General features: G+C 36.1%; 2 long non-coding RNA genes and 1 pseudogene across 2 annotated transcripts; all 3 read left to right on the forward strand.

Annotated features, from left to right (window-relative positions):
• Nucleotides 1–28,379: 28,379 nt before the first annotated feature.
• LOC105499132 (uncharacterized) lies at nt 28,380–40,427 on the forward strand (annotated as a pseudogene).
• A 16,365-nt stretch (nt 40,428–56,792) lies between these two features.
• LOC139360721 (uncharacterized) lies at nt 56,793–192,174 on the forward strand. Its single transcript, XR_011618201.1, has 4 exons — nt 56,793–56,848; nt 56,950–57,036; nt 118,646–118,733; nt 192,118–192,174. It is a non-coding gene; the product is annotated as an uncharacterized lncRNA (long non-coding RNA).
• An 82,128-nt stretch (nt 192,175–274,302) lies between these two features.
• On the forward strand, nt 274,303–284,608 carry LOC105499113 (uncharacterized). The gene is made up of 3 exons (XR_011618402.1): nt 274,303–274,396; nt 283,761–283,812; nt 284,565–284,608. It is a non-coding gene; the product is annotated as an uncharacterized lncRNA (long non-coding RNA).
• The last annotated feature ends 3,750 nt before the right edge of the window (nt 284,609–288,358 follow it).

The following is a 288,358-nucleotide window of genomic DNA, read 5'->3' on the forward strand; positions in this document are numbered from 1 at the left end:
TCTGTCATCGAGGCTAGAGTGCAGTGGTGCAATCTCAGCTCACTGCAACCCCTACCTTCCGGATTCAAGTGATCCTCCTGCCTCAGACTCCCACATAGCTGGAACCACAGGCATGCACCACCATGCCAAGCTAATTTTTGTATTTTTTTTGTGGAGACGGGGTTTCGCCATGTTGGCCAGGCTGGTTTCAAACTCCTGACCTCAAGTGATCCACCCGCCTCAGCCTCCCAAAGTGCTGGGAATTCAGGCATGAACCACCGTGCCCAGCCTAATATAACTATTTTAGATAAGAGATGGCAAGCATCAGTCCAGTAGTATTTGCAAAATTTTCTCTAGGATCTTGGGAGTGAGTAGAACAGAGTGCTTTCTACTCCTAGAATGTGACTGATAACTTTGAAGTCATTTCCTGATTCCTTAATGAAGTTTGTCCTTCCCAAAGCAGCAAGTAAGTTTTAAATAGTAATTTATAGAGACTAACATACACAAAAAATCGTGCTGAATGAAGCAGTATTTAATATCTAGAAACCATTTTGGACCATGAAAAAGTTATCTAAGTGTTAAAATCACCACACAGTACATAAAGTTTTTTCTATAAACAGGGGTGTAACACGAAAGGTGCTTTACTAAAGAGTGTATGCAAATATATTTTTTAAAATAAGTTGTAGTAAAGAATTAATAGATTTTATTTTTAGAGGAGCAATTTAACTGTGTCTCTTTTTCCTAGAATCACTTAAACTGAAAAACAGTTTCTCCCATTTTGAAGATTTAGAATTAATATTAATTTGGGCTATTGTTTGAATGAGATGAGCTGTCTGTTTAGATAGAAAATGTAGTTTTCTTTAAAACAGACATTTATTTTGTATTTTAAAATACCACTGTACTTGTTTTTTACCATTTGGTGATATTTATACTGAAATATAAAATTCAGGAATTAAGTATGACCCTGTAATTTCAAGAATAAAAGAGACCATATTAAGTTTACTGTTGTTCCAAGAGGAGACACAGCTTATGCAAAACTAAAAGATTCTTCTGTTAAAGCTACAAAGGGAGTATATTCCTAAAATGACAAACAATAATTGCATCAGATATAAAGTCTACTAAAGTCCATGACCTCTGGAGATATACATTGCAGAGGACATGATACAGTGGGGAAACTGCATTTTCACACTTCTCAAGCCATTTTAGTTAATTTAAATATTGTAATAGGATTATTCATGTTGCAATTATATGTCAGAAAATGTAGTGTATTAGAAGAGCATTTCATGTTTTCTATTTGGCTAGACTTTCAAGGGGATGGTTATCCACAGTACACACATAGACAGAGTTTTGTTTTGAGAAAATATATACTTAACTCTTTATTATGGTGGAAGTAGCACTGGTTCCTTAATAAAGCAGCTAAGTACAACTAGACAGAGAAGAAAATTTCTGTGTTTTTTGTTTGTTTTTGTTTGAGACAGAGTCTTGCTCTGTTGCCCAGGCTACAGTGCAGTGGTGTGATCATAGCTCACTGCAACCTCAAACTCCTGGGCTCAAGTGATTCTCTCGCCTCAGCCTCCTGAGTACCTGGGACTATAGGCATGTGCCACTGTGCCTAGGTAATTAAATTTTTTTTTTTTTGTAGAGATAGGGTCTTAATATGTTGCCCAGCTGGTCCTGAAATTCCTGGCCTTGAGTGATCCTCCCACTTCAGAAAAATTTCTGTTTTGATATTATTTCTGTTTATTCTTCTCTTATCAGCTAGTTTTAATCTGCCATTTAAAAAATCGACACTGTAGGGGAAAAAAAGAGAATATTTGCATTTTTTGCTGTCTTTTTCCCAGTGAGTTTATAAGGAAAGATGAAGAAGGATATAAATATAATGGGATGTAAAAATAAATAAAATGTTTTTGAAAAAAGAAAAAGAAAAGAAAGAGAAAAGGACAGGCATTCCATGGAGCTGTGTAACCTCTATGAGCCCTTGTCTAGTCTTAGCTACTTAATGTTAGGGAAACCAGCGTAACAAGCAAAATGGTGCATAAGCAAATTGGCCGTTAGATGGCATAACCTACTATTAAGAGAACATTTAAGAGGGCAACAAAATGCAGAAGAGCAATCCTTACTGTCTATACAGTGAATGAAAAATTAACCAAAATGTTCAGTCTCTCTAGCCATGGTGAGTGAGAAGATACCATGTCAAGAAAGTTTAATTTCATCTTTAAGTTTTCTAGAAGTAACTTCAAAAGTAACTTTAAGTATGTTATTGATGATACAAAAAGAAGAAACATTTTGAAATGGTCCTGTATTTACCATAAAATCCAGGTGAGCATTTTTGAAGAGGTGCCCTGGACTCATCAAGGTTTTAGCTTTGAACACATGACTTCTAGTAACTTTAATGGCTTAGTGACTTTCTAAACAACAAAAAGGGAGAGGGCAATATAAAAGATAAAGCAAAAGCCTCATATTCAGACAGCCCTTGATGATAATGCAGGCCCTGATGCTTACCAGTTCTGTGACCTTAGACAATTTACTTATTTTGTCCTCTAGCTACAATTTCTCCATCGTGTTTTAAAGATTAGAAACTATATGTAAATTACCTGGAACATGTTTAGCACTCAAGAAGTAGCTTTTAAAAATCATTAGCAGCCGCAGCAGTAGTATAATTATTTCTAAGAAGATGAGAGATAAAGCCAGCTATAACCACTTATATCACAAGTTGTGCTCACAAATTAATAATCTTATATTCTGGATCAAATTGACAGCAACATAACAAATTAAAAATTAAAGAGTCAGTCCTGATTGGAGGATAAGTCTATGTGTATGTATTGTGCCCTGCTGAGACACAACTAAAATAAAAACATAAATGTAGAAAGAAAAATAAACTCTCATATAGCAATGAAGACACTTGGGTAGAGTGATGTCTGGCATGTTAACCAAGGAATGGGTGCTAGATGACAGGAGTGAAGAGTGAAATTGAAATTAGAGGAGTAGGAGCAGAAGTAGGGAGGGAATTGAAGATTTGTAAAAGTGACAAGAGTCACCTAGCCTTGTTCCCTCCATGCTTCACCCCAGCAAGCAGAGCAGTCAACTAGAATGTATACCTGGATAACAGACCAAATGTCCTTTCCCTAAAGCAAATGTAATAACAAAGCTGAGGGCCCTGTTATGGATGTTGTTGCCTCAGAGTTAAGCCCTTTTCTTTAAGGTGTTGGAAGGTCAAAAGCGCTGAACGTTTACCACCTTTAAAGAACAAGTCACAGTGTTTTCAGGAAAGAGCCACAATGCCTGGCTCTTACCCAAGAAGTACAGTCTGAGAGTGTAAATGGTGCCCTTGAAAAGAAAGTTTTTACAATTGGTAGAGTGGCCCCGTCCAAATGGTACCTACATCAGTTAGGAAAGCAAGGTGAGAATGCTAGCAGCTAAACCTTAAGGTTCCCAGTTCAGTTCAAATAATTGAGGCTAGTCCTTGTTTGGGAGATTTGCTAAAGTGCAGTCAACTCAATATGCTTGTTTGTCCCTGCTCAGCTTGGGGACATGACATTAGTGTGTTCCAAGGAATGACTGAGACTGAAGGTGAGGTTGACATCAAGAGGTACACGTGCACATGTGTGTGTGCAGGAGCTGGCATCATCTCCTGTTGTTTCTGATAGACCTCTCTATAAGGTAAAGGGGAAAGGTGGTTAGATTGACCTGGTTGCAAGTGGCCAGCCCAGCAGTCGGTTAAATTGAAGGTCCTTGCAACTGTTTGGGAAAGCTGCACCAGAATGTTTTCCTTGGGGAGGAAGGCTCCTGAGGCCGTCCTGATAAACAAAGATCATTAATGCCCTCCCTTCTCCTGTACAACCCCAAGCATTAGGTTATTGCTCTTCCTCTATCTCCACAATACCTGATTCTCCCATTCTGCTAACTGTAACTTTGATCTTTTTTTCAGTCATATCCTTCACTCACCCAAACCTTTCATCTAGAAGGATCAGTTGTAAGAGGGACAAGCATGTTTTCATAAAAGGTAACTAGAATTAAGTTTGAATCACATAGGTCCCATTTTTGCTAGGTTGCTTCCCACAGGTATACAAATAAGGTTGGCCTGGGAAAAGAAATGTGCTCATGTCCAGGAATGGTCAGGACAGAATTCCAAATTTTCTAAATAAGTCTATATAATTTCTCACCCCTTCAATACTAAACTGTAGCCCGTAGATGGCTAAAAGAAGGTGATCTCTTTCTGGGGACAGCCACATTCAATGAGCAAGTTGTCTTACTCTGACCTAAGGTTTCTTAAATTTACCAGTATTGATATTTTGTCCTAGATAATTAGTTGTGGGGACTGTCCTATGCATCGTAGGATATTTAGCAGCATCTATGACCTCTACTCACTAGATGCTTGTAGCACAGGCTCAGTAGTGACAACCAAAAATGTATCTAGAAGATGTTAAATATTTATTGAGAGGGCAAAAATCACCCTCGATTGTGAACCACTGATTAAAAACGTGTGGAACTCTATTTAAGGACTTCTCTTACTATGTGGGTGTTGGGTCCAATTCCACTAGCCTGAGTCAACTTATCTCTTTTCCCTCTACTTGCAAGGGCCAAGTATGCACAAAGGCCAGGTTCGTACTGCACTTTTATTAAAAGAAAATGGACCTTCCTTAGGAGTATAGAGATCCTGATCCTGCCTTTCATTAAAAGAGTGACTGAGACATATTTGACACCTGTGATGATCAGCTTTCTTATTTGTAAAGTATGGCAAATAACACTGTTATGGCTAAATTGGGTTCTGATAAAATTCATTTGTTGACGACTTAACCCCCTTATACCTCAGAATGTGACTGTTTATGGAGATAGAGCATTTAAAGAGGTAATTGAGGTAAGATGAGGTCGTATGTGTGGGCCCTAGTCCAATACAACTAATACACTTAGGAGAACAGGAAATTAGGACACAGACACGTGGAAGGGAAGGGACGTATGAAGACACAGGGAGGAGGTGGCCGTCAACAAGCCAAGGAGAGAGGCCTCAGAAGAAAGCAACTCTGATGACACCTTGATCTTGGACTTCTATCCTTTAGAATGGTGAGAAAATAAATTTCTGCTGTTTAAGCTACCAGTGTGTGAAAATTTGTTATGGCAGCCCTAGCAAACTAATAAAAACACCTGGCAGGAAGAAGTTAAGAGTATATATCCTATGAATACCATAGAATAGTTATGATAAAGTGTTCACAAGTGAGATATGACAATAGCCATGATTTATTGAGCATGCATTGTGTGCCAAGCACATTGTCCTAGGTGATTTTCCTACATTATTACTAATTTCACAATAAACTTGCAAGGTAGATATTGTGGCCATGATAATGTGCCTTTTAGAGAGGAAGTAGAATTGACTAAGGACCCCAAGCACTGTGCTCTGAAATCATTGCCCTATTTCCTCCCAAATCATGCTTCCTAGAGGCTACTCCCATCCAGTGATTAGCTTGGCAGGAGTACTACCGCAGGCACATTCCTGGGAGTTGAAGGGTTTCTCTGACTGGAGATTTTAGATCGAGTTCTTTCTGAAGTCCTTCCTGAACTCCTTTTAGATTACACAGTGATCTAGGGTGTTTCCATCACAGCTTCATTCCTTCCTCTTCACTTGGAGTCAGAATGCATGCTGACCTGATGACTCTTTCAGCCTCCTCTACCTCACTCCCGGTTGCCTCTCCCTGATATCTTCCCTGACAAAGTCCTTGTATGCTAAATCCTCACATGATGATTGTTTCCCAGAAAACCTTGACTGACGCAGTATATAATATGACAAACAGAGGCACGAAGAAGTGTGTGCCGAGAAATACAGAACTACCACTAGTGGGACTATTCAGATATAAGTTTGTCTGACTCCATAGACTGAGTTCTTTCCCCAGCATATATTGTGTCTCAGAATCTATAGTGAAAGTACATTAAATGGTTAAAGCATTATATGCACCTACCATATGTATTCATTAATAAGGTAGTAATATGAAATCAATATAAGATCTATGAACAGTCTAAGCCCATAAATGGTAAGTGTCCCTCTTTCTGCTTTACCTATGCTTCCAAAGGTCATGTTAGGCTAACACTGCTTGAATTCCCCTTCACAAAAGCAGTACTCTGCAAACTATTTTCAGTACACTACTAAGAGGTAGCTGATGAAATTTTAAGCCTCTGAAGCCAAATAGGTAAAATGGCTAACTTTCATTACATCCCAAACATTGTGCTAAGTACCTTATATGTATGGTGGGATACTCCAGTACTAACAATGGAAGTACATATCACCATTTCTCCTCATATATCCCTCATGCTACAGTTTAGTTGCCAATTTGAGAAAAATGCTGGAAATAGGGGTTTACTTAATTTACTGAGACTAAGTTTCAGCCCCATTGAAGAATGGTGGTGTGAAATAGAAATTATGTCCAATTTTATAAACTTAAAATTAAATATCTTGCATGACTGAGTATCCTAGCCACTAGGCATGCATCAATGCACGTTTCTAACTTTCTATTGAATTGACTGCTTGCTTTCCTTTTCTCTTTATTGCTTTGGAAGTTATTCTTCCTATTCTAATCTAGTAGTTAGTTACCTTTAAATTGTAACATGTACACTTCATCTTACACAGACTAAATTTAATTAATAAGCCTATCCTCTTGGATAATAAAAACATCTTTTATATTCATCATTCCTCTACAGTATTGCATATGATTGCTGTTTTAATATATCTGACATGTTTAGTTGTTGTATTAGTCCATTCTCATGCTGCTATAAAGAACTGCCCAAGACTGGGTAAATTATAAAAGAAAGAGGTTTAATTGATTCACAGTTCTGTAGGGCAGAAGAAGCCTCGGGAAACTTACAATCATGGTAGAAGGGGAAGCAAACACATCCTTCTTCACATGGTGGCAGGAAGGAGAAGTGCTGAGCAAAGGGGGAAAAGCCCCTTATAAAACCATTACATCTTGTGAGAACTTACTATCATGAAAACAGCGTGGGAGTAATTGCCCTCAAGATTTAATTACCTCCCACTGGGTTTCTCCCATGACATGTGGGAATTATGGGAACTACAATTCAAGATTTGGGTGGGGAAACAGCCAAACCATATCTGCTTTTAAAACAAAAACAAAACCAAAAACAAAACAAAACAAACAAACAAAAACAGAGTCTCACTCTGTCGCCCAGGCTGGAGTACAGTGGTGTGATCTCGGCTCACTGCAACCTCCACCTCCTGGGTTCAAGCAATTCTCCTGCCTCAGCCTCCAGAGTAGCTGGGATTACAGGTGTGTGCCACCACGCCTGGCTAATTTTTGTACTTTTAGTAGAGACGGGGTTTCACCATGTTGGCCAGGCTGGTCTCAAGCTCCTGACCTCGAGTGATCCACCCTCCTTGGCCTCCCAAAGTGCTGGGATTATGGGCGTGAGCCACTGCGCCTGGCCCATATCAGCTGTTTTCAATGGAAGGGTTTTAGTCTCCAAACTGTTGGAATCAGAAACAAACCAAATTTGAGATACATTATTTCCTGCCCTACTGCAATGACTAAATTGAGCAATTATGTGGGTACTATTTAGAGAAAACTGCAGAAAACTACTTCTGTTGGACAGTTACTAAGGCAACTGTCTAGAAAAGAAAGACATATGAATGGGCTGAGGAGCCTGTTAAGCTATTCAATAATATTGAAATGTTTCTGCCATACATATTTTCAAAGATACTCTACAAAATCCAAAGACTGTTTTGATCTATCACATTTGACAGTGGAGAACATACAGTATTTTGATGTATTTCCAAAGATTGTGAAATATAAAGAATCGCAGATTTATTTCATTCCTAAAATAAAATATCCTATGAAAAGCGATTCATATTTTTTTCTCAGTTTTGAGGATTACTCTTTAAAAGTAATTAAATGTTGTATAATTTCTATGAATACTAAATATTATGATGTTTAAGTGTATAATAGATTACATATTATGTGAGAAATCACACTATGATAGAGTTTAGAAAATACATCAGCTTCCTTTTGATAAATACATTTTTAATTGGCTTTATATAGCTTCACTAATATTTTATACATGGGGAAAAGTGTATGAGACATGGATTTAGAATGGCTTTGTGTCATTATTGAAGGATTTTCTACCTATTAGACTTTTAGATCATTCATATAACCTGTTTGAATCCCAGTGTACTTATCTATAAGACAATGCTAATGCTACAAATAAGAATATAGGCAAAATTACAGAATGTCAAAATAACAGTGGGAGGTTGATTAATATTATCTACTTAGTTAATCTGACATTGTAACAGTTTCTTTTTTATACTTAATGACTAGTGCAGTTTCATTTTTATTTCTCACATAAAATATTATATTAGGCTATACAGAGATATAACCCCATATTGGTACTCTGAAATTAGATTGTAAACAATGATTTATAGTGACTTCTATTTTTATTATTGCAAAGTATTCAACTCAGATGTAAAAGAATTGGCACATTTATCTTTGCTTTTTTTCTTCCAGTCTCTCTTTGGAAATTATGTGATGATATTTAAGATATAAGTATAACCTTCTTGTAAAATACCTGCTGGTCAGGCGCGGTGGCTCACGCCTGTAATCCCAGCACTTTGGGAGGCCAAGGTGGGTGGATTGCGTGAGGTCAGGAGTTCGAGACCAGCCTGGCCAACATAGTGAAACCCCTTCTCTACTAAAACTAAGAAAAATTAGCTGGGCATGGTGGCAGGCACCTAAAATCCCAGCTACTAGGGAGGCTGAGGCAGGAGAATCGCTTGAACCCGGGAGGTGGAGGTTGCAGTGAGTGGAGATTGTGCCACTGCAGTCCAGCCTGGGCGACAAGAGTGAAACTCCATCTCAAAAATAAATAAATAATAATAAATGAAAAATAAAATACTTACTAATAAGATTAAGTCTCCATTTAGCATTCCTGAAATCTAAGAACTATCATCCCTACATTTTGCTCAGCATCTATCCTTATCAGTTTGATGTACTTGACTTTGGTGTTCCATGGATTTATATAAATGTACCCATAGCAAATTCATAATATGGCCATATTAGTAGATATTCACTTTTTGTCTTATCCATTCTCCCTCATCTTCCTTGAGAAGTATTCTAAATTTCTAATAGGAAATTCAATTCCCAATTCTTAGCAAAGCAGTTTGCCTCTGTGACAGGCTGAAAAATATATTCCCTAAAAAAAAAAAAAAAAAAATATATATATATATATATATATATATATATATATGTCCTAATCCCTGGAGCCTGTGAATGTTTCTTGAAATGTCAAAGTCTTCGAAGGCGTGATTAAATTAAGAATCTTGAGAAGAGATTATTATCCTGGATTAAGTGAATGGGGCCTTTATGAAATCACATGTATCCTTATAAGATGAAGTCAGAGGTAGATTTGATACACACTCAAGGGAGAAGATAATGTGAAGATGGAGCAAACAGAGATTTGAAATTCTAACCTTGAAGACTGAAATGTTGCGGCCACAGCCAAGGACTGCCAGCAGCCACAAAAAGCTGAAAGAGGCAAGAAACAGAATGTTCCCTGGGACCTCTGGAGGGAGTGTGGGCCTGTCTACATCTTGATTTCCACCCAGTGATACTGACTATTGGACTTTTGGTCTCCAGAAATGCAAAAAGAATTTATTGCTATTGTTTTATACCACCCAGTTTGTGGTGATTTGTAACAGCATCCACAGAAAACTAATACATGATGTAACAATTAAAAATACAAATTAAGCTGGGCATGGTGGCTCATGCCTATAATCCTAGCACTTTGGGAGTCTGAGGCGGGCGGGTCATAAGGTCAGGAGTTCGAGACCAGCCTGACCAACATGGTGAAATCCCGTCTCTAATAAAAATACAAAAATTAGCTGGGCATGGTGGTGTGCACTTATAATCCCAGCTACTCAGGAGGCTGAGGCAGGAGAACTGCTTGAACCCAGGAAGCGAAGCTTGCAGTGAGCCGAGATCACGCCACTGCAATCCAGCCTGGGTGACAGAGTGAGACTCTGTTTCAAAAAAAAAAAAAAAATTAAAGTAATGAGATGTTATTCTGCACTTATGGGTAAAGATTTAAAATCTTGATGAAATATGGTAGTGGAATAAAAGTTGGGTACGTTTATACTATTCTACTGCAATTTCTCTAAGTATGCATAGAAATAAACAGTTAACCTTTGATTCATACATTATCTTCTTGGAATTTTTCCTACTAACATATTAAAAAATTTTGAAGAGACAAATGTACCTTGATATTTATTGCAGTGTTGTTTAGAGTAGCAAAATCTGGAAGCAACTCAAGTGTCCATTGGCTGGTAACTAGAATTACACATTGCAGCATAGTACATAAATATGTAACATCACTTTCCCTCAGTTTCAGCTAAGGTTCCACTGTTGGAAAACAAAACATAACAATATTTGCTAAAGTGAGGCACCAGTTCATTTATGCAGATCATATAAACAAGTTATATGGCAGTGTGTGGTGGCTCACACCTGTAGTCACAGAACTTTGGGAGGTTGAGGCAGGAGGATCACTTGCAACCAGGAGTTCAAGATCAGTCTGAGCAACATCGGGTGACCCTGCCTCTACAGAAAGGTAAAAAGGGGAAAACAAAACATAATAACGTCAGAGGCATTTGACCCAGAATGACTCCATCTTGAATAGGGGCTGGGTAAAATAAGACTGAGGCTCACTGGGCTGCATTCCCAGGAGGTTAGGCATTCTTAGTCCCAGGATGAGATACAAGGTCAGCACAGGATACAAGTCAAAAAGACCTTGCTGATAGATAAAGCGGGATGTGGAAAAGAAGCCGGCCAAAACCCCAAAAAAAACAAGATGGCAACAAAAATGACCTCTGGTGGTCCTCAGTGCTCATTGCATGCAAATTATAATGCATGCTAAAAGACACTCCCACCAGACCACCAGAGCCATGAAATTTTACAAATGCCATGGCAACGTCAGGAAGTTACGCTACATGGTCTAAAAAGGGGAGGAACTCTCAGTTCTGGTAATTGCCCAACCTTTTCCTGGAAAACTCATGAATAGTCCACCCCTTATTTAGCATATAATCAAGAAATACTATAAGTATACTCAGTGAAGCAGCGCATGCTGCTTCTCTGCCTATGGAGTAACCATTCTTTATTCCTTTACTTTCCTAATAAACTTGCTTTCACTTTACTGTATGGACTCACCCCAAATTCTTTCTTGCATGAGGTTCGACAACCCTCTCTTGAGGTGTGAATCGGGACCTCCTTCTAGTAACAGTAATATTTGCTAAAGCAATAGTCCATTTCTGCACATCATATGAGTGAGTTATATGGCCAGGCACAGTGGCTCACTTCTATAATCCCAACCCTATGGAAGGCTGAAGTAGAAGGATCAGTTGAGGCCAAGAGTTCAAGACCACCCTGGGAAATATACCAAGACCCTGTCTGTACAAAAAAATATATTAAATTAGCTGGACACAGTGGCAAGCACCTGTAGTCCTAGCTACTCCAGAGGCTGAGGTGGAAGGATGACTTGGGCCCAAGAAGTTGAGGCTGAGGTGAGCCATGATTGTGCCACCGCACTCCAGTCTGGGTGACACAGCAAGACACTGTATCTGAAGAAAAAAAAGTTATGAAGAAAATTTATGTGAACCTGAGCCTACACCTGAGACTATCAATGAGATTTAAATTGAAGTTAGGTGGCCAGGTGCTGTGGCTCACACCTGTAATCCCAGCATTTTTGGAGGCTGAGGCCAGTGGATCACTTGAGGTCAGGAGTTTGACATCAGGCTGGCCAATATGGTGAAACCTCGTCACTACTAAAAATACAAAAATTAGCCGGGCATGGTGGCATGCTCCTGTAATCCCAGCTACTCAGGAGGCTGAGGCAGGAGAATCATTAACCCGGAAGGTAGAGGTTGCAGTGAGCTGAAATTGCGCCACTGCACTTTAGCCTGGGAGGCAGAGCATGACTTTGTCTCAAAAAAAAAAAAAAAAATTAGGCAAAGGAAGAATTTATTTGCAGATGTTTTCAGTAGTACTCTGGTACCTTCCTCTTATCTCATGGTTACACATACCTCTTGAAAGGGGGTAGGGACAATGGTGTTTTTCATTGCTAGTCTAGTGAGAGGTGCTTTGAGAAAACTAGTTGGAGATTTTGAAATGTGTTCCTTGGAGTTTGGGGGACAGAGTGTTCCAGTGTTTGACTCTGTAGGTGACAAGGGAAAACTTGCCCTTCACCGTCTGAGGTTTCCTCAGACAAAAGGCAGGTTAATAAGAAAAATGGCAAACAAACTTATTAATGTGCACAGGGGAGAATCACAGAGTAATTATCTCAACCCTCAATGAGATACAGAAGCTTATATAGTCTTTTTTTCAGAGGGAAGGGGGAAGATGGGAATTTTGGTGTTTTTGAGGGCTAATAAATGATTCCGAGGTAGAATGAATAGAGCAGGAAACAGAGATTAACTTGAAAATGAGTCTCTTTGGAAATTGAATGAACATGAGAGACAGACATTATCTTGTGAAAGGGTCCATTCAGGTGTGGTTACAGTCTTTCTTCAGTTTTCTTTTCTGCAATAGATAATTAACAGGCAGGGAAATTAAAAATAAATGTGCTTCTTGGTGCGTCCATAAGATCTTTATACAGATCAGAGAAAAATCTCTCCTAGTGTTTGTTGATCACTAAGGGTCTTTAATTTAAAAAATACTCATTGTATCAAGAAACTGTATTTTGGGTGAAATATTTTGGTTTCTTTCAACTCTTACCTGAGACTTTTTTAAAGGCTATGGAATTATCCAGAGAGAAGCAGGATCATATTACAAACAAACTGCACTTCCACCTACAGAATGGTATGTTGATATTGATGGAGGCAGGAGATAGCCAAATGCCTAGGCAGAGAGGGAAAGATCCCTGGAGAACCTCTAGCCTGCCCAGGTGATTGTGTACAGGCTGCTTGTCAAAACATGCCCATAGTGAAAAATTCTGTCCTTTAACACGTGTGCGGTAAGGAAAATAAATCAATGTGGAGAGGCTCAGAGTAAGGGCCCACATGTGCACTGGGAGAATGGGGTGGAACCACCAGGAATTTGCACCTTATGTAGGGGAGGAGCCTGGCCTCTTCGTCTCATGTGTGGTGGCCTGGTATTCAATCTGTGAGATGGCAGCTGGTTGGCAGGACCCCTCTCTTTGCTGAGAGCTCCCCTTTTGCTTAATAAATTCCATCCTCCTCACCCTTCAATGTGTCCATGTGCCTAATTTTTCCTGGTTGTGAGATAAGAACCCAGATTTAGCTGAACTAAGGAGCAAAAAATCTTGCATCATTTTTGTGACCTGTATGGGGACATGAGGAAGGGTAAGATGCAAACCAAAATCTCTTTCACTTTCATTTCTGGGCCTTCTCATCCTTAGACTTTTTCTGAAGGCAGTGGAAACTGCCCCTTACACCCTGTCACTCTCGGGGGTCAGGAATGTTCTTCTCAGTCCAATCCAGTGTTTTCTATGGCATTTTATTTCTTTTTTCGGGGCTGTAATGGCACCCATCTTTTCTTTTACAACATTGGGGACATTCCATCCCCACCCCAACAGCTGCAGGCATGTGCTACGTGGGATGGTTGGGTGAGCAGTGGCTCCCCTCTCCTCTTCCCTCCCCGCTGGGGCACATGGCTGTGTCAGCTGCATGTACGTGCAGCCTACAATGGCCACACATGGCAGGACTGAGCCACAGCTGCTGCCCGGGCCCCAGGGCAGTCTTGGGGACCAGAGGCCTCACACGGCTGGCTAGCCAACGTTTCCTGCTCACCATCCCCTCCTGCCAGGCGCCCATGGAATATTTCCTCCCCTGGTTGAGACAGGAAGGAGGAAGCAGGAATTAAAAGTTTCTCTCCCTTTTGGAAAAATCCATTGGCATAAGAATAAGGCTCTTCCCCCAGGCATCTTCTCTGCCTCTGCCCTAAGCTTAGCTGTTTTTTGTTTTGTTTTTTGTTTTTGTTTTTTTTTTTTTTGAGACGGAGTTTTCGCTTTTGTTGCCCAGGTTGGAGTGCAATGGCGCGATCTCGGCTCACTGCAACCTCTACCTCCTGGGTTCAAGTGATTCTCCTGCCTTGGCCTCCTGAGTAGCTGGGATTACAGGCTCATGTCACCACACCCGGCTTCTTTTTTGTATTTTTAGTAGAGACGAGGTTTCACCATGTTGGTCAAGTTGGTCTCGAACTCCTGACCAGGTGATCCGCCCATCTTGGCCTCCCAAAGTACTGGGATTACAGGTGTGAGCCACCGCGCCCGGCCAGGAGTTAACTTTTATGCAAGAGGTTTTGTGTGTGTGTGTGTGTGTGTGTGTGTGTGTGTGTGTGTGTGTGTGTGTGTTTTTCCTTTTTGAAGGTGTCTTGTTAGGCCAGTACCCCAGTTCAGAGGACACCCTTTTTCCCTCCCTTGTTTGAGAAGGACGCAATTCCACAACTTCAACTTAGCATTTGGCTTATGATAAGGAGGTTACAGCCAGTCTGGTGAGGGGCATCTGGGACTCCATGCACCTCCCTGAGGTAGTTCTTTTATCCCAAACTCAATTCCAAGGCTTCAGGTTGAAGCCTTAGGATAGAAAACTAGATCTGAGGAATCCAGAGGCAGATGACAACGGAAATTAAAAGACACGGCGAGGGTGAGCATGACTAATTCCTGCCAATTAAGCAAATACTTCTGTTTTATGCATAGAGGTGATGCTAGTATCCATGGCATAAATGAGGTCTAGGGAACTCAAAGGCTACGGGGAGCAGGAGGAAAGGCAGCTTGTGGGTAAGAGTGGAGAATCTCACCCCCTAGGCCCCCTGTTAACATGGATGAATGCCACACTGGCACTCATGGGCAGCACCCTGTCAAGGTTCCCGGGACTTGGGGATAAAAGGATGGAAGAAGGAAAGAGGACGTTTTTACTTTCTGTCGCTCACGTACCCCAGGTATTCACTAGGAAGAGGAAGGAACCAGGGACCTTGCTCCCCTCTTTCCAGAAGTAGTCATTCATCTTCAGTCTGTACCCCTTTCTAATGCATCTTGAACCCCTGTGACTCCTTTGAAAAAAATACTTTCTTTTTTTCCTTTTTTCTCCTCTGTCCTCTCTTCACAGATGGGGAACTGTGTCTCTGTGCTACAGGACATTCCCCTTGGATGTCTCCTCCAAACCAGGAAAAGTTAATTTCCCAAACCTTAAACTGATTGGCTTAGAATTGAACTCAGGGGAAGGGAACCCAGAAACCTGACATGCTGGCAAAACGGTAAAAGTTTTTTTTACCTGTCAGATTTTGGCCTCTCTCTCTCTGTACAAACTGGTTGAATGAATGATGAGGATCACTGTTTATATTCTCTGTAAAGTTTTGACTCATGAGATACAATTTATAAAGTTGATCTTAGGCTGTAGCCAATTCAATGTGCTATGCCTGTTTGTCTTATAGTTCTGTCAGAAAGATGGGTACCTTGGAATGGGATAGGGGCCTGGGACCTCATAAGCCCACTGATGAAGTCAGCCCTGCGAGTTGGCAAGTAATAAACTTTGCTGCCGGCCGCCATCTTGTTTTATGTCCTTGGAAGTGTGTCCTGCAACCACGTGGCAGAACTTGATTTTAGTTTCTGCCATTTGACAATGGTGGCCCGGGTTCAATCCCGGCATGGAAATGAGTACTTTTGAGTTGATATCTGTGTGACTTTTGCTATTTGCTGATTCTCTTCCCCTCCATGAACAACTTCTAACTTCTTTTCTTAAACTTTCCTTTCTCTGAGTTACCTTTAAAGGTTCTAGATTTTGCAAAAACTGCTTACCACCTCTTTGAAAATACCTTGTACATTTGTGGTTAAGTCATAACCATAACTGAGGCCTATTGGTTTCACCTGTGAGGTTACTTTTGGTATAAAGTTCCAACTCCAGAAAAATTGGCCCCTTGGCATGGCTAAAGTCATGTTATAAGGGATTTAAAAGGATTTTCTTAAAGAGCCCTCAGATTGGCCAGGCATGGTGGCTCACGCCTGTAACCCTAGCACCTTGGGAGGCCGAGGCGGGTGAATCACCTGAAGTCAGGTGAAAAATTCCGTCCCTTAACACATGCACAGTAAGGGAAATAAATCAATGTAGAGTGGCTCAGATTAAGGGCCCGCATGCGCACTGGGGGAATGGGGGTGAAGTCACTAAGAATTTGCGCCTTATGCAGGGGAGGAACCTGGCGTTTTCAGTTCATGTGCGGTGGCCTGTATTCAACTTGTGAGATGGGAGCTGGTGGGCGGGACCCCTCTCTTTGGTTAGAGCTCCACTTTCACTTAATAAATTCCGTCCTCCTCACCCTTCAATGTGTCCATGTGCCTCATTTTTCCTGGCTGTGACAAGAATCCAGATTTAGCTGAACTAAAGAGCAAAAAATCCTGCATCATTATGGTATCAGAGAGATAGAAAATAGCTTGAAGCCATCTTAACAGGGACTTGGCCCAAAATAGCTACCTGAAAGAGAGATGGAGCTCCAGTCTGGAAAGTCTGTTGGGTAACTTAACACCAAGGAATATAGGAGCCATTACACACATCACGTGAATGAATTTCTCAGAAATCCTTAAAATCAACCGCTGAGAAAACAAGCTATCTTTGAACAACTGCCAAACCCAGAGATTGCTGGTTAAGTAAGTCTGTACTCTCAACCTCTCCTCCTGAAATTGTCAGAAACTATTATTAGTTAAGAAAAGAAGCGTGTGTGGGAGACAGACAGAGAGAGAAGAGAGAGACATGGAGTGGGCTGCGGGGGTTGGGAGGCTCTGGTTCTCTCTTCAGGTTTCCCACCTTAAAAAGAATCAAGCTGGATTACGAGAGCACTTTGTAGGTTCATCTCTGGGAGTTCATTGCTCTGAACAATTTATTATTCAAATTAGATAGGTATATTGTCTAAGAAAATTATTACTATTACCATCTGAAAATAACTAGAAAAAGTTATAAATATTATCCAAGTGAAAAAGAGCAAGGAACCCTCAACAATAGCCAAAGAAGTTAGAGTCACAAGATGTTTGGTTCCCTGTGTAAACTTTAGATAACATCTTAACATATGTCCCTGAGTTGTTTTTCAGAAACTCAGACCTCAACCAAAGGGATTCACCAGCATGCAGACCTCAAATAAGGAGGAACTGAGGACTGAACTCTGACCTCCATTCTTTCTTCTGAATTTCTTCCTGAGGAACCTGGAGGAAGTTACACCCATGAGCCAGCATGCATTCTTTTCTGTTGTCCCCAAATATTGACCTGAAAGCCTCCATGTCAAGATATCCAGACTTTTTAGGCCAAACCAATGTATAACCTCCATGTATTGATTTACGATTTTGCCTGTAACTCCTGCTTTTCTGAAGCTTTCCCCTGCCTTTAAAAAACCTTGCTTGCAAGTCATCGAGGAGGTCAGATTTTAATTGTGGGCTTCCCTATTCTCCTTGCTTGTTGCCTTGTAAATAATTGCCCTCCTTTCTCCCACTGAAAACTTCAGTGTAGATGCTTGGCCTTGCTGCCCCAGGCAAGCAAACCCCAGTTTGTCTTGGTAACACAAGACAGAGAAGAGAATTCATGAAGTAGGTATGAAGGCACCTTGGTAATGCTTGTACCATATTAACTTGTACCCTGAGCCTATTCAACAAGACTGTTAAACAAGTTACAGAATAAAGTTGATATAAACACGTAGACCCAGGAAAATATCTCAAAGATATATTTTTAAGTAACAAAAATATAAAATAGATGCAGAAGAATGTGAATAGTAATATCTCATATATGTATTTTTATAGAAAGTCATTATTTTTTCTCTAAAAGAAGATAGAGAGGGTTGCAATGAGGATAATGACAAAGAAGATAGAAAGGGGAAAACTTTTCTACCCTTGGCGCCTACAAAGTTGGACTTTGCACTGTGTTTACACAACACAGGGTTTACTGCTTCTGCTTTAAGGACCAGGCCAATAAAAATAAAATTTGATCAAGCCCTCCATAGATTGAATATTAGGCACCATTCCCTCTAATCTTATTCAGTGATTCTTTCCCAGCCTTGGGTAATGTGTTCTTACATGAATCTGCTGATCAGTAATTAGCAGAATACTTGAGGGAGACCCTCTGCAGATCTCCAAGGTTCCTTCTCTGTGCAGCTCTCTTGTCTCTGATATGCTTTTAGAAGAACAATAACCATGTTGGTCTTTCTGGATTGTCATCTCCATTCCAGAGAGCCTCCAGAGCCATGCCATGCCTGGTTTCTCCCTCCGCAGGGTATGCTGTGGCCAGGAAAGTCTCTCCAGGGGATAAACTCTGGAAATCCTAGATTTCCCATTGTTTGTTTCCAGTCTCTCAGGAATCACTGTTCTTTGTTTCCTGATGTCTGTGTCTTCCAACTATTGTCTGTTTTTGGTTGTTTGACATGAGAGGATGAATCCAGTCCCTGTTATTCCACTTAAGTGACTCTGAAGTTTTAAAAATAAAACTAACAGGCACATATATTCAATAAAAGTCCAAACAAAATGCAAAAAAAAATAAAGTCGAATCAAACACATGTGTCTTCCTTCTCATCCAGGAGGCTTTTGAAATGACAAAAACAAACAAACAAACAAACAAAAAAACAAAACAAAAAAACCCCTACATATCCAAAAGACTGACTCTCTTGTCTTCACCTGGTAGATGCTTTCTTAGATCTCAGCTAACTCTTTCAAGATTTATTTCCCTTATTTCTCACTTTCAAGACACTGTATACCCACACTTCATACCATATGCCTAGGGCACAACTTTATTTTTATTTAAGTGACTGTTTGATTTATATCAATTTTACTCAGTAGACTGTAAGTGCTATGAGGATACATGCCTAGGCTTTTTAAAAATTATTATTATTTGCTTCCCACTCCCTTACCAGTACCTTTCGTTACAGTGTTAGAGAATGAGGAACTGTGACTCCTAGGTATTTGAATTTCAGTAAGATGGAAAATAGATACGGCAACATTGATGGAGAAATTTGAACAGAGGAAAGATTGTCTTAGGAAAAACCATCAAACCTATTTGCTAACCTCTTCCCTATAAGAATTTTTTCAGCATAATGCAAAATCATTGTGAGGAATATAATTTCTGATATGCTGTAAAACTTATTAAGATTAAACCATAGCATCACTTTTTCAGTAATGGCAAATAAAACTTGAATATCACAATGAGTTTATACTCATCATCATTCATTGAAACAGTATAAAAACAAGATCTTTACATTAAGATATTCTACATTTTTCTGTTTACTTCTTGAATATTGTCCTAATCTCTTTTATATTGGAACATATTTTGTTGATTTCTGCTAACAGAAAATTACCAAAACCTTAGAAATAAGACAAATTGATCATTGCATGTTTTCCTTTTTCATACTGAAATAATGTCTAAAAGATTCACCTTGGATTATTTCTTTCTTTAGGAAATTGTACTTTGTTTGTTTTACTACTTATTATTTATTAGGGCCTTGGCTCTGTGAAGTTGCATGTTAACTTTTAAATGGTATTCATAGAGACACGTGATTTCTTTCAGGAAGAAAAAATAACCCTAAAAGATTTTTTTGTTTTGTTTTGTTTTTTTCCAGCAAGACATTAAACAGCTTTCCCTCAAACTAGAAAATGTATTTCATCATGACTTCCTTAAACTGACAACATAGCAACCATTTGAATTTTCCTTTGAACCAGCTTTACCACCTGTGGTTTTCCTCATTATTTCCCACATTATTGTGTTAAATAAATATTTGACATGTGTTCACTTTGTAACTTTAATTTTTGAAAGTTATTCTTGCATAACACCCTATCCTATGTATGAAAAACAAAATGCTGGATGTATATGGACTAAAATTTGAACATGCATTTTTTGCCTGTGGCCACAAAGATTTAAGGGGTAAAAATTTGTTCTGTGGATTTATTTTTGTTACAATGATGGTTAATACAGAACTGATCAAAACAATATTGTACATTATAAGTTTTTATAATTGTTAAAAAGTAAAGTTTTCTGAAAATTGTACTTTCTAAGGAAATAAAATGTGATAAAATTGCCCTTGTTATTATCCGACAGCTAACACATTACTTTTTGTTAATGGGTGTTAGAAAATATTAAACATTTTACAACATGAAATAAGAATTGATTGTAAAGGAGATAAATATTTCATAATATGAGTCAATGAAATAGGTTTTAACTACATTATTGAAAGCTTATACTAAATCTGAAAGAAATCACATAAAACTTTTATTCTTAAATTTTATCCAGTATGTCCTCGAAGTTTTCCACTTGAAGCCTTCCAGTTCCATATGAAAGTGTAGCTATTAGGATCATTAACCAATATTGCTGTGGAAGGTGATTTTTCTTGTGGTTAATGACTCACTCTTAGGGATGAATATTGAGAAAAGCTGAAAAGAGTTGTTCATGTTTACATATGTGGAAAAATGGCATTTTAGACATTCATGATTTCTTATTCAATCTTTCTTCTCTCATAGGACTCTCACTCAAAAGAGATGTGTTAATTAACAACAGTCAGATGGAGAAGAGAAAGTCATTAAATAAAAATTATCACTACTTGTAGCATCTTATTTTTCCACATATCTGAAATCAGAATGTTACCAAAACACCAGGGGTTGGGTCTAGGTCCTATTGCTCAGAGTCTGAGGTAACCTCAGATCTCTGTAACGAAAATGGATACTTGTTTATGATATACATGTTATGTATTGCAATTTTACTAATGACAAACTATTATATAAATAGATTTCCAGTGTCTAAAAGACAGGAAGTTGGTCAAATACTAAGATTTAGACTTAATCTATAGCCAACTTTCAAATGGTAATGTAAATTTTGTAGAAAATATGCAGAGTCTTTGTGAATAGACTAGTATGAGTCTATTCAGAGTCTTTATGAATAGACTAGAATAGTTTATTCATATGATATTATAGTTTATTCATAAACTATAATCTCTTCTGAAGCATATATAGGAGACTTGCATAAATGGAAACTATTTTCTTATATGGGAAGATTCAATATTGATTATCAATTTCTCCTATATTAATCTATAAATTCATTATAATTTATAACAGGTTTACTTTTATTAATTAAAAATAATTGAAAAATGTTATGGAAAAATTAAGATAGAAGAATTTCCAGAGGAAAAATTACAAAATAGAAATGAAGAGATAATTTCTCCCCAGATATTAAACTACTAGTAACAGTTACAAAGGAATATGCTATTGTCTCAGGAATAGACAGGAATAGATTGGAATATATTAATATATGACAATTTAGTTTTTATAGCAATTTTTATAGCAATATAGAAAACGTGGATTTCTGTCATTGTCTCTCAAATATGATAAAGTATGAATCAGTATTCACTTGCTTACAGAAGTGTGAGAAACACTGTATTAAGAACTAAATGCTACAATTTTAGATTTCCTGGGTGATGTGTGACCTCATAGAGAAAGGTAAACAAGAGCCCTGAAATCAATAGATAGCATTTGACTCTAACATGGTCAATCTCAGACTGTTTAATAAATGGTGATAGGAAAATCTGTTTGGTATATAGAGAAAAATAAAACCTGTTCCCTGCTTTATCAAAAGTAAAATGTTGACTTCCAGATGGTTTAGAATGCTACCTGTGAAAGACAAGAATAAGATAAGTAGAAAACAATTTAAAAGAATATATGCGTTACCTAAGGTTGGGAGAGAACTTCTTAAATAACGCTCAAAAGCATCAATCAAGAGGACCAGAAAGGGACTGCTTTGATTGCATCATAATAAGGTTTTTTTTTTTTTCCTGATAACGCACACCCAAAATAAATCTGACAGATAAAAGATGAGGAAAAGATATTTGCAACACCTAAAACCAATAAAAATATAAACAGAGAATATAAATAGTTTAGCAAAGAGGATACCCAAGAGGTAGATAAATATATGAAGAGATCATCAAATTCATTGGTAATTTTAAAATGCAGTGAAAATAACAAGTATATAGTACTTTACATTGGGAAGTACGAAGAAGTAGCAAATTGCAAGAATTGGTGCAGATGTGAGAAATAGGAGCCCTTGTGTCCTACTACTGGGTATATTGACTATTGCAAATCTGGATATAAATCTGTCAATACTTAATCAATTTAAGGTTGAATGTATTCTATGATGTAGCAATACTACCGGGCACATACCTGGAAAAAATCCAAATGCCCACCAACAGGTGAATGGATAAATAAATTGTGATATATCCACAAAATGTAAAGATATTATGTTACATGCTGTATTCGGTTCTTAGGGCTGCTGTAACAACAAAGTCCCACAAACTGGATGACTTAAAGAACAGAAACTTACTGTTTCAGAGTTCTGGAGGCTAGAAGTCTGAAATCAAGGTGTTGATAGGGTCATGCTCCCCCAGAAACCTGCAGGGGAGAATCCTTTCTCAGCTCAGCTTTTTCCTGTGTGTGTTTTCACATAGTCTTCTCTCTGTGCATGTCTGTGTCTGTGTCTACATTGTCCCTTTTTATAAGGACACCAGTCATATGGGATTAAGTCCCACTTTGCAGCTGTAGCACTTCAATCTCAGCCTCTGTCATCACATGGTATCTTTCTCTCCTGTGTGTCTTTGTGTCACTTTTCCTTTTTTTATAAGGATTCTAGTCATCATGTATTAAGGTTCAAGCTCCCTCCAGTATGATTTCATCTTAAATAATTACATCTGTGTATTAGTTTGTTCTCACATTGCTATAAAGAAATAGCCGAGACTGGGACATTTATAAAGAAAAGAGGTTTAATTGGCTTACAGTTCCACCGGCTGTATAGGAAGCATGCTGCTGGCATCTGCTCAGCTTCTGGGGAGACCTCAGGAAAACTTACAATCATGGCAGAAAGCAAATGGGGAGCAGCACTTCATGTGGCTGGAGGAGGAGCAAGAGAGAAGAGGGAGGTGCTGTACACTTTTAAACAATCGAATTTCATGAGAACTCACTGAATTTACAGTACCCATGGGGGGATGGTGCTAAACCATTCATGAGAACTACCACCCTATGATTGAATCACCTCCTACCAGGCCCCACCTCCAACACTGGGAATTACAATTCAGCATGAGATTTGATGGGGACACAAATCCAATCCATATGAATCTGCAGCAACCCTATTACAAATAAGGTCACATTCTGAGGTATGGGGATAAGGATTTCAATGTATCTTTCTGGAGGATAAAATTCAACTCATAGTACATACTAAAACCTAAATGAATCTCAAAACAATCAGTCTAAGTGAAATCCGACAACAAAGGGTATATACTATATAATTCTACTTATATAAAATTCCGGAAAATTCAAATTAATATTTAATGGTGTAAAGCAATTTAATGGTTGCTTAGAAATGGGGTGGCTTTAAGAATTCAAAGGAGGGATTATAAAGGACCATGATAAAACTTTTGGGGATGGTTATAGGTAATTATCTTGATGGTTTCACGAGTGGGTATATATTTTAAAATTTATTAAATTGTACCAATTAAATCTATGCAAATTATTTAATGACAATTATACCTCATTATTGTTGTTAAAAATAAGTGCAAGTTTTTAATGATCCTAAAATGTATAAAGTATTATGCATTTCAAGATTCTAAGTTTTATGTAAGCTTTGAAACTGTCATATAAAGGGAAAAGGCACAATGATGTATTAACTCACTATTTACATATGTGTGTGTGGTTTTTTTTTCACCCAGATAGACAAACTTGCTGGAGGGATAATATGTATTATTTTATCAATAATTCTAAGTACCATGTAATTTTTAAATTAATATTGTAATGGTTTAAAATATAAATGCTTGGACCAAAGATATCCCTAACATATGTTCCCAGAAAAGTTTTAAACCAACTCTACCCTCATTAAATTCAAATGAATGCCAGGCACTTTAATTGATTTTGCCTTTCAAAGAACAAAGAAGATTTTACTGTGTGAATATTAATGGTGGTCCTGGTTTAGAAATTAATTATTTTTGCACTTCTCGTTTTGTGTATGCATATTCCATCACAGTATTAGTGCAACATCAGGTGACAGGCTATCTATTGTGCAAACCTTGTAACCATAATGGCGGCAAAGGGATCCATTTATATTACAAAGCAAGAGAATGTTAACTTCTGTTGTTTTAACACAGGGCATTATTTGGCAGTAAGTTTGCTCTTGACATTTCTTTTTATCCACCCACAAGGACTCAAGAGAAACGGAGAAAAGGAGTTTCTCCAAATCCATCCCCATCCTCTTCTGTTTTCTCCCTATTCTCTTCTGATTATTTTGCTCATTCCTTAATTTTTTTTTCTTCTCCCATTATATTGAGACTCCATTCTCATTTAAAAGCAATATTTCTCCTGATATGGTAAAATTACAAGAAAATGATGCATCACAAAACTACGTTTTTAATTTTTTTGTTTGTTCTTTTTAAAAAAATTATTAGTTTCTCTTTTTGTAGAGAATTTTTATTATTTTTTAAAGTTTTTTTGTTCTTTCAAAGACTATATGGCAAAGTAGAATCAAATGATTAAACTGACAGCTTTAAAAAAACACCTATCATTGACTCCTTTTCCATGATCCAGTTAAAACTATTTACTCTTATTTCAGCTTTCAGAGTTCATGTTCACACATGACATTTCTTACAGATGAACTCTATAAATGGTAAGTTTGCATTTATAATAATGGGAATAAAATGTGTAATTTTAGAACACATTTAATAACATGTTTTACAAAAAAAAAATCCTTAATCACAAGCTAGGTTAGAGCTTAATATTTCATGTGAAAAATTATGCTTTTTGATGTCAAAAACATCTAGCAATTTATAAAATATTCTAGTTATGTAGAAAAAGAAGAAAGCTGTTCATTTAAGTTGATATTTTTCTTAACAACTTTTAGTTGGTAAGATGAGACAGCCTTTGTTCCTCATGAATCAAGACTAAAATATCAAAATAACTCAACATTTCAACAATAAAATATCTACTGAGCTTAAAGTTATCTTCGTCAAGTACAATATATCTTACAACATCTCTCATATTTAAAATGTCTTATATAAAGAATCCAATTTTCATTCTTTAGGAATCCCTTGAATAGGTGTTAGGTTTTTTTAAGAGTAATTGATTTTTTAAAAAAAGTTAACATTAAGTAGTTTGGTTGATGAATCTTTACAGATAGCATGTTATATTTTATTTTAGAAGCTTTTAGCTTTCTTTTATTTTCCTGGAGCATCAAGGAGTAGTTATTGAGCTAGTTATTTTTCCACTTTCTTCATAGCTATATTTCAGTCCAACTTGCATGATGCTTCATTCTTTACCAATTTTTGCTTCCTTTTAAATTGATGCTTTATGGCCAGCTTCATTAGTGGGCACTTCCCCTGATGAAAACATACATAGTAAATTGTTATCGCAGAGACTTATATCATGATTAAAATGGTGAAAGATCAATGTATGCATGCTTAAATGTCACCTCTGAAAAACCTTATTCTAGTATCCCTCTTCATAGGCTAGTCAGAATTATTTACTCCCTCCACTGAGCCCAAATTTGTTCTTACTATGCATATAATGTCTTTCATTTTTTAAAAATTACTTTTATATATGCATGCCTCTCCTGTAGATAAGAAGCTTCTTACAGACTAGGTCTAGATTTTACTAATATTTATATGCCTGAAAGATAGGAGATCATTAATAATTATGCATTGAGTTAATACAGAAATACCCCCTTGGTCTCCATACATACCTATCCATTAATGACACTGTTTGACTATTATAAATATAATATTTTAATGCATTTTTTTTCTCCTTTCATGGAGTTTCAGTCAGGAGTTGGGAAGATACATGTCCTGTGTCTGACAGTGAACATGTTTTCACAAAATATATTAATAAAATAGAATTTTGCAAGGTAAATATTTTTTCTAGATTTATATTCAAAACACATGAAATCCAGACATCATGGCTCACGTCTGTAATCCCTGCACTTGGGATCCCAGCACTTTGTGACGCCAAGGTGGGAGGATCACTTGAGCCCAGGAGTTTGAGATCAACCTGGGCAAGACCCTGGGTCTACAAAAATTAAAAGCAAAATTAGCTGTGTTTGGTGGCATATACCAGCTACACAGAAGGCTGAGGCAGGAGGATTGCTTGAGCCCAGGAGGTTGAGGCTGCAGTGAGTTGTGATCATGTCACTGCACTCCAGCCTGGGTGACAGTATGAGACCCTGTCTCAAAAAATAAAATATAATACATGGAATAGGGAAAGAAATTTATTTACAGAGAAAATATAAGTAAATATGACAAATAGCTTCATAAGTAGTCTACTTTTAATTATTACTAACTTGGATATATCATTTCAGAGAAGAAAATATATAGTATATGTCTTTGCAGATGCAAAGCTCATTCATGATACGTGTAATCTTTTTCTTTTTTGTTTTTTTTTTTGAGACAGGATCTCACTCTGTTGCCTAGGCTGGAGTGCAGTGGAGAAATCATGGCACACTGCAGCCTAGACCTCCCAGGCCCAAGCGATCCTCCTGCCTAAGCCTTCTGAGTAGCTGTGACTACAGGTGCATGTTACCATGCCCAGCTAATTTTTTTTTTTTTTTTGAGACAGGTTTTCACCATATTGCCCAAGCTGGTCTCAAACTCCTGCTCCTGAACTCAAGCAATCCGCCCACCTCAACCTCCCAAAGTGCTGTTTTGGGATTATCCGGATGAACCACCTCACCCAGTCTTCATGATACATGTAATCTAATGAAAGTAGTGTTTGTGTTTTCATGTGCATGTGCATATAGTTTTATTTACGAATACAAATCATGGAATTTGCAATTTTCCAGTAACAATGAATTACAGAAATTGATAATGCTATGTTATGGCAGTTATAGTGTAATTTTGAATTACACTCCCTGTTGCTTCACCATGTGCTTGAATAAAGAATATGACTATAGTCATATAGATATACATTATTTTCTTATCCACTCCCAGAAGATAAGTATAATGTTATCATTTTACACATATATAACATTATATACTCCTTTTCTATAATCTCTTTTACCACACAAACTTCCTTATCCCATGTTGTTTAAAATGGTGAAGAGTCATTTGAACTTTTGGATTTTTAGGAAAATACAGTGGTCATTTCATTCTCTTGTCCTAACCTCACTGCAGGATACAGGGAGTCAAAGCTGTTCTTATGTCCTCTCCACAGTTCCTTTCCCAGACACACCCTAACTTCCTTCTCACCCGGAATAGAAATAAAGACTTTCAGAATTTATTGGGATTGATGTTTAGAGCTCCTGTAGACTGGTGGACTTGTTTTCATTCTTCTCTTTTATTCTTTCATTTTAGTACTTTTTATTTTTAAATCTTAAAAACCACATTATGCTTGTATGTAGGGAAAGTGATTTGAAATGCCTGGGGAGGCTGGATATAAAACACATCAGAGGGTTTTTGGTGGTGGTGTTAAAGAGCGGTCTTTCTATGTCCCCAGGCTGATCTTGAACTCCCGGGCTCAAGCGATCCTCCCGCCTCACAAGTTGCTGGGACTACAGACACACCACCGCACCCACCTAAAACAATTCAGTTTTGTAGCAAATGAAGGAAATGACTAAATGATTTCTAAGTCAGCCTGGAGCAGAGTACCCACCTAAGAGGTATGCCAAAGGAAAAATCCATATCACAACCAATTATTCTGTTGTCAAATGATGATTAAATTATAATGTTAATTCAGGGGAACCTGTAATATCACTTTTTGTTTGTTGTTTGTAGGAAGGGAACTGCCATTTAATGATCGATGAAACATGATCTGTGCATTAGAAGTGTTGTGTGGCACTAATGTGTGGACTAATTTATGAAACATTTCCAGAAAATGAATAGCTTTGGCACGTGGGTGGCCACTGGCCCTTTGTGACATACCTGGCCACAGCATTACCCCCACCCCACCCCTTTTAGTCCACTTGGCCAGGATCCCCATGATTGGTGGCCAAGTTTATCCTTTGCCCTTTGCTCTAAGAACTAAAGGGTAGGCTTGTGACATATGCCGCTTAAGGTGACTTTGGGGCTCAGGTAGTAATGGACCTGCTTGGTGACACGCTTTGCCCTATGCAGACCACTGAACTCTAGAAATTCCTTAATATTTGAGAAATTCCTGTAAGAATGAATAGCCTGGACACTGAGTAGCTGAATTGAATGTCAAAACATTTTATAAGCATTCTGACTGGGATAAGGGTAAAACTGAGTTCATTTATTGTCCATTGATTCAGTGTCACTGTATCGTAATATTGATGTTTTTGATTGGAGGCTCCTTTTATTTCCTACTACTACTAGCTTCATATTCAACTCACTGAAAATTTTAACTGGAGTATTTTGAAGTAGATTTATGTTCCTTTATATCCTTTCTGTCTTATTTTTAAAAATTACATCAACATGGCTGGAATGAACCTCCGTGCTTCTGTGGACATTGGATATAAAAATGTGAGATTTCTTATTATACACAACCCAACCAATACCTACTTTAATAGATTCTTACAGGAACTTAAGCAGAATGGAGTTATCACCGTAGTGAGAGTATGAGAAGCGACTTACAACATTGCTCTTTTGGAGAAGGAAGGCATCCAGATTCCGGACTGGCCTTTTGATGATGGTACAGCACCATCCGGTCAGATAATTGATAACTGGTTAAAACTTATGAAAAATAAATTTCGTGAAGATCCTGGTTGTTGTATTGCAATTCACTGTGTTGTAGGTTTTGGGCGAGCTCCAGTTGCTAGTTGCCCTAGCTTTAATTGAAGGTGGAATGAAATATGAACATGTAGTACAGTTCATCAGATAAAAGTGACATGGAGCTTTTAACATTAAACAACTTTTGTATTTGGAGAAATATTGTCTTAAAATATGCTTACACCTTAGAAATCCCAGAAATAACTGTTTCCTTCAGTAAAGTGTCATGGGGCTTCCTAATGCTATGGTCTTGAGAGTGAAACTTGAGATTGAACCTTATTCATTTTATACATTAGCTAATATGGAGGCTTGGTGAATACTAAGTCTAATGAAGCTTATATAAGAACCTTGAAAAGCAGTTTTAGCAGCTCGCAAGCCTGTCAGATTTGGAACCTCTGTATTTGATGTTATTTTGACAATAAAAATTTCTAGCTCTTCAATATTTAAAAGGTGTTTTTCATTTGTATCAACTGTATCTTATCAAGATATAAAACATTTAGAGAAGTGAGGTGCCAAAATACCCAGAAGAATACTCATGTACTTTTAGTCTCATAGAGACCTTAGGTGATTTACTCCTTCAGTCATTTAAACATTAAAGGGAGGACCCATATGGCCTCCTGCTCACTTTGTGTTTATATTTTGCACATTCAAATTGATATATAGAAGGGTTTGTACAACCATTGATTTTGATGCATTTCTAGAATGTCTTAGGTGATTAATTTGTTCCTATAAATTTCATTTTTGTTCTGTTATAAAAATTTCCATTCTGAAAAAAATCACATTATCTCTGGTTGATAGTTCAATCTGCATTGCACAGATGCACCTGTCTTTAAAGTCTCCAGACAAAACAGACTTACATTTAATTTGAAGTTTGCACTTTGGGGTGCAACTTACAGAGAGGGGCTGAGAAAATAATAGGAGGGTACTACCAAATATTTCTAGTAAAATATTTTCTTTGTCATATATAGCAACTATTTTAGTACATGTTTTAAATTTAGTAACTATTTTTAAAATGTGAAATACTTCGTTATTGTAGCTACAAATCTTATAGTAACTATTCTGGAAATCCTGTAATGTTTTATTCTATACCTATTAGAAGTTATTTACCAAGTATTACTTGTATTGGAACTGAATTAACTTGTATTCATTTATTTAATATAATAAGGAGAAGAGTAATAAATTAATATCACACAGTATTTGTTTCAAATAAATATCAATATTCATAATAATTCTCTTTAAAGTGGTATCTCATCATGTTGCTACCAATATTAGTAGGACAGCCAATGAGATATTCTACAATGAATATTTTTGTAAAAAAAAGGAAGTCTCACTTTACTAGTTGAAATATTATTTGTATATTGAATACTTTCTAAACCCTAAGCCAAGAGAAAAACCCCAGAACCTCAAGGGAGGATACAATCATGTACTGACCTTCACACAGTAACAGTCTTATAAAGCATTAATACAACTTAGTGAAACTGCAACTACAGCAATAAGTGTAAACAACCTCAGGAGCACAAAAGTGGAACTTAGCCATCACTCCTTATGGTAAAAAGAGTAATCAGACAGTATTTACAGAAAAGGACAATACCAAGAAAGGATAGCATAGTATGTAAAAATATCGCTCCTATTGTTCATTTTCCTTTGATAGAAATATTATTCTACCCTCTTAGCAGGGTATCCCAGTCATTGAAGTATATTTTCCTGCTTTATGAATTTGTCCTTGGCCATGTGTTTTGCTTTAGCCAATGGAATATTAGTTGACATGATGTAAGCAAATCTTTGAAATGTTCTAACAAAGTTTGGCTTGTCTTTCTTGACACTTCTGCCGTCTGCATGAGAAAAAATACCCTAGGTATCTGCTGTCCCTCTAGCTGGAGTTGCAGAATCAGACATGGGAAGCCTAATTAAACTTGGCCTATTACCTAGAACCAACTCCAACTGAGCTACAAGCTACTAGCTAAGCCAATCCTAGATGAGTCAAAGCCTACATCACTGAGAAATTGAAACTTTTTGCTAGGAAGCACAATTGCAGCAATAGCTAAGTAGTACAGTTAGCCTTTCAACAACTTGAATAAGATTGTAAAATGCAGAAATAATAATTTATGAACATTTTGAAAATCCCAGATTAGATTAATTTATTGTACTTTTTTATTCCTAAAATTTAAAGTATGAAAGGACTTAGTATACTTTAATACAAAGTTGGCATATATTTGAACATATTTGAAATTGTTTTCTAAAGGTAGAAGGTCATGTCTCGGTTTTCATTGTATGTCAACACTTCACACAGTGCCTGATATAAAGTAATGACTCGAACTTCATTGAAATAAACTAATCTGGACACTCTAAAACAATAATCTGTAATTGAGCTTTAATTTAAATTGATAATTGAACTTAATCCAGTATAAATCTCTGAACTCAGATTTAATTTTTTTTGGTCCATGCTATGGTAAGCAGGATTTTGTTTAGTTTTGTTTTAATGTCAGGACCAAAATGCTTGCCAAACTATAGTGTCTGAACTGAAGTTTTGTTAATATTACTCAAAATCAGAACACACTATGATAAATTAATCTACCCACATATAGTTTAAAAGAACTAAACATAGGATTTCCTGGTGCGTTTTTCTTCAATCTTTTTTCTTCCTTTTCAACCAGAATGTAAAGTGACATGGTTTCCACCTAATATAGGTTCCATATTTAATGACAAACTAAAAGCTGCTCATATGTTTTTCTTCTTGAAGGCAAGTAAGCAATGTATAGCAATGTAAAAGTAAAAATTACTCCCAATTGATTCTAATGGTGGTAAAGTATGAAAATATACATAAATGCTATATTTTTCACCCAAATTAACATCAAGACTACAAATTGATACCAATGCAATAAACAACTGGACAAAATGCAAATTGTAAGAGTTTATTGTATATACCTTCTTGCTGTGATAGACTTAGCTGTCTTATTGCAAATTTTTCATAATCTATTTTAACAATAAAAATTATGAATAATTCATTTAAAATAATGCCTAGATTTCAAATTTACTTCTGCTTGAAACATCCATATACTATAATTGAACATTTGATACACCTTAAGACTTTAAAAATTCAATTATTTTCTCCTTTCCTTATCTATCTTGGATTCCTGTAGACACTAAATTTGTTTGGTCTTTTTCTGATATGCTAAACTGATGTTTCCTTCTGAATACAAATATTCAAGTTTCCAGAATTAAATACCAACTTGTATCAGCTGTGCTATTCTTCCAAAATGTTTAATTGAAAGGTTATGTTGAAATTCAAATTTCAAGGGCAGGTAAGAACTCTTTCTGAATTTAATAAAAAGGTATACAAGTAAACCAAAATCACTGATGCGTTACATCATCCAGAAATATATATGGAAGTATCTAAGAAAACATATTTTTAATATATTTGGCTTGGTGTTCATGTTTGTGTGTATTTGTGAGTTTGAGTTGGAGCTTGTGTTACATAGGAAGTTAAAAACAGTAATTTCAACTACATTTTATCAAAGTATCTTCTCTTTTTGTAGATCTATCAAAGTTGCAGTAAATTTGCTCCAATCAGAGGCTATTTTATAAGATACGATGATGTAACAATGGTTCAATTGTTGAAGCTATGATGATCAATCTGCTATTTGGAGAAACACAAGTATATATTAAGCTTTGAAAAACTTTATGATTCTCCACTTTTATCCATGATTTCTAACTTTCCAAATACAATATCAAAGGTACATAATATATACTTATTTAGATTTGTAACAAAAACCTTTTAATAACTGTTTTTTTCTAACAACACTTGTACCCATGTAACTACAGAAGTATATCACATAACATTACTATTAAAAATACAAAAAAATAGCTGGGCATGGTGGTGCGTGCCTATGGTCTCAGGTACTGGGGAGGCTGAGGTGGGAGAATAACCTGAGCCCAGGCAGTGGAGATTGCAGTGAGTCAGTGAGTTGAGATTGTACCACTACACTTCAGCCTGGGTGACAGGGCAAAACCATCTCAAAAAAAAAAAGAAGAAAAAGGAAAAAGAGGAAAAAGAGGAAGAAGGAGGAGAAGGAAAGGAAGAGGAGGAGGAGGAGGAGGAGGTGGAGGAGGAAGAGGAAGAAGAAGAAGAAGAAGAAGAAGAAGAAGAAGAAGAAGAAGAAGAAGAAGAAGAAGAAGAAGAAGAAGAAGAGTAGTAGTGAGGAATTCTGGAGTTATATATTCTTTTTCTGATATTTTATTATTTCAGAACAATAATTGTGTTGAATTAAATTTAAGTTTAATATCTTCAAAGTTGGTTTTGAAAATTTGTAAACCCTTCTGATTGAGTCATTAGCTGTTATTTTATCCTGATATAACTCCATTATGTTCAAGATTATTTACAAGTATAAGTAACTTTGGGACAGATAACTTTCCCTCCCTCTCTCTCTCTCTCTCTCTCTCTCTCTCTCGCTCTCTCTCTCACTTTCACACACAAACACACACACACACACGCACACACACAAATGACTTCCTTAAAATATTTTTGCCAATTCATAACACGTCATAATGATCTATCGTTAGATGGCTTTATTGCAGTACTTTACATGTATATAATATGCTGTAGCACAAAGGCGGTTTCAATGTTATGTCTTTTTTATTTTTCAACTATACAATTCCCTATTTATAATACATGAGTTGCAGAGCTAGCGTCACTTTGAGGAACATAAACTTTCCTACTACTTCTTTGGCAAGTTTAAATGCTATGATCAAAGCCAGCAACTATTCTTCTTTATTAAAATGTATAAAGGCCCTATCTGTTTCCATGTAGGTGCTTGCTAAATTAATCTTGGTTTTATTGAGTGCCAAAATATGAATATGTTAGTGTCTCTCCATATTGGCATGTTATACAGGGACTAGGTATAGTTCTTCCGGAGGAAAAGTGAAATGTAATTTTGGTAGAACTATCAATTTAGGAAATTAAGTCAGATATAAAACTAATGTAAATTTGTGTTTGGTGCAGTTTGCTTTATTGAAAACATGGATGCAATGATCGATTGAGCGAAAGTAATGGTTGTACCCTGCAATATCACTTGCCTATTACCGCAACTACCAAATACCTTAACAGAAGGATAAAATATAAGCAATATCACTGTGAAGCTCTTTAATGCTTTGTGGTGTGAGTTTTGCATAAATTAGGATGAATCTATTTATAAAGGATAGGTCAGTCTGCCTCCATATCTATACTGAATTCTATATTTGTCTTGTGGATTAAGTATCAAAAAGCACTTGCTAACCAAAGTGTAAATTAACATAAGTCCCTGAGAAGCCATCATATTACATACGAATAGTTGAATTGATGTGCACTCCCCTCTTCAGGGCTTCAACTTTTTTCAATTTTTAATTTTTAATTTTTTGAGGTACATAGTAGGTATATGTATTTACAGGGCATATGAGATGTTTTGATATGGGTATGCAATGTGTAACAATTACATCATGTAAAATAAGTGTCCATCCCCTCAAGTATTTATCCTTTATGTTACAGACAATCCAAATATATTATTTTAGTTATTTTAAAATATATGATTAAATTATTATTGACTGTAGTCACCCTGTTGTACTACCAAATACTAGACCTTACTTATTCTTTCTACATTTTTGTATCCATTAACCATCCCCATCTCCCCTCAACCCCCTTAAATACCTTTCCCAGCCTCTAATAACCATCCTTCTACTCTCTACATCCCTGAGTTCAATTGTTTTGATTTACAGATCCCACAAATAAGTGTGAACATGTAAAGTTTGTCTTTCCATGGCTGGTTTATTTCACTTAATATAATGACCTCCAGTTCCATCCATGTTGTTGCAAATGACAAGATCTCATTCTTTTTTTTGGCTGAATAATGCTTCATTGTGTGTGTGTATACACACGCATATACATATACACACATTTTCTTTATCCATTCATTTGTTGATGGACATTTAGGTTACCTCCAAAACTTGGCTATTGTGAATAGTGCTGCAGCAAACATGGGGGTGCAGATATCTCTTCAATTTACTGATGTTGTTTCTTTGAGTATACCCCCAGCAGTAGGATTGCTGGATCTTATGGTAGCTCTATTTTTAGTTTGTTGAGGAACCTCCGATCTGTTTTCCATAGTGATTGTATTAATTTGCATTCCCACCAACAATGTACCACTGTTCCCTTTTCTCCACATCCTTGCCAGCATTTGTTATTGCTTGTCTTTTGGTGATAAGCTGTTTTAATTGGGGCAAAATGGTATCTCATTGTAGTTTTTGGTGTGCATTTCTCTGATGATCAGTGATGTTGAGCACCTTTTCATATGCCTGTTTGCCATTTGTGTGTCTTCTTTTGAGAAATGTCTGTTCAAATCTTCTGCCCATTTTTTTGATTGGGTTATTAGATTTTTTCCTAAAGAGTTGTTTGGGCTACTTATATACGCTAGCTATTAATCCGTTTTCAGATGGGTAGTTCCCAAATATGATCTTCCATTCCCATGTTTTTTGGTTTGAAGTTGCCATGAAGCTTGCAAATACTACTTTATAATCCATTATTTCAAGCTGATGACAACACTGTCTGCATAAACAACAACAAACTTAAAAAAAAAAAAAACACCCAAACCTCTGCACCTTAATTTTGTTCCACTACTTTTTAAATTTTTGCTACTTCTATTTGTATCTTTTTTTGTTTTTTGTTTTGTTTTCTTTTGTTTTTGAGACAGGGTCTCACTGTCACCCAGGCTAGAATGCAGTGGTGCAGTCTCGGCTGACTGCAACCTCCAACTCCAGGGTTCAAGCGATTCTCCTACCTCAGCCTCTGGAGTAGCTGGGACTACAGGCACATGCCACCAAGCCCAGCTAATTTTTGTATTTTTTGGTAGAGACGTGGTTTCACCATGTTGGCCAGGCTAGTCTCAAACTCCTGACATCAGGTGACCAGCCCGCCTTAGCCTCCCAAAGTCCTGCCATTACAGATGTGAGCTGCTGCGCCCGGCCACTTCTATTGATATCTTACTGTACTATCTTGGTCTTGAAAAGTCAGAGTTATTATTTTTTAATGGTTCATTTAGCCTTTCTACTTAGGATAAGCATAGTTTACACAGAACAGTTACAATGTTAAAACATTCTGTGTTTTCCCGTGTACTTCCTATTACCAGTGAGTTTTGTACCTTCACAGATAATTTTTTATTGCTCTTTAATGTCCTTTTCTTTCTGATTGAAAAACCCCCATTATCATTTCTTGTAGGACAGGTCTGATGTTCATGAAGTCCCTCAGCTTTTGTTTGCCTGGGAAAGCACTTACTTCTCCTTCATGTTTGAAGGATATTTTTGCCAGATACACTATTTTGGAATAAAAGTTGTTTTCCTTCGGCCTTTTAAATATATCATGCCACTCTCTCCTGGCCTGTAAGGTTTCCACTGAAAACTCTGCTACCAGACGTATTAGAGCTCCACTACCACTGTATATTATTTGTTTATTTTGTCTTACTACTTTTGAGAGCCTTTCTTTGTCCTTGACCTTTAGGAGTTTGATTATTAAATGCTTTAAGGTAGTCTTTTTTGGTTAAATTTGCTTGGTGTTCTATAAGCTTCTTGTACTTGCATACTGATATCTTTCTCTAAGTTTGGGAAGTTCTCTGTTATTATCCCTTTGAATCATTTTTCTACCTATCTCTTTATCTACCTCTTCTTTAAGGCCAATAACCCTTAGATTTGCCTGTTTGAGACTATTTTCTAGATCTTGTAGGCATGTTTCATTCTTTCTTAGTCTTTTTTCTTTTGTCTTCTCTGTGTGTTTTCAAATAACTTCTTTTCAAGCGCACCAATTCTTTCTTCTGCTTGATCAATTTTGTTATTAAAGGACTCCGATGCATTCTTCAGTATGCCAATTTTCAGCCCCAGAATTTCTGCTTGATTTTTAAAAATTATTTCAGTTAGTTTATTAAATTCATCTGATAGAATTCTGAATTCCTTCTCTGTGTTATCTTGAACTTATTTGAATTTCCTTAACGCAGCTACTTTGAATTCTCTTTATGAAAGGTCACATATCTCTGTTTCTCCAGGATTTGTCTCTGGTGTTTTATTTCATTCATTTGGTGAGGTCACTTTATCCTGGATGATCTTGATGCTTATAGATGTTTGTCTGCGTCTGGACATTTAAGAGTTAGGTATTTATTGTAGTTTTTGCAGTCTGGGCTTGTCTGTACCCATTCTCCTTGGGAAGGCTTTCCAGATATTCAAAAGGTCTTGGGTGTTGTGATCTAAGCTCTATCTGCATTAGAGGGCACCTCAGTTCAGTAACGCTGTGGTTCTTGCAGATTCAGAGGTACTGCCACAATGGTTTTGGGCAAAATCTGGGAGAATTCTCTGGATTACCAGGAAGACAGTCTTGTTCTCTTCCCTTACTTTCTCCCAAACACACAGAGTCTCTCTTTCTGTTCCGAGCCACCTGGAGCTGGGGGCGAAGTGACACAAGCAGCTTTGCAGCCACTTGATTTTGCTGGGTCAGACCTGAAGCCAGCATAGCACTGAGTGTAGCTCAAGTCCTGCTGTAACCACTCCCTGGTGTCACCTATGTTCACTCAAGGTCCTGGGGCTCTACAATCAGCAGGTGGAAAAGCCAGCCAGGCCTGTGTTTTTCCCTTCAGGCGGCAAGCTCTCCAGGCCCTGGGTAGGTTCAGAGGTACTGTCTGGGAACCAGGGACTAGAGTCAAAAATCCTAGAAAGTCTACTTGGTGTTTTGTTGTACTGAGACTGAGCTGGCACTTAAACCATGAGATACAGACCTTCCCACTCTTCCCTCCCCTTTCCAAGAGCAGAGGAGTCTCACCCCTTGGCCACCTCTATCCCAGGCCCACAGGGAGTTTTGCCACACTACTACTGGCTAATGTTCCTTTAAGGCCCAAGGGCTCTTCAGTCAGCTTATGGTGAATGCTTCCTGACCTGGGACTCACCCTTCAGGGCAGTGGGTTCCTCTCTGGCCCAGGACAGGTCCAGAAATATCAAAAGAGTCAAGTCCTGGAATCAGGGACCCTAAGAGCCCACATGGTGCTCTACTTCCCTGTGTCTGTGTTGGTACCTGAAGCCATCAAGTCTCAGAGGCTCACTCAAGGCCTTTGATGTAGTACCTGGGTATCACTGCTAGTTATACAGGGCCCAAGGGCTCTTAAATTAGCAGGTGATGAATGCTGCCAGGACTGGGTCCTTTCCTTCATGGCAGTAGGCTCCCTTCTAGCCCAAGGTGTGTCTAGAAATGTCATCCAGGAGATAGGGCCTGGAAAGGTGACCTTGTAACTCTGACCAGTGCCCTACCCTACTGTAGCTGAGCTGGTACCCAAGATGCAAAACAATGTCATTCCCAGTCTTCCCTCTCCTCTTCTTAAGTGGAAGGAAGGAATCTCTTTTGGAGCCATGAGCTGTGCAGCCTGAAGTTAGGGGAGAGGTGATGCCAGCACTCCCTTAGCCACTGCAGCTGGTGTCTCAGTAGGTTGCATTTCCCCCCGTTCCCAGCAATCAACTACCTCTGGGCCCAGTTCAGCACTAGGATTTACCTAGGAGTTGCAGTCGTTGTGCCTAGACTGCCTTTCAAGTTTATTTAGAGTCACAGAGCACTTAACCTGTGGTGGGATGCTTATAGGAGCTCACGTTCTGACTGCTGGGACTGGCAATTCCCCTCTGGTTAGGGCTGGTTTAAATGCTTCCTCCCTGGGTGAGTATCAGCCAAGTTTGGTCTGGTTTTGCTTTCTGCTATAACAGAACAGCACTGAGTTCAATGCCTCACAACCGCTGTGCTGTCCCTCTCTCCAGTGCACAGAAACACTCTCCATGCCACGTTGCTGCTACTGGGGAATGGGGGAGGGGTGGTGTTGGTGATTCCAGACTGTTTTTCCTATCTCTTCAGTGCCTCTTTCAGTGATATGAAGTTAAAACCAGGTACCGTAAGTGCTCACCTGATTTTTGCTTCTCATGAAGTTACTTTTTTATATAGATAATTGTTAAATTGGTGTCCTTGCAGGGAGGGATGAACAATGGACCTTTCTATTCTGCCATCTTGATCTGCCCTCTCTTGTGGGGGGGGGGGTCTCAGTTTCTTTAAGAATTGTTTTTTCTTATAGATTTATTGAGATGTAATTCACATGTTATACAACTCACCCATTCAATTAGTACAATTTAATGGTTTGCTGTACATTCACAGACTTGTACAACCATCACCACAATAAACTTTACAACATTTTAGGACATTTTTATCACCTCAAAAAGAAAGGCTTTTCTTTAGTGATCACCTCCTCCCCCGTTCTTCTCACTCCCAGTCCTAAACAACCAGTTTCTATCTATATATTTTTGCCTATCCTGGATTTTTAATATAAATGGAATGATATAATATGTGGATTTTTTTGTGACTGGCTTTTATCACTTAGCCTAATGTTTTCAAGGTTTATCTGTGTTGTAGCATGTATCATTTTTATGGCCAAATATTATTCCACTATAGGAACACTCCATATTTTGCCTATTCACAGTTGATGTACATTGGGTTGTTTTAATCTTTTTGCTATTATGAAGAAAAATTCTTGCACACATTTTTGTGAGAGCATACATTTCATTTCTTTTGGGTATAAACCTAGAAGTGAAATTGCTGGGTCAAATGTTTAACTTTTTCAGGAACTGCCAGACCATTTTCCAAAGTGGGTACACCATTTTGAATTACAAGCTGCAGTGAATGAAGATTTCAGTTTATCTACATCCTTCTAACCCTTGCTATTATGTGACATTTTTTGTTATAGCCATCCTACTAGATGTGAAGTGGTATCTCACCGGTGTTTTGGTATACATTCCCTAATGACTATTTATCCTGAGCATCTTTTCATGCTATTATTGTTCATTTGTACATCTTTTGTGAAGAAATATCTATTCAAATCCTTTGCCCTTTTTGATTTGGGTAATTTATCTTTTTTTACTATTGAGTCTTAAGAATTATTTTTATATATGTTAGGTACAAGTTAGTTATTAGATATATAATTTCCAAATATTTCCTCCTATTCTGTAGGTTGTCTTTTCAAAGCTCATAATATCCTTTGATGCACAAATATTTTGCTTTTGATGAAGTTTAATTTATCTCTTATTTTTGATGCTTCTGTTTTGGTATATCTAAGAATCAATTGCCTAATCCAAGGTTGCAAAGACTACTTGTGTTTTTTTGTTATGGGTTTTATAGTTTTAGCTTTTACATTTAGGTTCTTGAGTAATTTTAAATTAATTGTATCTGATATGAGGTGAGGGTCTAACGTCATTGTTTCGTATGTTGCTAGGTAGTTGTCCCAGAACCATTTGTCAAAAAGTCTATTATTTCTCCATGTTGACATACCTGTTGGAAAATATTTGTCATTAACATTTTAATTTTGTTAACATGTAGCAGATTGACTATTGTTATTCTAAAACACATTAACAAATGAATATTACACAATTAATTGGTTTTAATTTTAAAATCAATAATAAAATATAGATATAATCTACATAAATAAAATACCTTGTAGGTACCCAGTAATTTTCGACTGTAAAAAAGTACTGAGAATAAAGTGGTTAAGAACTTCTAGTTTTGAAAAATGAGGTAGATTAAGAAAAAAAGAAAAAAATTTAAAAATTTAAAAATTTGCTGGTTCAGGTTATGGCAAAGGCAACCAAGTTCTGGAACCAGTAGCTGTAACTGTGACTTTCAAATTATGGCAGAGGAAGTATGATTTGAGAACTGACCGATGTTAGGAGCTGAAGCTTCCCCATTGGAGAGAAAGCTTCTTAATTCTGCATGTCTGGACTTGTCAAGGTCTAAAGCCTCCTTGGTGGCCCATTTCTGCTTTGTGGCTTTGAATTTCAGCATGTTTTGTATTTTTAGGCTTTGCCAATTATTCAATAATACATTGAATGCTGTGTGATTAATCTGTTTCCTCTTAAAATAGGTAGAGTAGATTCTATCATCTGGCAGAGAACTAGAAACAACATAAAAGCAACACCAAATTTCAAAAAGAACCATAGAGATTCTAAAATCAAACAAAACTGGAAGAACATTACAGAAACAAAAAAATAAAAATAAAAAAGTACAGGAGAAGGCAAAATAAATAGGATACAGTAAGAAATTGTAACATTATTTTAATTGGAGTCCCAAAGGAGAAAAAAATAAATATTAGACCAAGAGAATTATTTGATTAGTCAACAGCAGATAACTTCAAAAAATCAATTTTTTATTTTTTATTTTTGAAAACAGATTGTTTTAAATATATAGAGTAAGGGTCTTGCTATGTTGACCAGACTGGTCTTGAACTACTGGGCTCAAGCAATCCTGCTGCCTCAGCGTACCAAAGTGCTAGGATTACAGGTGTGAACCACTGAGATGGGTGTAAAAATTAATTTTAAAAATTGGTAAGGAATCCCTACAAAGTCCAAATAACATAGATACATAGAAAGGAACATCAATTAAACAGAAACTTACTTCAAAAATCAATTTTTTATTTTTAAAAATAGGTTAATTTTTTAAATATATAGAGTAAGGATCTTGCTATGTTGCCTTGGCTGGTCTTGAACTGCTGGGCTCAAGCAATCCTCCTGCCTTGGCCTACCAAAGTGCTAGGATTATAGGTGGGAGCCACTGAGCCGGGCCTAAAAATCAGTCCTAAAAATTGACAAGGAATCCCTACAAAGTACAAAAAGTATAGATACATAGAAAGGAACATCAATTACACAGAAACTTATTTGAACAGAAACAATGGAAATTTGAACACAGTGGAACGATACAGTCAATGTCCCCCATGTTTTTTGACAACAATGTTAGTCAGATTTTATTTTTAAATTTTAGCCGTTAAAATAGGTGTTTAAAAGTATTCTCCATTATGATTTTAATTAGTATTTTCCCAAATAATAATGATGTTTAGAATCCTTATACATTCATTGGCTTTTTAGACTCTTGTGTCAGGTGCTTTTTTCACTCCTTGTCCGTCTTAAATATTAGGTTTTCTTTTATTTGTTTATTGAGGAAAAATTACAGAGTACACAGTCTTCCCAAGCACACAATGAAAATTTATAAAAGATGGCCTGCCATATGATCATGAAGCAAATCTCAGCAAATCTCAAGGAAATGAAAACACATACAGCTTCTTCTCTTTATCAGTACACAACTGCCTTTGAAACCAATCTAAAAAGATAACTAAGCTCCTCATTGTGTTTGAAATAATATCAATTTAACATTGTTAAATGTTATGGAGAGAGCCATGGCAGAGTGGCTCACGCCTGTAATCCCAGTACTTTCAGAGGCCAAGGCAGGCGGATCACCTGAGGTCAAGAGCTTGAGACAAGCCTGGCCAACATGGTGAAACCCCATCTCTACTAAAAATACAAAAATTAGCTGGGCATAGTAGTGCATGCCTATAGTCCAAGCTACTCAGGAGACTGAGGCAGGAGAATCGCTTGAACCTGGGAGGCAGAGGGTGAGGTGAGCTGAGACTGCACCATTGCACTCCAACCTGGGCGACAGAGCGAGACTCCATCTCAAAGTAAATATAAATAAATAAATAAATAAAATTATCTGGAGGTCAAAAACAACATTATAAAGCACATTAGTAGTTCAATGATAATACGTTATACTTATAATAAAGATGATTATAAAATTGTAATGAAAATAGAACATTGCAAAACATACTAAACCCAAAACCCCAGAAGAAAGGAAATAATATGCAATAGGAGATACTCAGTAAAACCAAAATTGGGTGACCGTCTTAGAGAGCTACTCAGAAAAGTAAAGAAATAAGACAGAATACCTACAAGCCATACAGATAGGAATATCCTTTCAAATCCAGGAGACCTCAGGAAAGATAATGAGATGATACTATGAATAACTCTGTAATAATGAATTGGGAAATTTAGATGAACTTGGCGTATTCCAAAAAGATACCCAAACTGACTGAATAGTTCTCAATTAAATAAATTGAAACGATATATTTCCCCAAGAAAACCTCAAGTAGAATTGACTTCATAGGAGAATTATAACAAACATTTGAGAAAAATGTAAAACTAAGAGTTTACACAAACTCTACCAGGAAACAGAAATAGTTGGAACGATCTCCACTACTAGGAGAAATAACGCTTTTCTGTAAGCAAAGGACATTCTTTCTTATCACTGTCCCATCTCATATAATCAGGGCTGGGTTTACCTCCATTTTTCTTGAAGGATTGCTTTACTATCAGTCTATTCTACAAGCGTGGCTTTGAAAATATTCTTCATTACCTTGTAGCAGCCCAAGGAAAGATAAATAAGGAACATATCAGAGAAATAAGGGAACGTTAAACTCTGTTTATGCTCTTCCTTAGCTCTTTTTCATTCCAGTCTGATTTTTTTTGTTAGCTGGATTTGCTATTGAGGGCATTTGTGCCATAGCTTTAAAGACTGTACATACATTCTGGTAATGGCAGGACAATACATATACATTGAAATATAAACTGATTTATTTTACACTCCCTAGTAAAAGTCAGCCAACAAAATTTTGAGACCACCTATAATTTACATAACTCCTTAAGTCTCTTTTGCTTTGAATATTTTTACAGAAGAGCTAGAAAAAATAAAATAACTTAATAATTAAGATGTTTATCACCAGGACTCCTATTGTAAGATCTAGTGGAAGTGTTTTGTCCTGTTTTTAAGCCATTGCAACTTAAGAAGTAAAATTTAATAATCAACGTAAAAATGATTTTCACAGTTATTTAAGGAAATAGTTGGAGCTAATAAGGGACTAACATGAAAAAATAGCTTGCTGTTTGTCACAATAACCACTGATAAAAACAGTGAGCTCTTCAAATACCTGCTGTTATTAATTCCACAAGTTCTGACAATAAAATCTTTATACTGATGAATAGTCATTGTTAATGAAAATGAAGATTACATAGTAACTTCAACAAGGGAACTATTCATATAATAGAAAAAAATGACTTCAATGTAATCAATAAACATCGGGGTTTAGGTAGGAGTTGGGGAATAGAGGCTTGTTTATAACAGTTAGTTATTTCACTTCTCAGGTCCCAGATGATGTTCCAGAATTTTGTGTACTGTTACTCTCAAGATTAAAACAAAAACAAGATAATAAGGATTAGGAAACTCACTCTATATATGTCTATGAAAATAGTGTATAGAAATATATATTTTTAAAAATATACAGGATAAATTAATTTTGGAATATGGTTTGAGTTTGGATTCATTTCACAATCGGATGAATGGAATCTTTTTAAGAAGCCTGTATAGAGAGTTATTCTATGATGTGATGTATAAAATTAGGAAATATGATATTTCAGTTGATGTTGACAATGAAGAGTATAAAAGCAATTCTTTCTCTAAGGACTTGCATAAGTGATATTGAATCAGTCACAGATTCGATCATTTTGTGATTCAATAAACCAGCTTTTTTTTTGTTAGTGTATTAATATAGACATCTGTTCTTCATGATTAAGATTCCACTGTCATCTATTTTGAAATAATAGTTTATGCATATTGTATATCAGGAGATCACAGGTTTTTGCTTTATTCTCAGTTTTATATTATTGTATTGATTCATATAAGCAAATTTTATAGACGGGGAAATCATATATGGAATAAAGCTATGCAGTGCCACTATTAATTGTGTATTCCAAATTGCTCTATATTTCACTTGTTTTTATTTGACTGTGTCATTGTATGGCTGACAACTTTATACTTTTTTTTAATTGACACATAATTTTACATATAGGGCACAATGTGATGTTTTGATACATGTATACATCATGTGATGATCAAATCAGGGCAATTAGCGTATGTATCATGCTGAATATTTATTATTTAATTGTGGTGGGAATATTTGATATCCTTTCTTGTAACTATTTGAGATATATGCTTCCTTGTTTTTGAACGTTAGTTCAAACTGTAGTGAATATGCCCAAAGTGACAATGACTTGTTAAGAATCATAATATGCTTAATTTATAGTAAAGAATGCATTTTATTACTAGAGTCCTTGATCACACAGAATTAATTGAAATTTCATATTTAGCAAGTGAATTTTAAGTTGAAATCCATGAATACTGCTACTAGGAAATTTCTGTAACGTAGTAGTTACTTAATAAATATTAAATGTGTGAATCAATTACATAAAGTAAAACATTATCAGTGATTATGTCAGTTGCAATTGATAAAAAATATATTTCATATGGTATAATAGTTAATTCATAGCTGTCAAATAGCCATCCATGAATATGTATAACTTAATATTTAAAATTGAAATTTTATAAATAATTAAGAGTTGGTGTCCTATTTTCGCATTAAAATATACTTCTTGGAAAAAATTACTAATCATTTAATACTTTCCCAAAGTAATTGGCTATCCAAGAGTTTTAAAATGTAAACTTCAGCCACTTGACATTCAAGACCATACAGAAACCACGTCATAACTTCAGATTGAAAGACTCATAAGGATTTTGAAGAAAGAAATATTAATATATCACTTAATGTATAATTTGCAGGAGGTATGATGTTGTAAAGGTAGAAGGTTGCTTGATTAAGCACTCATTCCATGTTAAAAAGGGAGTTATTCTATTCCATGCGGAATAGAGCTGGCAATGGGTCAGCTGCTGGCAACTCAAGTGAGACTTCAATCCTATTACAAGTTCACTTTCGGATGTCAGCTCTGAGGTATATCCCAGAACACCATTCATAAACTGGAATAACTCCAAGTAAAAATAACCCATTATGTCACAGAGCCTGATCATGCAACTTGCTTAGGAATAAACCCTAAAATCTTTTTATGAGTTCAAATAAGGGTATCTTATACCGTCCTGCAGTATGAAAATTTCAATACTATTTTTTCCAGGAGGCATCTATACATTTCCCATTGCAAGAAACAGGCCTTGGTTAGTATCATGCTTAGATCTATGATGATTCTTCCTTATAAAATGCAATTTTATACTGGCTCTTCCATTTTGATCCATACTGATCACTTATGAATGAACATTTCTGGGGATTGAAATAAAATAACAGCTTTATCACTTCGCAAGTGAAATTATGGTCATAGCAGGAGGTGGGAGTTCTAAAGATAATAATTCATACACAAATATTTCTTGCATAACTACTGTGTTCAGGCATTCTTTAAATATTGATTTTAGTATTCTTTTAATTAAAAAAAATATGTCCTGGCACAGCGGATCATCCCTGTAATCCCAACATTTTGGGAGGCTGAGGCAGGAGAATTGCTTGAGGCCAGGATTTTGAGATCAGCCTAGGCAACATAGGGAGACTTGATCAAAAAAAATTAAAAAATTAGCTTGTAGTTCCAATTCAGAGCCCAGGAGTTTGAGGTTGCAGTGAGCTATGATAGTGCCACTGCATTCTAGCCTGGGTGACAGAGTGAGACCCTGTCTCGTTGTCTCTGTCTCTATCTCTCGCTCTCTCTTTACATATATGTATATAGATAGATACAGATAGATGCACACACATACACATACACACACACATACACACGCACACACACATATCTATATACGTATTTGAAATTCATTATGTGCCAGGGATTATTGTAGGGGCAATGAGTAAGATAAACTCAAATGCTGCCTTAACAGAGAAAAGGTTAAGTGGCAGAAGGGAAACTATTTGAAAAAGCAACATTTGATAACTGTTGTGACAGAGAAATAGGGATATTCCAGGAGCACTTAACAAGAATACTCAGCTTGATCTGGAGGGGAAAGGGAAGGCTTTTCATAATAAAATGATACAGACACTAAACTTGAAAGATGTATAGGATAGTGTTCAAGGCAAATAAAACCACAATTTGAAGAATAAGAAGAAATACTGGGCATGGTAAATTCAAGTATTTATAAAATTTCTGATCATATATAAAGATGTGAGAACAAACTTTATGAAAAGTACATGAATATTACATTCTGTGGATTTACTTTATTTATATACCATATGTATGAGGAACACTGCTTATCTGCTAGTTTGGGATTGGCATAGCTTAGTACGTGCTATTTGCTAATACAGGAAAAAATATGTTCTTTCTTTTGTATTACTAGATGAAGTAATGGTCAATTAAATAATTATATATACATGCATACACATATGTATATATATATGTATTTATTTATCAAGTTAAAATATCAGTATTAAACAATTAGAATTTTTTGCCCCTTTGGCCATATTCTTCTTTAGTAAAATACATGATTTATTATTTTATAGTCAGATTATATAGTTAAAGTCTTGTGATAAAGGTTATAAATAATATTTGCAGTTATTTCCAGTCTCTTTTGCTCCTCAGAGATTATTAAGGAAACTTGGAAGATAGCTTAAAAGAAATCTAGAAGCATAGTTGTTCCCTAAATTTATAAAATATGTGTGCATTTATTCATACTTATAATAAATACCCTAGCTAAGTCTCAAGTAATGTGGGATCAAATGGATTTAACTCCTACTCCCCTTCCTTTTTTCTTTTTTCAAGAGTATTTTCACTCCTTCATTAGATATGGTAACGTTAAATTTAAAATAACAAAATGTAACCAATTATTTTTCAGATTATTGTAAATTAGGTAGATGCATCAAGGTAATAGTATAACATAGTATAGCTGAGCAAGATAGATGACATAGTGCATTTTATTAGCCAGTATACAAACAGGGTTTGCTGAATATTCTTTCCTATTGAAAGCTTAAAACTTTCTTAAAGAGAATAGATTTCCAGTGCAACAGTGGCTTGCACACCGATAATTTATGCAAGATCTAAATTATGTAATGCTTTTATCTAGGCAATAATATATGCACCTTTTCTAAAGAAACCATTATATCATATGGTATTCGCACTTTATATGACTTACAAATATAAGAAGAGAAGAGTATATACATCAGTCAAAATCTCTTCATCAGGGCACAATGATTTTAATAAAAGTTTGTTCTTTCAGTCTGTTGCTTACTTGCTTGTTTTTTGTAGCTAGAGTTGGTTCTCCTGACCACAGCTACACTTTACACATCATCTTCTTCCAAGATGAGGCTATGGCAAATTTTCTCGCATGGTAGAATCAAGGGTGGTCCTACTGTCTCAGCATGTAAAAATTAATGTGACTTTTTTTTTTACTGGGGTGGCATATATTTATTCAATAAATTTTCAATTCAAATATTTTCATTGTATTTTAACTTCAAATTGTTATTCTTGCTACAAATAGGATGAGACAAAGATTATTGTCTCTTAATTACTTGATCTATGCATAATACATCTTAATACTTGTAGAAGTGGTTTTAATCAGCTATTTGTAATTCCAAAGATTAAAGGAAAATTTGACCCATAATTAAAGAGTGTCTCTTTTTTCATTTAGATCTCTAAAGTCTTAAGTCTTAAGTACTGTCTATAAGTCAGTGAACTAAAGGGTCAAAATCTCGCTCTGCTGTCACCCAAGCTGGAGTGTAGTAGCATGATCTCAGCTCGCTGCAACCTCCGCCTTCCAGGTCCAAGCCTGCCTCAGCCTCCCTAGTAGCTGGGATTACAGCCACCCACCACCACACCTGGCTAATTTTTGCATTTTTAGTAGAGATGAGGTTTCACCATATTAGCCAGGCTGGTCTTGAACTCCTGACCTTGTGATCTGCCTGCCTCAGCCTCCCAAAGTGCTGGGATTACAAGCATCAGCCACTGCACCTGGCCAATGGTCAAAATCTTAAAACATGGGCTCCCAGTTGAAAGGGTTGCTTTATTTTCACCGACTGTGGAAAAGAAAGGCCCAGTTCCATTTCCACAGTCTCAGGCTTATGTCAAAGAATACATTTTTTAACATCTTATTTAATAATTTGGTCAAGAACAGTAGACAACAGACAATGAGATTTCATTAATTTGTTTTTATTTATTAATTTACTCAATGCACACTTATTATTTGGTTAGTTTACCAAAAGTCATTTTTTTTTTTTTTTAGAACAGGAATAAATTCTCTGTCCTCTATGAGCTCTGGGTATAGTATCATTGCAAACTGATTCTTAACAGAATCATTATTTTATCCACAGTGAAGCCTGCATTTATTTAGAGATCAGCAAATTTTAGTCTAGTGTCTAGCTTGTTTTCTGTGGCCAATATTTGGATCACAGTTTGGACTTTATTATTCATTCCTTAAATTACTAAAATTTATCAGAGTCCTGTTGTGTGCTCTGTATTATTGGAATACAGAGAAGAAAAACTTGTCACTACCTTTCACAAATGTTTAGAAAGTACAAAAAAATTCAGAAATATCTATCTCCACACACATATGTACACATATTCATAAGCACACATATATGTATATAGTAAATTCTCCTACGATAAACATGTGTAACAGTAGGTTAGGAACCCACTGATTTGGCTGTTAAATCAGAAGTTTCAGGAAAAGTGCCAAGAAGAGAGAAAATTTTGGTTTTAAATCGTAAAGTGTGTAGCAATTATCCAGCTGGAAATGTGGTTGAGGACATTCCGATTAAGGATAATTTTATGTAGAGACCTAAAAAATCAGAGAACTTTAACATCTTGTAGTATTGCTAGAAAGAAGAGTGCTTTGGCCACGTGGTGGAAGATAAGAGTGCAGATGTAAGGAAAGGCAGATCATGAGAAACTTTGTGTGACATACCACCAGATTTCCTTTGAAGAGTTTTAAGAGCGAAGGAGGGCCAGGTGCAGTGACGGTAATCTCAGCACCTTGCAAGGCCGAGGTAGGTGGATCACTTGAGACCAGGAGTTCGAGACCAGCCTGGACAACATAGCAAAAACCCATCTCTACTAAAAATACAAAACATAATAATAATAATAATTAACAGGGCATGGTGGGCACCTATAGTCCCAGCTACTTGGGAGGCTGAGGCAGGTTAATCACATGAACTTAGGAGGCGGAGGTTGCAGTGAGCCGAGATTGTGCCACTGCACTGCAGCCTGGGGGATAGAGTGAGACTCTGTCTCAAAAAAAAAAAAAAAAAAGGAGGTGGGGAAATGCTTTTTATTGTTAAGTAGATGATGATTGGTAAGTGGTAATATTGATGACAGGGGATGGTTAGAAAAAGCATTATCATAATTTTGGAAAGTTATGAGGGCTTCAATAACTCAAAGGGGATACCAAGATGTGGATAGTTCTGAAAAGTGTCAAAGAGTATGATGTGACGGAATTTTGTAACTGTTGTCCTCAATTCCCCTGCCTGTATCTGCAACATCCCACTTTATACCTGCACCCAATAGCTAAACATGTCTGGTAAAAAGACCCAGGGATGACTAATCTCAAATTAAATATTTCAGAAAACCTTTATATGTACTCTAGGCTACTAAGCAATCCTACTTTATTTCTTAAATCAAGTCACTGATCTATTATCCACGACTATGAGACAACGATTTCTTATTTAATGTAGCAGAGTGTACTGATGCCCTGCCACATATCCCGTAGGCCCACCTGAGTTCACCAGTGGCAGTGGAAGACAGATTCTAGCATGCTGAAAGCATTCCCCTTCTAGTGCTAGTATATCACTTCTCTGTCTCAAGGCTTTCTCCAACACCATGGGGGCTTGCTCTGTCATAAGGAGGTACAAACTGGACACATGGGGAAGTTAATAAACTTCACTTGGAGCAAGGGATCCTGAATCAATGTGAGATGACAATTGGTAGATGAGCGCCTCAGCATTTGGATCCTCTGGTGGGATGATTCTGAGGTGAGTTCCATATGGTCTCTCAGAGGTTCTGCAGTGTGAGTACTGGGCTCATTCCAGTAGCCCAAAGTTGTCACTTTCCATTAATGTACCCTTTATTGGTAGTAGTACGCTAATTTGAAGAGACTTGGAAGAAAAATACGTGCCGTAGGCCTGCATGTGCAAAAGCCCAATCAAAATAGCCCTACTAATAGAATTCATACAAAAGAAATAAAGCAAAGTATATGTTTATTTTAAAAATATTTGAATTTACTGGTGAAATTACTGTAACCACTGACTGAGTTCTATGAGATGGAAGGCATAGCAACATATATTTGTCACTCTTTTCCCACTTCCTCCCTTGTATTTCTTGGGATCAACTCCCAAATACACCATCTGCAACCAAGTCCTTTTTCTCAGAATCTTCTTTTAAGGAAATTAACAGAGCTGTATTGTCATTCTTCATGCCTCAAACATCCTCTCTCACCAAGAACTAACTGGTTATCTCATTCCAACTTCACAAAAAAAGTTATCAAAATAATACCTTCAGTACTATACATATACACCAACCTACATGCTTTTGAAGCCAAGTGCTCTGTTTTTGTTTTGTTTTTTTTTTTTCTATTATGAGGGATGAATTCTTCCCTCTAACACCAGCTCCTCCATTTAACCAGTCAAACTCATTCTCCATCATCTGCTTAAGGACTTTGCTTTTGCAATTATCTCCTACTTTTTCCATAAACTGATGATGGTATGATTTATTTGTAATTCTCCATATTACCATTCCAATTAAAACATTAGAGATACTTTTCATTTAGGGGGAGAAAAACAAACCCTTCCTTGAGTTTGCATTGTTTTTAGTTAAGTGCTTCTATCTTCTCCTCCACTTAATAGAAAACTTCTCCAGAATGTTATCTGTGCTTTCTCTCTACGCTTCCTCACTTCCATGCACTCTAGAATACACTCCTATTAGACTTAGCTTCTCACTATGCAACTGAAATCACCTTTATTAAAGGTACCTAATGACTTATACATTACCAAAGTCAACAGAGAATTGTAAGTCTTCATCGCATTCAAACCTTCAGTAACATCTGACTTACTTAATCACTCTTTTTTCTTCTTCTTCATAGCACTAACTAGTGTTTAATATTTTATTGGTAAATATTGGTAAATATTTATTTGTTTTCTTTTCTTGCACTAGAAGGTAAGCTCCATGAGGTCAAAACTATGTGGTTTATAATTTTCCATTTCATCCCTAGTGCTTAGGACGGTGTCTGGAATCATTATTGAATAAATTGCTGAACAAATGAGTAAATCTATACAATGTGAATGGTGTAGAAAGCTGTAAGATTTCCAACTTTAGTTACTTCATGATATTGAAAAACCCACCTTGTTATCTTAGATTGTCATTAAAATCAGATGTAGGAAAATGATGCTTCCCTAATCCTTAACCAAACTAAAGTTCTTTAAATATTCAACAAAATATCAGATATTTTACAGAATCTAAAACTCAAAAAGGAAAAGTCATTTTTTAAAACTTTTAAATAATGTTTGATTTTCCTGATGCAGTAGACATTAATTTGAAAGCTAATGTGCATTCATAGCTAATTGAAAACTGATAAAGGGGAGCATAACATTAAGGACAATTTATCATCATCATCATTATCATCATCCTTTTTAGTTCAAGCTGGAAAGAGTAACTTGTATCACAGGCCAACATATGTAAAAGCCCAATTACAAAAAGCTGATTAATAGCATTTCTACAAGAGAAATAAAGCAAAACATATTTATTTTAGAAATGTATTTAAATTTACTTTCTGAACTACTTTAGCGACTGATTGATTTCTATAAGATTCAAGGAATACTGGCATAGATGTATTTGCTAAGCTCCTAAAATAACTACTCAACAAGTATGAATTTTTTTAAAGTTAGTGAAAAGGATAAACTGTTAACTTATGTGGAATGTTCATAATTTGAAGTAAACAGGCATTTGGAAGTCCGCCAAAGTCCCTAGCTATAATTTGAAGAAAACCAAGAGGCAAGAAAGCAAATGCATCTCTTATCAAGTCTTGACAAAATTTGTCTCCTAATTTTCATTTTTCTCAATCAGCTGCTAACGGCATTCATTTTCATCTACTTGATTAGATGCTGTAGTGACTGATTACTGGATTTAATAGTTCTTTTTAATGAAACATTGTTATTTGCTTTACTATGATTACCTTAAAATACCATATTTCACCCATTATTTTTTCTTTCTTGGCCCAGATTGCTGGTTTCTTTATTTATTTCCAACTTCTCCATATATTCCAGCTCCAACCTCCAAACCCTTGATTTCTGCCGAAGCATTCTGGTTGCCAGAACGATCTCATTCAGCATTCCCTTGCTACTCACTTAAGCTTACGTCAAGTCCAGCTTGGGCCATAAAACCTTCCATTAATTTCTAGGAAGTAATAAATATCTACCTTTCTTAAAGCAGTTCATAAGCCTCGCTACTCCTTATTATCTTTTGAATTTAAAAATGGTGAAAAGTTATGTTATTTCTTCTTCATACCAAGATTTTTCTATTAAAACAGTAATACTGACTCACAGCTTTTACAGTATTAGTGGGTTCTGTAGAGTCCTGTAATGTGAATAGGATTGGTATCATTTCCTTTTTCAGGAGAAGAAAATACAGGTCTTGAGAGTATAGAACAAAAGCCATTTATTTACTACTAATAAGTCCTTCCAGATAACTGTTTCTAAGTGATGATTTTCTGTGAATCATTGAAATGATTATTTTGACACAAGAGGGCTTTCTATCATATGATATTACTGTTTTTAATTGTTATACATTGTTTCTTTTTAAAAAAAATCTCATCTAAATAGTGTTAAACATTTACATATTGATGGCATTTTCTTTCTAATTATAAAAATTATATCCTGAATAAATTTGAGTCTTATTGTGAGTTTGTTTTTTATTTTTTGTTTGTTTGTTTTTTGTTTTTTTAAGACGGAGCTTCGCTCTTGTTGCCCTGGCTGAAGTGCAATGGCACGATCTCGTCTCACCACAACCTCAACCTCCCAGGTTCAAGCAATTCTCCTACCTCAGCCACTGGAGTAGCTGGGATTACAGGCATGCGCTACCACGCCCGGCTAATTTTGTAATTTTAGTAGAGACGGACTAAAAACTGGTCTCGAACTCCCGAGCTCAGGTGATCTGCCCGCCTCGGACTCCCAAAGTGCTGGGATTACAGGCCTGAGCCACCGCGCCCGGCCCTTATTGTGAATTTTATATTCCACGGCTTTGTGGTCTCCAGTGAAACTTCAAATATAATACCTACGCCTTCTTTCTGAATTGAACTCTGTGACTGATATTTGTACAGCAAATATCATTTTATACAACATGCGAAGGACTGTTAGCTGTAGAATGAAAAATTCTACATTGTCTTTAATATAATAGAAATACTTTTAAGTAATGACTTATAGGGATTAAGACTCATTTATAGATTGTTTTTCTTCCCACTGTCAAATTTGATTCTCATAGCAATGCTGCTTGGTGGGTATGAAGCTATCCATGTTTTAAACATGAAGGACTGAGGTTCTGAAAGGTTAGATAACTTGCCTAAGGTCACAGAGTAGGCATGGAAATATGAAAAATGAAAACCAAATTTCTCACCCATAGACCCAGTGTTCTTTCTGTCACATAAATAACTTTGACTTTTTGGAAGGGATTTCTATGTTAGCTAATTCCACATCTTTAGCTTTTTCAATGAGTAATGTAGACCCAGATGAGACAGATGTCTTGCTTTTTCTCTCTCCCAATCTCTCCATATATTAACATAAATCGTTTGAAAGCTTGTTTTTTTTTTTTAAATTCTGCATGTTATTTCTTAATGTTTATCAGGTTTTTGTGTGAAATTTTATATATTGTGTATTTTTCTTGTCTCAATAATCTTAAATCTTATTTCAATCCTTTCTCTTCCAGTTTCCCTTCTTCATCATCATTCTCCTCCTCCTTTTCTCTTCCTTCTCCTTCTTCCTCTTCCTCTGTACATCATAATACTCTCTGTTATTGGAATCTGAGTTAATTTTTGGTTGCTACCTGAATCATAAACTGTGAATCTGTTACTCTCAGTAAATCTATTAATCTTGAATTGTTTTTAAAACTAGTTTTGATTTAGGAGAAAATATTACTATGCCTAAAAAAGACACCTGTAATATTTTGCTTTAATAAATAAAAGTTTTCATCAAAGCATAGCGAGTAGACAACAAAGTACATAAAATGGTTACAGTTGATTAATTTTCACAAAATAAAAACACACATGCGTCTAGCATGCAGAAGAAATTTAACATTATTAGAAATGATGGGATTTGAATTCCATCAGCTTGAATCAGTGACTGTAAAATATGTTGAATCTATAATCCATAAAATTCTCATACCATTCCAGTTGTTTATGTATTCATTAATACCTCTCAACAATTTTCTATAGATTGCTGTGTACAGATCTTGCACATCTTTTATTAAACATATACTTTGAAATTTGATGTTCTTTGATGCCACTTTGAAGGGTATATTTTTTAGTGATGTAATTTTAAAAATTGCTTGTGATATCTAGAATTACACTTGATGTTTTTCTTGAGCTTATATCCAGTAGTCATCTTGCTAAATTTAGTAATTAATTCTAATATACTAGCTATAGATTTCTTTTGGATAGTATAAATAAAGAATCTTGCAATCTGTAAATAATAGCAGTGTCTTTGTTGTGTTCTTTTTCTTGCATTATTGCGCTGCCTAGGGCCTCCATAAAATGTTGAGTAAAACTGGTGATAGTAGAAATCTTTGTCTTGTTCCTGATCTCAAGGGGAGAAGTTTTCAATATTTCACCACTAGTTGTGATATTTACTTCAGTTTTCTGAGTTTTTAAAAAAATTATAAATGTGCAGTAAATTTTTTCCAGTGGCATTTCTGCATATTTTGGGATAATCATATGATATAATTCCTTTGTTCTGTTGACTTTATTTGATTTACAAATGATATAAAACATGAATTTATTCTTGGATGAAGAATAATTTGTTCATGTGTATTACAGTAAATGTATCTTGGATTCAGTTTGTTAGGCACACTTTTTTCTTCTTATTTTTCCTTTGGTGATGAAAGACAAACCTTTGATTTTCTTTTCCTATACCATCTTGTCAGTTTGGTATAAAATTCGCATGGATCTCATTAAACATTTTTTGGGGAATATTTTTACCGTTTCTATTTTCTAGAGAATTTTGTGCAAGATTGGTGTTGTTTCTTTCTGAATTATATGAAAATGTTCACAACTTCGTGTACTAGCGTATAAAATTCATTTACAGGAAGGTTTCTCATTACAGACACGATTTATTTAATAAATACATTGCTATCCAGATTTCCTAAGTTTTCTTGTTTTGTTGTGTTTTCCTTTAAATTTTGTCGTTTTCTCTCATTTCAAATTTATTGGATACAATTGCTTGTAATTTTATGTCTATGTTTCTAGAATGTGTATTGAAGACCGTTTTACTCCTTGTATGAATACTGTGTGCCTCCTCTTTTTGTCTATATCAGTCTTGCTAAGTGTTTATCAATTTTACTAACAATTTTAAAAGAGGCAACTTTTGGTTTTGTTGATATTCTCTTTGTACTTTTTAAAGTATATTAGATTTTGATTTTAATGATTTTTAAAATTTCTTCATTTTACATTACCATTTTGCCACATTCTTGTGATGAATAATCAGGGCCTACATTTTCCAGAATTTTCTCCTTTGCATTTAATGGGGTAACTTTTCTTTAGATGTGTGTTGAGGGGCATCTCGCACATTTGAAAACAGACTTAACAATGTATAATTGACATACAATAAACTGCTCAACTTTAAAATGTGCAATGTGATACAATTTGTCATATGCATATATTCATGAAATTATCAACACGATCCAATACAATGAAAGTAACTGTTACCTTCCAAATCTTTACTATGAAATTGTGTAATCACCCCTCCTGACTTTTTAAATTCAGTATTATTATTAATATACTTTGTTTTAAAGTTGATCATCCTGTCATTTTTTCCTGTTTTTCTTATCTCTTTTGTTTTTCCCTTTCTTCTTTTGCACCTACTTTTGTGTTTATTGAATGTTTCTTATTATTCCATTTAAATTCCTCTTTTGGATTTTTATCTGTGGCACTTTGAAAACACATCCACATATTCTTTGATACATCTTCCTTTAAAGGATTGCGTTTATGGCCCCTACCTGGATTTTGGACCAAGCTTAGTGATGCTTTTGTAATCAATACACTGCAACAGTTGCGATACTACATAAATTCCCAGGCTGAAATTCCAACCAACTGACATTACTGTTCCCCACCAGCAGAGGGCGCCCACCTTGGCCCTGCATCACAGTGCTCTTCTGGCATTCCAGACGTTCTCGGTTTCCATCGCAAGCCACTTCCCTCCGCCTGTAGAACTTCCGGCAGCAACTGAAATTACGGGTAGCCCAGTGCCAAATTGTCGCAGGTGGGCTTATGTGGACACGTCTTATTTTATTCCCACTTTGGAAAGGAAAATGTTGCTACATTTAGAATTCTATTGACTTTTTTTTTTTTTTTGTCTTTCAGCCTTGAAAATATTCTGCTTCGGTTTTTCGGGCACTCCACAGATTCTGTTGCGAAGGCAGCCATCTTTAGTTCACCTTTCCTAGAGAGGTAATGTATCTTTAATTCTTACGGAATTATGGAATTTTGAATTCATCTTACCTAGAGAGGTAATATATCTTTAATTCTTATGGAATTATGGAATTTTGATTTTGTACTCTACACTAATGTACTGTATATTTTATATAGATGCCTAATATATACCTTACTAATAAAATACATTAAGGTTTCAATACCCATTTTCAATAGCAATTTGATCCAAATTTTTCTATATGGGTAAATAAAAAGGATAATTTATTTGATTGACAACAATAAAGCAAAGCAAAAGACAAAAAAGTACACATGAAAAATAACAAAAGCCAAACTTTTTTATTTCTCATTAAAACATTAAAATATCTGTATAGATTAACTATATACATATTAAAACAATTTAGCACAGTCACAAGCAAAGTATCTAAATTAATTGTTGTAATTGTTGATGTGATACTACTGTTGAACAGGATGAGAAATTGTAACAAACTCTTGATAAAAAATCAAGAAATGACAGTTGTGTTACCTACCGCAAATATTTTATGTCTACTATAATTACAAAATAGACAATAACATTCTTGGGAAAACATGTTCTATTGGTGAAATGATTTACGTAGGATGCATATCAGAACTAATTCAGGAACAAAGAATATATAGGATATAGGTGAAAGTAACGAGTTTATGCATATATATTTATATATACATGATATGTAATGATTTTGGTATTATAAGTATGAAGTGGTATGCTTTTTAACAAATAGTGTTATTAAAATGCATATATGATAAACACAATAATAACTTTTTTGGCAATTATAATCTTTAATACTAAGCAGAAATTAAACAATAAAATGTCATTTTTATATCCAATGATACCAGATTTTGAAGGGAGTATAAAATAGTGCTATTTTGGAAATTAATTTCTTTTTTAACAGTATTTTAATCTGTCTACTCTTTTCCACAGCAATTGCCCTTTTATGATTATATCTGACAGGACTTCTCAGTGTGCATATAAGTATGGATACAAAAAGGCAGAACAGCTATTTTTAATAGAGTAAACTGTGTTCATACAATAAATGCTATGCAGATTTTATACTCAGGCAGATATTTGATAATTACAGAAGATATCGCCAAGACATATTGCTAATAAAACAGCAAGCAGATTATAATTTGTTCATGTTTTCACAGGTACATAAATGTATTATTCATGTAAATATATATTGTTATGCATGTTTGTTAAGTTACACACTTCACTGTTAATCTTGATTACTTCTGTGAAAAGATACATATCTGCTTTTTTTCAAAATTTTACACTGAGAGGACATCTTATTTGTAACTAATAAAGGAAAAAAAACCAGTCACATGACAGCATATTATTACTAATGATTATTTTGGAGGACCTGTTTTTGTTTTTAATATATTATAGTACATGTAAGTAGTTATGCTTAAAGCCATAATTAAAACAAAGTTATAAAGGAGAGACGTAATGAAAAAAGTAAATAAAATTTTTGTGGAGAAATAATTTAATTTAGTTGTGAACCATTTAGAAGAAGCTGACCTCTAACTAGTGAAATCATTAAACTAAAGGCCATAATAAAAGTTGTAAAAAAAAGATCTTTTATTGTCCCACTAGGAGTAAATGTCCATTGTAAGCTAGAGTTTGTTTAATATTCGTGGGGCCCTGTTGCTATGATATCAGAAAAAAATGACAACAATAGGGTTAAAATCCTCTCAATTTTGATCTGAACACTATATGGAAAAATACTTTAAAACTATAACCTTGTTATGTAGGGTTTTCATGGCATTTCTCATAAAGTATTTAGTGAGAATTGCTATTCTCAGAAAAATGTGTTGAGCTTTAACTATATGGAATCCAGCAGTCTTGCTAAATGCTGTTATTAATTCTAATGTATTACCTATAGACTGCTTTTAGATACTCTGGTACATAAACATAAAATCTATAAATAAGGATGGGTTTATTTCTTCCTTTCCAATCGTCATGCATTTTTTAACATTTCCCTGCGTTATTGACCTGGTTATGAACTCCATGAAAAGCTGGATAGAAATGGTAACAGTAGGAATTCATGTCTCAATCCCGATCTCAGGATGAGGTTTTGATTATTACATCACTTAATATGATATTTCCCATAGTTTTCTGAGTCATTTTTTAATAATCATAACTGGATGGTAAATTTGCCAAATGGTTTCTCTATATTTGTTGTTACAGTGACATGATTTTGGTCCTTTGTTAAGGAGATTATATTTCAGTGCGTTAAAGCAATAGTAATTCAATATTGTGTTAAGCTCAGTTTGTTCATGGGGTATTATAATTGAAAGTGTTTTTGGATTCCATTTGTCAAACATGATGATTTTTTGTCTTATTTTGTCAGGATCCATATCAACCATTGACTGTCCTTTATTATAATATCTTCATCAGTTTAGTGTAACATTTATAGGGATTTCACTCAACATTTTGTGGAAAGTATTTATTATGTGAAAGAGGTTGTGCATGATTAGTATTATTTTTTTCTGAAATTTATGGAAAGGTTTACAAAACCGGGTGTTAAACTGTGGATTTTCATTATGAACTGACTTTAATACATATAGGATAAATGAGATTTTCCTTAATTTCTTGCTTTTTAAACCTGTATTTTTCTGGAATTTTGTCTTTTTTATAACTTCAAATACTATATAAGCATCTGGAACATCTGTAATGATGATTCACACTGTACATTCCTGGAGCTGATAATATGTGTCTTCCTTTTTATAACTTGATCAGTCTTCTCAAGATTTATAATTTTTTTAACCTTTACAAAAGAAAAAACTAAAAACAAAGCAACTTTTGAATTTGTTGATTTTTTTCTTGAATTTTGTTAACTGATTCTAATTTTATTCTTTTATCTCAAGCATTCTTTTGGATTAAATCAAATATTTTGTTCCCAAATTTTGAAGTAGTCTACCAGATTTTAAATTACCAGGATTTCCGTTTTTGCTTTTAATACTAAAATGTTTAGACACATGTTGGTGCATTCCACACATTCTTAACAGTTTTAGCTATAGGTATAGTTTATTTTAGGCATAAGATAAACTACACAACTTTAAAATAATGTGTTTCAAGATACCCATATATTTGTGAAACCATCACCACAATTAAGATAGGGGACATATTCATCCACCATCCAGCTTTTATGTGCACCCTTAAGATTCCCCTGTTTCTGGTTCTTCCCAAGGCTCCCTCATTTTCCATGCTCTGAATATTTTTATACACATTTTTGTGCACATATCCATCTTCATTTTTATTGTATATGCATCAATGAATGGAATGGTTGAGTCACATGATATGAGTATCTTTCAGATATTTTAGAAAATATCAAAGTGTTTTGTAATGTTAATTGTACGATTTTACACCCTACCAGTAGTGTATGAGCTGCAAAGTTGCTTTACATCTTTGCCAGCAGTTGATAGGGTCAGTATTTTTTATTGTAACCTTCTCTTTAGTGTGTAATGGTATCTCAGTGCCACGTTAAATTGCATGGGTCAAGTCATTGTTCTTTCTGTCCCAGGCATTCCCAGTAAATGGAGAAAATGGTTCACTAGCCGGATACTAATCCTTTTCTTCTCATTAATATATTGCATATATATTTTGAATTGCAAGTAGCTATATATATATATTTGAGACAGGGTCTCCCTCTGTCACCCAGGCTGGAGTGCAGTGGTGCAATCACGGCTTACTGCAACCTCTGCCTCCTGGGCTCAAGAGAGCCTCCCACAGTCTGCAGAGTAGCTGGGATTACAGGCGCCTGCCACCATGTCCAGCTCATTTTTTTCTTTATATTTTTTGTAGAGACGAGGTTTTCTCATGTTGTCCAGGCTGGTCTTGAACTCCTGGGCTCAAGCCATCCGCCAGCCTCAGCCTCTCAAAGTGTTGGGATTATAGGCTTCAGCCACCACTCCTGGCCACATGTAGGAATTTATATGTGAAATATGGGAGGTTGAGGCAGGTGGATCACTTGTGGCTAGTAATTGGGGACCCCGCCTGGCCAACATGGTGAAACCAAGTCTCCAGTAAAAATACAAATATATATATATTTTTTATTTTATATATATATATATATCTGGGCGTGGTGGCATTCATCTGTACTCCCAGCTACTCAGGAGGTTGAGGCAGGACAGTCACTTGAACCTGGGAGGCAGAGGTTGCAGTGAGCCGAGATCGCGCCTCTGTACTCCAGCCTGGGCAACAGAGTGAGACCCTGTCTCAAATAAAAAGAAAAAAGGAAAGAAAGAAAAAGAAAGAGAGAAAGAGAGAGAGAAAGAAAGAAAGAGAAAGAAAGAAAAAGAAAGAAACAAACAAAAGAAAGAAGGAAGGAAGGAAAGAGGGAAGGAAGGAAAGAAGGAAGGAAGGAAAGAAAGAGAAAGAAAGGGAAGGAAGGAAAGAGGGAAGGAAAGAAAGAGGAGGGAAGGAAAGAAAGAGAAAGGAAAGAAAGAGAGAAAGAAAGAAGATTATAGTATTACGGTGATAATTGGAGGTTCTGGGTGGGGTTTTTTTTTTTTTTTTTTTTTTTGAGGCAAAGTACTCTGTCGCCCAGGCTGGAATGTAGCAACACAATTATAGCTCATTGCAGCCTCAAACTCCTGGGCTCATGTGATTTTGCCATTTCAGCCTCCCGTGCTGCTAGAATTACAGGCATGTGCCACCACGCCCAACTAATTTGTTAAAGTTTTGTTGAGATGGGGTCTCCCTATATTGCCCAGGCTGGTCTCGAACTTCTGGTCTCAAGCAGTCCTCCCACCTCAGCCTCCCAAAGTGCTGGGGTTACAGGTGTGAACCACTGCACCTGGTTCTGGGTGATTTTATCTTCCTGCATGGAGCATTTTATTTTGCTTTTGGGAGGCAGTTAGGTATTTATTTAGTCTTTTGAAGCTGGGTCTCAGATTTGTGAGTAGTTTTCTATTACAGGGTCATATTGACAGTTTGAGTATAGCCTCTTAAGGATGTCAAATTCACTGCTGTTGTTTACCACCACATCATTTCTGCCAGGGTGGGCCATAGACCCAATTTGTGTCCCTTGGACTGGTTATTCTGCTGGAAATCCTGATCAGCTGCTTGGCTTTTCAGCCTCAACTTTGTTGTAAGTATTTTAGTTTCTCAGTCATCTTCTTCAAATCACCAAAAAGCTTGTGGAGAAAATGGTACCAAAGTTGGGTCTCACCACGTGGGCTTCTCTTCTGAGATTCAGTCTCAGCTTGTTTCTTTGGACTTGTGGTACCTACAATGTGTTTAATATCTTCCAGCTTTCCTAGTTTTTCTCAGTAGGATGGTTGAGCTAAACTGGCTGCATTACCATGGAAGCAGACATCCCTACATATACTGTTTTTTTTGGAATATGTTTTAATTTTAATTGTTTTTCATTGTATAGCTAGTTGGTCCTTTTTGTTGTTGTTGTTTGAGATGGAGTCTTACTCTGTCACCCAGGCTGGAGTGCAGTGGCACAATCTCGGCTCATTGCAACCTCTGCCTCCCGGATTCAAGCAATTCTCCTACCTCAGCCTCCCAAGTAGCTGGGATTACAGGCACATGCCACCAGGCCCAGCTAATTTTTTTTTTTTTTTTTTTTTTTTTTTTTTTTTGTATTTTAGTAAAGATAGAGTTTCACTGTATTCCCCAGGCTGGTCACGAACTCCTGAGCTCGGGCAATCCGCCCGCCTCAGCCTCCCAAAGTGCTGGGATTACAGGAGTGAGCCACTGTGCCCAGCCAATCCATTCTTTATGTCAATAAGACTAAAACATCTTTTAAGGCAGATAATCCTCCTGAAGAGTGTGTCTTTTCTCTCATAATATGGTTAGTATACTCCAATTTAGTTATTTTATTGGTTGTCTAAATGATCTTTGGTTTCTTACATGTGCTAGGTATGTAAATACAGGTACATTATTGAGGTACAGCCTAATGGAAAACAGACAAGTAAATATGGAGTATACTACGGAAGATACATTTTGTGGTAATTATGTTTCAGTAATGGCTAGAATATTACCTACACCTATTTGTATTGTGTTTGCTGGTTACCCTAGGGATTGGCATGTGAATCTTTTACTTACCTTGGTCTACTTACAGTTAAGATAGTGCCAATTTATGTATATGAAGCTTCACAATAGGATGAATCTATTCTCCCTTGCTTTTTGCTCTTTTGTCTAATATTTTATTTAAATATTTTTTAAAAAGCTTAAGTTGATTACATATAATTTATGTTTGCCCATTTTCTTCAATTACTTTTATATGTGTATTTGTAATCATGTATCAAATGTGTGTATTTATTTACAACTAAATCCAATGTATATACATTAATGTGTTTGTATATTTATTTAGATATTTTTTAGTGATACAGTGCTAGGTATAATCTATTTCTTTTTTAATAGATTCAGAGCATATGTGTGCCGATTTGTTACATGGATATATTGCACAGTGGCGGGTTTTGTGCTTCTAGTGTGCCTGTCACTTGAATAGGGAACATTGTACCCAATAGTTTTTCAATCCATACTCCCCCCTCCACCTTGCCCACTTTTGGAGTCCCCAGTGTCCTTATTTTCCCCTCTGCCTGTCTATGTGTACCCATTGGTTAGCTCCCATTTACAAGTGAGAAGACACTTGGGTTGATTCCATTACTTTGCTATTGTGAATAGTGCTGCAATAAACATATGCATGTACATGTCTTTTTGCTATAACAATTCCTTTTCCTTTGGGTAGATAGTGAAGTTGCTGGGTCACATGGTAGTTCTATTTTTGGTTCTTTGAGAGATCTCTGTAGTGTTTTCCATGGAGGTTGTACAAACTTACATTCCCACCAGCAGTGTATAAGCATTCCATTTTCTCTGCATCCTTGCTAACATCTATTGTGTTTTCACTTTTTAATAATAGCCGTTCTGACTGCTGTGTGATGGTGTTTCATTGTGGTTTTAATTTGCATTTCTCTGATGATTAGGGATGTCGAACATTTTTTACATGCTTTTTGGTTGCTTGTATGTCTTCTTTTGAGAAGTGTCTGCTCCTGTCATGTGTCCATTTTTTAATGGCCTTATTTGCTTTTTCTTATTGAGTTGTTTGAGTGCCTTGTAGATTCTAGGTATTAGTATTCTGTCAGATGCATACTTTACAAATATTTTCTCCCATTCCTTAGGTTGTCTGTTTACTCTGTTTATCATTTCTTTTGCTGTGGCAAAGCTTTTCAGTTTAATTAAGTCCCATTTTTCTATTTTTGTTTTTGTTGCATTTGCTTTTATTTTCCTAGCCATAAATTCTTTGCATAGGCCACTGTCCTGAAGAGTTTTTCCTAGGTGTTCTTCTAGGATTTTTATAGTTTCAAGTCTTAATTAAATATATTATTTATTCACAGTGCACAGAACTTAAACTTTCAGGTTTGATATATTTTGGAAATTATGTATTTTACATTTAAAATGCTATTTATGATTTTTACATCAAGGAATCAGCTTTTTAAAAAGAAATCATAGGAAAAAAGTAGTATTTTGTATTTATCTATATATTTTCCCTACCTGGTGCTCTTCTCTCCGTTCCATAGTTTTCTTTTTTTTTTTTTTTTTTTTGAGACGGAGTCTAGCTCTGTTGCCCAGGCTGGAGTGCAGTGGCCGGATCTCAGCTCACTGCAAGCTCCGCCTCTCGGCTTCACGCCATTCTCCTGCCTCAGCCTCTCGAGTAGCTGGGACTACAGGCACCTGCCACCTCGCCCGGCTAGTTTTTTGTATTTTTTTAGTAGAGACGGGGTTTCACTGTGTTAGCCAGGATGGTCTCGATCTCCTGGCCTTGTGATACGCCCGTGTCGGCCTCCCAAAGTGCTGGGATTACAGGCTTGAGCCACCGCGCCCGGCCCATAGTTTTCTACTAAGGTGTTTTTTCCCTTCAGATTTTTTCCCCCTCCTGCAGCATGATGTATTATTGCTTGGACAGGGACAATTTGAAGGCTTTTTTTTATGTGCCTCTGTCTTATTTCACTATGAGCTGGGAAGAATAATTTTGGTAGATCAAGAATTCTTTTTTATTTCAGAATTAGAAAGTTACTTCTCCATCTTCTTCATTTATCCAAAGATTTTTTTGAAAAGGCAGCCATCATTTAAATCATCGTTCTTTATAGGTAATATACATTCTTTTTCAGAATTTTTGGGGGCATGTAATTATATACTTCACTAATATTCTTTATATTTGACAGATGTTCAATCTATGTGAGATGTAATAAATGTTATAATGTTTACTAATGTAATACTTGAAAAGTTTTATAGCTATTTTAATAATAATGGAGTTATACTATAATATAGCTATAAATTTTATCAATCAAAATTTTTCCATTTATATAAGAAAAAATAATTTGTGGATTGACAGTAGCAACAAAGCAAAGCAAAAGAAAAACAAAATAAGTCTCATGAAAAAAATGTTTGGCAAAAGCCAACATAACCAACTTTTATTTCTCATTAAAATATACACAAATATCTGCACTCATTATATATAAATTAAAATGTTATGCACTTTCCCATGCAAAATATCAAAACAGCGTTTTATTTCAGTAATTAATTTGATGCAAATTTTGACATATATGAGAAATTGTATGAGAACAGATAAAATTCATGTTAAACAATAAATGAAGTGACACATTTTACTTAAAACAAAATATTTTATGTCTATAGTAGTTATAACATGCAATAACATTCAAGTTTGGTAGGTATGTTATATAATCTAAGATGATTTATATTAATATAATACATATTGGAATATTAATATTCTTAATAGGCTATATATGCATGTGTGTGTATATATATAACAAGAATAAATGTATACAATAGGCTTCATGTATAATATTTTGGTATTTCAAATATTTATGAAATAATAGACTAACAAACGGGATAGTAAAATGCATCAAACAATTTTGGAAATAAGTGAAGACTGTCCAAATGAGAATAAGAAAAAGCTATTTATTCAGAGCTTGCTATAACAAGGGAGCCAGCCACTATCTCTTGTATTTGGTAGAGACTCAAAGGCTGGCAAGGAAGTTGAGAAGCTTCCCTTATGGGAATATTAAAGCTTATGGTGGAAAAAAGGGAAAGCTTCAGATATGTGCCAATCCAAAGTCGTTGGCATGTGAAAGCTGGTGGTATGCTAACTAGAAGTGTGACCATACTAAATGACTGGTAGGGGAACATTTTGGGGTTCTTCTGATTGGTCCTAGGTTAGAAGCGGGGACAAAAATTAGGGACGTCGACAGTTATTGACCAGGTCCTCACTGTTTGAGGCCTATTGCTGCAGACTCTGTATTTTGGCTTCACAGGCTGATTGCTGCAGAGGCTGTGCAATCATAGATGTCTGATTCAGTTATATTAAATATGATTGATAATTAGTATGTTAAATACTAAATTATTCTTTTTATCTTGATACCAAATTTTTGAGGGAGGAAAAAAATGATACTAGGTTTTTGGAAAATAAATGGGCATTTTAAAGCAAATTTTAAAATTTCCCTGCCCTTAAAAACAGTAATTTTCTTTCTAGGATGATAGTCTACAAAGATACATAAAAATTTGGTTAAAAATGACAAAAGATTGATTTTTAAGTAAATTATATTGTGTTTATACTATGACTGTTATGTAGCTTTATACCCAATCAGGTAGTTCATTATGTACTTGCAGAAGATATGTCCAAGTTGTATTATTGATAAAAAAAGAAAGCAAAGTTTATTTCACATTCCTACACATGTGTATAAATACATCAGGTGTGTTAATATTTATATGCATATCTGCTCATACACACACTTCATTGCCAATCATGAAGTGTGAAAGGCTAATATCTGCATTTTTGGAAATTTTTTCCTTTCCAATCTTTATGCCTTGTTTTTTTCTTTTTCTTTTTTCTTTTTCTTTTTTTTTTTTGGCACTATTATCCTAGCTATAACCTCCAGAAAAGGTTGAATAGATCTGGTGATAGTAGGCATTCTTACCTCTTTTCTTATTTCAGGGGGAGGTTTTAGTAGTTCATTAATAGGTATGATACTTGCTGCAGTTTTGTGAGTTTTGGAAAGTCATAAATGAATAATAAATTCCATAAAAAGATTTCTCTTAATTGTGATAGTGACATGATTTTACTCCTTTGTCTGCCAAAATGACTTGATTTCATGATGATAAGACAACAAAAATTCTTTCTTGGATGAAACACATTTTGTTCACAGGGTATCGTGGTTGAAGTATCTTTGTTCTGTTTGTAAGACATAAGTTTTACATTTTATTTATTTATTCACTGTTTGCATTTTGTCATGAGGCATAAAAACCTTTTATATGGCTGGATGTGATGGCTCACATCTGTAATCCCAACACTAAAGAATTAGCTGGATGTCGTGTCGTGTGCCTGTAGTCCCAGCTAATTGGGAGGCTGAGGTGAGAGGATCGCTTGAGCCCAGCAGTTCGAGGTCACAGTGAGCTATAATGGCTCCACTGCACTCCAGCCTGGGTGACAGAGAGAGACCCTGTCTCAAAAACAAAAAACATAAAATCAAACAAAAACAACAACAAAAATCTGTTGATATTCTTTATGTATAATGTTCTTGTCAGTTCAGTATAAACTTTATAGGGGCCTCATAATACATTTGGGAGTGTTTTGACAGTTATTTTCCTACAGAAGAGGTTGTGTAAGATTGATAATATCTTTCTCAGTTACATGGAAAAGATCAGGAATTTAGGCACGAGGACCAATATAGATGCATTTTGTTTAATAAAGAATTATGAAGATTTCCCAATTTATCTGTTTGTTAAGTGGTGTTTTTTGTGTGATATAATAATTTATATTTTATTGTCATGAATTTGATTATAATGTGATATATGTATCTCCAGGATTCATGGCGAGGATCCTTTTATATTCCTGTTGGGGTGGTGGTGATGGTGGTGGTGGTATTCTTTGATTTTGATCACTCTTGACGGGATTTATCATTTTTTTCTTTTAAAAAAAAACACCTTTTAGTATTGTCTACCACTTTATATTTAATATTTCTTAGGTTTGATTAAATAATAATAATTTTTATTTTTATTTGAAGTTTTGGTTTATATCCCTGCTTTACTTTCCAATTTTGTGAAGTGTGTTTCCAGATCTTAAATTGTCAAGATTTCCTCTTTTGCGTGAATGGCATGAATTTTATTTTATGCCCATGTTTTGATGCATCCACACAATTTTTAGTAATTTCAGTGAAATATAATTGATTTAAATAAACTGAACCACTTTAATGTCATGTTTTGAGATATGTATATATTTATGAAACCATCACCACAATGAAGATAATGTTAATGTTCATCCCCCCTCACCAAGTGTCTTGTTTGCCACTGTATCTCTCCTTTCTATTCCTGCCCAAGCTCTTCCATAAATAATTATGTTGAGAAAGTAATCTAATATAGTAGTGAAAGATTTATAAATACCTGACCTTTAATTAGTCAGCGAAATCATTATCCTAGAGGCCATAAGTAAAATAGCCACAATGAATTTTTGTTGTTGTAGTTGTTTCACTAGGATTTAATATCAGCTTTATTTTGAAGTTACTCATATAGTCAGGTGCCTTTGTTGCCATGATATCAGAAAAAATGACAACAAAGTTTAGGGTTATAATGACTTTTGAATTTTAGCTTATAAGTATCTAAAAACAAATCTTTAAAATAAGACCTTGTGTTGTCAGGGTTTTTGTTCCATTCTTATGATGTGTATAAAAAGGTTAGTAAGAATTACTGTTCTCAGGCCTAGCGCGGTGGCTCATGCATGTAATCCCAGCACTCTGGGAGACTGAGGCAAGTGGATCATTTGAGGTCAGGAGTTCAAGACCAGGCTGGCCAACATGGCAAAATCCCATCTCTACTAAAAATAGAAAAATTAGTCGGGTGTGGTGGCGCACACCTGTAGTCCCAGCTACTCAGTAGGCTGAAGCATGAGAATTGCTTGAACCCGGGAGGTGAAGGTTGCAGTGAGCTGAGACCATGCCACTGCACTCCAGCCTGGGAGACAGAGCGAGACCACTTCTCAAAATAATAATAATAATAATAATAAATTAAATTTTTTTTTAAAAAATTACAATTCTCAGAAAAAAATGTGTTTGGGCTTAAGTGTGGAATTCAGTTGTCTTGAAGAACTCACTAACCTGAGGTCTTTATGTTAAGTGAAATAAAGCAAGCAGAGAAAGATAAATTTCGCATGTTTTCAGTTATTTGTGGGAGCTGATGATTAAAACAATTGAACTCATGAACACAGGGAGTGGAATGATGGTTACTAGAGACTGCAAAGGGTAATGGAGGGTGGAGAGGGGAAGGGAGGATGGTAAATGGATACAACAATAAAAATAAAAAGAATGAATAAGACTAGTATTTGATAGCACAACAGGGTAACTATATATAGTACACTTGATCTTAGCCAAAAGGCCAAGAAGCGAGATATATATAAAATAATAGTTGAATTGTACACTGTTAACTAAAAGAGTACAATTGGATTGTTTGTAACACAAAGGATAAATGCTTGAAGTGATGGATACCCCATTTTCACTGATGTGATTATTACATATTGTACGCCTGTATCAAAACATCTCACAGACCTCATAAATATATACACCTACGGTGTACTCACAGAATTTAAAAATTAACAAAAAAAAAATCTCTATTACTTATAGACTGCTTTTCAATAACCTGGAAACATAATCATTTGATCTGTGAATAGAGGAGGTTTTATTTTGTTTCTTTCAATCTTTATGCATATTTTTTCTTGCATTTAATGTTCTGGCTATGACCTACGTAAAATGTTGAATAGAACTTATTATAGTAGACATTCTTATCTCTTTTATGATCTCAAGGTGATGATGTAAATATTTCACCACTAATTACGATATTTACTAACGTTTCTGAGTTTCTAAAAAAATTAAATGGTAAATTTTGTCATATGGTTTATTTGTATATATTATGGTGCTTACAAAATCATGTCCTCTGCTTTGTTAAAGTAGTTCTATTTCAATACAACAAACCAAAAATAATTTATGTTTTAATTCTACCCAGTTTATTTATAGGCTTATGTACTTGAAGTATCTTTGGTTTCTGTTGGTCAAACATACGTTGTTGTTGCTGTTCTTTCCAGGTGTGGCCAATGTGTTTTTCTGAGGGATATAAATCTCTGTTTTTCTATTTTTTTTTTTTTCCTTTTTTGAGACAGAGTCTCACCCTTTCATCCAGGCTGGAGTGCAGTGGTGTGATCTTGGCTCACTGCAACCTCCGCCTGCTGGGTTCAAGCAATTCTCGTGCCTTAGCCTCCCAAGTAGCTGGGATTACAGGCGTGTGCCACCACACCCAGCTCATTTTTATGTTTTTAGTAGAGATAGGCTTTCTGCATGTTGGCCAGGCTGGTCTTGAACTCCTGACCTGAGGTGATCTGCCCGTCTTGGTCTCCCAAAGTGCTTAGATTACAGGCATGAGCCACTGCACCTGGCCTCTTTTATTTTCTTATAATAGTCTTGTCATTGTAGTATAAAGCTTATAAGGGTCACATGAAACATTTTGGAAAGTATTTTTACTAATTCTATTATGTGGAAGAACTTATTAAAGATTGGTGTTATTTCATTCTCATTCTACAGAAAGTTCATTACTTTAGGAATCAGCATAGAATATGTTTATAAATATAATTTTCAATGCAGAGACAATTTTTATGAGACATGAGGCAATTGAGATTTCTTGTTTTCTTGATTTGTTAAGCTCTGTTTTTCTTGGCACTTTTTTATTTTGTGTAATACCGAATTTATTAGCATAATTTTCCTATATAATTATGTCTGTGTTTCCAGGATATGGAGTGAGGATTTCCTTTACATTGCTGATATTGATTATTTTGACTTTTTTCTTTAATCCCTTGTCAGGGTTTATACATTTTTTAACCCTTTATGAAAATAAAAATTTTTAGATTTGTTGGTTTTCTTTTTGTAATTCAAAGTATATCTCACTGATCTTATATTGTTTTATTCCTTTTTGCTTCTTTTTTAGAGTTCCCATCTGTTTTCTTACATTACCCACCTGTCTTTCCATTAGAGTCCTTAGCATATTAATCATAATTATTTTAAATTTCCAGCCTGAAAATTCCAGAGTATCTGCCATACCTTAATGTCTTTTTGCTGCTTTTGATACTTTGTCTCTTCAAACTGATTTTTATTTTAATTTTTTACTTTTAGTATGCCTTGTAATTTTTTTGTTCAAAATGAGTCTTAGTGTACTGTATATTAATAGAAGGAACTGAGGTACATAGGCTTTTAGTTTAAGGTTTTTTGTTAATCTGGCAAAGTGTTATACTGTGTTTACTCTTCGCTGTTGTCACAAGATCCTTGGGGTATCGATTTGCCAGCCGGAAACCTCTATGACCAGTGATGCCTTTGCCCAAGGATTGCTCGGGCCTGCTGGGCCCACTTGGCTTACGCTACTCGCCTGGATCCCATGCCTGCCAAGGGCGAGTGGAGTGGAGAGGAGAATGTGAGCATGCGACCGTGAGGTCAGGCCACTGTGCAAAGCCAGGGGTGCTGGGTGTGGTGGGGTGGGTAGCTCCAGGCACCAGCATGGGCAGCCACTCCAGTGAGGCCATGGCTGGACCAGGCATACTGCAAGCAGCTTCCACAGCTGGCACCGGGGAGTGCTGTGGCACCTGGAAGCTTGAAGGTGCCAGCAACTGCAGAGCCCCAGAGAGGGCGTCACAGCCCTGGCTCAGGGGCTCCTAGGTCTGGGGTCCCCAAAGGGCTGCAGATCTTCTCTCCTTTTCTCTTCTCTCCTTGTAACCCTCAATGTGGTGAGCAAGAGGCGTGTTTCAGTCCCGTTAGTATCATAGCCCTTTTAGCCCCGGCATTCGGTAGGTCTCAAGTTCTTGTCCTGCATCCAGAAATAATTAGGTACATCAACAAGAGTAGGTTGAGCAAGGCGAAGAGGAGCTTTATTGAGTGACAGAACAGCTCAGAGGAGACCCGCATTGGGTCGATCCTCTCCACAGGCAGGATATCCTGATGAGTGTTCAGCTCTCAGCAGAGAAGAGACCCTGCAGTGGGTAGCTCCTTTCCACAGCTGGTAGTCCTGTCGTCTCCTCAGCTATCATCACACAGGAAACCCTGGAGTGGGTGGTCCCTATCTTCACTCAGATTGTCCCATCGTCTCCTCCACTCTGGCTGAGTCCAGGGCTTTTATGGGGCCTCAGATGGGAGGAAGTGGATACAAGTTGGTCCATGGGCGAGCCCAGAAAAAGCACCACAAGTTCCCACTCTAGTCTTCAGGCTGTGTTTCCAGGATATGGAGTGAGGGGGGCTTGAAGAGGGGGGGCTTGAAGAGGGGGGCTTCACCAGGGACCTGCCCCTTTCTGTCCTGGAGTCTGTCTACCTCCCGCCTGCCTCCTGCTGCTGTTCATGGTGCCCAGGCTGTTTGTGCCAAGGGGTGCTTGCAGGCCAGCACTGAGGCTCCTCCTTGGCCTCTCTCCCATGCTTGTTGGCACCCAAAGTCCAGACTCAGCACTATCCTGAGCGTGTATACACCTGGCCGGTTGCAACAGTGCCTGGGCTCGGCCTCAACTTTGCTCAGATATCAGAGCAGTCACTGGGAGTGGGGAGAGGCCAGGCAGTGGAAGCAGGCACTTCTAAACCTGTAGGGACAGGGTGGCCTTCCCAGGCCCCCAAGAGTGCAGGGGTAGCTGCAGCTGCATCTGGGAGGGTTAGGCTCCTGCCTGCTCTGGCCCCAAGAACACAGGGATGCCTGGGTCTGCAGCTGCAGTTTGGGTGGCTGCCGCTGCACTTGGGTGGGCAGGGCTCCTGCCTACTCTCAGCTCCCACCAACTCCATGGAGTGTGCAGCCCCGGCCATGCCTCTTCCACTGCAGTGGGCATCATGGCAGCAGCCACTCCAGATGGGCTACCGCTGCCATCACTGTCATTGTAGGTATCATAGGCCAAAATTTCCCTTGTGTCCTTGTTTTAGTCTCCCCTGTTGTCTTTGAGTTTCCCTAGGAACATCTTAAATAAGCTATAAGATTTGCAGTTTTTTACATTGTAATACTCTTTGTACCAGATCCAGCAATGGACTTCTCCTGAGCTTTTGCTCCAGTAAACTGTGATTCTCTGTATTTGCCTGTCTCTCCAGTATTTGAGGCCATGTTTCACCCTGTGACATCAATTATCTGATGGATTAAAGAGAGTTGTTAATTTTCAGTTTGTTCAACTTTTTTCTTTTTGTGAGGATGAGCGTGACAACTATAAGTCTTTATAATTTCATTTATATAAAGTTTTGGTATTAAATTACTGTTCTCTATATAATATCTTGAGATGTGTTATCAGATCATAAATTGCCAAGTCTTCCATTTTGCGTTTATTGACATTAATGTCCCTTTAGGACATATATTGATTTATCTTACTTTGTAACATATTCATTGGAATAAAATTGAATTTAAAGAAAACTATTTTCAACTTTAAACAATATAACTTTATATGTATATATATGAAATACAAATATATATATATATCACATATTTATCACATGCAAATATTTGTGAAACCTTTACCAAAAACTAGATAATGTACATAGCCATTTCTTTACTCATTTCCTTGTGCAACTTTATATTTTCCCCTCTTTTTTTCTACCCCCAAGTCCTCCTCTTTTTTCATAATGTGGACAATACATTCAAGCCTTTATATGGATGTATATTTTAGTTTTTCTTGTATAGACATCAATGAGTGATATGGCTGGATCACCTGATAAGTGCATCCTTCAGTTATTTTAAAAAATATCACGGTGTTTTGCATCTTTATTGACTGTTTTATGCCCTACTAACAGTGTGTGAGAGTCGCATTTGTTCTATATCCTTGCCAGCACTTGTTTTGGTCATTATTTAACATTGTAGTCCTTCTGATAGATGTGCGGTGGTATCTCAGTTTCACTCTAAATTGCATGGGTGTAATCACGTTATAGTTCTTTCTATCCCAGGCAGCCTCAGCATATGGAAAAACTAGATCACAGGCCTGAAGCTCATCCTTTCCTTCCTGTTCATATTTTGCATCTGTAATTGTTTATGATTGAAAGCATTAATTTGTGTGTGAAATACTAGAGAAGTAATTGGAGACTCTGAATGATTTTTTTCTTCCATCTTGGAGTGTTTTCTTTTACTTCTATAAGGCAGTTAGGGTGGTGACACGAGTGAGGCAAGGGACTGGGATGAAGATCATCTCATCAAAATCAGAGATTGAGTCTTTTTGAAGCTGGGTCTCATGTATTGGGAGGATTGTTCTATTTCTGGTTTATATGACACTTAGGGCATAGCTCCTCAGTGATGTCAAATGAAACTTTGAGGTATTTCCCAAGGTTTTCTTTCCATGATGGATCCTGATCTGCAATCTGCATTCCCTAGGCTCTAAAAGCTGCTGGAAGCCCTTGTCAGTTGCTTAGCTTCTCAGTTACAACATCTTACTTTGCATCTTGGGTTCCCAATTTCCTTCTTTGAGGTGGGATTCTATGAGAGGGGAAAGGGGGATCGATTTTAGTGATATCTTCAAAGAGAAGTTTGTTATGGTTTTACATCTTTCTTAGTTTATTTTTCTTCAGCATAATGTTTGGGCTGAAATGTCTGGTCTGCCATTACTGGATGGAGACGGAGTCTCACTCTGTCGCCCAGGCTGGAGTGCAGTGGCTGGATCTGGCCTGACTGCAAGCTCAGCCTCCTGGGTTCACGCCATTCTCCTCATTCTGCTTCTTCAGCCTCCTGAGTAGCTGGGACTACAGGTGCCCACCACCACGCCTGGGTAATGTTTGTATTTTTAGTAGAGATGGGGTTTCACCATGTTAGCCAGGATGGTCTGGATCTTCTGACCTCGTGATCCGCCTGCCTTGGCCTCCCAAAGTGCTGGGATTACAGGCTTGAGCCACCGCACCCAGCCAATTTGCATGTGTTTTGTCTCATATCCATTGAACCCAAACTGTCTGGTAAAAAGTTAAACCATTTTGAATTAAACTTTCTTTATTGTGATAACTCTACCTTTACTTGCAGTGTAGGAAATGATAGAGACATCCCATGCACCCTTACCCAGTTCCAGTCAGTTTTGCCACCCTGCAATACTATAGTACAATATCTCAACCAAGATATTAACATTGATCCAGCCAAGATAAAGTACATCTCAGTTGTTGCAAGGATCCTTTGTGTTGCACTTTATAAGCACACCCACATCCCACCACTGCAGCCCCTACCTCCCTCCCATTCCTGATTTCCAGCAGTCAATAATCTGTTCTTCATCAAATACTACGTGTGTGCATGTGTATGTGTGTGTGCACGTGTGTGTGTGTGTGTGTCTGTGTGAATGATTCAAGAATGCTGTATAATGAGGCTGGTGGTGGTGGCTCACGCCTGTAATCCCAAGACTTTGGGAGGCTGAGGTGGGCATAATATGTGAGGTCAGGAGTTCAAGACCAGCCTGGCCAACATGGCAAAATCCCATCTCTACTAAAAATACAAAAATTAGCTGGGCGTGGTGGCACGTGCCTGCAGTTCCAGCTACTTGGGAGGCTGAGGCACAAGAATTTCTTAAACTTGGGAGACAGAGGTTACAGTGTGTTGTGGGAAGTCAGGGACCTTGAACAGAGGGACCAGCTGAAGCCATGGCAGAAGAACATATATTGTTCTTCTGTCAAGAACATAAATTGAAGATTTCATGGCCATTTATCCCTTCCCCAGTCAATACTCTTGTGATTTTCTATGCCTGTCTTTAATCTCTTAATCCCATCATCTTCATAAGCAGAGGATGTGTGTCACCTCAGGACCCTGTGGTGATTGCATTAACTGCACAAATTGTTCGTAAGGCATGTGTGTTTAAACAGTATGAAATATAGGCACCTTGAAAAAAGAACAGGATAACAGTGATGTTCAGGGAACAATGGAGATAACCTTAAAGTCTGGCTGCCTGTGGGCCGGGCAGGGCAGAGCCTTATTTCTCTATTACTGAAAATGGGTAGGAGAAGTATCACTGAATTTTTTCCCCAGTAAGGAATATTAATAATTACCAGCCCTGGGAAAAGAATGTATTCCCAGAGGAGGCCTCTGAAATGGCTGCTCTGGGGGTGTCTGCCTTATGCAGATGTAGATAGGGATGAAACATGCCCTAGTCTCCTGCAGTGCCCGCAGGCTTGCTAGGATTAGGAAATTCCAGCCTGGTGAATTCTAGTCAGACCAGTTCTCTGCTCTTGAACCCTGACAATGCGTGCACAGCGGGACGTGGAAGTTCATTAGTGATTCTAGTTTCGCCCTGACCTTCTGCCTTGTGATCTTTCATTGCCCTTGAAGCATGTGATCTCTGTGACCCACACCCTATTCGTACACTCCCTCCTTTTTGAAAATTGCTAATAAAAACTTGCTGGTTTTACAGCTCGGGGGCATCACAGAACCTGCCGACATGTGATGTCCCCCTGGACACCCAGCTTTAAATTTTCCCTCTTTTGTACTCTTTCCCTTTATTTCTCAGACCAGTCGACACTTAGGGAAAATAGAAAAGGACCTATGTTGAATATCGGGGGTTGGTTTCCACCGATAACAGTGAACCAAGATTACACCATTGCACTCCAGCCTGAGCAACACAGTGAGACTGTCTCAAAAAAAAAAAAGAATGTTGTATAATGGAATAGTATTGTAATTGCTATTTGGGGTGCTTTTTTTCCTGGAGATTCATCCACATAATTTTTATCCATGTGGTTAAATTTACCAGTAGTTTGTTCCTTTTTCTTGCTAAGCAGCACTTTATGGTGTGAGTGAACCACATCTAGTTTAATCATTTTACACTTTTATGGACTTTGAGTTATTTCTATGCTTTGGTTAATACAGGTAAATGTGCTATTGAAGGAAGAGAGAGACCCTCTCACATTGTTTTATATTGTTTTATACTCAGTACCTGTTTTAAGAAAAAAACCAACGAAGTGAAACCAAAGGCAGGCAGCCTGGCGCCAGGCCCAAAACCAGGCCTGGGCCTGACTGGGCTAAACCTAGTAGTTACAGATCAACTCATGACTTAGAAACCAATGTTATCCATAGATTCCAGACATTATATATAGTGTAGAAGAACATTGTGAAACTCCCTACTCTGTTCTGTTTCACTTTGACTACCAGTGCATGAAACCCCTGTCACGTATCCCCTAGATTGCTCAATCAATCATGACCCTTTCATGTGAAATCTTTAGTGTTGTGAGCCCTTAAAAGGGACAGAAATTGTGCACTCAGGGAGCTCGGATTTTAAGAGGGTAGCTTGCTGATGCTCCCAGCTGAATAAAGCCCTTCCTTCTACAACTTGGTGTCTGAGAGGTTTTGTCTGCCCCCGTCCAGCTACACTATGAACATTGTGTACAAGTTTCCATGCAAACAAAAGTCTTCATTTCTCTGGGATAAATGCCCAAGAGTACAACTCCTGTATAATAAGATATTTACCAGTTTACTTTTTTCTAACCTGCCTGTTTTCTATAATGATGCAGCATTTTACATTCACACATGCTATGTATGAGTGACATAGTTTGCATACATTTTTGCCAGAATTTGGTGATGTCACTATTTATGTTTATTCTGGTCATTCTGATATATATGTAGTGATATCTGATTTTGGTTTTCATTTGCATTTATCTGATGGCTATGATGTTGAACATCTTTTCATTTTCATTTGCCATCTGTATATCCTCTTTAGTGAGGTTTCTGTTTATGTCTTTTTCTCATTTTCAAATTGGATTATTTTATACTGTCAAATTTTGAGAATTGTTTATATATTCTAGGTACTAGTCTTTTCTCCCAGTCTGCAGCTTGTCTTTTCATTCTCTTAACACAGCATAAAAAGTTGAATAACACTTTTTTAATTTTTTATTTTTAAGGGGCCAGTTTTTCAGTCTTTCCCTTTATGGGTCATACTTTTAGTGTCAAGTCTAAGGACTCTTTACTGTGTGCTGGATTCCAAAGATTTCTTCTTCTTATTTTAAAAAATATGTTTTACATTTAAATATTAGATCCACTATGAGTTAATTTCTGCATAAGTTATGAGGTTTATATTGTTGTCTCTGGATATACAATCTCTCTAGTACTATTTTGAAAATTTTTTTTTCTCCATAAACTTGCCTTTGCAGCTTTATCAAAAATTAGTTGTCCTTACTGTGGTACTATTATGAGTTTTCTTTCTGTCCCATTGATCTATGTGTCTATCCACCAGTATCACATTTTCTTGATTAGTGTAGCTGTACAAGATGTTTTGAAATGGGGTACTGTAGACTATACTTTCAGGGATCATTTTTGTAGTTTGAAATGGGATACTGTGATTTCCTTCAACTTTGTTTGTAATTTTCAGAATTGTTTCATCATCGTTGTTTGAAATGCGTGTTCCCTGGTGCAGTAAAGAAATAGCACTTGAATATAATTTACTCAGCAAGGCCATTTTTACTTCCTGCAGAAAGGATACACTCACCAGCAGTTTTGCCACGAGAGTACACTGAACAAAGGAGACAGGGTCATTTATAACCTGACACATCCACCCTGCTGCTGTGTCTGGTTTCCATTGGCTGGAACGGGACCTCACATTCTGTATCTGTCCTGATTGTCTAGCAACTTAGAACTTTTTAAAAGAGGCAAAGGCAGAGGAGAGCAAAGGAAGGAGGAAGTAACTTGTGGAATGCTGAGAAAGTTAAAAACACCTTTAAATAAGGGAGAAGAAGAAACTATGACCTAGTGCTTGCTTGGACCAGTATAAGCATGCCAGGGCAAATATTTAGGCTAAATTGTGGGAGCTAAGACCATAAAGTACAATAATTTCTTTATCACAGCTAGCAGATACTTAAGAATGCTAGCACAGGTCTTTGAATAAATTTTGCTTCTAAGAGAAGTTACTGTTTTTTCTAATTAAGTGGGGAGTAAAGTCTTTGAAGAGGAACCTCTACTTTACTTTTTACAATCCTGTTTTCTTTTTCTTTCCATATCTATTAGAACCATCCTGTCTGTTTCTAAAACAAAATACTATTAAAATTTTGTTAAGAAAGTATTAAATCTGTATATCAATTTGGGGAGAATTGAAATCCCACTCTGTTTCGTCTTCCCATCCATTAACACAGTATGTCCCTTCATCTTTTAGATTTACTTTGATTTTTTATTTTATTTTATTTTATTTATTTATTTAATTTATTTATATTTTTTGAGATGGAGTCTTGCTCTGTCACCCAGGCTGGAGTACAGAGGCACAGTCTCGGTTCACTGCAGCCTCCACCTCCTGGGTTCAAGTGAGGCTGGCTCCTTCCTTAGCCTCCAGAGTAGCTGGGATTATAGGCACCTGCCACCATGCCTGGCTAATATTTAGTTATTTATTTTTTTGAGATGGAGTTTTGCTCTGTCGCCCAGGCTGGAGTGCAGTGGCACGATCTCCGCTCACTGCAAGCTCCGCTTCCTGGGTTCACGCCATTTTCCTGCCTCAGCCTGTGGAGTAGCTGGGACTACAGGCGCCTGACACCATGCCCTGCTAATTTTTGTATTTTTAGTATAGATAGAGTTTCACTGTGTTAGCCAGGATGGTCTCGATCTCCTGACCTCGTGATCCGCACACCTCGGCCTCCCAAAGTGCTGGGATTACAGGCATGAGCCACCACTCCCAGCTGTACTTTGATTTTTTAAAAATGAGTGTGATGAAATTTTCAGAACAGAAGGCCTGTACATGTTTCATCTGATTTACATCAAATTATTCCATTCTTAGCAATTGTAAGTTCTATTGTATTTTTAATATCAGTGTTTATATGGTCATTACTAGTATATGGAAAACAATTGATTTTGTATGTCTTATATCCTGCACCCTTGATGAACTCAGTCATTATGTCTAGGAGATTTTTTGTAGATTTCTTGGTATGTTTTTATGTAGACATCTTCAAATAGAGCCAATTTTATATATGCCTTTTGTATGGATTTTTTTCCTTTACTGCCCTAGCTTACCTTCCAGCACTATGTTGAGTAAGAGAAGAGGAAGTAGAGACATACTATTCATGTTCCTGAACTTAGAGAGAAAGCATTCAGCGTTTCTATTAAATTATTTTTGACTATAATCACCCTGTTGTGGTAGCAAATACTAGGTCTCATTTATTCTTTCTATTATTATTTATTTTTACCCATTCAAAATTAAGTAGAATGTTAGCCATAGATTTGGTCTAGATGCTATTTATAAAGTCTAAAAAGTTTTCTTCTATTCCTATTTTTATGAGTATTTTATTAAAAATTATGAATGGGTGTTGAATTTTGTTCATTGTTTTCCTTCATTAATTGATAGGATCTTTTGATTTTTTTTCTTTAGCTTATCTTTTTGGTAGATTACATTGATTGGCTTTGAAATATGGAACCAACCTGATATCTCTAGAATTAATCCCACTTGGTCAAGGTGTATAATATTTTTATATGGATGAATTCTGTTTGCTAATATTCTGTTACGGATTTTGTGTCTCCATTCAATGGAAATTTGTCTGTAGTTTTCTCTTTTGTACTTGTTTGGCTGATTTTGTTATCAAAGGAATAATAGTTCCACAAAATGAATTGGGAAATGTTTTTTCTTTTTCTATTTGCTCAGTTTTTATTTCTGTTTTCTATTTTAAATTTTGAAATGTTGCAGTAGCATTTTTTTTTTTTTCATGGAGTTTCGCTCTTGTTCCCCAGGCTGGAGTGCATGGCGGGATATTGGCTCACTTCTACCTCTGCCTCCCGGGTTCAAGTGATTCTCCTCCTTCAACCTCCCGAGTAGCTGGGAACATAGGTATGTTCCACCAGTGTTGTTAGCCACCAGGTGTTGGCTAATTTTAGTATTTTTGGTAGAGACGGGGTTTCACCCATGTTGGCCAGGCTGGTCTTGAACTCCTGACATCATATGATCCACCTGCCTCGGTTCCCAAGGTGCTGGGATTATAGGCGTGAGCCACCCTGCCTGGCTGCATTAGCATTTTTATCTATTTCAATGTATATTGTGATTTTCTTTGATAGTTCCTCTTTGACTCATGGGTTATTTAAGGTATATTGTTTTGTTACAAATATTTGAAGATTTTCTTTTCTCTTTTTGTTAGGGATTTCCAGCTTGATCGTATTGTAATGGAAAAACAAGCTCTCTGTGCTTTCAATTCTTTAAAGTTTGTTGGGCTTTGTTTTCTGCCCAGGATGTGGTCTGTTTACCAAAACCAAGTTTTATGGACACTTGATGATTATAAATATTCTGCTGCTATTGAGAGGAGTGTTTATTAATGTCAATTAGGACTTGTTGATGGTATTATTGATGGTATTGTTGAGATCTTGGTATCCTGGTTGATGGGATTATTGAAATATTTTATATTATTGCTGAATCTGCCTAGTTTTCCTATGAATTGTTGTGAAAAGGGAGTTACAATCTCCAGTTATCATGATAGAGTCTTCTGTTTCTCCCTTTTGGTGTATTGGTTTGGCTTCATAAATTTTTCAAATAAGTGGGTTGGTACATACCCATTTAGGATTGCTATGTCTTATTATTGGATTGAACACTGTGCCATTATATAATGTCCCTCTTTTTATCTGAGAATTTTCTTTGCTGTCAGTTATACTTTATCTGATATTGATATAGCAATTTTTGCTTTCTTTTGATTATTTTTGTCATAATATGTGTTTTCCCATCCTTTCACTCTCAATCTGCCCATTTTATTATATTTAAAGTGTTTTTTGTAGACAGCAAATAGGGTTTTTAGTCCACTATGTCAATGTCTGTGTTTTAATTGGCATTACCTTTTAACCATTTACATATATGTTATTATCTATGTAATAGGGCTTCAGTCTGCCATTTAATTTTTTTTTTGTTTGTTCTCTTTTTTTGTCTCTCTGTTTTCCCTTTTCTGACTTCCTTTGAGGGGTGATAAAAGTCCTTTTAGTCAGCTTGGGCTTTCGTAACAAAATGCCAGAGGCTGGGTGACTTAAATAACAGAAATTCGTTTCTGGAAGCTGGGGAGCAAAAATCTGGTTATCATTATGATTGAGTTCTGTTAAGGGCTTTCTTCCTGGCTTTCTGATCTTGCTGCCAGAGACAAAGAGAAGGAGAGGAAGAGGGAAAGGGAGAAGAAAAAGGGGTGTGAGGGCACATGGAGGGAGGGAAGGACAGAGAGACAGAGAGAGAAAACAAACTCTCTGGTGTCTCTTCTTACAAGGGCACTAGTTCCATCATGAGGGCCCCACCCTAAAGACCTCATCTAAACTAATTATTTCCCAAAGACTCCAAATACTATCATACTGGAGGTTAGGGCTTCAAAATTTGAATTACATATATGTTCTTATTTTTAAACCAGATTATTGAAAAAGTGTATAAAATGTTAATGGCTTTTTGAAAAACAATTCTGTATCTTTTAGTAAATTTATAAATCTACCTATAATTTTACACCATAATTCAGCTTCCAGAATTGTGTCTGAAACAGCTACTCACACATATGTATTAAATTTAGTTCATTGTAATCATTAATCTCTGTCAGGCTTCTTCTGACACCACCCCAGTAAGGAGAGAAGAGGTACTTCATTACTTCCCAGTGGGGTGGAAGTCAAGACTCCCCACATTTTACCTAGCTACAGATCCATTAACTCAGTGCTAAGGAGAGTGTGCCTTATCATCTTTTGAGGATAAAAGTCCCAGCTGTCTATTGAGACATCTCTGACAACATTAGGTGCACTTTGGGGTGACTCCTTACAGCCTGGAAAAGATGGAGATCTAGATTCTCAATTGGCTTTTACTGTCATGGTGAGGATAATGATTGACTGTAGTGCTGTGTCTGTTGTGTAAAAGTTTTCTGTATCATCAGCCTGTCTCTCTTTTAGCACTTTATCTAAAGAAAGTAAGCTTTTGTTGAGGCTTCTTTTTTTTTTTTTTGCCAACACTTTTTGGCATTTCTGGATTGTGAGGTTCTCTAGCTACAGATCTGGGATTTAATCAAAACAAAACAATACAGAAAGCCAAACCCAGAGAAAACACTGTTGTTTCCTGGGTCTTGAGGTGCTTAACTAGTCTCTCATCTTCACCTTTCAGAACCTTCTTATGTTTGTTTTATATGTAACATCAAGATTTTTAGTTATACTAAAAAGTTTAGTTACATTAAGAAATAAATCAGAATGATATGTCTATTCCATCTTCTAAGACACTGACATCCAACATAATTTTTAGACAATGATCTTCATAATCAGCATATTTATTTTTGCCATAATTTGTTTCATTTCTTTCAATCTAATTATTTCATTTATCCTATAAATGTTTGTTCAGTTCCCAGACATGGGCCAGGTGTGGATTATGTGCTGCATTTACATTATTGAGAGCGAGCCTAGTGGGAAAACAGATAATTACATATGGAGTATTTAATTGCAGATAAATATTGTGGTAATTTGTTGTGCAGTAATAGTAACTAGAATATTACTGTATATTTTTGTGTTATGTTTAGTACTTTCTCAAGCAATCAGTGTTTGAATACTTTTCATCTTCTACTTAGACTTATATAGCATTGCTTCCTGTAACATGCAATCCTATTCTGCTTTGTCCAAATATATTTTAAATGCAAAATTATTTATATAAACATAATGCATATCTGAATCAATTAGGTAACATGCAATATGTAGAACATAAGTGAATGGAAGAAGGGCTTATTTATCTATCTATATTTATATACCTATCTATTAATCATGTATATATATATAAATATGTATATAGGCTTAATGTATAGTACTGTATAATAATCTTGGTAATGAAGTAATTATGAAATTATGGGGTACCTGAGATGGAATTAATGATGTCTATCAAAGGATATGCAAAAATAAATTTAAATGGGCAATTACCTATTAAGTAGGCTTTCTACTTAGTGTACTTTTTTTTTTTTTTTACTGTATGAAGATTCCAATTATATAAATTCTGGTAAAGGCAAATCTATTAAAAACAGAGATCAGATCATTTATGAGTTGGGGGTAAGTAGAGGCATTGACCAAAACATTGCATGGAGGAAGTTTTTGGGGGTGATGAAACACTTGTATATCAACTGTGCTGTGATTACACAACTGTTTGCGTTTGTCAAACTATACAATACACTAAAAGGGGTGAATCTTACTGTATATAAACTGAGCCTTAATAAGGAATGTACACTGTACTTTAGTTTGTTTGCTTTATTTATTGAAAAATATTTAAAAATTTTTAAGTTTCAATAGCTTTTGAGGTACAAGTAGTTTTTGGTTAAATGGATGAATTATATAGTGGTGAATTCTGAGATTTTAGTGCATCCATCACCCGGGAAGTGTGTGTTGTACCCAATATGTGGGTTTTTTAAATCCCGCACCCCTCTCCCATCCTTTCCTTTCTGAGTCTCCAAAGTCCATCGCATTATTTTGTATGCCTTTGTGCACTCATATCTTAGCTCCCACTTATAAGTGAGAACATATGGTATTTGGTTTTCTATTCCTGAGTTACTTCACTTAGAATAATGGCTTCCAGCTCCATCTACGTTTCTGCAAAAGACATTATTTCATTCCTTTTTATGGTTGAGTAGTATTCTGTGGTGTATGTATACTACACATTTTCTTTATCCACTGATTCGTCAGTGGGCACTTAGATTGGTACCCTGTCTTTGCAGTTGTGAATTGTGCTGCAATAAACATACATGTACCTGTGTCTTTTTAATATAATGACTTCCTTTCCTTTGGGTAGATACCCAGTAGTGGGATTGCTCGATCAAATGGTAGGTCTACTTAGAGTATTCTTTAAGGAATCTCCATACTGTTTTCCATAGAGTCTGTACTAATTTACATTCCCACCAGCAGTGTTTGTAAGCATTCCCCTTTCACCATATCCACACCAACATCTGTTGTTTTTTGAATTTTTAATAATGGCTATTCTTGCAGGAGTAACTTGGTATCTCGTGGTGATTTTAATTTGTACTTCCCTGACGATTAGTGATACTGAGCATTTTTTCAAATGTTTGTTGGCCATTTGTATATCTTCTTTAGAGAAATGTGTATTCATGTTCTTTGCCCACTTTTCGATGGGATTATTATTACTATTTTTTCTTGCTGATTTGCTTGAGTTCCTTGTAGACTCTGGATACTAATCCTTTGTTGGATGTATAGTTTGCAAATATTTTCTGCTATTCGGTGGGTTGTCTGTTTACCCTGATCATTATTATTATTATTATCATCATTATTATTGCTGTACAGAAGCCTTTTAGTTTAATCAGGTCTCATTTATTTAGTTTTGTATTTGTTGCATTTGCTATTGGGGTTTTAATCATGAATTGCTTGCATAGGCCAGTGTACACAAGAGATTTTCCAAGGTTATCTTGTAGAATTTTTATGATTTCGAGCCTTAGATTTAAGTCTTTGATTCATCTTGAGTTGATTTTTGTATACAGTGAGAGATAGGGATCCATTTTAATTCTTCTGCATGTGGCTTGCCAATTTTCTCAGCACTGTTTTTGAAATAAGGTATCCTTTCCCCAATTTATGTTTTTTGTATGCTTTGTCAAAGATAATTTGTTAGTAAGTATTTGGCATTTCTGGGTTTTCTGTTTTGTCCTATTGGTCTCTGTGTCTACTTTTATATCAGTACCATGTTGTTTTGGTAAATGTAGCCTTTGTGTAAATTATTTGGGTAACCAGATACTTTCTTTCTTTTAAACCAGATTTTTGAAAAAGTGTAAAATGTTAATGGCTTTTTGGAAAACAATTTTGTGCCTTTTAGTAAATTTGTAAACTTATCTATAGTTTTACACCATAATTCACCTTCCAGAACTGTGTCTGATACAGCTATCACACATATGTATTAAATTATGAGCACCAAAAAGTCAAAACAGCAATTTTTCAATTTTTTAATTAATTTTGCTGTGTTCATTCTGTACTATGAAGCTTTTAAAGCCAATTAGATATGTGTTAAATATTTACAAAATACATCCTCAAGATATATTGCCCATGATAAGAAATAAAATTATAATTTATATACGGATATTTGTACAGTTAGGTAAATACATTATTCATGTAAATATAAATCTATGTTTATGTCTACTGGTTACATCTTCACTGCTACTTTACAATTACTGGGTGTGGTGGTGGGTGCCTGTAATCCCAGCTACTTGGGAAGCGAAGGCAGGAGAATCGCTTGAATCTGAGAGGCGGAGGTTGCAGGAAGCCGAGATCACGCCATTGCACTCCAGCCTGAGTGACAAAGGCAAAACTTCATCTCTAAATAAATAAATAAATAAGCAAGTAATGACACAAAAATTATTGAATTGAATTGTGAAGTTAAACTCCTAGTCTGTGAGATTACTCCACAAGGAGGACCTTTTGTAAAATGGTAACAAAGAATCATCTTTTTATTGTTCTACTAGAATTAAATAATTAAATGTCAAGTGTATAATAAAGTTTCTTTTATATTTCGAGGTCTCTATTCTCTATTACCATGATAGTACTAGGAAACAAGTGACAGTATTAAGGATTAAAATTATCTTGTTTTATCTGATCAGTATATGAAAAAAGCTGTAAAAGTATGACATTGTAATGTAAGGGTTTTCTGCCATTTCTTATGCATAAAATGTTTGGTAACAATTCCTGTTCTTAGAAAAAAATTGTTAATATTTAACCATATGGAATCCCGCAGTCTTGCTCAACTTACTGTTTAATTCCAATATATTATCAAAGGGAAAGGTTTTTAATATTTCACCATTAAGTATATTTGCTGCAGTTTTTGAGTTTTTTATGATTGGATGGTAAAATTTGTCGTATCGTTTCTCTCTAATGTGATAGGTACATGATTTTGCCCTTTGTTTTGTTATAGTTGTTTGATACCAAAATGTTTATCCTATTCGAGTATATTCTTGGAAAAACCCATAATGATCATGGAATATTATAGTTGAAGTACTTTTGAGTTCTGTTTGTCACACATGAGCTGTGTTTTGGCAAGTGGGGGTGGGGGAGCCAAGGATTTGATGAGGGATATATGTACATCATTGATTTTCCTCTCTTCTATTTTCTGTATCATTTTGATGTTAAGGTCATGGGCATCTCACAAAGAATTTTGGGATGACGTTTTTATTGTTTCTATTACATGGAAAGGCTTGTGCGGAGTTGGTTTTATTTATTTTCTCATTATATGAAAAAACTCACTACTTCGGGCACCAGTGCAAGGAATTCATTCATAGGAAGATATTTCACAATTTATTTACAGGATATAGGACAATTGAGGTTCTCTTAGTTTTTTTTTTGACATTTTTGAATTCTTTATTTTTTGTGGCTACGTAGTAGGTGTATATATTTGTGGGGTAAATGAGATGTTTTAATACAGGCATGCAATGTGAAATAACCAAATCATGGAGAATGGGATATTCATCCCCACAAGCATTTATCCTTTGTGTTACATACAATCTAATTGCAGTCTTTCTGTAATTTGAAAATGTACAATTAAGTTATTATTGACTATAGTAACCCTGTTGTGTGATCAGATAGTATGTCTTATGCATGTCTTTCTAAGTATATTTTTTGTATCCATGAATCATCCCCACTTCCCCCCACACACCTGCCCAATCCCCTACTACTCTTTCTAGCTTCTGGTAACCATAAGGATGGTTACCAGAGGCTGGAAAACTGTGTGTCCATGAGTTCAATTGTTTTGATTTTTAAATGCTACAAATAGTGAGAAAATATGATGTTTGTCATTCCGTGCCTGGCTTATTTCATCTAACGTAATGATCTCCAGTTCCATCCATGTTGTTGCAAATGACAAGATCTCATTCTTTTTTATGGCTGAGTAGTACTCCTTTGTGTATATGTACCACATTTTCTTTATCTATTCATCTGTTGGTGGACACTTAGGATGCTTCCAAATCCTGACTATTATGAACAGTGCTGCAACAAACATGGGAGTGCAGATATCTCTTCGATATTCTGATTTTCTTCCTTTGGGTAGACACCCAGCAATGGGATGGCTGGATCATATTGTAGCTCAAGTTTTAGTTTTTTGAAGAACCTCCAAAATGCTGTCCATAGTTTTATTATTTTTTAAACTGTGTTTTCCTTGGATTTTTTTCTTTTTGTGTAATATTAAAGTTCTTAGAATGAAGTTGTTTTTATACATGTATCACCAGGATATGACATGAAGATTTCCTTCACATTGTTGATAATGTCTTCTACTACTTTTTCATTCCCCTTCACCTCCTTAGTCTTAGTAGGGGTTTGTGTTACTCTTTTCCAAAACAAAATGAGTTTAAAATTTTCATTGCTCTTTGTGTGTTTTAGAACATATCACAGATCATTTTATTGTTTCATTTCTGCTATTGGTTTCACATTGACTTACTAACATTTTTTCCCAATATTTTGAGATAGATTTTCTGACCAAAAATTTCAGGGTTTCTTATTTTGCATTTATTGCTGCAAATATCCCTTTGGACATGCATATTGTATCTCACACTTTTAATGGCTTCATTTGTATGTAATGATTTTAAGTAAACTTTACAACTTTAAATTAAGCAATGTAAGTTTTGATGTATTTATTTGTAAAATCATCACCAGAAGTGATATAAGGTACCCCATGCTTCCCTCTACTCAAGTTTTCTTGTACGATTTTGTATTTCCCCCTCCAGTTTCTACTCAATACTTCCTCTTTTCCCATGATGTGTACATTATTGTACAAGTGTTTATATGAACATATCTTTTTATTTTTTTGGATGAGCATGAAGGAATGGTACAGCTGGATCACATGATATGTGTACCTTTAAATTATATCAGAATATGTCATATGTTTTGGAAAGTGATTGTATTGTTTTACATCCTACCAGCAGTCACAGATGCTCTCCATCTTTGTCCTCACTTATACTGGTCATGATTTTTTATTGTAGCTCTTTTAATAAGTGCTTAGTGGTATCTCCCTCTTTATCTAAATTAGTGTAATAAAATCATAGTTTTTCCTTTCCCAATGCATGCATAGTAAATGGAAAAAGAATAAATCATGATAGAGAGGGACAGTTTAAGGTGACACTTGGGAGTTCTAGTGAGGGTCTGGGTTCACCAATGGGCCTCTGCAGGTGTGGATGAGGATGGTGTTTGTCTAGCATAGAGCAGTTATTGTCTTTCTATGAGTTTTATCCTTTTTTTGTTTGTACCTTTTCTAGTCCTTTGTCTAGAGAGAGCAGCCTTTTGTTGGAGGTGTTATGTTCTTTACTTTTTGGTATTTTCTGCTTGCTGGATTTTTCTGTATTAGGTATTGGATGCATGAGGCAGAAAGAAAATAAAACAAACAAAAGAAAATGTGGAAATTCCACCGTGTTGTTTCCTAGTTTCTAAGATACCTATTCAGTTTTCCTTATTTTTTTCGCCTTTCAGAGTCTTCCTGTATTCACTTTATTTGTAATGTCCAGGAATTTTTGTTAGACTTAGGGGGATAAATAGGGAAAAATCTCCAACATTTTGGAAGCAGACATCATTTTCTATTTTTACCAAACCATCTTTTAAATAAGCAGTGGATTTTTTTTTGTAGCCATCCTTTGCTTAATTTCTTTCAATGTAGTTATTCATTCTACAAAGATTTCTTCAATTTTAAAGTGCCAAGTACGGACGATATGCTGTAGTTACATTGTTGAGGGAAAGACTTGTGGGAAAATAGACAAGTATATATAGTGTATATTATAGAAAATAAGTTTTGTGATAATTTGTTATAGTAACTAGAGTATTAGCTGTGTATTTTTGTGTTATGTTTAGTAGTTGTTCAAAGGATTGATACTTAAATTCTTTACTCTCATCATCTCCATAGGCATAGATAGTATTATTTCCTAGAAATGTAACCTTAGTACAATTATATTTATTCCCCCTTTCCTTTGTCATCTTGTTACATAGTTCAGATCAATAATATTATTTATCATTTTTGTTTTAAAGAGTCAGCTATTTCTCAAATAAATAATTGAAAATATTAATCTTTTCTGTTAATGCACATGTTTCTTCTATCTGGTGTTCTTCACATCTTGTTTATCTGTAGTTCTTAGTTTCCATCAGGTGTCATTTCCATTTGGTTTGAAGAACTTCCTTGCTATTTGTGGAGTTACATCAACTGAAAACATCCTACCTTCCAGTACCTCAGACTGTGGCCTCATTTGGAAATAGCTTCCTTGCAGATGTGGTCAAGGTGAGATGATGTCATTAGAGTGGGCCCTAGTCCAATATGACTGGTCCTTTTAAAAAGGGGAAATTTGGACAGAAACATGCATAGATGGAAGTCTGTGTGAAGACACACACAGTGGGGATGCCATATGAAGATGGAGGATTGGGTTGATCCGTCTAAAAGGGAAAGAATGCCAAAGATTGCCAGCAAATCATCGGAACCTAAGAACAGGCAAGGAAGAATTCCCCTGCAGATTTCAAAGAGACAATGGCCCCGCTGACACCTTGATTTCAGATTTCTAGCCTCCAGAACTGCGAGACAATTAAATTTCTGTTTTTTCAAAGCCACTCAGTTTGTGATACTTTATTATAGAAACCTTAGGAAACAAATACATTCCTTTAACATTACTTAAAGTTTGGATACTGATAAATTTTCTCAGATTTGATTATCTGGATGTGATTTATTTCACTCAAAGTTTGGAAGAATAACTTTGTTGGATATAGAATTATGGTTTTAAGCATTGGTAAAATGATACTCCTTTTTATTTGCTTCTCTGTGCATTCTGTGGAGAAGGCAGCCAATATTTAAATGACCATTCCCAGGTAGGTCATGTATCTTTATTTCCTTGAAGTTATGGGTGGATATACATTTGTTCAATTCATGCAAATACTTTACATTTCACTGGTCATGGTGGCTCATACCTGTAATCCCAGTGCTTTCGGAGGCAGAGGTGGGAGTAACACTGAGAAGGGATCATTGTATTTTGCTATATGAGGAGATGAGATTTGGGAGGAGCCGGAGCAGAATGATATAATTTGATTATTGTCCTCACCCAAATCTCATGTTGAAATGTAATCCTCAAAGTTGCAGATGGGGCCTGATGGAAGGTGGTTGGATCATGGGGTGGATTTCTCATGAACAGTTTAATAGCATCCCCTTGGTACTGTCTTCATGGTGGTGAGTGAGTTCTCACAAGATCTGGTCATTTAAGAGTGTGTGGTACCTCCTGCCCCACACTCTCTTGTTCCTGCTTTTGCCATGTGACATGTCTGCTCCCCCTTTACCTTCTGACTTGATTATAGCTTCCTGAGGCCTTTCTAGAAGCAGATGCTGTTATGCTTCCTGTACAGCCTATGGAATCACGAGCCAGTTAAACCTCTTTTGTTTATAAATTACTGAGTCTCGGCTGGGCACGGTGGCTCATGCCTGTAATCCCAGCACTTTGGGAGGCCGAGGTGGGCGGATCACAAGGTCAGGAGATCGAGACCATCTTGGCCAACATGGTGAAACCCCATCTCTACTAAAAATACAAAAATTAACTGGGTGTGGTGACACATGCCTGTATCCCAGCTACTTCGGAGGCTGAGGTGGAATAGCTTGAACCAGGGTGTCAGAGGTTGCAGTGAGCTGAGATCACCTCACCGCACTCCAGCCTGGAGACAGAGTGAGACTCCGTCTCAAAATATAATAATAATAATAATAATAATAATAATAATAATAATAAAATTACCCAGTCTCAGGTATTTTCTTTATAGCAATGCAAGAACGGCCTAACACACCTGGAGATGTCCTTTATAAGTATTTTATATCTACCTAATTGGTTGTAAAAGCTACATAGTATAAAAGCTATTACTTTTGCACCAACCTAAATAGCTGTTTTAATGTTTTTTTGTGCCCATACGCTAATGCACGTGTGTAAGTAGCTATGTCAGATACAGTCTTAGATGGCAAATTACTGTGTAAAACTGTAGGTAAATTCACAACTCTGTCAAAAAACAACAAATTACTTTCCAAATACTCATTACCACTTTATGCCCCTGTGATACCCCAGTATCAAGATTTAAAAAGAGTAGTTCATTACTTAAATTACTTACACAAGGTATTAAGCAAACCTAGGATAGTATGCCATCATATATTTATTTTTCATATATTATTTGATACATTTTAATTCTGTTACATAGTCTATTGTTTCATAATAGTTACAATTATGAACCAAAATTATTATACATTGACCATATATACATACATATACATATATATGCATAACTTCTTATTGCTTTCAGTTATGTTCTGTACATTGCATGGTACCAAATAGATTCTTATGCATACTGTATGTCTTATATAAATCATTTTGCTATAAAATAAATTGTATTTATTAGAAATATGGTAGATATAAGATATTTTGTTAGAGTTAATACAAGTGTCATTTCACTACTCTTTACCGAGAGATTTTGGCTCTTTTCATACACTGTCACATTCAGATCACTATTAGCATCAGATTAAAAATAATAATTTTAAAAGTTTTTGATATTTTTCTTGTAAATGTGCTGAAATTATTTTAATTTGTATATAAGCAGTAGAGATGTATTTATATATTTTAATAAGAAACAATAGGGTGTTTTTGGTTATGGTATTTATCACACAGCATATTTTTGCTTTCCTTTATTTTCTATTGATCAAGTTAAGGTTTTTATTTAAATGGAATCATTTTCATTTACAGCATAGCTACTGAAGATTTGAAATATTTCATTAGCAAACTATATATATATTTAACATCTCTACTAAATAAAAAGTTTTTACACAATTTTTTTTGGAGATGAGGTTTCACTGTCTCTCAGGCTGGAGTTTGGTAGCAAAATCATACTTCAGTGCACTCTGTAACTTCAAAGGATCCTCCTGCCTCAGCCTCTTGAGTAGCTGGGACTACAGGTATGCACCAGTGCGCCTGACTAATTTAATTTTTTTTTTTTTTTTTTTTGGTAGAGACAGCATCTCACTATGTTTTCCAGACTGATCTTATTCTATTGACAGTAGCAACAAAACAATGCAAAAGCCCAAAGAAGCTCACATGAAAAATAACAAAAGCAATAATTAAGAGCATATATTCTTATTAAGATACATACAATATATCTGTTGATTATACACAAATTAAAATAATTTAAGCACATACATAAGCAAATATAAAAAGATCGTTAGCTGCTGATCTATTGCTTATGTCAACACGAATAAAGAATGTATGAATAAAGAGCAAAAGTCTTGTTAAAAAATGAAATGACATCTTATTACCTATAGCATAAGAATTTATATCTACTGTAATTATATAATATTTGAGAATCCTACTTTGGATAAACATTTTGATATGACTAATATAAAGAGTTCATATGAGAATCATTTCAATAATAGGAAAAATACAGAATGTAGATAAAAGCAACAAGTTCAAGCATATAAATAACTTTCACATATAATAATATTGATGTTCAAATAATTATGGCTCTTTATCAAATTATTAAATGGAGCCACTGAAAATAAACTAAACTCCATTTAGACAATGAGATAATTAAACTGGATATCATAAATAGCACTGTAACAATGAATGCTTGTTTAATTGTTCCACTAGGATTAAACGTCAAGTGTGTTGGAAATCTTATCTGTGATACAGGGCCCTCTGTTACCATAATTTAAGGAAAAAATGACAACAGAAATAGGGTAATAATGTCTCTTGTTTTATCTCATAAGTGTATAGAGAAAGCCTTAAATATTATTTTGTCCTGTAGGAATCCATCTCTTATGATGTGTATAAAAAGTTTAGTAACAATTACTATACTCAGAAAATGTGTTTACATTTATCTGGATGGAATACAATAATCTTGGTAAACTAATTTAATTCTCATGTATTACCTTTAGATTGTCTTCTCATAGTCTCTATGTGTAAACATGCTATATGTGAATAATGACAGCTTTGTTTTATCATTTTCAATTTTTATGCCTTTCCCCCCCTCTTCTTGCATTATTGCCCTGCTGTGACCTTTCTAAAATATTGAATAGAACTGATGATGGTAGACATTCTTATGTCTTTTCGAATCTCAGGGGGAGACTTAATTTCACTACAAGAGTATGATATTTAGTGTATTAAAAATTTTAAATTAATACTGTCTGGTAAATTTTTTCATATTTTTCTCTGTGTTTGTTCATGATGTTAATTTTAATTTTTTGTTTTCTTTTTATTTTTGTGGGTACATAGTAGGTATTTATATTTGTGAGGTATATGAGATGTTTTGATAGAGGCAGGCAATGTGAAATAATCACATCATGGAGAATGGGGTATCCATCCCCTCCAGCATTTATTCTTTGAGTTACAAGCAATCCAATTGTGCTTTTTAAGTTATTTTAAAATATACAATTAAGCTATTATTGACTGTAGTCACCCTGTTGTGTGATTAAATAATAGGTCTTATCCATGCTTTCTAATTGTTTTTATTTGTACCCATTAACCATGCCCACTTCCCCACAACCCTCCCACTACCCTTCCCAGCCTCTGGTAACCATCCTTCTACAGTTTATATACATGAGTTCAGTTTTTATTTTTCGATACCTCTACTATGTACCCACAAAAATTAAAAATTTAAATTTAAAATTAAAAAAATGAGCTATCAAGCCATGGAAAGAAGTGAAAGAAAATGCATATTACTAAGTGACAGATGCTTATCTGAAAAGGCTGTATACTGCATGGTTCACACTATATGATATTCTAGAAAAGGCAAAACTTTGGAGACAGTAGACAGATCAATGTCTGCCAAGATTTGGGGGGAAAGAAGGGGTGAATAGGCAGAACAAGGAGAATATTTAAGGCAGTGAAACTACTTTGTATCATTCTATAGTAGTAGATACATGTCATTATGCATTTGCCAATACCCACAAAATGTACAACACCAAGAATGAACTCCAATGTAAATTATAGACTTTAGGTGATCATGATGTATCAATGTAGTTCATCAGTCGTAATAAATGTGCTACTGCAGTAGGAAGTATCGATGATGGGAGAGGTTATGCATATATGGGGACAGGGATATATGAAAGCTGTATGTACTTTGCATTCAATTTTGCTGTGAACCTAAAATTTCTCTAAAACTAAAGTTTATTAGTAAAAAGGAACATGCTGGGCATGATGTTTCATGCCTGTAATCCCGGCACTTTGGGAGGCCGAGGTGGGAGGATCACTTGAGCCCAGAAGTTCGAGACTAGCCTGGGTAACATAGTAAGATGCCTGCTCTACAAAAAATTGGAAGACTAGCCAGGCATGTTGGTCTGTGCAGGAGGATCACTTGAGCCCAGGAGATCAAGGCTGTAGTGAGCCATGATTGTTCTACTGCACTCCAGCCTGGATGACAGAGTGAGACCCTGTTTCAAGTACAAATTTTTGCATATGTGTTTGGCATGTGTGTATGTGTATATATATAATATATATATTTATTGTTGTTGTTAAGCCGTCATCAAGGGCATGATAGTGTACATATCCCTCCAGTCAAGTTTTGTGGTGCATGTTTGTATTTCTTCCCTCCTGATTTTGGCTAATGCCTCTCCTGTTTCATGATATGTATACTCCTGTGCAAGTCTTTGTATAAACATTCTTTTTTCTTTTATAAATATCAAGGTTTGTGAATATCTGGATTACCTGATAGGTGTTTCTTTTAAAATAATTTTAGAATATGTCAAAGCATTTTACATTTTGGTTGTACCTTTTTACATTTTATCACCATATATGAGAGTTTCAGTTACTCAACATCCTTGCCAGCACTTGTTATGGTCATTATTTTTAATCACAGCCCTTCAAATAGGTGTCCAGTGGTGTCTCATTATCTGTTTATATTGTATGGGTTACCAAGTCATAATTCTTTCTTTCTCAAACATCCCCAGTAAATGGAAACAATGGATTACCATTGAGGGTGGATTGGTATCAGTGTCACTCATTATAACCTGCGGGGGCGTTGGAGGGTGGAAGTCTAGGTTCTCCACTGGGCTTTTGCTGATGTGGGTGAGGATAGGTTTTGGCTGGAGTAGAGTGGCTATTGTGTAAAAATTTCTGTCTTTTTTATTGTTTCTTTTTAAATCCTTTGTCTAAAGAAAGCAGGCTTTTTGAAGGTGTTTTGTTTTTGCACCCTTTGGTGTTTTCAGGTTGCTGAATTTATCATCTCCATGTCCGGGATGTCTGAGGCAAACAGAAAACTAACAAAAATAACTGGGAAATCACCACTAGGTTGTTCTGTGGGTCCTGAGGTCCCTTCCCAGCCTACCTTCTTCTCTTCACCTTTCAGAGTCTTATATTTGTTTTAGATATAACATTCAGGGTTTTCAATTGTACTTAATGGGGAAAAAATGTAAAGTCTGGCTACTGCATCTTTTTGGAAGTATATATACAAGAATTTTAGCCAAGTGATTTTCACAAGCAGTGAATCTTTTTAAGCTGTAATTTACTTAATTTATTTTGACATAATTATTTCACTCATCCCATAAATGTTTCTACCATTCCCAACATGTGCCAGGTGTGGACCCTGTGCTGCAGTTTTATTACTGAGGCAGTGCCTAGTGGAAAAAACAGACAAATGTGTATGGAGATTATTGTAGAAAATAAGTTTTGTATTAATTATGTTGTGCACTTTTAGTGTAAACAGGATATTTCCTATATGTTTTAGTGTTATATTTAGTGGTTGCTGAAGGGATTGTTATTTGAATTATTTACTTGCCATGCTCTGCATAGAATATATATAGGATCACTTCCATTAAATGTAACCTCAGAACACTATAATTCTTTTATTCCCCCTTTCTTTCATCTTCTTATTATATAGTTTACATATCAAATACCATTTGTAATCTTGGTTTAAAGAGTGAGTTGTCTTCCAAACAAATGATAGAAAATGTAGTCATATACGTACATTTATCCACATTATTTCCCTATCCAGTAGTGTTTGTTTCTTTCTATACTTCTGTTTCCATCAAGCGTCATTTCCTTTTTGCCTGAAAAACTTCTTTTAGTACTACTTGTGTTCCAGGTTGGTCAGAGACCAGTTGTCCAACGCTTGTTTATATGAATGTGTCTTCTTTCACTCTCAGTTTAGAAGGATAATTATGCTGGATATAGATTTCTGGGTTGATTGTTTCATCTTTTCATTCAACATTGGAAAGGTACTGCTTCATTTTTTTTTTTTTTTTTTTTTTTGGTTCTGCATGTATTCTGTTGAGAAGGCAGCCAACATTTAGTCATAGTTTCCAGGTGGGTAATAATGTATCTTTGTTTCTTTGAAATTTTTGGTGGATAGATATTTTTCAATTCATTAAAATGTTTTATATTTTATGTCAGTGTCAAACACACAGTTTATTAATGAAGTATTTTTAAAAATTTAATGACTATTTTGTCAATGAAAATTATTCGATATATGTTTCTATATATGTTTTAAAAAGGATGACTTTTGTTGATAATAACAAAAATCAGAAGCAGAAAACCTGCATTAAGTGTAGCCCAAATCTATCTTTTATTTCCTTTTAAAATATGTGAAAGTCTCTGGACAGATAATATACAAATTAAAAGAATTGAAGCATACTCACAAACAAAAGTAAAAACTTTGTTAATATAATTGCTGATTTGAAGCTAATGTTTACTTGGATGAGAGTATGAAAATAGCTAAAATCTCATGGTAAAACTAATGAAGTGACACTGTATTAACTATCATAAAATATTTTATTTTATATCTACTGTTCTTATACAATATTTTGCTTTGGCAAAGTTTTTTTTTTTTTTTTTTTGAGACAGAGTCTTGCTCTGTCCCCCAGGCTGGAGTGCAGTGGCGCGATCTCGGCTCACTGCAAGCTCCGCCTCCCGGGATCACGCCATTTTCCTGCCTCAGCCTCCTGAGTAGCTGGGACTACAGGCGCCTCCCACCGCGCCCGGCTAATTTTTTTTTGTATTTTTAGTAGAGACGGGGTTTCACCGTGGTCTCGATCTCCTGACCTTGTGATCCGCCTGCCTCAGCCTCCCAAAGTGCTGGGATTACAGGCGTGAGCCACCGCGCCCGGCCGGCAAAGTATTTTTATGTGGAAAATGATTTATATGTCATACCTATCAGAATCAAATGGCTACCAGGCAATATATATAACGTAAGTGAAAGTATTAATAGTTTATAATACATATACATATTTATATGTATATGTATGTATCTATACGTGTGAGTTAATGTATACTAATGTTAGTATTCAGATTATCTTGAAGTATTGGACTGTTGAGAAAATGGAATTATTGACATGCATTAAAGGATATACAAATATAAATATATTTTTCTTGAATTAGCATTGAAGAATGAAATAGCTGCATTACATGCTTCATACATTTTAGTTTATTTTGGAATATGTTAAAATATTTTGCAATGTGATTATACTGTTTTCCATAATACCAGCAGTAAATTAGAGTCACAGTAGCTCTACATCCTTGCATGCACTTGGTATGGTTCATATAGTCTTTTTAACCTAGCTCTTCTAATAGGTGTGCAGTTGTGTTTCATTGTTGCTCTGAATTGTATGGTTTTGAGTTCTTTTTTTGAAGACATCCTCAGTAAATGGAGAATATAAATCACAGGCTTGAAGCTCTTTCTGTACCATTCAAATTTTGCAAATATGATTTTTTATTGTTTGTGAAAATTTGTGTATGATTTCTATAAAATAATTGGAAGCTCTAGGTGATTTTATCTTCCTCCAGGGAACATTTTATTTTGCTTCCAGCAGGCCATTAAGATGCGGACAGTTCATCTCATTGCAATCAAGATTTGTCTTTTTGAAGCTTGGTTTTGTGAGTAGTTTTCTGTTTCTTATTCATAAGGACACTTAGGACATAGCTCCTCAGGTCTACATCTAATGAAGCCTTGTGTTTCCATATCCTCTCCTCCTTGGGGGTGAGGGGGACTGGAATTCTCTTTGTGTTCCATGGACTGGTGAGTCTGCTGGAAATGTCACTCACTCCGCCTAGTTTCTCAGCTACACCTTTCTGCTTAGAAACTTGGTTTCAAACTTCTCATTTGAGGAGGGATGTCATCTGGGGAAAAAAGTACCAAATTTGCTTCTCATCCCTTTTGCTATTCTTTTACTTGAGATCTTGTCTCTTCAATGTTTGCTTATTTGGGCTCATGATAACTTAAAATGATGTCTTTTATATTTTCCATCTTTCAGAGTTTTTCTCAGTAGAGTGCTTGGGCTGAAACATCTGGTCTGACATTGCTAAAAAGAAAGTATCTCCAAAAACACTGTTTCTTAAATATATTTTACTTTGTATGTGTTTTGCCTGCTATATTGAATTAACCCAATCTGTAAATTAAGGAGATAAACAACTTTAATTAAACTTACTATTTGGGATAATTGTACATTCACTTTTAAATAAAAGAAATAATACAGAGATATACCATGTACCCTTTACCTATTTCTAGCCAATATTAACATCTTGCAAAAGTGTAGTGTAATATCTACCTCAGGATATTCACATTGATACAGTCAAGATGTAGCATATTTCTATCACCACAAAGACGCGCTTTGTTGCACTTAAAGGCACACCTTCATCCCTGAATTCTGGCAACCACAAATATATTATTTATTTCTATACATTTTCATTTCTAGGCTATTGTATAAATATAATCATACTGTATGTGACCATTGGGATTATCTTTTTTCCAGAATACATAATTCTCTAGCGATTTATCCAGGTTGTTAGATCAGTACTTCCTTTTCCTTTCTGAGTAGTATTTCATGGTATAGATGTACCACAGTTTGTTTAACCATTCACTCTTTGAAGATTGTTTTCTTATTGCTGGATTCCAGAGAATACTGATAAATCTGCCATCAACATTTCTGTACAGGTTTCCATGTGAACATAATCTTTACTTTTCTGGGGTAAATATCCAATAATGCAATTGGTGTATTCAAGTTTCTCCCTTGGCCTCTCTTTACTAAGGAGTGGAGGATGCTCCTTGTTACTGCTGAGCAAGGTTGGGAGTTCTGACGCCCCATTAGGCCTCCACTAATTTCTTCCTGATAGGAGGAAGAGGAACGTCAGGTTACAGCTCCTTTTGTGTACTGCAGTGACACTCATGCAGAGTGGTTTCCTTACCATGAGTTGCAATGGAAGTCATTAATCTCTACTAGATCTCCTCTGAGACCACTCTAATAAGGAGGGGAAGGTTACCGTATTACTTCCCAGAGAGTGGAAGTCCATGCTCCCCAGATGTTCTCTGTTGAAACGGTTGTGCGGGAGTCCTCGTTATTGCCCAGCAGGCATAAAAGTCCTAGCTCCCTACCTGGTTTTCTCTGACATACATCATGGGGTAGGCAGTTAGGAGTTACTAGTTACAGCATAATAAGTGTGGGAGCGTAGGCTCCCCACGTGGTCTCTGTTGGCATGAGTGAAAATAGGATCTCCATATTGTCTGTCATACTGGCTGAAGTAGGATACTTATTTTCTTAAAGTTTTCTGTTTTGTTAAGCTGTCCCTTTCCTTGTCTTTTGACTAGAGAGATTAGGCTTATTGGAGAAAAGGGAGGAATTTTTCGTATGCACCCTTTTTTGTTTAAAGGTTGCCAGGTATGTCAGCTTTATTCTGGGACGTATGAAGCAAAACCAAACAAAATGAAAACACAGCGACAGAATTAAAAACAAAAGCAGAGAAGTCACCATCCTATTGTTTTTTGGGTCCTGAGGCCTCTAACCAGTCTTCCTCCCTGTCTCCATCTTTCAGAGTTTTGTAATGTTTGTTTTATGTATAACATCCAAGGTTTCTAGTTGTACTTAGAGGGCAAAATAGAGAAAAAAATTATGTCTACTCCATCTTCTTGAGGCATCTTGAAGCAGATGGCCAACAATTCTTTTAGTCAAATGACCTTCAAAAATAGTGGATTTTTTTTTTGCCTTTAGTTGCTTAATTTATTTCAAGCTAATTATTTCATTCATCCCATAAATGTTTTCAAATTCCCAACATATGTGCCAGATGTGGACCATGTGCTGAATTACATTATTGAAGGAGAGCCTAATGGGAAAATAGACAAGTAAATATGAAATGTATAATAGAAGATAGCTCTAGTGGTAATTTGCTACCCAGTAATATAACTAGAATATTACCCATATCTTTTTGTGCTGTTTTTCGAACTCTTTACTTTTCATGTTCTACTTGCAAGTATATAGCATCACTGCCTGTAATATCCATACTCTTCTGCTTTGGCAAAATATGTTTTACATACAAATGATTTATATGAAGATAATACATATCAGAATCAATTAGGTACCATGCAATATATATTAATAGAACATAAGTATTTATGTACTATTATCTGTCAATAATTACTTGACTACCAAAGTTATTAAACATTAAGCCCATAATTTTTGCTATCAAGTAATTATTACATGAGTAAATAATTAACACGTGGAATTAGTAACATCCATCAAAGGGTATACAAAAAATAAATATAAATGCCTTACACTTAATGTATGCTTTACACTTAATGTAAATGTGTAATGCAGTTAGAATAAATAGAATATTATTTGTACTTTTTGTGTTATGTTTGGTGCTTGTTCAAGGGATCCGTATTTGAATTTTTTACTTCACAGTCTACTTAGATTTAAATATATTTACTTCCTGTAAATATAATCTTACAACAGGACATTTCTCTTTATTCTCTTTTCCTTTGTGTTCTTGTTGTACTGTTTGCATCTAAAATATCATTTATTACATTTCTTTAAACAATCAATAGTCTTTCAAATAAATAATAGAAAACGCTAGTCTTTTCTAATTAGGCACATATTTTCCCATGCTCTTTTTTCCTTCCTATAGTTCTTAGTTTCTATCACATGTCATTTCCCTTCAGCCTGAAGAACTTCCTTTGGTATTGCTTGGATTACAGATTGGCCAGTGACACATTCTCTTAGGTTTAGTTATATGTCTTGGTCACTCTCAGTTTGAAAAGATAATTTCACTGGATATAGAGTATGGATTGAAAGTGCTATCATCTTTTCCTTTGTCATTGGAGGAATTCTGCTCCACTTTCTTTACTTTTCTGTGGATTTTGTGGAGAAGGCAGCCATCATTTAAGTCATTGTTCCCAGTGAGATAATGTACACTTATTTCGTTGAATATTTTAGTGGCTATATATTCGTTAAATCACTAATATACTTTATATTTCAAACATGCCCAATATATAGTTTATTAGTAAATATTTCAAAAACTTAACCAGCTATTTTAACAATGAAAATTATTATGTTTATAAGAAAATAGCTTATTTAATCAACAAGAGAAATAAAAGCAAAAAAGATGCATGCAAAGCACCAAAAACGATTATTATTAAAATATGTAAAAATATCTGTACAGGTATGTGCAAATTAAGATAATTTAAGCACATTCAGAGGCAAAATATGAAAAAAAGTTGGTTATTACAATTTCTGATCTGACCTGGATGTGATAGTATATGAGAGGAGCCATAATCTCCTGATAAAAAATAATAATAATGAAAAAAATTAGCTGGGCATGTTGGTGCACACCTGTTGCCCAGCTACTTGGGAGGCTGAGGCAGGAAAATTGCTTGAACCCAGGAGTTCAAGGCAGCAGTCAGCTATAATGGCAGCATTGCACCCTTGCCTGGGTGGCAGAGTGAGACCCTTTCTCTAAAAAAAAAAAATTATTTAAAAAAGAATATTGATGTGACACTTGTATTAACTATCACAAATACTTTATATCTAGTGTACTTACAAAAAATACAGTATTTTTCTGCCTTGACAAATATATTTTATATGAAAAATTAAATACAGTAAAATATCACAAAGGAATATATAATTATAGAATATAAATTAACATGAATTTATGTATATATGTGTGTATAATGTATATGCAGTTATAAATTAGCCTGTCTCTCTCTATATATATATAAAACTATTCAAATAATTTGGTGTTCAAATCATTATGAAATGATAGACTTTAAGAAATAGAATTAGTAGTTTGTATCCAAGATAAAAGGACAATAAATATAAATAGGCCACTAGTGTATTAAATATGCTTAATACTTAATGTAAAAATTTTACTTAATGAGATAACCCTTTTTATCTTGTTAGCAGACTACTGAAGGAGTACAAAATGGTAGAGTTTGCAGAAAGTTTTCTTTTTTAGTTAGATCATAAACTTACCTATAGTTTAGATAGTAATTTTCCTTTACTGTATCTCACAGAATTTACACATGTGCATTAAAATGTGGTCCAAAAAGGTCAAAAAATGCCACTGAATTGCTTACTTTCAAGTGGTTAATTTTATTATATAATTTCACCTCATTTTTAAAAAAACTGAAAGGACAAAAAAGGCAAAACCCAATTTTTTGTTGTTGTTTTTAAAAGCTTTTAATTTCTGGCAATTCTTTTTAACACACAACAATTGTCACATTTTCTTTTTAGATTTTTTTTATCACGATATTTATGAAGAGATAATTGGATTCAGTAGCAATCATGGAAATGTAAAGACAACAATAGCAATGTTTCCAAATATACAAATATTATAATGAATAATAATGTCCAAGCTTTCCAAGTGAAGGAAAAACTACCCTCAGACACAGGAGGTGGGTTCCTAATTTTGAAACATTTCTGTGAACAATTTGGCAGCAACCATCAATTTAAAATGTGTTCATAAACCTACAGGAGGACTATATAAAAATTCTGAAAATTATTCAGAATATATATTTCAAGGAAAATTTAAGTATAATAACAGAATGAATGATTCCATGATATAATAAGTGTCTACCTATCTGTTTAAATTTACATATAAAAATAATCTAGGAGGATACACATTATTTGGCTAACAATGATTACCTGCTGATAAGTGAGAGTGGGGAAGGAAGGGCCAGAAATTATCTGAAATCAAAAAGAAACAAAAATACATACCTTTTTGGGGTAGGCAGAAAAACATCTCCCCAAAGATATCTACGGGAAAATCCTCTGACTCTGAGAATATATTATTTTATACAGCAAAAGGAATTTGGTAGCTGTGATTTAACTGAAGATCATGAGATGGAAAGATTGTTATCTGTGTGCATCTAATATAATCACAAAGGACCTTATAATGATAATGTGAAAGAAGAAGATAGCAGAGTCAGGGCCAGTGACGATGTGAATACAGAAGCAGAGGTCACAATGAGGTGAGAAAGACACATCTGGCTTTGAAGATAGAGGGATGATGTGCCAAGGAATGCAGGAAGCCTCTAAAAGCTGAAAAAAGCAAGAAGTAGATTCTTTCCTGCTACCTCCAGAAGAAACAAACCCTTGCAGACACCTTGATTTTTGCCCCATAATATGCTTTTTAACTTTTTGACTCACAGAAATATAAGATAATAAATTTGCTTTGTTGTAAACCACTAAGTTTGTGGTAAACAGTAAGGCAAAACCCAATTTTTAGATAAATTATGCTGTGTTCATAGTATTAATACTATGCACTATACAATTATTTAAAATATTAAATATATATTTACAAGACAAATTGCTAATAGAAAGAAAGCAAATTCTTACAGGCATGTGTACAAATATTTAAATATATGATTCATTTAAATACATATGTGTGTATTTTTATATACACACTATAGTGCTAATCATAATTGCTTTCAGAAAGCATATGCATTGGCATTTTCTGAAAATTTTACACTGAGCACATCATATGCAATTGTATGCAATAAAAGGTATAAGTAACAAATAGTCATGTGATGACTTATTACTAAGAATAGTTTGAAAGATCTACACTGATTTTATTTCAAAGTAGTACACAATAGCATAAGAAATTAGTGGGGTGTTTTCTGTTTTTCAAGACAGGATTTCTCTGTCACCCAGGCTGGAGTGCGGTGCTGACATCCTAGCCCACTGCAACCTTGAACTCCTGGGCTCAAGCTATTCTCCCACCTCAGCCTTCCAAGTAGATAGTACAGGCACGCACCACCACAACTGTTTTGTTGTTGGTGGTGGTGGTTTTTTGTTTGTTTGTTTTTTGTAGAGATAGTGTCTCGCTATGTTGCCCAGGCTAGTCTTGAACTCCTGGCCTCAAGTGGTCTTCCCATTTTGGCCTCCTAAACCTCTTACAGGCATGAGCCACCAGGCCTGACCAGCAGTTAGTCTCATACAGAGATTTAGAAAAGAGTTAAAAAGAAAAACATATGCTGAGAAATAATACAAGAAAAGATATGTGGAGAAAAAAATTGCGAATCACTGAAAACAGGCTGAACCTGTGGTGAGTCAGTGAGATCATTAAACATGGCCATAGGTAAAATTGTCACACATAATGCTTTTTATTGTTCCACTTAGATTAAGTATCAAATGTATTGCAAATTGTGTCTTAAATACCGGGGAGCCTCTGTTAATAAGATACCAGAGCCTCTGTTACCATGTTATCGGAAAAAAATGATGACAGTAATCAGGATTATAATAACTTTAAAGTTTTATCTGATAAGTATATAGAAAAAAATGGCCTTATTTTGTAAGGTATTCATGCCATTTCTTAGATTGTGTATAAAAGTTTAGTAAGAATTAATATTCTTAGAACATTATGTTTAACTGAATGGAATCCAACAAATCTGCTAAATTATCTAAGAAATTCTAATGTTATTACCTACAGGTTCCTTTTAGCTTATCAACATCATCATGCTCTTTGTGAATAATGTTGATTTCATTTCTCCCTTACAAATTTTTATATATATTGCATTTTTGTCCTGTTGTAAGATTACATTTACAGGAAATGACCTCTATAAAATGTTGAATAGAACTGGTGATGGTAGGTATCCTTTTATCATTTCTGATCTCAGGGAGAAGGTTCTCAGTATTTCAGCACTAATCATAATATTCTCTAGTTCTTCAGGCTATTTTTTAAATAATAAGTGACTGGGAAAATTTGTCAAATGGTTTCTCTGTATTTATATGACACAATTATGTTCCTTTTTTGTTAAAATTGTTTGGTATCTAAGTATTAAATCTACAGTAATTTCAGTTTTTTATTAAACCCAAATTGTCAGGTCGCATGAACAGTGCTGTAAGATACATCATGTCTGATGTATTTTAGAATTTCGTTTGTCAGAAATAAATTTGTTTTTTTTTCCAGAGGTTTTGTAAACAATGATAAATGTAAAGAAATCACAGTAATTTTTGTTGTTACTGTTTACCACAAGAGATATAAAGGGAAGTTTATCTTCTCTTATAATGTGCTTTATAGTTTTGTGTAAAGTTTATATAGATCTCATAAAACATTTTGGGGTGTGCCTTTGCCCTTTCTATCCTGAGGAAGATCTTGTGTAAAATTTATTTTATGTCTTTCTTCGTTGTGTGGAAAAGTTCATGGCTTAGGGAACCAGGAAATAGAAATTATTTTTAGGAAGGATTTTCACTATGCAAAATTTCATTGATTGATATTGGACTATTTTTATTTCTTAAGGGTTTTGATCTTATATGTGTTTAACTCTGAATTTCATCATTTTGTGTAATTTCAAATATATTGAAGTGAATCTGCTTATATATTATGTGTACATTTCCAGGTTTAGTAATAATTATCCTGTCTACCTTCTGCGTATTGGTTATGTGAGCCTTCTTTGCTTCTTGACCAGTCTTGCCAAGAGTTTATCTTCATTTATTTATTTATTTTACCATTTTATAAAAATGAAAACCAACCTTTTTTTTTTTTTTTTTTTTTTTTGAGACAGACTCTCATTCTGTTGCCCAGGCTGGAGTGCAGGGCACGATCTTGGCTCACTACAACCTCTGCTTCTCAGAGTTTATCTTCATTTATTTATTTATTTTACCATTTTATAAAAATGAAAACCAACCTTTTTTTTTTTTTTTTTTTTTTTTTTTGAGACAGACTCTCATTCTGTTGCCCAGGCTGGAGTGCAGTGGCACGATCTTGGCTCACTACAACCTCTGCTTCTCAGGTTCAAGCAATTTTCCTGCCTCAGCCTCTCGAGTAGCTGGGACTACAGGCGCCCTCCACCACCCCCGGCTAATTTTTGTATTTTTAGTGGAGACGGGGTTTCACCATATTAGCCAGGCTGGTCTCAAACTCCTGACCTCGTGATCCTCCCGCCTCGGCCTCCCAAAGTGCTGGGATTACAGGTGTGAGCCACTGCGCCCGGCTGAAAACCAGCTTTTGAATGTGCAGCTCTTCTCTTTGTAATTTTGTTCAAAATTTCTTCTCTTATTTTTGTGTTACTGTTTCATTTGTATTATTTTCAATACTAAATTGCCACTTGTTTTTCATTTCTTTAAGGCTGATGATCAGATCTTAAATTTTCCAGATTTCTTCTCCGGCATTAAGTGCTGTATAATTTCCTTTAGACATATATTTTGGCACATTCTACACACAGTTTGTGACAGTTTCATGAAGACATATTTGACCTAAAATAATCCGGGCATCATTTAAATTAACAATATAAGTGTTAAAATGGGCATATATTTGTGAAACAATATCCACAATCAAGAAAATGTGAACATCTTCCACATCCAAGATTCCTTCAACATCTTTATATTTCTCCCTTCTTAGTCCTGCTCAAGCCCCCACCCCTTTCCCATGAGTTAAAAATTCCTACAAGTGTCTTTGTATGGACATGTAATTTTATTTTGCTTGGATACACTTCAAGGAATGGAATGGCCGGAGCACATGATTGGTGCATCTTTAAATTATTTTAGAAAACGTCAAAGTGTTTTGCTGTATGATTATACCATGGTACACCCAACCAGCAGTATGTGAGACTTGCAGTTGCTCTACATCTTTGCCAGCACTCTCAATGCTCAATATTATTTTTTATTTTATAAATTTAAGGTGTACAACATGATGGTCGGTATTTTTAACTGTACCTCTTCTGAGTGTATAATGATATCTCGTTGTCACTCCAAATTGTTCTTTCTTTCCCAGGCATACCAATAAATGGAGAAAATGGATTGCAGGCCTGATGCTAATCCTTTAATTCCCATTTATATCTTGCATGTATGATTGTTTTGGATTGCAATCTGAATTATCTGTATTAAATACTATGGAGATAATTGGAGGTCAGCAGTTATATATAATACTTTTGCTTTTGAGAGCCTGTTAACATGGAAATAGTTTACCTCATAGTAATCAGGAATTGAGAACCTGGGTCTCAGATTTTGTCAGGAATGTTCTCTTTCTGACACACGTAGACATTTAGGTCATAGCCCCTCAGGGATGACAAGTGAACCACTGTGTTTTTCAGAACCTCTTCTCATTGGTGCACCCTCAGGTCCAAGTGTGTCTCCTGGGATGGTGAAACTGCTAAAAGCTCTCACCAGCTGCTTAGCTTCTCAGCTTCAACTTATTGCTTAGTATCTCAGCGTCTCAGTCACCTTTGAATTAGCAAAACTGTTGAGCATAAAAGAGTTACCAAATTTGAGTATCCCCACCTGGAATTATCTTCTAATTCAGACCCTGTCTCTTTAAATATTTATTTTCTTGTCTTTGTGGTGCTTTCTAACATGGTTTTTGAGGCTTCCCTTTCCCAGTTTTTCTCGGCATGGTTGGGCTGTAAGATCTGTACAACCACTATTTCATAAAATATGTTTATAATTTGTAGTCGTTTTTTCCTATAGCTAATTAACCATATACCTATATATGTAATTATATATAAAATATAACATATGTATATAATACATAATTATAATATATCTATATAATATATAATTATTTATCTTTATAAACATATATAAATATATATATAATCTATATTTCTTATAAAGATGTTGAAGGAATCTTGGACGTGTGAGCTAGATGTTCACATGTTCTTTTTTTTTTTTTTTTTGGGAGACAGAGTCTTTCTCTGTCACTGAGGCTGGAGAGCACTGGTGTGATGTTGGCTCACTGCAACCTCCGCCTCCTCGGTTCAAGGGATTCCCCTGCCTCAGCCTCCTGAGTTGCTGGGATTACAGGTGCGTGACACCAAGCCTGGCTAATTTTTTTGTGTTTTTAGTAGAGACGGGGTTTCACCATGTTGGCCAGTCCGGTCTCGAACTCCTGACCTTAGGCAATCTGCCAACCTCAGCTTCCCAAAGTGCCGGGATTACAGGCATGAGCCACCACACCCGGCCCACATTTTCTTCATTGTGGATATTGCTTCACAAGTGTATGCACGTGTGTGTGTGTATATACATATATAATATAAGTACATATATATGGTGTATATATATATCTCGTGTGTGTGTGTGTGTGTATATATATATATGTAAATTTATTTTAGGGCAAATAATTGTCCCAAGGAGAGCATCATTTTTCATTTCATTCTACTTCATTTAAATATTTCATTATTTACTCCATAAATATTTCCTCAGTTCACAACATGTGCCTGGTATGGACCATATGATGTTAGTGCTTCATCGACGTACAACCTAGTGAAAAAAATATGGGTAAATAAGGAGTATTCCTTTATTATTATATAAAGATCAAGTTTGGGGTAATTTTCTATGTAGCCACAGTACTAGAAGGAACTTACACCTTCTTGTATCATATTTAACTCTTGCTCCAGGAATTGGCATATGATTCTTTATATTATTTTGGTCTACTTTGAATTATGATAATACCATCCCATGTAAATATAGCCTCACAGCACTACATTTTGACTAATCCCCTTTCATTTATGCTATGTCATATATTTCACATATACAATACTGTTTACCATTTTTGCTTCATAGAGTCGGATACATTGCAAAAGTAAAGAATAGTTGTCTTTTTCCCTCTCCAGGGCGCCTCTTTCCTTTCTGTAGTTCTTAATTTCCGTGTGGTGTCATTTTCTTTCATCCTGAAGATCCTGCGGTATTACTTATATTTCAGGTCGTCCAGCCACAAATTGTCTCAGGTTTGATTGTGTGGATGTGTCTTATTTCAGTCTCAGTTTGGAAGGATAATTTTGCTAGATGATTTGGAGTTGATGGTTTTATTATTTTTTTCCTTTGACATTGGAAAAATGCTGCCACATTTTCTCCAGTCTCCATGGATTCTGTTGAGAAGGAAGCCATTATTAGTGCGGTCTTGCATCTCTATAAAGATATACCTGAGACTGGGTAATTTATAAGGAAAAGAGATTTAATTGGCCCACGGTTCCGTAGGCTGTACAGGAAGCATGGTAGCATCTGCTTCTAGGGAGGCCTCAGGGATCTTTGACTTGTGGTAGAAGGCAAAGCAAGAACAGGAGTCTTACATGGCAGGAGTAGGATTGAGAGAGAGGGGAGATGCCACACACTGTTAAACAATCAGATCTCTTCAGAACTTAGTCACTATACAGTACCAGAGGGGACGGTACTAAACCATTCATGAGAACTCTGCCCCCATGTTCCAATCACCCCCCCACCAGGCTCCGCCTCCAAACTGGGAATTGCAGTTGAACATGAGATTTGGGTGAGAACACAGATCCGAACTATACCAGAAGCCATCATTCCCAGGTAGGAAATTTAAATCATCATTCCTAGGTAGGAAATTTATCTGAACTCCTCTCGAAATTTTAATTTCTTAAAAATGTTTGTCTCTCAGTTTAAATGTGAGTACCCATGTGCACATCTATTTCTATTTAACATGCTTCAATTTCAATGATCTTGGATCTGCAGTTTGGCTTTATTTAACAAAACAAAGGAATATTTGGCCACTTTTCTTCAAAACACATATATTTTTTTCTGCTTCATTCCTGTACCTCTTCAACTTGCACTCTACATAAACATATGTTAAATGACCAGATATTTTTTCTACTCTGGCTATGCCAAAACCCCACAGTCTTTGAACACTGCAAGACCTCTGGTATTTTTGTTCTTCGTTTAACTTCACATTCGTGCCCTGCTGGGCCTTGATGAGTCTTGTGCATATGTGCAGCCTAGCCCTTTAACAAGGACCAATTTCGAACTCCTACATTGACTTCTGTCCTTGTTCTGTGCATCGCTCCCCCTTCTTCAGTGCGCTACCAGGTAAATCACAGCTGCATTAACAGCCCCCATGTTTCATCAGTGCAGTTACACCACCATGCTCTTCTTGGTCTCACACTCCCTGCCACAGGAGAATTTTCCCCACTCATAGTTCCTGAGCAAACATGAGGCTCTAACCCTGACAATACCTTATATCTGTGAGAAACTCTCACACATTGTTTGTGGGAGGAGACTCTGGCAAAGTTTTGGCAGGTTCCGTTAAGCTAAATATGGGCATTCAGTATGACATAGTAATTCTCGCTGACATATAATCATCTTAAAAATTAACATATGCCAAAACGCATATAGAAACACTAATTCCTAATAGCCCAAACTGGACACGACCTAGAAATTAAATCACCATCTCTAAAAATGGGTAAAATATGGTATATCACACAATGTAAGATCATGCAGCAATGAATATGAACAAACTTCTGTATACAACTTAGATAAATCTCATGGCCATAACGTTGAGCAAAGGAATTCACACATACAAAAATAATATTGTCTGAAACTATTTATATGAGTTTCCAAAACCGGTGTGTTGTTACAAAGAGTTGTGTTTTGAAATCAGACTCACATGAATGGTAGCTCTTACACCACATTTTATTTGTGATTTAAGTGATAGAGGCAAACATCTAGTCAAAATATAAAACATTATATTTTTTGGAGGTCATGAAAGCATCAGAAACAGTCCCGACTAGTGCCATTTTTCTTCCACATCAGGATGTGATTTTGTGTTACAGTAAAAGATGAGTTGTGTTGAATAATGTTTGAGAAAATATTATTTAAAAAAGGGAGTCATTTAATTTTTTGGCTCATCCCATTTTACACTGTTAATTACACAGTCTCCATTAATTACACTATATGTTATTCTTCAGCCAGTGAATCTGCATAGATCCATAACTTCCAGGGTTGTTTATAATAAACAACCTAGACAGACAAAGTACATCCTGGTAAAATAGTAATATCTATTAGCATGTTTACAAAGAGTTATTATGTCAGCACCTTTACTAGGAAGTCATTAACTTTTTTCAGGCATTCCTGTTAGAGAATAGTTACAAGCCTGCTCTTACTCCTTTCATTCACAGCAGGAAAAGTCAGTGCAAGTTGTTAGGAGTCAGAGCTGTGGTTAACTATAAGGAAAAGGAAAGCCATAATGATGGGAGATGGCAAAAAGGATTTATTTCTTTTATCCTTCTGGAAGTCTGACTGTTTCATTCTCCATCCGGGTTTTATACAGCTAGGTTCTTTTGGCTAACTACATAGATCTGGTCAGTTGGTAGGTTTTCACTTTACTCCATTTGTATTATGATTTGAAGGATAAATAAAGACGACATACAGTCACGATAAATATAACCTAAAAAAATAAACACCAAAATTTTGGGGGGTGTATGTGCATGTATGTGTGTGTGTTTGTGTTTGCGTATGTGTTTCTAGGAGGAAGCAGAGTGATATAATTGGGAAAGTGCATACACGTGTCCCCTAAGGCCTTGGTCATATTATCTTTCTGGTGGAAATATATTTGTTGTTTCATTAATATTATTTATATTTCAAATATATAGCAAACATGTATTTCTAATAAAATAATTCAAAAATTTCAAAATGTAGTTTTCAATTAAAATTATTTCCTCTATGTAAGGCAAAGGATACTTCATTTGAATGACAATAGAAGGAAAGCCAAGTAAAAGGAATAAGAGAATAAAATATTATAAAAGTCAAAAATATTCCAATTAAAATTATTATTTTATTATTCCAATTTTTAAAATCTTAAGCTGGGCATGGTGGCATGCACCTGTCATCCCAACTACTTGGGGGGCTGAGGCAGGAGGATCACTTGAGCCTTGGAGTTCAAGGCAGCAGTGACCTCAAATGCACTCGTGAATAACCAATACTCTCCAGCCTGAGTGACATAGGCAGACTTCATCTCTAAAAAAATTAAATTGAATTAAAATTAAAATACTACAGTAACCAAAAAGATCTGAATTGTATACAAATTAAAATGATTTAAGCATATTCCTAATGAAAATTTCAAAATGGTTTGTTCTGACACTTGGCGACTTGAACCTAATGTTGACCTAGATGAGAAATTACATGAGAACTGGCAAAATCTATTGATATAAAATAGTAAGATGAAGCCTGTGTTACCTATAGCAAACTATTTTAGTTTTATGGTTGTTATACAATATGCAATAACATCTGCTTTTAGAAAACATTTTCTGGCCGGGCGCGGTGGCTCAAGCCTGTAATCCCAGCACTTTGGGAGGCCGAGACGGGCGGATCACGAGGCCAGGAGATCGAGACCATCCTGGCTAACACGGTGAAACCCCGTCTCTACTAAAAATTACAAAAAACTAGCCGGGCGAGGTGGCGGGTGCCTGTAGTCCCAGCTACTCGGGAGGCTGAAGCAGGAGAATGGCGTGAACCCGGGAGGCGGAGCTTGCAGTGAGCCGAGATCGCACCACTGCACTCCAGCCTGGGTGACAGAGCAAGACTCTGTCTCAAAAAAAAAAAAAGAAAAGAAAACATTTTCTATCTACAGTAATTTATATAGCTTTATTTCTTAATGAATATTAAATATATATATTTTTATATATCTGGTCATAGATTTTTGTAAAGGGTATGAAATGATACTAGATCTTTGTAACTTTATTTAAAATTCCTTAGAAGAGTTTTAAGTTACATATCCTTTACACAGTACTTCCACTTCTAGGATTGGACAGATACTCAGAGAAGGGCATAAAGGCGTAGGTACAAAAAAGGGAATAGAGAAATTGTCAAATAACTTATGATATGTCCATACTATGATTACTGTTCAGCTTTTGCAATCAGTCAGGTGTGCCTATATTTATTTACAGAAAACATCTCCAAGATGTATTGCTAAAGAAAAAAAAGCACATTGTGATTTCAATTAGTCATGTGCACAAATATATACACATATTATGCATATTAACATATATTTACGTATATTTATGTCCATATACGAACTTTACTGCTGATCGTGTTTACATCTGAGAATGAAATCTGTATCTGCACTTTTTCAAAACTTTACAATGAGCACACTCTGTATTTTCAATGACCTAAAGAAAAATTGTAGAAATATCTACATGACGGCCTATGACTAATGATTGTTTTGGATATCTGCTCTTTGCTTTTTGTTCTTATTTTTAAAATAGTACAGAACAGCATGAAAAGTTATACTTGAAGAAAGGATAATTAGAAAACAGAAAGAAAAGACACAGTATAAGCGCAATATAAGCAAGTTATGCGGAGACAATTAATTTGTGAACCACTTTAAAAAGCTGATCTCTAGTCAGTGAAATTATTGTACGAGGGGTCATAAATAAAATTGCTACAAGGAATGACCTTTTATTGTTCAACTAGAGTTAAATGTGACATGTATTATGAAGTTTGTCTCATATTAAGTGTACCTGTTCCCATATTAGAAAAATTGACAATAATAGTGTTGTAGTGATTCATTTCATATATGTATATGAATACCCTTAAAAATATAATTTTATCCTGTAGATTTGTTATGCCCTTTCTCATGATGTGTATAAAAACCTTATGAAGGATTGCTATTTTCAGAAAAATGTGTATGTTAATTAACTAGATTTAGTCATTTCACAATACCTATTTCAAAACTTGATGTTGTATATGATAAATACATCCAATTTTGTCTTCCAATTAAAAACATGAAGTAGGCCAGGCATGGTGACTGACGCCTGTAATCCCAGCACTTTAGGAGGCTGAAGCAGGCAGATCACGTGAGGTTAGGAGTTCGAGACCAGCTGGCCAACATGGTGAAACCCTGTGTCTACTAAAAATATAAAAATTAGCCAGGTGTGCTGGTTCATGCCTGTAGTCTCAGCTACTTGGGAGGCTGAGGCAGGAGCATCATTTGAACCCAGGGGACGGAGGTTGCAGTGAGCCAAGATCGTGCCACTGCACTCTAGCCTGGGTGACAGAGCAAGACTCTATCTCAAAAAAAAAAAAAAAAAAGTAATAGAAAAGAAAAAAGAAAAATGCATTTATGTTTAACTGTGTAACAGGACCATCATCAATGGCAGAGAACCACTTAAGTACCATCAGAATTAGTGAATTGTGTATATTCATTGACTGACATATTGCTAAAGAAAAAAAAGCACTCTGTAATTGCATCTATTGAAAATGAAGCATATAGTGTATAAGAAAAACCAGCTTCCAGAAGCAATTTCTTAAAGTACAATGCTCAATTTGTGTGTGATTACATCTCAGAGAAATCATCATAATATTTGTGACATGGACGAGATTAGAGCCCAGTTATAGCGTATAATTCAAGTTTAAGGAAATGATTCTGATAATTTTGAATGTATTTGTCTCCCTTTTAAAGGGAGTCACACTTGTTGATAAATGGCATATTGAATATGGAAGAGAATAGTGCAATGCTCAGGACTAGGTTATAGAAGGATGATCCTTCTGTTCGATTCTGCTATTCTCTTTATAAACTCCGGAAAATCTCTTTACTTCTGTGACATCAGTGTTTTTTTTCCAAACATGCAAAGTAAAACCAAAGTAATCCATTCCATTTACCACATATAGAGCAAAAACCTGCACATAATTTCCAGTATTCCATAAAAATGCTAATATTTAAATGTGCAGTGAATTATACACTCCACCTTCTGTATAAGCATGCTATTTTGAAGTCCTCATAAAAATGATAATTCTTCCTGTGGTTTGAAAGATTCATTCTTGAGGCCAGGCACAGTGGCTCACGCCTGTAATCACAGCACTTTGGGAGGCAGAGGCGAGCGGATCACGAGGTCAAGAGATCGAGACCATCCTAGCCAACATGGTGAAACACCGTCTCTACAAAAAATGCAAAAATCAGTTGGGCATGGTAGTGCGCGCCTGTAGTCCCAGTTACTTGGGAAACTGAGGTGGAAGAATCACTTGAACCCGGGAGGCAGATGTTGCAGTGAGTCGAGATCATGCCACTGCACTCCAGCCTGGTGACAGAGCGAGACTCCATCTCAGGTAAAACAAACAAACAAACAAACAAACAAAAGCATTCCTGAATAATAGAGTGTACAAAGTGTACAAAAATTCAGTAGATGATTTCAGATGTTAAAATACAAAGTGTAGATGTCACAAGTCATCATCCTGTCTTTAGTTTCCTGATAGAATATCAACACCAAGGTACTGTATAATTCATGCACCAACTCTAGTGGCATTAAATCACAGTGTCCCAAATTGCCCTAATCGTTCACCATTAGGTCTTTTTTCATTCTATCTGACTGAAATTGAACTTTCTGTTAATTCTCTCCATTAGTCCAATTTTTAAATTTGATGATTTATAGAATATGCTGAATTACTGCTTGGATTTGACTTGGGTTCGTGTTGAATGGGATTGCATATGCTTCAAAGTGGGAAGCATTGATCACCTTACAAAAAACTACATCTTCCATTTAATAAACATTCACCATTGAGTTGTTAATATCTCAATTTAATTCATCTGAATAATTTTCTATAGTTTGGTATGTAAATATATTGCTAAGCTTTCATTAAAATTTTACCTAAGATTTTGATAATCTTGGCATTGTAAATGGTGTCTTTAATTAATTTAATCTTCTAATTATTTGTTGCTGGAATTTGGAAATACGGTTACAGTTTATTTTTATATTAACCATATATCCAGTAATTGCTAAATTTATTAATTCTAACATATAATATATACGCTGGTGTTAGTCTAGAAATATAAACATTCAGCATGTGAATAATGGCAGTTAATTTCTTCCTCTCCCATCCGTATGTCTTTTTTTTCTTTTTCTTCTATTATTGCCTACATAAATGTTGAATGGAACTGGTGACAGTAGGAATCTTTTTCTCATTCCTGATCTCAGGGAAATATTTGAATATTTCAACACTGATTATGATATTAACTACAATTTTATGATTTTTTTCTAATATTAAGTGGATATGTTAGTTTTTGCACTTATAATAATCACAATATTGTTATATATTTCTATGATTTACTGAACTTTTGTGATTTCAAAGTGTTAATGCAACAAGAATTCACTCTGGGATAAAATCTAATTTATTTATAGTGTATCACATTTGATGTAACTTTGGATTCAGTTTGTTAAACTTTTTTTTTCATTTGTTCATGAGATATATGTGTGTGTGTGTACATATATGTATATATATAACCTTTTCATGTGATACATTTTTCAGTTTGGTGTAAAGTTTATACAGATCTCTTTTTTTGTTTGTTTGTTTGTTTTTGAGATGGAGTCTCCCTCTGTCACCCAGGCTGGAATGCAGTGGCGCAATCTCGGCTCACTGCAACCTCTGCCTCCCAGGTTCAAGCAATTCTTCTGCCTCAGTTTCCTGAGTAGCTGGTACTACAGGTGTGCACCACCACGCCCAGCTAATTTTTATATTTTTAGTAGAGTCACGGTTTCACCATATTGGTCAGGCTGGTCTCAAACTCCTGACCTCAGGTGATCCACTCGCCTCGGTCTCCCAAAGTGCTGGGATTACAGGCGTGAGCCACTGCACCTGGCCCAGAACTCGTAAATCATTTAGAGGAGTTGCCTACTGCTTTCATTTTCTGCAACTTTTGTATAAGATTCATGTCATGTATTTCTCAGTTGTAGGGGGAAATTCACCAATTCGATCCCCAGAGCACAGGACTCACTTATAGGGAATTTTTCATTATAGATGTAATTTACTTAATAAGACTATGCAGTTTTGCTCAGTTTTATTTTCATTAAGTTGGGTTTAACCAGAGTTCTACATTTTACATTATTTCAAATTTATTAACATATAATGACTTATATTTTGTCTCTGTTTCCAGATTCTGTAATGATGACATATGTAAATATTGTGTTTCTTCCATTCCTGATGAATAGATCCTTTAATGATAATGAAATGTTCCTCTTTATCTCTAGTTACTTTCCTTTCCTAGATGTCTACTTTGTTTGGCGTTATTGTACACGTTCCAGTTTTCTTATGCTTAATTTTGCATTGCACATTATTTTTTATACTATTACTTTCAACCTTACTGTGTCTTTCAATTTAAATTGCCTCTCATATAAACAGCAAATAATTGGGACTTGCTTCTTTTCTAGTCTCAAAACCTATGCATTTTAGTTGGAATGTTTAAGCTTTTAAAAATTAATGTTTTTATTAATATAGTTTGATTTCAACTTGACAATTTTGCCATTTATTTTCTATTTTTTCCATCTCTTTTTATTTCTCTATTTCTCCTTTCATGCCTACGTTTGTGTTTATTTAATATTTTTAATTCAATTTAATTTCCTCCTTTAAATTTTTGTTTATTGCAAATTATAAACATGCCCACACATTTTTTACACCCTCTGCCTTCAAGAGATGGGGTTTATGGCCACACACGGATTCTGGACCAAGCTTAGTGACCCTTTCGTAACCAACCTAAGGCAGCAGTTGTGATGCTATAGGTAAATTGCTAGGCTAAAATTCCAGCCGACTGCCATCAGCAACAGCTACCAGCAGAGGGCGCCACCTTAGCCCTCGAGCCTCGTGCTCTTCTCGAATTTTCTTCGTTCTCAATTTTCATCTCCTGAGGGTAGCAACATGAATTATAGCTTGTCAAGCAATACATTATTTCAGGTTTATTTATGTGGCTAATCAGTTTGTAAGGATAATTTTGCTGGATATAGAATCTGGGTTGAAACTTGTATTTTTTCTTTCAGCATTGGGAAGATTCTGCTCCATTTTCTCTGATTCTTTATGGATTCTGTTCAGAAGGAAGCCGAATTTTAAGTCGTCGTTCTAGGATAGGTAATATATCTTTATTTCTCAGAAGTTTTCAGTTGGTATACATTTGTTCATTTCATTGATTTTTTTTTTTTTTTGTATTTCATATAGGTATCTAATATGCAGGTTAATAATAAAATATTTTTAAAAGTCCAGTGCCTATATGGTCAATCTAAATATTCCATTTCTGTAAATACAAATATAATTTATTTGATTGACAGTAACATCACAAGCAAAAGAAAATCTCTCATGGGATAAATGTCTACTTTTTATTAAAATGTATAAATATCTACAAAATATATCCAAAATAATGTAAACACATTCCAAAGAAAATTATAAAAATCGTTTTTATAATTGCTCATTTGCTGTTAAAGTTGACATGCATGAGAAAATGTGTGAGAAGAAATTAAAACTCTTTATAAAGAATAATGAAGTGACATTTGTATGATCTATAGCAAAATTATTGCTTTGGCAAATTATGTTGCATATCTGGAATGATTTATGTAAATATAATGCATATAGGAGTTGATTCAGTAACTGGCAATATATAGAACATGTGTGAAAGTAAGGTGTATATGCACAGGTTTAATATATAAAATTTTAGTATATTAAATATAAATTATAAACTAACAAATAGTAAAATTCATTTTACATAAAGTAAGCATACATTTTCATTAATGCTATTAACTATGCGTAATAATTAATGCAAATTAAATAAAAAGGTATCCTTTATCTTGATACCAGATTATTGAGGGGGTATAAAATAGTACTGGGTTTTTGGAAATTAGTTTAGCATTAACAAAGTAGTTTTCACTTGCTTTTTAAAAAAATAATTTGCCTTTTAGGACTGTATCCAGTACAGCCACTAAAAAATAAGCATAAATGTGTGGTTACAAAATTGGCAAAAGAGCTACTTTTCAATAAATTATATTGTTTTTATTCTATGGATATTATGTAGCTATGCAACCAATCTAATAGATCTTATATACTTCCAGATGGTATTTCCAGAATATATTGCTGGTAAAAAGTAAAGCAAATTATAATTTCACATGTATAATATATATATACGTATATAATATATATAATATATATATAATATACATATATTATGTAAATGCCAATTTATGTGAATATCTGTCCTTAGACACACTTTACTGATATCATGGTTACTTCCAAGAGGATATAGTTATGTGCATTTTTTGAAAATTTTACACCAAGCATAAGGCAAATTTTTAAATAGCGAAAGGAAGTTAAAGAAGTAGACACGTGTAGTCCCAGCTACTCGGGAGGCTGAGGCAGGAGAATGGCGGGAACCCGGGAGGCGGAGCTTGCAGTGAGCTGAGATCCGGTCACTGCACTCTAGCCTGGGTGACAGAGTGAGACTCCGTCTCAAAAAAAAAAAAAAGAAGTAAACACGTAGTGGCATATCACTAGTGATTGTTTTCTAAACAACAGTAGTTGTTTAATTTTTTTCCTTTTTTTTTTTTTTTTAACTTTTAAGGTAATATAGAAACAGTTAAGAAATCATGCCAAAAGATAGAACTAGAAAACAGTGGAAAAGAATATGAAAAAATATATAAACAAATTTTGTAGAGAAAATACTTGTGACTCACTTTAAAGAAGCTAATCTATTTAGTCAATGAGATCATTAGACTAAAGACCATAAGAAAAATTATACAAAGAATGCCCTTTTTATTGTTTCCTTCGGATTAAATGTCAAGTTTGTTATAAAGTTTGGTTTATATTTTGGAGTCTCTGTATCGGAAAAAAGTAACAATATTCAGGGTTATAATGACTGCTAAATATATAGAAAAAGCCTTAAAAATATAACCTTGTCCAGTGGGGTTTTTGTGTCATTTCTTATGATATGTATGAACAGTTTATTAAGAATTGCTATTCTTAGAAGAAAAAGTGTTTGTTTAAATGTGTGTTACCTATCAATCTTGAAATATTTACTTATTAGTTCTAATACATTGCTTACAGATTGCTTTTAGATATTCTGGAAGCATAATTATGCAGTCTGTATATAGACATAGGGTACAGTTCATGGTTTTCATTATTTGTGGCTTTTTCTTTTTTTTTTTTTTTTTTGCATTATTGCCCTGAACCAAATTTTCCCTAAAATGCTGAGTAGAATTGGTGATAGTAGACATCCTTGTCTCTTTTTTCACCTGAAGAAGTTCTTCAGTTTTTCACCACTGATTATATATGCTGCAGTTTTTAATTTTTTTTTAAAAAAAGACTCATAAGTGGCTAATTATATGAAATGGCTTTTCTGTAACTGCTGTCGTAGTGACATAATTTCATTTCTTTGTCAAGATTGTTTGATTTGAAAACAAAGCAACAAGAATCCATTCTTGTATTAAAGCCAATTTGTTCATGGTTAATTATAATTGAAGTATCTTTAGATTCTGCTTGTCAAATATAAAATGTTACTTTTATTTAGTTTTTTGTGTTTGTCATTAGGCATACAAACCTTTGGTTTTCCTTTTATATAATGGCCTTATTAGTTTGGTATCAAGTTTATAGAGGTCTTATAAAGCATTTTGGGCAGAGTTTTTACTGTTTCTCTCCTGTGTAAAGTGCTTGTCCAATACTTGTGTTATTTAATTCTCAATTATATAAGAAAGATCAGAAATTTAGGCACCAACAAATAATTTATTTGTTGGAAGGTTTTTCTTATAGAGATACAGTTTTTGATTAGATATAGAATCATTGAAGTTTCCTGGTTTAACTGTTTTGCTATATTTTTGTTTCTCTCATTTCATGAATTTCAAGTTTATTGGCATAAATTTGCTTACAACATAATGTATGTATCTCCAGTATCCTAGGGATGCTGCCCTCTACATTTCTGCTGTTGATAATATATGTCTTTTTAAAATTCCTTTGATCGGTCTTGCCAGGGATTTATTATATTTTTTCCTTTCAAACAACAACAGAATTCTTCAATTGCTATTTAATTTTTTTTAGATTTTATTAACTGATGTTGATTTTAATTTTTCATGTTTAAAATTTTGATTTTATTTTCTGATTTATTTTTTAATTTCATGCAGTGTATTCTCAAATCTTCAGTATTCAGGATTTTATCTTTGGCATTAATGCTCTAAATTTTCCTTTAGTCTCATATTTTGGCATGTAGTACACAGTTTTTAACAGCTTAAATGAAGTATAATTGATTTCAAATAAGCTACTATATATAAATATATATATATAAATATATAAATATATATATAAATATATAAATATATATAAATATATATATAAATATATAAATATATATATATATATTTGTGTGTGTGTGTGTGAGAGAGAGAGAGAGAGAGATAGGAACCATCTCTACACCTAAGATTATGAACATATTTATCCCTGTCCCCAGCTTTCCTTGTGCACTTTTGGATTTCCCCCTCCTAATTTTGCCCGAGCTCTCCCCACTTTCCCATACCATGGACATTCTTCATTGTTAGTAACTTCAACTTTGATTTTAGATACAGGAGGTACATGTGCAGGTTTGTTACATGGGAATATTGTGTGATGCTGAGGCTTAGAGTACAGATCTCATCACATAGGTAGTGATCATAGTACTGGATAGGTATTTTTTAAACTCACCCCCTCTTTCTCCCTCCACCTGCTAGTAGTCTTCAGTGTCTGTTGTTCCCATATTGATGTCCATGTGTGCTCAACTACACACACACAAACACACACACAAATATATATTAAATTGTGCAGTTCATCTGAAATCAATTATACCTAATTAAGCTATTAAAAACTGTGTGCCATGTACCAAAACATGTATCTAAAGGAAAATTTAGAGCATTAATGCCAAAGACAAAATCCTGAAAATTTAATATTCGAGAATACACTTTTTTGAAATTATAAAATAAATAAGAAGTTAAAATCAAAATCAAATATTTAGCTCCCACCAACACATGAGAACATGCAGTATTTGATTTTCTGTTCCTGTGTTAATTCACTTAGAATTATGGCCTCCAATTCCATTCATGTTGCTGCAAATAGTATTATTTCATTATATTTTATGTCTGCATAGTATTTTATGGTGTACATGTACCACATTTTCTTTATCCAGTCTACCATTGATGGGCACCTGGGTTGATTCCATGTCTTAGCTATTGTGAATAGTGCAGCGATGAAAATGTGAGTGCATGTCTTTTTTGGTAGAATGATTTATTTTCCTTTGAGTATGTACCCAGTAACAGGAATACTGGGTTGAATAGTAGCTCTGTTTTCAGTTCTTTGAGAAATCTCCAGACTGCTTTCCACAATGGCTGGACTAATTTACATTCCCATCAACAGTGTAAAAGTGTTTTCTTTTCTCCACAGCCTGGCCAGCATCTGTTGTTTTTTTGACTTTTTAATAATAGACACTCTGACTTGTGTGATACATTATCTCATCGTGGTTTTTATTTGAATTTCTCTGATGATTAGTGATACTGAGTAATTTTTCTTGTGTGTGTTGGCTGTCGTATGCATCTTTTGGGAAGTATCTCTTCATGTCTTTTGCCCATTTTTAAATTTGGTTATTTATGTTTTTCTTGTTGATTTGTTTAAAGTCCCTATAGATTCTGGATATTAGACCTTTGTTGGATGCATAGTTTATTAATATCTTCTCTCATTCTGTAGGTTGCCTGCTTTGTTGATAGTTTCTTTTGCTGTGCAGAAGCTCTTTTGTTTAATTAGGTTTCACTTGTCTATTTTCGCTTTTACCGCAATTGCTTTTGGGGACTTAGCCAAAAATTCTTTGCCAAGGCTGATGTCGAGAAAAGTATTTCCTTGGTTGTCTTCCAGGATTTTTATAGTTTGAGGTCTTACATTTAAATCTTTAATCTGTTTTGCGTTAATTTTTCTATGTAATGAAAGGTAGGGGTCCAGCTTCTATCTTCTGCATATGGCCAGCCCCTTATTCCAGCACCATTTATTGAATGCCCATTGCTTCATTGCTTGTTTTTGTTGGACTTGTCAAAGATCAGATGGTTGTAGGTGTATGGCTTACCTTTCTGAGTTTTCTGCTGCATTCCGTTGGTCTGTGTGTCTGTTTCTGTACCAGTACCAAGCTGTTTTGGTTACCTTAGCTTTATAGTATAGATCCAAAAAAGAGCCCCAATAGTCAAAACAATTCTAACCAAAAGGAGAAAAGCCAGAATCATCACACTACCCAACTTAAAACTATACTATGGACATTCTTGTATGAGTCTTTTTATGAATGTATAATTTCATTTTTCTTGGATAAACTTCAAGGAGTGGAATGGCTGGATCATGTGCGAAGTGTACTTTAAAGTTGTTTTAGAATAAATCAATATGTTTTGCAACATAATTATACTGTTTTACATCCTACCAATATTATGAGAGTTAGTTGCTTTACATACTTGCCAGCACTTGTTTTAGTCAATATATTTAATTGTAGCTCCTCTAATAGGTGTGCAGTGATATCTCACTGTTGCTCTAAATTGCATGATATACACAAGTCATCAATCTTTCCTTGCTATTTATTCCCAGTAAGTGGAGAAAATGGATTACAAGCCTGTTGTTAATCTTTTCTTTCCCATTTATGCTTTTGCCTATATGGTTATTTTTATTGTATGCTGGATTTTCTGTATGAAATACCATATAAATAATAGGAAATTTTGAAAAATTTTTCCTTTTTAGTGAGCATTTGCTTTTGCTTCTAAGAGACAGTTAGCATGTGGGCAGCTGTCAGCAATCAAGGATATTCCTTTTGAAGCTGCGTCTCAGGTTTTGTGAGATGTTTTCTATTTCTGGCTCATATAAGCATTTAGGGCATAGCCTCTCAGGGATGCCACATGAACCCCTGGGTTGCCTTCCTGTTTCTTTCTCCCTGGTGCACTGTCAGTTTTGATCTGTGTCCCCTGAGTTTTTGAGACTACTAAAATACCTGCTTAGCTGCATAGTGTCTAAACCACAGCTTCGTGATTAGTATCTTGGCTTCTCAATCACCCACTTTGAGTTAGCATATATTTTGAGGGGAAAAGAGGTACCAAACTTGGGTTTCATCCCTTGGGCTTCTGTTTTGAGAACTTGTCTCATCAAGTGGTTGCTTCCTTGGGTTAGTAGTGCCTTTGAAGAATGTCTTTAATATCTTCCAGCTTTTCTAGTTTTTCTCAGCGGAATGGTTTGTCTGATAGAGCTTCTCAGTCATTCCTGAAAAGAGCTCCGTATATTCTCCTTTTTGAAATAAGTTTAATTGTTTTTCCTCTTATGCCTAATTAACCCAATCTTTGTATCAATAAGATTAAAATTTTTCTTAAAAGACAAATAATTTTCTGAAGGGTTTATCTTTTCTGTCTCTCTCTTTTTTATTTTTATTTTATTTTTGAGACAGAATCTTGCTCTGTTGCCCAGGCTGGAGTGCAGTGACACGATCTTGGCTGACTGCATCCTCCCTCTCCTGGGTTCAAGCGATTCTCCTGTGTTTATTTGCTTAATGTTAGATTTTTTTTTCATTGATTGCCTAAGTGTTTCCCCAGTTCCCAACATGTGCCAGGTATGGATTACATGGTAGAGGTACATTGTTGAGGCATAGCCCAGTGAAAAACAAACAAGTCAATATGTAATATATTATAGAATATAAATTTTGTGGTAATTTTAAAAGCTACGTTAATAGCCAAAATGTTACCTATTACTTTTTTCGTTATTTATTTACTTATTTATTTTTTGAGATGGAGTCTCACTGTGTCTCCAGGCTGGAGTGCAGTGGTGCAATCTCGGCTCACTGCAACCTCCACCTCCTGGGTTCAAGTGATTCTCCTGATTCAGCTTTCTGAGTAGCTGGGACTACAGGCGCGCACCACCACGCCCAGCTAATTTTTGTATTTTTTGTAGAGACGGGATTTCACCACGTCGGCCAGGATGGTCTCAATTTCTTGACCTTGTGATCCACCTGACTTGGCCTCCCAAAGTGCTGGGATTACAGGGGTGAGCCACCACGCCCGGCCAGAAAGTACCAATTTATGTAAATGCAACCTAACAGCAGAAAAACTCCTTGTATCCCTGCCTTTTCCTTGTGGCCTTTTTGTCATATTTTATTTAAACATTTTCTTGAAAACTTGATAATTACTCATTTTTTTCTTTCATTTTATTGAATGAGCAATTCAGTGAAATGCACAGATTTTAAGCTAACATTATATTTTTTAATTTTATAAACATAGTTTCCTTTTGTTTTTAAAACACACTTATGATAGCTGTTTTGAAGCCTGTCTGCTACTCCAACATTTTGGTCTCTGCAAAGGCAGTTTCTGTTGTCTGTCTTGTGTCCTATATATTTGTCACACTTTCCTCTTTTTTCCCATGTCTCATAGTTTTGGAATTTTTATTTTGTTGTTGAGTACTGGACATATAAGGTAATACAATATATTAAATCTTGAGATTTATTCCTCATCTGGTTTATTGTTGTTTGTTTTATTGTTTATTTGTTGACAGGACTGGGCTAATTTTGTGAAGTCTATTTTTACCATAGTGTGCAGCTTCTGATATCCTTGCTTAGATTTTTCCTCATGTTTTCATCTTTTAGCCTGTCTTGTCAGCATTCTTGGTGAAAGGTTGTACTTAAGCCTCTGAACAAAAAGATGTTCCTCCCTTGCCTTTGGACCTGTTTGTGGCATAGAAACTGTTTTTATGATTCTGGGTTCAAAATTGTTATCTTGTTTCTCAGCATTGGAAAGATGCTGTACCATTTTTCCAGTTCTCCATGGATTCTGTTGAGAAGGCAGCCATCATTCAAACCATTGTTCATGGATTGATACTCTACATTTATTTTTTGAAGTTTTTGATGGATATATGTTCACTCATTTCATTAATATTATTTATATTTCATATAAATGCCAAATATATGGTTTACTAATAAAATATTTTGAAAACTTCAATAGTTTTTACATCAATTAAGTTATTTCATTTAGGCAAATAAAAAGAATGTATTTGACTGACACTAGCAATAAAGCAAAGCAAAATAAAAAATATATAGCTGGTATGAGAAACAACAAAAGCCAAAAAGCCAAAAATTTATTTTATATTTAAAACATAAATATATCTGCACATATTTTCCAAAAGTTAAAAAATAAGCACACTCCCAAGTAATGTTGTTTGTTGTTATTACTGCAGATCTGATATTACTATGACTTAAATGAGAAATTTAATGAGAAATTTAATGAGAAACACCAATCTCTTGATAAAGAATGATGAAGTGATAAATGTATTGCTTATTGCAAAATATTTTCAGTCTAGAGCTGTTATATAACATATGATAACATCATGTTTTGAGAAAATATACTGTATATGAGAAATGATTTACATAAATATAGTAAATATCAATTTATCAGTAACAAGCAATATACAGAACATAAAATAATAAGTGGAAATGCTTGACACTTCCACGGCCTTAATATATGATAATTTTGCATTTAGTATAATTGTAATAGTATTTTAACAAATGAACTTTGCATTGCACCTAAGTATATACACAAAGTGTAAATTAGCAATTACTCTATTAAATGTGCTTAGTACTTAGTGCAAGTTAAATACTAGCAAGTCACTATATTGTATCTTAATATGAGGTTATTGGAGGGGTATAAACTTGAACTGGCAGGATGTAAACCTTTGATTTCCTGATAAATTAGGTGTAAAGTTTATAAGGGTCATCCAGAACATTTGGAGGAATGCTTTTCTGTTCCATGGAAGAGTTTGTGCAAGATTGGTGTTGTTTCTTTCTCATTATGTGAAATGATCAGGAATTCAGGCACTAGGATGTGGAATTAATTGGTAGGAAGGATTTTCTTTATAGATACAATTTATTTAATAATCATAGGACTATTGAGAATTCTTAGGCTTTAGATTTTTTATCATTTTATAAAATTTAAAATTTATAGCATAATTTTGTTTATAATATGTATTTCTCTGCAGGATCTGTAGTGATGTTTCTGTCTACATTTCTGATACTGTAACATGTGTATTTTACTTTTCTTGATAAGTTTTGCAAGAGATTTGTCAGTTTTTATCCTATTTAAAATAAAAACTTTGGGATTTGTCAATATTTCCTTTAAAATTATTAAAATTTTGTTAACTTATCTCGATTTTATTGGTTCATGTCTTCAATTATTTTAGTAATTAATAACTCTGTTTTTTCAATTTCTTGAGGTGGACTATGAGATCTTAAATTTTCAGCATTTCTGTTTGTACAATTAATGCTATAAATTTTCCTTTAGACAGATATTTTGGTCCATCTCAATCATGCTTTATTGAGGTATAATTGACTTGAACTGTGCAACTTTAAAATAAACAATATACATTTTGGGATATGTATATATTTGTGAAACAGTTGCCATCAGTAAGATAATGTAAATATCCATTCCACCTACCTTTTCAAATTTTCTTGTGCATATATGTATGCCCTGTCTACTGATCCTGCCTCAATATTCCTCCTTTTCACCATGCTATGCATGTTCTTGTACAAGTCTTTTTATGGACATAGACTTTCATGTTTTGGATAAACTTCAAGGAATGCATGACTAGGTCACATGATTAGTGTATTTTTGAGCTATTTTACAATATGACAAATTAGTTTGCAACATTGTACCATTTTACACATTACCAGCAGTATGAACGTTGCAGTTGCTCTACATTCTTTATAGCACTTGTTAAGTTCAGAATGTTTAACTGTAGCCCTCCTAGTAGGTATGCAATAGTAATCTCATTGTCACGTTACAATGCATGAGTATAACCAAGTCATAGTTCTTTCTGTCCCAGGCATCCACAGTAAATGGAGAAAACAAATCAAAGGCCAGATGCTAATCCTTTTCATTCATTCTTTTGCATGTTTACTTATTTTTTATTGTATGCTGGATTTTCTGTATGAAATACTATATAGTTTGATATTTGGTGTCAAATCTAATAACTCCTCGCCTAGCCCAATGTCCTGAATGTTTTCATTCTATTTCTTTCCTTAAGTTTTTTAAGTAGTTTTTATAAAAATAATTATATCTATGATATATTTTGAGTTGCTTTTTATATGAAGTGTGAACTTTTGAGGTTTAATTTTTGTCCTATGGCTATCCAATTGCTATAGCACAATTTTTGAAAGTGTACAATTATTTCTCAGTTGAATTGCTTTTGCAGCTTTTTTGTTCTTCTTTTTTGAGACAGAGCCTTGTTCTGTCGCCCAGGCTGGAGTGCAGTGGTTCTATCTGCGCTCACTGCAACCCCCACCTCCCAGGTTCAAGAGATTCTCCTGCCTCAGCCTCCCGAGTAGCTGGTACTACAGGCGTGTGCCACCACGTTCAGCTAATTTTTTTTTTTTTGTATTTTTAGTAGAGATGGGATTTCACCATGTTAGCCAGGATGGTGTCCATCTCCTGACTTCCTGATCTGCCCACCTTGGCCTCCCAAAGTGCTGGGATTACAGGCGTGAGCCACTGCGCCCGGCCTGCTTTGGCAGCTTTATCTAAAATCAGTTGACCATACTCTATGGGGCTATTTCTGAATTCTTTTTTTTCATTCATCTATGCGTCCATCTCACTATGAATACCACACTATCTCTATTACTATAGCTATATAATACATCTTGAAAGTGAGTGCAGTGAGTTCTCCAATGTATTTTATTATTTCAAAATTTTGCTAGTTATATCAATTTTAGAACAATCTTCTCAATAACTACAATAAATGTATTAGAATTTACTTACTTAGGAATTGTGTTAAACCTGTATTTTTCTTTTTTTAAAATTTGTGAGAATTTAAACTTACTCTGTTGAACAGTCCAATTCAAATGCACAGTATGTCTCTCTGTTTAGATATTCTGATTTATCTCATCAATGTTGTGTAATTTTTAGTGTACAATGCGTATACATGTTTTGTTATATTTACTTCTAAGTATTTCATTTATGAAGCAATTATACAATCTGTTTTTTATTTCAGTGTCCACGTGTCTATTATTAGTATATAAAAATAAAATTGATTTCATGTTTATTTTGTATCACATAACCTTGCCAATGTCACTTTTTTTTTTTAAAGACAGGGTCTTGCACTATTGCCCAGGCTGGAGAGCAGTGGTGCAATCATAGCTCATTGTAACCTCCAATTTCTGGGCACAAGCGATCCTCCACTCTTAGCCTCCCAAGTAGCTGGGACTGCAGGCTTCTGCCACGACACTTGGCTAATCTTTTAATTTATCATCTGTAAAGACACGGTCTTGCTATGTTGCCCAAGCTAGTCTTGAACTCCTGGCCTCAAGTGGTCCTTCTGCCTCGGCCTCCCTAAGCTTTGGGAATATAGGCATGACTTGCCACATCCAGCCACTTCTTATTTCTAAGTGATTTTTGTAGATTTTTTGGGATTGTCTGTGTAGACTTTAGTTCATCAGCAAATGGAGGTAGTTTTCTTTCTTCCTTTTAGGTTTATATGCCTTCTATTGCTTTCTTTCCTTGGATCAACAGCAAGCACTATCTTGAACAAAACTGGTAAAAGTAAACTACTTGCCTTTTTCCTGAATTTAATAGGAAAGCATTCAGTATTTCACCTTTATGTATAATGTATGCTGTAAGTTTTTGGCAGATGCTTTTTATCAACTTTAGGAAGTTCTTTATTTTTCTCTTTCCGAAAGTTGTTATCATGAATGGGTATTGAATTTGGTTAATTCATTTTGCTTCAATTGCTATGTTCATGTCATTTTCATTCTTTAGCATGCTAATATGGTAGATTACATTGATTGTTTTTAAAAAATTTTATTGTATATTTTTAACCTGTATGACTTGCTGTTTTGATATACATATACATAGTGAAAGGATTGCTATAAACAAATTTACATATCCATCACCTTCCATGGTTACCTTTTTTGTGTGTGTATGCCTTATATCCCTGGAATTAAATCAACTTGTAAACCTTTTATGTATCACTGAGTTTTATTTGCTGGTATCATGTTGAAATTTTGTGTCTGTAGGTTTATGTTTTTTGTTGTGGTACTTCTTTGTCTAATTTTGATATAATGGTAATACTAGCTTCATAAAATGAATTGAAAAGTTTTTCCTCTTTAATATGCTATTTTCTGTTTCTGTTTTCTGTCTTAAATGTTGATATGCTGCATTTTCTTTTTCCTTTATGCTGCATTTTCTTTTTCCTTTATTTCAATGACTTTAAAAAAAATTCTTGATGGTATCTATTTGACTCATGGATTATTTCCAAGTGTATCATTTTGTTTTCAAACTTTTAGAGATTTTGCTGTTATGCTTTTGTTACTAGTTTCCGTTTGATTCCATTGTGGTCAGAGAACACACTCTTATGATTTTAGATTTTTTAAATTTGTTGAGATTTATTTTATTCACCATGATACGGTCTGTCTTGGTGTATATTCCATGGACACAGAAAGGTAATTTGTACTCTACTATTGTTGGATGCAGTATTCTATAATTGACAGTTAAATCCTGTTGGTTGATGATGTTATTTTCTTTAAAATCTTTGCTGACTCTGCGTAGTTGTTCTATCAGTGGTTAACAGAGGGAGGTTGAAGTCTCCAGCTACTGTAGATTAATCTATTTCTCCTTTCAGTTGCATCAGCTTTGTTTTCCTATTTTGTAGCTCCGTTTGTTGGGTGCATGCATATTTAAGATTACTATATCTTCTTTTGGATTGACCACTTGTTATTATATAATGTCCATCTTTATTTCTTATAGTTTTCTTTGCTCTGAATTTTGCTTTATCTGATGTTTATATTGTGATTCCTGATTTCTCTTGATTATTTTTGGTATGATATATTTTCCTCATCCTTTTTTTTTGCATTTCATTTTTATTTTTATACATTTTATGTATTTTTGGTTGCTATATAATGAATGCACATATTTTGGGGGTACATGTGATAATTTAATACATTGATATGATTTGCAAAGATGAAATCAGTGCATTTGGGATATCCATCATCTCAAATATTTGTCTTTTCTTTATGCTTCATCCTTTACTTTTAATCTGCCTATATCATTATATTTAAAATGCAATTGTTGTAGACAGAAAAATAGTTAAGTCACTTTTTTGTTAATTCACTCAGCCAATATCAGTATTTTAGTTGGTATATTTAGGGTATTTTCACTTAATATTATCTGTATGTTAGCACTTAAGTGTGCCATTAATTTTTTATTCTGTTTGTTCTCTCTGATTTTGTTTCTCAGTATTCTCTTTTCTGTCTGCGTGTGGGTACTTAATTTTTTTAATTCAATTTGTATTTATCTGTAGTGTATTTGAATATACATTTTTGCATTACTCATTTTACTGATTACTCTGAACAACAGATAGATGATAGATACATAGATAGATATCATAATCTGTCATCATTTTACCACTTTAGTAATGTGTTAGAAACCTTATCTTCTATTATCTCTATTTACTATACCCCTGAATTCATTTGTCTTAAATATTTACTCTACACACTTGAGATCCACATCAGAAAATGTTATAATTTTTACTTAGAGTGAAAAACCTAATTTAGAAAGCTCAAGAGGGGAAAGTTAGTTTATTGTATTCACCTGTGTTTTGATAACCCTGTCCCTTCTTCTTTTTTTTGATATTCCAAGATTACTTCTTTTATCAGTCTTCTCTGTTTAGATAAGTTGCTTTTAGCCATTCTTTTAGGGTAGTTGTGCTGGCAATAAATTTTCTTAGTGTTCCTTCATTTGAGAATGTCTCACTTTATATTTGATTTCTGAGAATATTTTCACTGGATATAGGATTCTGGGTTGACCATTCTTTTCTTTCAGCATTTTAAAATTGTGGAACTTGCTTCCGGCTTCCCCGTAGAAACCAGATGATAAATTTGACCTAATTTGAATGTTTTTGTACTTTCCCTATAGGCAAGGTATAATTTCTCTCTTGCTGTTTTCAATAACTTTGTTTTGCCTTTAGTTTCCAGAAGTTTGACCATGAGGGGTCTTGGGATGAATTTCTTCAGGTTTATCCTAATTGTGTTTCACTAAGCTCTTGAATCTGTAGATTTCTTTTGACAAGCTGGGAAGTTTTTAGGCATCCTATTCTAAAGTATTCTCAGTCTTATACTCTATCCACTCCTTATGGGATCACAGTCACAGAAATGTTGGAACTTTTCTTATTGACCTACAGGTCCCTGAGATTTTGTTCCTTTTTTTCTCCCTTCTATTCCCTCTCTGTTGTCCTGATTGGGTAATTTCTCTTTTTTTGCCTTCAGTATCAATAATCAGCTCCTCTGCACCACACAAGCAGGGGAAAGGTGAAGGTACTACCTCTATTACCAGGTGAGTGTAAAAGAGTATTCCATCCTTGACCTCCATTGACTCCTGAATGAGGGATGTTCCTGGTTACTCGTGGTTGGGGTTGGGAGTTCTGGTCCCTGTCTAGGCCTCCACTCATTCCTCCCTGATGGGGAGAGTAGGAGTGTCAGGTTATAGCTCCTCATATGAACTTCACTGACGATGTATAGAGTGACTTTTTTTTTTTTAACCTTTTCACCATGTGCTGTTGTGAAACCATTAATCTCCACTGAGTCTCCTCTGACAGCACTCCAGTAGGGAGGGGAGCAGTATTTCATTAATTCTTAGGGAGGGGAAGTCCAGATTTCCCACATGCTCTCTTTTGACACCAGTGGTGTGGTTGAGGGCATGCTCTTTACCACCCAGCAAGTATGAAAGTACCAGCTCCCTACTGGGCTTTGTTGGATCACATGTGGTGGCAGTTTGGGTTAACTAGTTACATAGTGGTGAAGGTACATTTTTGATGGATGGTTGAGGATGGGAGCTTTGGTTTTCTGTGATGTTTGGCTGAAGTAGAATAGTTATTAAAGATATCTTTAGTATATTCCAGATTTCCTAGTTTTGTTCAGCAGGAAGGTTGGAATGAAAGAGGCTGGTTTGCTTCTTCAGTGGAAGTGTTCATTTTTACAAATACTAGTTATTGGAATACTTGTGAGTCTGTAGATTTTTCTTTTATAGAAAATTTCTTCAATCTATATGTCCATAAGATAAACAATTTCTGTTAAGGCAAATGATCTTCCCAAGGAGTGCATCTTTTTTATCATTATACTTAATTTATTTCAAGTTAAATATCTGTAACTTCAGTACATTTATCATTGATCTCAGTTATTTAAATAAATAATAGAAAATCATATTATATATTTATCCACATATTTTCTCTTTTCAGGGTTTTTCACTCCTTCCTAAAATTCTTGGTTTCTGTGAGATATTATCTTCCCTTACCCTAAATGGCTTCATTTAGCACTATTTGTTTTATAGTTTTCCCAGTGGCAGTTTGTCTCAGGTTTGAATATCTTATTTCACTATCAGTTTGGAAGCAAAATTTTTCTACGTATGTAATTCTGGGTTGGCAGTTTTCTCTTTTTTCTTTCAGCATTGGAAAGATAGAGCTCCATTTCTCCGGTCCTTCACTATAAACCATTGATTTTCCTTTCTCATATCTTCTTTGTGATATTATTTTGGTGTAAAGCATATAGCACTCTAATAAAATCATTGAGAAGTGTTTCTTTTGTCTGGAAAAGACTGTGCAAAGTTGGCATTCTTTCTCATTATGGTAAAGAGTGTAGGTCATCAAACAGTAATGTGTAGAATCATTGGTAGGAAGGATTTAATTGCAGATGTAATTTGTTAAATATAGAATTATCGAGATTTCCTAAGCTTTTTTTGTTCTTGATAAGCTGATTTTTTTTCTCTAGAATTTACTGATCTCATGTAACTTCAAATTTATCAATATAACTTTGTTTAAAATATTATGTATATGTCTCAAGGAGCTGTAGTGATAATCCTCTTTACGTTCCTGGTAATGATAATACCTGGCTTTTTTTCATAATTGTTGTCAAGGGTTTATCATTTTTGTGCTCTATTCAAAAAGAAGAAAAACAATATCAAAAATATATTTAATGTAATTACAAATATTCATTTATTGATTTAATTTTAGTTTTACATTTTTTGGCTTAGTTTTTTTCCAATTTATTCTGGAGGATTATTCTGTCTTAAATATTTCATATAAATATTAAATTTCTTAGTATTCTATCTTCAAGCATTCTCTTTTGAGTTTAATGGTCTGAACTTTCTTTGAGACATTTGATGCATAAGGCACATTTGGAATATATTTATTGAAGTATAATTGACTTAAACTATACAACGTTAAAGTTAACATATAAGTTTTAATATGTGCATACTTAAGAAACCAATACTACAATCAAGACAATGTAAATATCCACTCATCCTGCACCAAAGTTTCTTATGAACCTTGTACCTTTTCCCTTTGATATTGCCCAGGCTCTCCACCCTTTCCCATGTTATGGACCTTCTTCTAGGAGTCTTTGTATGGACATGTAATGTCATTTTTCCTTGGAAAAATTTTAAGGAACAAAATGACTGGATCACATGATATTTCTGCCTTTCAGTTATTTTAAATATGTCAATGTGTTCCGCAGTGAATATACTGTTTTGCACTCTACCAGCAGTGTAGGAGAATTACATTTGCCAGAACTTTTTATGGTCTGTATTTTTTGCTGCTGTTCATGTAATAGGCATTTAGTGGTATCCCACTGTTGTTCTAAATTGCATGGGTGTAAAATCAAGTCTTAGTGTTTTCTGTTTGAGGCATCCTCAGTACATGGAGAAAATGGATCCCAAGCCTGATGCTAAATCCTTTCCTTCCAATTTGCTTTCTGCATTTGTGGCTACTTTTGATTGCAGCCTGGCTTTTCTATATGAAGTCATATAGAGGTAATTGGACTTTCTAGGATATTATATCTTTACTTTTGCATTTGAGAGGCAGGGTTAGGATAGTTTATCTCATCACAATCAGAGATTGAATTCTTTGGAAACTGGATCTCAGGTTTTATGTGGAGTTTTCTATTTTAGGTTATATCAATATCAAGATATAATTCCTTGGGGATGCCAAATGAACCTCTGGTTTGTTTTCTCTGGCTTGTTTCCTTTGTGCACTGTTAGGTCTAATCTGCATCCTCTCAGTTGGATGAAACTCCTGAATGCCCTTCACAGCTGCTTAGCTTCTCAGCTACAACATTCTGCTTAGCATCTTGGATCCTCAGTTACATCCTTAAAATCAGCAAAAGCCTTCAGGCAAGAAGCCGTAGCAAATTTGAGTGGTTCTCATTACACAAGCTTGTCTCCTGGGATTCTGTCTGCTTTCTTCCTTTGGTTTATGGTGCCTTCAAACAATATATTTAATATCTTCCAGATTTCCTAGTTTTTCTCAGCAGGGTGGTTGGGCTGAAAGAGGCTTGTTTGCCTCTTCAGTGGAAGTGTTCATCTTTACAAATACTAGTTATCGAAATACTTGTGAGTCTGTAGATTTTTCTTTTATAGAAAATTTATTCAATCTATATGTGCCTAAGATAAACGATTTCTGTTAATGCAAATGATCTTCCCAAGGAGTGCATCTTTTTTATCATTATATTAATTTATTTCAAGTTAAATATCCATAAGTTCAATACATTTTTCTTCAGCATCTAACATGTGCCAGGTACGAGCCATATGGTGGCAGTACTTTTATTGAGGTATAGCCTATTTGAAAACAAAAACAGTAAATAATGAGTATATTATAAAATATAAGTTTTTGGAGAATTTGTTATACTACCATAGTAACCAGATTACTACCTATACTGTGTTGAATTGTTGCTTTGGGGATTGGCATATGAATCTTTATCCTATCTTATTCTACTTGGAACTATGTTAGTACCACTCCACATAAATGTTAACTTCACAACACTGTATTTCCTTTTCATCCTCTTTCCTTTGTGGTCTTGTTTTCGTATATTTTACATATACAGTATTATCATCAGTTTTGTTATATACATTGAGTTATTTTTCAAAATCAGTAGAAAAATTGACTTATGTTTATCTACATAATTTTCTTTTCTAGTGTGCTTGGCTCCTTTCTGTAGTTTTTAATTTTCATGAAGGGTTATTTCCCTTCAGTCTGAAGACATTGCTGTAGTATTCCTTGCATTGCAGGTTATCCAGAACAAATCGTCTCAGGTTTGATTGTGTGGATGCGTCTTATTTCTACTGAGTTTGGAAGGATAATTTTTCTAGACGTAGTATTCTGCATTGAAAATTTTATTTATTTTCTTTGAGCCTCGGAAAGATGCTGCCCCATTTTCTCCAGATCTCCATGGATGCTCTTGAAAAGATGTCTCATTTCCTGCTGAATTTGGAAGGATAATTTTTCTAGACATAGTGTTCTGCATTGAAAATTTTATTTATTTTCTTTGAGCCTTGGAAAAATGCTGCCCCATTTTCTCCATGTCTCCATGGATGCTCTTGAAAAGACAGGCATTGTTTAAATCATCCTTCCCAGGTAGGCAGTTAATTTTTGTTTCTCTGGCACTTTTAATTTATTTATTATTTGGCTGTTAGCTGTTTAAATATTATATACCCACATGCATATCTGTTTTTATTTAACCAGATTTGGTTCCACTAATCTTATGTTTGCAATTTGACATATTTCTGAAAACTTGAGAATTTGGGGCCACTTTTATACAAATCATGTATCTTTCTGATCCATTTCTCTTTCTCTTTATATTGGACTCTGACTAAAATATGTTTGATGATTGAACATTATCTCACAGGTTACTGTAGGTTGTTGTACTCTGGCTAGGCCAAAACTCCAGAATCTTTGAACACTGTGTAAGTCCTCTGGTATTTTTGTTCTTCATTAAACCTCACATTCACTCCCTGCTGGGCCTTGATGAGTCTTGTGCACATGTGCAGCCTAGCCCTTTAACAAGAACCTATTTTGAACTCCCACATTGACTTCTGTCCTTGTTCTGTGCATAGCTCCCCCATCTTCAGTGCCCTACCAGGTAAATCACAGCTGCATTAACAGCCCCCAAATTTCCATCTCTGTCTCATCAGCTCAGTAACGCTGCCATGCTCTGCCTGGTCTCACACTCTCTGCTACAGGAGAATTTTTCCCACCCATAAGGCCGGGGCAAACATGAGGCTCTCACCCTGACAATACCTTATGTTTGTGAGAAACTCTCGCATATTGTTTGTTGGAGGAGAAATTGGAGTCAGGACTCTGGCAAAGTTCTGGCAGGTTCTATTAAGCTGAATATACACATACAACATGACACAGTAATTCTACTCTAACATATAATCATCCTAAAAATTAACATGTGCCAGGCTAGGCGCAGTGGCTCACGCCTGTAATCCTAGCACTTTGGGAGGCTGAGGCGGGCGGATTCACCATATTGGCCAGTTCGAGACCAACCTGGCCAATATGGTGAAACTCCATCTCTACTAAAAATACAAAAATTAGCTGGGTGTGGTGGCGCGATCCTGTAATCGCAGCTACCCAGGAGGCTGAGGCAGGAGGATCGCTGGAACCTGGGAGGCAGAGGTTGCAGTGAGCCAAGATCGCTTCACTGCACTCTAGCCTGGGCGACAGAGTGAGACCCTGTCTCAAAAAAAAAAAAAAAAAAAAAAAAAAAAATTAAATAAAAGAAAAAGAAAGAAAGAAAATTAACATGTGCCGAAAGGCATATAGAAACACAAATTCCTAATAGCCCAAACTGGACACAACCTAGAAATTAAACCACCATCTCTTAAGAATGGGTAAAATATAGTGCATCACACCAATTAATACCATATACCAATGAATATGAATAAAATTCTACAAAGTTGACGTTTCGTGATTTCTGAGTGCTCCCTGCCCATGCAGTGGTTGGAGGAGGGTCTTGGACCCAGTTGGGAAGGCTAGTACAGTTTTTGTATCTTTATTGTCAGCAGTATTTCTAATAACATCCCTCTTTCCGGTTCTACTTGGGTCCCCTAGCTACTTTGGCAGGATTATTGTTGAAGCCAAGGGAGAAATTAACCTGCCTGAGTCAAATTACGTTAGTATGTTAGGAGTTGGGAAATACTAGGTCTAGGTCCCCTTTTTTTTATTGCGTGGGGGTCATATGATGCCTTGTTGTGTTCTTCTAGTTTGCCTTCCACATAAAAGTTTGCCTTCCTCCGTTCAGAGTTCCTTTTTAGTTGTCTCTTGCATTATATCCATGGTTTAGGGTTGTCTCTAGTGGAAAGGAACAAGGAGAAACAAGTGTATGCTATTTTGTCCAGGGAAGAACTTCAGTCTAATATTTTTGAGGTTCATTCAAACTTCAGAATACATCAGTGCTTGAGATTTTTTAGTGACGAATATAGTGTATTGTTTGGAAAGCCTTCATTTTGTTTTTCCATTCATCAGTTTATGGACATCTGTGGTTTTTCCACTTTTTGCTATTATGAATAGTAGTGCTATGAATAATCAGGTGTAATTTTTGTGGTTATATGTTTTTAGTTATCTTGAGTAGACAACTAGGATTGGAAATTGTGCATCATATAGTAACTCTTCATCTCTTTTTAAGGAATTGCCAGACTGTATTTCAAAGCAACTACAATTTTTTACATTCCCAAGAACAATATATGAGGATTCCAATTTCTCTACATCCTCACAAACACTTGCTGTCTGTCTTATTGGTTATACTGATTCTTGTGGTTATGAATCATTATGCCATTTTGGGTTTGGTATGCAGATCTCTAAGAACTAATGATGTTGAATATCTTTTTATGTGCTTACCATTTGTATATCTTCTTAAGAGAAGTGTCTCTTAGAATTCCTTGCCAACTTTTAAAACATTGGATTGTCTATTTATTATTGAGACAGTTTATCTATGCAAGTCCTTTATGGGATAGATGATTTTAAAATATTGTGTCCCATTCAGGCAGTTGTCTTTTCATTTTCTTTATGATGTCTTCTGAAGCAAAGACATTTTCAATTTTGATGAATTGCAGTGTATCAATCTTCTGTCTTATTCCTTGTGCTTTTGCTGTCATATCTAATAACTAATTGCTTAACCTTAGGTTAAGCAATTGTGAAGGTTATGAAGATTTATTTCTATGCTTTCTTCCAAGAGTTTTTTTCCTCCTTACACTTAGGTCTGTGATCCACTTGAGTTGATTGTTCTGTGTGATGTAAGGTAAGGGTTACACTTCTTTCTTTTGCTTGTAGATATCCTGTTGTCTCACAAATATTTGTTGAAAATGCTATTCTTTACCTATTGGTGTATATCTATCATAAAAATATTAATTCTTTGAATCCATTTACATGGTTATTTTCCCATCCCATTTATTTATATCTTTAATAATTTCTTTCTGTAGTGTTTTGTGATTTACAATCCATAAATTGTGCATTTGTTTTTTGAATACATTTCTAAATATTAGTATCTTCTGATGCCATTGTAAATTATTTTTTTCCTTTTCATTGACACTTATAGAAATGTGATTTTGTATATTTTTTTGTATCCTGCTACCTTGATTAAATTGACGAGTAATTCTAATAGATTTTTAGTGGATTTCTTAGGATTTTCTATATACAGTAAAATGTCATCTACAAATAGAGATAATTTTACTTCTTCCTTTCCAATTTGTACATCTTACATACCTATTTCTTGCTAAAGTATATTAAACAGAATTGGTTAGAGTGGACATATATTTGTCTTGTTTTTGACAGTAGGTGGAAGGCATTCAGTCTTTCATCAAGTATAATGTTAGTTGTAGGCTTTTTGTTGATGTCTTTTGTCATGTTGAGGAATTTCATTTTTATTCCTAGTTGTTGGTTGTTTCTTATAATGAAAGTGTGTTAGATATTGTCATGATTTTTCTGCGTATTTTAAAATAATCATGTGGTTTTTGTCTTCTATTCTCTTAATATGATATATTACATTGGGTGATTTGGGGATAGTAAATATATCTTCCATTGCTGGTATAATCCTACTTAGTCATAGTGTATAATCTTTTTAAATGTTGCTGAATTCAGTTCGCTAGTATATTCTTGAGGATTGTTGCATGTACATTCATAAGAAATATTGATCTGTACTTGTGATATCTTGGTTTTGACATCAGGATAATACTGGCATTACAATACAATACTGAGTTGGGAAATGCTCCCTCCTCTTCACTTTTCTGCAACATTTTATGAAGAATTGCTGTTAATTCTTGTTTAAATGTTCTGTAGAATTTTCCAGTGAAACCATTTGGATCTGGGCTCTTCTGGGAAGCTTTTAAATTACGAATTTAGTATCTTTATTTGTTATAGGTCTATTCAGATTTTCTATTTCTTGAGTCAGTTTATTAGCTTATGCCATTCTAGGAATTTGTCTATTTAGCATGCAGTTGTTTACGGTATTCCCTTATAAGCATTTTTTCACTCGTGCAAATTTGATAGTGATATCCTCTGTTTAATTCCCTATGTTAATTATTTTAGTCTTTCCTTTTTTTTCATGGTTAGTCTAGCAAAGGGCTTATCAATTGTGTTGATCATTTAAAAGAATCAATCTTTGCTTCCGCTGATTTTCTTGATTGTGTTTCCAGTTTGTTTTATTTATTTCTGCTTCAATCTTTATTATTTCTATCTCTTGCTTATGTTAGTTTTAATTTGTTCTTATTTTTCTCATTTTATAGTTAGCCTGAGATTTTTTAGTATAGATGTTTACAGCTATAATTTTCCCACTAATTATTTATTGAGCTACATTTCATAATTTTTTGCTGTGTTTTGTTTGTGTTTTCATTCATCTTAAAGATTTTCAAATTTCACATGTGATTTATTCTTTGACACATTGGCCCTTTCATTGAATGTGGTTTAACTTCTACATATTTGTACATTTCTCTATTTTCTTTCTTTTATTGTTTTCTAATTTAAATCTTTGGTAGTCAGAAAACGTATTTTGCTTTATTATAATCTTTTAAAGCCTGTTTGGCCTTGTTTTAAGGCCTAATATATGATCTATCCTGGAAAATGTTCCATGTGTACTTGCAAATAATGTGTATAATGTTGTTTGTTAGATGGAATGTTTTATCAGTATCTTCTAGGTCTAGGTGATTTTCGTGTTCTTCAGTTCTTGTGTATCTTCTTGATTATCTGCATAGTTTTTCTATCCATTATTGAAAGAGAGGTATTGAAGTCTCCAACTATCATTGTTGAAATTCTGTTTCTCCCCTCATTTCTATTAGTTTTTGCTTGATATTTTTGGGGGCTTTGTCATTAGGGGTATATATGTTTGAATTGTTGAATCTTTGTGATTGACCATTTTATAACCTATCTTGTAACATTTTTATCTCAGTGTTCATTTTTATTGATAGAAATATAGCCAGTCTGACTCTCCTATGGTTGCTTTCTGTATAGTGTATCTTTTCCATTATTTTATTTTCAAACTTTTTATCTTTGAGACTAATGTGTATCTCCTGTAGACAGCATGGAATGTGTCTTTTTTTAAATATAGTTTGACAATATTTCCCTTTTGCTTAGGTTGTTTAATTCATTCATATACGTTCTTAATATGGTTGGATTTACATCTGCCACTTTGTTTTTGTTTGTTTCTAAATGGCTCATGACTACTTTGTTCCTCTGTTTCTCCCTTAGTATTTTATTTGTATTAAGTATACATTATTTTAATGTACAATTTCAATTCCTCTAATGATTTTATCATATTTTTGGATTATTTTCTTCCAATATAAATCTTATGAGAATCAATATCAGATATGTAATAAATTAATCCCTGTAAAATATGGAACCTTTACTTCTATATAACTCCATTCCCACCCACTTTTATGTGCTATTATTTTTATATGTATTATGTCCATATATGTTATATACCAAACAATACATTGCTATAATTATTTCTTCATATAATTATATATCTATTGAAGAAGACAGTGAAAAGAAAATGCAAATATGTTTATAGTGTTTGTTTTATTTTATATTAAACTTATGTGCCATTTCTTCCTATGAATTTCTGTTATCATCTGGTTTCATCTCATTACAACAATATAGCTTCACTCTCAAATTTCTCCTTTGTGTTTTTTAGTCAACTACACTATATTTGTATATGTTATATGCCAGAAAATACAATTATATATATAAAATATTATATATAGTCATATATATAACATATATCATATATATTGTTTTATACAATTGCTCTTTAAATGAGTTTTGATCAGAAAGGTATGTCAGTATGTAATTATACTTTGTTTATTATTGCCTAATGGAGATCTTTGTTTGTGTCATATGGACTTTAATTGATGTTTGCTGTCACTGCTTTCATGCTGAAGAACTTCTTTTACAATGTCTTATATTGCAGGATTCATAGCAACAAATCTTTCAATTTTTTTCTTTAATCTGAGGATGTCTTAATTTTGCCTTCATTTTGAGACAGCTTTTCTGAATATAAAGATCTTGCTTGTCACTTTGTTTTCTTGTTTTTCTTTCAGCACTTTGAATATGCTGTCCCACCACATTCTGACAGCGTTTCTCATGGAAAGTAAACTATTGATCTTATTGATGTACACTCGTACATGATGATTCTTTTCTCTCTTTCTGCTTTTAGTATTTTCTCTTTATTTTTGGCATTCAACTTTTTTCTTCTTTTATTTATTTATTTATTTTTTTGAGACAAGGTCTCATTGCCCAGGCTGGAGTGAAGTGGCACAATCTTGGCTCACTGCAACCTCTGCCTCCTAGGCACAAGCAGTCCTCTCACTTCAGCCTCCCAAGTGGCTGGGATACAGGCACAAGCCACCACACCTGACTAATTTTTGTATTTTTTGTAGAGACGGGGTCCCACTTAGTTGCCCAGGCTGGACTCAAACTCCTTGGGCTCAAACGTTCCGTCCTTTTAGCCTCCCAAAGTGTTGGGATTACAGGCATGAGCCACTGTGCCCAGCCTGGCATTCAACTTTTTGCTTTTTGACTATTATGTCTCTTCATGTGAATCTCCCTGAATTTATTCTCTTTGGAGTTAATCGTGCTTCTTGTATGTATAGGTTAATGTTTTTCATCAAATATGGGAAGTTTTCAGCTATTAATCTTTTGAATATATTTTCTGTCTTGTTCTCTCTTGCCTGTCCTTCTGGCATTCTGTGTATGTTGTTCTTGATGGCGTCCCACATTTCTATGAGGCTTTGTTCGTGTTTCTTCATTCATTTTTTTCTTTCCGATCTTCAGTTTATGTAATTTCTATTGGTTTATCCTTAAGTTTGCAGATCCTTTCTTCTGTCACCTCACATCTACTTTTGAGCTCCCACTAGTAAATATTTCAATTTGTTTACCATAGTGTTTTTTTACTCCAGAATTTCAGTTTGGTTTTTTAAAAAATATTTGTAGATCTTTATCAATATACTTTACCCACTGTTCCCAATTCTCCATTTCTTTTCCTCTGCTTTGTCTTGACCAAACTCTAGTTGAACTTCTCTCTTTCTTAATATCCCCTAACTCTGGTTGCCCCCAAATCTAGCAAGCACCAAAAAAAAAAAAAAAGGAAGGAAGACAAAAGAGGAATGTGTCCCTTTATTAACTTATCCTGTGAATCAACTGACCACAGCAAAACCACGACCATTTTTTTGTCAGACCTCACTGGTATTTTCCTCTTGTTTGTCCAGATTCTCTTCCGAAACGCCTGCTTTTCTCTGCTTGCATTCTCCTTTACCTTATAAAACAAAACCCATTTTCTGTTGACTTTTGAGCCAATTGCAGATTTTTGAATCAGCGTGTTCTCCCTATTATAGTAAACTTTCTTTCTAATTAAAGTGTTTCCCTATTTAAGTCCAAATTTGTTTTCATTTGCTATTCAGTGTATCGTCGTTATCAGAGGTCATTATTTCAAGTGAAATAAGCCAGGCACAGAAAGACAAACTTCACATGTTCTCACTTATTTGTGGGAGCTGAAAATTAAAACAGTTAAACTCATGGAGATAAAGAGTAGAAGGAGGGTTACCAGAGGCTGGGAAGGATAGTCAGGGGTGGAGGTGGGAACTGGGAATGTTTAATGAGTGTTCCTCTTATTGTTTAAACGTGAATTTTTTTTTTTTTTTAGTTCCTTGAACATATTTATAATAGCTGTTTTGAATTCTTTTTCTTCTATGTGAACATGTGCTTTCCCTCAAAGACAGCTTCTATTGCTTGCCTTTCATCCTGTGTATGTGTCACTTTCCTGTTCCTTTACATGTCTCATTGTTAAAAACTGGGCATATAAGGCAATATAATTTAGCAAATCTGTATACTGATCCCCACACAGACTTCTTGGTGTGTGTTTGGTGACTTGATTGGAATAATTTTCTGAGGTCTGTTTCCACTGCAGTGTGCAGCTTTTGATATCCTTGCTCAGACTTTCTCCATGTTTTTATCTTTTAGCCTGGCTTCCTAGGGGTCCTCCCTTGGTCAGCATAAGACACTTATTGGTCAAAGGGTGCATTTAAGCCCCTGAAGCAGAAATATGTTCAACCTTTAACTTTGGATCTGTTTGTGGCTTCTAGACTGCTTTCATGGTTCTAAGTTCAAAGTTTTATGTTTTCTTTTACTATTGGAAAGAACAGACTGAGTGTGATTTTATTTTTAAGCCCGGCTTCACTAGAGTCACCCGGTGTCAACATAACTTATTATTCAGCCAGTGATTCATCAGAGATTATGCTTAGTACCTTGAGCCATTAATGCTCTCTGCCCTTTGCTGATGGATCCACTTGTGATTTGGGAACACGTTCTCCTCAACATACTACTCTAATAACTTCTGAGTAGATGAAGCCTACTGTACGCAAATAACCTTCTGGACCCCCTGGGATAAGTGTGATCCCAAAAGGGGCCCTTCATTGCCATCTCTTTTTCTGGTTCTTTCTGTTAAATTTTTGGCTACTCTTCTATCTCCCTTGTTGCTACTACTTCCATGAGGCCACCAGTCCCTTCTTAATAAGTCACCACCAACATTGCCAGTTTTTGAAGCCCTTAAGCGTGAACTCTCCGAATTCTGTCCCAAGTAAAAGCAGTATTCTCAGGCAGAGCTGCTAAGATACTAATCCTCACAGCCTGCTTTTCCCCAAGGCAAAACTTTACCACTACTACATCTTAGCTCAGGCGGAGAATATAAACCTACATTTCCCAGAGTGATATTTCTGGTCTGTGAGTGGGCACTGGTTGGGGAAGGTGGTAGCACCTAGTCCTCTTGATTTTCCTTTTCCATCACACAGCATCTGCCCCAAAAGCCAGACAGTGAGAAAGAAATTATCAGGGCCCAGGATCAGCAGTCTCTTGCTTCTGAGGCAGAGCTGATGTCCTAAAGTGGGGTCTGGGTGAAGGAAATACACTCCAGTTATCTTGACTGCGCTTGCCTGGAATGGAACTTCTTCAACAGGGAGCTTGTAGAGAAGTGGGTGAATGAAAATCCTAGGCAGCCTTTCCTTCTACAGTGAAATTGGAGCCCCACTTTGGATGCTGGGCAGCGAAGGAGTGATTATATTCTTGGCCTCACCTTCTGCAGTAGAGATTTTGTAGTAGGGAGCTGGGAGGAGAGTGCAGGAGAGCACATCTTAGCTCAGACAGCACAGACTCTTGTTGTCCTTTCCAAGATTCAAATTTCATTGAATATTGTTTCTTCATTTTCTATATGCCCTTAGATTAATTTCCAGAGACTTTAAATGTTTTTAAAATAAAATATTCACCGGTTAAATAATTGTTTCACAGGGAGTCATATCCAACTGGATCCTCACGTATCCGCTCCTGAAGTCTGCCTTTCCAGGTTTATTTAAACAACCTAGACAGACAAGTTATGCTTTGGTAAAACAGTGACTATTCTTGTTTACAAGGAGTTATCATCAATGTCATTAGTACTTTTACAAGGAAGTCATTTACTCCCACCTGGCATTCCAGGTAGAGAAAAAATAGTTACAGGCCTGTTATTCTGTTAATTCCTTTCCTTTAGAACAAGCAAAATCAGTTTATAGTGGTTAGAAGTCAGAGTAGTAATTAATTATGAGAAAAAGGAAAAGCATAAGGATGGGAGGTAGCAAAAAGGATTTGCCTCCTTTATTCTGGAAATCTAACAGTGTTTCATTCTCCATCTGAGTGATGTTCATACAGCTGTGTTCTGTTTGGATAACTACATGGATCTTGTTATCTGTTAGTTTTTTTTTTTTTTTTTTGATGGTGAAGGTGAAGAATTTTATTGAGTAATAATAACAGCTCTCACCAGAGAGGGGAGCTGAAGAGGGGACAAGAAGAAGGGCAGGTCATCTTCCCCAAAGTCTCATTGTCTCCTCAAAGTCAGGCCATCTTCTCTCTACCAACTGAGTCTGGGGTCTTTATAGGCACAGGATGGGGTGTGCATGCTGATTGGTTTGTGAGTATGCAAAAAAGGTTAAAGTGAAGATCCCACTCTGTGGTGAGTATGACAGTTTAGAAAACCAATTAGGAAAGGGCAGGTATAGAATCCAGTCCAAGGATTTAGCTTGCAGCTTGGCTTTCAGGCTTTAAACTGTCTTTAGCTTTGAGGATAGGTTTCACCTTTGAGGAGAGGTACCCACCCCTATCTGTCTAGGCATCTGGCTGCCTCCTGTTGCTATTGATTGTATATATATCCTCCATAATATGGGTATATATGCAAATCCATATATATCCAATCATATATACACACACACAAAGATAAATACAGATATGTATAAAAGCATATAAAATTTAAAAATTAGAATCATTATTGTAATTCCTACATTGTAAGTTTTTTGTGTCAGTGATCCATTGTTCAAATTTCCACGTTATAAAATATATTGCTAAACCTACTTTTTTAATAATTGAGTATGATTTTATTGTATCAGTATATATAAGTTATTTAATCAATCTCCTGGGTTTTATAATTAGGAAATTAAAATCTATTCTATTTTATATATCTGTGTTAACATGTCCTTTGCTGTTAAAGATGGAATATATTTATACATTTGAATAATATAATTAGTTACAATCGGTTACCTGTAATTAAAAATCTAAGTGCTTAGCACATTTCTATGTGATATATATGTGTGTGTGTGTGTATGTATATGTGTGTGTGTGTGTGTGTGTGTGTGTAATATTTAATCCCCTTAAAAGTAATTATCAGTGCTTCAATTTTATCAATTGGGCACAGAGGTTCAGTGTAGTTGAGCAACTTGCCCAAAGTCATATTGCTAGTGAGTGGCTCAAGTGGAATTTGAACTAGACAGGTCTCTTTCTAAGCTAGTTCTGTTATTCCATCATGTCTAATACATGCTGACCTTGAAAATCAAATACAAAAATGTGTAATTTATACAATCAATAACAGATCTTGGAATATTATAGCTAGAATAGGAAAACCACAAAAATAAGAGCAACAGACACTGTTCCAGTCCCTTTAAAGTTATATGATCTTTTGTTCCTCATTACAACCAAGGACTTTAGAGATTATTGATGTATAGCTCTTTGTTCTATGGACAGGTAAGTTTTTAAAAAGAACACATGTCACCACTTAAATAAAAATCAGATTTGGGAAGATAATTTCTTTATTCAAATATCAAATAAATATCAAACATACATCAAAAGTGGACCTTGTTTCTTCAAATAGTTTAATTTCGGCTACAATAAGTATGCCACTAATTGGAACAAGTATATTTGTAATATCTAACGAGGAACCAAAAGGAAGAGCATGATTACTCCTCCCTGGGATGTTTCTCTTATTTATTATGCAAACAATTTTAAATACCTACTTGCTGCAGGTACTAGAGCTTGGAACAAACAAAAAGCCCCCAGGAAACTTTCACACAGGATGAGTCTTTATGTGGGTTTTCAAAGACAGGTAAGTGTAGGGAAAAGACATCCTAAACTAGGAAAAACATGAATACAGGGTTTGAGCTTGGAAAATACAAGGTGAACCAAAGAAATAGCGAATAGTAATCACCACAAGCACATGTGCACAGGTGTGCACACACACACTCACACACTTCTAATTTCTTGAGAGAACAATTTGATCTGCCTGTTCTCTAATCTCTCTCTTCTTAAGTGGACTCTGGTTTCATAGCAAAATGAACACTGGGGCGTTTTTTTATTTAGTAAAATGTAATATTTTTATTTATTTTTAGATTTTTTTATTATACTTTAAGTTCTGGGATACATGTGCAGGATGTGTAGGTTTGTTACATAGGTATACAAGTGCCATGGTGGTTTGCTGCACCCATCAACCCATCATCTACGTTAGATATTTCTCCTAATGCTATCCCTCCCCTAGTCCCCCAACCCCTGACAGGTCCCACTGTGTGACGTTCCCCTCCCTGTGCCCATGTGTTCTCATTGTTCACCTCTCACTTATGAGTGAGAACTTGTGGTGTTTGGTTTTCTGTTCCTATGTTAGTTTGCTGAGAATTATGGTTTCCAACTTCATCCATGTCCCTGCAAAGAAAATGAACCCATTCTTTTTTATGGCTGCATAGTATTCCATGGTATATATGTGCCACACTTTCTTTATCCAGTCTATCATCGATGGGCATTTGGGTTGGTTCCAAGTCTTTGCTATTGTGAACAGTGCTGCAATAAATATATGTGTGCATGTGTCTTTATAGTAGAATGATTTATAATCCTTTAGGTATATACCCAGTAATGGGATTGCTGGGTCATATAGTATTTCTGGTTCTAGATCCTTGAGAATCACCACACTGTCTTCCACAATGGTTGAACTAATTTACACTCCCACCAACAGTGTAAAAGCATTCTTATTTCTCTATATCCTCTCCATCACCTGTTGTTTCCTGACTTTTTAATGATCGCCATTCTAACTGGTGTGAGATGGTATCTCATTGTGGGTTTTGATTTGCATTTCTCTAGTGACTAGTGATGATGAGCTTTTTTTATATGTTGGCTGCATAAATATTTTCTTTTGAGAAGTGTCTGTTCATATCCTTCACCCATTTTTTGATGGGGTTGTTTTTTTCTTGTAAATTTGCTTAAGTTCCTTGTAGATTCTGGATATTAGCCCTTTGTCAGATGGATAGATTGCAGACAGTTTCTCCTATTCTGTAGGTTGCCTGTTCACTCTGATGATAGTTTCTTTTGCTGTGCAGAAGCTCTTTAGTTTAATTAGACCAAATTTGTCAATTTTGGCATTTGTTGCCATTGCTTTTGGTGTTTTACTCATGAAGTCTTTGCCCATGCCTATGTCCTGAATGGTATTGCCTAGGTTTTCTTCTAGGGCTTTTACAATTTTAGGCCTTGTGTAAGTCTCTAATCCATCTTGACTTAATTTTTGTATAAGCTTTAAGGAAGGTTACAGTTTCAGTTTTCTGTATATGGCTAGCCAGTTCTCCCAACCCCATTTATTAAATAGGGAATCCTTTCACATTGCTTGTTTTTGTCAGGTTTGTCAAAGATCAAATGATTGTAGATGTGTGGTGTTATTTCTGAGGCCTCTGTTCTGTTCCATTGGTCTCTATATCTGTTTTAGTACCAGTACCATACTGTTTTGGTTACTGTAGTCTTGTAATATAGTTTCAAGTCAGGTAGCGTGATGCCTCCAGCTTTGTTCTTTCGGCTTAGGGTTGTCTTGGCAATGCAGGTTCCTTTTTGGTTCCATATGAACTTTAAAGTAGTTTTATCCAATTCTGTGAAGAAAGTCATTGGTAGCTTAATGGGGATGGCATTGAATCTATAAATTATCTTGGGCAGTATGGCCATTTTCACGATATTGATTCTTCCTATCCATGAGCATGGTATGTTCTTCCATTTGTTTGTGTCCTCTTTTATTTCATTGAGGAGTAGTTTGTAGTTCTCCTTGAAGAGGTCCTTTACATTCCTTGTAAGTTGGATTCCTAGGTATTTTATTGTCTTTGAAGCAATTGTGAATGGAAGTTCATTCATGATTTGGCTCTCTGTTGATCTATTATTGCTGTATAGGAAAGCTTGTGATTTTTGCACATTGATTTTATATCCTGAGACTTTGTTGAAGTTGCTTATTAGCTTAAGGAGCTTTTGGGCTGGGAAGATGGGATTTTCTAAACATACAATCATGTCTTCTTCAAACAGAGACATTTGACTTCCTCTCTTCCTGTTTGAATACTCTTTATTTCTGTTGCCTGATTGCCCCGGCCAGAACTTCCAATAGTATGTTGAATAGGAGTGGTGAGAAGAGGCATCCTTGTCTTGTGCTGGTTTTCAAAGGGAATGCTTCCAGCATTTGCCCATTCAGTATGATATTGGCTGTGGGTTTTTCATAAATAACTCTTATTATTTTGAGATACATTCCATCAATACCTAGTTTTTTGAGAGTTTTTAGCATGAAGGGGTGTTGAATTTTTTTGAAGGCCTTTTCTGCATCTATTGAGATAATCATGTGGTTTTTGTCATTGCTTCTGTTTATGTGATGGATTACATTTATTGATTTGCATATGTTGAACCAGCTTTGCATCCCAGGGATGAAACCAACTTGATTGTGATGGATAAGCTTTTTGATGTGCTGCTGGATTCATCTTGCCAGTATTTTATTGAGAATTTTTGCATTGATGTTCATTAGGGATATTGGCCTAAAATTTTCTTTTTTTGTTGTGTCTCTGCCAGATTTTGGTATCAGAATAATGCTGGCCTCATAATATGAGTTAGGGAAGAGTCCCTCTTTTTCTATTGTTTGGAATAGTTTCAGAAGGAATGGTACCAGCTGCTCTTTGTAACTCTGGTAGAATTTGGCTGTGAATCCGTCTGGTCTTGGGCTTTTTTTTTCTTTTCTTTTCCTCTTTTTTTTGGTTCGTAGGCTATTAATTACTGCCTCGATTTCAGAACTTGTTATTGGTCTATTCAGGGATTCTACTTCTTCCTCGTTTAGTCTTGGGAGGGTGTATGTGTCCAAGAACTTATCAATTTCTTCTAGATTTTCTAGTTTATTTTTGTAGAGTTGTTTACAGTATTCTCTGATGGTAGTTTGTATTTCTATGGGATCAATGGTGATCTCCTTTTTATCATTTTTTAATTGTGTTTGATTCTTCTCTCTTTTCTTTATTAGTCTGGCTAGTGGTCTGTTTTGTTAATCTTTTTAAAAAGCCAGCTCCTGAATTCATTGATTTTTTGAAGGGTTTTTCGTGCCTCTATCTCCTTCAGTTCTGCTCTGATCTTAGTTATTTCTTGTTTTCTGCTAGCTTTTGAATTTGTTTGCTCTTGCTTCTCTAATTCTTTTAATTGTGATGTTAGGGTGTTGATTTTAGATCTTTCCCACTTTCTAATGTGGGCATTTGGTGCTATAAATTTCCCTCTAAACACTGCTTTAGTTGTGTCCCAGAGATTCTGGTATGTTGTGTCCTTGTTCTCATTGGTTTCAAAGAACTTATTTATTTCTGCCTTAATTTTGTTATTTACCTAGTAGTCATACAGGAGCAGGTTGTTCAGTTTCCATGTAGTTGTGCAGTTTTGAGTGAGTTTCTTAATCGTGAGTTCTAAGTTGATTGCACTGTGGTCTGAGAGACTGTTTGTTATGATTTCCATTCTTTTGCATTTGCTGAGAAGTGTTTTACTTCCAATTATGTGGTCAATTTTAGAATAACTGTGATGTGGAGCTGAGAATGTATATTCTGCTGATTTGGTTTGGAGAGTTCTGTGGATGTCTATTAGGTCCACTTGGTCCAGAGCTGAGTTCAAGTCCTGAATATCCTTGTTAATTTTCTGTCTTGTTGATCTAGTTTCTAATATTGACTGGGGTGTTAAAGTCTCCCACTATTATTGTGTGGGATTCTAAGTCTCTTTGTAGGTTTCCAATAACTTGCTTTGTGAACCTGGGTGTTCCTGTATTGGGGTATGTGTGTGTGTGTGTGTGTGTATATATATATATATGTATATATAATATATATATTTAGGATAGTTAGCTCTTCTTGTTGCATTGATCCCTTTACCATTATGTAATGGCCTTGTCTTTTTTGATGTTTGTTGGTTTAAAGTCTGTTTTATCAGAGACTAGGATTGCATCCCCTGCTTTTTTTTTCCTTTCCATTTGCTTGGTAAATCTTCCTCCATCCCTTTATTTTGATCCTATGTGTGTCACTGCATGTGAGATGGGTCTCCTGAACACAGCACATCATTAGATCTTGACTCTTTATCCAATTTGCCAGTCTGTGTCTTTTAATTGGGGCATTTAGCCTATTTACATTTAAGGTTAATATTGTAATGTGTGAATTTGATCCTGTCATTATGATGCTAGCTGGTTATTTTTCCCATTAATTGATGCAGTTTCCTCATTGTGTCGATGTTCTTTACAATTTGGTATGTTTTTGTAGTGTCTGGTAACTGTTTTTCCATTCCATATTTAGTGCTTCCTTCAGGAACTCTTGTAAGGCAGGCCTGGTGGTGACAAAATCTCTCAGCATTTGTGTAAAGGATTTTATTTCTCCTTCGCTTATGAAGCTTAGTTTGGCAGGATATGAAATTCTGGGTTGAAAAGTCTTTTCTTTAAGAATGTTGAATATTGGCTCCCACTCTCTTCTGGCCTGTAGGGTTTCTGCAGACAGATCCACTGTTAGTCTGATGGGCTTCCCTTTGTAGGTAACCCAGCCTTTCTCTCTGGCTGCCCTTAACATGTTTTCCTTTATTTCAACATTGGTGAATCTGATGATTATGTGTCTTGGGGTTGCTCTTCTCGAGGAGTATCTTTGTGTTCTCTGTATTTCCTGAATTTGAATGTTGGCCTGTCTTGCTAGGTTGGGGGAATTCTCCCGGATAATATACTGAAGAGTGTTTTCCAACTTGGCTCCATTCTCCCTGTCACTTTCAGGTATACCAATCAAACATAGGTTTGGTCTTTTCACATAGTCCCATATTTCTTGGAGGCTTTGTTCGTTCCTTTGCATTCTTTCATCTCCAATCTTGTCTTCACACTTTATTTCATTAAGTTGATCTTCAATATCTGATATCCTCTCTTTTGCTTGATCAATTGGGCTATTGATACTTGTGTATGCTTCACAAAGTTCTCATGCTGTTTTTCAGCTCCATCAGGTCATTTATGTTCTTCTTTAAACTGTGTAGTTATTCAGTTTAGAAAAGTGAAGTTTAGAGAACCACTTCTGTGTGGTTATTTTAGTTAGCAATTCCTCTAATCTTTTTTCAAGGTTCTTAGCTTCTTTGCATGGGTTAGAACATGCTCCTTTTGCTCGGAGGAGTTTGTTATTACCCACCTTCTTAAGACTACTTCTGTGAATTCATCAAACTCATTCTCTGTCCAGTTTTTTTCCTTTGCTGGTGAGGAATTGTGATCCTTTGGAGGAGAAGAGGTGTTCTGGTTTTTGGAATTTTCAGCCTTTTGTGTGATTTTTTCTCATCTTCATGGATTTATCTAGCTTTGGTCTTTGATGTTGGTGACCTTTGGATGGGGTTTCTGTGTGGACATTCTTTTTGTTGATGTTGATGCTATTCCTTTCTGTATGTTAGTTTTCCTTCTAAGAGTCAGGCCCCTCTGCTGCAGGTCTGCTGAGTTTGCTGGAGCTCCACTCCAGACCCTGTTTGCCTGGGTATCACCAGCAGAGCCTGCAGAACAGCAAATATTGCTGCCTGTTCTTTCCTTTGGAAGCTTTGTCCCAGAGGGGCACCTGCCAGATGCCAACCAGAGCTCTCCTGTGTGACCCCTGGTGGGAGGTGTCTCCCAGTCAGGAGGCACGGAGGTTAGGGACCCACTTGAGGAGGCATTCTGTCCCTTAGCAGAGCTCAAGCACTATGCTGGGAGATCCACTGCTCTCTTCAGACCCAGCAGGCAAGAATGTTTAAGTCTACTGAAGCTGTGCCCACAGCTGCCCCTTCCCTCATGTGCTCTGTCCCTGGGAGATGGGAGTTTTATCTATAAGCCCCTGACTGGGGCTGCTGCCTTTCTTTCAGAGATGCCCTGCCTAGAGAGAAGGAATCTAGAGAGACAGTCTGGCTACAGTGGCTTTGCCAAGCTGTGGTGGGGTCTGTCCAGTCCAAACTGTCCGGTGACTTTGTTTACAATGTGAGGGGAAAACTGCCTACTCAAGCCTCAGTAATGGCAGATGCCTCTACCCCGACCAAGCTCAAGCATCCCGGGTTGACTTCAGACTGCTGTGCTGGCAGCAAGAATTTCAAGCTAGTGGAGCTTAGCTTACTGGGCTCTATGGGGGTGGGATTCACTGAGCTAGACCACCTGGCTCCCTGGCTTCAGCCCCCTTTCCAGGGGAGTAAACTGTTCTGTCTTGCTGATGTTCTAGGTGCCACTGGGGTGTGGGGGAAAAAAAAAAAAAAAACCTCCTGCAGCTAGCTCGGTGTCTGCCCAAATGGCCGCCCGGTTTTGTGCTTGAAACCCAAGGCCCTGGTGGCGTAGGCAACTGAGGGAATCTCCTGGTCTGTAGGTTGCAAATACTGTGGGAAAAGTGTAGTATCTGGGCCGGAATGCACCATTCCTCATGGCACAGTCCCTCATGGTTTCCTTTGGCTAGGGGAGGGAGTTCCCTGACCCCTTGTGCTTCCTGGATGAGGCAACACCCCACTCTGCTTTGGCTCACCCTCCATTGGCTACACCCACTGTCTAACCAGTCCCAATGAGATGAGCTGTGTACCTCAGTTGGAAATGCAGAAATCACCCACCTTCTGTGTTGATCTTGCTGGGAGCTGCAGACTGGAGTGGTTCCTGTTCGGTCATTTTGCCAGCTACCCTCCTATTTATTAGTTTTGTACTATTTATTTGTATCATGTTTTAAAGGACTCACAGTATATAAATACGATAATATTACCTAGATAAACAAACGAATATTATCACTGAATTTTTGATATATGTGTGTGTGTGTGTGTGTGTGTGTGTGTGTGTGTGTTCCTAGAAGGAAGCAGGGTGATATAATTGGGAATGTGTATATATGTGGTCCCAAAGGCATTGCAAATGTTCTCTTATATATGTTAAATATATATTTTGCTAAGAAACTATTTTTAAATAGCTTTTTAAAACTGGACTTATATATTCTTTTGTGTCCAGCTTTTCTGAGAGTAGTATCTTTGAAGTTGTTTGTAGAGTCAGTTTACATTTTGCTGTTTGTGCCTAGTATTCTACTGCATGAATAGACTACTCATATGAATATTTATCTATTCTATTGTTGCTTGGAATTTGCATTATATCCTGTTTGGGACTACTTTGTATAAAGTGTCTGTGCACATTGTGGTATATATATCCTGGTGAAAATACACATTCATTTTTCCTAGGTATGTATTTAGGGGTGGAGTTGCTGAGTTGCAGAATAGACAGAGAAGCTATACTTTTTTTTTTTTTTTTTTTTTTTGAGACGGAGTCTCGCTCTGTCACCCAGGCTGGAGTGCAGTGGCCGGATCTCAGCTCACTGCAAGCTCTGCCTCCCGGGTTCACGCCATTCTCCTGCCTCAGCCTCCCGAGTAGCTGGGACTACAGGCGCCTGCCACCTCGCCCGGCTAAGTTTTTGTATTTTTAGTAGAGACGGGGTTTCACTGTGTTACCCAGGATGGTCTCGATCTCCTGACCTCGTGATCCGCCCGTCTCGGCCTCCCAAAGTGCTGGGATTACAGGCTTGAGCCACCGCGCCCAGCCTGAGAAGCTATACTTTTAAATAAATATTTGAGTTTTATCGTTATTAAGCAACTAGAAATTTTAGTCAATGACATGAGGTATGTTTTTGACACTAAAATGACCAGAGGATACTGTTTTTTTCTGTTAAGTGAATTAAAATGTTGTAGAATACACTTAGGATTTTATCCATGGAGTGCAGAGTATAGACAATGAACAAATATAAATGGGCCATGGAAGCCCCATTTTTTTGGTTCCAGATTTAGTGAATACTGATTGTTAAGTAAAACAAATACTTTCCCATTCAGCGGGGAAGCAACAATGGTGCCTTGAAAGTAATTTATTTCACACAGTATAATAACAGTAAGAATTGGTGTTGAACCCTCCTTACATTATATTTCTTGATTATTCACTTCTACAAGCAGGTTAGTAAATGTACTTCTTGTATGATACCATTTTCTGCGTTTGCTTTAGATTTGTACAGGGGTGGTATTACTGTCACCTATCATCTAATTGTTGATGCTAAATTCCACTGTTTATAGAACCAATGAAAGAAAAATAATGGCAGTCAGAGAAAACATGTTATCAAATGAACATTATATTTTGTTCCATTAGGAAATAAACATGACCCATTCTCAGCATCAAAGGTTGCTTATATTCATCAAGAAACAATTATGTCATCAAAGTTCACATAGCTACAAGCTTAAAGAAATGATTACTGTGTTTTAGCTTTGCTTAAATGGACATCCAAATGAAGTGATGAAATCAAAATGCCTAAGCACCGTCAGTGTTGAGAGTAGCACCATAAAGAGAAGGATATTACTTAAAGGAGAATGAAGCCAGTGATAAGAAGAGGTCCTAATTTCTGAGTGCTTACTCTGTGCTATGTAATCTTGAAGTGGATTGTTTAATTTTCACAAATGCTAACAGATATTCTATGTTTTAATGATGCTACTGGGGTATAAGAAATACACATTTGGCTGTGGAAACTGATGAAACTTAGAATTAGGTCTCGACACTTGAAAGTCCAAAAGTAGCCCTCTTTACACATTCATTGTAGATGCAATTCACAGATGGTTTAATTTTTGTGGACAATAATTTTGGTAAAGATATTTGTGGCTTAAAAATAGCCTGATAACTGTGAAAGATTTCATTCTTCCTTTGTTCTTCCTTCTCCTTTTCCTCCTCCCCGTTTTGCATTATCACCATCATTGTAATCAGTATATATGAATGGTAGAACATGGTATTCTCTACATAATGAGGTTTGCCTACGCAGTCATTTTAAAAAGGACAATAATTAAAAACATATAAAATGGCTAACTGCTGTGGTATGTCAACTGTAGCTTGGTTCTCTCTGACTGCTTTCTGATGAGACTCAAACAGGCTAAGAGAGAGATTGTAATCTAAAAGTAATACAGAATTCCATTTGGAAAAATAGTCAGCATTTCTCTAAGTTTAAAGAAAGGAAACTATTAAAAATTGTATGAAGAGAAGCAAAAAAGTTTCCTTTCGTGATTTTTTTTAAATGCAGATATACTAAATTTTCAGGTGCTTCCTCTAAATTCATTGTGTAAGTTGTATATATATGATGTATTATATACATACTTATAGTAATACATTACTGTACTATAGATTATCTCATGTAGTAGCATATATATATAAAGTTATGTGTGTGCATCTATGTGTGTGTAGTTATGTAATAGTAATTTTGGAAGTGTCTATGAAAAAAATACATAATGCAAAAAGTAGCCTAATCACCATCTAGAAGTAACTAAAAATATATGTTGGATAAAATGTTGTCATTGTATATACTAACTAGATTGTATTACTGCAGATAGAACTCTAGGCAAAATATTAGTTTCTTATTCAAAATCATTTTATAACTCTTTGGTAAAAGTGTCTATTAAGTGAATTCCATTTCCTACGTTCCTATTTGCTGTATACCTCAAATCTCATTTATAGAACATCTACTTTTTTCCAGGTATTGTTTTATAAGGAAAAATAAGGCATAACTTTTTATTTTTGGGTTCACAATTTAGGGTGAGAACTGGAGAAACAAATGGTGTCCACAGTGTAGTAAATTATATCAGGTAATTAGAAAAAGGTGCAAATGATGCCTTGGGTGAACAGAGAAGAAGTCCAATGGCAAGGATGCTTAGAGATCTAAGACACATTCTTAATACATAACAGTGGTACCAACCAAGGTCAAGTGAGTGCACCTGAGGTGACATGTGACATGCTCCATTAGGGTGCCAAAAAGCAAACTGATAGAAAATATTCAATACATAACAGTGGTACCAACCAAGGTCAAGTGAGTGCACCTGAGGTGACATGTGACATGCTCCATTAGGGTGCCAAAAAGCAAACTGATAGAAAATATTCTTTTTAAATGACAAGATAATAAAAACACAATCAGATACTTTGAGGTTTAAACGTATTTTTTTAAAAATTCTTCAAAGACACTTTTTCTTTTGTTTTTTCTATCTTCAATCATTTTTTCTCCATTGGTTTTTTCTTCTTAGTCTCTAAAAACTCCCAATCAGCCACAATGTAAACAATCACAAAACAGAAAGAATTAACCATTTACCAGGATCTCCAGAAGGTCCCAGGCTTACATTGTCCCTTTATCTCCCTATAGTTATCTAAAGTGCAATATGGATTCTCAGACAGTCACTTAAGCATGAGCAAATAATGCCAGAGCACAAATGCCCCAACATAGTGGGCTTATTTTATTGGGGTTTCCCAACTCATAAATCTGAGCTCGATAATTCTTCACTGTCTTGTTGCCTCTTTGATGTTTTAAAGCTTTTTAAAGTTCCCTCATTAACAGAGATGGTGTATATAACCCAATTCGCCATTATCAGTAGACAGTTTTAACCTTCGCAAATTAGAGTTTCCTACCCAAACTCCATCCCCCCAACCTCCCAGACCTGCCACACACACTTAAATTTAAAGACTAGTTTTTCCTTGTATTTTCTCTGACAAGACCTAATATTTACAAACCGTCATATTAAAATATCCATGAATAATCATAGATTCCTTTCTGAACCTCACTTTTTCATTCTTTCTAATTTAATTGGTCATGAATTCCTTGAGATTCTACACTCTAGTTGTCATATATCTTTATTCTTTCTCCATCTTCATTACTGCAACCTCAGGTTTTGACTTCACAGACTTCTCTCATTCAGGCACTCATCACCTCTGCCATGCCCTTATAAAAGACTGTGGTACTAGAAGTTCTTTGAATGAAACAAGCTCCCTTCCTCTTCCCCTGGTCTACATATATTTTTCTTCTTCCTGGAATGTCCTTACTCACTGTCTCACTTGTAAACATATACTCAATCCTCAGTTGTCAAATCGGATCTCTCTGAGGTGTTTCTTCTCCTTACTCCTCATACCTACTATTTCCTGGCCCAAAGATGTTTGTCTAAAATATTCTTCAACTAAAATTATACTTCAGAAGTCTATATGTTGTAAAAGACCCAGCTCAACTTTGATCTCATTAGAAATGTCTCCCATTAGTGGATATCAAGGATTCTCACATTGTGATCCACAGACAAGTAGCATGAGCACATGCAAAAATGATAGAAATGCAAAATCTCAAGCCACACAACAAAATCAATGTATCAGAATTGCTGGAGGTTTGTGTTTTAACAAAATCCTGAGGAAATTCTGATGTGGGTTAAGCTTGAGAAACATCAATATACAATATTTTTCTCCTTCTCTGTGCTTTTACAGCAACTTTCATACATCTTCAATTGTCGCATTTACTGTATTATTGTCAGGCCTCTGAGCCCAAGCCTGCACGTATACATCCAGATGGCCTGAGGCAACCAAAAAATACAAAAGAAGGGAAACAGCCAGCTCCTGTCTTAACTGACTGACCAACCTTACGACATTCCATTATGATTTGTTCCTGCCCTGTCCCAATTGATCAATCTTTTGACCTCGTGACATTCTTCTTCTGGACAATGAGTCTTCTGATCTCCCCACCATGCACCTTGTGACCCCCACCCCTGCCCGCAAGAGAAAAACCCACTTTAACTTTAACTTTCCACTGCTTACCCCATTTCTATAAAACTGCCCCATCCCTAACTCCCTTCCCTGACTCCTTTCTTAGACTCAGCCCACTTGCACCCAGGTGAATAAACAGCCTTGTTGCTCACACAGAGCCTCTTAGTGGTATCTTCACACAGACGCTCATGACATTTTGGTGCCATGATTCAGATCAGGGGAACTCCCTTGGGAGATCAATCCCCTGTCCTCCTGTTCTTTGCTCTGTGAGAAGGATCCACCTGTTACCTCGGGTCCTCAGACCAACCAGCCCAAGGAACATCTCACCAATTGTAAATCGCGTAAGCGGTCTTTTTTTACTATTTTCTCCGACCTCTCTCACTATCCCTCAACCTCTTTCTCCTCAATTTCTGTGCCACCCTTCAACCTCTCCCTTCCCTTAATTTCAGTTCCTTTCCTTTTCTGGTAGAGACAGAAGAGACACGTTTTATCTGTGAACCCGAAACTCTGGTGCCAGTCACAGACTCAGGAAGACAGTCTTCCATTGCTGTCTAATCACTGTGGGGATGCCTGCCTGATTATTCACCCACATTTCAGAGGTGTCTGATCACCGCAGGGACGCCTGCCTTAATCCTTCACATTGATGGCAAGCACCACCTCCTCTGGGTGGCAAGTATCACCACCTACTTCTGTGTCTCTACCCTCTCTTTTCTCTGGGCTTGTGTCCTTCACTATGGGCAACCTTCCACCCTCCATTCCTCTTTTTTCTCCCTTAGCCTGTGTTCTCAGAAACTTAAAACCTCTTCAACTCTTGCCTGACCTAAAACCTAAGCTTCTTATGTTCTTCTGCAACACCGCTTGGCCCCAGTACAAATTTGATAATGGCTAAAAATGGCACTTTCGATTTCTCCATCCTACGATACCTAGATAATTTTTGTCAAAAAATGGGCAAATGGTCTGAGGTGCCTTACGTCCAGGCATTCTTCATTCTTCATTCCCTCCCTAGTCTCTGTTCCTAATGCGACTGGTCCCAAATCCTCCTCCTTTCCCTCCTGCCTGTCCCCTCAGTCCCAATCCCAAACGTCGCTGAGTCTTTTCAATCTCCCTTTTCTACCAACCCATCTGACATCTCCCCTCCTCCCCAGACTTCTCCTCCTCAGGTCGCTCCCTGCCAGACTGAATCAGGCTCCAATTCTTCCTCAGGCTCCACTCCTCCACCCTATATTCCTTCTATCACCTCCCCTCCTCACACCCAGTCTGGCTTGCAGTTTTGTTGTGTGACTAGCTCTCCTCCACTTGCCCAACAATTTCCTCTTAGAGAGGTGGCTGGAGCTGAAGGCATAGTCAGGGTACATGTGCCTTTTTTTCTATCAGACCTTTCCCAAATCAGCCAGCGTTTAGGCTCTTTCTCATCAGACTCCACTAAATATATACAGGAATTCCAATATCTAACTCTGTCCTACAATTTAACCTGGAGTGACTTAAATGTCATCCTAACTTCTACCCTCTCCGCAGATGAATGGGAAAGAGTTTTTTCTCTAGCCCAATCTCATGCTGACAACCGCCAGCTTCCCATAAGCTGGAAGACTCCAGGAAGGCATTAGAGCAGTTCCCCAAGAAGCTCCCCAATGGAACTATCAGGCAGATTCCCCAGATATAGCTAGGTGAGATTACATGGTTTCCTGCCTAGTTGAAGGGCTTAAAAAGGCAGCTTACAAAGCTGTTAATTATGACAAACTTAAAAAAACTACCCAAGGTAAAGATAAAAACCCAGCCCAGTTCATGGCTCATTTGGCACCAACCCTGAGATGCTTTACAGACCTAGACCCTGAAGGGTCAGAAGGCTGTCTCATTCTCAATACACATTTTATCACTCAGCCAGCTCCTAACATTAGAGAAAAGCTTCAAAAATTGGAATCCAGCCCTCGAACCCCACAACAGGAATTATTCAACCTCGCTTCCAAGGTGTACAATAATAGAGAGGAGGCAGCCAGATGGAATGCATTTCTGATTTACAATTACTTGCCTCTGCTGTGAGACAAAACCCAGCCGCACCTCCAGCACACAAGTACTTCAGAACACCTAAGCCACAGTGGTCAGGCACTCCTACAGGACCTCCTCCCTCAGGATCATGCTTCTAGTGCCAGAAATCTGGCCACTGGGCCAAGAATGCCACAGCCTGGGATTCCTCCCAAGCTGTGTCCCATTTGTGCAGGGACCCACTGGAAATCAGACCACCCAGTTCACCCAGTAGCCACTCCTAGAGCCCCTAAATCTCTGGCCCAAGGCTCTCTGACTGACTCCTTCCCAGATCTGCTCAGCTTAACAGCTGAAGACTGATGCTGCCTGATCACCTTGGAAGCTCCCTGGACCATCACAGGCACCGAGCTTTGGGTAATCTCACGGTGGAGGATAAGTCCATCCCCTGTTTAATCAATACAGGGGCTGCCCACTCCACATTACCTTCTTTTCAAGAGCCTGTTTCCCTTGCCCCCATAACTGTTGTGGGTATTGACAGCCAAGCTTCAAAACCCCTTAAAACTCCCCCACTCTGGTGCCAACTTGAACAACATTCTTTTATGCACTCTTTTTTAGTTATCCCCAGCTGCCCAGTTCCTTTATTAGGTCAAGACATTTTAATCAAATTATCTGCTTCCCTGACTATTCTTGGACTACAGCCATATCTCATTGCCACCCTTCCTCTCATCCCAAAACCTCCTTTGTGTCTTCCTCTTGTATCCCCCCACCTTAACCCACAGGTGTGGGACACCTCTACTCCCTCCCTGGTAACCAAATCACATACCCATTACTATCCCATTAAAACCTAATCACCCTTACCTGGCTCAATGCCAGTATCCCATCCCACAACAGGCTTTGAGGGGATTAAAGCCTGTTATCACTTGCCTGCTACAGCATGGGCTTCTAAAGCCTACAAATTCTCCTTACAATTCCCTCATCTTACCTGTCCAAAAACTGGACAAGTCTTACAGGCTGGTTCAGGATCTGCACCTTATCAACCAAATTGTTTTGCCTATCCACACCCTGTGGTGCCCAACCCGTACACTCTTTTGTCCTCAATAGCTCCCTCCACAACTCAGTATTCCATTCTTGATCTTAAAGATGCTTTTATCACTATTCCCCTGCATCCCTCGTCACAGCCCCTCTTTGCTTTTACCTGACCCTGACACCCATCAGTCCCAACAACATACCTGGGCTGTACTGCCACAAGGCTTCCGGGACAGCCCTCATTACTTCAGCCAAGCCCTTTCTCAGGCTTTACGCTCTTTCCACCCCTCTGCTTTGCACCTTATTCAACACATTGATGACCTTATACTTTGGAGTCCCTCCTTTGAGTCTTCTCAACAAGATACCTTCCTGCTCCTTCACCATTTATTCTCCAAAGAATATCAGGTATCCCTCTCCAAAACTCAAATTTCTTTCCCATTCGTTAGGTAACCTACCTCAGCATAATTCTTCATGAAAACATGCTGGTTTTCCCTGCCAATTGTGTCTGGCTGATCTCTCAAACCCCAGCCCCTTCTACAAAACAACAACTCCTTTCCTTCCTGCATGGTTGGATCCTTTCACCTTTGGATACCTGGTTTTGCCATCCTAACAAAACCATTATGTAAACTCACAAAGGGAAACCTAGCTGACCCCATAGATCCTAAATCCTTTCCCCACTCCCCTTTCCATTTCTTGAAGACAGCGCTAGAGACTGCTCCCACGCTAGCTCTCCCTGACTCATCCCAACTCTTTTCATTACACACAGCTGAAGTGCAGGGCTGTGCAGTTGGAATTCTTACACAAGGACTGGGACTGCGCCCTGTAGCCTTTTTGTCCAAACAACTTGACCTTACTATTTTAAGCTGGCCATCATGTCTATGTGCGGCAACTGCTGCTGCTTTAATACTTTTAGAGGCCCTTAAAATCACAAACTATGCTCGACTCACTCTCTACAGTTCTCATAACTTCCAAAATTTATATTCTTCCTCACATCTGACGTGTATACTTTTTGCTCCCCAGCTCCTTCAGCTATACTCACTCTTTGTTTAGTGTCCTACAATTACCATTGTTCCTGGCCCTGACTTCAATCTGGCCTCCCACATTATTCCAGATACCACAGCTGATCCCCATGACTGTATCTCTCTGATCCACCTGACATTCACTCCATTTCCCCATATTTCCTTCTGTCCTGTTCCTCATCCTGATCACACCTGGTTTATTGATGGCAGTTCCTCCAGGCCTAATCGCCACTCACTAGCAAAGGCAAGCTATGCTATAGTATCTTCCACATCTATCATTGAGGCTAACACTCTGCCCCCCTCCACTACCTCTCAGCAAGCCAAACTCATTGCCTTAACTCAGGCTGTCACTATTGCAAAAGGACTATGTGTCAATATTTATACTGACTCTAAATATGCCTTCCATATCCTGCACCACTATGCTGTTATATGGGCTGAAAGAGGTTTCCTCACTACGCAAGGGTCCTCCATCATTAATGCCTCTTTAGTAAAAACTCTTCTCAAGGCTGCTTTACTTCCAAATGAAGCTGGAGTCATTCACTGCAAGGGCCATCAAAAGGCATCAGATCCCATCACTCAGGATAACCCTTATGCTGATAAGGTAGCTAAATAAGCAGCTAGCGTTCCAACTTCTGTCCCTCACGGCCAGTTTTTCTCCTCCTCATCGGTCACTCCCACCTACTCTCCAACTGAAACTTCTGCCTATCAATCTCTTCCCACATAAGGCAAATAGTTCTTAGACCAAGGAAAATATCTCCTTCCAACCCCACAGGCCCATTCTATTCTGTCATCATTTCATAACCTCTTCCATGCAGGTTACAAGCCACTAGCCTGCCTCTTAGAACCTCTCATTTCCTTTCCATCATGGAAATCCATCCTCAAGGAAATCACTTCTCAGTGTTCCATGTGCTATTCTGCTACTCCTCAGGGATTGTTCAGGCCCCCTCCCTTCCCTACACAGCAAGCTCGGGGATTTGCCCCTGCCCAGGACTGGCAAATTGACTTTACTCACATGCCCTGAGTAAGGAAACTAAAATACCTCATGGTCTGGGTAGACACTTTCACTGGATGGGTAGAGGCCTTTCCCTCAGGGTCTAAGAAGGTCACCACAGTCGTTTCTTCCCTTCTGTCAGACATAATTCCTTGGTTTGGACTTTCCACTTCTGTACAGTCTGATAATGGACTAGCCTTTATTAGTCAAATCACCCAAGCAGTTTCGCAGGCTCTTGGTATTCAGTGGAACCTTCATACCCCTTACCGTCCTCAATCTTCAGGAAAGGTAGAATGGACTAATGGTCTTTTAAAGACACATCTCACCAAGCTCAGCCTCCAACTTAAGGACTGGGCAGTACTTTTTCCTCTTGCCCTTTTCAGAATTAGAGCCTGTCCTCGAGATGCTACAGGGTACAGTCCATTTGAACTTTTTATATGGATGCACTTTCTTGCTCGGCCCCAACCTCGTCCCAGAAACCAGCCCAGACACCAGCCCTCTAGGTGACTATCTTCCATTCTTCCAGCAGGCTAGACAGGAAATTTGCCAGGCTGTTAATCTTCTCTTGCCTAGTCCAGATTCCCAGCCATATGAAGATACCCTAGCTGGAAAATCAGTTCTTATTAAGAATCTGACCCCTCAAACTCTACAACCTCGATAGACCAGACCCTACTTGGTCATCTGTAGTACCCCAACTGTCATTCGCCTGCTGGACCCTCCCCATTGGGTGCACCATTCCAGAATAGAGCTGTGTCCATCGGACAGCCAACCTGATCTCTCCTCTTCCTCCTGGAAGTCGCAAGTACTCTCCCCTACTTCCCTTAAACTCACTGAAAAACAGTAATAACCCTTATGAGCCTAATACATTCCTTTATTCTATTAGGTCTATTCATCCTTACCCTATTTTTTACAGCAGGGCTCTACACAGTCACCCCCACTACTTGGACTGTGCCCCCAAAACTTGTCATCCCTACTATCTTCTCTCTAGTCATACTCTGATTCACCATTCTCAACTACTCATAAATGCCCTGCTCTTGTTTACACTGCTGGTTTACACTATTTCTCCAAGTCATCACAGCTGATATCTCCTGGTGCTATCCCCAAACCGCCACTCTTGACTCCTTCTTGGAGTGGATTGATGATCTTTGCTGGCAGGGCACCCTCCAATACTTTCACCCTGATGAAGTTATATTGTTTACTTTTATACTCACTCTTATGCTCATTCCCATTCTTATGCCACCCTCTACCTCTCCCCAGCTATCTCCACCACACTATCAATCTCACTCACTCTCTCCTAGCCGTTTCTAATCCCTCCTTAGCAAACAGTTGCTGACTTTGCATTTCCCTTTCTTCTTGCACCTACACAACTGTCCCCACCTTACATACAGTCTAGGCAACATCTCCTGTCTCCCTACACCTCCAAACTTCCTTTAACAACCCTCACCTTTACCCTCTTGAAGAACTTCTTTACTTTCTGGACAGGTCCAGCAAGACCTCCCCAGACATTTCTCATCAGCAAGCTGCTGCTCTTCTCCGCACTTACTTAAAAAACCTTTCTCCTTATATCAACTCTGCTCCCCCCATATTTGGACCCCTCACAACACAAACTACAATTCTTGTGGCCACTCCTTTATGTATCTCTCGACAAAGACCCACTGGAATTCCCCTGGGTAACCTTTCACCTTCTCGATGTTCCTTCACTCTTCATCTCCAGAGCCCAACTACACACATCACTGAAGCAATTGGGGCCTTCTAGCTCCGTATTACAGATAAGCCCTCTATCAATACTGGCAAACTTAAAAACATTAGCAGTTATTATTGCTTAGGAAGACACTTACCCTGTATTTCACTCCATTCTTGGCTACCTTCCCCTTGCTCATCAGACTCTCCTCCCAGGCCCTCTTCTTGTTTGCTTATGCCCAGCCCCGTAAATAACAGTGAAAGGTTGCTTGTAAACACTAGACATTTTCTTATACACCATGAAAATCAAACCTCCCCCTCTATGCTGTTACCCCATCAGTCCCCATTAACAACCACTGATGGCTGTCGCCCTACCTGCATTCCTAGGAGTCTGAGTACAAGACACCTCTTTTAGTACTCCTTCTCATCTTTTTACTTTGTATTTCTAGTTTTGCCTTGCACAAGGTCTCTTCTTCCTCTGTGGATCCTCTACCTACATGTGTCTACCTGCTAATTGGACAGGCACATGCACACTAGTTTACCTTACTCCCAAAATTCAATTTGCAAATGAGACCAAAGAGCTTCCTGTTCTCCTCATGACACTGACAGGACAAAAAAGGGTTATTCCACTAATTCCCTTGCTTGTCGGTTTAGGACTTTCTCCCTCCACTATTGCTCTCAGAATTGGAATAGCAGGTATTTCAACCTCTGTCATAACCTTCTGTAGCTTCTCTAATGACTTCTCTGCTAGCCTTGCAGACATATCACAAACTCTATCAGTCCTTCAGGCCCAGATTGACTCTTTAGCTGCAGTTGTCCTCCAAAACTGCCGAGGCCTTGACTTACCGCTGGAAAAGGAGGGCTTTGTACATTTTTAAATGAAGAGTGTTGCTTTTACCTAAATCAATCTAGCCTGGTGTATGACAATATAAAAAACTCAAGGATAGAACCCAAAAACTCACCAACCAAGCAAGTGATTATGCTGAACCCCTTTGGGCACTCTCTAATTGAACATCCTGGGTCCTCCCAATTCTTAGTACCCTGGTACCTGTTTTTCTCCTTCTCTTATTTGGGCCTTGTGTCTTCCATTTGGTTTCTCATTTCATACAAAACCACATTCAGACCATCACCAATCATTCTGTATGACAAATGCTACTTTTAATAACCCCACGGTACCATCCTCTGTCCCAAGATCTCCCCACAACCTGAACTCCTTTTCCATGTAACTCATTATAAAATTTTCTTTAACGTGTCCATGCAGCCCCTCATCCTGCCTGAAGCAGCCCTGAGACACATCGCCCATTGTCCCCCCCCCACCGCCCCCCCAAAAAAATTTGCCGCCCCAACACTTCACCACTATTTGTTTTATTTTATTTATTAATATAAGAAGACAGGAATGTAGGCCTCTGAGCCCAAGCCTGCATGTATACATCTAGATGGCCTGAGGCAACCAAAAAGTACAAAAGAAGGGAAACAGCCAGCTCCTGTCTTAACTGATTGACCAACCTTACGACATTCCATTATGACTTGTTCCTGCCCTGTCCCAGTTGATTGATCAACCTCGTGACATTCTTCTTCTGGACAATGAGTCTTCTGATCTCCCCACCATGCACCTTGTGACCCCCACCCCTGCCCGCAAGAGAAAAACCCACTTTAACTGTAACTTTCCACTGCTTACCCCAGTCCTATAAAACTGACCCAACCCTAACTCCTTTCACTGACTCCTTTCTCTGACTCAGCCTACTTACACCCAAGTGAATAAACAGCCTTGTTGCTCACACAAAGTCTCTTGGTGGTCTCTTCACACGGATGTGTGTGACAATTATATTATAATTATTATTTAGTTATTTACATAAACATTTTACCATTTCTTTTATTGGTAGCGATGAGCACAAAGGAAAATTCAACCCATAACAGTACTGTTTGCAACCCCTTTGTTTTCACCACCTTCACCACCTGCTGGTCAATGGCCAAAACTGTTCTACATTCATGTACTTACCAGCACTGCGAAGAATGAGCAGTCTATAAGGTCAGTGTAAAGAAGATTCATATTTTCCTCACAGGTCAGAAGGAACAACATGGGCAAGAATCTGAATCCTTTCTGCACAAAAAGTGCAGCACTCCTGAGGAACTGAAGGTTGGGTGAACAGGGAGTGAAAGTGCAGAAAGGATTCCGATTCTGCACTTTTTGGCGACCTCATTGCTAATGCCTGCTTCAGACCTCCCAGCTTGCTGGTAATGATGGTGCCAGGAGTAAACTGCATTGTATTGTTCTTTCCCAGATTCACTCACTCTGTATTGAAAGACTTCAATGCCAGTTTGACATTGGGAGCAACTCACCATGGAGTCGTGTACTTCACCAGACCTATGAAGAATGGCCAATCTGTCATTTCACAGTAGTGCTGCTTTTGGTAAATTTATGGCACTGAAGAGGTTCAGGAATCTGCTTGACCATTTCTAAAATAACCTCAAAATGGTTGTTTCATTTGGTCCTGGTAATGTCTCAAGAATGTAACCAAGGTATGAATGAGAGAAGTAAAATGTTAGGGCCAAATACTGAATGAGAGCACATGTGCAATTACTGATGGGTCTGTCATGGCAGACACATTTCTTGAAAAAACCCTTAGGTTGACAAGGTTGGTGGCCTTTCCAGTCTGCCCACATTGCCTGCCAGTGGTCCTGGGCAGTCACCCGGAATGCCTCTTCAGAAAACCATGGGATTGCTCTTCCAGTAAGTTGTGGCGAATGGATACAGCAATCTCAGGGCTGATTGTCCTAGTATAAGAATGCTTTAAAAACTCCTCTGGGGGTACAAGGAGGAGTTGGTACCATTCCTTCTGAAACTATTCCAATCAATAGAAAAAGAGGGAATCCTCCCTAACTCATTTTATGAGGCCAACATCATCCTGATACCAAAGCCTGGCAGAGACACAACAAAAAAAGAGAATTTTAGACCAATATCCCTGATGAACATCGATGCAAAAATCCTCAATAAAATACTGGCAAACCGGATTCAGCAACACATCAAAAAGCTTATCCACCATGATCAAGTGGGCTTCATCCCTGGGATGCAAGGCTGGTTCAACATTCGCAAATCAATAAACATAATCCAGCATATAAACAGAAGCAAAGACAAGAACCACATGATTATCTCAATAGATGCAGAAAAGGCTTTTGACAAAATTCAACAGCCCTTCATGCTAAAAACGCTCAATAAATTCGGTATTGATGGAATGTACCTCAAAATAATAAGAGCTATTTATGACAAACCCACAGCCAATATCATACTGAATGGGCAAAAACTGGAAAAATTCCCTTTGAAAACTGGCACAAGACAGGGATGCCCTCTCTCACCACTCCTATTCAACATAGTGTTGGAAGTTCTGGCTAGGGCAATCAGGCAAGAGAAAGAAATCAAGGGTATTCAGTTAGGAAAAGAAGAAGTCAAGTTGTCCCTGTTTGCAGATGACATGATTGTATATTTAGAAAACCCCATTGTCTCAGCCCAAAATCTCCTTAAGCTGATAAGCAACTTCAGCAAAGTCTCAGGATACAAAATTAATGTGCAAAAATCACAAGCATTCTTATACACCAGTAACAGACAAACAGAGAGCCAAATCAGGAATGAACTTCCATTCACAATTGCTTCAAAGAGAATCAAATACCTAGGAATCCAACTTACAAGGGATGTAAAGGACCTCTTCAAGGAGAACTACAAACCACTGCTCAGTGAAATCAAAGAGGACACAAACAAATGGAAGAACATACCATGCTCATGGATAGGAAGAATCAATATCGTGAAAATGGCCATACTGCCCAAGGTAATTTATAGATTCAATGCCATCCCCATCAAGCTACCAATGAGTTTCTTCACAGAATTGGAAAAAACTGCTTTAAAGTTCATATGGAACCAAAAAAGAGCCCGCATCTCCAAGACAATCCTAAGTCAAAAGAACAAAGCTGGAGGCATCACGCTACCTGACTTCAAACTATACTACAAGGCTACAGTAACCAAAACAGCATGGTACTGGTACCGAAACAGAGATATAGACCAATGGAACAGAACAGAGTCCTCAGAAATAATACCACACATCTACAGCCATCTGATCTTTGACAAACCTGAGAGAAACAAGAAATGGGGAAAGGATTCCCTATTTAATAAATGGTGCTGGGAAAATTGGCTAGCCATAAGTAGAAAGCTGAAACTGGATCCTTTCCTTACTCCTTATACGAAAATTAATTCAAGATGGATTAGAGACTTAAATGTTAGACCTAATACCATAAAAATCCTAGAGGAAAACCTAGGTAGTACCATTCAGGACATAGGCATGGGCAAAGACTTCATGTCTAAAACACCAAAAGCAACGGCAGCAAAAGCCAAAATTGACAAATGGGATCTCATTAAACTAAAGAGCTTCTGCACAGCAAAAGAAACTACCATCAGAGTGAACAGGCAACCTACAGAATGGGAGAAAATTTTTGCAATCTACTCATCTGACAAAGGGCTAATATCCAGAACCTACAAAGAACTCAAACAAATTTACAAGAAAAAAACAAACAACCCCATCAAAAAGTGGGCAAAGGATATGAACAGACATTTCTCAAAAGAAGACATTCATACAGCCAACAGACACATGAAAAAATGCTCATCATCACTGGCCATCAGAGAAATGCAAATCAAAACCACAATGAGATACCATCTCACACCAGTTAGAATGGCGATCATTAAAAAGTCAGGAAACAACAGGTGCTGGAGAGGATGTGGAGAAATAGGAACACTTTTACACTGTTGGTGGGATTGTAAACTAGTTCAACCATTATGGAAAACAGTATGGCGATTCCTCAAGGATCTAGAACTAGATGTACCATATGACCCAGCCATCCCATTACTGGGTATATACCCAAAGGATTATAAATTATGCTGCTATAAAGACACATGCACACGTATGTTTATTGCAGCACTATTCACAATAGCAAAGACTTGGAATCAACCCAAATGTCCATCAGTGACAGATTGGATTAAGAAAATGTGGCACATATACACCATGGAATACTATGCAGCCATAAAAAAGGATGAGTTTGAGTCCTTTGTAGGGACTTGGATGCAGCTGGAATCCATCATTCTTAGCAAACTATCACAAGAACAGAAAACCAAACACCGCATGTTCTCACTCATAGGTGGGAACTGAACAATGAGATCACTCGGACTCAGGAAGGGGAACATCACACACTGGGGCCTATCATGGGGAGGGGGGAGGGGGGAGGGATTGCATTGGGAGCTATACCTGATGTAAATGACGAGTTGATGGGTGCAGCACAGCAACATGGCACAAGTATACATATGTAACAAACCTGCACGTTATGCACATGTACCCTACAACTTAAAGTATAATAATAATAAATAAATTTAAAAAATAAATAAATAAATAAATAAATAAATAAATAAATAAATAAACTCCTCTGGGTTGCCTTCTTGTATGATGCTTATTTCGATTTCAGTGAATGTGCTGTGCAGTGATTTCATGTAGATACAGAGCTTCCTCTCAGTAGTGCTGTGTAAGTACAGACTGTTCCTCGTGGGAGGCAAGACCCTCATCCCTTGCAGGGTTTCAAAATGGGCACCGGAAGGTTGCTCTGTGCCTAGCCTTAGAAACTCACTCCCTGTTCATTCAGCCTTCAGTTCCTCAGGAGAGCTGCACTCCAGGGCACTTGTGACAATTATTATCCAGATTTGGTACCATCGGTGGCTTTTTTTCAATGCACATTTGCTTTTGGAGGGCTATCCAGTACATTACAGAATGGTAAGCCTGGGAGAATCCCACTCTGTTTCGAAAGTTGGTTGGTGACTTCATGGGTTCGTCCGCATTGCCTGTCTTTTACTGGTGCCACTTGGGGTGCCTTTTTGTTGTTTTCCTTTTGGAAACATTGGGATTTGTAGTCTTCTCAATCATTGGGCATGTGTGAGTCCTCTCAGGGCTGCTTACAGTCATTCTGGTGGAAGGCATGTAATATGTGAACTCTCACTTACCAGGTTGTTCCCCCATTTACAACAGGGGAGTGAAAGGATCATTCCATGATGACCAGATTAAAATGGTGTATCTGTGAGGCTGATTGCTCCTTTGAGCAATGCCTTTTGAACTCCTCTATGTTCCCTTGTGTATGATGCTTGTTTTGATGGCAGTGAGCACGCCATGCTGAGGGTCCCAGCCAGTTGGGGGTTTTCGGCATGTTCAAATTACTCCTCTTGTGAGACAAGACCATCTTGCCTCCCAAGGCATCGTGTTGGTCACTGAAAGGTTCCTTGGTTCCTGGCATTGGAATCTCGATCTGTGTACATAAAGTCTTCAGTTTCTCAGGGAGTCAGGCACCCCAGAGTGCTCACTATTACATCATGGAACCTCACCCTAAAATCACTCGCAAAGTTCTGAACAAAAACATGGCTTGTTTTCAATGGACACTGGCTGTTTTAAAGGATATCCAGTGCATTAGAAAGAAAGCACGTTACCCACAGGAGGATCTTACTGTGCTCATAGTGGGGTTTGATGACCTCTCAGATCTGTCCCCATTGCCTGCCCAGGGTGCTGGAAATCAGTCTGAATGCCTTCTGTGGAATCCTTGCGACTGGCCTTCTTGGAAATTGTTGGCTGTGGTTCCAACCATCTCGGGGCTGATTGTCCCATTTTAAAAGTGCCTTCAAAGCTGCTCTGGATTGTCCTCTTGCATGATGCTTGTTTTGATGGCAATGAAGTTGCCATGCAGGGATTTCATGCAGAGTTTTCACTCAGGAGTGTTCTGTATGTTCAGACAACTTGTCATGTGAGGCAAGTTCCTGTTGCCTGTCAGGATCATGTATTGGTCACTGAAGGGCTGCTTGGTTCCTGTCAATAAAACCTCGCTCTCTCTTCAGTCAACCTTCAATGTCTTAGCAGTGATGAGTCCTGGGGCCCTTGCTACAGTTAATTTCAAGGAACTGCACAACAGGTGTCTTCAATTCAATGCACATTGGCTTCTTTAGGGGTATCCAGTGCATTAGGAAGCAGGTTATCCACAGGAGCATCGTCCTCTGCTAATAACGGCGGCCAATGGCCACCCGGGTCCGTCCTCATTGACCGCCTATGGTGCTGGAAGTCACCCAGAATGCCTTTTTGGGTATCTGGGGTTAGGGTTCCTGTAAATTTGGGGGGTGGATACAGAAATCTCAAGGCTGATTGTACTGTTTCAATAACGCATTCAACACGTCTCTGGGTTGTCCTTTTGTATGATGCTCTTTTGATGGCAATGAACACGTCATGCTGATGGTCCCAGGCATAGTTTCCTTTTGGGAGCTTTCAGTACATTTTAATTACTTGTCACATGAGACTATACTGTCTCGACTCTTAGGATCAGGTGTCGGGTCACTCAAATGTTTCCTGGTTCCCATGATTGGAAACTTGCTCTATAGTTCACACAGGCTCTGGCTTGTCAAGAGTGATGTACCCCAGTCACTCATTACATTTGCTTTCGAGGTCCTGAATAACAGGTGGCTTCTGTTCAATGACCATTTGCTTTCTTAGGGGTGTCCTCTGCACTAGAAAGCATGTTAAGCAAAGGAGGAGCCTACCCTACTTCTAACAGTGGTTGATAACCTGTCTGGTCTGTTGCCACTGTCCACCCATGGTGCTTGAAAGTCACCTGGAATGCCTCTTTTGCAAACCATGGGATTTCTGTTGCTGAAAGTGGTGGTGAATGGGTATAGCAATCTCAGGGCTGATTGTTGTGGTATAAGAATGCTTCAAAAATTCCTCTGGGTCACCCTCTTGTATGATGCGTCTTTCGGTTTCAGTGAACGTGCCACGCAGGAATTTCATGCATATGTAGAGCTTCCTCTCGGGAGTGCTGTTTAAGTGCAGACTGTTCCTTGTGAGAGGTAAGACCCTCTTCCCTCGCAGGGTCTCAAAATGGTCACTGAAAGGTTGCTCTGTGTCTGGCCTTAGAAACTCACTGCCTGTTCACTCAGTCTTCAGTTCCTCAGGAGTGCCGCACCCCCCGGGCACTTGTGACAATCATTGTCCAGATTTGGGACCACTGGTGGCTTCTCTTCAATGCCTATTTGCTTTTGGGGGCTATCCAGTGCATTACAGAATGGTAAGCCTGGAAGGATCCCACTCCATTTCGAAAGTCAGATGGTAAATTCTCAGATTGGTCCCCATTGTCTGTCGTTTTACCGGGTACCACTTGGAGTGCCTTATTTTTTGTTGGTTTCCTTTTGGAAACTTTGGGATTGGCAGTCTTCGCAATTGCTGGGCATGCGTGCAGCCCTGTCAGGGATGCTTACAGTCATTCTGGTGGAAGGTGTGTAAGATGTGAACTGTCACTTACCAGGATGTTCCCCCATTTACAACAGGGGAGTGAAAGGTCATTACATGATGACCAGATTAAAATGGCATATCTGCGAGGCTGATTGCCCCTTTGGGTAATGCCTTTTGAACTCCTCTGTGCTTCCCTTGTGTATGATGCTTGCTTTGATGGCAATCAGCATGCCATGCTGAGGGTTCCAGGCCTAACTTTCCATTGGATGTTTTCAGCATGTTCAAATTACTCCTCTTGTGCGATGGGACTGTCTTGCCTCCCAGGGCATCATGTTGGTCACCGAAAGGTTCCTTGTTCCTGGCATTGGAAGCATGCTCTGTGTCCACAGAGTCTTCAGTTCCTCAGGGGTGAGGCACCACAGTCACTCTTTATAATTATTCTCAAGGTCCTGAACAAAAACGTGGCTTGTATTCAGTGCACACTGGCTGTTTTTAGGGGTATCCCATGCATGAGAAAGCACGTTAAGCACAGGAGGATCCTACTGTGTTTGTAAGGGTGGTTCATAATGTCTAGGGTTTTTCTCCATCACCTGCCCAGTGTACTGGAAGTCACTCAGAATGCCTTCTGTGGACTCTTTGCAGTTGACCTTCTCGGAAATTGTTTGGCGTGGGTACAATAATCTTGGGGCTGATTGTATTGAGAGTGCTTTATAAACTCCTCTGGGTTGTCCTCTTATATGATGCTTGAATTTCTTTTGTAAAACCTGTTCAGTAAGTTTAGCCTCATGCCTATTATGTTTTCTGGCTTAGAGTTCAGCTATGTTCACTCTAGATTTTTAGCCCTATGTTCATTCTTTTCTAAGCTGATTTTCACCATTGGCCTGTATTTTCTGTAGGCCAAGAATAAACAAAAAAGTGGAAGCTCCACAGGTGTGCGTTAGGAAGATGTCAGTGTCTTTGTGCAGATTTTTTTATGAAAAAATTATTCTCCTGTGCTCACTTATTCAAATTGATGCTGGACTTCTCACCAAAGTTATTTATTTTTTATTTCTAGGTAGTGGTTAACAGCTTCTTTTTGTCAACGAATTGCTTATTCAAGGGTTTTCATGTGCTTGAGAAAATATTATGTGCTCATGAGACTCCTGTTGTCCTCAGGAAGCTTGATGACCTCTTATTTAAGGCCAGATTGCATTCCATTCACATTTAAGGCATTTAAATTGCTGTTCTTAGAATCTAGCCCTAAATTATCAGTCACTCACCAGTCCTTGGAAAATTGCACAATGTTTCATTTCAGAGTAGAGCTGCTTCAGATTTTCCTTACTGTCTCTAAGGATGTTACATCATTGAATCTATCCTTTCTGTTTCAGCACTGGATACTTGCTCTATTTGTCTTCTGCTGGATGCAATGCCATTTAATTGAAAGGAATGTGGCTGGGTTTGAATTCATTCAAAAAGATTCCCCAGGCTTTACTAACACTGTGTCCAAATACATCATCTGCTGCTCAACGAGGCCCACATTCAATGTTAATGTTCTTTACCAGTCTTTGGAATAATGGCAGTGTATCATGTTATGGTAGAGCTTTGTAGTAGTCCATTTTGTGCTGCTAGAAAGGAATACCAGAGACTGGGTGATTTATAAAGTTAAGAGGTTTATTTTGGTTCATGGTTCTGTAGACTGTACAGGAAGCATGGCACCAGCATCTGCATTAGGCAAGGACCTCAGGAAGCTTTTACTCATGGCAGAAAGCAACAGGGAGCAGACATGTCACATGGCAGGAGATGGAGTGAAATAGAAGAAGTGCCAGGCTCTTTATAAAAGCCAGATCTCTTGGTAACTAATAGGGTGAGAACTCACTCATTTCAGCACCAAGGCATTCATAAGGGATCCATCCCTACAACCCTAGCACTTTCCATCAGGCCTTACCTCCAACATTGGAGATCACATTTCAACATGAGATTTGGAGGGGACAAACATCATTCACCATATCAAGATTCTTCTGGTTTTTTGCAGAGACCAAAAAAAAAAAAAAAAAAAAAACTCAAGATTCATGATGGTGAATCAGCTCTCATCTCATAAATGCATGTGAACAACTCTCGTGTAACAATTTTCCGATTGAAGTATGGCCAATGGCAATAATGTTGCTTGGATTACCTTGCTCTGTAAAGCTCTCCTTAAGCCTCACTTGCCCTGTATTCAATTCCTTTTATTGCTGTTTCACACAGGCTGTAATCAGCTGTGAATTCATGTAATACACTATTCCTCAGAAGACTGTACAGTCTTTCATTTCAATTTATGTTTGCTTCTGGTATTCCTCAAAGTCCCAAAGTTACATTCTGCCCATGAATCTGAATCATTTCTGCTGAGTGTGTCTGGTGACTTTTCTTGTAACCCCCTGTTGTATACCTCGTAGCTTGATGGATATGATGAGATCTTAAAGAGATCTATTGAATTAGTCACCCGGGCATCACTCACTTTTTTGTCATCCCCTACATGGTCTGTTGGACAGTCACTAGAACTGGTCTTTTGTTTTTGTCCTTCATCTGCTTTGGAAACAGTGACTCTTATATCACATCAATGCAGTGCTGCTTCAGAGTTCGTCGTAGTCCTGTAGGAATTGTATTGAGGTTGAATTCTTTTTTCTCAAAGCACTTGACATCCTGTCTTCTAAGTTTCCACCCTAAGCTGACAAGCTTGAAGGCAATGAAAGTGCCTGGCTCAGATTGAGTTGATGGTTTTTGATTTTTTTTTCATGTTTTATCACTCTGTTGCCCATGTAGAAGTGCAATGACATGATCATAGCTCACTGCAGCCTCAAACTCAGGGGCTCAAGCAAATCTCCTGCCTTGGCCTCCCAAAGTGCTGGGATTACAGTTGTGAGTCATTGGGCCTGGCCTTTTAAAAAAATGTTTACCGCTTTACTGTAAAGAATATTACAAAGGATACAGTTGAAGAGATGCATAGGGCTTGGAATGGGGGAAGAGGCACAGAGTTTCCATGCACTTCCTGGGAGCACCACCCCCAAAGAACCTCCATATGTTTAACTATCTGGAAGCTCTCCGAACTTGTCTCTTGGATGTTTATGGAGGCCTCATTATGTAGGCATAATCAATTAAACCATTGGCCATTGGTGATAAATTTGCCTTCAGCTCTCAGAGGTTGGGGGGATGGTGGCCGAAAATCCCAACCCTCTAGTCATGCCTTTGTCTTTCCAGTAACTTTCCCCATCCTGAAGCTACCAGTCAACATTAGCATACAAAAAGACAAAACTTTAGAGATTCCAAGGATTTTAGGAGTTGTATGCCAGGAAACAGGGGCAAAGAGCAAAGCATATTTCCCAATATCACCAGTATTTGAACCCAGAGAATCCCTTACATCAAAAGAACATACAACTCAAAAGAGACTGCCACATTACTAGAATCCCACTTAAACATTAAAAATTAGTCCAGTACATCATATTGTATTATTGTCTCCCGTGGTAAGGCCACTCAGGTTTTCTAGCTTTCTTTCACTCTTGTCAGGTTCCAAAGGCAAGAGTCGTGTTGGCAAACAGCTTCATCCATTCAGGCATCTGTTAAAATTGAGCTAAGAGACAATGTCATCTCTCACTCTGAATCCCTTTCAAGGTGTTAATGTAATTGTAGCAGGACGAGCAGCAGACAAAACCTCTCAGACACCGAGTTGTAGCAGGAAGGGCTTTATTCAGCTGGTAGCATTGGCAAGCTACTGCCTTAAAATCCGAGCTCCCCATGTGCACAATTTCTGTCCCTTTTAAGGACTCACAATACTAAAGATTTCACATGAAAGGGTCGTGATTGATTTGGGCAAGCAGGGGGTACATGACAGGGCCTGCATGCACCGGTGGTCAGAGTGAAACAGAACAGGGCAGGGAGTTTCACAATGTTCTACACAATGTCTGGAATCTATGGATAACATTGGTTTCTAAGTTATGAGTAGATTTTTAACTACTGGGTTTAGGCCAGGCAGGCCCAGGCCTGGTTTCGGGCCTGGCGCCGGGCTGCCTGTCTTTGGTTTTACTTCCTTGTTTTTTCTTAAAACAGGTACTGAGTATAAAACAATATAAAACAATACGAGAGGGTCTCTCTCTTTCCTCATAATGTTAGATTTTCCCAATTTAGAAATCATTTATTCATTTTTTTTAATCCTTAGCTAGTATTTCTCCTCTCCATTAATTCTCAAACTTTTTCACCTTTGGAAGGAACACTGGAATTGTCACTGTGTGTACTGGTTTATATTGCAGGCAGCAATACTAGCCTAGCAAGTACTTCCTCTCAGTTTATTCCTATTCAAATAGGATAAAGTTACATAGGTGCAGAGCTGGTGAACTATTTTTTACCATCCGGCAATATAGCTGCATACACTTTTAGTCCCAGTTTTGCCAGATGGGGATGAAGGCACAATCCACTCCCCTTAGGCCCTTAGAAATTCTGACAGAAGGCTTAAAAACATTTTCCCAGTTTCTTGGTTAGAAATCATCCCAGCTTCCAGTACTTGTCATTGCAGCCCTAGTCCTAGCACCACTGCATCAGGCAGGGGAGAAAAAAAATTTTGAGGTGATTTGGGGAAGAAAGAAAAAATTATACTCGTTATACCAGTGTACTCCTCCCTTGGCAAGAATTGCATAGTCATACCAGCATCTTCCCCTCCTCCTCTTCCCCAGGTCACCCAGAAAAACAGAGAAAATACAGTGAAGACACTCCTTTAGTCCCACTCATATTGAGTGTCAGCACACACTCGTGAAGGCATACAAGGTACCCCTGAATGCTTTCATTTCCCCCAATTTTAGACAACCAATGTTTTTACTCCCCATTCTATTACTCTATCAAACTATTACACTGAGGAGGATATCTCTCTGCACATTATTGGGCATTATGGGATACACAGTGTATTCCTTGGTTTGAAGAAATGACCATCAGCTGTCCAAATCAATGTAATATCTCTTGTTCTGTTTTTTGTTTGTTTGTTTTGTTTTGTTAATTGCACTCTGAATTTAAATCTTCCACTGGGTAAGCAAAGCCCACTCTAGAGTCAGTGTCTATTCCTCTCAAGGCTCCTTTGTAGCTCCCAGGGTTGCCAGCATCAGTCCCACTTGCCAGCTATGTTCAGAGCCCTCCCACCAGGGAATCTACCCCATAGCCATCTGTAGTCTCTGTCTCTCTTGCTGACAGAACAGTTATGGTTGGCATTTTGTGCCTGAGAAGGTGCAAAAGAAATGTCTGGATTTGCCCCATCTCCGCACTGCTGCAGTAGCCCCTATATGCCACTCATTTCATGGGCCCTGGTGGCCACCTCAAGGAAGCACACACCAAATTTTTTCTTCTAAAGCATCACTTGTCCTGTGTTTACTGCCTTCCATTCCTGTTGGCCAATGGCCACAAATGTCCTTGAGTTTATTTATTTAATCAGCTGTGGGAAAATTGTGAATTAGTCATGTAAAGTATTAATTTAGCTCTTTAGACATTCTTCAGCAACTGTTAGATAATGAACACAACTAACTTTAAGTTAATGTATTACATCAGCGCTAGGGAAAATGACTAACCTGCCAGGTTATCACACTGCTGCTTCAGATGTTCATCACAGTTTTGAAGCAATGTCATGGACATGAATCAGTATCCCTTTTGTTCGAAATGCTTAGTGACTTCACCCATAATGCCCTGCAGGACATAGCCCAGTTTGATGGCAATGAATGTGCCTGGTTTATAATCCATTGGATTGTTCTTCCCAAGCATCATCTGCCCATGTTCACCTCCTTCAGCAGCTGCTAGACGTGCACTTCACCAGCCATGGGAAGAATGTTCAGTCTATCAAGTCAATATAGTGCTATTTGTGTTCCTTCACACATGTCATAAAAATGATATGTCCATGAATCTGACACCCTTCTGTTCAGATGTCTGACATCTGACTCGTTACATTCCACTGGATGTACTTCACCAGCACTGGGAAGAATGGACAGTAAATCATGTCATTGTGGTGCTATTTCTGTTGTTCCTCACAGGTCAGAATGAATGTTATGCCCATGGATCTGAATCCCTTCTGTTCAGATATTTGACATCTGTCTTGTTAAACACTCCACTGAATTCAGACTGGCTTGATGGCAATGAAAATGCCAGTTTTTAATCTATTACATCAATCGTCCTAAGTATCACTTTGTATGTTCATGTCTTATAACACGTGCTGAATAATGCTAAACCCAGTCCTAAGTTTGTGTACAGGTCTGGGAAGAATGGGTGGTCTATCAGTTCAAGGCAGTGCAATTTCAAGTATTACACTGAAGTCCAAAGGATCATTAAGACCATCTAGCTAAAACTTTTCTGCTCAAAATGCGTGATGCCTTTTGTCGTAACTGCACACTTTTGCTTCCCAACTTGATGGCAGTGAAGTTGCTTGTGCTAAAATGCGTTGAATTTGTCATCCTTGTAGTCATTTGCTCTTTGGTAAGACTGTTCATCCCTGGCTGGACAATGACCACAACACACCTGAGGTATGTACCTCACCAGTCCTGAGAAGAATAACTAGTGTATCATTTCAGTATAGTGATGCTTCATCTTTTCCTTCCAGCCTGAAGGAATACCAGTTTTCTCAAGCTACTAAGAATGCCTTTCTTCCCAAGAATTTGATGACCTCTCCTGTAATAGCCTGTTATATAGAACCCTAGGTTGATTGCAGTGAAGGTGACTCTCAGTAATCGTTGACCGGTATTCCAAGCATCACTTACACTGTGTGCACCTCTTAACATTGTGTTCACCTTCTACTACATATGCTGGACTGTCAGCACAATTAAAAATTAGTTCATGTACATCTCCAGCCATGGAAAAAATGGTTGGTCTATCAGGTCAACGATATGCTGTTTTATATATGTCTCACAGGTCTGCAGTTATGGCACAGCCATGAGGCTGAATCCATTTTTCTCGTGTTCATGAAAACCATTCCCATAGGTCTTTACCATACCAGTCAGGCTTGAAGACAATGACGGCATTAGGCTTAGAATCCATTGGATTGTTCTTCCGAAGTATCACTACCTTCACGTTCACATCCTTCAACAGCCACGGCTCTATTACCCTAATTGGCCCTGAATTCATGTAGTGCACCAACACTAAAAACCATATAAGTGAATAGATACAGCACATAAAGTGTCACATCTCTTGCTTCTCTTTATCTTTTTTCTCTCAACCTTAAGTGGCACCTTTTCAGAGTCCATTTCTGATTATACCTCTAAAGTAGCATGCTAGGCAATTCTTTGAATCCCTGCTAGTGACCTTGTTTTACCTTTGAATTACTTGATGATATCTGTTTAATGTATTTGCTTGTGTGTTAAATTTTGGTCAACATCAGGATTCACTGAGAGCAGGAACTAAATTTTGTAGTCTCTTATCTCATCATCTAAAAAGTGCTTGGCATAGATATACATATGTATGTATATTTATGTTGAATGAATGTATATGTGTGAACTAATAAATTGTGATATCCAGATGGATTTCTGAGGGATATGGATTTGGATCATGGAAAGTACACAGTCAAGTGTGGAAACATCTCAGATAGAATACCCACACATCTACACACCGTAACCTTACAGAGAAAAACTCGTATTAGCATATATTTAGTGTGTTACATGTATAAGCCAAAAATAGACCTCTGTATATGGGCCCCTAGTGTTTATTTATTTATTTTTAAGTTTTTAAAAAGCAGACTGAATCTAATTATTTCAAAACCCCATGGGCACCAAACTCGAATTTTTGTACATTCAATATTTTTAAGCATAGACCAAATAAGCAAAATTTTAGCCATTTATAGTTTTCCTGCTTCCCATACCTAGTGAAACTATGCCCAGCATCTGCTAGCCGTAGGTAAGATATAAACTCCAGTGCTATAAAGGCTCCAAGTTGTTGGTCTCTCTGAAGATCTCTGACCTAGAGGCTCTTCACCTTGTGACTAAGTGACAATACCTAGACATGTAACCCCCCTCTCTGATCCCTCTTTCCCCTAGAAGTTTCCTTGCTTTCCTCACTTTCTGAAGGATGGCATTTCTGCGTGGAAGCTTCTGGATAGTCTCTTGCTGTGAGGGACTTCCCCCACATACAAACCTGTCAAAGCGTCATCCAAATAAAGCTTGTGTGTGCTACCTTATTGTGGTTTTATCTTTTTCCTTGAGAAGCCGCCGAATCCCTAGAACTCCTTATAAAAAGGCAGGAAGAAATGGAGGTAGAGCAACAATGGGATCTATGATTTATAAAACTTTTTAAAGAACATATTGTTATATTTCTTATATTCCAAGGAATTATGGGATTGGGATAAGAATATTTTGGAAAAATAGCTCTGTATTCTACAACAGTAATTATTTTGACAGGAATTTGTGTACGAAGAAGTGACTCAGCATTTAAAAAGTCAATTCCAATTTACCAAGAATTGTTAAGCAAGGTGCTAGTTTGGGAAATTAAAAATCTAAGAGGCATCAATTCCTCCTTTTAACATTCAATCAGTGAACAATTTCCTTTATTTATACTCCTAAGCATTTTTAAACATATCTGCTTCTTGCCCGTTCCACCATTGTTGCCTGATTCTAGCTGTTCATTCACTTTTACCTAGAATATTTTAATGGTTTCCTGACTTGTCACCCTGCCTCCAAACTGAAATCCTTAGGATTCATCAGTCACAATCACACTACCTTGGTCTTCAAAAAAACAGTGTGTTTATAGTCCTCTACCTTAAAACCCATTTGTGGCTCCTGTTGCCTTGAGCAGTCCCTCCATGATCTGTACCCTAGTCAAGCTGTCCAAACCCTTGTTTAGATTTCATGACATTATCTTTCACATAGCCATGTCAGTGTTCATACTACTTCATTTGGTTACTAAGACATCCTTATTTTTCCTCTTGACACACACCTGTACAGTTTTAAGGGTGAAGTCAAGTCCTCAGTGGCATTTATATGAAGGCATTCTCAGACTTTCAGGAAGAGTTGAGCTTCCACTTGCCCCTTTTGTATTTGTTATCATTTATAGAGCCCATAACCACATTGAGACCTGTTTGATTCAGCATATAGAAAGACAACAGAGTTTCTTAGCTATCAGTGCTTGCCTTGCAAATTTTATTGCTCATAAGACATAGTAGGTGTTCAAACATATTGGTTGGTTAAATAAATGGATATTTGGAGAATTGAATGAACACCCAAAGAGTATAAATTTTCATTTAATTAGAAGGTATTTAAAACACTCCAATCTGAAACCATACTTACTTTTGATTCTTGTAATGCCTGGAGCTCATGATTTTATGTTTAATGGACAGTATACATATATTTTATATACATAATAGAGATTAGGTTAGCGATATATTTATTCTAATCATATATCTTAGAAAATTTCTGTTTGATTTTATTTAATCCATTTTATTGTCTGGTTCCTCAACCCAATACATTAGCATGAATAAGAGTTAGCATGCAGAATACATACAAACAGTAAAATGTTGTTTATTTTTTTTTTTACCTTTATGAGTTTCTTGGTTTCCAAATAAAAAAGAGTTTATTCAACTAATGAAAAGTGTCAAAAATGTTTCCATTATGATAACAGTGGCATATTGTAAATATGTGATAAATAAATGGTCTTTTGTTTTTCAATATACAGTGTAAATATACATAGATTTCCCAAAAGATTTATTTGTCCACAAGATGTTTAAATGAAAAGAATGTTATCTCTCTTACTCTCTCTGACGAGTTGTTTTAGTATACCAGATTTATAGAGCCTACATTTCTTTTCTAAACTTATGCCAGAGAAAACCAAACACTATTTTATCTTTAGTAACTGGTCTTCTTGTTTATATCCAAATGGATTCTCTCTCTGTTCTTTGAAGGAAAAAAATTTTTTTTACATGCTGATCTTTAGACAGGCAACATACAAGACATTTAGTAATTCTCTATTTGGTAATTTGGCAGAATAATGAGAAATAGATCACTACATTATAACACTGTATTGAAATTTGTTTAAATAAAATCAATAACAGATGTAGGATTAAAATATAAAACCTAAGTTCTTCCTGAAGTTATGTAAGTAATACATTTTAAAGGTTAGAAAGTTAGTGACATTTGAACTTATCATGATTTAATATTCAGCAAGAATTTTAGCATTGAGGAACAAATTTAGCATTTCTTTTAAGGAGCTTAACCTTTACATAAACTGTTATTTTGCATTTTGGTAATAATTTTATTCATAATATTTTTTAATTTTATAAAAAATAGTTTTGAAAGTTTTCTGGGAAATGATATTTTTTATTATATCCTAGCCTGAAAGCATGTTATTTATTTATCAAATGTGTGAATTTACCTTGTTCATGAGTTTTCCAAATATGCAGGGGTCAAACAGCATGAAATAAAAATGTTATAATTTCATTATTCCTCACAAAGATCTTTGAAACCAGTTTAAAACGATGGAGAATCACATTTGAAACATCATCACTCTAGACTCTAAGGTCAGGTAGTAAAGTCAGGTAATATGAAGAAAAATAAAGCAATAAACAGTATTCCATTGAGTAGAGTCAATGTTAATAATTGTTTTGTCAAGGGGGTGTTGTGGAAGAGGTATTGTAAAACTGGATTGACAACTTTAGATGAGTAGAAAAATCAGGCCAGTTTAAGGAATGTACACTTTTGTGGATTATCATTTTATAAATTATGTTGAAAAATTTAGTTTCACATTTAATTATCTAAAAACTCATGAATCAAAATAAAACCTTTTGAGGATAACACAACAACCTCATTTTCTTTTTCCCATTGTTCCATTTCAGGAAATAGAACCCTGGCTCCATCATTGATTAAATTCATACGTTTTCATCAGGCAATAAGCAATACATAATTCTTGGAAGTAACTTAATTTTCTGTTTATGTCTAGTGAAAATATAGCCCCTTAAGCTAGATTGCTTGTAATGATAATATGTTGTACTCTATTTTATGAGGAAAATAAATTCCAGTCATTTACATATGTGACTAGACAGTTGCATTAGTCTTGGCCTGCATTTGACTTTTTAAAAATTTACAGACAACCATCTTTTTTCTCAGATGTTGGAAAAACATGCAGTGGAAAGGGTTTCAAGAGAAATCCTTATAGAGACAGCTGATAGATGCTAGAAATCCTATTTTTCTGAAATTGGGGAAGTCATCAAAATAATAGTTATGCCAATGTTTTCTAGGTCACCAGTGAGTCCTTCAGCAGAAATTGCACCCAAGTACATCATCGTCAGTTTAAGGTAGCAATAGTTGTGCAATTTTAATTTAAAATCCAATCTTTTTTTCTGAGACTGTTTTGAATTATAATGTTAGATAAACCTAATGTAAAAAGAAGGAAAATTTTACATATTTGTAGGATTATTATAATAGAAAATACTATGTTAAAAGAAATTTTTCAAAAAATAGAGTTCATATATCATAAACATATTTTTAACCATGGTATAAAAATGTATGTATGTATATATGGGGAAACCCCCATTGCCATTGTCCTGTGTTTGATAGGCTTCCCAGAGAAACACTGATTTTTGGAACCAGACCATCCCTTCATTTAAATATAGAAAAGTTTCAGAAATTTTTTGTAATGAAGATTTGTATTTGTGGGAAATAATGTACTTTGACTGGGAAATTGATATGTTATCAGTTCACTGCTGTTATGCCTGTTTCACTTCACTGAAAGATAGAGGTCAGTATCACAGAAATGTTAACTTCTTTTCATTTTTCCAATTACTTCATGTTTTTATAAAAATGAGTATTTTGCTGTGTTCCTACATTTTACTTTATAATTTAGAGTTTATAATTAAGGCAAGGAAATTTCCCTTTTATGGAATCAGAGGAATCTCAAGTTTTTATTAAAAAGAGGACGAATTTTCATTTCTCAATACCATAAAACCAGTGCCAATAAAGTATAATGACAGAGTAGAGGAGAACTCACTATAACCAACTCCACTTACTTTCCTAACAGGACCTTTGGAAAGTATTGTAAAGAGTGGGAATGGAGGTCTCCAGTGCCTTTAGATCAATAAAACTATAGATTCTAAGTTCCTTGAGGTTAGGCAACACAAACGTCTTGCTAAATGATGTGTCTCCATCACCCATCCCATTGCCAGGCACACAGTAGCTTCCATCAATCAGCAAGTTATGTGTGTCCACAGCAACTTCTCTAAGACCTGCAATAAACTACGTATCAATGATGAGTAATAAATCATTATAATACCATCCCTACAAAGTATATTGCAGTATCTGGTACACTGAAATACCTCAAGTGAAATGAAAGGAATATGATAATAATTAACTGTATTAAAATGCAAATATACAATGAACATATATTTGCAGTTTCTTAATATAAATTGTAATTTTAGATTCATAGCAGTGACCTGATTACATTGTTAGGCTCATTATCACAAGGATATTTGAAAGCCTGTTACCTGATTTAATTTGCTGTCAATCAGATATGTTTTCATTTTAATATTACTGAAGATACAAATTTGATTTTTTAAAAATACCTGTATGAAGAAGAGACACCAAAATGTATTATAACTTTTTTAATGCTCTACAAAATTGGGTTTTATTTTAAACTCATTTTAATTAAAGTATAATTTGTTAGTTTTAGTTATTTCAGTAGTTCACTGTTTCTTCCAGGATAACATAAGCACAAGAGAAAAAGATATTTTGATAATACAGTACTCATGTTGTAGGCAATTAGTGATTCTTATGTATGTGACTTTGCTTAGAGTTCTTAAATCTGATTCCTGGTCATTATTTTGTGGGATTAACAAATTTTAGAATTTTTTTTACCTCTAAGTCAAGCCTGACTTACAGCCAATAGATGTAATAATTGTGTTATACATCACCATTTTGGCTTTGGTCATTGCCTTCTTAATATGTGTCATCTTTGTTGTATTTTGCCCAGTTTTGACATTTTATGCATCATTTATAAATATGTAATACAATATGATGTATTTGCATTCTCTTAAATGTGTACAAATAGGCATAGTTAATTTGATAAATATTAGCTGTGCCCCACAGATGAGGATGTAGTTTAGAAAAGTTGAATGACTTCTCCTAACACTCAGTGAGGGTTTTTATTGTTATTTGTTATCTCCTTTCACACTGTATCCCCCCTTCTAGAATGCTTCCTTGAAACTTAGGGGGACAAAGGAAGCTGGGCCAATAATATCTCTCTATGTTTACTGTGCTTTTGTGTTCTAAATAACAAAGAGTTAAAGTATATTTGTAAAATTATTAGCTGACAATCTATTGAACAAGAACAGTACTCAAATATATGAGATTAGAGCGGAGGTTGGCAATGTTTTTTTTCCTGTAAAGGGCTAGATGATAAACATTTCAGACTTTGGGGACCATATGGTCTCTGTCTCACTACTCACTCTGCTATTATAGCAGGAAAGCAGCCATAGATCATATGTAAATGGAAGAGTGTGGCTCCGTTCCAAAAAACCTTTATTTACAAAATCATGTGATGGATCTGATTTGGTTTTAGGGCTATAGTTTGTCAACAAATGGCTTAGAAGTCAGATTCTCATGTTATTTTCAAAGGCAAATTTCATTGACTTGAAATCAGAATGAAATTTTATGTAATCATTATTTTTCGGGTTATTCAGTGATGCATGTTAATTAAATGTTTATAACCAAAAATTGATACATACTCCGATGGATAGAAACTGGGTTACCTGTGCATTTAGTAATAAATCAATAGAATGCAGGACATATTGGACCAAAGAATAGTGGAGGTTCAAGTTGATAAATGCTCATGTAAAGTTATAGATAATTTGAATATGTGACAGATCTATTTTGCATATGATGATTGTGTAGTCAATAGAACTCATTCAGATATGTACTGCTAAGTTGGTAAATTTCAACTAGAACATAGATACTCAACTCTGAATGCACATCTGAAGTCTCTAGGAAGTTTTAAGAATCACAGATAGAGCACCTTCACTTATCATGGCAGAATAACTGATAGTAAAATTATACCTACCGTGAACAACTTGAAAAATAGACAAGATATTTGAAAATACTCTTTTCAGACTTGGACAACAAGCAGTGCAAGATCCCTAAAGGAAGGAAAAGAATGAGGTGAGCCCTATAATAGCCCTAGATTTTTCGCAGAGGCACTTAATGGACTCTGGCAGAGGAAAGGTGATCCCAAATTGAGAACAATGAACTTTCCAGACTTAAGAGACAGATATAAAAGTTTTAAAGCCTAAGGTGACGAAAATTGTTGGGTAGAGTACCAGAGCAGAGACAGTTCTGCACTGAATGAGGCTCATAGAGATCAGAATTGGGGTCATCTTGAATATTTGGCTAAGTGTCATATGCATAAGGTGAGATTCCATAAGGTTGGACAGAGAATAACTATCAGAAGCTACAAACTGAACAAGTTCCAAAGTTCACATGAGGCTGGGACATCACTATTGATCACCATGAGAGTTCAGTTCAGTAGAGACCCCAGAAAGGCCGCATTATAAGAGGAAGGCTATGCTAGCCCTAGAATAAAAGCTAACGTAGACCCATCCTAACAAAGCTTAGAAAAACATCTCAACAAAAAAATGCTGATATACAAGTACATACATGTCAAAATGAAATTCAATAGTCTTTCAAAGAGAACAACAAAATCTAGATAATCGACAACATTAATACTCATAATTTCCATCATTGTCCACAATTACTAAACATGCATATAGCAGGAAAATGTGGATCATAACTATGAAAAAATTAGTTAAGAAGATCCATAATTGACAGAGATGATAAAATTAAAAAGAATTTAAAAGATATTATAAATATGTTTAAATAAAGAAAACAAGAATATAATGAAGAAAGAAATAGAAAGTGTTAAAAAAAGGAATTTGTAGACCTAGAAATTACATCAAATATTACCAGGTTGTATGGTTGTGGCTACATTCAGTCTGTCTCTCCTTAGCCCACTTGTCCTTGACTTGTCAGTAATAAGGAAATAATTATAGCTAACTTACTGCTGCTGATTTCGTCCTACTGGACATCATATCTAAATAAAATATTCTTTGCAGTGCATATTTATGTTCGCTTTTACTGGAAATTATTCAAACCCATAAAACTCAAACCTAATGTAATTAATAACCACTGAGATTGAAAGAGCTGAACTATGACTATTAAACAATTCTTAAATAAATGCAATATGTATTTGTTAAAGTTGCAATGAAATAAAATCATCAAGTATTATCCAACATTACTTTTTTAAAAAGTGTATAGCTGCACTACATACTTGAAAGTTAAATCTGAGTCTGATTAGAGGATGTTTTCCCTTAATTCACTTACATTTTCCCTTTCAAAAAGATTTGCGTACCTGTTCTAAATTTGACAAGGATAATTTACTATATTTTCTCAAGCAATTTCTGGATGTTCCAAAGATACATCAGTAACCATCATACGCTCCCATAATTAATGCCGGAGTTGAGTCAGCATACAGAAAGTGTGGCCTTTGGATGGCAACTCTTGGCTGAATTCCTAATGTTCTGTTTCAATTTCTGATGAGGTGATGAAGTGGAAAGCTTGTTCGATGTAATTTTGCCATATGTTTCTTTTGGGATTTTTGAAAGAGGATCAACGGCTTAAAATCACCAGATGAAATATTTCAGCTTTTCAGAGACCAGAATGAGGAAGGTCAAAGCTAATGCTTTTTGAAATTCTACCTGAAATATCTGAATCCATTCCAAGTAAGCCAAGTAGAGGTAGAGCTGTAGGAATACTTTTTAGGACTGCAGCAATATGGTAGAAAATGTGTGAAATGCAGTATAATTTATACACATTCCACATGTTCAATATTAGGAACAGATATGCTCTTAATTTGTTTTCCAAAGATCAACATGATGCAGATAATTTAAAATGTAAGTGTTTCAATCTAAATAAGCCCAACACATTATGAGACTTGTTTTATGAATGTAATATTTTAAAAATAATTACCTTTTAATAATCCCTGCAGTAATCCTAATACTTACCAAATGAATTCCTTCTGAATGAAAGTCAGTGTTAGGATATTCTTCATATTTAGTCTTTATCATATTTGCATAAAATGAGCATTAACCCTAAAGAACACCAGTTTCTAAATGTGTGAAACTGGTTTGTCTTCAAAGAGCATTCTTCTAATAAAGGCAATAACATATATACACATTTTAAATATATATATATGAATAATGTATTTAAACTGTTTGATTCCACATATAAGTGAAATTATGCAATATTTTTCCTTTTATGTCTGATATTTATCACTTAGCATAACGTCCTCTAGGTTTATCCGTGTTATCACAAATGGCAGGATCTAATGTACAGCTGAGGACTATAATTAAGAGTATTGTATTGCATACTGGAGATATGTTAAGAGAATAGATTTTAGATCTGTGATCACACATGCAAAAAAGGTGATGGAAATGCTAATTTGCTTGACTGTAGTAATCATTTCACTATGTATATGTGTATAAAAACATCATGCTATTCAGAAAATAAAAAAAGAATACTCTGATGAATCAGCCAGTTGATCAAATATATTTTGTAGGGCATGGGGACATTTTAAAAGGCATTCTATTTACCCAGCCTAGATAAAGAAGAACAGAATATTCCAAAGGAATTCCTTAAACACAGAAACTAGGACTACATTGAAGTCCCATGAATCTTTCTTTACCTTTTATGTTTCTGTCAGGGGTTAGTATTGTTCTAGAATAATCAGAAGTCACTATATCCTATTCCCCATTCCCTCCCCATCAAGGGCATAAATTAATGAATATTTAGTTCAACTCAACTATAAAATAATTTTGTATCAAACATATATCTTATACAGTAAATTTTATATTTGTATATTTTTTAGCAAATCTGTATTTACCATCAGAAAATATTCCAAGATTGTAATGGGACTTGTTTGCTATTGTAAAAGTATAGCCTTTTTCAGATTTGTGTCTATATGAACTATTTTTTCTAATTATTTTGAGGTGAAGGCATGGTTCTTCTTGCCACTTGCACAGTATTTTGCAAAATTTGACCTGGATTATTTTTTCTCAATATTTTAGTATGAAAATTTCCAGACCTACAGAAAATTTGAAATACTTGCACCATGAATATCCAGGTAACTACCACTTAGATTCTGTAACTGTTAACATATTTCATCTTGTGCTTTATTTATTCATTTATTTATTTATTTATTTTTTGAGACAGTCTCACTCTATTGCTCAGGCTGGAGTGCAGTGACCAATCGTGGCTCACTGCAGTCTCAGCCTCCCAGGTTCAAGCAATTCTCATGCCTCAACCTCCTGAGTAGCTGGGACAACAGGCACACACCACCACACCTGGCTAATTTTTTGTGTTTTTGTAGAGACGGGGGTTTCACCATGTTTCCCAGGCTGGTCTCGAACTCCAGAGCTCAGACAATCCATCCGTCTCAGCCTCCCAAAGTGCTAGGATTACAGGCATAAGCCGCTATGCCTGACCCTCTTTATGTGATTTATTAGGTATCACATACTTATCCAGCCCCATATAATCCACCTACCAATCTATCTTATTTTGATGGCATTTTACCCCTAAACGCGTCAGCATGCACATCTGTATCTAGAGTTCAGTATTTGTTTTCAGGCCTTAAATCCTTAGGGGTAAAATCCACACACAGTAAAATGAACACATCTTAAAAGTACTGTGCCATGTGTTTTGACAAAAGCATACGCTTGTGTAATCCCTGAAGATACAAAACAGATGGAAGTCCCTATCAAGATATGAAACATTTCAGTCAATCCACAGAATTCCTATATGCCTCTTTCAAGAGAATTCCTTGGGTGTAACCCTTGCTCTGATTTTCCTCCATAGTTTATTTTAGTTTTGGGCTTGCGAAAAACTGACTCCAGTTTCTCCAAACCCAAGTAGTGTATTTTTCACACTGTGCTAGAATATCATAGCACTTCGATAGTGAAAAGCAAACAAAGAGACAAATGAAATAATATAAACTAATAATAATTGACTCCTCATTAAACAATGCAACCATCACAACATTCAAAGTCCATCATCATTTGGCTCCAAGCTTCCTTTCTGTCCTTATGGCATTCCCCATAATTTACATAGACTCCGTAATCACAGCAAAATATCTCTTATTCCTTGAATAAATCACGGATATTATACTATTATCTTTAGTCATAGAGTGTTTAATAGATTTAATAGTCATGGTTTTGGTTATCTGAGCATCCATGTAAAGTAAAGTAGTAAATTTAAATACAGCTGAATGACAGATTTGAATCACAGGTCCTGCAAAACTGGTATGGAAGAAAGCAAGTCCTATATGGAGTGAATGAGCACAGCTAGTTACATGTATCTGCCTGTCAATGTAATGACATTTGCTACACATCAAATGTACATTCAGTCTTACTGAGATTTTGAAGGGATCATTTAATTTTTTCCCTGTGTTTTAAAGGGGAAATTGTAAGCTGTAAGAAAACACAACTTATAAATTCACAGCCTCAGGATTTCTTTCTCAGATATATAAATGTTCTATCCTAGTTATTTCTCTCTGCTGCAAGAAATAGGAAAATAAACTTTTATTCTTATTCTAAATATTAGTTTCAATCATAGCCTTTTATGCCTTTTCTTAATTACCTATTTACATGCTAATTCTTCCTTACAAATTAAAGAACATGAGAAAGCATCCCACATACTTGAAATGCTGTAGATTGCCTTTTAGAATATGTAATTGAGCTATTTCTATGCAAGATAAAAGGAATATTTTAGAGACCAAGATGAATTAGTTATATATAGAAACTCTAATATCAACCTATTAAAAATGTACCATATATACATAATTCTTCATTTTTCTTTCATCTATTTTGAATATTTTCTTCCATTATACTACTGTATGCACTACATTCACACCAATTCAAAGACAAAATAGGGAAGTATATATTTTTTTCCTTATACTAATGATTGCAATTAATTTTATTTAAGGAATCCAAGAAAAGATTGGAAACAGGTCTTCAAATGTATTTTTTATCTCTGAGGAAATTTCTTCCATTCAACTGACAATAAAACTGCCTACTTTTCAGAGATATGTTGAGTTAACAAATGTGCAATAAATAAATGAGACTCATGGCAATATATAAACTGATTTGTAAAATCATGTCAATTCTGTTGATTGATAAATCCCCCTAAAACCAGCTAAACTATTTTAGAAATATTTATTTTTTAAAATATTATCAAAAGCATTCATGAGGTGAACCACATGTGGTACCATATTATCAACAGACAGTGTTTACCTTAAATCAAGAAGTACAAGCTGGAACCTCAGAGGCCCAACATAGCCAAAACTTTTAGCTACTGCCAAGGCCGTTTAGCAGGGACTCTGCACATCATAGCCCCTCAAGGACATAGGCTTTTAGAAGCTCCAAACTGAAATGTTTCCATAATCTCTTACAATGAAGGATTGTGGGGAATCATGTACTGGCTTATGAAGATTTCACTTAGAGTAGAGACACATCTCTTTCCCTGATATTTAATTGGATAAAGCAAGTCATATAGCCATAGCCAACTTTAAAGGGTGCAGGGTAATGTCAACCTCCCAGGCGCCTGAAAGGGGAAGAGAAGCACGACGTAAACAGCTTCAATGACCACTTCATTATTCTTAGCAGTTGATGGTAAACTGGTTTTGCAAAAAGCCTGGGATTTTCTTAATATTTTTATTTACTCTGGCATTTTTTGCTAGGGCTTTTTATCACCACTGAAAACAATAGGGTACTTATGTGTGTTAGGTGTGTAGGTGAGGGTTTCATCTCTTTTATTACAGCAAGCAACTTCTACCATTTTCACTTCCTTGGCTTCCCATCTTCTTACTAACTGAGCAAGGATTGCTAATCCAATGATCTACCCCATTAACTGAGCAATGATAATGAATTGATGGTGTCATTGTGCCTGAAAATCCATGGGCTCTGCATTCTTTTTTGTGCCTACCTCCTTCACCATAAGATACAAAATTCATCTATCAGGTCCTCCTTGGTGCCATGTTATATTTAAGCTTTTCTTTCTGGATTCTTTGAGATTTGTTAGATAAGTAGACTCACAGTTTACACTGATGCCTAGTAGTTTTTTGATCCCTCTCTCAACAGGTGCACTTTATAATACTAATCCTATGATTTAGATTCTAGAAGAATAAATCACATTTTGTTCTTGAATCCATATGATATATTCTAATTTCCTTCTTTAATAGAATACTCATACAGCATATATATATAAACTGCAGAGTGTGTGTGTGTGTGTGTGTGTGTGTATATGTATATATATACACACACACTGTATAAGCAGTATAGATATTGTGTGTATACACAATACTTACAGATTCCGGAAAAATAGAAATGCATACTAATAATGACAAATGATGGTTTCAGGAGAAGAAAATGGCTCAATTGGGTCTGAAACTAGAAGTTAGAAAAATCAGATGGTATTAGATGGGAAGAGAATTATAATAGGAATCAAAACTAGCTGTCTCATGCTGAAGCAGCATAAGCAAGCAATTCTGCATGAGGCACAGAGGGCCAGGAGGGAGAACAGGATCTTGACATATTTTATGTAATATGCTAAGAATTTTGGATAGTACCCCATAAGTGAGACTACAATAAGAATATGTTTTGGACAGATTGAGTGTATCTGGTTGGATATGTCCATCAGGAAATTGGATATTTCAGCTGAAGCTATGAAGTTAACTTGTTGCTGGAGAAAGAGACTTGAACATGATCAGCATATAGATCGTGGTGCATAATGGAGATTGGAAACTCCTCCTGGAAAAATTGTATGTAAAGAGAAAAACAGTGGACAGAAGATAAAACCAAGGGTTGTTGAATATATTTATATTTTCTATTTGTACCAGTTGTAGAGAAAATTAGCCTACTCTCTGCTTCAGAATCTACTGACAACATTCTGAAAAATACTGAAAAGGAGAAGTAAGAGTGTGCTATAAAATCCATTATGGTAAAGGCAAGGGGAAGAGAGGGTGGGTGACACAAACTAGTCAAAGAAAAAGGAAATGATAGTCAACAACTTTTAGATAGTATTCACTATGTGTCAAGTACTCTTCTAAATTGTGTGTATACTCACCTATTTTTCATAACAAACTGGAATAGAGAAAGGTTAAGTAAATTGCCAAGCTAGTAAGAGTTACAGCGGGCATTAAGAGCAAAATTTTTACCCAGATAGTCTAACTTCAGTATCTCTGCTTTCAGCACAATTGTATCTGTCTGCTTAAACTAGTTTCATAGTTTTCAGAATTTGGTTAGTGAGAACATGGTGATCTTTAAAAACATTATGACTTCAGCTCTAGTCTTCCCAGCCTTGTCTTAGAATATGCCGTATTTAATTGTTTCAGTTTGTAGTACAGTCGTCCCTCAGTGTCTATGGAGTATTGGTTCCAGGCCCCATGTGGATACCAAAATTCCCAAATGCTCAAGTGCCTGATATAAAATGGCATAGTATTTGCATATAACTTATGCACATCCTCCTGTATACTTTAAATCGTCTCTAGATTAGTTATAGCATAATACAATGTAAATGCTATGTAAATAGTTGTTATAGTGCACTTTTATTGGCATTACCTTTTATTCTCAAATTGTTATTCTTATTTATTTTTTAAAATATTTTTGATCCAAAGTTGGTTGAATCCTTGGATATGGAACTCACATATTTGGAGGGCCAACTGTATAGTAGGTTCTGGCTTCTAATCGTTATAGTGATATTATCCATAACAAATGGAATGTTATGTATTTCCATTTACTAAATTAACTATTTTTATTGGGAAAATAGCAGATGTTAAACTATTTTTGATTAAAAATGTATAAAGTGAGTAGAAATGTTAAGACAATATAGAATAAAGACGTTCTATGATGTAGATATCCAGGTATTTAATCTCTCTGACAACTGTTTCCTTATCAGTAATATGGTATCTACGTTAAAGAACAGTTGTGGGAATCAAAGTTGGTTTACAAAGAACATCTAGTAGTATAATATTAGCAAACCACTTCCTCAATATGCAATATACTTCATTAAAAATATATATGACAAGGCGGGCAGGTTACTTGATTACAGAAGTTCCAGACCAGCCTGGAAAACGTGGCGAAACCCCATCTCTACTAAAAATACAAAAAAAAAAAAAAAAAAAAAAAAAAAAAAAATTAGCAGAGTTTGGTGGCGCATGCCTGTAGTCCCAACTACTTGGGAGACTGAAGTGAGAGAATCACCTGAGGCTGCAGTGAGCCGAGATCGCACCACTGCACTCCAGCCTGAGCAACTGGAGTGAGACCCTGTCTCAAAAAATAAAAACAAATAAAAATAAAAATATATATGAAAGTAAAACTCAAACTCAAATGAAACTTATTTTCCAACCACAAGGACTCCTGTAATGAAGAGAAATATTATTCTGTGGCCATTAGTAGAACATTAAGTTACCTTGCCTTCATTTACTCCACAAAACCTAATTTGGTGTAAAATTTAAAATTTAGAATAACAATATCTTAGTCTCAGGTTTAGAGTATTTTGAAATTTTTAGTTCGAGCAATCTAAAATTATGCATTTCATTTGCAACACCTCAAAATATACTCAGAAACCACTTTCACACATCTAAGTTGTGAGGTTGAGCTAATATAACTTTAAAAATAATCTTTTCTTGAGAGGTGAAGGGAAAATAAAATTCTGAGGAATATCCCATTAAGATAAGGAAAGAATAAAATCACTGAAATAAAAATCTCCTCACATAATAGCCTGTTATTATGTATAAATAAAAAAAAGCTCATATGGGTTTTAGAAGTCTAGGAAAATATTCCCATTCAGACATAAGCTGCTTATGGAGAACTGGAGAAGATGAAATAAAAGGTTTTATTTTAGTTTAATCATATATAATGTCTGTATGCATGTTAGTATTTTTGAATTTGCATTAATATTGAAGTATTAATTTGAATGAGTTGTGAAAACATTTACTTAATCTTCTCTATATGTAGCACTATGTTAGGTTCTGAAGATATATAAAAGAAATGGTGCCTACCTACAAGGTAAATCACAATCTAGTGAGGGAGTCAGTTAGAAAATCAATAACCTCAAGCACAACATGAGGTAATTACTATGGAAACAGATGAATGAATTTCTTATGGAAGAAATTAGAAAAAGCTTAATACATGAACTGATATTTTAGAATGGGCTTATAAGTTTTCAGCAGGAGAGGAAAGTTACATAGCAGTGCAGTCATGAGTAATACTAGAGGGGAAGAAAAAAGATCAGCAAAATCCAGGCAAAACAGTCAATTATAGTTTAGACAAAATGTCCATAATACCTATTTCTTCATAATACATATTTATAATAACTAAAACATTCCACTTAATAAAACTTTTTAATGGTTTCACACAATGTTGATTTTAATTTAGCAAAATTATTTTAATGGTTTTACAAAGTTCTGATTTGGTAATGTGAGGAAAATGAAGGGAGAAAAACTGGGGAAAATGCAGATACATTTTAATAGCATACTTTTTAAATAGGATGTTGTCATTTCTTTATACTGGACTGTGTGGGTATGTAAACATGTGTGCCTATATGTAATGAAAACATTTAAAATCTTGTGTGATCACATTGGACTTATGTAAATAATATACTTTTTAAAAGTTTTACTCACAAAAATATGAATTTTTGTAGAATGTGTGATGATTGCCATAAGAAAACTATTTTAACAAAACCACTTATTCTGAGTCTTGATATAAAATTGATATTAGAATTGCTGCTCTGACCTGTTAGAATTAAGGTATAATATGCAATAGCTGCTGGTGGTTAAGAACTTGGTAGGAAAGCAATTACTGTTTCAGGCCTTACATTTAAGCTTATAATTCACCTTGAGTAGATTTTTTGTATATGATGTGAGATTCTTCCACATGTGGATATCGAGTTTTCAGAACATAATTTCTTGAAGTGACTGTCTCTTCCCCATGGAGTTATTTTGGCATCTTTGTTAAAAATCAGTTGAACATAATGCATAGATTTATTTCTGGGCTCTCTCTTCTGTTCCATTGGTATATGTGTCTGTTTTTACACCAGCACCATGTTTTTTTATTACTATAGCTTTGTATTATATTTTGAAATCAGATGATGTGATTCCTCCACCTTTATCCTTTTTGCTCAAGGCTGCTTTGGCTCTTCAGGGTCTTTTGTAGTTCCATATGAATTTTAGATTCTTTTTCCTATTTCTGTGAAAAATGTCATTGTAATTTTGATCATTGACTCTGTAATTTTGCATTGACTCTTTATGTAGATCACTTTGGGTAATGTGAACATTTTGACAGTATTAGTTCTTCCAATTCTTGAATACGGAATATCTTTCCATTTATTTTTGTGTTCTTTCATTTCTTTCATCAATATTTTATAGTTTTCCGTGTACAGATCTTTCACTTCCTTGGTTACATTTATTCCTACATATTTCATTATTTTTGTAGCCATTATAATAGGATTGTTTTCTTAATTGCTTTTTCAGATAGTTTGTTGTTAGCGTATACAAATGTTACTGATTTTTTGCACATTGTTTTAGTATCCTGCAAGTTTACTTAATTTGTTTTTTAGTTCAAACAGTTTTTTGGTGGAATATTTATGGTTTTTTATCTGCAAACAGTGACAATTCAACTTCTTCCCTTCTAATTTGGAGACCTTTTATTTATTTCTCCTTCCTAATTGCTCTGGCTCGGGCTAGCCAATGATCTTTTGGATCTGACCCCCAAAACACAGGCAAATAAAAGGCTGAAAGTAGACATATGGGATTACATAAAGCCAAAAACCTTTTGACCAGCAAAGGAAACAATCAACAGAGAAAAGAGACAATCTATGGAATGGGAAAAATATTTGCAAATCATATATCTGATAAGGGGTTAATATCCAAAATATACAAAGAACTCAGTTCAATAGCAAGAAAACAAAGATGGGCAAAGGACTTGAAAAGACATTTATCAAAAGAAGACACACAGATGGTCGACAGGTATTTGAAAATCAGTAATCATTAGGAAAATGCAAATTAAAACCACAATGAGCTCTCACCTCACATCTGTTAGAATGGCTATTAATAAAAAGTCAAAAAATAACAAATGTTGGCAAGGGTATAGAGAAAAGGGAACTCTTGAACACTGTTGGGAATGTGAATTATTAGTGCAGCTATTATGCAAAACAATATCGAGATTCCTCAAAAAAACAAATATAGGACTACCATATGATCCAGCAATCTCGCTACTGAGTACATATCCAGAGGAAATGAAATCAGTATGTCAAAGAGATATCTGCACTCCGGTGTTCCTTGCAGCATTATTTACAGTAACCAAGTTATAGAATGAATGTAATGGTCTATTAATGCATGAATAGATAAAGAAAATTTGGTATGTATACACAATAACCTTATAAAAAGCCTTGTTCAGCCTTATAAAAAATAGAAATCCTGTCATTTGTGACAACATTGATGAACCTGGAGAATATTATGTTAAATGAAATAAGCCAGGCACAGAAAGACAAACTGCATGACCTCACTTATATGTGGAATCTAAAGTAGTTGAACTTATAGAAACAGAAAGTAGAATGGTGGTTACCAGAGGTTGTGGCAGGGAAGATTGTGGGGGACTGGGGAGATGTTGGCCAATGGGTGTGAAATTTCAGTTAAACAGGAAGAATAAACTCAAGACATTTATTGCACAACATGGTGGCTACAGTTAATAACAATGTATTCTATGCTTGAAAATTGCTAGAATAGTAGATGTTAAGTATTCTCATAAAAAATTATAAGTACGTGAGGTAATGCATATTGTTAATTAGCTTGGTTTAGCCATTCCACAATGCATATATATTTTAAAACATCATAATGTATACCATAAATATATACAATTTTCATTTGTCAGTTAAAACAAAAAAGATCTAATAATCAAATAAAATGTGAGGAATTACTTTAAAGCTTTCTAGCATGTAGGACTTTTGGAATATATATTCTAGGGTTTTAGGCATTGTAGTTACATAGAGGTAACTGATGTAAGTAATGTGGCTACAGGCAATGACTTAGCAAGCCATTCTCCCCGCTCTTCTCCTCTACTTCCTCCTCTCTCTTCTTTTTTTCTCCAGATACTTATATATAGAAGATTTACCTAGAACACAAACTCACATACTCTTCCTATACTCTCAAGCACATTCCTTGCACTTGCTTGTATTGACAGGCATTTTGGTAATCAGTGATTATGGTAGGATAGCATTCTGGAACCGTAGTTACTTCATACCTTCTTTTGCACAAACTGAGATAGTTCTTAGGATGAAGAAGGTTGAACTAAATAGATCAATTAATACTCTTGTAAGATTAAGGTGACATTATTATCAGAATAATTTAGATGAAACACTGTGCTAATCGCTTTACATATACTGTTTAATTTAACCTGCAAAAATATAGACTTATAAAAAATACATATAGATCCAACTTCCAAACCATACACTAAAGATGTTGCTTTTTAAATGTATGTATTTATTTTATCCTCTTTCTCAATAAATAACTGGAAAATAGCAAAATTCTTTTGCCTGAAAAACTGAGTTCTTCCAAATGTGGATGTTGAGTGTAAGCCACTCCATTAATTTCATTGAGATATCTAAAAGTAGGCATCTGGATGTGGGTATATAACTATAAACATATTTTATTTATTTATTTACAAACTTAACTTTAGAAGAGGGTCTCACTCTGTTGTCCAGGCTGGAGTGCAGTGGTGCGATCATATATTAGCTCACAGCAGCTTCAACATCCTGGGCTCAAACGATTCTCCTGCCTCAGCCTTCGGAGTAGCTGGGACTGCAGGCACCTACCACCACGGACCTGGCTAATTTTTAAGTGTTTTTGTAGAGGTAAGTTGTCACTTTTTTGCCCAGGCTGGTCTCGAACTCCTTGCCTCAAGCAATCAGTACTCCTGCCTTGGCCTCCCAAAGTGCTGGGATGAAAGTCGTGAGCCACTCTGCCTGGTCTATATTTTATTTAAAGTAGCTTAGATATTAATTTATGTCATCATACATATTTTAATATGAATCTATTTTCACTGCTCTATTTTATCTAAGCCATTCAACAAACTGTAGCAGTCAAAAACTGTCTTCATCTTTCAAACTGTGACAGATTACGTCTGGTATGTAGTAGTTTACTTACTGACATTTCATACTATACTATGTACTATAGAAGTTGTAACCCTACAAGCCACATTTTACAAACCCATTTGTTAATTGGTGGGTAATACTTCTCAATGAGTCTCTCAGATTTCTGCATTATTGCAACTAAGGCACTGTCTTATTGTCAGGATTTTTTCCCAAGGATGTTGATATATCAAAAAGTCCTGAAAAATAATGGCTAAAGTACTCGGAGTGGAATGTGCATTCTTGTAAAAATAACTTTAAAAGGAAGATGATCATACAATACAGTTAGAGAAATTTTAATTAGTAAAATTATAAAGTAAAATGTAATAATATACATCTGCAGCAGTAGTTTGAGATTTCAACTAGCTTTTGTATTCCAGCTAAATTAAACTTTCTTTGTTCTTTTTTATTTTGAAATTCTACATATCTACTTTTATACATGGTGTTCAAAGTTTAATTTGGCAAAGTTTTATTTTATTTAGCAGTAAATTTAAGCAAAAGGAATGTAGAGTAAGAAGCATTAAGACCTGTGTTACATTTTGCCTTTTCACGTTCTTATTAAATGCCCAATTACAATTACCCAAATATTTTTGATGTCTACTCTCCCACAAAATTGGCAATAAAAAATCGTCCCTGACTACTTCTATCTCTCATCATCGTGATGTACATTAAATGAAATAAAGTGAGTGATATACTTTCTATATTATACATTTCTCTACATAGAATAATTGTTTATATATAATTTTGCTTATTATGAAAAGGATTTGATACAGCTTTCAATTTTAGCAGAATTAACTGTTGCAAACTTCCTTCAACCCTCACATAACACCACCACTAACAATTACAAGCACATAGAAATGTTGAGCGAAGTACACTAAAAATATGTTCAAATATTTTTTAGTATTTCAAGTCAATCTCCAAATAAACAAAAAGCTATCCCCAAAATATCAACAAATGGTAAGGAACAATAATACAGTAATAAGGGAGTGACCTTAGGCCACAAGGGTTTAAATAACTAATTTTTGAACCTGAAGATAAAACTGTAAAAATAAATATCTTCATAACATCAAGATCTTGGATTGTTACCACGGTATGAATGAAACTCAAAAGCATTATGTTGGCTGGTCCAAAGGGAATACATTATCTCAATTAATTAATTGTTCAGAGTTAGTTACAGATCGAATTCTTTGTTCTACTCTTTCCCCCCTTTCTCACTACTATGCTTGACAAGTCTTAAAAAAAAAGAAAGAAAGAAAGAAAAAGCATTATGCTAAGTGAATAAAGCCTGAATGAATAAAAGGTTACATACTGAGCTTCTAGTTCCACACAAAATGGAGTAGACTCGTTTCTTCATGCTTCTCCTAGTAATTATCACTAAATATTTGGACAAAATAGAACAGATGACCGCAAGAGGACTCTGAAAGGTGGAAAGAGGAGGGCAGACTGGCTAGGGAACTCCAGGTTTTGAGAAATGACAAGATGGTTAGTTTTCTGTGTTTGCATATCTTGTCTTCTTTCCTGTTACAAAAATGTTCTATATATCCTGATTGAACGCTAGATTTAATCTGCGGTATGGAGCACCAAACAGGTACAGACTTAGAAAAAAGAGAAAAACCTGATTTCTCAGCCAAAAGAGTAGGAAAGGGGCAGCCTAGGATGACAGAGACTTTTTAAACAAATACTTGCCCCTATCTATCCAAGCCAAACAGTACAGATTCCCTCCTTCCTACCATGAGCAACACCTCTCCCCACGGTGTCAGCAGAGACTGAGTGGGGAGTCTGGACCTCGCACTCTCCTTCTGGTGGTGGCAGGTGGAGTCCCTCACCTTCTCAACTTAAGGGTGGGAGAGGATTTCAGAGAGGATGGAACAGGGATAAAGGATCCCTTAAACTTGCATAGGAAGTCCTGGGCAGACCCTTGAGCAATCCACATGTGAAACTGACACAAATTACCAGGCCAAAGGCTTCAAGAACTGAACTACAGTGTGGAATAACACCCAGGTTTTCAAAATGACATCTGAATAATATACTTCATGAATGAAGTAGACTAGAATAGCACTGCAGAGGCTCTGAAAATTAAATTGTTATTGGATCCACAACCCTCAAAAGTAGGCCAAGATCTTCATACTGAACCCAAATAGGGTGACTGCTAAAACAGAAAATTTAAATAAGATTCAGAATCACCTAACATAATAGCTAAAATATCCAGGATACAATTGAAAATCACTAGTCACCTCAAAAACCAATAAAATCACAACCTAAAAAGACAACCAATAGTGCCAGTACTAAAACGATTCATATGTAAGAATTATCTAACAAGGATTTTAAAGCAACCATTATAAAAATACTTCAATGAGTAATCCTTAAGTCAAACAAAAAAAGGAGAAAATCTCAGTAAAGAAACAGAAGATATGTAAAAGAGCCAAACTGAAATTTTATAGTACTTTACAGTGAAATGAAAATCCCACTGGATGAACTTAATAGCAGAATGGATGTACAGAAATGAAGTCCCAAAAGGAGAGGATAAAGATAGTGGGACTGAAGCTGAATGAAGCTCAGACACTTGGAAACTCCTCTTCTCTACCCTGAGATGCCAGATGGCACTGGAAGGAAAAGTCCTGCTAACAATGAATGGCTCAATCTAGAGAAGAGTTCATAATCTGAGATACAATCAACTTTTAAAATATCAAGTATACCATCAATAACTTTATGCCAATACATTTGAAAAAAAAGTTAAAAATGAAAACGTGTATATAAATTTACACAAAAGTATAATTTATGAAGTTTAACTTTGAAAAACTCAGAATAAAAATAAAATACAATTAAAAGTGAATAATCAAAATGAACCATTCAAAACAGTGCTAGGATTATACAATTTTATATTAGTTGTTATCCAGAGAAACATAACTTCTGTCTTATACAAAGTGATTCAGAAAATAAAAACATAGGAAAATCATCGTTACTGTTAGACAACATTTTTGTTTTCAGTTTTCAACTTAAATTTTATTTATAGCAGAAGTACAAATAATTTTTCAAATAACAAAACACCAAGCTTAGCCATTAAAAATGCCTAACTCCCAAATATCTTTTAACCTTGAACAATTTATATTACTCAGTAACTAAATTGCTCAGTTTTTTATAGACAGGCTATCTGGGCTAGTTAAATGATGGAAGGCATCTAATAGGAATGATAATTTTGGTTAAGGAATAGTTAATCAGAAGTCATTTTTTCTGATGGTAATTAGAGAGTGGGTCCAGTTTTCTGTTACAGCCACTTACATGTATATGACAACAGAAAACACACATATGTGACAATGCCATATTTTCAGTCTATGAGAGAGTTCTCACTCTCCCATTTCCTATGCCAGAAGCAGGACAAATAAAGTACAGAGGTACAAAGGTAGCTTATTCAAAAGTGTTATAAAATCTTAAAAACACAGTAAAGAAATGCGGGGTGGGTAAGAATGGAACACATTCCTGTTTCACTTTACAGGACACTGTTAGGTTCCTCCAGAGACAATACCCACTAGGCCTTTCTCACATTAACATACAGGTTCTAATAATCATCGGTAACTAAAGATATATATGCTGATGAATATATCATCAGTAACTAAAGATATATTGAATTCTTTATTACTTCATTACAGTGTCTTCATTACTTCATTCTTTATTACTTCATTCTTCATTCTTCATTACTGTTTTACTTAAAGCCAGTTTCTTCCCTTAGAAGGATATGCTAGGGAAATAACAATACAAATGGTGCTCTTAGTGAGAATGTAGATTGCTATTGCCTTTCTGGAGGCAAATGGACAGTATATGTTGAGACTTAAATGTGCGCACGGTTTGATCCAGTAGTTCTGTTGTTTGAAAACAAGGAGTAAAAATTGCTAAGAGAGCAAATTATAAATGTTCTCACTAAAAGTACCAAAAATGGCTAGTATGTAAGGTAATAGGTACATTAATTAGTTTAACAATTCCCTAATGTATACGTATATCAAAACAGCATCTTGTGCACCATATATATATAATTTTGTCAATTTAAAATATTAATTTTTTACAAAGCAAGGAGTAGACAGAAGTTGTTAAGAATATTGGTCCTTGTGCTAGATAGGTAGGATGTGTGGAAATCCCAGATCTGGAACTCACTAGCTGTGTGAACTTAGGCAAGTCACTGTTTGCCTTCTGTACAATGCAAATATAATGATAACACCTTTCTCACTAAACACAGTACTTGGCACCTAATATTATCTTAAAGAAATTTTTGCACAAGTACACCAAGAGGCATATACAATAATCCTTCTTAAAGCATTTTTTCCAAAAGCTTAAAATAGTGAACTATTGAAATGACAACTAGCATAGATGTGGCTGAACACTTGCATTTACATATCTTGTATTGTTGTACCTTTGTACATAAAATAGATAGATTTCACACTACAGAATGAAAAGAACTTCAATACAAATTAAGCAGGAAAATTGCAGATTGAAGCACACTGTTATTGAGTTTACCTACGAAATATTTTAAAAGCTGATTTATCTTACAGCTATTTTAACAAATGTATTTAAATTCCTAGAAAGAGATCTGGAGTCATAAATACCAAAGTGATAACATAGATACTTTGGGGAGAGGATTGGAATTTTAGTGAGACAAGAGGGACTTTTTTATACGTAAAGTTTTAATTTTTACAAGATATGTACATGAGTCACTTATTTAATTTTAAAAATTTAAAAATTAAATAAAAAAACATAAGTTTGTAGTTTTTTCCCCTCATATTGTGGTAAATGAAGAAACATTTTCTACATATTATCAGTGTTGCATTTCAGGAACAAATTATGAATATGTATTTAAAGAGAGTGTTTGCATATTAAAATAATAGGCCCATGCTTAGGGAAGAATAGAGGAATCGGATTTAAAAAAAAGTAAGGTAAGTAACCCTTTTGATCCAAACAACTTGGACCTTATCCACAGAGTTAATATAAACCATCAAAAGTTGAAGTATAGAAAATCCTGCCTGGATGCTTTATATAAAAAAAATATATATTATGTGAATAAACATTTAAATCAAATATATTACGTGAAGGAGCATTGCCATAGCCCAGGTGGAAGAAGCCTTTGGTCTGTAAAGTTCAGTGTATTGGTTTTCATTTATAAAGTTTATTTTGCCCTTTTATGAGATGTTGGCAATTTATATCTGGGCTCCTAAGCCCCCATTCACCAAAGTCACTTGACCAGTAACTAGTCTCCAAATTTGCTCTTATTTCTGAACATAGCAGTTGATATTTAGGTGCTGAGAAACAAATAGAACACATATAATAAAGTTTAAATGACTATCTAAAAAAATCAAATATTTTACAATACATCAATTGCCAGAATGAGGATAATGGAAAGAATGAAATAAATCCCTTCCAATTTGCCAGCTATTTAACTCAAAGTAAAACCTGAAGAAACATGGTTTATAGGAGAAGGTAGGTGACTGGGAAAAATCACAGTGCTAAGAATTTTATTTTTATCTTCAGAATTAGATTATAAAATATCACCATCTTTTAATCATTATTATTATTTTATTTTCCTCCCCTCCTCCTTCCTTCTTTCTTCTTCTTCTTCTTCTTCTTTTTTTTTTTTTTATTATACTTTATGTTCTAGGGTACATGTGCACAACGTGCAGGTTTGTTACATATGTGTACATGTGCCATGTTGGTGTGCTGCACCCATTAACTCATCGTTTACATTAGGTGTATCTCCCAGTGCTATTTATCCTCTCTCCCCCCCACCCCACAACAGGCCCCAGTGTGCGACGTTCCCCTTCCTGTGTCCAAGTGTTCTCATTGTTCAGTTCCCACTTATGAGTGAGAACATGCAGTGTTTGGTTTTCTGTTCTTGCGATAGTTTGCTGAGAATGATGGTTTCCAGCTGCATCTATGTCCCTGCAAAGGACATGAACTCATCCTTTCTTATGGCTGCATAGTATTCCATGGTGTATATGTGCCACGTTTTCTTAATCCAGTCTATCTTAATCCAGTCTATGGACATTTGGGTTGGTTCCAAGTCTTTGCTATTGTGAATAGTGCTGCAATATGCATACGTAAATGTGTGTGTTTATAGCAGCATGATTTATAATCCTTTGGGTACATACCCAGTAATGAGATGGCTGGGTCAAATGTTATTTCTAGTTCTAGATCCTTGAGGAATCGCCTCACTGTTTTCCACAATGGTTGAACTAGTTTACAGTCCCACCAACAGTGTAAAAGTGTTCCTATTTCTCCACATCCTCTCCAGCACCTGTTGTTTCCTAACTTTTTAACAATCGCCATTCTAACTGGTGTGAGATGGTATCTCATTGTGGTTTTGATTTGCATTTGTCTGATGGCTAGTGATGAGGAGCATTTTTTCATGTGTCTATTGGCTGCATAAATGTCTTCTTTTGAGAAGTGTCTGTTCATATCCTTTGCCCACTTTTTGATGGGGTTGTTTTTTTCTTGTAAATTTGTTTGAGTTCTTTGTAGGTTCTAGATATTAGCCCTTTGTCAGATGAGTAGATTGCAAAAATTGTCTCCCATTCTGTAGGTTGCCTGTTCACTCTGATGGTAGTATATTTTGCTGTGCAAAGCTCCTTAGTTTAATTAGATCCCATTTGTCAATTTTGACTTTTGTTGCCATTGCTTTTGGTGTTTTAGACATGAAGTCCTTGCCCATGCCTGTGTCCTGAATGGTATTGGCTAGGTTTTCTTCTAGAGTTTTTATGGTTTTAGGTCTAACATATGAGTCTCTAATCCATCTTGAATTAATTTTTGTATAAGGTGTAAGGAAGGGATCCAGTTTCAGCTTTCTACATATGGCTACCTAGTTTTCCCAGCACCATTCATTAAATAGGGAATCCTCTCCCCATTTCTTGTTTTTGTCAGGTTTGTCAAAGATCAGATGGTTGTAGATGTGTGGTATTATTTCTGAGGGCTCTGTTCTGTTCCATTGGTCTATATCTCTGTTTTGGTACCAGTACCATGCTGTTTTGGTTACTATAGCATTGTAGTATAGTTTGAAGTCAGGTAGCGTGATGCCTCCAGCTTTGTTCTTTTGGCTTAGTATTGTCTCGGCAGTGCGGCCTTTTTTTTTTTGGTTACATGTGAACTTTAAAGTGATTTTTTTCCAATTCTGTGAAGAAAGTCATTGGTAGCTTAATGGGGATGGCATTGCATCTACAAATTACGTTGGGCAGTATGGCCATTTTCATGATATTGATTCTTCCTATCCATGAGCATGGTATGTTCTTTCATTTGTTTGTGTCCTCTTTTATTCCACTGAGCAGTGGTTTGTAGTTCTCCTTGAAGAGGTCCTTCACATCCCTTGTAAGTTGGATTCCTAGGTATTTTATTCTCTTTGAAGCAATTGTGAATGGGAGTTCATTCATGATTTGGCTCTTTGTCTGTTATTGGTGTATTTGAATGCTTGTGATTTTTGCACACTGATTTTGTATCCTGAGACTTTGCTGAAGTTGCTTATCAGCTTAAGGAGATTTGGGGCTGAGACAATGGGGTTTTCTAAATATACAATCATGTCATCTGCAAACAGGGACAATTTGACTCCTCTTTTCCTAATTGAATACCCTTTATTTCTTTCTCTTGCCTGATTTCCCTGGCCAGAACTTCCAACACTATGTTATATAGGAGTGATGAGAGAGGGCATCACTGTCTTGTGCCAGTTTTCAAGGGGAACGCTTCCAGTTTTTGTCCATTCAGTATGATATTGGCTGTGTATTTGTCATAAATAGGTCTTATTATTTTTAGATATGTTCTATCAATACCAAATTTATTGAGATTTTTTAGCATGAAGAGCTGTTGAATTTTGTCAAAGGCCTTTTCTGCATCTATTGAGATAATCATGTGGTTTTTGTCTTTGGTTCTATTTATATGCTGGATTCTGTTTACTGATTTACGTATGTTGAACCAGCCTTGCATCCCAGGGATGAAGCCCACTTGATCATGGTGGAGAAGCTTTTTGATGTGCTGCTGGATTCAGTTTGCCAGTATTTTATTGAGGATTTTTGCATCAATGTTCATCAGGGATATTGGCCTAAAATTCTCTTTGTTTGTTGTGTCTCTGCCTGGTTTTGGTAACAGGATGATGTTGACCTCATAAAATGAGTTAGGGAGGATTCCCTGTTTTTCTATTGATTGGAATAGTTTCAGAAGAAATGGTACCAGCTCCTCCTTGTACCTCTGGTACAATTTGGCTGTGAATCCGTCTGGTCCTGGACTTTTTTTGGTTGGTAGGCTATTAATTATTGCCTCAATTTCAGAGCCTACTATTGGTCTATTCAGGGATTCTGCTTCTTCCTGGTTTAGTCTTGGGAGAGTGTAAGTGTCCAGGAATTTATCCAGTTCTTCTAGGTTTTCTAGTTTATTTGCATAGAGGAGTTTTTAGTCTCTTCTGATGGTAGTTTGTATTTCTGTGGGGTCGATGATGATATCCCCTTTATCATTTTTTATTGTGCCTATTTGATTCTTCTTTCTTTTCTTCTTTATTTGTCTTGCTAGCATTCTATCAATTTTGTTGATCTTTTCAAAAAACCAACTCCTGGATTCATTGATTTTTTGAAGGGATTTTTATGTCTCTATCTCCTTCAGTTCTGCTCTGATCTTAGTCATTTCTTGCCTTCTGCTAGCTTTCGAATGTGTTTGTTCTTGCTTCTCTAGTTCTTTTAATTGTGATGTTAAGGTGTCAATTTTAGATCTTTCCTGCTTTGTCTTGTGGGCATTTAGTGCTATAAATTTCCCTCTACACACTGCTTTAAATTATTCTGGTATGTTGTATCTTTGTTCTCATTGAAAGAATATCTTTATTTCTGCCTTCATTTGGTTATGTACCCAGTAGTCATTCAGGAGCAGGTTGTTCAGTTTCCATGTAGTTGAGTGGTTTTGATTGAGTTTCTTAATCCTGAGTTCTAGTTTGATTGCACTGTGGTCTGAGAGACAGTTTGTTACAATTTGTGTTCTTTTTCATTTGCTGAGGAGTGCTTTACTTCCAACTATGTAGTCAATTTTGGAAGAAGTGCAATGTTATGCTGAGAAGAATGTATATTCTGTTGATTTGGGGTGGGGAGTTCTGTAGATGTCTATTAGGTCCACTTGGTGCAGAGTTGAGTTCAATTCCTGGATATCCTTGTTAACTTTCTGTCTCGTTGATCTGTATAATGTTGACAGTGGGGTGTTAAAGTCTCCTATTATTATTGTGTGGGAGTCTAAGTCTCTTTATAGGTCTCTAAGGACTTGCTTTATGAATCTGGGTGCTCCTGTATTGGGTGCATATATATTTAGGATAGTTAGCTCTTCTTGTTGAATTGATCCCTTAACCATTATGTAATGGCCTTCTTTGTCTTTTTTGATCTTTGTTGGTTTAAAGTCTGTTTTATCAGAGACGAGGATTGCAACCCCTGCCTTTTTTTGTTTTCCATTTGCTTGATAGATCTTCCTCCATCCCTTTATTTTGAGCCTATGTGTGTCTCTGCACGTGAGATTGGTCTCCTGAATACAGCACACTCGTGGGTCTTGACTCTTTATCCAATTTGCTAGTCTGTGTCTTTTAATTGGAGCACTTAGCCCATTTACATTTAAGGTTAATATTGTTATGTGTGAATTTGATCCTGTCAGTATGATTTTAGCTGGTTATTTTGCTCATTAGTTGATGCAGTTTCTTCCTAGCATTGATGGTCTTTACATTTTGGCATGTTTTTGCAGTGCCTGGTACCAATTGTTCCTTTCTATGTTTAGTGCTTCCTTCAGGAGCTCTTGTAGGGCAGGCCTGGTGGTGATGAAATCTCTCAGCATTTGCTTTTCTGTAAAGGATTTTATTTATCCTTCACTTACAAAACTTAGTTTGGCTTGATGTGAAATTCTGGGTTGAGAATTCTTTTCTTTAAGAATGCTGAATATTGACCCCCACTCTCTTCTGGCTTGCAGAGTTTCTGCCGAGATATCCACTGTTAGTCTGATAGGCTTCCCTTTGTGTGTAACCCGACCTTTCTCTCTGGCTGCCCTTAACATTTTTTCCTTCATTTCAACTTTGGTGAATTTGACAGTTATGTGTCTTGGAGTTTCTCTTCTCTAGGAGTATCTTTGTGGCATTCTCTGTATTTCCTGAATTTGAATGTTGGTCTGCTTTGCTAGGTTGGGGAAGTTCTCCTGGATAATATCCTGCAGAATGTTTTCCATCTTGGTTCCATTCTCCCCGTCACTTTCAGGTACACCAATCAGACGTAAATTTGGTCTTTTCACATAGTCCGATATTTCTTGGAGACTTTTTTCATTTCTTTTTACTCTTTTTTCTCTTCTTGCTTCATTTCATTCATTTGATCTTCAATCACTGATACCCTTTCTTCCAGTTGATCGAGTCAGTTACTGAAGCTTGTGCATTTGTCACGTAGTTCTCATGTCATGGTTTTCATCTCTATCAGGTCGTTTACGGACTTCTCTACATTGGTTATTCTAGTTAGCCATTCGTCAAATCTTTTCTCAAGGTCTTTAGTTTCTTTGTACTGGATTCGTACTTACTCCTTTAGCTTGGAGAAGTTTGATCATCTGAAACCTTCTTCCCTCAACTTGTCAAAGTCATTCTCCATCCAGCTTTGTTCTGTTGCTGGAGAGGAGCTGCATTCCTTTGGAGGGGGAGAGGCACTCTGATTTTTAGAATTTTCAGCTTTTCTGCACTGCTTTTTCCCCCTCTTTGTGGTTTTATCTACCTTTGGTGTTTGATGATGGTGATGTACAGATGGGATTTTGGTGTGGATGTCCTTTCTGTTTGTTAGTTTTCCTTCTAACATGTCGGGACCCTCAGCTGCAGGTCTGTTGGAGTTTGCTTGAGGTCCACTCCAGACCCCGTTTGCCTGGGTATCAGCAGCGGAGGCTGCAGAAGAGTGAATATTGCTGAACAGCAAATGTTGCTGCCTGATTTTTCCTCTGGAAGCTTTGTCTCAGAGGGGTACCCAGCTGTGTGACATGTGAGGTGTCAGTCTGCCCCTAGTTGGGGATGTCTCCCAGTTAGGCTACTCAGGAGTCAGGGACCCACTTGAGCAGACAGTCTGTCCATTCTCAGATCTCATACTCCATGCTGGGAGAACCACTGCTCTCTTCAAAGCTGTCAGACAGGGACATTTACATCTGCAGAGGTTTCTGCTGCCTTTTGTTTGGCTATGCCCTGTCCCCAGAGGTGGAGTCTACAAGGCAGGCAGGCCTCCTTGAGCTGCAGTGGGCTCCACCCAGTTCAAGCTTCCTGGCTGCTTTGTTTACCTACTTAAGCCTCAGCAGTGGCAAGTGCCCCTCCCCCAGCTTTGCTGCCACCTTGCAGTTAGATCTCAGACTGCTGTGCTAGCAATGAGGGGGGGGCTCCGTGGGCATGTGGCCCTCCGAGCCAGGCATGGGATATAATCTCCTGGTGTGCCATTTGCTAAGACCCTTGGTAAAGCACAGTATTAGGGTGGGAGTGACCTGATTTTGCAGGTGTTGTGTGTCATGGTTTTCCTTGGTTAGGAAAGGGTATTCCCTTCCCCCTTGCACTTCCCAAGTAAGACAATGCCTCACCCTGCTTTGGCTCTGGCTCATTGGGCTGCACCCACTGTCCTGCACCCGCTGTCTGACACGCCCCAGTGAGATGAACCCAGTACCTCATTTGGAAATGCAGAAATCACCTGTCTTCTGTGTCACTCACACTGGGAACTGGAGGCTGAAGCTGTTCCTATTCGGTCATCTTGGTGCCACCCCCATATCACCATTTTTTATCACCTTTCCTTTCCCAACAGGTCTAGGACAGAATCTAAAAATATCATAATGCCATTGGTACAAGAATTAGGAGAAAAGTTCCATGAAATTGTGATACTCATAAAGTTCCATCTTGATCAGATTAACTTAATTAGAAATCTAATATTCTAAAAAGTTTACGTCATACCCTTAGTATGTAATAATAATTTTAAAACACAATAAGCCATAAAAAATAGCAGAGTTTTGCTTTGTCCTTTCATAACAAACTTGGTGTTCCATTGCAAATTCTTTTTTTTTTTTTTTTTTTTTTTTTTTTGAGACGGAGTCTGGCTCTGTCACCCAGGCTGGAGTGCAGTGGCCAGATCTCCGCTCACTGCAAGCTCCGCCTCCCAGGTTCGCGCAATTCTCCTGCCTCAGCCTCCCAAGCAGCTGGGACTACAGGCGCCCGCCACCTCGCCCGGCTTATTTTTTTTTTTTATTTTTAGTAGAGACGGGGTTTCACCATGTTAGCCAGGATGGTCTCGATCTCCTGACCTCGTGATCCACCCGTCTCGGCCTCCCAAAGTGCTGGGATTACAGGCTTGAGCCACCGTGCCCGGCCTCATGTGTATATATATATATATATACACACACACATACACACACACATGTATGGTCAAGCTTGGAAGAAAGTTTCAGATTCTTACAAACTTAATTGTACTCACATACTATGAAGCAAATAATTACCTTTGCAAACAGTGAAAGATCAATTTAAATTTTTATATACAAAAACCAACTCAAGATTAATTAAAGACTTAAATGTAAACCAAAAACTATAAAATCCCTGGAACACAACCTAGGCAATATCATTCTGCACATAGGAATGGGCAAAGATTTCATGATGAAAACACCAAAAGCAATTGCAACAAAAGCAAAAATTGACAAATGGGATCTAATTAAACTAAAGAGCTTCTGCACAACAAAAGAAACAACAGAGTAAACAGACAACCTACAGAATGGGAGAAAAATTTTGCAAATTATGCGTCTGACAGAGGTCTAATATCCAGCATCTATAAGGAACTTAAACAAATTTGCAAGAGAAACAAACAACCCCATTAAAAAGTGGGCAAAGAATGTGAAACACACACTCTTCAAAAGAATACATACACGTGGCCAACAATCATATGAAAAAAAGGCTCAACATCACTGATCATTACAGAAATGCAAATCAAAACCCCAATGAGATACCATCTCATATTACTCAGAATGGCTATGATTAAAAAGTCAAAAAGCAATGGATGCTGGCAACGTTGTGGAGAAAAAGGAATGCTTTTACACTGTTGGTAGGAGTGTAAATTAGTTCAACCATTGTGGAAGAGTGTGGGGATTCTTCCAAGACCTAAAGACAGAACTGCCATTTGACCCAGCAATCCCATTACTGGGTATATATCTAAAGGAATATAAATCATTCTATTAAAAAGGTACATGCATGCATATGTTCATTGCAGCATTATTCACAATAGCGGAGACATTGAATCAACCTAAATGCCCATCAATGGTATACTGGATAAAGAAAATATGGTACATATACACCATGGAATACTATATAGCCATAAGAAAGAATGAGATGGTGTCCTTTGCAGGAACATGGATGGAGCTGGAGGCCATTGTCTATCCTTAGTAAACTAATATAGGGACAGAAAACCGAATACCACGTGTTCTCACTTGATGATGAGAATGATGACTAATGATGAGCTAAATGATGAGAACACATGGACACATAGAGAGGAACAACACACATTGGGGCCTATCAGAAGGCAGAGGATAGGAAGAGGGAGAGGATCAGAAAAAAAATAACTAATGGGTACTGGGATTAATACCTTAGTGATGAAACAGTCTGCACAACAAACCCCCATTATACAAGTTTACCTATATAACAAACCTGCGCATGTATTGTGAGATCTTGCCAGCAGCCCGCAAAGCAATGGGGCTCTCTCTTTGTTCCCAGGCAGATTGGCAGGTCGAGAAATAATAGACACACATAAGATAGTGAAAGCTGGGTGCAGGGGGGTCACCACCTTCTGGTCCCGCGATGCTGTCAATGCACTGGATATACCAGCATTTATTATTAAGTTTAGTGAGGGTGGGGGTAGGTTAGTGAGGGATTTAGGGTCATTTGGTTATGAGGTGAGATGGTCACATGGGGATGAAGTAATTCTTCTACATAACGTCTGTATGCAGAAGTACAGTATACAGAGATAAGAATTTACAATATAGTGCGTGCATCAGTAATTTCTAACAGAGCCTTAAAACAGAAACAGTCTTTCCATAACCTATGATTAGCAAGATACTAATCAGCAGTAACAGTTGCAGCAAAAGCTGGTTATAAACAATCCATAGAAACAGGACGTGAAGCTAGACAACCGGTTAGACCAGAAATTCTCAGAAGGGAGTATGCCTTAACCCTAAAGAGGCCTAGAAGAGCCGTGGCAAGATGAGGGCGTTTATAGCCCTATCTTATCCATATGGACAAGTGCCCCCCATGCGTCCATTTATAGGCTCTCCACAAGGGTCGCATTCCATTCCCAGAGCTATGAACATCTGCTTTTCTGGGATAGGAATCTTGGTGATGTGAAACCTCCCTGACTGCACATCCATTCATAGGCTCTCTGCAGGGGGAAGCACATCATGTGCTGTTGGCTCACTCTGGCAGTCCAACCTGGCATTCTTTTTACAAAATCCTGCATGCAATTTTGTATTTACAATAATCAGGAGCATTTCATATTTTATTCTGTAGCAATAGTTTCAGGGGGTCTCCCTACAAACATGTACCCCTGAACTTAAAAAAGTAAAATGTTATTTCTGTTCAAGGAGTCTTTAAATACTTGACTGCATCTCAAAACTTGTGTTTTACTTATATATTACTACCTAGCAATCCATCCTCAACCTAATGGTGTAAATGAAAAACTCTTTTATTATGCTCATGAATTCTGGTGTTGAGGAATTTCTGCCGGGCACATCAGGGTAAGCATGTCTCTGTTCCATAATGTCTGAGGCCTCAGCTTGCAAGATGAAGGCAGAGACTGAATCTGAATCTGCAAGTAGAGGCTAGAATCATTTAAAAGTTTATTCATTCACATGTCTGGTAGTTAATGCTGACTTTTGTCTGGGACCTTAAAAGGGGCTTTTGGCCAGAACACCTACATGTGGCTTCTCCATGTGGCTGCTTGTGTTTCCTCACTGCATCGTGGCTGAATTCCAAGAGTAAACATCCATCCCAAGAGAACTAGGTGAAGCAATATCACCTTTTATGGCACTTAATGACCTATCCTCAGAAGTTAAAAGACTGCCCAAATTTAAGGAAATTAAACATGGACCGCTGTCTCTTGATGGTGAGTGTGTTAAAATCACACTGTAAGAAAAGCATGTGGGACAGTAGATATTTTTATGGCTGGTTTTAGAAAATGCAATCTGTTACAGGCAGACTGAGCAGACAATTTACCAAAGAAGGAAGATATACAAATGGGCCAAAAAACACATGAAAAGACAATCAGCATTATTAGTCATCAGCAAAATTCAAATTAAAATCACAATAAAATATTACTGCACATCTAATGGAGTAGTTAATTTAAAAGTTAGATATACCTAATCTTAGTATGTGAAACACTCCTACATTTCTGGTAGGAATGCAAATGGTAAAACTATCTTGGAAAGTAACTTGGTAATTTCTTACAAAGTCAAAAATATTCTTACCATATAATACAGCAATTGCTCTTCTCCAAGAATGAAGACATGTCCACACAAATATTTGTACAGTTATTTATTACTTAACAACTGGGATACGTTCTGAGAAAGGGGTCCTTAGGTGATTTTGTTGTCCAAACATCACAAATACTGATTGAACAGCCTACTACACACATAGGCTATGTGGTATAACCTATTGTTTCTAGGCTACAAACCTGTACAGCCTGTTACTGTACTGATTATTATAGGTAATTGTAACACATTGGTAAGTATTAGTGTATCCAAACATAGCTAAACATGGAAAAGGTACAGTAAAAATATGGCATTATTATATTATGGGACCACAGTTGTGTATGCAGTCCATCATTGACCAAAACATTGTTATGTGGCACATTACTGTATATGAATGTTTATAGCGACTTTATCCATATTTATGTATATGCATAGATAATTATCCATATTTACGCATAGCAAATATCTGGAAACAACCCTCAGCCCATCAATAGATGAATAGATAAACAAATTTTGGTATATGTATGGAATCCTATTCAGCAATAAAGGAGAACAAGTTATTAATACATAGAATATCATGCAAAAAAATTTCAAAAACATCATGCTGTGCAAAAGGAGCCAGATAAAAAAGAATACATATGCTATGATTCCATTTATATAAAATTCTGGAAAATACAAAACTAATCTACAATGGCAGAGAGCTGAACAATGGTTGTCTAGGCTGAGGGTGGGTGGAAGGAATATTCCCTCTTACCATCTTCTGTAAATTTAAATGTAAGCCTGTGTTTTAGGTTCAGTTCATCACATGCCCCACTTCGGGATTTTAATCTAAAAACATGTGATGATGGAAGGATAGTTGAGAATTTAGTCAGGCCTGCGATGACATGCTGGCAGCATCTAAGTCCACCAAAATGATACCAAACCAATACCATGTCCTAGTTGTTTCTGTAGCATGATATTGGTTATGTCTGTATTACTCATGACTCCTTTGTTTTCTACTCATCTCCTGAGCTTGGTTCTTAAGCCTTCCTTTTTATTCTATTAACTACAGCTATTCATCCAATAAATTTACATTTGGCTTAAGTTACTTAGAGTCAGTGTCTATTGCCTTAAAAAAAGAACTTTGGCTGAAACAGACTGTTTGGTGCCAAATAATACAAAATTTTGTTATTATGCAGCAGGAAAACTCTTCTTCAGGGAATTCAGTAGGAAAATACTATTGTGTTCAGTATACCTAATGACACCATTGTTTTCAATACATGTGGGCATATTGGCTTATGGTACAACCATATTCTAAGAATCATCACGTTTCACCTTAATTTTTCAGTTGATTGTAATACATTGCCTGACTCCTTGGTCCTTCATCTATCAAAGTACGTGTTTGGGGGCCAATTAATTAGAAAGTTCAGGATCCAACCAATATCACCCTTCAGAATAATCTTATTTCTCATGGAGGCTTTGTAACTGTCTTGGTTAATAGTTCTGTTGATCAGCTTCAAGTCACCTTTGATGCTGATTCTGCTCTTTTATCTGGTATCTGGCTCTTGACTATATGCTTGGCAAAAGCCATTCCTTCATACTCTAGTTAATTCACTAGATTCTTGCTGTTTCCCCATCTCTGAGCAGACATTTTAGTACTTGGTCCATTTAACTGCCTTGATACTACCTTAAGCCAAGCCTCCATCACATGCAGCATTGCCTTTTAGTAATTTTATTGATTCCCAATGAACAGATTTCCCTAACACCATTTTCCTGCCAGAACACATACTGGCTGTCCTCCAGTGGACATTGCTGAATACATAGGCAGGCTGAATGCTCACTTATCTTTCTGCCTGCTTCTTCCTGGCGAATTCCCCTAACAGTTGACTTACCAATCTAGACTCTTATTATTATTAATTGCCAGAAACTTTTCAAACTGTTTCCCATAGTGTGATAAAGTACACCCTGGTCCCTAGGTCTCTTTGTGTATCTACTCAGTTCTGATAGATGATTTGGTAAAATCATAACTTTTATTTTCATTTATATTGTAGTTAAAATCCATTATTATTCTTATACTTGGCCTAGTTAAATTAGATTAGGTTTCTCATGTTGCATGATGTTCCCATTCTCCTGTTTTTACCTCCCTGTTTTAAATATAGTTAGAGAAACTTTCATCCTTATTCAAATCATCTGGGAAATTTCTGGAAACATTCTCCACATTTGAGTTTATACCAGGCGATGTTCTCAGTAGAATCTTTGGAATACCGTGGATTTACTTCTTCTGTCTGAAAAGAAATACATAACAGAGGCCGAAGGTCAAAAAGAGGGAAAGATTAAATTTTCTTGGTTTCTTATATATTTTCATTTTACTTCATTTTCATTATATTTCAGATCAGATTTATTATTTGATAAGATACATATAATGGTAGGATATTGTTGATCAAAACACATGTATTAGTCCATTTTCACACTGCTGATAAAGACATACCCAAACCTGGGCAATTTACAAAAGAAAGAAGTTTAATTGGACTCACAGTTCCATGTGGCTTAGGAGGCCTCACAATCATGGCAGAAGGTAAGGAGGAACAAGTCACATCTTACATGGATGGCAGCAGGCAAAAAAAAGAGAGCCTGTGCAGGGAAACTCCCATTTTTAAAACCTTCAGATCTCGTGAGACTTATTCACTGTCACAAGAACAACACAGGAAAGACCTGCCTCATGAGTCGATCACCTCCCACTGGGCCCCTTCCACAACACATGGGAATTCAAGATGAGGTTTGGGTGGGGACACAACCAAACCATATCATTCCAATCCAGCCCCTCCCAAATCTCATGTCCTCACATTTCAAAACCAATCATGCCTTCCCAACAGTCCCCCAAAGTCTTAACTCATTTCAGCATTAACTCAAAAGTCCACAGTCCAAAGTCTCATCCAAGACAAGGCACGTCCCTTCCACCTATGAGCCTGTAAAATCCAAAACAAGTTAGTTATGTCCTAGTTATCATGGGGGTACAGGCATTGGGTAGATACAGCTGTTCCAAATTGGAGAAATTGGCCAAAACAAAGGGGACTACAGGGCCTATGCAAGTCCAAAATCCAGCAGGGCAGTCACATCTTAAAGCTCCAAAATGATCTCCTTTCACTCTGCATCTCACATACAGGTCCCGCCGATGCAAGAGGTGGGTTCCCATGGTCTTGGGCAGCTGTGCCTCTGTGGCTTTGCAGAGTACAGCCCCACTCCTGGCTGCTTTCATGAGCTGGCATTGGGTGTCTGCAGCTTTTCCAGGTGCACCTTGCAAGCTGTCGATGGATCTACCACTCTGGGGTCTGGAGGACAGTGGCCCTCTTCTCACAGCTCCACTAGGTGGTGCCCCAGTAGGGACTGTGCATGGGGGCTCCAACCCCATATTTCCCTACTGTGCTGCCCTAGCCAAGGTTCTCCATGAGGGCCCCACCCTGGCAGCAAACTTCTGCCTGGGCATTCAGGCATTTCCATACATCTTCTGAAATCTAGGTGGAGGTTCCCAAACTTCAATTCTTGACTTCTGTGCACCTGCAGGCTCAACCCCATGTGAAAGCTGCCAAGGCTTGGGGTTTCCACCCTCTGAAGCAACAGCCCAATCTGTACCTTGGCCCCTTTTAGTCATGGCTGTTGAGGCTGGGACGCTGGGAACCAAGTCCCTAGACTGCACACAGCAGAGGGACCCTGGACCCAGCCCACAAAATCATTTTTTCCTCCTAAACCTCTAGGCCTGTGATGGCAGGGGCTGCTGCAAAGGTCTCTCACATGCCTTGGAGACATTTTCTTCATTATATTGGTGAATAATGTTTGGCTCCTCATTACTTACACAAATATCTGCAGCCACCTTGAATTTCTCCTCAGAAAATGGGATTTTCTTTTCTATCACATTGTCAGGCAGCAATTTTTAAAAACTTTTATGTGCTGTTTCCCTTTTAAAACCGGATGCCTGTAACAGTGCCCAAGTCACTTCTTGAATGCTTTGCTGCTTAGAAAATTCTTCTGCTGGATACCCTAAATCATCTCTCTCAAGTTCAAAGTTCCACAAATCTCTAGGATGGGAGCAAAATGCTGCATATCTCTTTGTTAAAACATAGCAAGAGCCTCCTCTGCTCCAGTTCCCAACAAGTTCCTCATCTCCATCTGAGACCACCTCAGCCTGTATTTCATTGTCCATATCATTGTCAGCATTTTGGTCAAAACCATTCAACAAGTCTCTAGGGAGTTCCAAAATTTCCCACATTTTCCTGTCTTCTTTTGAGCCCTCCAAACTGTTCCAGCCTCTGTGTGTTGGCCAGTTCCAAAGTCGCTTCCACATTTTCAGGCATCTTTTCAGCAGTGCCCCACTCTACTGGGAACAATTTACTTTATTAGTCAATTCTCATGCTACTGATAAAGATATACCTGAAACTGGGCAATTTACAGAATAAAGAGGTTTTATTGGACTCACAGTTCCATATGGTGGGGGAGGCCTCACAATCATGACAGAAGGCACGGAGGAGCAAGTCACATCTTACAGGGATTGCAGCAGGCAAAAAAAGAGAGCTTATGCAGGGAAACTCCCATTTTTAAAGCAATTAGATCTCATGAGACTTATTCACTATCCTGAGAACATCACAGGAAAGACCTGCCCCCATGATTTAATCACATCCCACTGAGTCCTTCCCACAATGCATCAGAATTCAAGATGAGATTTGGGTGGGGTCATAGCCAAACCATATCAACACACGATATCAATATCTGTGAATAAATTCTTTTCTTCTATTGCCTAATAGAATAAATATTTTTAAAGACAACCTTTTGAATGTATATAAGTATAGAAGCAAAAACTACCTAACCCTGTTTATCTTTTCAAAATATAAAACCACTTGGATCAGGGACTCTGCCAGGTTTATAAGTGCATCCATGATGTTTATCTGAATGGGTATCTTAAAACGTTTATCAGGACAGAAGTACCCTCTGTACATCCTAATAAAAGATAGGCAAATTTGGAAATAGATCATAACCTTCTTATATTTAGAATTAATATAAATACATGTTTAAGAGTATTAGGGACAAGTTTGATACCATTCCATTTCAAAGGGCATTTCATTCTGTTTATTTGGAATCTGTTTAACAAGAAAAAATACAAATTAATATTGTGTATACATTTGTGATTAGCCTTTCTTACACATAAATGATTTATCTTTTATCATTCATGCCCTAAATAAAGAAACAGTATAAAAAACACTGATCTGTGACTCCATATACTAAGTACAAACCTCAGGTCTGTTAATAGGATACCTAAAGATTCCCAATATCCTATTTATTGGGTTGACTCTTAAAATCCCTAACCAGTAATGACCCTTAGAGCAGATTTATTTTGGTATACTTTTACCAAAATAAATTGCAAAATAGTATCTTGATAACAGCTAATCTTATTTTAAAACCAATGCATCGGGCTAGCATTCCTAAGCATCAAAATGATTACAAATAATTCCACCATTCAAGCATTTAGCAGTATTTTGCAGCCAATTCATTCTGGTAAACCCACCTCAAGGCAATATTCTTTCCTTTTCTTTCCTCCAATACCAAAATCACATATTTTTGATTCTCTGTTATTTTGTTTTCAACTGAGTGAACTATTTCACTTGCTTTTTAAAATTATTCAGGCTAAAATGACTTGTTTTTTTTCTTTCTGGTTTGTGCTGTGGTGTCATGGCTGATTACACCTACATCAATAGAAGTCCAAATTTACTTTTAAGGTTATGGTTAACCTTGCTTATAATCATATTTGTGACATTTTTTTCTGTGTAAGGATGTGGTAAGTTTTGGAAGAAGAAATTTATTAAATGCTTCAATTTTCACAAGAGAAAGTTATATTTATTACCTGTTTATCAGAGGTGCTAAAGTATTTGTAGTAAATAATTGTTTGTTTGCAATTTAAGTTCATGTATAACTTTTAGTTGATGTCTTTAAGGACTCGAGAAAAGTACTGTTCACAAAAAAACACATTATAGAGACAGTTTAAGAGATAATTGGTTGTTCAGGGTACTCCAGTTTAGATCTCCAAAGAGCAATGTACTTGGACTATATTAACTCAGCTCCTTAAATGCTTTTGTTTTCATAGAGAGTTAGGTAAACATGTTCATGTGATAATATTTCTGCATTCCCTGGTGAATTCATCTCTCTTTATTCTAAATAGCTTCTGATCTTTGTTTTCATCTTTTTTTATTTGATTAATTTTAATAACCTAAAATTTTTCAAAAATTTATGGATACAGATATAAAATATTGCATGAATACTCTCTTCTCCCTCTTTTAAGGATTTTCTTATTCTGTCTTGTTCTAAGTCCTCCAGTATAATAGCTGATTCTGTGCAGTATAAGCCAATGGATTGGTTGCTTTTGCTTTTCTCAGTAGTATCATTTTTTTGGCCATACTTTATTGAACACCAGCTTACTCTATGCAGAGTACAGTGCTAAGTGTTGTATATCTTTTCCTCATTAAATCATCACAACTGCATTTTGGAAGCAAGATATAGATTTAGACATTAACTGGTATCTAATAGAGTCTATTAGAACCTAGAGTCTATTAAATAGACAATTAAAAACAAGTGCCCAATTGTGGTATGATAAAAACATTAGTTTTCTAAGATTCTCTCTAAACAGGCCTTTTGTTTTTTTCTGTACTGTTATAGTGACAAAATCAGGTGGCTGAACGTACTTTAAAAATGGATTAAAAATAAGATGGATCGATAGATTCCTGAATGGATATAAAATTGATCAAGCAAAGATGTAAATATGATTTGTAGGATCTAGGTGGTGCATATATGAGTGTTAATTGTATGATTCTTTCAAATTTTCTGTATGCTTGAGATTTTTCATAATAAAATACTGGACAAAATAAATGTGTCTTAGTCATATGTTCATGTTGAATATTTTCACATATTATGTTGGTTTTTTCCTACTCAACCAGTATTATATTTGTTTTTCTGTGACTTGAAGCTACCACCTTGCTGATGTGTGAGGATATAGAGCATAGTGACTAAAAACACAGTCTCAGGAGGTGCATTGTCTTACATTTATTTTCTGGCTCTTCCATTTACTAGCACTTACACTTCAGGATTCGTCATCTGCATATTAGGAAAAAAACAGTACCTACTGCATATGATGCAAAGTTTAAAGGAGAGGATAAACGGATAAACTGGGCTTAAACCAAGGACTGGCACATGTTGAGAACGCAATAAATATTAGCTATTGTTATTACTGATCTGATGACGCAAGTATTGCTTATTTTTCTCTGCTGTCCTCTTCCTAACCAAAAGTAGCCTTCCAAAGCAAACAAACTATGTGTGTTTTCATTTTAACCTCTCACCTTACACAAATAGAAAATGTTGGTAAGGTATATATATCTCTCATATTTTTGTATATTTTAACTTTCTCACTTTGGAACCAATATTATAATCAATGTAAGTTTTAATGTGGTGATGTTTATACTACATACCCTCTACTGAAAGCATGAAAGGTTGTCTTTAAATTGTGAGCAATTTGAGATGCTGAGTCAGCAGCATCTCAAAATAAATAGATTAAAATGTGTAATTAATCCTCTCTAATTTCAAATGATAGCTAAACTTGATAGTCATTTAGTTAAAATAAATGAAGTTAATCACGAATGACTTTTTTAAAACTAAAAGTAGTACTTAATGTATGTTGCCTAGTAATCCAGTGATCTCTCTTTGTCACCAGCACCAGTTCTACTCAAAAGTAGGTGAATTATAGCATATTTTAAACAAATACTGTTACAAATTTCTCCTTTGCAAAAATGAAATTAAAATATCTTTGTCATCGCTTGTATAAGGATAATATCAGGGCCAAAATAACATTTGCTTAGTAAATAGGTTTGTGAGATATAAACCATAGCAGAACTAACTGAATTCCGGGTCAGGACACGTAAGTGTCGGTAGGAAAATGAGCAAGCTTCTTTCTGATATCTACTGAAAACAGTATCCATAGCCGGCAGTATCTTCAAGTGAAAACATCTTTTATGTTTCTTTCCTTTTCAAATGCAAAATAGAGTGATAACTCCAATCTAATGCCTGATTGATCTCTCCTTTAAGTCATATTTTAAAATCTCCACCTTCTTTGCCGAAGAATCATTACTAAAGAACTAAAAGTCAATATAAATCATTTCAGAGAACAAAAAGAGATTTTTAATTTCCTAAAGTCATCAGATTTCTAATGGGCAAATTATATATATATAATATATGTATCATTATAATTATATATAGTAAGAGAGTGCATTCACAATGCTTAGAAACATATATATATTTTGCATACTCTCCATATATACAACTGTAATTACACCTATATAATAATTATAATTATATATTTATATATATACATATATGTGTGTGTGTATATATATAGAGAGAGAGAGCATTCAGAGTGCTTAGAAACATATGTGTGAATGAAAAGAAAAGGAAGGGAAAAAAAATAGGATGGTTTCTCTATTCCATATAAATTTCCATTGCAACTTCTGAAACTAGCTTACATACAGTGAGTGCTCCATAAATATTTGTTGATGATGATGACAGATTGCATATTCTGTATGCACTAATGTTAGTGCGTGAGCACATTGCTTGTGTTTCTAAAATGAAAGCAAGCAATAATGTTGACAAATGACCAGATTCTCAGCTGTGTCTAAGTGCTGATAGTTCAAAGTCGGGGCTCTCATCCATTTATCAAGACTGTAAGTGAAATTCGGCTGCAATAATATTTGTCCAACTTGAGCATTTAAGTATAAACACCATTTATACGGAGTTACTTCTGTTCTCTTCAGATAGGTCTTAGGGTCACATTCTTTTCTCAAAGCATGTTGGACACGTTCAGAAGCACTGGAATCCATATGAAGTGTGAGGTTTCTGTATGCTAAAAAATGAAAATAATACTTTAGAAAAGAAAACCTTTCATTCCATTTTGTGAAGTAAAACTTGTTTATTGCAGCAATTTAGCTCTAAGTTTTTGGAGTCAGAGGAGGATCTATTGGAATCTTATTCCACCTATTTCTAGTCTTTTATCCTTAGACACATAACTGAAGCTTGCCAAGTGTTAGTAAACTAAACTGCCGCTACAGAGAATTCCAATTTCACAGGGCTTTTGTAAGAGTTAGATGATATGATACATATTATATATTTACAGATTATCTAGTTTATGTTAAGTACTCAAAATTAGTTAAAATGCCCATTTTGCAGGTGTTTTAATTCAAAATAATCTACATCAGATAACTATCTTCTAACCACAACATTAGTACATTTTGTATTTTTCCTTAGGTTTATCCAGTCCCTTTTCTGCCCAGTCCTTTGGAAACCAATTCTTTCTTTAGTTTTCCAAATGTTCATCTGCAACCAAGTAGCTTCCTTAGATTGTATGAAAGAAGACTACCTCAACATTGGTGAAATGCTTCTATTATGGATATTTTTAAGTTAACATAGAACTATAGAAAGATATAGAATTAACTGACTCTTTATACCCAATGAAGCTTAAGCAGTTATCAATATTTTTCAAATCTTGTTTATCTCCTGAGAATTAAGATCATCTAGGTTAACATGACTTAATTGCTTCGTTTTCTTTCCAGGAATCCTTTGCTCTGGAAAGGTAAGACTAAAATAATGAATAACTTCATTGTTCACTTCAGGAAATTCCTACAAATTAATTTATCAAAGAGAATAGTCTCATCTGGGTAAACAGCTCACTTATAAAACAACAACTTATTTATGAAGACTTGCTTTAAGATCCTTGATGCATCACTGTGTCCACTAGTCATAAATTATTATATTATGAACTTTTCCCAATCCCACTCAGCTCCCTGCCTTAAACCACTCAAGCTTGAGAAACTGCTAAGACTCTATCACAATGGTACTCTTCCTTCCTGAGATGATTTTGAACAAATCTAGCGTTTCTTTATTAACAGGTTGTCTGGTGATATTAGGGAGCAGCAATACCCATATTTATGATATGCATGTGTGTGTGTGAGTGTATGTGTGTGAGTGTGTGTGTATGTAAGTAAAAATTTTTGGGAGAAGTTAGAAACGAACCAAAGATGTAATGTCATTTCAACTGCAATTTTTTCATTTAGAATATCTAACTGATCAGGGCCTTTTAAATAACATAATCACTCTACTATTATCATACTTAATTAACAATTATTTCTTAATACCAATGATTACCTGATCCATATTTGAGTTTCCTAGTTATCTCAAAGGCGACTTCCCATTTTTTTCTTTTAAATTAGGATTCAAATAAATCCCATAAATTACTTTTGGTTATTAGGTCTCTAGCATCCCTTTTACTCTGTAACAGAATCCTCACTTTTTGTTAATGCCATTGATTTGTTAAACTAGGTCACTTGTCCTATAAAATGACCTATATTATAATTTTACTTTTCTTTCCTCATGGTCCACTTTTACTTTTTATACTATATACCCATTCTCCAAACCCCATATTTCCTGTAAACTTCAGATAGATCTATAGGCTTTGTTGTATAAAGAAGCAATATTCTGACAAAATATTTTAAAGGTGATGCTGTTTATTTCCTATTGGATCATAATAGGAGGCAAATAATATAGTGGTGTCCAGTTATTTGTTATACTAAGACTGATCACTAGGGTCATGTGGTATCAATCTTATCCCACCATTATAAATGTATCCATCACAACTTTACCTGAAAGTTTGAGCATCCATTGAAATTTATTGGCTATTTCCATTATTTCATTAGATTTTAAAATTGCAATTTTATAATACTATCATACCTTCTGTATTTTTTAGCAGAAGTTTTTTTTTATGAGGAAGAACTTCCTTCACCAATTATTTGTTTCCTCTGACATAGAGATTGTATGGGAAATGGAGGATAAATTTGTATTATTTCCTTCTATTTATCAATGTTCAGAGTGATGAAATTGTGCCTTAGCAGCATCCAGTGGTGACCAATAAGATTTTTTGAATAACATCATGAACTCATTAATATTCATTACATTTGATGCATTTGCAACTTTAACAAATCGTTCCTTATAGACCAGTAGAAGTCCTCTTTTATTTATTTTAATTAAAGTGCAAAATTCTTACAGAAATATTCACAACTCCAGAGTATACATATCACTGAATTGTCACAAAGTAATCATACTTGAGTGACCATCACCCATTCTAGAAATTAAATTAAATATTTTTGCACCACTCTTCGTATGCCCCATCCTGAACTCTATAACTTCCTCTTTGACAAGGTAAGCACTATCATAACTTAACAACATATATTAATTTTCCTTACTTTTGATGTGAAAGGAATCACCTAGCATACATTCTTTTGTGGATGACTGTCTTTTTTTTCTCCACATTATGTTTAAACTTCTTCCTTAATGATGCAAGAAACACTGGTTTGCTTATCTTAATTGTGTTCAACCATTTGCAGGAGGATAATAAAATATATTTTTGCTTTCATTCACCAATATCATGCTGTCATAAATACTTTAGCTCTACAATAAATCTCAGTATCCAGTAAAATAAGTTTTCTCAGTTTAATCTAAATTGATTTGGGTTTTCTTTACCATATAAATTTTATAGTCATCTGGTTAATTTCCACATACACAAAAAGAAAGCCAAATTAAAACCTGCTGAGATTTTTATTGTAAATTTAATGGAACTACAGATCAATCTGGGGAGAAATAACATATTTAAAATTCTGGATATTCCAATAGATGGCCGATTATGATTTAAGTCAAGTCTCATAGTCCAGTCCACACACCCTTCCTTGTTAATAACTATTTCAAGTAATTTTATGTGCTTAAAAGGTTTTGTCTAATTTTTAATCAATTGCATAAATCAATTGATATTTTATTTTCAAATATAAAATTATGCTCTAATAGTTAACATGATTTCCCACTTACAGATGGTTTTCCTGTTCTCCCCAAACAGCTATTCATGTTTATAACTCAAACTCTTGTAGATTTTTCCATTAATGTTAATGGCGATAAATATGATACACTTAAAGTTTTAGGGAGACAGAATGTACAATCACCAAATTACTCCATTAAAGTTTGTGATGTGGCTGCCCGTTAGATTAGGATATCATATTAGATAGGTAGAGCTAGATATTTTAGTACAGTATTACTATCCTTTTTGCCTCTCACTATATCTACATGATTCCAATGTTGTTTACTATATTTCGCTAAATTAATTGTCTCTGAAGTCATATAGATTCCAACATCATATCCTTATCCTTTTCACACTTTTTATACTTAACTTTCTTTCCCTCTGGGCTGGCTTTGCTGATTACTGGCTGAATCATTCTGACTAATGCTTGTGGGAATAGAGGAAGAAATTTTTTAAGAAAACACAGCAATTACAATATTTTGACTTGCCTCAAAATTATTTTCATTAAATCTATTTTAATGATTGGGTAATAGTTTTATCTGTTTTATCTCTTCAATGCTTGGTTAAAAATCTTTTATATCTATTTAGCAGATAAAAGTCTACATATTATTTTTCAAACTTCACCTATTAAAAAAAGAACTAATTCAGAGAAGATGACTTTTTTCCTCCAGTTAGCATGTCTGAGCTCAAATATTGTTTGTCACTTTTGAATGTTTTCTCCAGCCAAACTGTCATTTCAGTTATTTGAGAACATACTGCCTAATTTTCTGATACATTGCAGAAATTTTATTTAAAATAAAGTGAACTTTGGTCTCTCAAAATCATGTCTTTGTTGAATATTTTAATAAAGTATTTGATCAAGAGATCTTGACAGTTTGAAACGGCCTGTGAATTATTGTCAGGATCTGTACAATCAGGCTGCACAATTCCTAAGGAAGAAATAATCTATGTGGAGGCTTAGCTCTTACTCATGCAAAAATATCTTAAGCCCCAAAATTTCTCCTTAAAATAATTAAGATAGAAGAGACCAGCAGGCGCTAGAACAAGAGAACAGGGCTTCTTATCCTAGGCACTACAGATGTTTTGGGTTGCATAATTTTTTGTTGTGGGGTGCTCTCCTGTACACTATAGGATTTTTAGTAGGATCCTAGGCTTTTATCAACTAAATGATAGTGCCACTTTCCTCTGCCCAGTTGGGACAACTGAAAATATCTCCAGACATTGCCAAATGTTCCCTGGGGGCAAAATTACTACTGTTTGAGAACTACTACTTTAGAGCATAATAGCCATAACTATTTAAGGAATAATGAAGGTGTGCCCTTTTTGTTTGTTTTTCTCAGTCAACAAAGATAGCAAATTGATTTGAGATTAACATTTGATGAAATATTATTAAAATATTTTGTTATAATATTTTTTGAAGTTCCTGTAATGAAAAGCATTGATTATGAGGACTTTTTTTTCCTCTTTAACTTTGTTTCTTCTCTGAAACTTTTAAAACAACAACAACAACAACGGCAACAACAACAAAAAGCAGCATAACAGAGTGGTATAAAATGTTTAGTTAGCTATTACTTAAGACATTAAACTATTTGGTTTCAGTTCCCCAAACACTACCTTCCTATCAAATATCAGGAGTGAGACCAATAAAACTGAAATACCAATTTGTCTCAATGCTCCTGTTTAAAAAAAATAGAGAGAAAGAGAGAGCTGTAAAATTGAGTGAGGAGTAGCAGCTTAGTCTATCTGAAAGAGAGTTTTTGAAAGAATTAAACATAAATTCTTTGTCCAACTTATCTGTGGGGGAAAGCAAGGATAGATGGTCCTAAAAGTATATTCTCATGAAGAGGGGAAACAATCCTGAAAGCTCAAAGATAGAGCATTGTAAAGGAGGCAAAACTTTCCCTCTACCCATTTTAGGTTTTCTGTTGAAACTCGAACAGAAAACAAATTGACAAGAGAAGCAACAAGAGTGTATTAACACTTGCAGCTCACATCACAGCGGATAGACTTCATCTAAAAGTAACTCAAAGTGATGGCTTAGAACCCTGGCTTATCTAGCATCTTCAACAAAGAAGAGTAAATTTAGAGAAATTACAGTACAAACTAAAGTAGTTTTAGGCTTCCAAAGGCGGGAAATTTGGGGAAGGTAAATATATGGAAATAAACTAATGGAGTAAGGTTTGTTTGCAGATTCCTCTGGTGCTAAGTCTGGACTGATAATACTCTAGAATTGTCTTCAGTGAAGGAGAATTTTTATCCCGTCTTTAAGCAGAAAAATGTAGAGAGACCTTTTCCTGCATTTACTCCTTCTTGATTGTCTTCAGCTTAAAATAAGCTTATGTTGAAGAGGCATTTGGGGATGACATATTCTGTTTTCCTTCAGCCTACATCTGAAATAATAGCTCACATTAATCAGACCAATAATTTGGAAATGTTTGACATTCACAAAGAATGCAAGACAAATTTTAAGTTCTAAAGTGTAAGAAAGCCAAGATTCACCAGGCTCAAGTGAAAAGACAACAGGATTAATTGAAACAAAATGTGGACTGGATACAGTGGCTTGCGCCTATAATCCCAGCACTTTAGGAGACCGAAGCAGCAAATCACTTGAGGTCAGCAGTTCAAGACCAGCATGGTCAATATGGTGAAACCCCAGCTCTACTAAAAATACAAAAATTAGCCAGACATGGTGGCACACACCTGTAATCTCAGCTACTTGGGAGGCTGAGGCAGGAGAATCGCTTGAACCCAGGAGGTGGAAGCTGCAATGAGCCAAGATTGAGCCACCTCACTCCAGTCTGAGCAACAGAGTGAGACTCCATCTCAAAATAAATAAATAAATAAATAAATAAATAGATAAAATGTGATGAAATTAGAAATAAGGAAAGATTTTAGGGCAAATGAAATGGAGTAGCAGATTTCATTGTTAATGAGCAGTAAAGCCAGGTTTTCATTAAAATAATGTTCTATTGTAGCTGAGTAGCTGGAGAAGTTGTAAAATGTTAACAAGAGACAGGCCAGGTATGGTGGCTCACACCTGTAATCCCAGCACTTTGGGAAGCCAAGGTGGGCAAATCATTTGAGGTCAGGAGTTTGAGCACAGCCTGGTCAACATGGTGAAACCCCATCTCTACTAAAAATACAAAAATTAGCTAAGCATGGTGGCAGGCACCTGTAATCCCAGCTACTTGGAAGGCTGAGGCAGAAGAATCGCTTGAACCCAGGAGGCGGAGGTTGCAATTAGCAGAGATCACGCCAATGCACTCCTGCCTGGTGACAGAGCAAGATTCCATCTCAAAAAAATATTTTAAAAAATGAATAAAAATTTAAAAATCAAGGAGTTTACTACATATAGTGATGATTGTGCTGACACAGGTGGATAATTTAAATACAAAGTTTGGAAATAAGTGAAGAGACAAAGACAAAGAAGCAATAACCATTTGATCAGTTATAATTGATGAAAAATTAATTTTTGAACAATAACCAAAAAAACACTGCCCCGAGTGTGAAGATTGAAATGTTCATTGAACATCAGAAAAAACTTAGGAAAACCATTTCTAGATACTATACCAAGTGGAATACATTACAAAGTTTAATGTACAAACCTATAAAATCTAGGAAGAAAAATAAGTTACCTAGAAAAGAATGAGAACAAGATTGACTTTAGTTTTTGGTTTTCAATATGATGTACCAGAGGACAATGAATTCATACTTTTAGACTTCCTAGGAGGAAAATGTGGTGACTTGAGAATCAAGCTAAATTGTTTTTCATTCATGGAGAAAAATAATTTTATCCTTGAAAAGTCAAGAGCTTAGAAAATATACTAACCATGCACCTTTCTTCAAAATACTACCTGAAGACTTTTTCCAAAATTAATTAATGCTAACATCTAGGATAGTTAAATAATAGTTAAAATTGACTTTCCTTAACAGACTGAATGCCCTGAATGCAGCGTATCTTTGGATAATTCATTACCAGGTGGATTCTGCCACTCAGAGTGAATGGTTTTTGGTGCTTGCCAAAGTTCTTTTCTTACAATAATTATAAGATCAGTCCAGCATTAGAAGATTTTACAGTATTGTTTTGTGTTGTTTAATTTTTCATGTGTCTCTCATCTTATGATTTAGTGAGAAAATCTTGTCATTTGTTGAGGATGACATGAACTAAACCTCTTGATGTCCTAACCCAATAATTAGTAATAATAACTAAACTGTTTTGGAGACTTTTCTGGATGAAATTGCAACCCAAAATGAGTTTTCTCTCTATCCACAGATGCATACTTGAATAGAAAATTATAATAATCCTGCTTTTAGTAGGAAAATTTAAAGATTTTCTTTAACTTTAAATATTATATTGGATGAATTGAGTCATTTTTGTAGTCATTATATTGTTGTCCCTACCATTAAAAAATCTTCAATGTAGGATTTATGAATATCCTGAGTTAACTATTTTTAAAATTTCAATATATTCTGAATGATATAAACTGTTATAAAAATAATAATAAATATAGTAAAGCACAAATGATGAGTCATATCTGCGTGGTGGGATTTGGAGTGATGGTTTTTCATCATTTCTCTAATTTCCTACATTTCTCATATTTTTACAAATAACTTTAATAAAAAGTAAGAATGGTATACACAATTGATCACAGAGAGCATTTATTAAAAATACAGAGAAAAAAATGTTTCAAGTCTTAAATACCTTGCCAGTATGGTAAAATTAGTGGTAATTTTTTCATCATCTGATTTTCTATATTTTCCAACCATATCTCAAGAATTAGCTTTAGTCCTTCCCATACCAAACCCAGAAAATTTTTCCCCTTCTCCATCATACACAGGTAAAAGAGATAGTCATCTCAAATTGTCCCCTTTGCAGTGTGGTTTTATCTTCTCTGCATTGTGTTCAGTACCTTCCCAATTCCAATAAATCCCTACTGTAACGTACTGTTTCCTCCCCATAAAAGCTAATTCAAGAGTGAATGTGGGCAACATCATGCCACTCTGTACTGGCCTTTCTGCATCTCAAAGCACAAAGTGGTCCTGCGAAGCAATCCTGATGATTACAGGCAATTATCCCTGTCCATAGGATGTCTCCTTTCTTTGCCTGCCAGAAGAGACCAGGCATCAGCCATAGCTTAATGAAAAGTGGAATTACTAGGAAAGGGATGAGGGAGAGCAGAAGAGAAGGAAGGAGAGAAGAACAGATTGTAGGGGAGGAGAGGGAAGTACAGGGCAGAGAGAGATCCTTTTTCATAATAACCTCCATCCCCTACAACTTTACCATGGTGGTGAACAATAAAACTATGTTTTCTGACAAATAATTTATGCAAAAAGCAAATAAAACACCCTTGGGGAAATTTAGTTTTCAGTGCCTAAAAAAATCATACATAGAACAACTAACATCCAACCACCCCTTGCTTCCAAATTACGTTGGTTCTCTTTTACAGGTTATTAAAGAGAATAGTAAGCTTCAGATGATGGAAAACCGTAGCCTGGGCCTACCAGCATATTGGCATATTGCAAGGTTTAGTTTAGTTTAGCCTAGTTTTGTTTCTTTGTTTTGATTAAGTTAGTTTGATTAGGTTAGCTGGTGCATGTTTATTTGAAATTATTTGTCAATACTGCTATTTTGTATGTTCGAAAGAAGATATTCCACTTTTTTTTTTTTTTTCTGAGACGGTGTCTCACTCTGTTGCTCAGGCTGGAATGCAGTGGCACAACCTCGACTCACTGCAACTTCCACCTCCCATGTTCAAGCAGTTATCTTGCCTCAGCCTCCCGAGTAGGTGGGACTACAGGCAAGTTCCATGATATTCCACTTTTATATTTGCTGAATCTGTATGAATACATTTCCTTTGATATATTTATATTTTTCGTTTACTAATATTTTAAAATGAAGTAGTTTTGTAGTTTCTTTATTAGTATTGGAAATGCTTAGTGATTTAACCTTCTTGTTTGTGTAGAAAAACATCTTCTTAGATATTAAATTGTGTGTTCTTAGTCCTACTATTTTTAAGATATTCTTCAATGTAAGTTTTGACATTTTCTTTAACTCATTCATTAAGGATACTGTTTCTTAGATTTATTTCTTTTTTGAAGGTTTGTTGAGTCATTGATTACATTGTGATCACAAAGATTTGTCTAAATCATGTTTACTTTTTGGAATTCATTGCCATTGTCTTTGGACATATAGAGTCATTTGGTTCTGTATATGTCTCTTTTGTGTCTGAAAGAAATAATTTATTCTAATTTTTCATGGAGCTGAGTTTTAACATAAATATTTTTTCACAGGATCTGTAGGGTGTCGCTTGTTTAGCTGGAAGCCTCTGTGGCCAGTGGCGCCTGTGCCTGAGTTTTACTGTGACACACTGGGCTCATTCCACCCACTCAGCCTGGCAGGCTGCACTTGGCTTGTGCTATCAGCCTGGATCCCACACCCGCCAAGGGCGGGCCAGGTATGGAGTGGCAAGGAGTGTGTGAGCAAGTGAGCATGGGGTACAGCTGTTGCATACAGCCAGGCATGCTGGCTGCCATGATGGGGCGGGCAGTTCCAGGTGCTGGCACAGGCATCAGCTCCGTGGAAGCCTAAGGCTCCATGGAAGCCTAAGATGCACCACAAGCAGCTTCCACTGTGGGCACCTGCATCTGAACAAGGGTAACGCAGTGGCACCTAGAAGCTTGGAGATGCCAGGAACCGCAGAGTCCCAAAGAGGGTGTCACAGCCCTGGTTTGGGGAGCCCCTAGGGCTGGGCTCTCTAAAGGGCTATGACACCCTCTCTGGGGCTGCAGCTCTTCTCTCTTTCTTGTCATTTGCAACGTGGTGAGCAGGGGGCATGTTTCAGCCCTGTTTGTGTTACAGCTCTTTCAGTCCTGCCATTTGGCAGGTTCCGAGTTCTTGTCCAATGTCCAGGAAGAATGAGGTACACGGATGACTGGAGGGTGAGCAAGGCAGAGAGGAGCTTCATTGAGCGACAGAGCAGCTCTCAGGAGACCTAAAGTGGGTAACACCTTTCCACAGACAGGTTGTCCCAACAAGTGTCCAGCTCTCAGCAGACATAGCTGGGCCTGGATTCCACACAAATGAAGGTGACATTGACTTGACTCCTTTTTCAGGTGATGTAAACCATATTTAAGATCAAATGCTTTACATTTGAGCTCAGAGATTGGAAGCTGCTTCTTTCCTTTCCATATTTAGCGACTAAGCTGTTCAGTGTCAGTGAGAAGAAGTTTGGCTATCTTACAGCTTCCTACTGGGGTCCTTGTCTACTTGTATTTTTTTCTCTGGATACTTTGCAACACTAGTCCTCTGTTGAACAAATACCTGTTTCATTAAAGAGTGTCTTGTTCTTTTTAGTCTTTATCTCTTTCTTTTAAATTGGTTTAAATTCACTGCTGGTGGGTCACTGAAGGAAAGAGTTTGGCAATTTCTCAAAGTACTTAAAAGAGAATTACCATTCAACCCAGCAATCTCCTTACTGGGTATACACTCAAAGAAGTATTAATCATTCTATGAAAAGGACATATGCACTCATATGTTCATCGTAGCAGTATTCACAATAACAAAGACATGAAATCAACTTATATGTCCATCAACAGTGGACTGTATAAAGGAAATGTGATACATACACACTATGGAATACTATAGAGCCACGAAAAAGAATTAAATCATGTCCTTTGTAGCAACAAGAGTACAGCCAAGAGTATGGATGCAGGTGGAGGCTATTATCCAAAGCAAATTAATGCAGGAACAGAAAACCAAATACCTCATGTTCTCACTTGTAAGTGGGAGCTAAATATTGAGTACACATGGACACAAAAAGGGGAATAATAGGCACCAGGGCCTACTGAGGGTGGAGAGTAGGAGGAGGGGGAGGGTTGTTAAACTATCTATCAAATACTATGCTTACCACCTGGGTGATGAAATCATTTGCACACCAAAACCCAGTAACTTGCGATTTACCCATATAACAAACCTGCACATGTACCCCCGATCCTGAAATAAAAGTTGAAGGAGAAGAAATAATGGTTCAGTTGGCTGGCTGCTTTGGTAAGAAGTCAGATTAAAATAACATAATATCTCACTTTGTGGAGTTTTTTTTTAAAGGAATCTATGTATTTTTTTTCAAAATATATTGTGAAAAATTTCAAACATAAAGTTTAAAGAATGTTACAGTGAATTTCCATATTCCCAACACTTGGATTCTACTATTAACATTTTCCTATACTTTTTATAACACATTTGTACCATCTAGCCATTTATGTATCCATCCATTAATCCATCTTATGTTTTATGCATTTCTAATGGATTTTCAGACATTAGTACCCTCCCCTCTAAATGCATCGGCAGGGAGATCGTTAACTATAGTAAAATTTGTTTGCTGTGTTTCTTCTTTTGATATAAAATTTACATATAAGGCAGTGTGTTAATCTTAAATATACATTTGCTGAGTTTTGACAGATGCATGTACCTATATAACCCAATCTATCAAGACATAAAACATTATATCACCCCTGTAAGTTCTCTTATCCCCTTTCTGAGAAAATCTTGGTTCTTACCACTCCAGAGGCAAATAATATTCCAATATTTTTCTCTGCATATTACTTTTACTTGTTCTAAAATTTCATATATGCAGAGTAATGCAATACATATTATTCCACTTGTGAATATAGTATAGAATATAATACAATAAAGAGTAGACATTGTTTGGTATAAGGCCTCTTTTGCTCAGCATGATTTTGAAATCTATCCAGGTTGTTGAGTGTATCAGTAATTTGTTCCTTTCTTCTGATGAATAGTGTTCTATTAACTGAGTATGCCACAGTTTGTTCATTCTCCTATTGATTGACCCTCTGAACTGCATACAGTTTGGGCTATTATTAATATAACTTTTGTGAATGATATTTAAAGGTCTTACTGGAAACATATGTTTTCATTTTTCCTGGCCAAACACTTGAGAGAATTGCTTGTCACATGGTAGATACATTGTTATTTTATTAAGAAACTGCCAGAACTTTTTCTGAAATGTTATACCATTTTACACTCCAGCCAACAATGTATGAGAGTTCTGGTTGCTCACAACTCTGTCAACATGCAGTTTTGTCATTCATTTAATTTTAGCCATTCTCATGGATATGAAATAAAATCTCATTGTGTTCGTTGGCGTGTATTTTTCAAAGAAAATTTATGCCTGGTTTGTAAGTGCATTGTAGCATTGCTTCTAGACTTCAGAAACTAGTACTAATCAACCTTGTGTTTTTCATCTGCTATTCTGCTTTCACTTGTGTGGTTGGTAAAGAAGCCCTATGTAATAATCTCAGTCCCTCCAATATAGAAGATATTCATTTAGCAGGGTCCTTTAGGAAAAATGCTGCTAGGTTTTCTCTACACAGAGTTGTTGTTTTTTAAATCTGCTCCCAGTTGTTTTTTTCAACCATGACCAAACTGTATTGTACCTGATGTACATGCTTCTGACATGTTATTGGAGCCTTTTCCTGTCATAGCAGTAAATGATGTTTCATTCCCTATTTTTCATTATTGTCACTAATTTTGGGGGTGAGGTGAGAGTTGTATGTGGTCATTTACTTCAGTATTTCCCTAGTTTTTCATAGGGAAATGTTTAAAAGGGAAAACAAATCAACAGATTACATACAGTTTTTAAATTATGAAGCAACATTGCAAAAGGTTCATTAATTTTGAAATTCATTTTTATCATATGCTGGTAGTGAAAATGGAACTATCTGCAATCCATTTTTCATCACTATATTAATGAGTTTTGGATGATTTTGTTTTATTTTAATCTCTAATTGAAATTTCACCCCAAGCAGGGTTTTTTATTGAAAATTATAATAAGGAGATTTTCCATGTAGTTGGTAGATTGGTTTCAAGGCTTTTTATTTTTTTTTCAAACAGGAACAATCAGTTTCTAAGCTGTGACATAACAAAAGCTCCTACCAGTTCTAATGTACTGAGAATACAATTGAAGTAACTCACCAGCTTGGGGAAAAACTAAATAAATGTGCATTATAATATTAAATTTTCATTTTTCAAGGCAGAGATTGGAGTGGATGTCTGAAAGTTAATGTTCTGTTACAAAACATTCTGATATCTAAGCAGTTTTGAAAGGCCAACTGGTTGTCAATGCTTATACCGAAAATGCACTATCCAAGATTCAACAAACTTACATGTATAGGCCCTGAAGTAACTCTAATGAATGTTTGAAAACATCTTGATTTTCAAAAATAATCTGGTGGTGGATGGGTTGTCTTGAGGCTTGGAAGCAGGTATGAAGGTACTCCTTCCTGAGGACCCCTCTCCAAGACTTTGAACAGTTTATCAGTAATCTCTGAAGAAATTCAGTATTCATATACAGATCATTGGATTTCTAGGCAACACCAAAATTATCGGAGAAGAATATATTAAATAGCCCAAGAACCATTGTGAAGAATTTTTCTATAGCTTGGCAGTAAAACCAGAATATTTTCCCATTTTTGCAACTTGGTGCTTCTTTAGATTCAGTGATAACACACAACCTACAAATTCATACAAGAAAATCCTTAAGTTCATAAAAAGGAATAAATCTGAAAGTGTCTTCTGTGTCATGGGAATAACAATGATTGATCTTTACAAAATAGACTCATGGAATTTTGTCTTTTGGACAGGCTCTTTGCTAGGTGTGGCAGTGGTTTTTATCTTTCACACTGTGAGTGTGAAGTGAAGAAATTCAAGAAAATATCTTCAAGTGACTATTCAATTTTTGATAACTGTTATATTCCTGAAATCACTAATAGTTTGCTGCTTTGGTTCTATAAGTCTTTAACCCATGAAAATGGATACATATTTTGACTCTGACATTACCAGTGGCTGGTAATCCTGATATAAGTCTTCAGCCACCTGAAGACCATCAGCCTCTAGACCTTTGCCCCAGCTGTTTAGGCTGGATACAGTGTGCTGCTATTCACTTCAACACTTTAGAACGATTCAAAGCAATTGTGAGGTGGATTAATGATGAATCTACTAACATACCTGGAGTAACTCCAAAATATAGTTGTGAGGATAATATGAACTTAATAAAACCTGTGGAAGCCTTTGAGTAATTGAATGAGTTGTATAGTGAACTGTCTTGCTGTTTAAAATAAGAATTTTCAAATCGCTGTAATCAAAATAAAATACTTTCACATTAAAAAATACTAACTGCTGAAATAAGAACTTTTTTATATATAATTTAATCTTATTGGGTCCTTTATTCAATAGACTCTGCTTTCTAAGATTCCATCATTAGAAAAGCTATCTGATGTGCACACTCTGTATGGTGCTATATGAGTCTGCACACAAGGAACATCTAACTTGAATATCCACACACTAAGAATATTAAAAATAACTGTATGTTTTCACCTATTTGGTAGCGCTGGGTTAATATATGAGAATTTTATAGACCTACACTTCAGGGTGTGAGGTGGCAGCAAAGAGAAATTCACTGGACTTTTCATAGTTACTTCCTAGAAGAATGGAACCAGCTAAAACAAGGATACTCCTGTTAGTAAGACCTCCAAGAGCAAGTGTAGATTCAGATGAACTGGATCTGTAGGGAAAAACAGATTGCGCTCACCAAGCTGGCACTATATGTTTGAAAGCACAATAGATTGCAGCAGGACTTTGGAAAAGTTTAAGGTGATAAAAAACACATGTGAAACCCTAAGGAAGTTCTCAAACAAACATGCACAGAATTACATATAATTATATATTTTGCTATAACTAAATTAATGGTAGCAGTCAAACAAGTTTAAATTTCTGAAGAAAACTCAGAGGACCCAAAATAACAAGGTTTGCCCATCTACAGTTTATTTTGGGAAAAGGATATAATAAGTCAAAAATCTTAGAGTCAGGATACATGTCACAGCCACAGGCTGACTTACAACAAGAAGTTTCAAAGTTTGGAGGAGGCTCCAATTGTCCCCCTCTGCAAGGCCCTCGGTGGCCATGCTTTGTCACTTGGATTGGGAACCACCAACATTTGCATGGAGCCAGTACCATTGGCCAGCAGTCAGTACCACGCAGATACATCTCATACGTCAGTGAAACATCTCAGGCAAATTCCAGACTTATTAGAATTAACCCTCAGAACACAATAACTGAGAATACTCTTTTTAAAAAATCCATTATTTTATTCCACTGCACCATCCATTAAAACCAAGCTTCAGTTTTCCATCTTAGTGGCCTTTCAGAGCAGGCTCCTGTGCCACTGCCATCTCATATTATATTATCATATTCTTTTTTCATTTGCTTACTTTTCAAACTATCTTTTTCTAATCCTTCCCAAATAGGCCAAGAGTTCTGTAAAATGTTTTTCAATATTATTTTCTGTATAGGCAAATGAATCAGATAATATCGTATCCCCACCCCTTAATTATTATTATTACCATTATTATCCTGTACTGAACTTTCTGTTTACTGATTTCTTTCTTGCTTATCTTGCTAATATAGTTTCCTGGAAAAGAGAGCATGTGAAAAAAGTAATATGACTGTTTTCATTCTTAATAGATGGTTGACTGAATATAGTTTGAAATAACTGTCCCTCAGACATTTTGTTTCATTTTCTTCTAGCTTCCCTTATATGTATTGAGAAATTAATTGTTGTCCTACAGGAAAATTTTTCTTTTTTTTACTTTTGTCAAATTGCTTTGGCTACTACCACCAAAGCAATATTAATTAATTGTACTGACCTTGAGAACCCTTTTCCTTGTACATAACTCTTGGTGGAATGCTTTTAGGTTTCCTGGTTGATCATAAAATCGCCTTTTTTTCTCACAGAGATGCTTTACTAATTACTAATTTCACCAATGATGCAATGGAATTGGTAATCCCATTTACTATGGCTAATTTCTACATCTATGCTGTGACTTCTATCTACTCTAATTTCTCTGAGACATCACTCTCTTACTTTTTTTTACCATTTGGATTTTTAACCTTTTCCTCTATAAACCAGTAGGGTTTTAAAACATTCGAGTTTCTCATAAAGTTCGTTGTTCTCATGATACTCTCCATATCTCTTTCTTGAACACATTACATATATTTGGAAGTCTCTGCTTCAAAATATTCATTTCATTTTATTTAACTGGATTTTAGTTTCCATTCACACTTCTGTCACCACTCTTGACAAGGACATTGACAGCCATCTTGATAAAGTCAGTGGATTTTTTGGACCTTATTTTATTTGATAAAACATATGCATTCAAAAATGTTGACAACCTTCTTCTCCTTTGAAAACTCTTCTTTGGCTTTTATCACATATTATCTTGTTTCTTTTTACATTTCTGGCAGTTCCTTTTTTTCTTCTTGTGAATATATTTTATGTTGTCCATACCTTGAATATTGGAGTTCTTTGCGTTTCAGATCTAAGCTTTTTCTTTTGCTTGGTAGACCACATTCTCTCTGGGCAGTTTCACTACTCTTAGAACTTCAATAGCCAACTGATATACAGCTAACATATAAGTGACATTTTATTAATGTTTACCTCCAGACTAGGGCTTTCTCTTCATCTTCAAGTACAAGAAGCCAACTACCTTATAGATATTTCCCGATGAATGTCCCACCAGAGCCTTAAACTGATTTTATCCAGATTATAAGGTTATCTTTACTACCAGAACTCCTCCTCACACTGTATCTCTCTCTGTTATTGAATAAGTTCAGTTGCCCCAACAATAAAAATTATATGCTTTGTTTAACTATTTTCCCCACTTTATGCCCAGCTTTCAATAAATCACCTAGACTATTGAATGTACATTTTAAATGTCTTTATAAATCTGACTTCCTTTACTTAATATTTACTGCTTAGAAGAAACCAATATCCTTCCTACAAGTCCCTCCCACGAGTCAATTACTCATGCTCAGATTCCATCTGAGTTTTTAACCTCTTCTTGAAAACTTTCCTGGCTTAGGTTGCTCTCTTGCTTTCTTAACCACCACAGACTTCTGCATATAATGACAATGTATTGCATCATATGGTAATTATTGATTTATTGTTTTTATCTTCTGTTAGATTATAAACTTTGTAAATAACTAAGTCTTTCTTGTTAGTCATTGAAAAAGTAGCACCTAGCAAAATGACAGGTATAATATGCTAAATAAAAATAGCTCAAATTAATTAAATTAAAGATATCTTAGATAATTGAATGTTGTGGATACTCTTCAGTGCCAAAGATTATCTCACCAAGACAGGCAGACAAATTTCCTTAAAAATTTTCCTCAGATGCCAGTGCAGTGGCTCATGCCTGTCATCCCTGCACATTGGGAAGCTGAGGCAGGAGGATCACTTGAGCCCAAGAGTTGAGACCACCACCCTGAGCAACATAGTGAAACCCTGTCTCTACAAAAAAAAAATTTTTTTAATTAGCCAGGTGTGGTGGCACGTGTCTGTAGTCCCAGCAACTCAGGAGGCTGAGGCGGGAGGATCACTTGAGCGCAGGACTTCAAGGCTGCAATGAGCCATGATCACACCACTGCATTCCAGCCTGGGCAACTGGAATGAATGACAGAGCCAGACCTTGTTAAAAAAAAAAAAAATCCTCTGAGAAATAAAAACCAAAGATAAAGAGGAAAAAATTTTAATATTACTGGAAACTCGTTGGCCATTGTATATCTTTTTTATTTCTTTTTGAGATATGGTCTTGCTCTGCTGCCCAGGGAGGAGTGCAGTGGGACAAATATGGCTCACTGCAGTCTGGAACTTCTGGGCTCATGTGATCCTCTTGCCTCGGCCTACCAAAATGCTGGGATTATAGGTGCAAGCCACTACTCCCAGCCCAATGTATATTTTAAGTGTTATTTTTGTTTAATCATAAATCTCTAGGAAATTTTTTTGTATAATTAAGGTACATTCAATGTCAGTGTGGCCTTTTGGACAAGAACCGCTACTGAGAGTTAAAGAATAGCATACTCATCTTCAATTTTGGCAAGTTGAGATGTTGAATTTTATTATATATAAAACTGGATGTGAAGAAATCATATCCATTCCAAAAGTGCCATTCTTAGGCATTGATAATGACTGGTTGCCTTTACTGAAGTTGAAATATGACTGATTAATTGATATTTCAGAGCATGCATGTGTGTAGTAGGTTACACTGATGTTCTGAATTTTACCATTGCCTATATCCACGTGCTTTGCAATGTTCTTCGTAGTCTCCCTCCTCTAACCTTACTTTGGGCAATGCAATCCTAGCATATGTGATGTATTCAGAGACTTGAAATAAGCTTTCACTTTAGCTTACGTACTCTCCTGTGCCTCTGTCATTACCATGAAAACATTTCTGACCTAGTCTACTGGAAGATGGGGAACATTTGGCCAGAGTCAAGTCACCGCAGTCACCCAAGCTAAACCAACCTAAATCTAAATCAGTTGATGGTCAGTACACCACAGAACATGTAAGTGAACCCAGTCAATTAGGCAGAGATGCTTAGCCAACTTTCAGCTGAGCACACGAGCAATCACTGCTTACCATCATATATAGCCAAGGTTTTTCGTAGTTGTTTATTATCCAGTAAAAGATAACTGATACATTACAATATTTTTGTTTTCAGAGTTCATTCGCTATAGTTTCTGAAGAAACATTGAAAAGTTGCTTTCATGTTAGTAGCAATATGAAATCAATTTCTTTAAATAATGGAACAAAGTGATAAAAGTATCCTGACTGTCAATAAGTCATAAAAAAATAGAAATTCAAAGAGTATTTAATAGTACAGAGTTTCTCTTTGAACATATTTAGCATCCCTCTTTCACTACTATGACTCTAAAGCCAGCGTCATGTGGCAGAGACAATGCTACCTGTTAAACACATCATTTCTTCTTTCTGGAAAGAGAAGACTTCATTTACTAGCTTTTGTTGCAGTTTGGCTAGGGTCATGTACTTGAATTTTTACAAATAAGTATATGAGAGAAACACTATATTTTTTCACAGTCCAAGACAGTTTAGGGATGGATATTTGTTCTTCATGCTCACTGTCTGTCCCTCATGTATAGCTGAAAGTGAATAGATTTTAGCAGAGGAGTTTATTACCAACAAGAAGCCTAGATTTACAATATACCTTTAGGGGAAAGTCACCAGGCAGAACCACTGGATCAGAATTGACTGTGACATGAACCAGAAAAAATATTTGATCTATTTGTGTATTGTGGTAGGTAATATTAACTATCCTGAGTAATACACAGTTACATTCTCAAAATCATTTAAATATGTGCAGGTAAACATTCTAGATATAATATTGTATTAATTATCTATTGCTGTATAACCAATTTACCCCAAAACTTAGTGACTTAAAACAATAGTATTAGTCATTTCACGGTTTCTATAGGTAAAAAATAAAGAGTGGCTTAGGTGTAGAGCTCTGGCTCAGGATCTTTCATGAGGTTGGCTGACTTCAGTTTCTTTTCATATGGGTCTCTTCATAGGCTATTCTGAGTGTCCTCACAACAAAGCAGCTGCTTCCCCATAGCAAATTATTCAAGAGAGCAAATACAAGGGTCTTTTATAATCTAATCTCAAAAGTGACATATCATTAATTCTATTATATTCTATTAGTCACACAACACAACCCTGTTACAATATGAGCATGAATGCCAAAAGAAAGGGATCACTGGGGGCCATCTGAGAGTCTAGCTACAACAAATACAGTAGAAAATGGAGAAGGCTGAGATAACCTGGAGAGTGCATGCCCTAGTAGACTAATTCTATTTCAACTTGTAGAACACTATATGAGTGCAAAAAGCAAGTCTGCTGGTCTAATTACAACTGAAAGGAAGCATTCTTTTAAAAATGCTGTATGTGTGAAGGGAGGGGTGTATATAAAGATGTTTCCATGAAAGGATAAATGATATGCTTTTGGAATACCTATTATTCTCAGGTTCTAACAAGAGGGAGAAAAGGAAAGTGTCTTTTTCTATCTTTGAATTAAAATGGTCAGGTCCTTGTTTTCAGTTAGTGTTAATGGGCAGGTGTTAAAATTGTCTGTTTTCAAGACGGAGTTCACATAAAAATAGTGAATCATCAAAAAGGAAGTATCATGGATTTAATTTGGTATTATGAATAAGTACTTCAAATTTCAGTAACGGCACATTGTCTATCAATAATGACAGAAAAGCTATTCAATATGAGAGAAATGTTTAGATGTCTAAAATATAACTGTTTATGTAAAAATTAGTGTAGATTGTTTTAGAAATCAATATGGTGTATGAATTTTATGCCCATTAAACATGTAATATTGACTCTACTTTGAATTTTCATTAACAATTTATGGGTCATCATTATGGACCGTATGGTAATTGGTCAGAATACTGATCAAAGAGTTTGACCTAGACTTGCTGATTCTATTATTGGCTGTGCAATATTTGACAATCTGAAGCTCATCAGTTGTTAAATGAGGATAATAATGCATGCCTCAAAGGAGTTTTGGAATGATAAAAGGAGCAACAAATTTGCAAAAATCCAGATCATAAAAACACTACACAAATGTTGGTTATTGTCACTCATCTCTATCTTATACTGGAATACAATTTCTCTCCTTTTGTGCTTTAGTCTCCTTTCTTTCTACCAGATTGTCCACTGTCACTGCTCCTGCTGTCATAGTACCAGTCTCTAACAGTTTATTCACTTACAGCCTTCTTATGGTTTAATGTTTGATATACTAGGCACTGAAAATCAAAATAAAACAACCAAAAAGAAAACTAACCGAGCAGCTTGAGATGTTTATATTCAACATAGAAGATTTCATTTTAAATACTTTGGTGTAAAATAAGTGGCAGAAATAGTGAACTAAAGTGGCAATGTTATTTGGAATGTTCTAGATCATTTACTATTTATTTCCTGGTTCACAGTGACTTCCAGAAGGATGAAATCTTAGAATTGTGAAACAAGAATAAATGAAATGAAGTGTTACAGTATTGTGGATATGTGCATATGATGTATAAATATATACGTGTTATTTCATATATGTGTCATATATACATATATGCATATATAATGTGTGTATATGTGTACACATATGTGTGTCATATATACATATTTGTCATATATAAGACATATACATATATATGACATATACGTGTGTGTGTATGTATATGTGTGTGTGTGTATATATATATCTCATAGCTCTTCCCTAGCACATGGAACTTGCTTACTCTTTCTGATATCTAATGCCTTATCTCAAATCATTCTCCTACCTAGAATGCTCTCAAGAAAAATAAAACACGATTTTATTTGTAAAATAATTCTGGGCACTGCTTCACTAAAGGAACAGAATAACAGTATTACTGTGTCATTAATAATAGACTGAAATATAGAATATATTTAATAAATATTCAACCAGGTAAATAGTATGATGTAAGTATTTTTGAAGCCCTTTCATTGTGTCCTTTAGCTCGTGGGCATAACAATATCAGAGAAAGTCATATGTACACTGCCTCATACTTGCTGATTTTCTTGAATGTCTCCCACTCTAGTCTATTAATGCCTTTACAGCACAAATGATATCTTTGTTCTCCTTGTATCTCAAATAACTAGCATAAGAGTGGTATTTAATAGTTGTACATAATTTTTTTAATGGATAGATAAAAAGGAAACAAAGAGGAGGGCAATTAATACTGCCAAAAGTTGTCAGGGAAAATTTCACATAAAGCATTAAAATTTAGTGCAGTGCTCTCTCCCTCTCTCTCTCTCTTTCTGTCTCTGACACACTCACACTCCTTGCTTTTCTTTCTTTGGGTTTGCCTTTTTAAATTTTTCCAATTTTAGTCATAATTTGCAAACACTTGAAGCCATCCATTATAAGTTTTCAATTTCATGGCTTTTAGTAAATCCATGCAGTTCTGAATATATCACCACAACACAGTTTTCCATAATCCATGTTCCCATTTGTAGTGTATCCACACTTCCACACCCAGCCCCAGGCAGCCACTCATCTATTAATACTTTTTGTATGTATATACTTTGTATCCCTAAAAAAGTTCGTGTCAATTTAAAATACAATATATAATCTTTTGTGACTGGCTTCTATCACTTAGCATCAGGATTTCAAGGTTTATCCATGGTATAGCCTGTAATATGACCTCTTTACCCTTTATGTCTAATAGTATTTTATTGTATGGATGTACCACATTTTGTTTATACAGTCACCTTATCATTGCAGATCTAACCTTTTGTGGGAGTTTAGCCTTTCTTTGAGCTCTACTAATTTTAGGAGTAATTCCTGGGCCTGGGTGCTCTCCAGCTGAATCAGAGAGACTTTTTTAAGCTACCTAGGAGGCTTCCTGGTTTTCACACTTAGCTTTTAATTGTCAATTAATCACCATAAGCCTTTTTTAACTTTTTCCCTAATTATCTCTAATCTACCTAATTCTACAGTCATTATAGTAACTATTCCTCTCATTTTTCTCAAATGCCTGATACATCATCACACCTACTAGTTCCGTTCCTTTCATTAGAATACCGCCTCAGTTTTCCACAGCAAGAGTTGTGTATGTTTCACTCCTATCTTGCTCCAGGGTATATGTGTGCTCTATCTACCATTAGTGATGGAATCCTTGTTGCCAGCTGACAAGTTGAACATACTCTTAGTATCGGCTTTCTCTGAGCACACCTGGTCCCAATTATCAACGGTGATGTTCTACAAGAATCAGAATATAACATGAAAAGTAGTGTGTAGAAAGTTCCTATAGAGTTACCGTGGCACCAACATTTGTCAGAAGGAAGGAGAGGAAGCAGGGCTTGACAGAAGGGGAGGTTGTCCTGTGATGCATTGTCAATGAAAGCTTCATACATTTGAATAGGGAACTCTGAAGCTAGGATGGTTCTACAGAGTTATCTGGAGTTGGGGCAAAGGAGGTAGGCCTTCATACCCCTGTACCGATTGATGTGAGTGACTTTGAGCAAGCTAATTCTTTCAACAGGCAATTCTTGAAGAGGGCTGATAGGTTAAGGCTGTCTATCAGCCCCACTTGTGGCAGTAGGAGAAATAAACCCTTCAGTCTTGAGGGGGGATCCAGGCGGTATATCACAGCATCCACTATGTAGAGACAAAAGGATTTTTTGACTGATGGTATGAGGTATGTGAAGTAAATTGAGGCATCAAGGATGACTCCAAGGATATTGGCCTGAGCAACAGAAGGATATAGTTGCTGTTCACTGAGATGGCAGAGGCTATAAGTGAAGCGTTTTTGAAGGGGATTTCAGGATTTGAGTTTGGGTCCTGTTATGTGTGAGATGTCAATTAAACATCCAAGTAGATATGTCATAATGACAGTTGGATATATAAGTCTGTCAGAGACTCAAGGTGGTTTTATTAATAACTGCCAGTATTTTTTTACTTCACTTTCCAAGTTCTTGTGTTGTTTTGGTTTGGTTTTCTGGTGACCTTTGGAAATATTTTTGATCAATTTTCTTAATATGAATACCTAGTTATGCTATTTAGTGAAATATTGGAAATCTAAGAATAACTTCTAATTTTTGGTTTCCTCACTTCAGTAACAACTTAAGTATGTATCAACATCCATGAAACGATGAACTGTTCTTACATTCTACTATCGTTTTCATGCATATATACTTATGACATTTCCAGACTTTTTCTCTTCATTTTCAGCTTTAGCATATTCTCATAGAATCAATCCATGATTTAATTATTGTTTGTTGACTCATCCTTGAACATAATCAACAGAAAAAAAAACCTATGCCCACTGTTTGAAGACACTCAAAATAAGTTGATTGGCTTTAGCTGTTTTTCAATCATTCAGGCCTATAAGAAGTTATTTTCTTAAGATGGGGCACATACTGATATTTTAAAAGCTTAATAGTATTCTTGGTTAGTATTTTTCCCAATTGTGCAGATTTACTTTGGATGCCTAATATCGAAACAGCTGTTAACATATTTTTGTCTTAATAATCGCTGTTTTTATAACAGATCATATGAAATACTTTCTGTTTTAGAATATGTTTTTTTTCTTATTTTTGGCTGCAGGCACTACTTTTGTTGGGCTATTTGGAGTAAGATTAGCAAAGCTTTCAGACACTCAAATGTCTTAATATCAAGCTAGATTTTTTAATTTGGGTATTAAAGTTGAATAGAATGTTATCACTTGAATTTCAAGTAATAAAGAAGGGTAAATCTAAAATAATAATACCACAGATGGTTATGTACAAGGAAATTAGTAATCTGAGGGAGTGCATGGGCAGAAATAGTGACCTATTTTTATACCTAATTCCGTATTTATACATATTTATAAAATATATTCTGGAAAATATATTTGACTTTAGGTTCTCACTTTTTTTTTTTTTTTTTTTTTGAGACAGAGTCTCACTGTGTCGCCCAGGCTGGAGTGCCGTGGTGTGATCTCGGCTCACTGCAGCCACCACCTCCCAAATTCAAGCGATTCCTGCCTCAGCCTCCTCAGTAGTTGGGATTAGAGGCACCACATCCTGCTAATTGTTTTTGTATTTTTAGTAGAGATGGGGTTTCGCCATGTTGGCCAGGCTGGTCTCAAACTGCTGACCTCAAGCAATCCACTTGCCTCAGCCTTCCAAAGTGCTGGGATTACAGGCATGAGCCACTGTGCCCGGCCAGGTTCCCACAAATTCTTTACTCTTGCCCTGTAACACTAGCAAGGGACTAAAGATTTGCATGTTCTAAACATTCTTTCATGCATATTTCTACTGTTGATTTTAGCAACGATAATAAAATCCCACACATTTGTAGACAGAATCTAGTATTATGAAAGATTACAGCCAATAATTGTAGTTCATCTGTTCCTAAAAGCTTAACTCCGGTGGCCCTTTCTTGGAAATGTGTATTCGATGAAACTTCAGTAATAAGACCATGAATTAAATTTGAAAGAGAAACTACATCTTTAAGAAGGTGTTGCTTTTCTAAAGTCAATAATGGCAGCTAAATTAGACTAGAACCCTGGTGCCTTGAATGCAAATCCAGAGTTATTCCCAATATACCTCATGCACAAAATTCAAGGCTTCAATTTGACATTTATTTTCTATTGTGGATATTGATTTCCTGAGGGGAAAAATGAAATGTGCTGTTGTGGTCCAATGTGCTTTATTGACCAAATAAACTATAATTGATTAAGAAGACTTGTGTACTACTCTTTATATTACTACAAATGTATTTCAATAAAGCTTCTTCAGTAATGGCTGATTGCAACTACATATATTAATAAACAGTACTACTAATGTACAAACAGTTATTACAGATTTATCTGGTTTATAGGCTTGCCTTGGCCCAAATAAAACCTTCAGTGTATTTTATAGTACTTCATGAGGAACTTCATAATTAAGCTCACGTTTAAATGAGAAAAAGCATTACAATAGAATGCAGTTCCTCAATCCTTCAGTTTTTGCTGACTGCATTGAGAACTACAGAAGCCAAAGAAAGTTATAAAATATATTTCTGAGTTATATGTATAGTTATGGTTATATCATCTACGTTGTAGATGATACATTTGTTAAATATTTTTCTAAAAATATATCTTGGTCAAGTTTAAAATATTTTTCATCCCACTGAAGGTACAGAACACTAAAAATCTATTACATTCCACTCAAAATTTCTTATCCTTACATTTATTTAATATTAGCTTAGTTAAGTTTTCCTGCATATTGATTACTATCTGCAACTTCCCTATAATTTATTTTATTTTGATATGCTAAATTCACCATTCTTGACTACCAACAAAATTAATCTAGGGTGAACACATTTTTGAGACGGATATGACTAGTCACTAAATGCAGAAAAACATGAATTCCCTTACGGTTTTCCTAGTGTCTACTGATAATGCCCACTGGAATAGTAGAAAAACTTCACTGATAAATGATTTGTTAACCTATGCAGCCTTGACTGTTGCCTTGTATTTTATCTCCTCAATAGCTACATTAAATACAGAAGAAGGGATATCCTAAGCAAGCAGCAAAATAAAGTCTATATTGATGTTACATGTTTCAAACAAGAGCCTGAATATAACAATCATGGTAAATTGCATTGCTGTCATAAACTATATATCAGATTTGCATTGTAAAACAAAGCAAGATATACAAACCTTCTTAACTCAACCAATATGCATTGCAAAGACTCCTACTGAAATGTGTGATTCAGGTATATCCATTTCATTGGACAATGCCATTAACCAAGAGTGCATGATTGACATTTTAGAACACTTCAGTCAACAGCAGAATACATATTTCCATGAGAAACGTATACAAAAATGGGCCATATACTGGGTCACAAAGCTAACCTAAAAAAAGTAACGGATTTGAAATCATATAAAGTATTTTTTTGATCAAAATGGAATCAAACCAGAAGTCAATAATAGAAACAAAACAGGAAAATCTCCAAACACTTACAAATTAAATAACTTACTTTTCAATATTGCATAGGTCAAAGAAGATATCTTGAGGGAAGTAAAAAAAAATACATAAAACTGAACGAAATAAAAATGCAAGATATCAAAATGTGTGGGACACATCTAAAGTAGTGCTGAGAGTGAGATTTATATTACTAAATGCTTTCATTACAAAAAAGGAAGTCTTAAGCCAACAATTCAAGCATCCACCCCAAGAAACTGGGAAAAAAATGAATGCAAAGTAATTAGAAAGGAGATAATAAAGATATGAGTAGGAATAAATTAAATTGAAAACACAAAACAAAAGAGAAAAGTAATGAAGTCAATAACTGGTTTTTTGAAAAGATTATTCAAATTTACAAACCTCTAACAAGATTGACAACCATAAAATAGAGTGGATAAAACTTAGTAATATCAGGAATAAAACGGTAGGTATCATTACAGATGGAATAGGGGTATATGAGGAATAATGAACACAATTTATGCAAGATCTGCATGTAGGAAACTACAAGACCCTGACAAAAGAAATAAAAGATGATCTGAGTAAAAGGAGAGACATATTCTATTCACGGATTGAAAGATTGACCATAGACAGTAAAGATGTCAGTTCTCCCCAGATTGATCTATAGGTTTAATTCAACTGACTTTATAGTTATTTCAAACAAAATGAAGCAAAACACTGGCCCACAGACATTAAGTTTATCAGTGTCCCTCATATTGCCATATCTAATGGACCTTTTTAATTTTTTCCTTAATTAACTTCTGCATGCTATTAAATTATCTGCTACAGTCATGTTAAACAAATGTCGTTTCTTAAATGTACTATTTTGTTTTCTCAGAATTTTTCCTTTAGTTTCATTTTCTCCTGATTTCTGATTTAGGTTTCATTCATTCATTCATCCAACAAATGTCTTCTCTTTGCAGGTATTTTATTATGCAGTTAATGGACAAAGATTTGTGGCAACATCCCTCTTAAGTTGTGTATTTCACGTATTGGTTACAGAGTAATAGGAAATTCATTTATGTATTTAGTCTTATTTACTTGTAAACACAGCAAATTATTCTACTATTTTTCGTTTCACATTATTAAGGCCAGTGAGTAACAAATGTAATTGGCAAATAAGTGTAATTCTATTCTTTATTTAACAAACGTGCATGGAATAAGCCACTGTGTACCAAAATGTTTGAAATGCATTGAAAACATTTATCTGATTTGTGTTTTTATAAAATTTAAGATACAATATGGCCCTGGTTTTAAGAACTTTTTTTCCGACTTTGATAGACAAAAAGAATAAACATTATATGCTTATAATGCTTTAAACATTTGTACATTTGGACAAAAATAACTTTAATAGTACAGTTGCTCCAAAACGTCATGTTGTGCATCAGCTGACTTCATCTGAGCAAGAACTTTGAATGAAAAATATGCTTAACTTATTTTATATTATTTTTCATGCTTGTGAATACTAAAGAATATGGACCCATGTTTGTTATAGAATATAATTTTGAGCAGCTCTAGAATACACTTTGTATCTAGAACATATTTTTTGCAGTTCTAGAAAGTGTTAATTTCTAAAGTTTTGATATTTTAAGATTCTTGAAAATATTTTAATCAAGTGATAGCAGAAAAGATTGACAAAATCATAAAATGGTTTTATCTGTAGCTAAAAGTATTCTCTAATCAGAAGACTCATCAAAATAGCATGCTGATTTCTCAGTATCATTTATCATTTCAACTAGACAAGGCCATTTGCACTGAACATGAGAGAGTAGAAACATCTTCAAATCAACCTCTTAAATTTACTGACTAGAAATACATATGAGAGACAAAATATCATAATGTTATTAAACTAGTATTTTGTTTTTCTAAGATATTAGAAATGCATTTTTCCCTTCTGTCCTATATGTTTTTGCTACAATTATATTGGTTTTGCTTTACTTTTTTTGTCTGTTGTTTACTTCAAATGATATTTTCTAGGGTGTAGTCAAAGCTATCACTGACATTTCATACCTACTGGAAGGTAGCTTTAAGTTCCTATCTAAGGTTTCACTCAGTTCACTATCTTCCTGGCTTTATTTATGAGTGACAGATATCTATTTTGGGTATTTGGGTATGAGGACAGATTCCCCAGTTACTGTTTTTAGTTATAGTTAGATAAAGCTATACAGCAGTGTTTTGAAGGCAGATCATGACCACAATGTAGATATTAATATAAATGAAATGAATTACATTTTGTGAAATAAACAATATTGTGATTTTTAAATTTATATTGTGTGCTGTTTCCAATATTTGGATTTCTAATGCAATAATAAGAATAAAGAATGGAAAAGTAAATATGAAATATCACTAATGTCCACAGCTTTCCTACTCTAAGTTACTTTTGTAAATGAACAATCAAATCCGTGAATCTTCTTTATGTACCAACTTCAGGTGCTCATACATATTTAACACTGAATAATTATATTCCTCAATTGAATCTAGATAGTCTTTCTAAAAAGCTGTAAGACTTTTCAGTGGGCTAACAGGTTCCCTAAAAATGGTAATTGTGCTGAGTGAAGTGACTTATGCCTATAGTCCCAGCAACTTGGTAGGCTGAGGCAGAGGATGGCTTGAGCTCAAGAATTTGAGGCTCTAGTGCACTATAATTGTGCCTATGAATAGCTGCTGTTTTCCAGCCCAGGCAACATAGCAAGACCCCATCTTAAAAAAATGGTAAGTCCACATTTGTCTACTTTTCCAAAATATTTGGAAAATCCATGTATCTATATTCATTTAGAAGACCCTACTGTTGATATTTAACAACCTCTAAAACTTGATATTGTCAAGTTTAAAATAAGTGGCTCTTGATATGTAGGTAACTCGTTTTTCATCATCACAACACAAATTCAGTTACCATCTCTTTCCAAAAGTTACCAAGGCAAATTTGATTGTGATAGTCTAGATTTAAATAATTTGAGACAGCTTGTGTTGTGGTAACATGATTACATATAAATGATAGGTCCTAGGAATGATCGGTTTTTATTTTATTATCAATACCAAGTAATATAAAATTTTAAAGGAATGCAGTTAATATTTTTCTAATAGTCTGCCATAGTAATCTATTTTCCAGTCTCTAAAGACAAATATTATACATATGTGGGTGGATACATGCACACACATAAGCATAAACTTAGTGTATTTTACTACACATTATAAAGAGCATATGAAATTTTGAATTAAAAATTTCAAACTTCTCGATCACACATCATTGCAAGTATCTTAGCTTCTTTCACCCTAGGTATGGTGATTAACATTGTCTGCATAGACCTGTAATGGAGAACATTCCATATTAGCATGTGAAACCGACTGAGTCTTTCTCTTTTTTAAAATTTTTTACTCTTTTCCATTAAATGTGTGGACATAAGGTTTTGATCATTTCCAAGCTCTTGGAAATGTGGGTTGATTTTTGCTGTTAAAATCAATATAAAATTAAATAACATTATATAGAATTCTTTCCATAGCTTTCAAATTGGGCTATGGAGTAATTTCCTACAAAAAAAAATTGAAGAGTCAGGGAGTCTCTGGAGTTTACATTTTCTTGGATATTGAAACACTGACCTCCAGAAATGTTTGACTTACTTAGGCACTTACTAGTAGTTTTTAAATGGGCTGTTTTCCCACATCTTTACCAAATCAATTTTATTTATCTTTATACAATCTGATGGTTGAAAAAACTGTTATTTGCATTTCTTTATTTAGAAGTTAAACATCCTTTTATATTTTTAGCCATTTGTATTTATCTTTTTTAATTGCTTGATCATAAACTTTGCACATTATTACTATTTGATAGCTTGTCTGTTTTATACGCAGGTACATGCGTGTGTGCATGCTTGTACCTACACACACACACACCACACTTAACATTTGAAATTGCTCAGACTTTTAAAACACATTTACATAATAGTGTTGTTAATTGGGGCTCTATAGTTTTTTCTAAATTTTCATGGAATTATTCTAGCACTTTTTTGTAAGGATAATGCTTTCCTTGGTTTGCAGTATATAGACAATTATTTTTTAAAATCAGTGTTGAATATTATGTTGTGTGTGTTTTTAATGTAAAGCAGTAATCATAAATTTTTCCCCTGAGGTATTTAAACTATCTATGTGCATGTATTTTTATTAAAATTGCTAATTTTGAATAATCCTTGTATTATTGTCACTATTTACTTATACCATAAATATTTATTGTGTTTCTAAAATGTAGCAGGCATTTTCCCAGGTGCCAGAGACTCAAACTTAAAGTTATGTAGTTACTTTAAAATCTCTATATCTTCTCTTTTCTAATACTTGATTTCTTACCTAGGTATTCACATTAGCAAATTTTACTAGTTTAATTTTTCTTGTCAGTATTGTTCTGACATCATAATGCTTAAGTATCACCTTAATTATTGCTCTAGAAAATTTTACATTGCATTAGAATTAACTTCATGGTTTGAAATCACTTGCAAGGAAACTATATGGGCCTTTTAATTTTTAGTGAGGTATTTTCTTAATATTTTAAAAACAATTTACATGCAATTACTGCCTTGCTCAGATTTTCCATTTCTTCTGGGATTAATTTCAGAAATTTATGTTATTTTATAATACAATACATGTAATCTTGAATTTCAAATGATTGTATATAGTTATTCTAAAGAAATTTGATAGATGTCTTTTAATTTCCATTCTATCACTTTTCCCTTCCTCATTTCTAATTTTGGTAGCATAGTATTTTATCATTTTTCATATGTTAATCTAGTATCATTTATATATTTCAAAATATATAAAATAACTAGGTGTGAATTTTTTTATTACTTTATTTTTTAGAGATAAGGTCTTGCTGTGTTTCCCAGGCTGGAATGCAGTGACAGAATCATAGCTCACTACAGCCTGGATCTCCAGAGCTCAAGGGTTCCTCCTACCCCAGCCTCTGGAGTAGCTAGGACTACAGGCTTGCAACCCTATGCATGGCTATTTTTTTATCTTTTAGTAGAGATGGGGTCTCACTGTGTTGCCCAGGCTGGTCTCAAACTCCTGGCCTCAAGTAATTTTCCCATTGCAACTTCCCAAAGTGTTAGAATTTTTAAATAATGCTATTGATTTAATTCTTTAAAATTTTTCTTTGTTATTTTCATGACCATATTTTGTTTTTCTTTTCTAAAACATTTAATGTTGAAATGTAATAATTTTTACAATATTATTTCTTATTTAGAAATAACTCATAAATCTTTATGAGTTAAACTGTATGGATTTTTTCACTGTGAATAACTTCAGCATTATCCATTGTAAAAATATATATCCTTAATCATAATTATCTCTATATTCTGCAGTATAGATTTTTATTTCTTTTCCAGTCTAAAGGTTATATAATAGTGTTCTGTTATTATTATTTTTTTAATACATAAGGTTTTATTTACCAAGTGTTCCATATTTTATAATTTATGATATTCACAAAGTTTTATGTTGTACAGATGTTCCTGTTTTTTTTTTAGTTCCACTCCCACCTGAGGAACAGCCAAGTTAACAATGCCACTTTGGAGCATGTTTTCTTTTTCTTGCTTTTTTTTTTAGCAAGGTTTTTTTGTTTTGTTTTGTTTTGTTAAATTTATTATACTTTATGTTCTGGGATGCATGTACAGAACAGGCAGGTTTGTTACATAGGTATACATGTCCCATGGTGGTTTGCTGCACCCATCAACCCATCATCTACATTAGGTATTTCTTCTAATGCTATCCCTCCCCTATCCCCCCACTCCCCTACAGGCCCCAATGTGTAATGTTCCCCTCACTGTACCCATATGTTCTCATTGTTCAACTCCCACTTATGAGTAAGAACAGGTGGTGTTTGGTTTTCTGTTCCTGTGTTAGTTTGCTGAGAATGATGGTTTCCAGCTTCATCCATGTCCCTGCAAAGGACATGAACTCATTCTTTTTTATGGCTGCATAGTATTCCATGCTGTATATGTGCCACATTTTCTTTATCCAGTCTATCATTGATGGGCATTTGGGTTGGTTCTAAGCTTTTGCTATTGTGAATACTGCTGCAATAAACATACGTGTACATGTGTCTTTATAGTAGAATGATTTATAATCTTTTGGGTATATACCCAGTAATGGGATTGCCGGGTCAAATGGTATATTTCTGGTTCTAGATCCTTGAGGAATCGTCACACTGTCTTCCACAATGATTGAACTAATTTACACTCTCACCAACAGTATAAAAGTGTTCCTATTTCTCCACATCCTCTCCAGCATCTGTTGTTTCCTGACTTTTTAATGATTGCCATTCTAACTGGCATGAGATGGTATCTCATTGTGGTTTTGATTTGCATTTCTCTAATGACCAGTGATGATGAGCTTTCTTTCACATGTCTGTTGGCCCCTTAAGTGTCTTCTTTTGAGAAGTGTCTGTTCATATCCTTCGCCCACTTTTTGATGGGGTTGTTTATTTTTTTCTTGGTCCTTTAGCTTGGAGAAGTTTGTTATTACCCACCTTCTGAAGCCTACTTCTGTCAATTCGTCAAACTCATTCTCCCTCCAGTTTTGTTCCCTTGCTGGCAAGGAGTTGTAATCCTTTGGAGAAGAGGCATTCTGGTTTTTGGCATTTTTCAGCCTTTTTGCCCTGGTTTTTCCTCATCTTCATGGATTTAACTACCTTTGGTCTTTGCTGTTGGTGACCTTCAGGTAGAGTTTTTGCCTGGTCATCCTTTGTGTTGATGTAGATGCTATTGCTTTTTGTTTGTTAGTTTTCCTTCTAACAGTCAGGACCCGCTTCTGCAGGTCTGCTGGAGTTTGCTGGGGGTCCACTGCAGACCCTGTTTCCCTGGGTATTACTAGCAGAGGCTACAGAACAACAAAGATTGCTGCCTGTTCCTTCCTCTGGAAGCTTCATCCCAGAGGGGCACCTGCCAGATGCCAGCTGGAGCTCTCCTGTATGAGATGTCTGTTGACCCCTGCTGGGAGGTGTCTCCCAATCAGGAGGCTTGGGAGGTCACAGATACACTTGAAGAGGCAGTCTGTCCTTTAGTAGAGCTCAAGTGCTGTGCTGGGAGGTCTGCTGCTCTCTTCAGAGCCAGCAGGCAGGAATGTTTAAGTCTGCTAAAGCTGCGCCCACAGCTGCCCCTTCTCCCAGGTGCTCTGTCCCAGGGAGATGGGAGTTTTATCTATAAGCCCCTGACTGGGACTGCTGCCTTTCTTTCAGAGATGCCCTGCCCAGAGAGGAGGAATCTAGAGAGGCAGTCTGGCTACAGTGGCTGTGCCAAGCTGAGGTGGGCTTCGCCCAGTCCTAACTTCCCCTGGCTTTGTTTACAGTGTGAGGGGAAAACTGCCTACTCAAGCCTCAGTAATGGCAGACACCCCTCTCCCGACCAAGCTACAGCGTCCCAGGTTGACTTCAGACTGCTGTGCTGGCAGCAAGAATTTCAAGCCAGTGGATCTTAGTTTGCTGGGCTCCTTGGGGGTGGGATCCACTGAGCAAGACCACTTGGCTCCCTAGCTTCAGGCTCCTTTCCAGGGGAGAGAACTGTTCTGTCTCACTGGCATTCCAGGCGCCACTGGGGTATGGAAGAAAACTCCTGCAGCTAGCTTGGTGTCTGCCCAAACGGCCACCCAGTTTTGTGCTTGAAACCCAGGCCCCTTGTGGTGTAGACACCTGAGGGAATCTCCTGATCTGTGGGTTGCGAAGACCATGGGAAAAGCATAGTGTCTGGACCCGATAGCACCATCCCTCACAGCACAGTCCCTCACAGCTTCCCTTGGCTAGGGGAGGGAGTTCCCTGACCCCTTGCACTTCCTGGGTGAGGCCCCACTCTGCTTCTGCTCGTCCTCCGTGGGCTGCACCTACTGTCTAACCAGTCCCATTGAGATGAACCGGGTACCTCAGTTGGAAATGCAGAAATCACCCGCCTTCTATGTTGGTCTCGCTGGGAGCTGCAGACCGGAGCTGTTCCTATTTAGCCATCTTACCCAGGAATCTCTAATTATTATTAAAACATATTTTGAGATAACTTTAGATTTTCTGCCCACCTTAATTTTAAACATTACGCCATTGTAGTCAGAAAATATGGCTTTTTATTTTTTACATGCTGAAATTTATGATTTTCTCTGTGGTCTACATATGCTTAATCTTAGTAGTTGCCTTATTGTCACTTAAAATTTTTATCAGTTCATATAGAATAGTATATGGCATAGCAGATGCCAGTAGTGCCCTACTCATATTCTTCAGACCTGACAGTTTTCAGTGTGCTTCTTTAAACTTTCAACTACCAGTGTCTGTGTCTCTCTGCCACAAAATTCTTTCTGAAATCTTATAAGGCTTTTCTGTTCCCATGCAGCAAGCCAGAAGTTCCAGTGAATTAACAAATACCCAGAAACTCCCAACCAATGACTGCTGGGATATGGTATATAAATACCCCAACTATCTCCCACCTTGAGTGGAAAAATTTGGTCACACTTTACACCATTTCTCAGAATTTTTCCGTATGATTAATTTGTGGCAAGTAGCTTAGTTATGTACAATTTATTGAATGTTTTCCCTCCCTATGTAATTTCTATGCCCTATATTGTGTTCCTTTTCTTCTCTCATAAACAGATTTCATTGGAATTCTCGTCCTAACACCTGCTTCTGGGGGATTCAAAATAAGACAATACCAATCTTATTAATACTTTTTTTTCTTTTAAGTTCTGGGATACATGTGCAGGATATGCAGGTTTGTTACATAGGAAAATATGTACCATGATGCTTTGTTGCACCTATCACCCCATCACCTGGTGGAAGCCATTATCCTCAGCAAATTATTAACACATTTTTCAGATAAATTATGTGATTAACTACTCTAAAATATTATGTGAATTATTCATTAGCTATTCATGGTGGGTTAAACTCTGTTTCTCATTCTTGTTACACTTAATTTTATTCTTCCAGTCTATGTTTCATAGTTTTAGTTTTTTGGGGGGATTTTAGGTACAAGATTTGTTTTACTATGTGTTAAATTTGTATGGATAATAATATTTGTACATATTTTGGGGGTACACATGATATTTTGTTACATACATAGAATGTGTAATGATCAAGTTGTGGTATTTAGGGCATTCATCACCTTGAGTACTTACCATTTCTATGTGTTAGGGCCATCTCAAGCCTTCTCTTGTAGGTGTTTCAAAATATATAATACACTGTTGTTAACTATAGCCACTCTACTCTGCTATCGAACATTAGAACTGACCCCTCTATCTGACCTTATGTTTGTACCCATTAACTAGCCTCTCTTTATTCCCCTACCCACACACTCTTTCCAGCCTCCCATATCTATTATTCTACTTTCTATTTCCATGATAGCAACTTTCTTAACTTCCACATGTGAGTGAGAATGTGTGATATTTTTCTTTCTGTGTCTGGCTTATTTAACTTAACACAATAACCTAAAGTCCCATTCATGTTGCTGCAAAAAAAAATGATTCCATTCTTTTCTATGGCCAAGTAGTATTCCATTGTGTATATTTACCACATTTTATTTATCCATTTGTCCATTGATGGACACTTAGATTGATTTCATATCTTTGCTGTTGTGAATAGTGCTACTTTAAGTGTAAGATCTGAAACTAGAAAACTGCTAGAAGAAAACATAGGGGGAACACTTTAGAACAGTGGCCTAGGCAAATATTTTTTGGCTAAGACTTCAAAAGCATAGGCATCAAAACTGAAAACAGAAAAATGGGACCACATTAAATAAAAAAGCATCTGCACAGAAAAGAAAACAATAAACAGAGTAATGACACAACGTACAGAATGGAAGAAAATATTTGCAAACTATTCATAGGACAAGGAGCTAGTATCCCAAATATGCAAAGAACTTGAACAACTCAACAGTAAAAAACAAAACAAAACAAAACAAAACAAAACCATAATCCTAATAAAAAGTGGGCAAAGGACATGAATAGACATTTCTCAAAAGAAGATATACAAATGACCAACAAGCATATGAAAAAAATACTCAACATCACTAATTATCAGGGAAATGGAAATCAAAACCACAATGAGCTATCTTCTTACCCCAGTTAGAATGGCTATTATTAGGAACAGATGTTGGCCAGGATGCAAAGAAAAGGGAACTCATACACTGCTGGTAGGAATGCAAATTAGTATAGCTACTATGGAAAACAGTGTGGAGATTTCTCACAAAACTAAAATAGAGCTACTGTAAGATCCAGAAATCCCATTACTGGGTATTTACCCCTCCCCCAGAATAGAAAATCAGCATATATTTAAAAAAATACCTTCACCTTTAGGCTTATTTCAGCATATTTTTGACATTTTATTTTTCAGAACCTAAGTATTAATTACAAAGTTTCATTATCAATGTAGACAGTAATCAATAGCACTATAATATACCCCTCTTTTTCTTGTTTAACAATTCTACATTGCCTAGGATTAATATCATGGGACAACTCAATTCATACTTTAAAATCATTTTAGATACACCTATTAGATACAATATTTATTTGCCGGTGTTATTTGATCAGCCTTTTATTTCTAATATGTGAACTTATCCCATTTTGATTTATTGATATGTAAATATTTGGTCTTAGTTCTTTCATCTTATTTTATGCTATGTTTTATGTTCAATGCTTCCTTTGTTTTCTCTCTTCTGCTGTGGGAATTGTGTGACTGCAATTTCTTTGTTCAAGTATTTAGTTTTATAGCCTCAGGTGACAGATTATGCATTTTGAAAGATGGAAAGGGGGTGAAAGTCCTTCCACAAACAGAGATTAATGTATACCCTTGCATAGCAAGCGAATGTTGTTCTAGAGTGAGAGTAGGTATAGTCCTCTCTCTCTTACTGTCCCAGGATGTGGGGATGGGGACAGGCGGAGAGAATTTCTTAAAAGAAAAACACGGTAATGGGATCCTTTTAGTCCAGGCATTTAAATTATTTGTGATTTGAAATTCCTTACGATATCAAATGTCCCACTTTTCCAACCCTTTAAAATCTTGCATAAAGTTTATTCAAAATGAAGTGCATCTTTTTGAGTTTTGAAAACTCCACTGAAGCTTTCCTTTTTGATGATTCTTACTTTCACTTTAAGAAGGGTGTAGGGATATGGAGTGTTAATAATCACCAGCTTGTTAAAGTTACTTGTCCATGGTTTTCCAGATAATTATAATAAAAATGATACTAATGATATCTGATGCATAGTGTTTACTGTGTAACAAAAACTGGTCCACGTTATTTATACACAGTAATTCATTTAGCCCTTATGAGTTACATGAGGATTCTATTATATTCAACTATGAATTGTGTATTAATGCTGCTGTAAATTTACATCTGAAAACACTGAGTAGCAGGAGGCTATATATCCTTCCCAGTGTCTTACATCCTTTGAATAGTAGAGCCAAGACTTAAATTCATAATTCATGATACTTGGCTCCTGAAAGTACACTCTTTTTTATATTTTATTTTTATTTTTTGAGTTGGAGTCTCACTCTGTCACCCAGGCTGGAGTGCAGTGGTGCCATCTCGGCTCACTGCAACCTCCACCTCCAGGGTTCAAGCGATTCTCCTGCCTCAGCCTCCCGAGAAGCTGGGATTACAGGCACCTGCCACCATGCCCGGCTAATTTTTGTATTTTTAGTAGAGACGGGGTTTCACTATGTTGGCTCAGGCTGGTCTTAAACTCCTGACCTCGTGATCCGCCCACCTCAGCCTCCCAAAGTGCTGGGATTACAGGCATGAGCCACTATGCCAGTACACTCTTAACCAGGACACTGCACATTCTCAGACAGAAATCATATTTTACAAATACTTATCTAGGAGACTAAGATAAAGTAAGCACACTTCACCCTAGTTCTCCTTGGTTATTACACCTAAAACCTGGATGAGACAAATGAAGCAAACAGCAGAAGACTAAATGAAAAGTAGACAAAAAAAAGCAGATACATTTGAGGACTTGGATTCAAGGAAAGACACAGAATTGAGTTCCCTGGGCATTGGTTTCACCTTCTGTATATCCCAATCTGAGTGCAGGAAAAGTTCTCAACCAAGAAATGCTAACAGGTGCACAAAATAAATAAAACAACAGAAAAAAGAAAAAACAGAATAAGTCTGTTCTCTCTGGACAGGGGACTGGCAGAGCAATGGTTCTCAACCAAGGGTGATATTGTACCCCAGGGGATGTTTGACAATGTCTGGAGACATTTCTATAGTGGGGGAGTTCTACTGCGATCTAGTGGGCAGAGATCAGGAATGTTGTTCAACATCCTAAAATGAACAGAGCAACACAATGACAATGAATTAACAGACCCCAATAACAATAGTGTGAAGACTGAGAAACCCTATTCTAACTGGTTCAAGCCAGGGTCAGCAAATTATGGCCCTGTGAACCAAATCCAGCCCACTGCAATAAGTACAATAAGAACAATAGGTAGATCATTGATGGCACAGATAAGACCAGCAGAACTTTAGGCACCTGATATGAAAAGGTAACACATAATTCATATTTAGCATTGGACTCTTGAACCTTTTTCATTAACTAAAATATATATGTATATTTACATATATATACCTTAGCTTTTTAATTATTTTATTTTTGTTGTCTTATTTGTACTGAAAAGCTTTGAATATGGCACTCAGACGAGTCATTTTGAACTCATTTTTAAAGCTGTCATATTGTTTGATCTTTCCATATGTCCTCACACCTAAAAGGTACTTATAGTTGAAATATAAAATATAAGTAATCCCACAAGCCTCACATGAAAATGTCCACTTATATGCATTCCATATGCTTAATAATTTTAAAATAATAGAAATCATGTTGTGTTTCTAATGTTGATAAATAGCATGGTTGTTCTGAAAATATTCAGTAATACTATTATTTGAAGACTCTGGTTGAAACAAATTAGTTGATACTTGGTCATCCTTTGAATTAAAAAAAAAAAAATCTGGGCCAGGCCTGGTGGCTCATGCCTGTAATCCCAGCACTTTGGGAGGCCGAGGTGGGCGGATCACATGGTCAGGAGATCGAGACCATCCTGGCTAACACAGTGAAACCCTGTCTCTACTAAAAATACAAAAAATTAACCGGGCGTGGTTGGGGGCACCTGTAGTCCCAGCTACTCGGGAGGCTGAGGCAGGAGAATGGCGTGAACCCAGGATGCGGAGTTTGCAGTGAGCCGAGATCACGCCACTGCACTTCAGCCTGGGTGACAGAGGGAGACTCCATCTCAAAAAAATAATTAAAATAAAATAAAATAAAATAAAATAAATCTGAAAATCTCGCTATTTGGGAGCAGCCAAGTCTATTGATATGTCAGTATTTTTATTGATATCAATATCTCTGTATTTAATTAGAAATTAACTTTTAATTAAAATGTATGTATTGTTGCCCCTATGAGAACAAAATGTAGCATCATCTCCCTGGAATTAATAACTCTTAAATAGCTACATTTATTATACTAAAAATGTTAATAAAGTTACAATATTACAAGCGATGGACTCTCACTCCAGAATTGCTGTAAAATAAAGAAGGCTTAGTAAAGATAATCATACTAGAGTCTCCTGAAGAGTGAGCTTGGATATCTCATAATTGTGGTTCAAATAATGATCTGCTGACATAGAACACTTCTTAAATGAAATAAGTTAACGTGCATCAAGAGAGAAATCATGGTCCAGTAGAAATGTCTGCAATAAGGTGAGCATACGACATTAGGTAACCCTCATTAAAATTTCTCATTCTGCAGATGATTTCTGTAGTGGAAGCTGATTTTAGTATTATCCTCTTAAGTTATCTATCTGTAACTGCAAAAACAAGTTTAAATATTTATTTCACTGGAATTAAAATAACTTCTGCCTTAAAAAGAAATCTAAATCACTGAGCCTGTAAATAATTATATGAATTTATAGGAAATCTCAACTGCTATTAAAATGTGATACAATTTTTGACTAACCCATTTGTCTAATGGTACTTTGAATGATTCCCCAAATTTAAGGTTTTTTTCTAACTTTTCATAAGATTATGCCCAGGTTTTCAAGTTTAATGCTATAATCCTGTCTTTTTCCCCTAGAGGAATACAGTGTCTTTTTGTTGTGTTAAATTTTTTTGGTGGTTTCTACTCAGCATATCTTATAAATAATAAAGAAGATTCAAATATGCATTTATCAGGGATTAAACAGTTTAGATACTCCATTTTAAACATTAATGATTATCAGTATCTATATAATTTTAAATGTAAACTGCATAACCTATAGAAAAGAATGGGAAAAAATACAATGGAACAATTAACCAAAAACGTTGATGTTTTTGTTTGTAGACAATGTGGATTTAAGGGATGAATTGTTTCTAGGAGAAAAAAAAAAGTTTATTCCAACGTAATAAGGGGCTGAATGCAAGAGGAAAATAATATAAACATCTTAACTTTTTGTTTATGTAATAACTTTTTTTTTTTTTGCAAAAAAAGCAGGAAGTGGTCAGGATGAAAAGGAAATTCAGGTAATTTAACTTACCTATCTCTGAAACTAAAAGAGCAAACAAGGAATAAAATAGTAAGAAAGCAGAATATTTAAACAATATTGTCATAATTGACATAAAGAGAAGAACAGACCCAACAACTGCAGAGAACATATTCTCCTCAAGTATTACATTAAAAGCATTACATTAAAATCATAAAAATTGGTTATTAATCAGGATTTGGTAATGGTCAACTACTCATACACAGCATGTTCTATGACAAGAGTGGAGATAAACTAGAAGTCAGCTAGAAATTTTATTACCCCAAAAATGTTTTTGAATCATGCATTTTTAATATTTTGCATACATGCATGTTTAGTTCTGATTGTATGCTGGATTTATGCTGGATTTTCTGTATGAAATAGTATAGAGATAATTGGAAATCCTAGATGATTTTATCTTCACTAGGTGATTTTTATCTTCATCCAGGGAACATTTGTTTTCGTTAATGAGAGATAGTTAAGATGAGGGTAGTTCATCTCATAGCAATCAGGGATTGCGACCTGTTGAAGCTGGGCTTTAAGTTTTGTGAGGAGTTTTTTTAATTTCTGATTCATATGGACCCTTAGGCCATAGCCCCTCAGAGATGCCAAATGAACCCTTGGGGCATTTTCCAGGGCCTTTGGAAGGCCCTGAATCCATATATTGTTCCCTGGGGTGAGTGAGACTACTAAAGTCTTGCTCAACTGCTTAGCTTCTCAGCTACAAGCTTCTGCTTAGCGCCTTATGTTCTCAATTACCTCTTTTGAATCAACAAAAAGTTTTAAAGGAAAAACAATATTACATTTTTTTCTCACCAGCTGGGTGACTCTTCTGACATCTTGTCCCTTCAAATCTTTGCATCCTTGGATTTCCGTCGTCAAACAGATGTCTAATTTTTTGATTTTTGTTTATCTAGATTTTCCCAGGAAGATGGTTGCTGAAACAGATTATTCTGCCGTTACTGGAAGCAGATATCTTTACAAACCCTATTTTTTTCTCTGAAATATCCTTTAGTTTGTAGCTTTTTATCCTTGAAGCCAATTAATATAAAATTAAGATCAATTTGTATTTAGGTACATGATACTCACTGGCAGTGGATCTTTTTGTCATAATTTGCTTAAATTTTTTCAGTTAATTTTATCATTTAATTGATTTAATAAATGTTTCTTTAGTACACTTGTGCCAGGTATGAGCCATCTGCTAAAGATTCATTACAAATGTACTGCATAGAAATAAAGATGTTCTTTGAAACCAATGAGAACAAAGATACAACATACCAGAATCTCTGGGACACATTTAAAGCAGTGTGTAGAGGGAAATTTATAGCACTAAATGCCCACAAGAGAAAGCAGGAAAGATCTAAAATTGACACTCTAACATCACAATTAAAAGAACTAGAGAAGCAAGAGCAAACACATTCGAAAGCTAGCAGAAGGCTAGAAATAACTAAGATCAGAGCAGAACTGAAGGAGATAGAGACACAAAAAACTCTCCAAAAAATCAATGAATCCAGGAGTTGGTTTTTTGAAAAGATCAACAAAATTGACAGACCACTAGCAACACTAATAAAGAAGAAAAGGGAGAAGAATCAAATCGACGCAATTAAAAATGATAAAGGGGATATCACCACCGACCCCACAGAAATACAAACTACCATCAGAGAATACTATAAACACCTCTACGCAAATAAACTGGAAAATCTAGAAGAAATGGATAATTTCCTGGACACTTACAATCTTCCAAGACTAAACCAGGAAGAAGTTGAATCCCTGAATAGACCAATAGCAGGCTCTGAAATTGAGGCAATAATTAATAGCCTACCAACCAAAAAAAGTCCAGGACCAGATGCATTCACAGCTGAATTCTACCAGAGGTACAAGGAGGAGTTGGTACCATTCCTTCTGAAACTATTCCAATCAATAGAAAAAGAGGGAATCCTCCCTAACTCATTTTATGAGGCCAACATCATCCTGATACCAAAGCCTGGCAGAGACACAACAAAAAAAGAGAATTTTAGACCAATATCCCTGATGAACATCGATGCAAAAATCCTCAATAAAATACTGGCAAACCGGATTCAGCAACACATCAAAAAGCTTATCCACCATGATCAAGTGGGCTTCATCCCTGGGATGCAAGGCTGGTTCAACATTCGCAAATCAATAAACATAATCCAGCATATAAACAGAAGCAAAGACAAGAACCACATGATTATCTCAATAGATGCAGAAAAGGCTTTTGACAAAATTCAACAGCCCTTCATGCTAAAAACGCTCAATAAATTCGGTATTGATGGAACGTACCTCAAAATAATAACAGCTATTTATGACAAACCCACAGCCAATATCATACTGAATGGGCAAAAACTGGAAAAATTCCCTTTGAAAACTGGCACAAGACAGGGATGCCCTCTCTCACCACTCCTATTCAACATAGTGTTGGAAGTTCTGGCTAGGGCAATCAGGCAAGAGAAAGAAATCAAGGGTATTCAGTTAGGAAAAGAAGAAGTCAAATTGTCCCTGTTTGCAGATGACATGATTGTATATTTAGAAAACCCCATTGTCTCAGCCCAAAATCTCCTTAAGCTGATAAGCAACTTCAGCAAAGTCTCAGGATACAAAATTAATGTGCAAAAATCACAAGCATTCTTATACACCAGTAACAGACAAACAGAGAGTCAAATCAGGAATGAACTTCCATTCACAATTGCTTCAAAGAGAATAAAATACCTAGGAATCCAACTTACAAGGGATGTAAAGGACCTCTTCAAGGAGAACTACAAACCACTGCTCAGTGAAATCAAAGAGGACACAAACAAGTGGAAGAACATACCATGCTCATGGATAGGAAGAATCAATATCGTGAAAATGGCCATACTGCCCAAGGTAATTTATAGATTCAATGCCATCCCCATCAAGCTACCAATGAGTTTCTTCACAGAATTGGAAAAAACTGCTTTAAAGTTCATATGGAACCAAAAAAGAGCCCGCATCTCCAAGACAATCCTAAGTCAAAAGAACAAAGCTGGAGGCATCACGCTACCTGACTTCAAACTATACTACAAGGCTACAGTAACCAAAACAGCATGGTACTGGTACCAAAACAGAGATATAGACCAATGGAACAGAACAGAGTCCTCAGAAATAATACCACACATCTACAGCCATCTGATCTTTGACAAACCTGAGAGAAACAAGAAATGGGGAAAGGATTCCCTATTTAATAAATGGTGCTGGGAAAATTGGCTAGCCATAAGTAGAAAGCTGAAACTGGATCCTTTCCTTACTCCTTATACGAAAATTAATTCAAGATGGATTAGAGACTTAAATGTTAGACCTAATACCATAAAAATCCTAGAGGAAAACCTAGGTAGTACCATACAGGACATAGGCATGGGCAAAGACTTCATGTCTAAAACACCAAAAGCAACGGCAGCAAAAGCCAAAATTGACAAATGGGATCTCATTAAACTAAAGAGCTTCTGCACAGCAAAAGAAACTACCATCAGAGTGAACAGGCAACCTACAGAATGGGAGACAATTTTTGCAATCTACTCATCTGACAAAGGGCTAATATCCAGAACCTACAAAGAACTCAAACAAATTTACAAGAAAAAAACAACCCCATCAAAAAGTGGGCAAAGGATATGAACAGACATTTCTCAAAAGAAGACATTCATACAGCCAACAGACACATGAAAAAATGCTCATCATCACTGGCCATCAGAGAAATGCAAATCAAAACCACAATGAGATACCATCTCACACCAGTTAGAATGGCGATCATTAAAAAGTCAGGAAACAACAGGTGCTGGAGAGGATGTGGAGAAATAGGAACACTTTTACACTGTTGGTGGGATTGTAAACTAGTTCAACCATTATGGAAAACAGTATGGCGATTCCTCAAGGATCTAGAACTAGATGTACCATATGACCCAGCCACCCCATTACTGGGTATATACCCAAAGGATTATAAATTATGCTGCTATAAAGACACATGCACACGTATGTTTATTGCAGCACTATTCACAATAGCAAAGACTTGGAATCAACCCAAATGTCCATCAGTGACAGATTGGATTAAGAAAATGTGGCACATATACACCATGGAATACTATGCAGCCATAAAAAAGGATGAGTTTGAGTCCTTTGTAGGGACTTGGATGCAGCTGGAATCCATCATTCTTAGCAAACTATCACAAGAACAGAAAACCAAACACCGCATGTTCTCACTCATAGGTGGGAACTGAACAATGAGATCACTTGGACTCAGGAAGGGGAACATCACACACAGGGGCCTATCATGGGGAGGGGGGAGGGGGAGGGATTGCATTGGGAGTTATACCTGATGTAAATGATGAGTTGATGGGTGCAGCACAGCAACATGGCACAAGTATACATATGTAACAAACCTGCACGTTATGCACATGTACCCTACAACTTAAAGTATAATAATAATAAATAAATTAAAAAAAAAAAAAAAACAAATGTACTGCATAGTGGGAAAATACTCAAGTAAATAAGGTTAAAAATAATGGCAAAAACTACAATTACCTTTGCACCAACCTAAATATATATTCATACATTAGCACATACTAATGAAACTAAATCATATACTAGGCCTTAATGAAAGTATCAAGGATTTCAAGAAAATTGTATCTAACAAATCACAATCTCAATTGAAGTTGTCAGTGATGTGCTAAGCCCTGCAATATGTGATCATTTGTACATTGGAGATGTTCTTCTGGTCAATACAGACTGGGTTCATCAGACCACTTATTCCTTGAGTAGAACTTAAAAAGCAGGAAGAGAGAGACAGAGAGATAGAGGAAGACAGAAATAAAATAAAATACAAGGTTAAGAATTCAACAGAGAGCTTCAAATTACGAAAACAAAACAAAATCCACCAAGTTTCATTTTGGTGTACTTTGAAGTTCTATCATCAGGTACCAAAATATTCAGGTTTACTGATATTCATGTTAAATGGATCCTTTAATAATGAAATACCCTTATTATCTCTAGTTATTACTCTTTTTCTTAAAGGCTACTTTTTTCCTAGCATTAGTGTACCCATTCTAGCTGTTGATGAAAAGAGTCAAACTCTGTAAAATATTTGAAGATATTTATTTTGAGCCAAATATGAGTGACCATGGCCTATGACACAGCCCTCAGGAGACCTCGAAAATATGTGCCCAAGGTGGTCGGGGCACAACTTGGTTTTATAATTTTTCAGTAGACATAAGACATCAATCAAATACATTTTAGAAATACATTGCTTCAGTCCAGAAAGATAGGACAACTGGAGGGGGCCAGGGCCGGAGCATGGTGGGGGTTTCCAGGTTATAGACAGATTGTAAAATTTTCTGATTGGCAATTAGTTGAAAGAGTTATTATCAGTAGAAAGAGTAGAAAGGAATGTTTGGGTTATGATAAGGGGTTGCAGAGACCAAGGTTTTATCATGCAGATGAAGCCTAAAAGCAGCAGGCTTCAGAGAGAACAGATTGTAAATGTTTCTTATCAGACTTAAGTTCTGTGTTGATGTTAAATGCTAGCCAGCTTTTCCTGAATTCCTCAAGGGAGGGGGACATAATGAGGCATGTCTGACACCTCCTTCCCATCATGGCCTGAACCAGTCTTTCAGGTTAAATTTATAGTGCCCTGGTAGAGGAGACAGACCATTTAGATTGTTGCAGGGAGTCATCAAATTTTATTTTCGGTTTTACACAGCTTTTTTTTTTTTTTTTTCTTGAGACTGAGTCTCTCTTTGTCGCCCAGGCCAGAGTGCAGTGGTGCAATCTCAGCTCACTGCAAGCTCCACCTCCGGGGTTCACACCATTCTCCTGCCTCAGCCTCCCAAGTAGCTGGGACTACAGGCGCCCGCCACCATGCCCAGCTAATTTTTTGTATTTTTTTAGTAGAGACAGAGTTTCATCATGTTAGCCAGGATGGTCTCGATCTCCTGAACTCATGATCCACCCTCCTCGGCCTCCCAAAGTGCTGGGCTTACAGGCGTGAGCCACCGCGCCAGGCCTTACTTAGCTCTTTAATGCTTACTTTTGTTTGTTGTCTTTTCCCATACTATTATTTTCAACCTAATTAGGTTTTAAATGTAAGTTGTCTTTCATATTAAGAGTCTAAAATTGGAACTTGCTTTTTTTTCTTATCTGTAAATCTCTACTAAATTTTAATGGAATGTTTAGGCCTTATACAATGTAAAGTCATTATTAATAGTTTTTTTTTTAAGTTGACCATCTTCCCCTTCATTTTATGCTTTTTCTCTTCTCTTTTAATTTCTGTTTCCTCTTTTGTCACCACTTTCATGTTTGTTGAAATTTTTTATTTAATTTAAGTTATTCTATTGGATTTTTATCTGAGGCTAATTAAAAACATTTCTACACATTTTTTGACAACCTCTCCTTCAGAAGATGAGATTGATGGCCCATCCCAGAATTCTGAGCCAATCTTAGTGACCCTCTTGTATCCAATTCAATGAAACAGTTGTGATGCTACATAAATTTCTAGGCAGAAATTACAACCTACTGTCATTACCTATTGTCACCAGCAGACGGCGCATCTTGCCTTTCACGCATTTTCAAAGTTTGGGTTTTCACGGGTCATTTCCTACAGCCTGTAGAGCTTCTGGGAGCAAATAAATCACAGATTGTTCAGAGACGAATTGCCTGAGGTCTGTCTACGTGCATATGTCTTATTCTCAGTTTCAAAGGATGGTCTTGTTAATATAGAATCCTGTGTTGACAATTTGTTTTCTTTTCTCTTTGGGAAGATTCAGCTCCATTTTCCCTGGTGGTAGGTCTCCATGGATGCTATTGAGAAGGCACTTCTCAAAGTCGACAAGGACGAGGACATCTTTCCACCAAATACCACCTGGTTTATAACAAAAGGTTTGTCATCGTTTAAGTTATTGTTCACCTGTTGGTAACATGTCCTTATTTCTCTTGCAATATTGGTAGAGAGACATTTGTTCACTTCATTAATATTCTTCATATTTCATGTATATGTCAAATATATAGTATGCTAAAGTATTTCAAAACTTTATAGCTATTTTTAATTAAAATTATTTATATAAACTAATTAATTCATATAAATAAAATGATTTCACTGACAGTAAAAACAAAATTAAGCAAAGGAAAAGCTAGCATAAAAATAACAAAAGACAAAGAAATCCAGGTTTCTTTCTTATTATAATACAGATTTGAACAAATTATTTAAAAATGTTAAAAATATAAGCATAGTTCTGAGCAAAATATTAAAATACTAACCCTTTTCCTTATAAATGGTGATGATGATAATGTTGACCTGGATGAGAAATTATATAAGAGCACCCGAAATCTTCCATAAAGAAAATCAAGTGACATTTGTATTAACTATGGCAAAAAGCTTGTATCTACAATAATTATGTAATATTTAATAACATTCAGCTTTGGCAAAGTAGTTTATATACTTTATATAAGATAGCTTAAATCTGAATCAATACAGAAACAATGTATAGTACATAAGTGAGAGTAAAAAGAAAATATACATATATGTATGCTTAAAGTGTAATAATTTTGGTATTTCAAATAATAAAATTATAGCCTAGTTAACAAACGATATTAGGAAAAAGAATCAAAAATAGATACAAAAAATATAAAAGATTGATAAGTATATTAAATATGATTAAGATAAATTTTATATTTTTACCCTAGTATCAGAGTATGAAAGGAGTTTAAAATGTTACTCTCTTTCTGGAAATAAATTTGGTGATCCAGCAAAGTTTTAAAATTTGCATGCCTTTTGCATGTTAATTCTACTTCTAGGACTGTATTTGACACAACTAACTTAAATACATGCAAAAGAGTATCAATGCATAAAAGACAAAACAGTTGTGAGATAAATTATAGTGTGTCCATATTGTGACTTCTGTACAACTTTTATAATATTTCAGGTAAATTTATACATATTTCTGAAAAATATCTTCAAGTTACATTATCAGTAAAAAGGACAAATTATAAACTTCCAAACATGTGCCTAGATTTATAAATGTTATGTATGTAAATATATGTATATGTTTGCATTTGGTAATATATACATTTGATGGCTAATTATGGTTATTTTGCAAAGAAATATTAATTTCCTTGTTTTGGAAGTTTTACACAGAGCACATGCCATATTCATAATTAATAAAAGTCAAAGAAATAGTCTCATGATGGCATATTACTAAAGGTTGTTTTGATATATTTATGATCTTTATTTTGTATCTGTAGACATGTTTAAATGGTAATTTATATATGGCAATTTCATGTAAATTGATAGATACAAATATGTAGTCCAATTTGCTTCCTTCACTTGGAAAAATGTATTTGAAGTGGGTGCATGCTTTTGTGTGTATGAGAAAATCAGTTCCTTTTCATTGTTGAATCTGAATTCTATTGTATAGTTATAGTTATACCACATATTGTTTACTCATTTACCAAATGATGGACATTTCGGTTCTTTCCACATTTTTACTGTTGTACAGAAAGTGGCTGTGAACATAGTTTTTAGAAGTCTTTGTATGAACATAAGCTTTCATTTCTCTGGAGTAAATAGAAGGGCTGGAAGTAGGTCTGGATCATATGGTGGTGTGTGTTTAACTTATTGAGAAACTGCCAAAATGTTTTTCGAAGTCCCTGTACCATTTTTCAGTCCTAATATCAGTATATGAAGCACCAGTTGCTCCATATCCATGCCGGCTTTTGGTTTTGTGACACTTTTTAATTGCAGACATTATAGAAGGCGTGAATTGGTATCTGAATTGTGGATTTTATTTGTATCTTGCTGAGGAGTAGAAGTGTTGGGAACTTATTCATGAGCTTATTGAATATCTTTTACTGAAATATTTAACCATGAATGTTGCGCAATATTTAGTAGTCATTTTAGTATCAAGTGGAATCATTCTTTATGTATTCCAGATACAAGCTCTTTGTTCAGGTAAATGTATTGTTAGTATTTTCTCTAGGTTTATGACTTGTCTTTCATTTCTTGACTTTTAGGAAAAGTTCTTTTTTATATTTGATAAAATACAATTTATCTTTCTTTTTGTATTCTAAGAAATCTTTCCCTACAGCAAGGATTGAAATATTTTATCCTGTAAGTTTTATAATTTTATAATTTTTGCTTTTATATTGAGGCCTAAGATCCATTTCGAATAAATTTATGTTATGTAAGATTGGCATCCAGGTACATTTTTCCATTTGGTTATTCAATTGTTATAATACCTTTTAAAACAACTCTTCTTTATTCCATTAGATTAGCTTGGCACCGATGTCCAAAATTCACTGGCCATATTTCTGGACTTTTAATTATGTTTACTTAAATGTTTTTTAAATGCCTTGCTGTAGTCTTCTTTGGGTTAAATCTACTTAGTGTTCTATAACCTTATACTTGGATATTGATATCTTTCTCTAGGTTTGAGAAGTTCTTTGTTATTATCCCCTGGAATAAACTTTTTACCCCCATCTCTCTCTTTACCTTCTCTTTAAGGCCAATACCTCTTAGAGTTTCCCGTTTTAGGCTGTTTTCTAGCTCTTGTAGGCATGCTTTATTCTTCTTTATTCTTTTGTCTCCTCTGACTCTGTTGTTTTAAATAGCCTGTCTTTAAGCTCACTAATTCTTCCTTCTGCTTAATCAATTTTGCTGTTAAGAGACGCTGATGCAATCTTCAGTATGTCAGTTTCATTTCTCAAAGAATTCTGCTTGATTCTTTTTATATTTCAATCTTTTTGTTTAATTTATCTGATATAATTCCAAATTCCTTCTCTGTGTTGTCTTTAATTTTGTTGAACTTCCTCAAAGCAGATATTTTCATTTGTTCTTGTGAAAGGTCGCATATCTGTGTCTCTCTGGGCTTCGTCACTGGTGCTTTCTTTATTCATTTGGTGAGGACGTGTTTTCCTGGATAGTCTTGAGGCTTGTGGATGTTCTTTGGTGTCTGGGCATTGAAGAATTAGGTATCTTTGTATTCTTTGTAGTTTTGGGAAAGCTTTCCAGGTATTCAAAGGGACTTTGGTGTGACCTAAGTCTTTAGTCACTGCAGCAGTATCTGCATTAGTGAGCACCCCAAGCACAGTAATACTGTGGCTCTTGCAGTCTTATAGAGGTATTGCTTTGGTGTTCTTAATTAAGATCCAGGAAAATTCCCTGGATTAGCAGACAAACACTCTTGTTTTCTTCCCTTACTTTATCCCAAACAAACAGAGTCTCTCTCTGTGCTGAGCTGCCTGGAGCTGGGTGAGAGGTGACACAATCATTCCTGTGGCCACCAGCACTGGGACTGCATTGGTTCATACTAAAAGCCAGCACAGCACTGGGTCTCACCCAAGGCCCACAGTCACCACTGCCTGGCTACCATTTATGTTCACTCAAGGCCCAAGGGCTCTACAGTCAGCAACTGGAAAATCCAGCCATGCTTGTGTACTTCCCCTCAGGGCAGCTAGTTCACCCTGGACCTGGGCAGGTGCAGAGATGTCACCCAGGAGCCAGGTCCTGGAGTTGGGAGCCCTAGGTATCTACCTGGTGCTCTATTGTACTGTGGCTGAGCTGCAAGACAAATTCCTTCCCATTTTTGCCTCCCGTTTCCTAAAGCAGAGGAGTCTTTCCCCAGGGCTACCACCATCCCCATCCCATGGTGAGTACTGCTTGGCTACGACCATTTACTCAAGTCCCAAGGGTTCTTTACTTAGCTTGTGGTGAGTGCTCCCAGGCTTGGGACTCTCCCTTCAGGGTAGCGGGGCCTTCCCACAGGCCTTGAGAAGGTCCAGAAATGCCATCCAGGAGCCAAGGTCTGGAATTGGGAATCCCAGAAGCCCTTATGGTGTTCTACCCCATTGCAGCTGAGCTGGTACCTCATCTGATTTTTGGTTCTTATGAAAGTGCTTTTTTGTGTGGATAGTCATTCAATTTGGTGATTCTGCAGAGAGGGTGATCACTGGAAGATTCTATTTGTCCATCTTGCTCTGCCTCCCTTAGAGTCAGACACCTTTAACAGATCTGAAAAGAAACATGTACCATGTATTCTCTCTGAGGGAAGCTCCATCTACATAACAAGGCCACCTTTGCTAGTCAAGCTTCTTTCTTTCTCTTTCTCTTAACCTGTCTTACCTTTAAGTCTGATTTACCTGTTTCCGGTCATGCTCTGAGTCTGCATTCTTTACTGTGGCCTCAGGATGGTATATAAGTTTCTGTAACTCTTTGGGACATTGGGTTATCATTCTGAAGGCTCCTGTGTATGCAGGTTAAATAAATTTGTGTGCCTTTTCTCCTATTAATCAATCTACCTCATGTCAGTGATTTTTAGCAAACTTTAAGGGGCCAAGAACCTATGGCTCCCACAAGGTGAAATGTTTTGATTTCCTTAACATCAGTTGAAATAATTAGGGCTCGAAGAAGGAACAGATTACGAAATAAAGACAGGCCCCTCTACACTGTCCAAAAGTGATCTAAGCTCAGCAACAAAGCATTATTTTCTTCAGAAGTTTCAACAAAGATATATTTTATCCCCTCTAAATTTTACCTGCCTCTGATAGTTAGCAATTATTTCCTGGGCATTCATCCTAGATTGTTGCTAAGCAATGAATATAAGCTTGTATCTTCTCATTTTACCATTTGCTACATAGAATTTCTTGCATGACTCTGCCAAAATATTGCTTTTCATTTAAAAAATTTATTAAGTATGCTTATCTTATGTAGGATTTAATGTAATTTTCTGTGTAATGCAATCTTTAGAGAGAGAAAATGAAATTTGTTGGGTCATTGACTTTTATATAATTTGTTCAATTTGTAATCACATTTTCAGTATGGAAACACACACACCCACGTGCACGTGCGCACACGCACACACACACACACATACACAAACACTGAATTAGATTTCAAAAAAAAAAAAAAGGAGACCTTATCACCACTAAGACATATGCTTCATCTGATTTGATTCAGCTCATTTCCCTGGAAGAGATGCCTGCTGGGAACTGGACTTTTTCTTGTTTTGAATGCACCAAAAGACCAATTATAAATACTGGTATAGCATTTGGTAATCATATTTGTAGTTTATTTTCTATTTTATAAACTTGCTATAGTTTATTTTTCTATGGATTACTTAAGCCATGCAGAGTTGTTGGTATACTGGAAATAATATTTTCCTGTGTTGGGGCCAAAGGCTTGGCTCTCTGAAGGTTCGCTGAAAAATCAAATTACAAAGGGCAGATTAATTGGAGAAAAGACATACAAATGTACTTAACGTGTATGCACGGGAGCAGAGGAAATTATTGATTTTTATGCTTAGGTTCAACAAAGTATAGACAACTGTATTGAAATTTGATTGGACAAAAAAGATGATCCAATGCCAATAGACTAGTGGGAAAATCCAGCAAGGACTGTCTAGATTCTTCTTGGCCTCTCCGAGCATGCATTTTTTCTTTCTGGGTAAGGGGCAGACCCTTTCTGGAATGTAGGTCTTTTGACCTACAGTAAAAAAAAAAATATGGATCAAATAATTTATTTATAGCCACTTTTTACACAGAAAGGCAGAGGGAAATTAAAGAGTCATATTTTTAGGTTTTATGACTAGCTTTGGGGAAAAGGGGTTCTAGTTTCTATGACCTGCCTTGAGGAAGAGGGATTCTAGTTTCTGTGGCTAGCCCTGGGGGAGAAAGGGACTGAGGCACAGAAGGACAGGACAAGGTCATAGGAAAGCTTTTGTGTCTCAGGCTGCTTCTGAAGCTTTCATTGTGGGGTATTGTTTTCTGAGGCCCAGCACCTGCAATCATAGTGAAAGGGTCCAAACCTAGGATTGAGGTTTAAAGAGTTCTTGAGCAAGTAATTAAATTTCTGCAAGCCTCAACTAACTTTACTGGCAAACGAATATAATTATCCTGTCTCATAATCCTGAGAAAATGTCAAAAACACCAGCCAACGTAGTATGATCAAGATCCTCTTCCTAGAACAGAGAAACATCTTTTTGCCTTTCCCCCTATTTTAATTGTTCTAACAATATTCTTTCTATGCCATTCCCAAGTCTAAGTCTTGGCTATAGCAGTTATAAGAAAAATCTCTCACATTTCCTTTCAGTTTATTTGGTTTTTAAAAAATATTATTAAGTAGAAGGGCATTTTAACCTTAAGTATATATTTTAAAAGGTCATCCTTCTGTAGGTTTTATTATCATGCTTTCTTTGCATCACAGACCAAGTCACTCTATTTGTCTTTATCTTTGTAATTTGCACAATGACATTCTCTAAGATACAAAGTGAACTTGAAATTTTTAAGAAACCAAATTTATTTTAATGTATTTAGATTTTTATAGTTTTCTCTTCCAATCTGTTGCTCAAATATCTACAATATGACAATCAGTCATATTTATGTTTTTTAACTATTTATCTCTTTAAAACAAAATATTTATGTTGGTATCTTAAAAGTAAATAGTATTGTTTCCTATAGTCAACTATTTATCCTAGTATTATTTAATAAATAATAGATCTGCCTACTGAGCTGAGGATTTTACACATATCTTAAAATTGTATGATACTAGGGTTTATTTCTGGGCTAACTCTTCCATTTTATTAGTCTATTTATGTACCATTACCATACTTCTGTTTGTATTAGATAACAAATTTAGCATTTGTTGGCCAAGATTGCTAGAAATCTTAATTTCCGAAATTCTGTTATGATTGCATTGTTCTTTATTCCTCCCCATGCCCTTTGGAGTCATTTTGGTTAATGAGAAGGTAACCTTATTAGGACCAAACCACACACATTTCAAAATAGATATTTGTGGAGCAAATTGGTCAGCGGGGTAGGAAAAGGCAGGGAAACACCACTTTTTTGAAAAATATTCTGTTCCTCATTTTTGTACTAGGCCTTCTTCCATAGGAAAATAATGTACAACTTTAACAATATAGGGTTTTTCCCTAAATACATTAATGAATGAAATATTGCACTTGCCAAGATCAGATAAAAATCTAAATACATTACTCCATTACTTAGGTCATTATGATTGTATCTCTTTCAGTGGTCTTTTAAGAGTAAGGATAAAGAATTAAACTATGTTATTGTTTTGGCAATTACATTGTGGCTCCTGTTTCACCATTCTGAATCTGATGCATGATGATTTCTAAATGCAATCTAAATATATTATAAGAGTTACACTTTATATTCAGCAAAGAAACACTTACATTTATTAACATGAAATCAGCGGCCGGGCATGGTGGCTTACGCCTGTAAGCCCAGCACTTTGGGACACCAAAGTGGGCAGATCACTTGAGGTCAGGAGTTCGAGACCAGCCTGGCCAACATGGTAAAACCTCATCTCTACTAAAAACACAAAAAGTAACTGGGCATGGTGGTGCACACCTGTAGTCCTAGATACTTGGGAGGCTAAGGCAGTAGAATTGCTTGAACCCAGGAGGTGGAGGTTGCAGTGAGCTGAGATTGTGCCAGTGCACTCCAGCCTGGGTGACAGAGAGAGATTCTGTGTCAAAATAATTAAATAAATAAAATAAAATAAAAATAAAATGAAATCAGTGAGTGATAGTTCCCTTTGAAGTTCACTTAAATGTTGCCCTTTTCTGTGTCAGTGAGACAATTATTCACTGAATTAACAATCAGTGAGTGAAACAGTGTTAAAAGGGAAACAAATGATAAATCAAAAGAGGGTTCTGCTTAAAGAATACTTTAAATTTTAAGAATTCTGCATAAATAATTTTAATGCATATTAGAGTGTGGTGAGTACTTAAATGAGTCACTGGGTATGATGGAACATTAGAGGAGGGAGAAATTACTGTCATATATGGCAGTCTGGTGTGACTTCATGATGAAGTCTTGACATGATATCAGAACGACACCTTGACAGATGACTTAGATTTGGGGTTGATGAGATGGCATTACTGAAGAGTTGAGACAAAGCTATTCAGGTGTGAAGACTCTGTATATGTTCAGGGAATACTTGGTAATTTGTTGTCTGGGACATGGAGTGTGTGAGAAAAAAAAAAAAAAACCGTAGGAAATAATTTTGGAAAGACAATTGGAAACCAGATGGCAGAATATAGATTTTTTTTTTTTTTTTGGTGATTTGGGACCCATAAAGTATTGTTTTTAAAGGCATTGGTAGAAGTGGTACCATGCTTTAGAAAGATTACAAACAGATTATTTTACTAGTTAAGCAGTTAGGCTGGATATTTGTAGTTCTACTGAGATTCTAGGATTCTAAAATCTGAAATCACCAGATTCAGAACAGTCTAGATAATGTTAATTTAACCAATGATCAGAAAAGTTCATCCACTAAGCCATTTCAACCTTTGTGCTATAATGTTCGATGTCAAATTCATATTTTTCCTTGTCCTTCCTTCATTTAATGAAAGATGTTAATATCCTTTGAAGGAGTTAACAGAACTATGTAATCCTGGCTTTCTAAACTATCAGATTAACAAATGTTATAAGAGATATTAAAAAGTTTTCTATTGCATTACAATAATCCTGAAATATCATGTCATTTGAACATAAATTTGAGTTAAATTTGCGTCATATATTACATTCTTTTCCTCAGTATAGCTACAAGTCAATGTGCCTTCAAGATATCCCCAGATTAAGGAATTTAATTTAATGTTTAGCTAATTTTATGTTTCACATGAAATTATTAGTTTAATTTTTAAATAAAATCTATACTTAAAATCCAAACTCAACTTTGTCACGTGCTTTATTTATTGAATTATTGAGACACATGGTTGATATTCCTTTTGACAGACACTGAAAATGTAAATGAAGTCAACTCAATAATTAACTGGAGTGCTCATGCATTAAAAGAAGTGACTAAAGAAGTCGCAAAATCTAGTTGTAACTGCTTATAGTTTGTTAGTGGAAACCAAATCAGTTCTTAGTGACATGTAATCTTGTTATGTTTTTATAGCTCATGTATAATTTTTATTAAAAACCAAATGTCTATAACAGCATAATTATCAATTTTGTTTAGAAACTAACATTAACTGCTATATGAATGCCTGTAGCATAGTAATTTGGGAAACTAACAGCAATCAGGCTTAGTAATTCTTAGAATATGAGGAGATTTTCAAAGTTTAATGTTTATCAATCTTGTAGGTGCAAGGTTGTTTAATATATACTTGACCATTGGTGTCTTCACAGTTGAGATGCTAACATATGGAAATATATGAGAATTATATAGGACCTTGTAATGGATTGGATACAATAGGTGAGAGAGTGTATTAATCTTGACCCCTAGATTTTGGCTCGCATAAGGAAATGGCTTGGTGACCGCAATCACAGAAATAGCAGTGAGTATGAGAAAAACAGAGATGAGAGATAAAAATCTCATTTTTGCATTTACGTATTATTCATATGATTTTAGAATGCCTTTTATTCAACTGGGTGGAGATGGCAAGAATTCCCATTGGATACTGAGATGTGGAGTTCAGAATAGGGGTTGGTGACAGAGAGATAAATTTTGGGAGTTACCAGTATGTAAACTGCCAACTGAAGGGTGGAAATAAACCAGACTTCTGAAGACAACTGTGAAGAACACAAGAAGAAATTGGTGTCCTGGGATTGAGGCATGGTGTATTTATCATTTACTGCCCTAGTAAAGGAGATTGATCATGAAAATGAGACCAGGAAAAGGCAGCTAAAATATATAATGACATTTAGAAGACATGTCATAGCAGTTACAGGATCAAAATCTTTAAAAGTGCTACTGAGATTAAAATGAAGATTGACTAATGATAATGATAATGACAATGATATTTAACATTTATTGAGTGATTATTATTTTCTGGGTACTAAGTGTTTTACCTGGATTGATTCAATAGTACTCGAAAACACCATAAGGGTGAATACTGTGATCTTCATTTTACAGATGAAGAAAATAAGGCTTAGAAAAGGTAAGAAACATACCCAAATTAACACAAGTAGTAATTAGTGCATGTAGGATTGGAATCCAGACAATATGGGTCCAGAGACTATACTCTTAGCCTTTATGCTATATTCCATTAAAATGGTCTGAAAAACATTCCTTGAATGTTTCCCTAAGCATGAAAAACAAACAGGAATTTCTCAATGCAGAAAGGACTAAAGCTGTCAAAGGTGTGCTTTTTGTCTGCACAAACAAGTTTCCGTTGAATGATAGAATGAAGAGATACTGACTTCCCTGGAGTCTCCAAACTTGAGTAGTCAGGTAAGGATCCTTGAATAACAAGACAGCAAAGTAAGTATTATCCCTCCTGGGATTTTGGTTGGTTATGACATTGTGTTGAAAATTTGCATTCCATTTTACCTTGGGGAATTACACTTCCTGAGACCTCAATTTAGGAGGCTTAAGTGAAGATAATCCCTCCCCAGTTACACTTGGCCTGCATAAACCAAGCAGATCAAAAGGAATGCTATGTTCAATTACTCAATGAATTGGTCGATATTGGCCTCCTTGATATATAAAACTCCATTAGTCAAAAATATCTTCTAAATCTGATGCCTTGCTTTACTCCAGAAGGTTGATTCTTTGCTACAGCCCTAATCTTTGGAAATTGCGATGTTATTTTTCTGGACTATCATGGCATATTTAAGCCAGGAACATGGGGTCAAGGATACCTCTGCAGATGTTGTTCTGGATTTCAGGCAACAGTTTGGAAACTTTAAGTAACTCTCATGTTATTTGAATTAGGTAAAGTGTGTTCACATTTGGACATCATTTATTCTTTGGTGTACCAGGGATCCCCAAGAACTCTCTCAGGATAGATGATTTGTTAGAATAATTCACAGAACCCAGAAAAGCTATTATAAGTTGGGCATGATGACTTGCATCTACAGGCCTAGCTGCTTGGGAAGCTGAGGTGAGAGGATTCCCAGAGCCCAGGAGTTTGAGGTTGCAGTGAACTATGATCATGCCACTGCACTCCAGCCTGAGTGACAGAGCAAGACCCCATGTCCAAAAATAAAAATAAATAACAAAGAATAAAACAAAAGCTATTATACTCATAATTACAGTTTTTGTTTTACAGCAAAAGGGTATACATTAAAATCAGCAAAGGGAAAAGGCACATAGGGAGAGAGTCCAAAAGAAACCAGACTGAAGCTTCTAGCTATCCTCTCCCTGCAGAGTTGTATGAACAGTGTTTAATTCTTCCAGCACGTGATATGTGACACAGCACATGCAAAGTGTTACCAGCCTTGGTCATAGAACCATGGAGGGTCTGGATCATTGACCTTTGCTACTCAGTTCCAGCCCCCACAGAGGTCAAAATCATACATGTCCTAAAGTGCCAGACATACAAAAGCAGATATTTAGCACTGAAACACATATTTAGCATAAACTATCTGGTGTGCCCCAGATAGTTTCTACTAAAAATACAAAAAATTAGCCAGGTGTGGTGGTGCACACCTGTAATCCCAGCTACTCGGGAGGTTGAAGCAGGAGAATTGCTTGAACCCGGGAGGCGAAGGTTGCAGTGAACTGAGATCGTGCTGCTGTACTCCAACCTGGGTGACAAGAGCGAGACGCCATCTCAAAAAAAAAAGTCTCATCCCAAATGTTATTAAAATTATTTTACTTGCAATTGACAACTATTTCCATGCCATGGATAAAATGTCTGACTTGCATCAATAGGTCCTCTCCTTTTTGGGAAAGTACTTGTACTTGGAGTGACATATAACCTGTGTTATATCTGTGGGAGGTCTTTTCTTGAGATTTCTGGAAAGACAAGGACCTTTCCCACTGCATTTAATATAGTTGGGCAAGCTGGATCTAGGGCAATGTTTCTCAAATGTAATGCAAACTAGATTTGCTAGGGAGCTTGAAAACAGTTATTGTCCTGATAGCACCTCACCTCAATTTATCCATAATCCATGACTGAAAAACTTTGTTTTGGCTGGGTGCAGTGGCTCACGCCTGCAATCCCAGAACTTTGGGAGGCCAAGGCAAGCAGATCACCTGAGGTCGGGAGTTGGAGACCAGCCTGACCTGGAGAAACCCCATCTCTACTAAAAATACAAAATTAGCTGGGCGTGGTGGCACATGCCTGTAATCCCAGCTACTTGAGAGGCTGAGGCAGGAGAACCTGGGAGGTGGAGGTTGTGGTGAGCCGAGATCGCGCCATTGCATTCCAACCAGGGTAACGAGCGAAACTGTCTCAAAAAGAAAAAAGAAAAAAAAAGAAAAGAAAGAAAAACTTTGTTTCATTTTTTTTGTTTGTTTGTTTGTTTTGAGACAGAATCTCTGTCGCCCATGCTGGAGTGCAATGGTACGATCTTGGCTCACTGCAACCTCCACCCCCTGCGCTCAAGCCATTCTCCTGCCTCCGCCTCCTGAATTGCTGGGGCTATAGGTGCCCACCACCATGCCAGGCTAATTTTGTATTTTTAGTAAAGATGGGGTTTCACCATGTTGGCCAGGCTGGTCTCGAACTCCCGACCTCAGGTGATCTGACCGCCTCCACCTCCCAAAGTGCTGGGATTACAGGCATAAGCCACTGTGCTGACCTCAATTGTTTTTCAGTTATCTAATGGAGAAATCATTTTAAAGGATGAAATGAGTAGCAGTGGTTCATTATCATTTTCACATCTTGACAGACAGTGGGTTCCATGGAAGACTCAATAAATTTAGATTGGTGTCCCTACTTCAAATTCAATTTGCTGTTATGTTGGTGAGGATAGGTTGTATTGAGAAACTGCATCTCTAACAAGTGCACAGGTGGTGCTGCTCAAGGACCGCCCTCAGGGAACCAGTGCTCCACTGTGAGGAAAAGTATGAGTATGCTGGCTAAGAAGCCTGCTGTGCTGTAACTAGTGAGAATCATGAAAAGACTTAATTTTGTTTTTGTTCCTTTTTTAAGGATAGAATTCTCAGCTAGCAGAGCCTTTGCAGGTCCCATGGGTGACTGCCCACCTGGAAAGTTTCGTTTCTGTGCAGATCCCAGGCTGTAACACTGATGCTGGGTAAGGATGACATTTTGTGAACCACTGCTCTAGCCCACCCTCTGTCCTTTGAACACTTTCAACTGAAGGTGATCTTTGCTTACTGTAACTAGCACTGAGAGCTAAATAGGTTGAGTACCAGAAGTTTTACTAACTCTTTTTTTTTTTTTTTTTTTTTTTTCAACTTATTTCAGCTTCATTGCATAAGTTATTAAAATATGTATCATCTACCATAAAAGAAAATACTCAGAATAAAATAACTTTCCAGAGGCATTAAGACCAATAGGAAACAGAGCTCAGTATTAGAACCCAAAAGAGGCAGATTCCAAGCTTCTACTCCTCAGCAGGATGAGTTGGAGATTTCAGGCCAGGTGGAGGTGCCAGCCACATGTTCTTCTTGCAAGTGAACCTTTTCTGGAATGTGAATCAGATCACCCAGCAGTATGCAGTCACCACTGCTTTGCAGTTGTTCCAGACCTATTTCCTCACCTGTTGGGATGGATGAGACCTGTACCCGTAATGTCTATAATTAAAAGTTTTTCAGTGAACATTCTGTGGGTTAGACCTAGCCTTGAAAACATGGGCTGAACTGGATGTTGCAAGTGACATATCCTCTCAAATGGAGTTTGGCCACAGACTCCAAAGGCCTAAACAACAAATGCCAAAACCCCATATTCTAAACTCAGGCGCTGGATGATCTGGAGAGGCACTGGACCCAAATTGGTTCTGCAGGCATCGGCACATTGTTTAAGTGAGTGGTATAAAAGAGTTGAGCTGGTAAAAAGAGGAAAGACTCTTTTGAGACAGTTGGCATTCTGGCATGTATTTTCTCCAAACTCATGGGAGATACAGAAAATGGCTGTCCCGGCCAGGCACAGTGGCTCACCCCTGTAATCCCAGCACTTTGAGAGGCCGAGG

Source organism: Macaca nemestrina, chromosome X, assembly GCF_043159975.1.
Source record: "Macaca nemestrina isolate mMacNem1 chromosome X, mMacNem.hap1, whole genome shotgun sequence".
Taxonomy (NCBI): domain Eukaryota; kingdom Metazoa; phylum Chordata; class Mammalia; order Primates; family Cercopithecidae; genus Macaca; species Macaca nemestrina.